The sequence below is a fragment of the Panthera pardus genome, unplaced genomic scaffold (genome assembly GCF_024362965.1).
Source record: "Panthera pardus isolate Hobbes unplaced genomic scaffold, ASM2436296v1 HiC_scaffold_12, whole genome shotgun sequence".
Lineage (NCBI taxonomy): Eukaryota > Metazoa > Chordata > Mammalia > Carnivora > Felidae > Panthera > Panthera pardus.
The window spans coordinates 5,355,366-5,592,694 of record NW_026526677.1 but is presented as its reverse complement, the minus strand read 5'-3'; the positions used below and the strand labels follow the sequence as shown (position 1 = coordinate 5,592,694).

The window sequence follows — 237,329 nt, the reverse complement described above, 5'->3', positions numbered from 1 at the left end:
CTGCAGAACAGGCCCTTCGACACTGCCTGCTCAAGGTCACCGAGCAAGGTCTGGGCCAGACAGGCTCCAGTCAGCATTTGTCCCACTGCATCCTGCTCCTTCTCATCGCTTGGCTTGTTGAGTACGAGCTCGCGGCCTTTAGCCAGTGTGCCAGGTGCTGCCAGCCGACTGCCTCCTCGCCCCGATTGTGGCATCTCAGGAGAGCTGAACCCCCATCTGGGAAGTCCTTCCTCCCACCGCTATCTTCAAGGGAGTGGGGAGTCCCTGCCCATCCTATTCCCAAGCTGACAGTTAATGACCATCTACAATTCTGCACATTCTAGAAAAGGACAGGGTCTTGGACAAGGAGCTGATTTCATGTCGGTTTCCTGAGGACGGATATGGATGTGGCCATGTTTGGATGTTGCCAGAGCCGGGGGAGGAACGGTGTCAGTTTTGCGTCCTAGCCATCTCAGAAACCCATCTGCCTCTCGCTTATCTCATCTCTGCCACCCTACTCAAAGCCACCATTGTCTGGAACCTTGACCACAGCATGAGCCTCCCAGCCTCCACTCCAACCCCTGTCCTCCACGTTGCAGCCAGAACATTTTCCTTAAAAGACCGATTTGACTACTTTGATTAAAACCCATTTAGTGTGTTTCTCAGGATAAAGGCCTCAGTTTCCTCACTCAACACTCAACATTTGCCCTTCCTTCTCCTCTCCACCCATACCTAACTATTCAGTCCACCCTCCTTGGGCCTTTGCCGTTCCCTCAGCTGGTGCACCTGCCTCAGTTTATCTGCTACTTCCTCTGGGAAGCCACCGTCCCTCCTGTTCAAGACTGGGTCATGTGCTCCCACAGTACCCTACTAGCTTTGGGGATGCAGAGGTCATCTCCCCAGCTAGCCGGGAAGCTCCACGAGGACAGAGAGGAGTCTGCGTTGCTCACATCGTCCACGGTGGCTGGTGCAGAGCTTGGCACCTAATAGGTGACGTTCCCAAGAGCTCGGATCCCCAGAGGCCCATCCCTCCCCGGTGCAGTCCATCCGTTGCCGTGTTCTCGAACTTCACTTTTTCCGTTACCTCATACATCTTTATACATCTTTACCCTTCTTTCACGTGCTAATGCCACTAGCCTCTTCGGGGGGGGGGGGGGGGGTGGCTCTATCCAATATAGCCCGCATTCATCTATGAATTAATCTTCCTCAGATGCACACAAAAAACTTATGTAATCCTCCAGGGTCATATCTAAACTCAGTAAACTCATCCTGCTACTGGCATCTGTAAAATGGGAAGCACCATGGTTGGCACACGGTAGGTGCTTCTAAGAGACCTTGAACGACAACTTGTGTTTAAAATGTTCTACCCTCTGGGCGCCCGGATGGCTCAGTCGGTTAAGCTTCCAACTCTTGGTTTCCCCTCAGGTCACCATCTCGTGGTTCATGGGGTGGAGCCCCACATCAGGGTCTGCTGACAGCATGGAACCTGCTGAGGATTCTGTCTCCCTCTCTCTCTGCCCCTCCCCTGCTCGCTCGTTCTCTGTCCCAAAAGAATAAACGTTAAAAAAAAAAAAAAAAAGATGTGCTACCCTCACTGCAACTATGAAAATCTTCCTTCGAACATCTCTTCTTCCAGAAGCCCTTCCCATTTCCCCTCCGATCAAAAAGGATTAACCTGGACATTCTGTGCCTTTGGCAGGCAATAAGAGTGTAGTAAAAACAGCTGGCACCTAGTGGGCCTTACTATGTGTTGGCCGCTGTTCTAAGCACTTACACGTAGTTACTCCTATAATCCTCACAGCAAGCGTACCATTATCGTCATTTTATTTTTTTTTTAATTTATTTGAGAGAAGACAGGGCATGTGTGTGTGCACGTGCGCACACTCAAGAGGAGGAGTGGGGGGGGGCGGGCGGCAGAGAGAGAGGGAGAGAGAGAGTCCCAAGCAGGCTCGGCAGTGTCAGCGCAGAGCCCCACGTGGGGCTCAGTCTCAGGAACCATGAGGTCATGAGCTGAGCTGAAATCAAGAGTCGGACGCTTAAACAACTGAGCCGGGTACCCAGGCACCCCTATCCTCATTTTAAAGGTGAGCAACTGGGTTATGGATATTGAACAACTTAGCTGAAGTGTCTTGGCTAATAAAACCAACCTTCAGACCAGCCCCTGAGTCAGTCCTATCCACCTAGTTCCCTGGCCTCTCTGTGTACACATGATGCCATTTCATTCTCACACCCCAGCCCAGGGGACAGGTGTCCTCATTCTATGCATGACAAAGCCAAAACTCAAGAGGTGAAGTGAGGGCCCTGGGGTCAGCAGCAAAGCTGGGATGTATGTGAACACTGGGCCAGAGACTACTGCCTTTGCTGCAGCTCTCCCGTGCCCCTCTGAGCATCCACCCCTCTTCCGTGGCTCCTCGAACTCCTTGGGGGGGGGGGGGGACGGGGGTTAGCCTTAAGTAGCTCAACACACCCTCATCTGTACCAGGAATGGTGGGATAAGGGCATTTACTGAGCGTAATGAAAGGTGGGTGTATGGGAGGGGGAGGCAGGACTGACCCCATGGGTAAGTGACCTACACTGTTACAGGGCCCTGTACTCAGGACCCCCACACTCGGTTCCTCAGTTTAATGTTCTGCCATTGCCATCTTGAATTCTTTTTATAATGTTTATTTTTGAGAGAGAGAGAGAGAGAGAGAGAGAGAGAGAGAGGATCTGAAGCAGGCTCCTCGCTCACGGCGCAGGGCTCGAACTCACAAACCCTGAGATCATGACCCAAGCTGAAGTTGGACACTTAACAGACTGAGCCACCCAGGCGTCCCTTTTTTTTAAAACCTTGAAATCTTTTGTTTTCGAGAGAGAGAGAGAGAGCATGAACAGGGGAGGAGCAGAGAGAGAGGGAGACACAGAATCCGAAGCAGACTTCAGGCTCTAGGCTGTCAGCACAGAGCCCGACATGGGGCTCCAACCCATGACCCGTGAGATCACGACCTGAGCCGAAGTTGGACGCTTAACCGACTGAGCGTCCCTTTTTCTTTCTTCCTTCCTTCCTTTCCCTACTTTCTTCTTTCTTTCTTTCTCTTTCTCTGTCCCTTTTTCATTCTTTCTCCCTTTCTCTTTCTCTCTCCCATTTTCCTTCCTTCCTTCTTTCTTCCTTCCTTTCTTTCTATCTTGAAATCTTAATAATTTTTAAACAAGGGGCCCCGCATTTCATTTGCACTATAGGTACAGGTATATAGCTAGTCAGGGGGCGGAGGAGGAGGAACAATCCTAGCTCTCCTCCTCCCTCCCAGGCCAGTTCTGTGCTAAGTGCCATTGGGGAGGCAACAGAGTAGGCCTGGCAGTTGCTGGCTGGGGAGACCCGTCCTACCTCCACCTTTCCAGGTACCCAGGCCTGGAAGGAAAAGCTCAGAGCTGACACCCTAGTGGGCAGGAAAGTGAGAGCAGGCACCTGAGTTTGCTCTCAGCCTAGTGCTGTGACCCAGTTTCTGCCTCTGCCAAATACCCATTCCAGAGAGTTACAGCGGACAGGAAGGTCCAGCTGCCGTCCCCCCCAGAGTGTGTCATGAGAGTGCGAAGATGGCAAAACAGAAGGAACAGAAGCAGAAAGAGACACAGAGGGAAAACACCCCCAAATGATCCAGAAAAGGAAAGGCAGAGAAAGAGGGAGAGAAAGGGAAAGGGAAGAAAAGAAATGAGAGAAAAGAGGCCACAGAGGATGCCTAGAGGGAGATCCAAGTGAGGTCCAAATACTCCACATGTGACAATGACCACTCAGCAAGCCATTTCCCCGAGCGCACCACTGCACGCACTGCAACTTCGTTAATCCTCAAAGCAATCCCGTGAGGTCAGGCTGGGAGGGCAAGGCTCTTAAGTAACTGGCCTGGGGCACCCGGCCAGGGCACTACGAGGTGACACTAGCATTCGACCCCAAGGCTTTTCCACACACATCCTCCCTTTCCCGGACACCGCAAGTCCCGCTGGCCACAGCGTGGAGATGACGGGGGTCAGCGTGGCCGCGCTTCGGACACTTACACGCGGGCCAGACGCGTCCAGGGACAAACGCGCTCGGCGCGGTCACGGCGTGCTTCAGCGCCAGGAGGAGCAGGGGACGCCGGCGCGCACGCGCGCTAGAGAAGGACGGGTGCGCGGCGCCGCCGAGGCCGGGGAGGGGCGGGGCCACAGGGCGGGTGGGGCGGGGCCACAGGCGGGGGCGGGGCCACAGGCCGGGGCGGGGGCGGGGCCACAGGCCGGGGCGGGGTGCGGCGGGGTGGGGCGGGGTGGGGCGGGGCGGGGCCACTGGCCGAGGCCAAATCCGGGCTAAGGCTCTGAGGCGGAAAAGGAGGCTGGGCAGGGGCAGTGCGAGACTGTATGGCCTTCCCGAGGGTTCCACGGAGAGGCGCTGCTCGGGAAAGCGGGTCGCGCGGAGCCAGCTGTCTGGAAGCCCGGCCCCGGATTGTGAGCCGGTGCCTGGGGGCCAAGGGGCCACGAAGGGCCTTAGACGGTGCGGGAGGAAGCATAGGACCTGCGTCCTGGAGATGTGGAGCCTCCCATATAAGAGAGCCCTTTCCTTCCTCAGGGTCTTCGTACTTCCTGTTCCACATAACTGAAAAGCTCTTTTCCCTGCCCCGAACGAAGCTGTTTTCCTTCCATCCTTGTGGCTCCAGCAAAAACGCCCTTCCTCAGAAGTTTCCCTGACTTTACCTAAGAAGCCTTCTGGCTTTTATAATAATTTGTCACCCGCTGAATGAGATCATCTGGGCTCTATCGACAGTGCCCTGCACACAGTGAGAACCCAGTAAATGTCAGTGGTTATTATTCTGTGTAATTTGCCTGTAAGGTCATTGTTTGTCTCTCCCTACGTTGGATCCTCAAGGTCAAGTACCAGTGCCTAGCATGTAGCAGGAGCTCAATAAATATTGTTGGCTGAGTGAGTGAATGAAGCGAACTCCTGGCAGCCCAGCCAGAGCCTGGCACTGTCTAAGCTCTGGACATCAGAGAGGTAGCCGTCCCTGTTAGGCGGGAGTTTCTCCTGGTCAATCCCGACACTCCTGGTGAGGTCAGGGAGGCCCCAAGTTTATCCTCCCGGATCTTCAAAGCCTAGGAGGCCCCAGCAAGAAGGAACTTGCACTCCTGGGTCTTGGCACATGTCAGTCCTCACCCCAACCTCACTCATGCTCACATGTACACGAGCTCATGACTTTCCCCATCTCTCCCCTGCCCTCCCTGACGCTCTTCCAACCCTTCCCCTGTCTTCTTCTGAGCACCCCACCTCCTTACATTGTAGCTCTCACCAGCTTAAGTGGAGGTATACATTTAGAGGTCTTCGCTACTGGACTGGGCCACCACTGAATCTTGTCTCTCCTTGTGACTCTAACTTTGTGCCACACACCATGCTAGGTGTGAGGAATGAACAGTGACCACAACGAACCACCCAGGGAGAGCCCTCTGAGAACCTCTCAACCACAAGATACAGGGGTGAGCAGGAGCCTTCTTTGTCGGAAAGGAGGGAAGGGGCACTTCAGGCAAGGGGAATTCTGAAGTCAAAACCCCAGAGGTGGAAATGAACTTAGCGTGGTGTGGCGACAGAGGGAAGACCAGACCGACCAGAGACCAAGAGGCAAGGGGAAGGGAAACGGAATAGAGTGAGAGAGGCAGGCTGGGGCAAGACGGTGTAGGTCTTACAGGCCCTGGAGGGTGGGGGTGTCTATTCTTAGTACAGAAGCAGTCACAGGAGGTGGGGTTGGATTTAGGCCTAGAAGAGGGGCAGGAAGCCCAGTGAGGAGGCCGGTGCAGGTGTCAGCACCAGGCAGGAGGTGGTGGGACTTGGATGAGACTTAGCGGGGTGCAGTGGAAGGACTCAGGGTATACTTCGGAGACAGACACGCCAGGTAGTCAACAGGACAGGCCTCATGACAGCGTGAGGATACATGGGGGCGGGGGCAGGCAAGGGAAGAGAGGAATCAAGGATGACTCCCAAGTGTTTGGAAGAAGGAGGAACCACAATTGGGATGGGTAGGTGGGAGGGGAGCAGGTTGGACGGGCTGGGGGGTGGGGGTGGGGTGGGGAGCAGGAGCTCCGTGTGGGATGCTTTAAGTTTGCAATACCCATTAGTCATCTGGGAGAGATGCCATGTGATGGTGTCGTCTGTGGGTCTGCCAGCTGGGCAGAGATGGGGTTCCGCTTCTCCTTCACCCCCAGCATCCCAGCTGGAGGTTGCCATGGTCTGGGCACCGGGCAAAGGCTTAAGAGAAAGAATGACTGCGGTGCCTGGGTGGCTCAGTCAGTCAAGCATCTGACTCTTGATTTTCAGCTCAAGTCATGAGATTGAGTACCACATCGGTCACTGCACTGACAGCACGGAGCCTGCTTGGGATTCTCTCTCTGTCCCTCTGTCTGTCTGTCTCTCTCAAAATAAATAAATAAATATTAAAAAAAAAAAAGAAATTTAAAAAAAGACGAAAAGAACAAATTTACAATCAACCTTCCCTCAACCACTAGAGGGCAGCATCACCCCCCAAACCTGCCTCTCCAGGGCCAGGACGCACCTCAACCTCTTCCCACCCAGGGCTCCAGAAGCTGCTTTCTGGGGTTTCAGGATTTAGTGAGGGCTGCCCTGGAGGCTGGCTTTCTCTCAAAGGATCCCGGCTTCAGGCCTGCTGGGGATGTGGGTTGGGCCTGAGCAGGGGTAGCGTAGGGTTTTCAGCCGGGGAGGAGAAGGTAGGGCCACCTCCTGGAGCAGGTGGCTGGCCTTTCAGAACCCACAGGGATTCTAGTCTGACAAGTTCATCAGAAAGAACTGACGTATGTATGTATTTTTAAAAGTAACTTCTACATCCACCATGGGGCTTGAACATACAACCCGGAGATCAAGAGTGGCAGGGTGCCTGTGTGGCTCAGTCGGTTAAGCATCTGACTTCAGCTCAGGTTGTGATCTCACGATTTGTGAGTTCAAGCCCCGCATCCAGCTCTCTTCTGTCAGCATGGAGCCCACTTTGGATCCTCTGTCCTCCTCTCTCTGTGCCTCCCCCACTGCTCTCTCTCTCTCTCAAAAATAAACATTAAATAAACATTAAATTTTTATTTATTAAAAATAAAAATTAAATAAAAGGGGGGGCTGCAACTGAGCCATGTAGCTGCCCCCTCAGGAAGAATTTTTAAAATAGGGGCTGGGGCCCCCCGGGTGGCTCAGTCAGTCGAGCATCCAACTCTTGATTTTGGCTCAGGTCATGATCTCACAGTTCATGAGCCGAGCCCCACATCAGGCTCGCTGCTGTCACCCCCCCCCTCAAAAAATAAACACTAGGGGCGCCTGGGTGGTGCAGTCGGTTAAGCGTCCGACTTCAGCCAGGTCATGATCTCGCGGTCCGTGAGTTCGAGCCCCGCGCCAGGCTCTGGGCTGATGGCTCGGAGCCTGGAGCCTGTTTCCGATTCTGTGTCTCCCTCTCTCTCTCTGCCCCTCCCCCGTTCATGCTCTGTCTCTCTCTGTCCCCAAAATAAATAAAAAACGTTGAAAAAATAAAAAATAAAAAAATAAAAAATAAACACTAAAGTAAAACTAAACTAAACTAAACTAAAATAGGGGCTGTTCCAGAAAACCCAGGCCAGTGTGTGGCTGTAGTCAGTCCTGGAGAGTTGAAGAGTCAGGTGGGGTAGGAGGAGGGGAGGCCAGAGGCCTCCTGTGAGGCATCCTTGTGTGTCTCTGGCCCTGTTCTGCCCCCAAACTCTATATGCCTCGTTGGGCTGAGGAGCTCATTCATTCAGTCCCTCATTCATTGATCGAACAGACTATGCCCTTCTGGGTCAGGTCCTTGGTGGGCCCTGGGGCAAAAGATGAACTAGGAGCATCAGTTACACTTGGAGACTGTATGTACGTTGTTTTTTCTTTTTTCCGTCAGCATATCCAACATCAGGATGCCTTTTCCAATTGATACAAACATTTAATAAAGCTTCACCCTCCCACCCCCTTCAAAAACTTGATACATTTCGCAATTGATGATGTTTTCAAATCAAGGAAATGGGTGCTAAGAACACAATTGGAGATGTACACAGTTTGGGGTCAGGGAGGCTGGAGGAGGTGGGTCTTTTCTTAAAAGGATGCGCAGGAGTCGGCCAGGGAAGAAGGCCCACAGAGCGCTTCTGGACACGGGAAAGAACAATGGCACAAAGGTGAGAACGGGCGGGTGGGCAGGTGCAGAGAATGGTGGCAGTACAAGCAGGAGAGGGGGGCAGGGTCCAGTCATCCCCGTTCCTTGACTTAAGGAACTTGCTCACCTGATCTGCTTTGAGTAGAGGTGGGGGTGGGGGGGTTGCCTAGAGCACCCAACCCCCATCCGCCACTCTCAGCAGATCCCAAAGTCCTTAGTAACTCCATCAGGTCTAGATTTGGGAGAGGCGTCTCTGGTCAGGGCCTGCATCAGGGTAGCAGCCATGGGGATCCTGAGAAGGGGACAAGTTTAAGAAGATTCTCAGGCCAGGGGCGCCTGGGTGGCTCAGTCGGTTAAGCGTCCGACTTCGGCTCAGGTCATGATCTCACGGTTCTTGGGTTCAAGCCCCACGTCGGGCTCTGTGCCGACAGCTCAGAGCCTGGAGCCTGCTTTGGATTCTGTGTCTCCCTCTCTCTCTGCTCCTCCCCCACTCATGCTCTGTCTCTCTCTCAAAAATAAATAAACATTAAAAAAATAAAAAAAAGAAGAAGAAGATGATGATTCTCAGGCCAGACAAGAGAGTGTGGCGAGAGACTCGGCCAGGGGACGAGGGAGTTGTTGAGGATGATGATACCTGGAGTTCTGACTCGGGGACCTGGGTGGATGGTAGTGTTGCCCACTGAGAAGGGACCTTGCTATTCCTGAGGTGCTCTGGTGCTGATCTCAGACGGTAGCCTAAGAAATGCACAGAGAGGGGCTGAGGGGGCTCTGCTTTGCCAGAGGGTTCTGGTTACTGGCCTGAGGTTCATAAACTGGCATGAGGCAGGCTTGAGTCCCATGTGCCTGGGGACTAGGAAGGGATCTTGTCACCTTAGAAAACAGAGAGAGGCTCTATAGAGATAGAGGGCACTGCTTTGAGACACATGGACCTTCCTTCCCCACCCTGAGTGTTCTCAGTACAGTGAATTTCCCTTACCAGGCACCACTGAGACTCCTGTGTCCTCCTAGGCCGAGAGAGGTTTGATCCCACGTTGTAGAATCATGATGATTCCATTAGATTCCATAGATGGGATGGGGTGCAGGCCAAGCACAAGCTGGTCCAGGGAGGGTGGAGGTTGGTGCAGGGTCCTTTATCCTCAGTGGAAATCCTTGGTCAAGAGTTGGGTCTAGAACAGAAGGGGTGGGGACTGGAGCTAGCGTAGACCTGGAGCCTGACTGCACTTGTCAAGTCCCAAGTTCATGGTGACCTGTTAAGTGTTCTAGGTCTAGATTGGGTCCCTGGTTGCATTGGATGTCCTGGTCCTGGGTCCATGTTGACAGTGAGTTGTTGTTGTTACTTTGTTTTGTTTGTTTGTTTGTTTGTTTGTTTGTTTTGAAAGAGAGAGAGAGAGAACAGAGGGAAAGGGAGAGAGAGAATCTTAAGCAGGCTCCACACCCAGCTCAGAGCCCCATGCGGGACTCAGTCTCACAACCGTAAGATCATGACCTGAGCCGAAATCAAGAGTAGGACGCTTAACCCACTGAGCCACCCAGGCACTCCCATGTTCAGAGTTCTTGATATTGGGTCTGGGTCTGGGGTTCGAATCAAGGTTGGAGTTAGTAACCAGGATGGGACCAGTGTTTGAGATCATGGTCCTAACACTATATCTGGGGTCCTGGGGAGGGGGGGGTCTGGGGTCAGTGTCAAGGTCTGGGTGTGGAGAGAGCCACAGGGCTGTGATCTCGGGTCACAGAGTCTAATGCAGTGGTCTAAGGCAGTGGTCCGAGGTCCAGTCCTGGGGTCCTACTTGGAGGCCGGGCTCGGGAATGTCGTCCAGGACTAATATCAGGTCAGACACTTCCACCAAGATCCAGAAGTCAGCGGTTACGTCCAGCGTCTGAGGTCCAAGTCCTCGAGATCATGTTCTGAGGTGCCAGTCTGGCGTGAGGGCCACGGTCTGTTGTGGATTCTGAGGTCCGAGTTAGGATCCGAGCTGTGGTCAAGGGGTGGGTCCGGGGTCTTCTTCGGTCCCGGGTCCCGCGGCGAGTTCCAGGTCTGGGGTCAAGGGCCACGGCCCAGGCCCGGGGCGGGGTCAGGGTCGGGTCTGGGAAGGAGTCCGCGCGGCCAAGGGGGGTCAGGCTCGGGCCAGCCCGCGCGGCCTCCAGGGGGCGCCGCCGCCCGCCCGCCCGCCCGCCCGCCCGGCCCCTCGCGGGCTCGCTGGCGCTGTGCGCGGCAGGCGGGGCCGGAGGCGGCGGCGGCTCCGGGGCGCGGGCGGCGGCGGTGGCGGCGGCGGCGGCGGCGGCGGCCCGACTGCAGTCCCGGCGGGAGCGGAGCGAGCCGGGGCCGGGCCCGAGCCGGCGCCATGGGGCGGCGCCGCCTGTGAGCCGCGGCGAGCGGAGCCGCGGGCGCCGAGCGGGGCCAGGCGGGCGGCGGCGCCCGAGGCCGACGGAGCGGCCGGGCCGGGGCCGAGCGCGCCGAGCGGAGCGGAGCCGAGCCGAGCGGCGGGAGAGGCCGCCGCCGCCGCCAAGATGGCGGACCTGGAGGCGGTGCTGGCCGATGTGAGCTACCTGATGGCCATGGAGAAGAGCAAGGCCACGCCGGCCGCGCGCGCCAGCAAGAAGATCCTGCTGCCCGAACCCAGGTGAGGCGGCCGCCGGCCGGGCCCGCTCCCCGAACCCGGAGCCCGCGCGGCCCCAGACCACCCCGCCGCTGGCCCCTGAACCCCCCCCCCCCACCCCAGTGCCCCGTGCCCCGGCCACCGCTCGGGGCTCGGCCACCCCGACCCGACCCCGCGGCCCCAGGCCCAGTGCACCTGAACCCGGGGCTTCCCGGCCCCGCCGGCTCCCGGGGCCGCGCAGTGCCCCCTGCCCCACTGCCTCCCTTCCCTTCGTACACGCTGCCTGCCCTCGCCCCCGGCGGCCCCGCGCTCCTGCCTTCTCCCACAGGGGCCCCGTGCTGCCCTTCATGCCCCTCCCGGCAGCCCCTGGTCCCCGTGGGGTCCCCTCCTCTACCTGCCACCGGCCACCTGGCCTGACTACATCCCCCATCCCTTAGCTTTCCCGACTCCCGGCACCCCGCCTTGGGGCTGCAGCACCCCCACTCCTAGCCCCCTCTCTCTGGTCGACTCTTGCGTGAGGTTTTGCGGGAGGTTTTGCGGGAGGCGGCAAGTCTTCCTGGTCTTCCCCCACCCATCGGGAGGGTCACTGGCTTGGGGTAGGGTTTAAGAGTGCTTTGGGGGCCGGGGTGGTGGTGGGGGGGAGCAGGGTGTGGCGCGCGTGCCCCAGCCCAGCGGGGGAGACACCCGCCGCCCCTCTCCCCTCCGATGCCTCCTCTGGCGGCCCTGCGTGCGGTGTCCCGTGGCTGCTGTTTGCCAGAGGATATCCCGGCACCTCTGCAGCAGCTGGACCACGGCTGCCGCCTCTCCGTGAGACTATTGATGTCACCGCACCCGGTATCAAAGTTGAAACTGTTCAGGATGTAGGCACGTTCTCTTCAGGATACGGACCGTTGCTGAGGTTTGGCCAGCATTTTATGGCTTCTAGAGTGTTTTCCCCTTGCGTGAGCCGCACTGCAACCTGTCAGCAGGTAGGACAGGTACAGTTTTGTCTCCACCGCACGGGTGGGGGAGCAGAAGCCCCGGAGGTGAGCGGCTCGCCCTGTGTCACAGGTAGTCCCGGCTGGCGCCTCGCCACCAGATCGGGGCTTCTGGCTTCCACGTCCACGTCATGGCTACTGCTCAGGCCTGAGCCGGGGCCTGGCTGTTCTGCATCTGCGACAGCTGTGTGCCCACCATGATTGCTCATGCCTGAGAGCTGGCATGCTGGAAGCCTGGCTGGCCTGGGAACCTGGGCCTGTCCTAGCTGTCATGTGACTTTGGGCAAGTCCCTTCCCCTCCGCTTCTGGGCCTCGGTTTTCTCATCTGTGAAATGTGGGTAGCGTGAAATAAGGGTTGTGACCCCGTGGCGTCCTAAGCCTTTGAAGCAGAGCGCAAAGCTGTGGGGAGTGCCTTGGCTACCTCTCCAGCACCCTTCTCTGTGCCCTGTTCACTGGGTTTCGGATTGACTGAACACCAGGCCTGGGAGAGGAAAATTGGTCTGCATTTTGAAAAGGCCGTTAGGGCCCGTTTTTTCTAAGACATTTGCAATCAGATTTCTCAAAACAGGAACCAGGCTGACTGTCAGCTGGGGGCTGTCCAGGGAGCAGCGACAGTTAGAACAAAAATGAGTTCAGAAATGACAAAGCCACGAGGGAGGAAATGGGGGGGAGTCAGCCCCTGGGGCTCACAACGGCTCTCCTTGGTGGCTGCGGCCTCGAGACCCTCCTGCAGGTTGGGGCTCTGCAAAGTGTCAGGCAGAACCTTTTCTGGAACTCTCTGTGTTTGGGTAATCTCTCCCCAGAATGCATTGCTCCCGATGGGGCCCCGCCTTGGGTTGGCCCTGCAGGTGTTAGAACCCTGAGAAACGAGATGTTCCTCTTTTCCTGTCCCCTTTACCATCTGTGGTAGTGACGGTGCTGATAGGAACGATGGTGGAAATTATAACAATTTATTATTTATTATGACATCTGTCATCTCAGTTGATCCAAAAACCAACCTGTGAAGTTGGCACGGCCATGCCTCACATGTAAGCGGTTGCTCAGGAAATATCAGGACCGGGTGATGTCTGGAACCAGGCTGTGAGTTTTAGGGGAACAGCAGGAGACCAAGACCCAGGTGTCATGGCTTCTCACAGGGGGTCGCCATCCAGCAGCACAGCGTTGGACAGATGCACCACCACTGTGAGATGGATAGAGGCTCTCGCAGCGCCCGTCGGTGCCCTGAGGCCAGGCCTCTCCTAATGGAGGACATGCCAGCCTTTGCTTTTATGCTTCGCACACCTGGTGGGTCGGATGGCTCCTGCCCTGGAAGGTCACGAAGACCGTGTCTTACATTTGCCTAGCGCTTCCCAGTTTGCAAGCTAGCTTTTACTCCAGCTGATTCTTTCCACAACTGTGGGAGAGCAGGGCCCCGAAGGTGGTATTCTCCCGTTTAATATTTGAAGCAACTGAGGCCCGGGAAGGGGAGGAGACTTAGTCCCAGGGGCGAGCTGGAATTTGAACTCAGGTCTCTGGACCCCCTGCTGTGCTTCATTTCCTCCACACAGCGCTGTACCCCCGCTGCTCTCCCGTCTGGCACCCCTCATCTGGGTCGCCGTGGTCTGGGGGTTGGCCTGGAAGCAGCGGGACACAAGGCCCGGCCCCTGCCCCGTCATCTGGGACAGAATGGAGCCGCTCTGACAAAGCTAGGACGCGGAAGAGGCAGCTCCTGCCTGGGGTCACGTCTTCCCCTCACCCACAAGGTCAGGGTCGGGAAGAATGGCCGTGGTTCGTCCATGACGAGATGCCATTTGGAGACGTTCCCACCTTGGGGTGGTCCGTCTTGGCAGCCTGCCTGCAGCTGGTGCCCAGGTTGTGGCTTGGCCGGGAGCTGGGGCTGGCATCAGCTCTGACTCGTCAGGGCTAGGAACAGGAGCTGTTGGGCAGGCACAGTGCCACTTTGAGTTGGCACAGGGTCCTCCCCTTCTGTCACCCTATAGAATCCGAGGGAACAGACCCATTTCTCGACCTCCTCATGGAAGGAGGCAGTGTTGTGTAGCCGGGAGACAGGAGACCCGGCTTGTGATCCTGCTGCGATCCCAGCATGTCCCTTTTCCTGACTGCACCTGTCTCCGTGTCCCCTTCAGTAAAGCCAGGGCCCGCCCCCCAGGGATGACCTCGCAGTGCTCCTTCAGCCCTCGGGCCTGTGGTCTGTGCTTCTCCCCGATGGAGCTGCTCTCCCTCCACCAGCAGCGGTCCTGTAATTACTGTCATTTGCTTAATATGACCACGGAGGCCGGGTGTAATTAATCTCTGGGCTCCTGGCTCAGGAGCCTCGCTCAGGCGGTCCCAGGAGATGCCCCTGCCCTCCCTGGTGACAGTGGCAGCCCCAGCAGCAGATTGTCGGAGCCGGGTGCCTCTTGCAGCCTCCCATTTTCTCAGCTCTTTCCTGGTCCCTCCCCCACCATGGATTTCCTCCTTCCTGCCCTTTTCTGGCTTCCCTGCCTCCCAGACCGGGCCACTCTTCCTCTGCTTCTTCGTTCCTGTTAACTCTTTGCCTCCAGGACTTCCTGCCCACGATTTGTATGGGGGGGGGGGGGCAGGGAAGGGGTGCAGGGGAAGCTTTCCTCCCTTCCTCCTCCACTTCTCCATCACCAGCAAAACGCTGTTTATTTCCAGCCTTTGTCCCTCACCCAGAACTTTCTACCCCAGCGGTAGCTCTCCTCCTCACTCCCACACCCCGCCAAACAAGGTGATCTTTTCAGCAGTCATTCCCTCTGGGCCTTTGAAGCCCCTCCTTTGCTCAGGAGTGGGTCTCTGGGACGTCTGTTCCCACCTGCGCTCCTCTCCAGGCCATGGGGTTTCGCATTTTTGCCATTAAGTTGCTTGCCCGCCCTCCCGCTGTTCCCTCAGTAAGTGGATTTGAAGGGAGCATGAGCATTATGGGTTGGAATCTGTGCAGGGGAATCTGGGCTCTGTCAAACCAGGAATAACGTGTCCTATTAATGCACGATCAATCCCTAGTAGTAAATTCCCGGTGACGTCAGGTGTAGGCACTCTGCAGCGGCGCTTCCTCCCCGCCCCGGGCACCCAGGGGCTGTGCGCGCACGGCTGGTGCTTCCAGGATATTCTGCTCCTGCCTCGGAGCAAACAGCCAACGCCAGGAGCACGTGAGAGTCTTTGAGGATCGCACAGCCTCCCTCACACCTGCCCCTTCCTCCTGTGGCCCCAAGGGGCCACTGTGCTCTGTTGGTCACATAAGACAGAGAGTTGTACTCAAGTTATCACTGATCTGTTTCAAGTAAGAGATACTGAAAATGACGTGTTTGGCTGCAGCTTTTTCTAAATAACATTCCTTCTCTGCATCTCTGCTGCCTCGAAGGGTAGCATCTGTGTTGGCAGAGGAGCAGGGTTTCAGAAGCGAGTTTTCTGGTGTAAAAGTGTTAGCAGCTCTGTCTCTGAGCGGGGCATTCTCTGACTCTGGAGGCCACCCAGGTCGGGGTGGACAGCCCCTTCCTGGGAACCACGGGCCACGGGGCCCCAGAACTTTGTTCTTGGTGCGTTTTAACATAATGGCAGTAAATTGCAGGGTGTGGTACTCAGGTCATGTTAGCATAGAAGCCGTGACATGTGACAAGGCCGCCAGAGAGCACCCTCCTCCCCCCCCCCCCCCCCCCGCACATCCCGCAAGGAGCCACGTCGTGGCCACCGCACTGACTGTTGGGAGCCTGGGTGGCTTGGGCGTTTGCGTGGGGGGGGGGGGGGTGGTGTGCTTGTGTGCGTGCCACCTAGTGCGCGTCTTTTTCTCTTCCCTGGGCTTGGCCTTTCCGGGTGGCCTTCAGGGTTGGTCTTTCCCACTTGGTATGCGGCCCTGTTCTCGAGCTGAGGACACTGAGCCCCAGGGCAAGTCATTGAGAAATATTAATAAGAAGCCCCAGAGGACTTCCTCCTCCTGCTGCCACCTCAGTGCCAGGTTTCCTGGAAATGCCACAGAGGAGCCGCTGCCACGGCCACAGCCTCTGCTCCGCTGGCTTGTTCACTGTCCTCTCCCAGAGCGTGGCTATTCAAGGCGTGGCCGTGCCAGACCCACCAGGCCCTGCCGCCCCCGTGCCATCCTGCACCGTCCTGGGCTTTCGCAACTCTGGCATCCCGGTGACACCCCGGCCTGCCAGGTGCCAGCCGAAGCTGCCCGTAGCCCGCCGGGCTCCCGGGAGAGATGCTACCCGCTGCCCACAGCACTGGCAGTGGACGGAGGGGGAGGCAGCCGGGGTACAAGTCCGGGGTCCTCTGCAGAGGTTGCAGGGGGAGGCCCCTGCCTGGCGAGTCGCCTTTTCTCGGGGAGAGTTGGACATTTTCTGGCTGCTGTCTCCATGTGGGATGCTGGGCAGGCCACTCAGCTTCTAGCCTAGATCTCCTCACCATCAAAACAAAACAAGCATGTCTGCCCCCAGCCCTTGCTGTCCCTCCTAGTCCGCACGAGCTGCCGTCTGTGACCCTGTGTGGGAGTCGTCTGTGAGGGCCAGGATCAGCCTCTGTGCCACAGAGCAAGGGACCTTGCCTTTCTTCTGAACCATGTGGTTCCAGAAGGCACCGGAAGTTCTCCCCCACAGCCCTCACCCCCTTCCTGCCTGCCTGCCGTCCTGTCACCCCTACCCACACTCCGGGCTGCGGGGGAGGACGCGCTCTCCCCCTCAGTGTCAGGGTTGGCCTGCTCCTGGGAGCAGCTGGGGCCAAAGCGAACAGCCCTGGCCGTAGGCCGCAGGGTCCGGCAGCTCCCTGCCAGACAGGGCAGGCCCTCCTGCCACGGGGCCCTTGCTGCTTCGTCAGGGGCTGGTATCAGGTTCTGCCCCCAACCACCCACCCCCCCCCCCCCCCCGGGTCCTCAGGCTGATGAGCATGAGTGTGTGAGGCTGGTCTGTGAGCCACTCACCTGGCCCCAGCCCTGGTCAGAGCTCGCCAGTCAGGAGGCCTGGCAGCAGGCGGCACCCTCTGAGGATGTGGGAGGGTGTGGGGCAAAGACCCAAACGAGACCAAACAGCTTATGATCATGTTCTAGAAGAGGTGCGGTCTGGGGGATCCCAGCGGGAGGGCTGCCTCCAGGAGGGGAGCTCTCACAGCAAGGCTGGCGTCTTAGGACATTCTGCTGTGTCCTCTCAGGCTCTCTATTTTTTTATTTTATGTATTTATTTTATTTTTTTGAGAAATTTTTAAAAGTTTATTTTGAGAGAGAGAGAGAGAGAGCGTGCATGCACACACACACACACACACACACACGCATGAGGTGGGGAGGGGCAGAGAGAGAGAGGAAGAGAGAATCGCAAGCAGGCTCTGCACTGACAGTGCAGAGCTGGACTCGGGCCTCGATCTCACGAACCGTGAGATCATGACCTGAAACCAAACCAAGAGTCGGTTGCTTAACCGACTGAGCCACCCAGGCGCCCCCTCTCGGGCTTTTCACCTGGCCAGCGCGGTGGCGACAGTTCAGAAATTTGTTGACGTCCTCATTTCACAAGTGGGCCAACTGGACGGTTAAAGTCTGTGACTTGGCCTGGCCTCCTCCACGGAGGGGACTTGGGGAGAGCCGTTTGGAACTCAGGCGTGGGTGTCCCCCTGACCGCAAGAGCCAAGGCAGCCAGGGGCCCTTCCCCAGAGAGACTGAGCGCCTGAGGGTCCTTCTGGCGGGGAGGATGCAGGCGTCTGGCTCTCCTGACAACCCAGAGTTGATCGGGGAGCCACGTGCTCCTGTATATCGGACTTGTTGGCCTGGGTGGGGGCAGAAATGCTACTCTGGGCTCGTCGCCACCCTAGACTCTGCCAGTATCAGGGAGCGGGTGTTGCAGATGAAGGTGACCCAGCCCAGGAGGCCACCACTGCTGCCCGTGCCAGCCTGTATTTGCCACCCGGCGGGAATGTGCCCCATAACACGTTTTTCTAAACTACAGGCTCCCTTGGCCACCAGCCCCATGAGAACAGACAGGAAACCCTAATGCTGTCGCTTTGGGGGCCTTCCATTCAAGGCTTTGCTCAGTCCAATCTTGTGTTTGGATGGGGGGGGGGGTTGTTTATTTTATTTAGAAAACTTTTTTTTTTCTTTTTAAGGAAGAAAGTGAAGTGCTGTGGGCTGGGAAGAGAGGCGTCCCATGCAGCTCCAGAGGGGGGAGGCGGGGTCTGGCCACCGGTGCCCCACTTTCTGCTCTCTCCTGGGCTGACCCCACAGCAGAGCCGCCGGGAAGGGAGAAGGCTGGGCTGCAGGCTGGCTCCCTCGTCCACGGGCCCTCGGGGAGAGGGCATTTCCCTGGAGGGTCCGGTTCCCAGCCGTTCTGGGGGTCACCGGGTCCTGTGATGGGAAGCGGGGGGTGTTCCCATCACGCTGCCTTCCCTAAGCTGCTGTCAGCCACGCTGGTTCCCAGGAAGCCAGTTTGGGGCTCAGGGGGGCTTCCCATCTGGACCTGAAGCATCTGGACATCATCCCTCTTGACTGCAACTGACCTCCATCTGACCACTCACCTCCGTGGGGGATTGACATTTTGTGATTCCCCCACCCCCCACTTTGTTACCTTGTCCATCCCCTTCCATAGACCAAAATGTCCCCAAACACAGGATTTGGGTGCAGACATGGCGTGCCAAGAGCTGAGCCAAGGGGTGGTGAGGATCCAGCCTTCCTGTTCCACCTTACAGGTGAAATCCAGGCACTTGGCCCTTACGGAGCCCCAGGTTCCGAGCCCCTAACTCCTGGCTGCCTGGTCTCAAGACCCTGCCGGCCCTTCGCTGCCTTGCACTGGGCCCTGGCTGCTCTGCTGCACCCCAGCACGCCCCTGGCCTGCCCTCCTGTCCTCCAAAAAGGAGGTCCTAAGCTCTCCCTCACAGGAAATGAGGGGCTCTGGTCTCTGGGCTGCAGGCCCCAGGGCAGGTGTCTCTAGTTTCTGCCGTGTGTGAGCACAGAGCGGGGCTTGGAATCAGGCCTCGCCTCCCGAGTGCCTGTGAGTCTCTGTGGGTCCCCTGGGGCTGGGGAGATGTGTTCTTGGTGGTGGCTGGTGGAAGTGAGCTGGCATGTGACAGTCGGGAGGGGAGACGGTGGCGGCCTGGGTGAGGACCACATCCTGGCCTCGGAGCCCCTGTCCACTGCAGAGGGCATCCTTGCTTTCCTGAGGGAACCAGCTCGGAAGTGGCCACCACTTCGGCGTGGGGCCACCAAGCCACTGGCCCTCAGCTGGGAGCTCCGCTCTCGTTGGTTGGAGTCGCAGGATAGGGACACGGGAGGGCTGTCCTGGCCATCAGCACCCTTCTTGCTGTTGGAGGAGGTCACGGCATCTTCCAGCCTTCTAGGGTGGGGAAGCAGAGGAGGGAGTCATTTAGATAGCTCTGAATTCTCCTATGTTATCTTGCGTGGCCTTTCCTTGTGTGGCTCAAACTCGAGCGGAAGCCTGGGGGGAGTGGAGCCTGGGCTTCCGCTCAGACCGTCTCAGAAGGAGAGTGCTGAGCAGAAAAGGGCAGGAGTCCCCCCGCCTCCGAGCACAGGCCCAGCGGCTGGGCAGCGTCCGTGGGCCACACTGGCCCTGCCTGGAACGTTCTCACCTCAGACACCTCTCTCGTGGGCCAGACCATTGCAGGCCTGGCCTGCCGTCCCGCTGGCCTGGTCAACTCCTCTGCCTGCCCGATGGCCCGAGCCTGCTCGCACCCAGCCCTGTTTCTTCCCCTTCTTACTGGCCGTCCCTCTAGTGTCTCACTACCCGGGCTTCCTCCTGTGGGGCCTCCAGCGGACTCCGCCTTCCCCGGCTGAGCTTCCCAAGCGTCCCTAGCCGAGCTCCCTCCTGCCTGGGATAGCCTCTTGCTCACCTTGGCCGGGTCTTCCCCTGCTTGTCCCCACATCCACCCACCTGCCCTGGGCTTTGCCACCTGTTGACATCCTGTTTGCACGGAGGAACCCAGTGAAGTTCCTCCTCCACACAGCCTCTCGTGATGACCCAGAACACTCTTCCCTTCCTGAGTGGGTCCTGTCAGGCTTTGTCACACACTGTGTCATGTCTTAGAGCCACGCATGCGGAACTTTCCTGCCTGGAGGTCAGGGGTACGTGGTACCTTCCAGTAGAAAACGGCAGCAGACCCTGGTGACCCGCGCTGGGCTCCAAGAGGGATGCAGGGCCACAGAGCCCAGACTTTCTCATTCTGGTCCTCACCAGCTGCGACGTCTTTTGTCGGTGGACTGCCGGTGGCCCCACATATCCTAAGGGCCTTGTGAGCATTGCCTGGGCTCAGGTGTGACTGCGCAGCTTGGTCCCCGGTACAGGCAGCTAAGAGTGTTCCTCAGGAGCCTGAGCCAGTGGAGGCGTGACAGGCAGGCTGGCAGGGCTGGTGTACAGGTGACCCAGGAGCGGGGAGGAGGGGACGGCAAGGTCTGTCTCGGGCACAAAGGACAGCCCCGTGTCGCTTGCCCAGACAGCCCTTGGTGTTGAAGGTGAGCTTTCCGGGTGGGGACCGTTGGGTTGGGCTTTCCATGGTCGCAACGGCCAGCCTCTCCCTTGCTGCCCTCCCAAGCAACCCAGGGACAGAGGGGCATGTTTCTAATTCAGATGTTAGGAACACAGGAGCTGGGGCTTGGTTTTTGTTTCGTCTTGCTATTACTGTGTAAAAAACCTGAGATATAATTCACATAACATAAAATTCATCATTTTAAAGAGTGCGGCCCAGTGGGTTTTAGTACAACTCTCAACCTACCTAATTGGGCAGCTCTCACCCTAATTCCAGAACATTTCCATCACCCCCAAGAAGAAACCCCCTACCTGTTGGCAGTCACTCCTCTTCTGTGCCCCAGCCCCTGGCACCCACTAATCTGCTCTCTGTCTCTGTAGATTTGCCTGTTCTGGACATGCGACGTAAGTGGCGTCATAGAACTGGGGGCCTTTTGTGACTCTCTTTTTTCGTTTCGCTGCGTGCTAGGGTTCATCCATGTCGTAGCATTTCCATATATCAGTGCTTTGTCCCACCTTATGGCCGAGCAGTATTCCGTGGTAAGGATAGGCCCCGTTTTGGTTACCCATCATCTGCTGATGGTGAGGCCCGGCTTTTGAGGTTTGGCCAGGTTCCCGAAGCCAGCATGAGGCAGTACTGGGACCGGACTTCTGAGCAGCCACCTGCTGGCCACCCTAGCTTTTGGGGACAGAGCCCAGGTGGGCAGGCCCGGACTGGCAGTTTGCCTTCTTGGAGGGAACGGTGACATTCTGGATCCCGGGGGGAAGAGGCAGGGCCAGCAGGCCTGGCAGGAGCCCCGGGGGCTCCGGCTCACTGAGGGCACCCCCCCGCCCCCCCCGCTGTCTTTCAGCATCCGAAGCGTCATGCAGAAGTACCTGGAAGACCGGGGCGAGGTGACCTTTGAGAAGATCTTCTCCCAGAAGCTGGGTGAGTATGAGGTCTGCCAGCCCCAAGGACTTCCCGCCACCGTCCAGCTGCCCCGGGCCTGGGGCGAGGGGGCAGGAGGACCCTGAGGCCGCTCTCCTGCCCCCACCCCAGCCGGCTGGCCTCTGTTCCCTCCCTGGAGCTCTGGCCTCCCATCTGATGGGGCAGGGTTGGGTTGTGATGGGAGCGTCCCCCCGGGATGGTGACCCACTGTGCCTCCCAGCCCCTGGCGGTCAGCCCTGGGAGCCCCGTGAAGGGGGTGGGGGCCCAGCAGTCTTCCAGGGCGGCCGGGGAAGTTCCTCCTTTGGGTTTTTGTTTTTGAGAGTTGCAGCTTCCCCTTGGCGCAGGCACAGCTGCTGCGGGGCCGTTGGTAGAGCTGACAGGAAGGGGCGGGGCCCTTCCTGTGGCGCCTGCCGAGCTGTGGTCTCCCGCCCCCGCCCCCATGGGCCCTCTTTGAGAGCAACCTGCTTCAGCGGCCCCTCGAGCCTCCTCCTCCTCCAGTGCCCTGGTTTTACAGTGCCGCTGCTGCAGCACTGGCCCACGGGGCGAGGTTGGGTTGGGGTGGTTCCCGGGAAGCAGGCTTCAGGCACACACAGCTCTGGTTCGGCCTTCCCGAGAGGAGAGCAGGATCTCAGCTCTGAAGTGGGAGTGGCCTGGCCTGGCCTGGCAGGACCAGGCATTGGAAGTCAGTGTTGGGGAGCCAGTGCGTCAAAAAGCACAGCTTGGGTCGGCCCCCTGCCTGTGCTGTGTGACCTTGGGCGCGTGGCTTTACCTCTCTGAGCCTGTTGGTGTCCTCACCTAGGAATTAGGACTCAGAAGCCTTGCTGCCCGGGACTGTTGGAAGGCCAGATGAGTTGGCCTCAGTGAAAGCCCCTTGCCCACTGGGAAACCCAGGTCACGAGTGACTCGAAGGCCAGGCCGCCTTTACCAGGAGTGACGGCTGTGTGCTGTGCCGGAGGTGTCCAGGCAGTGCCCCCAAAGAGGCATGGAAGCTATCTAGTGCGAGGCTGGTCACCCTTGTCAGGCTGGAGGGAATGGGGACTGCCCTTACTTCCCCCTTGCTCTCCAGGGCTGCTCTGGGGCCGGGCCTCGGGCCCCCATTCCCTGGGAGGGGTGAGGCCTGGGAGCCCTTCCCATAGCTTGTCCCGCCTCTTACTTTCCCCAGTGGCCTCGTGCCCTTCGAGGCCCCACCCCCTGGCCTGTCTTTCCCAGCACCTCCCAGCGGGTAGTAGAGCCGAACCTTCTACTGACAGGCCTCCGCCGGTGGCCCACCTGACAGGCCTCCGCCGGTGTGTTTCTGCAGCTGTTCCTCAGGGCTGCTGTGAGAATCGGCCAGATACAGCGGGGGCACGATATGGGGCGTCCGGGGAGAGGGACGTGGGTCCCTTGGGAGGCTGCCCTCCTCCTGCCCGCCATGCTCTGGCCTGACCCAGGTGGCTCTGCACCCACACAGCCCGCCCAGTGGGGTGCGGTGCAGGCCCTAGACGGCAGGGAGAGGGCGGGGAGCCGGAGTCAGCCTCTGCTTCGCCAGAGCGCCCGGAGCACCCATCACGTTCCAGCTGACATCTGGGGTTCTGGGAGACGGGCACCCCTCAACCCGAAACTGAGAATCTTCAGCTGGTGACAGCTTTGGGGGCCGCCTCGTCCTGTCCCTGCCTGGGGCAGAGACCACCTCGGCTGCCTCCTTGGCCAGTTCTGCCCAGGGAGCCCCAAGCCCACGCCGCCCGCCCTGATGGGAAGGCCAGAGAGGGGCGTGGCCCCGTGTGACCCAACACACTTGCTTTCAGGGTACCTGCTCTTCCGAGACTTCTGCCTGAAACACCTAGAGGAGGCCAAGCCGTTGGTGGAGTTCTATGAGGAGGTGAGGCCCCCGCTGCCTGCAGAGAGGGGAGAAGGTTGGGCTGCTTTCATTCAGTCTCTAAGATGCCTGCTATTGGTGCCTCTGTGTCACCCGTGGGGATCTTGTCCTCTAGATCAAGAAATACGAGAAGCTGGAGACAGAGGAGGAGCGCTTGGCTCGCAGCCGGGAGGTCTTCGACACCTACATCATGAAGGAGCTGCTGGCCTGCTCACACGTGAGTGCCGCGGCCAGCCCGTCCCTAGGTCTAGACCCCAGCGCCGGCCCAGAGCGGCCTGGGGTGTGGGCAGGGATGCAGGGGCCCTGCAGAGGATTCACAGCCACCTCTGTCTTCTGCAGCCCTTCTCGAAAAGTGCCACTGAGCACGTCCAGGGCCACCTGGTGAAGAAGCAGGTTCCTCCGGATCTCTTCCAGGTGCGTGCTGGGCTTATCCCCGCTGCCTCCCTGCCCAGCCAGGGGCACCCTGGGACCGTTGAGGTCACGGAGCCTGGCCGGCTCCCAGTCTGGCTCAGTCACCAACCTCCAGCTTCTCCCCTTAGCCATACATTGAAGAGATTTGTCAGAACCTCCGAGGGGATGTGTTCCAGAAATTCATCGAGAGGTGAGAGCAGAGCATATGCGGGAGGGGCAGGGGAGGAAGAGGCAGCTCTGAGAAGGGCTGTGGATGGTGTGGAGGAGAGAATCCAGGCAGGCGGGTGCCTGGGCCCCGCCAACGGCCCCATGCAGGGACTCCTGAGAAGTGGGACAGGCTCCTAGCCACCACCTCCTCCACAGTCCCACCCTGTCCTTCTTAGTGCCAGGCATCTCCGAGCCCCAGGGGATTCTCCGGGGTGTGAAGGACCACCTAAGTGTCATTCCTTCTCATGGACTGTTGAGCACCTTGCTGGGCCCATCTATGCTGAGAAGCGTCAGGGTGGCACAAAAGGACACACCGTCCTCTTCTGTGGCCCCCGTGGCCAGAGCTGGCCTGGTGGGTGGGAGTTGCAGGCAGATTTCAGCGTAATGTGAGCAACAGCTTTCTTAGGGTCCCAGCTGCCAGGCAACGGAGGGGGAGTGTCACAGGGGTGAGTGCTGCGTCACTAGAGGTGTACAAGCAGGGATGAGATGAGCATTGTCAGCGATACAGTGGGAGGAAGTCCAGGTCAGACCGGAGGTCCTCTTTTCTAAGCTTATCTGAAACCCACTTGGGCCAGCGCTACTCCCGGGAGTCCAGGAGAGGACAGCTGAGGTTCGGGACCCCAGACAATGGCAGTGGTGTGGGGTAGGCTCGCACCCCGCATCATTTTGCCCACTTTCTGAAGTTCATCTGAGCCCTGGTTCTTCCCTTACAGCGATAAATTCACACGATTTTGCCAGTGGAAGAATGTGGAGCTCAACATCCATGTGAGTGGGCCGGGTGGGCATGGAAGACTGCTCCCTCCCTTCCACCCTTCCCAGGGAGCTGGGCACCGAAGCTCGGCCAGGGCTGGGCGGGTCAGGGGAGCCTGCCCTTCAGCCCCCAGGGTGGTGGCTGTGGGCTCGGTGCCAGGATCCCAGTGAGGGTGGCTCAGGGCAGGTAAGTGCATGGCGAGGGTGGTCCCGGGCCTGGGACTGGCCCCCCCGCTGCCTGGGTGTCCCTGCCCTGGGTGCTCTGACCCTGCTTGTTGCCGCCCCACAGCTGACCATGAACGACTTCAGCGTGCACCGCATCATCGGACGAGGGGGCTTCGGCGAGGTCTATGGGTGCCGGAAGGCCGACACGGGCAAGATGTGAGCGCCAGCTCAGCCGGTGTCGAGTGGGATGCCTGAGGGAGGGGAGGGCCCCCTGGGGGTGTGCATGGAAGAGCCGTGAGGGGATCGGGGCCCCCAGGTCCTACGCGGGCAGGTCTCTGCAGAGGCTACTGTCTCCCCCCTTTCCGTGTTGGTGCTGCCGCCCCCCACAGGCCCCCAGAGGCCCCGCCTCACCAGTACTCTCTCCTGCCTTCTGTCTTGCCTCGTCTCAGTGTCCAGTTCTCACCGCGAGAGCCCTGAGGGCTTGCCCCCCCGCCCCGCCCCCCATGGACCGCCCCCCCAGACACAGCCCTGGGCTCTGCGCTGAAGGTGCGTGTGGACTGACTGACCAGCCAGCGCCCCCCGCCCCCCTTCCCACCAGGTACGCCATGAAGTGTCTGGATAAGAAGCGCATCAAGATGAAGCAGGGGGAGACCCTGGCCCTGAACGAGCGCATCATGCTGTCCCTCGTCAGCACTGGGGTGAGCCAGGAGGGCCCGGGCGGGTCACTGCAGCAGCCTCAGGTCCCGGAACCGTGCGCGGCCTCTGCTGACCTGGCCTCCCATGCCCTCCCAGGACTGCCCGTTCATCGTGTGCATGTCGTACGCATTCCACACGCCGGACAAGCTCAGCTTCATCCTCGATCTCATGAACGGTGAGTGCGCGGCCTGGCCCCCCGGTGGGCCGCGGGGCTGGGGGCTGGGACGGGCAGCTGAGCGCCACCCTGCGGGGCTGCCTCCCTCAGGCGGGGACCTGCACTACCACCTGTCCCAGCACGGGGTTTTCTCCGAGGCCGACATGCGCTTCTACGCGGCCGAGATCATCCTGGGCCTGGAGCACATGCACAACCGCTTCGTTGTCTATCGGGACCTGAAGGTGAGGCTCTGCACCCCCCTCCCCTCCGCGCCACTGGCCCGCCTGGCCCACAGCGGTGGCGTTCTGGGACAGAGTCGGCTGGCTGCTCCCTTCTTCACCGGCCCCCCTACCCAGCCATTTTCTGGACTCCAGTTGCAACTGGGGAAAGGAGGGGAAGACCCCACCCGGGGCCTTGTCCCTGGACACCCACAACACTCCAGGGTGAGGACAGTGACCTAGCTGGCCTCTTGCCTGGCCAGGCCCTGTCCTGAGTCACCCTTGAGGCTGCTCACTGGGCTTCCCCCACAGCCAGCCAACATCCTTCTGGACGAGCACGGTCACGTGCGCATCTCAGACCTCGGCCTGGCCTGCGACTTCTCCAAGAAGAAGCCCCACGCCAGCGTGTGAGTGCCCGGCCCCCCCACTCTCCCTTCCCGCACCCTCCGCCAGACCCTCTCATGGCCTCCTTGCTCCCACAGGGGCACCCACGGGTACATGGCCCCTGAGGTCCTGCAGAAGGGTGTGGCCTACGATAGCAGCGCTGACTGGTTCTCCCTGGGCTGCATGCTTTTCAAGTTGCTGCGGGGGTGAGTGGGCCCTCCCCGGCCGGCGGGTGGGACGGGACAGGGAAGAGCTCATCCCTAGTCCAGGTAGGTGTCTAGGGGAGGGGGGCTACAGCTGCCTGGGTGTCAGGGCGGCACCATCCCTGGCTTTGGATGAGGATCATTGTCGCTCCCTGCCTCGGTTTCCCCATTCCTATCCTCTGACCTTGTGCTTCTTGCCCAGGCACAGCCCCTTTCGGCAGCACAAGACCAAAGATAAGCACGAGATTGACCGCATGACATTGACGATGGTGAGTGTAGGGAGGCTGGGTGGAGTCCATGGGGGGCGGTCACCGTGGGGATGGGGTCTCCTGTGCGTGTCAGGGTCATGGATTCTTGGTTCTCACCAAATAACAACAAACTTGGGCCACTCATCCTTACTCTGGCCTCCTGCCCCAGAGGCTTCCCATCCCTGTGTTGTCAGAACAAATGTGCCCGTTGGGGCAAATGAGGAAGCTGGGCCCTGTCTTTCCCTGTGCCGGGGGCCAGGTCCCATCCTCGGACCCTGCCAGTGTCCACTCCTCCCCGCAGGCTGTGGAGCTGCCCGACTCCTTCTCCCCCGAGCTCCGTTCCTTGCTGGAGGGGCTGCTGCAGAGGGATGTCAACCGGAGACTGGGCTGCCTGGGTCGAGGGTGAGTGCCCGGGACCAGGGCCAACTGTCTCAGGCCCTCCCTCCCAGGCCCTGGGTATTTGGGCATGCTGCTAGGCTAGCCTGAGGATGAGGGCTGTGTCCCGTCACTGGAGCCCCCTCCTGGTGCCAGCCTCTTTTGAGGGGTTCACGGGTTGGGAGATGGCCAGCCCCATCCAGTGTTCTCAGGGGACGGGGCTGCCTGGCGCACAGCTGCCGGAGCTGCTGGGGGACCGGCTTCCAGAAGGGCCCCTGTAACAAACGCGGCGATGATAATGATGAGGGCAACAGCTTTTTGTGTTTATTAAGCATTTACTAAGTTGTTGGGCACGATGTCGCAAGACTTACAAATGTGAAAACTCCCAACGGCCCTATGATGTGGGAACCGTTCTCCCCATTTTCGAGATGAGGAAACAGGCTGAGGTTTAAGGAACCTTCCCGGGGTGGCAGAGCCAGAGAATGGCTGTAGCAGGAGTTAGCCTGGGCCACCTGCTCCGGCGCCCAGGCTTCGCCCCGCCTGATGACCCACATCCCCCCACAGGGCCCAGGAGGTAAAGGAGAGCCCCTTCTTCCGCTCCTTGGACTGGCAGATGGTCTTCTTGCAGAAGGTACCAGCCTGGGGCAGGGCCAGGCGGGCGCCCTGTTGCCCCTGCCTGGTGCTGATGCCCCGCCTGTGCTCTGCTGCAGTACCCTCCCCCGCTGATCCCCCCTCGAGGGGAGGTGAACGCTGCTGACGCCTTCGACATTGGCTCCTTTGACGAGGAGGACACAAAAGGAATCAAGGTACCGGGCCCGGCCTGGCCTCTCACATGAGCCCTGATCCTGGCCTGCAGGGCTCTGTCAGCCGCTGGGCCTCAGGCTCCGCCTCCCCAAACGTGCCTGGGAGGGTGGGGGGCCGTGTGAGACCAGACCCCCCCCCCCCCCCCCCGCCCTCCCTGCCTGGGAGCCCTGGGGCTGGGCAGGCCTGTGGCTGATGGATGGATGTCCCTGCCCCGTCTACTCGCTGAAGTTGCTGGACAGTGACCAGGAACTCTACCGCAACTTCCCCCTCACCATCTCGGAGCGGTGGCAGCAGGAGGTGGCGGAGACGGTCTTCGACACCATCAATGCCGAGACCGACCGGCTGGAGGCCCGCAAGAAAACCAAAAACAAGCAGTTGGGCCACGAGGAAGGTGAGGGTTCGTAGCTGCCGTGGGCGCCCACCGGGCAGCTTGGAGATGAGAAATCGGCTCAGGCTTCGGAAGGCCACCGAGGCCAGCGGGTGGCCGAGCCCAGGATCCGGCCCCGGGCGGGCCGGGCTGAGCGCGCCTCTCACTCTCTCGCGGCAGACTACGCCCTGGGCAAGGACTGCATCATGCATGGCTACATGGCCAAGATGGGCAACCCCTTCCTGACGCAGTGGCAGAGGCGGTACTTCTACTTGTTCCCCAACCGGCTGGAGTGGCGGGGCGAGGGCGAGGCCCCGGTAAGGAGCGGGCCGGAGCCCGCGGGCGCCGGAGGCGGGGTGAGTGCCCGGGCCGCCAGCCCGCGCCGCATCCTCACCGCCCCTGCCCGCCCCTCCCGCCCGCCCTGCAGCAGAGCCTGCTGACCATGGAGGAGATCCAGTCTGTGGAGGAGACGCAGATCAAGGAGCGGAAGTGCCTCCTTCTCAAGATCCGCGGCGGCAAACAGTTTGTGCTGCAGTGCGACGTGAGTGGGGCCAGGGGCCGGCGGCGGGGGGTGGGGCGGGCTGGGAAGGGAGCCTCGGGCACCCAGGCCCCCCCACCCCCACCCCCCGGCTGACGGCCCCGGGTGCCCGCAGAGCGACCCTGAGCTGGTGCAGTGGAAGAAGGAGCTTCGGGACGCGTACCGCGAGGCCCAGCAGCTGGTGCAGCGCGTGCCCAAGATGAAGAACAAGCCGCGCTCGCCCGTGGTGGAGCTGAGCAAGGTGCCGCTGGTCCAGCGCGGCAGTGCCAACGGCCTCTGACCCGCCCGCCTTTTATAAACCTCTAATTTATTTTGTCGAATTTTTATTATTTGTTTTCCCGCAAAGCGGAAAAGGTTTTATTTTGTAATTATTGTGATTTCCTGTGGCCCCAGCCTGGCCCAGCCCCCAGGGGGGGCCCGCTTGCCTTGGCTCCTGCTGCCACCGACCCAGCCACTGTCCGGCCGCCCTCAGCCCCGACCCTCCAGGGGCCTCCCCTCCCAGTGTCTTCCTGTGGGTGGGAGCAGGGGGCGGGGGGGGGGGGGGAGCAGCAGCCCCTGCAGCCCTCCTGGCCCTTCTCCAGGGACGATGCCGCACCGCGTTGTGTCCCCTCAGGCTCTGTGCCCACAGCACAGCGGGGTGGCCCAGCGTCCCCCACCCCAGGGGAGGCCGCAGCACAGGGATACTACTTGAATTTTCCCACCGAAGCCCCTCCTGTGACAGGGGCACAGTCCTGCACTGTCCTGTCCTCCAGCCAGTCGGTGGAGGAGGGGCCCATTATCTCCCTGACCCCAGGGCCCGGCCACAGTGACTCGAGCTCTTGTGCCCCTGCCCAGGAAGAGCCCCTGTATCACTGGCCGCCTCCATTCCCACATTGCCTGGACACTGAGGGACTCTGGCATTGGCAGCAGGTGCGGCTGCCCTCCCTGCGGTCCCCCCCTCCCTCCCCCGCCGAGCGCCCGGGCTCAGGGACCACAGAAAGGCAGCTGTGGGTTGTGTCACACTGGCCTAGCCTGGCCCTGAGGTCCCCCCGCCCCCCCTGGGCTGGGCGAGGCCTCATCTGCCCGGGACCATAGGTGGCCAGCCTTGACGGGCCGGGCAGCACAGTGAGAGGGGCCAGGCGGGGCCAGCCCTCGCCACCCTGGGCTGGTCAGTGTGCCCCCCCCCCCCCGGGCTGTCCAGCCCCATAGCCCCACGTCCCGTCAGTGCCACTGCCCACAGGGCGCCACCCCGCCCGCCGCATGCCCCCTTGTGCCAGTCGCGCTGCCGTGTGTGGTGTCGCGCCCCCTCCCCCTGGGGCTGGGTTGGTGCACCCTCCCTTCCCATCTACTCCCGGGGGCGCTCCTTTGCCGATTTTTGAATGTGATTTTAAAGAGTGAAAAATGAGACTATGCGTTTTTATAAAAAATGGTGCCTGACTTGACCGTGTCCGATTCTTTTGTGCCCAGTGACCATTTTCAGCCGCCGCTGGGCTAGGGCCTGAGGGGAGAGGGTATTGGTGGGGCCAGGTCCCCTCTGCTGCCACAGCGGGCATCAGGGCCAGCCTGCCTTGGCCCAGTCCCTCCCCGGGGTAGGGCGGGGGGCTCCACGCCTCCTCTCCCGCCCCACCGGCTCATCCTCCCACACAAGGGGAAGCAGGAAGAGGGGCTTGGTGTCACATCTGGACTGATCGGCCGAGCACCTCAGCTCGCCAGGCATTGTGCTGAGGACACCCTTCGGGCAGTCAAGCACCTCTGCCCTTGGGGTCACGCAGTAGCCTCTGGGCCCTTAGACCGCTCTGGCTTTGGCCTTCCCTCTTGCCCCGCTGTGCAGCCCCCCAGTAGGGGTTCCTGCGGCCTGAGGGATTCCCTAGCATTTGGTCTCTACCCGGAGGCTCTGCTCAACCTCATTTTCCCCACATACTTGCCCTACAGGCCCCTGTGTGGTGATGCTGGTTGCTGCCCCTTGCGTGCTGGACTCTGCTGGGCAGGGCTGAGGGGCCCACAGCCAGAGCACAGCACGGCAGGTGGAGAAGGAAGGCTGCTGGGGGTAGAGGCTGAGACTTGGGAGGGAAAGGCCTTTGAGCTAGGCCTGCAGCACTGGGGTGGGGTGTTGGGGAGGATGTTCCCGATGGAGGAAACGGCCAGGCAGTCAGGAATGCCTCAGGTTGGTAGGAGCACTGTGGGAAGGAGCCAGCCCGGGAGGCCCTGAACACTAGGCTAATCCTGGCCCAGAGCCCAGCGTGCACTTAGTGATGAAGTTGGAAGTGGACGTGGGGTCTGAACTTGGCTAGGCTCTGGGAAGTCCCTTGAAGGCTCTGGACAAGCTGCATGATGAGGGCCGGCTGTAGAACAAGTCACTGATTTCCCAGCACATGATGCATGGAGGGAGGCAAAGGATAGGAGGCAGGGAGGCCAGATGGGAAGAACATTGCCCACCAGGAATGGGCTGCACTTGGGGACGAGAGAGGTAGGAGTCTGAAAGGGCACACAGGGAGGTCTGGGGCATGCTCAGCCTTAAAACAGGCAGTGAGTGCAGCCTGGGGAAAGAGGGTGAATGTGACCAGATCTGGTTTTAGTAATGCTAATGGGATAGCATGGGACACCAGGCATAGAGATGTCCCATGAGAGTCCCATGATGACTGATGAAATGCAGTCCTCCGGGTGGCATCAGGGTGATTAGAAACAGGCTTTCAGGTAGGGAGAAAGAAGCCCGACTTGGGGGTTGAGAGGGAGAAGGGGTCCTGGAAAAGGGTTGAGAAGACAACGGAATTAGGATTCACAGGCTGGTGGGGAGTTGTGTTCAAGACTGCAGAAATCAGGAGAGGCTGGGCCTGAGAAGTGCTGTTAGATTTGGGTTGAAAAGGTTGGGAGAGGGAGGAGCCCCTTTCAAAAAAAGTGGAGGTGAGAGAGGGCTGCAGCGGGGTGGCCAGCAGGGCCTGATGTAGAGCTCCGGACCTTCAGACGCCTTTGAACTGCTAGAGAACCAAGGACATCACAGTGACCCGACAATACCACAGGGTGGGGTGGCCAAGTGATCCCAGATAGCACAGGAGCCACCTGGCCCCAGTGAGAGGGCAGGGTGAAAATGGCAACCTGACCCTCCCAGCCCAGAGATTCAGCTCAAACTTCTAGGTTAAAATACGTAGTCAGTCATTTTACAAACCGGGAGACTGAGACCAGAGGATCAGCCTTGGCCAAGCCTGGCGGCTGCCTCATCATCCACCAACACCAGATCCCAGCCTAAGTCTAGGGTAACAGTGCCAGAGTTCAGGCAGCTAGCTGAGGCCTGCACCCTAGTTCCGGTGTGGGTTGAGGGACCGGCCCTGATTTCGAAACTCTCCTTCCTTTCCTGACACTGGCAGCAAAGTGCAGCCTCTGCAAAAGGGATCTGTGCGGTGGGTGAAGGCAGCCATTTACGGTGGGCAGTCCACCAGGAGAGGTCTGACTCCAGCCAGGCCCACTGCCCCCACTCCCCAGTACTCTCATCCCTGACTGCGGTGCCCCCGCGGGGCGTCTCCTCGCATGGCTGGGCCCAGCCCATGGTGTGGCGACCACTAAACACTGGCCTAGGTCCCTGGGGAAGGTGCTTTACGCTAAGCTGGCCAGCAGTTAGGGACATCTCGGAGGCGACGGCAAAGGGAGCCAGGCTCCCCCAGCTCACCCGCCCTTACAGGCATAGTCGGTACCCGCGGCGGGTAGGAAAACCCGGGAACCGGCGGACGGCAGCGGGAGAAACGCAGATAACCCAAGGACAGGAGGACCACTGCCCGCTGAGCACGCACGCGCACATGCGTGCGCACGTCCCGGGGGCCCAAGCTCCGCCCCTGATTGAACCGCCCCGCCCCCGGACTCCCTCCTTCCTTTTCCGGACCCGCAACCCGGGTCTGAGCTGGACCTGGGGCGCCCCCTGCAGGCTGAGGGCGGAGCCGTAGTCAGGCCCAGCCCGCCAGCCCGCCAGCCCGCCCCTCGCAGACCCAGGCCCGGCTGAGGCCAGGGTCCCGCAGACGCGGGCCCCGGCTCCTTCCCCGGCGCGCGCGGCTGCCAAGGCGACTGGGCAGCGCCCCCCCCCCCTCCCGCCGGCCCCCCGCGCGCGCGGGCCCGGCTGCCGTCGCCATGGCTGCGGGAGGCAAGGGGTCGCGCGGCCCGACGCCCCGCCCCGCCCCAGCGAGCCCCGCCCGCGCGGCCCGCCCTCCACGCCGCCAGCGCCGTAGCCGCCGCTGCCGCTACAGCCGCGGGGCGCGGGGGCTGCGGTGGGCGCAACTCCGCGCGGCGCGGACTGGAGGCGAGGGGGCCGCGCCAGGCCCGAAGCCGAGGCGGGGCTGGGCCGCCCCCGCCGCGCCCGCCCTCCCTCCCGGGATGCGGTGCTGAAGCCCAGCATGGCCGGCCCGGGCCCCACCTTCCCGCTGCACCGGCTCGTCTGGGCGAACCGGCACCGCGAACTGGAGGCCGCGCTCCACAGCCGCCAGGTGAGGCCCACCGGGCACCCGGGCCGTCCTCCGGGCCGTCCTCCGGGCCGCCCACCCAAAGCCAGGTCTCCGTCCTGGAGGCCGCCAGGCCTGATCCGAAGCCCGGGTCACCTGCCCCTCTCGCTTGAGCCACTGGCCTCCGCTTCCAGCGCTGGGCCTTGCCCAGCCCGTCTCCCCGCTTCACATTGCATCCAGCCCCCGACTTCGCGCCACATCACCCCTGAGCCAGGCCGAGAGCCAGCAGCCTGGTTCTGGCCCCCAGGCTCTTCCCACCTGCCCCCTCCCCCTTCCTGTTAGGACACGCAGGCCATCCTCTGCCATTTCCGTGGTCTGTCTGCTATCTTTATTTCCCACAATGACTCCCAACCAGGTTCAGCCTAGTGGCCTTCTTGCTTCTCCTTACTTGCCCTGTGCTGAGTGTCCCATCTCTCCCAGCACGACATTGAACAGGAGGACCCCCGGGGGCGCACTCCCCTGGAGCTGGCTGTGTCCCTGGGGAACCTGGAGTCCGTGAGAGTGCTCCTTCGACACAATGCCAATGTGGGCAAAGAGAGCTGCCAGGGCTGGGCAGGTACTACAGAGGGCAGAGGGGCTCCCCCGAGGCTGGCAGTGGGGTTGGTGCGGCAGCGAGCGGTCAGGCCTGGGGCCGTTGGTGAGCTCCCCCCCAGCAGCCCGGTGCCCCTAGTCCTGCAGGAGGCGGTCAGCACCGGGGACCCGGAGATGGTGCAGCTGGTGCTCCAGTACCGGGACTACCAGAGGGCCACACAGAGGCTGGCTGGCATTCCAGAATTGCTCAGCAAGCTCCGCCAGGTACAGCAGGGTGCACAGGTGTGGCCGGTAGGGAGGGGTAGGGTGCCACGTCAAGGGGCCGTGACGACTACACGGGGGTCCCTCGGGTCACCTACTCGGTCTGTGCAGCCTGTTTTCCCAACGCTGTAGACGACATCCCTCTCTCTGGACTGCAGCCCGGGGTTGTGTAGGAAAGACAGGAGTCCAGGCCCACATGGGTGACATCAGGCCCTGTGGGAGGAAAGCCGTGGCCAACGACATCCCGGGTCCCTCATACCAGAAGTCTCTGCAGAGCTTTAGATGTGGGCCTCCTGGTGAATGCATATTTCCTAGAGGGAGAGTTTCATCTGACCAGCGGGTGTGGCCTGGTACCCCGGAGTACCTGTCCGCCCTCCTCAAGCATGAAGAAGCCTGGCTGGGAGGGCACCCTACCTCGTGGCCCCCACCCCAGGGGCAGGCCCAGATCAGTGATGAGGACTCTGGGACCCAGGGGGAGCAGAAGTTCCCCCAGGGCCCCTCAGCAGGCTAGTGGCCAGGTGGAGACTGACCTCCAGGTCCCAGATACTTACCATCTGATTATTCCAAGACCTTTTTAGGGCCCCACTTAGCCCACCCTTTGCTGGGTGGGGTTTGGTTGTGGTGGGGGCATATCTGGGACATAGCAGCACTTTAAGACTTGCTGAGGGGCTGGGCTCCCAGAAGGGGCTATAGACAAGGAGCCCCCCAGGCCCGCTGGTCCCCGGCACCAGGCACACCCTGACAGGTGCTCTGGTCTATCTCAGGCCCCCGATTTCTACGTGGAAATGAAGTGGGAGTTCACCAGCTGGGGTGAGTGAGGACCTCTTGGCTTCCCGGGGGCCGGGGAGGGGCGATTTGGGAAAGAACCCTGGTGACCTCCACACCCCCTGCAGTGCCCCTCGTGTCCAAGATGTGCCCGAGTGACGTGTACCGAGTGTGGAAGCGGGGCGAGAGCCTGCGGGTGGACACCAGTCTCCTGGGCTTTGAGCACATGACCTGGCAGCGCGGCCGGCGGAGCTTTATCTTCAAGGGCCAGGGTGAGCTGTGGGGGACTCACCGCGGGCACGCGGCAGGCCAGAGCAGCCCAGGTTCTCCCGTGGCTCGTGAGGACAGTGCCCTTCTTCTCTGCTTCCCAGGTGTAGAAACAGAGGTTGAGGGCGGAGGGGACCCGGGGGCTGGGGCCTCACCCACTTAGCAGCAGGTGGCTGAGGGCACCGTGGCGGCCCTTTCCCCACTGTCTGCGGCCCAGCACTGACGTGTCCCCCTCACACACCCGTTCCGGCTGGCAGAGGCGGGAGCCTTGGTGATGGAAGTGGACCACGACCGGCAGGTGGTGCACACCGAGACGCTGGGGCTCGCCCTGCACGAGCCGGAAGCGCTGCTGGCCGCCATGCGGCCCACTGAAGAGCACGTGGCCAGCCGTCTCACCTCTCCTATCGTCTCCACCCACCTGGACACTCGAAATGTGGCCTTCGAGAGGTCAGTTGGAGCCCGGCCGCACCGTAGGTGGTGCCCTTGAGGCTCCCGGCTCGGGCCTCTGGGAGGCTGGGCCACCCACAGAGGCTGCTCAGATGGGGGCGGGGGTCGCCGCGGGCCCAGCGGCTCGCTCAGACCCCCTGTGGCAACCTTCGGGGCCCTGCATGGCTGTCCGTGGGCAGAGGAGGCTGGGTCGGGGTCCCCAGCGCCTTCACTTCTGGCCTCACGTGTTTTCCCATAACAACAAGGGTTTAGGCTGTGGCTCAGGGCGCGGTGTGCCCCAGTGTTGGTTTCTCAGTAGGATGGCTGTTTCTGGGCCAGAGTCCTTTGTGGGTAGTAGCTGAGGAATCTGACCCTACCGGCCCGGCTGTTCTCGCTGACGACGTATGTCCCAGTTCCAGGAACAGACTTCAGGACTACCTTAAAAAACAGACAGGCAAACGGCTTAATTGGAATACAGTTTTATACACCATACAGCGCAGCGGTTTTTAGTGTGTTCACAGATAGGCAGCTATCCCCACAGTTGACTTTAGAACATTGTTCTCACCCCAAAAAGAAATTCTTTAGCTACCAACTCCAGTGCCTGGAGCCCCCGACCTCCTCAGCGCTGGGCAGCCAGTGATTGACCGTCCCTGCAGATTTGCTTATCCTGGACTTTCAGATGCATGGAATCCTACACTAGGGCGTCTTTTGTGACTTCGTTCACCGAGCAGAGTGTTTTCCAAGTTCATCCAGGTTGTAGCGTGTGACCACTTCATTCCTTCTACGGCTGTCCATCGTATGGCTGTGCCACATTTCGTTTATGGATTCATCTACTGACAGACAGTAGGATTGCTTCCGTCTTTTGCCTCTTATGAATAATGCTCCTGGAAACATCAGTACACGAGTTTTTGTGTGGACATAAGCTTTTCTTTCTCTCCGGTGTATACCTCGGAGTGGAATTGCTGGGTCACATGGTAACTGGATGTTTAACTGTTTGTGGAACTGCCAGACCCTTTACCGAGGGGGCTGCAGCATTTTACACACACACACACACACACACACACACACACACCCCGTGTATGAGGGTTCTGGTTTCTTCACGTCCTCACCAACACTTGATGTTCGTTTATTTATTTTTGGATTATAACCACCGTGGTGGTGGATGTGAGAAGTGGTATCTCATTGTGGCTTTGATTTGCATTTCCTTAACGATTAGTGATACTGAGCACCTTTTCATGTGCTTATTAGCCATCTGTATATCTTCTTTGGAGAAGTGTCTTCAGATCCTTTGCGCATTTAAACAATTGGGTTATCTTTCTAAAAAAAAATACATATATATATACATATATATATATATATATATATATGTATATATATATGTTTATTTTGAGAGAGAGGAGAGAGAGAGAGCACGAGCAGGGGAGGGGTAGAGACGGAGGGAAGGAGGGAGGGAGAGAGAATCCCAAGCAGGCTCTGCACTGTCAGCGCAGAGCCCGACGCAGGGCTCAAACTCACGAATGTGAGATCATGACCTGAGCTGAAATCAAGAGTCAGATGCTTAACCAGTTGAGCCACCTAGGTGCCCCAACAATTGGGTTATCTTTTTATCATTGAGTTGCAAGAGTTCTTTACATACTCCAGATGTACATCCCTCATCAGGTACATGATTTACAAATATTTCCTCCCATCTTATGGGCTGACTTTTCACATGTCTTGATGGTGTCCTTTCAAGCACAGGTTTTTAATTTTCACTAGATCCGATGCATCTGTTGTTTCCTTTGTCACCTGTGCTTCTACCATCACACATCTACCAATATTTGACTTTGTCAAATCCAAAGTCACAAAGATTTTCCCCTGTGTTTTCTTCTGAAAGTTTTATACTTTTTTTTTTTTTAACGTTTATTTATTTTTGAGACAGAGAGAGACAGAGCATGAACGGGGAGGGTCAGAGAGAGAGGGAGTCACAGAATCCGAAGCAGGCTCCAGGCTCTGAGCTGTCAGCCCAGAGCCCGACGCGGGGCTCGAACTCACGGACCGTGAGATCATGACCTGAGCCAAAGTCTGACGCTTAACCGACTGAGCCACCCAGGCGCCCCGTATACTTTTTAGTTCTTACTTCTGACCCATTTTGAATTCATATTTGTGGGTGGTAAGGGTCCGACTTCATTCTTTTAGAGGTGACGATCCACTTGTCCCAGCACCGTGTGTTCAAGAGACTGTTCTTTCCCCATTGAATGGTCTTGGCACGCCTGTGGAAAATCAATTGACTCTTCATTCCATTCTGTTGATTTCTGTCGGTCCTTGTGCTGGTGCCACACTGCCTTAATTAAGCGCTGCCTCGTAGTAAGTTTTGAAATTGGGAAATGTGTGTCTTTTGACTTTGTTCTTCTTTCTCACGATTATTTTGGGTGTTCTGGGTCCCTTGCAATTTCACCTGAATTCCAGATTCAGTCTGTCAATTTCTACAAAGAAGCCAGGTGGGATTCTGATAGGGTTTGCGCTGAATCTGTAACTCAGCTTGCAGAGTACTGCCATCTTAACAATGTTGGGTGCCCCCTACCAAGGACATGTGATCATTTCCCACTTACTTAGGTCTTTACTTTTTTCTTGTCATTTACAGCTGTAAATTTCCCTCTAACCACTGCTTCAGCTGCGTCCCATAAGTTTTGATGTATCGAATCTTTCTTTCCATTTATTTCAGAGCATTTTCTGATTTCTCTTTTGATCTGTTCATCAATCCTTTGGGTTTTTTAGGAGTGTGCTGTTTACTTTCCACACATTTGTGAGTTTCCCAAATCTTTACTCTGTTATTGATTTCTTATTTCATCCCCTAGTGGTTGGGGAACATACTTTATAGGATTTTTCTCCTTTCAGTTTTACTGAAGCTTCTTTTATGGCCTCGCATATAATGCACCCTGAAAAATGTTCCACGTGCACCTGAGAAGAAAATGTGTTCTGTTGTGGTTGGGTGGAGTGTTCGAGGGAAGTGTGTTAAGTCTGGCTTATAGGGTTGTTCAAGTCTTCTGTTTCCTTGTTGATCTTTTGTCTGCTTGTCCTGTCCATTATTGAAATGGATGTCTGTTGATGTGTTGCAATTATTGTTGTTGTCGTACTTTTATTTTTCATTTTGTATTATGGCAAATTTCAAACATGTACGTATGAGAGGAGAGAGAATAGTTAGAAAGTTCCCATCACCCCACTTCAACACTTACCAACATTCTGCCTATCTTGTTGAATCTATTCTTGCTTTTTTCCTTTTTACCCCAGATTATTTTATTTTGTTTTGCTTTGTTTTATTTTATTTTATTTTATTTTAATGTTTATTTATTTATTTTTGTTAGAGAGAGAGAGAGAGAGAGGCAAGAATCTGAAGCAGGCTTCGGGTTCTGAGATGTCAGTTCAGAGCCCGATGTGGGGCTTGAACCTGTGAACCTGAGATCATGACCTGAGCTGAAGTCGGACACTTAACCGACTGAGCCACCTGGGATTATTTTATTTCATTTATTTATTTTTTAAAAAAATTTTTAATGTTTATTTTTGAGACAGAGCGTGAGTGGGGGGGGGGGGCAGAGAGAGAGGGAGACACAGAATCTGAAACAGGCTCCAGGCTCTGAGCTGTCAGCACAGGGCCCGACGCAGGGCTCAAACCCACAAACCGTGAGATCGTGACCTGAGCCGAAGTCGGACGCTCAACCGACCGAGCCACCCAGGCGCCCCTACCCTGGATTATTTTAAAGCACATCCCAGGTGTCCTATCATTTTCACAGTAAATGCTTCTGCACACGACTCTAACAGAGGATGTTTTTTAAAACCGGCCCCAACACTGTCATCACACCTAACAAAATCAATGATAATCCCTTAGTACTTTTTAGTCCCCAGTCCTTGTTTGATGGTCGCCAGCCGTCCAGGCATCCTCATCAAGGCCCTTGCGTGTTTCACAGTGGGAAGGCTAATTGGAAGGGGTCTTTGGAAGGGAAGGCTTTGGCTAAGTTGAGGGGCACGGGTCCTCATGAGCTCCTGTTTGGTCTGTTTCAGGAACAAATGTGGTATCTGGGGCTGGCGGTCTGAGAAGATGGAAACCGTTAGCGGCTACGAGGCCAAGGCAGGAGAGGCTAGTGGTGGGGGCTGGGGTAGGAGACAAGGCCCAGGAACCCCACCCCTTCTCCATGTCCACCCATGTGGAAGAGAGACAGAGTAGCCCACGGGCTCTGGAGGCCCTGTGCGGCGATGGGAACTCAGTGGGGCCCGAGTGCCCAGGCCCTGCCGAGCACATAGGGATCACCCCGGCACCAGCCCCGACCCAGGTTACCGAGATAAAATGAGCATTTTCCCTTCGTTACTGAGTCCCCATGGTTCAGACCCTGCCACCTCCTCCACTGTGGGGGGCGAGGTCCTGTCTGTCCCGGCGGAGAGGAGGGCTTGGGTTCTGTACCGGTGAGGCTGAGTGTGGGGGACAGGCTCTGAGCCCTCAGCTCTGCCTGTGTCCCCCCTGCTCCCCAGGTATACAGTGCCACCAACGTGGAGCTGGTGACACGCACTCGCACGGAGCACCTCTCTGATCAGGACAAGTCGAGGAGCAAAGGTAAACCCAGGTGCGCCTGCCTGTGGCCCAGTCACACCATATGCCGGGGTCACCCTGCTCCGGGGCCAGGGCCGCAGCGTCCGGCATGAGCTGGGAGGCCTCCCCGTTCCCGTGTGCTCAGTCTCCCACCCGACAGAGGCTCCCAGGGTGGACGGTGGGTGGGGGCAGTCGGGGGGCAGTGGCCCAAAGTCTCCTCACGGGCTCCCACCCCTTCTCAGGAGGGAAGACTCCATTCCAGTCCTTCCTCGGGATGGCCCAGCAGCACTCCTCTCACAGCGGGGTGAGCCGGGCCCAGGGGGCTGGGGGCCACGGGCAGGGGGCCGTGACGCAGGGCCAGGCAGCCACCCTCCTGAGCACTAAGCCCGGTCCTGGGACCCTCCCAGGCTCCTGTGCAGCAGGCCGCCAGCCCCACCAACCCCACAGCCATTTCCCCCAGTGAATACTTCGACCCCAACTTCAGCCTGGAGTCCAGGAACATCGGCCGCCCCATTGAGATGTCCAGCAAAGTGCAGAGGTGAGGTCGTGGGGCTGGCTTGGGGACTTCCCTCAGGGACACGGATGCCGCCTGGTCCCCCGAGCCCCTTGTAGACTCCTGTCACACACGGGGCCCACCAGAGTGGGGGACCCACTCATCCAGCCAGCTTCCTTCTAGACTCCCCTCCTTGGGGGTAGGAGCCAGGTCTGTCTTAACCATGGTTGTTGGCAGAGGGCTTGGACCAGAGGATTGGTTACTCTTCTTTGGTGAGTGAGTGAGTGAGTGAGTGAGTGAGTGAGTGAGTGAATGAATGAATGAGTGAATGAGCAGCACCACCCATTTATGGTTTTCTGTTCAACTGAATGAGCACCTCCTGGAGGCCAGCTTGTGGCCGAGGGGAAGGGCTCACAGCTCTACTGTCTCCCGGCTTTGTGGCCCCAGGAAACGTCTTCTCCTCCGAGAGTCTGTTCTCTTCCTCAGTAAAATACCAGTCACACTTAGCCACCTGCCCACAAGGGTGCTAAGAGGATCTCATGAGCCATGACGTAGAACTTGCGGTGAGCCCAGCACTGCCCTATGAACCACAGGCAGACTTAGCCACCGAGTGCTGGATTCGAACCCTGGTCGTCCTGACCTCTGGGCTTCGCTGGACCCAAAAGTGTGGCAGAGTGTGAGGTGCTGGCCAGCTGTGGGCTGGAGAGGAGGACCCGGCTGTGGACAAGGCCATGATTGAAGCCAGCAGCCCGGCCCTGCCCTCTCCATCCAGATGAGTTGAGCTGGCTCAAGCTGCCATAGGCCCCAGCCTGGGCCCAGGGTCTGGGCGCAGCTCGGGCGGTAGGGCCAAAGGACAGAAGCTCCTGGGGCAGGCAGGCGGGGGCAGCTGAGCAGACGAGAGGGCACCTCAGGCCCGGCAGAGGGTGTGAGTCAAGGCAGGTGTCCAGAGTGGGTGGGTCTTAGCAGAGGGGCCATCCGGAGTTCCTTGACTCACGTCCTGTGCAGGTTCAAGGCAACACTGTGGCTGAGCGAGGAGCACCCCCTGTCCCTGGGTGACCAGGTGACGCCCATCATTGACCTGATGGCTATCAGCAACGCTCACTTTGCCAAGCTGCGTGACTTCATCACCCTGCGCCTGCCCCCCGGCTTCCCGGTCAAGATTGGTGAGGGGCGGTCTGGGGCAGCCGGGGGTCTGGGGCAGCTCCCGGGGTGGTGCCGGCCTCTGGCTCAGGCTCGGCTGTCTCCTCGCAGAGATCCCCCTTTTCCACGTGCTCAACGCCCGCATCACCTTCAGCAACCTGTGTGGCTGTGACGAGCCCCTGAGCTCGGTGTGGGTGCCGGCCCCCAGCTCTGGCTCTGCCGTCACAGCTTCAGGTACCGCCGCGGGCGAGGGGGGCCGCCGGTGCTGCTCGCTGGTCTCTGAGCCCCGGGGCTGAGTGCTGCCCTTCTGCGCAGGGAGCCCTTTCCCGTGTGAGGTGGACCCCGCCGTGTTTGAGGTGCCCGAGGGGTACAGCGTGCTGGGCACGGAGCGCAGCGAGCCCCTTCGCGACGAGGACGACGCCCTGCTCCAGTTCGCCATCAGGCAGAGCCTGCTTGAGGCGGGCGCGGAGGCGGAGCAGGTGGGACGCGGGCAGCGGCCAGACCCTGGGGGTGGGCAGGGGCGCCAGAGGTGACAGCTCCGGGCTCTGTCTGCTGCAGGTGACTGTCTGGGAGGCCCTGACCAACACCCGGCCCAGTGCCCACCCTCCTCCCCAAGCCGCCGCCTACGAGGAGCAGCTTCAGCTGGAGCGGTGAGGCCCGCTAGCACCTACTGGGACGGTATCTCGGCCTGCCCTGCCCCAAGGAGCCTGCCAGCCAGAGGGTCCTTGGCTGGTGGCGGTGGGTGGCGGGGAGGTGCTGGTCCCAGGACCCCATGCCCTCTCCGAGGCCACCCTCCAGAAGCAACGTGGCCTGCCATCAAAGGCAGCATGAGGATGGGAGACACAGGGTCCCCTGCCTCGTCTCTTCTCTCCGGTCTCCCAGGTCCCAGCCACCTTGTCCTCCATAGCTATGTCCCAACACTTGGCCTTCTTCCCCAGCCTTAGCGCTCACTGGTCTGTTCTCCCCCCTCACGCCTTGCCTGGAAGGGCCCTCCAAGAGAGCCTGCGGATGTCCACAGAGCCCAATGGCCCAGAGTCCCCTCACAGGACACCCCCGGCCCCGGCCCCCCCAAGCTTTGAGGAGCAGCTTCGCCTGGCCCTGGAGTTGTCTTCGAGGGAGCAGGAGGAGCGGGAACGGCGGGGGCAGCAGGAGGAGGAAGACTTACAGAGGATCCTGCGGCTCTCACTCACGGAGCACTGAGCACCGAGTACCCAGTCCCTGGGAGGGTTGTCTGGTCTGCTCCCCCACCTGCTTTTGTAACTTATTTATTTATAAACTCTCTGCTGCTAAGCTGCCGGCCCGGAGCCCTGGGGATGGGCTTGCATTGGAGACCAAGGTGGAAATAAAGAGACTTTCAGCAGCAGGCTTGTTCTGCTCAATGGGATGACAAAGCATGGGAGGCGACATCGAGGGGAGATACTGTGGGCAGTGGCCTCAGACCTGGGTTTGAATCCTGGCTGTGGCCCCCTTAGCTTCTCTGAGCCTGTTTCCCCAGCTGTAAAATGAGACCACCTCCCAGCCCCCAGGGCTGTTGGGAGGGTGAAGTGAACCAACAAACCAACATACGGTCAAGTCCCTTACAGAGTATGTGCCTCACAAACATCCGCTCCCCGTAGTCTTGTTCCACCTATTGGGGACCCAGGTTCCTCCTGCCACTTAGGCTTTCCCAGAACCCACCCCTGCTCCTATCAAGGAGGGGAAAGGCTGGGCCTCCAGACTATTCCCAACCAACTGGGAGGAGCCCCCTGTACCCCAGGCCTGGGTTCCTGCCTGTTCTATCCGAGCATGTTCTATCCGAGTGACTTTGGACAAGTCCCTTCCCAGGCTGCAGTGTGAGCCTGCTCAACTCTGCCCTGCTCACCTCCAAGGTGGCCCTGAGGATGGCCTGTGATCCTGCGATGGGTTAGTTCTAAGTTCTGCCTGGTTTCCCCCCAAGCTCTGCATGTCTCCCAATGATTGTGCAGAGAGTGGAAGCATGAGGGCCAGTCAGCAAGAAGAAATAATTTTGGGGTGCCCTCCAACTTAAGACCTATTATGTCTGATCCTCTCTGAGACCTGTGTCCCCAGTCCTGCCTCCCTAGGTGCCAATCTGGGTAACTGAACGGTTGAAGCCCAAAGCAGAACTCAGGTGACCTAGGTGGGCGGAGCCAGGAGGGCAGGGGCAGGGGCAGGGGCGCCTCCAAGAAGGAGGGACCGAACCCCGGAACCCCGGAACGAAGACTGCAAGTTGCCGGACCTCTGACCACTTCCCTCCCAGTCGCCGCGCTCCGCACCTGCGCCCCGCCCCGGGCCCGCCTCCAAAGTGCTGGGGGGGCGGGGGCGAGGCGGCCGAACCGAGGAGACGCAAAGGGAGGGGCGGCGGCTGCTCGGTGCTGGCTCCGCAGACCGGGTTGGACGCGGGCTGGACGCGCGTCTGGCCCTTTAAGGGCCGCCCCCGAGGAGGTGCCAGGCCCTGGTGGCTCCGGTCTCTCCTTCCTGGTCCTGCGGGGCAGGGACTGTCCGTGGGGCCGTGGTAGGGCACCGTACCCGGACGGGCCCAGGTGTGCCCGGCCTGGCCCCATGGCCCTGGTCACAGTGAGCCGCTCCCCTCCGGCCAGCGGCCACTCCACGCCTGTAGGGCCCACGGTAAGTCTGGCTTTGCCGTGCTCCGGCCCACGCAGTTGGCTGCCAGCTGGGCCCCGGGGAGCGCGTCCTGCCCACTGCCAGCCTCCCCTTGAGGCTGGGGGTGTGGGAAGAGGGACCCTAAGTGTCTCGCTGGAGGGGACTGGGAGGGGGTCTGGAGGCTCCCAAGAACTTAGACCAAGGCAAGATCCGGAGCCCCGAACACCAGCCCAGCCTGCGGAGGCCCTACCCTCTTCCAGGCCCAGATCTGGGCCAACCCCTTGGACACCTCCAGCACCCCCACCCACTCACCCCAGCTGCCCTACCTGGACCTTTGCCCAGGCTCCCCCGCGGTGCCTCCAGGTGGGGAGTGGACCGGGGTGGGAAGGGATCTGACATCTTTCCTGGTTCCAGTCTCCGGTTGGGGGGTGGGGCGATCCCACCCCCACCCCCCCACCCCCACAGCCTTGATAGCAGAGAGGAGAGTCCTTGCCACCCCCCACCTCACTCTGCCCCGGGGGCTGCTTTCTCAGCAGGACCAGGCATCCAAGCGGAGAAGCCGGCTCCAGCGAAGGTGAGCACCTCTCCCGGACAGAGACAACTACCTCCAGCTGCCAGGCCTGGCCCCTGCCCTACTGGAGGACTCGGCCCGAACCAACTACTGCATATGTGGGGCAATGTTGCTGGTGGGCACAGTGGGCTTGCAGTGCTGACCGGGCTGCCTTTGCTTTTATCTTCCTCCCGGTCAGTCGGAGCTCCTCCACCACTATTCTGGACCTTGGCTCGGGTCAGTAGTCACAAGCCAAAGGGCAGGGATGGGACGGCAGGGCCCAAGGGCTCCTGGGTCCCCACCAAGTTTACAGCATCTCCTGAGATAGGCAGGGGGGAAGGGAAAGGGAGCAACCCTTGCCCCCCCCCCCCCACTTAAACAAGTGGCTCGGGGGCTTGGCAGCCTCCAAGACAGTAGTTCCCCAAATGTGGTGGCCTCAGCACTTGGGAACTCCTTAGAAATGCACATTCTCAGGCCTCCACCCCAGACCTGTTGACTCCCCCGGGACGGGGCCCAACACTTGTTCTAACAAGCCTGGTGGGTGAATCTGATGCACGTCTGCCTTGAGGGGGATGACGGACGCAAAGTGGTTTCCCTGCTGCCCCGCCAGGCAGAGCTTTGCAGTGCTCCGTGGGGCTGTCCTGGGACTGCAGGACGGAGAGGACAATGGAGAAGCAGCTGACGCTGGCCCTGAGGCAGTGGAGGGACCCCCGGGGGAAGAACAGCCCCACAGCGACCAGACAGACGATGGGCAGGGGCCCCAGAGTCCCCAGAAGCAGGAGCAGAGTCAGCACCTGCACCTCATGGTGGAGCTGCTGAGGCCACAGGACGACATCCGCCTGGTGAGGGGCCGCTGAGCCCTCGGAGAAGGGGAGAGAGCCAGCTCTTGGGGGGGGGGGGGAGGCGAGGGTAGAAGGGAGCCACCGTGTGTGTCTGCTGGGGAGCAGTGGTACGAGGGCAAGTAATACAGATCCCCCAAACCCTGATGAGCCTCCCGGTTCAGCTAGTTGTTTAAACAGGGCACGATCACGTCTTCAGGTCTCTGGAGGAGCGGGAAATGATGGGGGTCTGCCCTGCATGAGCCTGTAAGGCCCGATCAGGTCCAAGAGCTGGGAATTACACGGAGGTGGGGTTCTGTGCAACCAGCACAGGACCTTCCTGACCCCATGAGTTGTGCGCACACCTCAGGCCTGGCCGGGCGCTCCAGAGGGCCTGCTGAGCTGGAGGGGCGCCAGGCGGGGTGGGGCAGAGGTGGGAGCCGGTGGACCAGTTCCCAGATGCCTGTGGGGCATCTCACTGTCTGCAGCAAGATGGGAAAAACAAAATGGAGGCAGTCTTTCCGAAAGCTGAATTTATTCCACGGAAGCACTGTCCTTTGTTATGAGATTGTCTTTAGTATTTCTTTGATGAGAAACCTTTCTTGAATCAAATGATGGTAATGGCAAGTGGGAAAGGTTTTTGTGTTTTTTTTTTAAACCTCTTTCCTGGGCAGAAATTGAAAATGGGCAATGGGTGCTAGGCCCATTCTCCCCTTTTTTCCATACATACCCCCTTTACGAAAAATCTTCTTAAACATTCTGTTGGACCATGGAATCCCAAAGTTGGCAGCCACTGGGTTATCACTACCAATCTGGAATCTGGGAAGAGGAGGATGGGCACAGAGCAAGCAGGCAGCAGGTCTCTTCTAGGCCCACGTGTATGTCAGGTGGGGGGGGGGGGGCGGGGGGTGCAGGGTCTTCTTGGGCCGCTGTGACCCTGGGCTTCCCCCTCCCCATCTTCCCCAGGCAGCCCAGCTGGAGGCGGCACGGCCCCCTCGGCTCCGCTACCTGCTGGTAGTTTCCACAAGAGAACATCAGAGCCAGGATGAGACAGTCCTCTTGGGAGTGGATTTCCCCGACAGCAGGTGCGAGCAGGGAGAGGAAGGGAGGGGGGGCAAAGAAGTGAGATGCTGGGGAACAATGGCTTTTCTTCTGTCCCCTGCCAGCTCCCCGAGCTGCACCCTGGGCCTGGTCTTGCCTCTCTGGAGTGACACCCAGGTGTACCTAGATGGAGACGGGTAAGAGATGGCGACTGGAGGGAGGAGAGAGGGGAGAGGGCGGTCGGCAGGGTGACGGACCGGATAGGGTGACTGGGCAGTGGGGAGCAGTGGAAGAAATGCAGGCTGGGTATCTGGGGCCTGGGCCGACTCAGCTCCATCTTGGATTTGCTGTGTGACTCTAGGCAAGTCACCTAACTTCTCTGGGCCTCGGCCACCCCAGGTGTGGCAAACGGGGCTCATTTTGAAGCCCAAATGCTGTGTGTGTACATATTCTGAGGGCCAGCCTCACGAGGTGGCAAGTAGGTTGGCTTCTCAGGAGCTCTGTCCCAGAGCCTGGAGTTGGATTCTACCCACACCTGGTCTCCCTCAGGGGCTTCAGTGTGACGTCCGGTGGGCAGAGCCGAATCTTCAAGCCCATCTCCATCCAGACCATGTGGTAAGGGTTAGGGCGGCCCGGTCTCCGGCCTCCTCTTCTCAGAGCCGGTCGGAGGGTCTGGGGAGGGGCGGCAGGGAGGAGAGTGTGACCCAGCCCATCCTCTGTCCTAGGGCCACACTCCAGGTGTTGCACCAGGCATGTGAGGCGGCTCTTGGCGGCGGTCTTGTGCCAGGGGGTAGTGCCCTTACCTGGGCTGGATACTACCAGGACAGACTGAGCTCTGACCAGAGCTGCCTCAACGAGTGGATGGCCATGGCCGACCTGGAATCCCTGCGGCCTCCCAGCGCCGAGCCTGGCCGGTCAGTGCGGGCAGGGGAGGAGAGGGGAGGGTGCCATGGCGGAGCTGGGAAGGGGTTCTTGGACTGACCGGCTCGGCTCCCAGGCCCTCAGAGCAGGAGCAGATGGAGCAGGCGATCCGGGCTGAGCTGTGGGAGGTGCTGGACACCAGCGACCTGGAGAGCGTCACTTCCAAAGAGGTGGGCCGGGGGGCAGGGGGGTTCCGTGTCTGGCTCAGTCGGTGCTGCATGCGACTCTTGACATCGGGGTCATGAGTTCAAGCCCCCACGTCGCGTGTAGAGCTTACTCAAAAAAAATAATAAAAGCCGGGCTGGTGCTGGGGAGGAGCGGGGGCCAGGAGAGAGCTGGGCCCCGGGCCGGGGGGTGGGGGTGGGGGTGGGGAGTGGGGGATGGGGGTGGGGGTGGAGAATCCTCCCACGGGGGCAGAGCTTTCCCCCAGTCCTGAGCCAGTCCCCCGCGCCTGGCTTCAGCTCCTCTGTCTAGATGGACAGGTGCTGTCCTCTGAGGCCCCGGAGGGAAGGGCGGGGCATCAGGACGCTTGCAAGGCACCCCCCCCCCCCAGCCTCTCCTCCCCTTTGGCTCCGCCTGCAGATCCGCCAGGCCTTGGAGTTGCGCCTGGGCCGTCCTCTCCAACAGTACCGCGACTTCATTGATAACCAGATGCTGCTGCTCATGGCCCAGCAGGACCGCGCCTCCCGCATCTTCCCCCACCTCTACCTGGTGAGCAGCAGGGTGAGGGCGGGTGTGAGGGCGCGCAGGTGGGGGAGCCGGAGGGTGAAGCTTCTGTCCCTCCGCAGGGCTCAGAGTGGAATGCGGCAAACCTGGAGGAGCTACAGAGGAACAGGTAGGGCTCCGGGCCCCTCAGGACCACCTAGCCTGTGTCTTCCCCTTCCCTTGGCCTCACCCCAAGGGGCGACCTGGACAGAAACCCCCAGATCCCCCCCGAGCAGCTGCTAGCTCTGCCTCCGACCCCCTCCCCCCTGCAAGGTCTTGGGGGCCTGCTGGCAGCTCCCCTGGCCCGCTTCCTCCCCACTCTGTAAAGCAAGCCCCATATGGAAGGCCGCAGTGACACAGAGAAGAGGGGCGGCAGTGAGGTGGGCGCCCTGAGGGCCTTTCCCAAGCAGAAAAGCCCCTCTCCACCTGACCGCGTCTCACAGAGACAGGCAGGGGGGCTGGCTGCCTGCCCTCCTTGGTTCCTGCCATTTGTCCCCCACGGGCTCCCGGGAAATCTACTGTGGCCCCCGTCACCGTCACCCAGCTGCTGCAGATCCACCCGGTCTCAGCTTAGATCAAAGCTGTCCTCCCACTGACTTCTGAGACTAGTGGGCTTAGTGCTTCCGTCAGCCCAGCAGCTACCTGGACCAGAGGGGGAAACTCAAACCCCGGTGGGGCGGCATGATTCGCTCAGGGTCACGGCCACCTTCTCCCCTCACGTCTGCACCGTCCCCACCCGACTCTCAGAACCAAGGACTAAACAGAACCAGCAGGGTCGGCCGGGTCTGCTGGCCAATGGGCCTGGTGCCCCTGGCAACGTCAGCCGGGCCGCATACCCTCCGCTACAGGGTCAGCCACATCTTGAACGTGGCCCGCGAGATTGACAACTTCTACCCCGATCGCTTCATCTACCACAACGTGCGCCTCTGGGATGAGGAGTCAGCCCAGCTGCTACCCCACTGGAAGGAGACGCACGGCTTCGTGGAGGCCGCGAGGTGGGGCTCCGCCTGCCCCAGCTTCAAGTGGTCCCCTTGCCTCTTCCCTCCGGCTCAGGACCTCTCCCGGCCCTCAGGGTCTTGACTCCCTCCCCTGCTCTGGGCGGAGCACTCCCTGTCCTTCTCCCACACCGCAGGGCCCCTCACAGCGATGGGGCGGGGAAGGGCCGGGGGCTGACCGTGTTCTGCCTCCGCAGAGCACAGGGCACTCGGGTGCTAGTCCACTGCAAGATGGGCGTCAGCCGCTCAGCTGCCACGGTGATAGCTTATGCCATGAAGCAGTATGGCTGGAGTCTGGAGCAGGCTCTGCGCCACGTGCAGGAGCTCCGGCCCATCGCCCGCCCCAACCCCGGCTTTCTGCGCCAGCTGCAGACCTACCAGGGCATCTTGACCGCCAGGTACAAGCCGGGGGCCGGGGAGCAGGTGGGTGTGGGCGCTGGGCGTGGCTGCTGGGTCGCTCAAAGCTGACCAGAGCCCACCTCTTTCCAGCCGGCAGAGCCACATCTGGGAGCAGAAAGTGGGTGGGGCTTCCCCGGAGGAGCCCCTCGCCCCGGAGACGTCTACACCATTCCCACCTCTTCCGCCGGAACCAGGGGGCAGTGGGGAGGTGAAGGCTATGGGTTTGGAGGAGAGCCAGTCAGCCCTGAAAGAGGAGCCTGGGCCACGGCCCCGTATCAACCTCCGAGGGGTCATGAGGTCCATCAGCCTCCTGGAGCCTTCCTCGGAGCTGGAAAGCATTTCAGGGGCCAGTGACCTGCCAGAGGTGAGGCTGGAGCTAGGGAAGGAGCCCAGACTGAGGCACATCAGGGGACAGAAGCAGGAGGGGCAGATGGCAGGAGGAAGGAGAGAGACCAGGACTGGGGCCCCACTTCCCATGGGGACCATTCCCTGGGCAGCTCACTTCTGTCCCCTCAGAGCAGCCGAGGAGACCTCGTGGGCGGTCAGTGAGCACTGCCCTCCGTGGGAGCTGCAGAGCAGCCTTGGGGCTGGAGGCACCTGCGTGGGCTTCTCAGCCGAGCCGGCCCCGGGGTGAAGGCTGCAGACAACTCTCAGCCCGATGAAAGGACTTGCTTCCTCAGGGGCAGGGCTGTCCAGCCATGGCACGAGCATCCTCCCCAGGCCGAGAGCTGGACACCCAACTGCCAACCCCAGATGAGGTGGAGAAGATGCTCTGCGGCCCCTCCCAAATCTGAGGGGAACCCACCAGAGGACGGGGTACAGAGGGGTCATGGCACTCACGTGACCAAATACGGGCTGGGCAGTTGAGCATCCTCTGTGCTAAGTGCTGCAGGGCACAAGCAGAAGACCGGAGACTAGCCTTTGCCTTAGGAAGCCAGACCCACCACGGGACTGGAGGCCAAGATGGCTGACCTGAGGAAAGAGAGCTCCTTACAGAGGGCGGGAACATTTGGGAGAGGCTTCCTGGAGGAGGTGGCACTGGGTATGGATGGTTGATGGGTGAGCGAGCGTGGGTGTTCCTAAAGGTAGTGTCTTCACTCGGTACCCGGAAGGTGTTTCACCTGCAGCTCTCAGGACTGACTGCACAAAGGCAGGGGGGCAAGAGGAGGAGGAGGGGGTCTCAAGGATACGGCAGGTGCAGGGGAGCTCAGGAGGGCTTCTGGAGCCAGAAGGAAGACCGGTGGGGGCCAAGGAGCAGGGCAGTGGGGCGGGGGTGCTATCTTCCCTCCTATGGAAATACGACCACGAGTAGCTCAGATTTTCTACATTCACTTAACATTCCGCACCTACCCCTCCCCAGGCTTTGTGCTCAATAACTCTGCCCTGGAAAGACTTCTCAGTGATTCTTCTTGCACTCTGACCCTTCTAGGTGTTTTCTTCAAACGAGTCTTCAGAAGAAGACCCTCCGGTGCCCTTCCCTCAGCTCTCAAAGGCCAAGGGAGGCGAGCCGGGTCCCAAGGGGCCTTGGCCTGCCCTGAAGTCCCACCAGTCTGTGGTCGCCCTCAACAGCGCCGCCCTGGTGGCCAGCCGGACCCGGGCCTTGCAGGAGCAGGCAGAGGCCGGCCGTTCCTCCACATCCAGGCTCCGGAAGGTGGTGAGGCAGGCCAGTGTGGATGGCAGTGGGGAAGAGGGCGAGGCTTGAGCCCTCACACATGCTCATGGCCCCCTAGACACAAATAGAGGCGCCTGAACACAGCTCCTGGGACGAGCGCTCTTCATTCCTGTCAGCTTGTCCACATTCCTTTTAGCTCCTCCCCAGTGGCCCCGAGATTCCATCACTACAGCCTCAGCTCCTATGGCCTTAAGTCTCAGACGTGTCCACCTTTCCAAGGGCTCAAGATCTTCTCTATAACGGGGATGTGACAGAGAGACTGAAAGTGCCTTTGGGGGCCAGAGCACCTTGCTTCATTCCCAGCTGCTGCCTGAAACACTCACTTGCAGCCAGGGAATAAACCCAGTGCAGAAAGCCTCATGCTTCCTCCCTCACCCACTCCCGTGTGCCTCACCCCTGCCCCTCTTCACTCCTGGGGCCCGCTAGGCCAGAGAACCGGTGGCCCTTAAAGGCCAAGAGTAACCTCAGTTCCCAGTTCTGGAGGCTCTGAGGAGCAGAGAGCGGTCCCGCCGACGGGGCCTTCCTCCCGCACTCCACAACCAGCCCGTCTTCTGCTGTTGTCACCCGCCCCACGTCACTCCCCGACAGCAGTGCGCTGGGTCACAGGGCACCAGGCCAAAGAAAGTCTTCTTCTTGTCCTTCACGGCCTCTGGCCAGTTTTTCACAGTCTTAATAGTATCTGGCTTTGTACTTAGAAATTTAAAAAAAAAACATTTTCATATTATTTTCACTTTTATGATAAAGCTGTGTGCCTGTAAGTCTGATTCTTCTCTGGTTACACACGGAGTTTGGCCTCTCTTAGCCCTTCCGGCCTCCTCATAGCAACCACCAGGTGTCTTGAGGCAGGCCCCGTTTTGGAGGACTGGCGGGGTGGGAGGGTAGTGGTGGGGTGGGGCCGGAAGAGGAATGGGGAAGAGAAGAGGGGAGACCAGTGCTATCTCCCTCACTTCCTAGGGCAGGGCCCGGGTAAATGTTAGCTGCCCCTGCGCCCGTCAGGCAGGTTGGGGTGGGGGACAAGTCTACGCTGGGCAGCAGGTGCTTGGCTCTGTTGGGACAGCTGAAGCGAGTTACCCATGAGGAAGTGGGAGCTGCCGACGCCTATCTGGACAGGACCAAGCCTGTTCCGGAAGCTAAGGCTCTGTTTGGACACTTGATGATCGTTCTCGAGCGCACTGTGGGCCCCAAGAATCTTCCTCTTGCTACAATGCAAGACAGCCTGATCTTCCAAGCCAGTCCCTCCCTGTCAAGGAAGAAGGACCCTCGATGGGCACCCCCCCTTCTGCATCCAGGTTCCTTTTGCTCCACTTTACTGTTCAAAAAGAGTAAGTGACTCCATCTTTGTCACTTCTGTCTTCTCTTCCCAAGATCATATCCTCTGCCCCATAAACACACTACTTCGGTTGGGGGGGGGGGGGGTGGTGGATATGCAACTCCTTCCTTCAAAGCAGACTCAGAGGTAGGAGCTGGCACCACTTGAGAACTCATGCCCCATTTTAAGGCCATTTCTCACCTAGACCCCAGTGGGACCCCAGCACTACTCTACTCCTAGAGTACCAAGGGACAAGAAACTTGGGATCCAGCCCTGGCTTGGCCACTTATAACTCACTTCGCTTCAAGTCTCTGTTTCTTTCTGTAAAACAAAGGGATTAGACTAGGAAATCCCTAAGCGCCCCCTTCCCACTTTGATATGTTAATGATACATGTCACCTACACATTGACGGAATTCACCCCCAACATGCTCTCTAGAAGAACCATGTGTACCTGTGTGTAGGTGACATGCCTAGGGTCCCAGGTGGGGTCCAGAGAGGCTCGCCTGATTCTTGATCCACCTCGCTGGTCCACCCTTCTGAGCAAACAGTGGGGCTGCCTGTCGTCCTCCAGCCAACCACGCGTCTCACCCAGGCTGCCCTTTCAGCGGTCCTAAGCCAGGGTTAGGGGCAGGTAGGGTGACAGTGTCAGGAAGGAAGCCAAGGCCAGGCCCTGCCTTCCTACAGCCTCTGTGGCTGGGAATGGAGAGTCCTATCATGAACTCAGAGCTAGGCGCTGACCAGACTCTATGGACAGGAACAACTGGCTGGCTCTCAGTTGGTAGAGCAACTGATAATCTTGATCTCAGGGTCGTGAGTTCGAGCCCCACATTGGGTGTAGAGATTACTTTAAAAGAATGCAAATGATTTAACACACACACACACACACACACACACACCTCACACAAATTGCTAAAGGGGCAAAAAAAGTTAAAAAAAAAAGATATACAATGAAAAATATGTGTCCTTTAGATCTTATTTTCCAATCCTTCACAGGCAGCATTGTTACAGCTTCTTCTGAGTCCCTCCAAAGACGTTCCATGCTTATGTCATCAAATATATTTATGTATTGTTTTAAAAACATAAATGATAGGGGCACCTGGGTGGCTCAGCTGGTTAAGCGTGACTGGTGGTTTCCGCTCAGGTCTCCGGGTTTCGTGAGTTTGAGCCCCGCATCGGGTTCTGCACTGGAAGTGGTGCGGAGTCTGCTTGGGATTCTCTCTGTCTCCCTCTCTGTCTCTGCTCCTCCCCCACTTGTGCTCGGTCTCTTCCAAAATAAACAAATAAACGTAAAAAAAACCATAAATTACAGCATATTAACATTGACACTTGGACATTTTTTTCATAGCACAAAGAGTGGCACATCAGTTCGGAAAGCTCTGCCTAATTCCTAAAACAATCATACACATTCTATTGTATGGACTCCACTTATTTAAGTGCTCATCTACTAAAGAACATTCAGGTTGCTTATGGATATATATTTTTTTTCATTCCAAGTAATGCTTAAGTACTCTTGCATATACTTTCTGGTGCACACAGGGCCACTAAACCTGTAGGACATATTTCTTTTTTTTTTTTTTTTAATGTTTTTCTTTATTTTTGAGACACAGAGAGACAGAGCATGAGCGGGGGAGGGGCAGAGAGAGGGAGACAAAGAATCTGAAGCAGGCCCGACTCTGGGCTGTCAGCACAGAGCCCGACGCGGGGCTTGAACTCTAGGACTGTGGGGACGCTTAACCGACTGAGCCACCCAGGCGCCTACTGTAGGACATATTTCTAGAATTGCTAAAGCAAAGGCTATGTGCATTTAATCTGGAAGGCATTGCCTAATTTCCCTCCACGAAGTGGCACCAATGTACAGCAAACAGGAATGTCTGTGCGTGTCCTTAAAGGACGGTCCAGCCTACACCACAACAACGTCATCTCCAGCGAATCTTAACAACGCTCCCAGAGGAGAAAAAGCACGCGTTATGATTACCACGTTTTGGAAATAGGAAACTGAGGCCCAGAGAAGTAACTGAGTGATAGGGCCTGAAATCGATCCTAAGTTTCTAGATCTCAGCCCGGAGGCCGAACTCGGAGGGACAGGGCGGCGTCCAGCTCGCACCGCTTTTTCACCAGTTCTGCTCAAGGCCGTCGCTCGCAAATCCCACGTCGACTCCCACCCGCAGCGGGAGCCTCTCGGGCGCCGGGCCGGTAGCCCAGCCCAGACGCGAGCCCTTGCCCGAAGCTCGCCTCCCTCGGACAGCAGGTGCCTCCCAGCAACCCCCTTCCCAGAGTTCTCCCTCCACCCGGCCCCGGTCGGCCGGGGCCAGGGAGGCCCCTCGTCAGGACTACATTTCAAACGGCACAACTGAACGCGGCGAAGAGCGCGCGTCCCGGCCTCTTCCCCCTACACCCTAGACACCTCAGAGCCGCGGCTGCCAGGAGTAACTACCTTTCAGGCCTCCGCGGCCTCTCCTACGCCGGCAGCGCTCGGCCTGGGGGTGAGGGGGGGGGGGGGGGGAAACGACCCCGGCGGCGCGGAACCCACCGCGATGCTCGGGCGCCATCTCGCGTCCGTTCCTTTGGCCGCCGGGTGGCAGCCCGGAAACTACGATTCCCACCGTGCCTAGCGCGTCCGCGCAGGCGCGGAGAGCCTCTCTCGTTTCCATGGGAACCTCGCCCTCTAGGGTCCCAGGTGCTTGACTTCTGCGGGGCGCGTGGCTGTTGTTCCCCCTCAGGTGCCCTCGCGCTAGGCTGGGTCTGCGGACAGCCGACGGGGCAGAATAGGGGGCTTGAGGGGAGGAGGCCAGGGGGCTCTGCCTCCCGGGACCAGCGCTGCCAAATTCTCGGCGTCCGGCGGTCCGCGCGCTTCCTGGGCCTGGGAGTTTGAGGCGGAGGGGCCCGGGGAGGCCCGGGTTGGCGAGGCCAGCGTCCGTCCGGCTCTGACCCGCGCAGCCCGCCTCGCTCCGCGCCAGCGCCCTGTCCCCGGCCGAAAGCCTGCGCGCCGCAGACAGGTACTACCGGGGCGCGGGTCGGGCGCGGCAGCCCGCGGGATGGGTGGCGCCCCAGGTGAGCGTGGAGGGGCGCCGGCCGGGCAAGGCAGGGAGCGCCCCCCGGGGTTGAGTCCCATGGGTCCGGGACCCGGGGCTCACCAAACGTGGCTTCAGTTCCTCCTCCGGTCAAGTGGGGCTTGGGCTGGAATTCTAGGGCACCTTGCGTTCCTGTTGCAGAGCAGCCTCTAGCTCCGTGCACGCGGGGGGGGTGGGGGGTTGGGGTTGGGGGACAAGTCCCTTTATCTCTCTGAGACCGTTTTCCTCTATTGCAAAAGTGACGAGGTTGAAGCAGATGATCTTTATGGTCTCTTCTAGAGAATGTGGGATCATTACCCCCACAGTGCGCCCCGCGTGCCAGACACGGGGAGCTGGATGGTTTTGAGCGACAGTCTCAGCTCAGGATCTGGAGGCAGAGAAACTTGGGTGTGTGGTTTTGGACAAAGTTATCACATCTCTTGAGCCTCGGTTTCATCAGTTGCAAAACCAGGGGTAATCATACTGTCACCTCAAGTGTTTGAAGGTTAAATGAGATAATGCACATAAGTTTTTAGCCCTAGGCCTGCACCTAGTGAGCGTTGTCCCAAGTCCCAGCCATCATTTCCGATACTTTGAAGAACATTCCGGGGCGCCTGGGTGGCTCAGTCGGTTGAGCGTCCGACTTCGGCTCAGGTCATGACCTCTCGGTCTGTGAGTTTGAGCCCCCCCCCCCCCCCAATCAGGCTCTGTGCTGACAGCTCAGAGCCTGGAACCTGCTTCAGATTCCGTCTCCCTCTCTCTCTGCCCATCCCCCGCTCATGCTCTGTCTCTCTCAAAAATAAACATTACCAAAAAAAGCAAGATGTGAGCACTTACATGCTATGATGCAGAAACCGCAGAATACTGAATTATAATATTTATATACCATTTACATAAGACCAGATGGATACACACACAATTACAAGGAATACGTAAGAATCGTATACTACTCGCATTGAGTTCTAACTTTGTATTCATTGGGAAAAATCCCAACAAGCAATTTTAAGTTAGTGATAAAATGTATTATTTATTAAATCTGGGAACTCCCAGTGGCTTCACAAACAAGTTTTCATTCATCCAACGAGCATCTGTATGAGGAAGCTGCATTGTATGAATAGGTTTTGACCACGGATTATGTACCTGATACCGTGTGGTGTGGTCTGAAGGAGCCAGAGATGTGTGAGATGATCTTTGCCCTCAAGAAAACAGAGTCTGGAGGGAAGATCGACTATGCACCCCAAACACGTAACACAAGAGGAACGTGACACATCATGAGAGAGATACAGGTGTCTGCTGAGGACATTCAGAGGCCGGAGACACCACTGCTAAGTGGCTGTGTCCTGAGAGCAGCAAGGAGCAGATGGCATTTCAGCGGGGCCTTGAGGGATGTAGACAATGTGGATGTGCCAAGGAGTGGGGAAAAGACACTGTGGGCACTCCCCACCCCCAGCAGCCCCGAGAATGGGGGAGAAACGTCTGGAGCCCCATCTAGATGTGAACTCTTAGAGAGCAGGGACTGGATTTTGGTCAGTGTTTTACTGCCAGCACAGCACACACGTGTAGGAAATATTAGTGGAGGAACCGGGGCTCTGAGTCTTGGCGAGACAAGGTCTTATCCTGAGACCCTTGTGCTAAGCCTACACGCTGTCTTACAGACACCCCGGGAAGGGAAGAACGTGATCGGCAGGCGTTTGGGGGGCCATATCATTGGCATGTCTAGTGCAGTGACTAGGAGTCAAGTGAATAGGGTCTGGTGGATGGGTCGGAGGGTTCGTGAGCCTCCTTCCCCGGAAGTGAGCTGAACTACCACAGCGCAGGATTATGAAGCAGTCTCGAGGGCCAGTGATGGATACTTTGGTCTCGTGGCATTTGTGGCTGTTCTTGGCTCTCCTCTGTCTGCGGCCCACTCCTCCCCAGAGGAATGTCTCTCCCGTCTGTGACCCACCTGGGAGCGGAAACTGTGTCCCCCATGCCAACAGATTGCCAAGGCCTGTAGCCCCCGCAGAGGAAGGAAGTTGGCTTCGGTGGCGCCATCTTCAGGCTGACTTCAGGGCCGTGCCCTTGTAGCCCTGAAGGGGACCACCTAGAACAGCTGTCCAAAGACCCGGGAAAGGGAGAACCACCTCAGCACTTGGGACAGAGGTGTCGCCTGAGGACGGCAAAGCAGAGAATATTGAGAGGAGAGTGGCTTGAGGACAGGGCAGACCCTCCCAGGTCCTGTTTAGGCTCCCCTCTGGGGTCCTTTTGTTGCTCACAAAGGGTGAAATCATCCTCGGATTGAAGAAACTGGGGGAGGGTTAAGTGGGTTCAACCAAAGAAGGGATGGGGCACGACTGATGGACTGTTTTGTCCCTAGATGGGGGATGGCGCCGGACTCTTCTGGAGGGACCCAGAACCGGCTGTTCTTTCATCTTCCCGGCAGCCCGCACGTCCACTCTGGAGTCCTGCTCGTCCAGTTTGCTCCCACTCCACTGGCTGCGGGTAAGTGCCCACTGGGCATCGGGATTCCCGAGTAGCCAAGTGCCACGCGAAGCTTTGGCAACTCAGGGTCTGGCGTCTGAGAGGAGGTCACCACAGCCGATTGCCTGCCCCGGAGGCCTACGTCAGCCTGCTTCAGGGGCGTGCCAGTCCTTTACAATTCACAACGGCCAGAAGGTCTTACATCATGACCTTGACTTTTCCACCTGAGAGATCTGAGTTTTGGGGTTATAGGCCAAAGAGCCAGACGGTGGCATTGAGACCGGCGATCTTTCCGCTCCCTCGGCTGTCACCGAAGGGGTGCCATCTGCCTACCGGCAGGGCCGTAGTCGTAGGCTGACCTGAAAGCAGACCCGTACGCCCCTTCCTTCTCATTTCAGTCAGAATTTCCTACCCCTTTGCCTCAGTTTTCCAGTCTGGCCCAGCTGTTCTCAGACACATTTGGCCAGAGTCTCACTCTCGTACCCGCACTAGACTCTGACTTGTTCCCATGGCGGCATGTCGCATCAGGGAGCCGCTGCCCCTTCTCCTGCTCTGCAGCTGCCTGGACCGCTGGCACACCAGAGGGGATTCTGGGTCTGGGTTGGAGAACCGAGAATACAAAGCTGTCCTCCCACTGGGTGGGGAGGCGAGTTGGCGAAGTTTGCCCGGTGAGCTTCCCTGGCCTGGGTACAGATGCCACACTCCACCCCACTGGCGCGACCCGCAGAAGCCCGGCGAGCCTCGGGGGTGAAGATGGAGAGGGAGGTGTGGCAGAAAGGGGCGGGTGGAAGAAGACCCGGATAAAAGCAAGGGCCACATGCTGGCCTCGCTCAAGTCAGACATAATCGTGGGGGAGAGCGACAGATTGGGTGAAGGAGGGTGCCCCTAAAGGCCGGGGAGACAGAGCTCATTATACGTACCCCCCCCATAAGTTATGTGGCCCGGGAAGGCTTGGAACTGGGCGGAAGTGTCCAGAACAGCAGCTGCCTGTCTATCCCAGCAGTACACACGGCTGTGCAGCTCGTTTCTTCATTTGGTGGGCTTCCTCCACGGCCTGCGGCATTAACTACATTCATTATGTCGTGCAACCCTCCTCACTAGCCATTTCCAGAACTTTTTCATTAAACATCCCATCCACCCTGGCAATCTCTATTCTGCTTTCTATCTCCATGCATTTGCTCATCCACCTCATGCAAGTGGAATCAGTCAATAGTCATTTTATGTGTGGCTTATGACCCTTAGCCTAATATCTTCAAGATTCATCTATTTTTCTAGCATGGGTCAGAATGTCGTTCCTTTTTAAGGCCGAATAACATCCTGCTGCATGGATAGACGACATTTTGCTTAGGCTTTCACCTGTTGATGGACATAGGGGTTATTCCCATCTTCTGGCCGTTGGGATGATGATGCCGTGAACACGGCTGCACAAACATCTGTTTGAGTCCCTGCTTTGATTCTTTAGCGCGTACCTAGAAGTAGGGTTGCTAGATCATATGGTGAAGTCTGTGTTCAGCTTCCTGAGGAGTCGCCAAACTGTTTTCACAGCGGCCAAGAAATTTCACGATGATGCAGTATTATTATCTAGATTGCCTACCATAATTTTATTTCCCCAAATAGCGCTAAATTTTCCATTACAGCTTAAAAAAAAAAAAAAGTTTCACGATCCAATCAGGGATCACAGTCTGCGTTTAGTTGTCATGTCTCTTGATTCTTCTTTGATCTAGAATAGTGTTCCTTCCTATTTGTTTTTCATGACACTGCCATTTTTGCAGAATCCAGCCCAGTTGTCTTATAGAATATCCTCCAATTTGAATTTGCCTGAATGTTTCCTTGCAGTTAGAGTCAGATTAAACCTTTCTGCAAGAATACTGTATGAGCAGTAAGTTCTCTCTGTTTCATTACTTCAACCATTTAATGTTGCCCGATCTCATTATTGCTGATGTTGAATTTGGTTGCTGGTTAAGATGTCATCTGCTAGATCTTTCCATTGCCCAGGAACCCTTTCCCTTTGTAGTCATGAGCTGTGTGGTAAGTTGAAGTTGTGTGAATATCCTCTCCCCAACAATCTGTCAATCATTGGTTTTAGTATCAAGGAATGATCTTGGCCTAAATTATTATTTCATTGTGTGTTTTTAAATTATATCATTCCATCTACATTTGTTATATGTTTTGTATAATCTCTTATTCTGAGGCACCTGGGCGGCTCAGTCAGTTAAGCACCCAGCTCTTGATTTCAGCTCTGGTCATGATCTAATGATTCATGAGATCAAGCCACACGTTGAGATCTGCACTGACCGTGTGGAATTTGCTTGGGATTCTCTCTCTCTTCCTCTCTCTCTCTCTCTCTCTCTCTCTCTCTCTCTCTCTGCACTGTCCTTCTCAAAATGAATAAATAAACTTAAAGAAAAAAAAAGAAAAAAAGTCAGCGGAAACATAATCATGAGATGATACCAATGTTGAAATTAGCGTACAAGGACTGCAAAGTACTTACTATAAATATGACTAAGGACTTGAAGGAAAATATAGTGGTCTTAATTGGGAGTCTTAACAGAGTAATTAAAACTGTAAAGAATTGGGGCCCCTGCGTGGCTCAGTGGGTTAAGCGTCCAAGTTTGGCTCAGGTCATGATCTCGCAGTCCTTGAGTTCAAGCCCCGCGTCAGGCTCTGTGCTGACATGACAGCTCAGAGCCTGCTTCTTCAGAGATGTCTCCTTCTCTCTCTGATTCTCTCTCTCTCTCTCTCTCTCTCAAAATAAATAAACATTAAAAAAATACAACTGTAAAGAACCGAATAGATTGAAAATCCATTGGAGTGGCTTACCAAAAGATTGAAGAAGGCTTGGAAGAAGAATAGGCTGTGAGTTTAAGGACAAGTCTGGAGAAATGATCTCATCTGAAAATCAGAAACAAAAGGACCGAATAGAAATTAACAATGCCCAAGCGATCTATAGGACCATCTCAAGCAGTCTAACGTATGTGTCTGGAGTTCCAGAAAGAGAGGAGAGAGAGGATGGGACAGAAAAATATATGTATTTGAAGACATAATGGTAAGAAAAAAAAAATGTGAAATTTGATGAGAGACATTCACTTACAGATTCAAGAAGCTTGGCAAGCCACAAACAGGATGAGCAAAGGAAAATCACACCTGGAGTAAGCATGTCATAGTCCAAGTGCTGAAAACCAGAGGTAAAGAAAACATTTTGAAAGCAGGTAGGTTCCATATCGGGGAACAGTGATGTGGAAGAGTGGAGGACAGAGACAGTGAGCTCACACTCTGAAGTGCTGACAAAGAAGACAATCTAGAATTCTGTAGCCAATGAAAATATCTTGCAGTAGGAGAGACAGGTAAAGACATTTTATGAAAAATGATAGAGGATGGGGCTCCCGGGTGGCTCGGTCAGTGAAGCAGCCGACTCCTGATTTGGGCTCAGGTCACGATCTCGTGGTTTGTGAGTTCAAAACCTGCACTGGGCTCTGTGCTGGCAGCGTGGAGCCTGCTTGGGATTCTCTCTCCCTCTCTTTCTGCCCCTTCCCCACTCTCTCCCTCTCTCAAAATAAGTAAATAAATAAACATGTACATACATACACACATACATAAAACTTCAAAAGGAAAAGAGCGACAGAGAAGAGACTCTGCTGCCGGCAGGCCCGCGCTCCGAGAAATGCTAAAGGGCGTTCTTCAGTCTGAAAGGAAATTTGGGAACTTGGACCCATAGGAAGGAATGAAGCACCACAGAAATGGTAAAAGGTGGGTAAATTTAAAAGCATTACTTTTTTGTTTTCTCAATTTCCACAAACGACCAGGATCTATTTACAGCAAAAGTAATATTATCATAAGACACAGTTTATGACCTATGGAGGAATAAAATATAATAGTAGAAATAATGGGAGAGCAAATAAACTTATATCGTTGTAAGGCTCTAATATCTGTGAAATGTGAAGTTCAAGGAGATTGTGATCAACTAGTGACGTGTCCTATAATTTCTTTTTTTTTTATATTTATTTTTGAGAGAGAGAGCGAGTGAGTGAGCACAAGCTGGGGAGGGACAGAGAGAGAAGGAGACACAGAATCCGAAGCAGGCTCCAGGCTCTGAGCTGTCAGCACACAGCCCGACGCGGGGCTCAAACTCACGAACTGTGAGATCGTGACCTGAGCCGAAGTCGGATGCTCAACCTACTGAGCCACCCAGGCGCCCCTACATACTATAATTTCTAAGGCAACCATTAAAAAATAATAAAAAGAGATCTAGCTAAAAAGCAAAAAAGGAAGTAAAATATAATATTAATGATAGTTAAATCCTGACTATTGAATTACAAGATGTAAATATGGTATTAATTATATTCAGTTCCTCAGAAAAAGGCAGGAAGAGATGAACTGAGGAATTAAAGGACACATAGAAAAAAAGCAGCAAGGTGGCAGACCTTGCTCTGTTTCTCCAAATTCATATGATGAAATCCTCACTTCCAGCACCTCGGAATGCGACTGTATTTGGAGCTAGAGCCCCTGCAGGGATACTAAGTTAAAATGAGGTCATTCGGCTGGACCCTAATCCAGTATGACTGGTGTCCTTACAAGAAGAGATTCGGGTACAGACACGTACAGAAGGAAAAGAACGTGAAGACGCAGGGAGAAGTCAGCCGTCGACCAGACAAGGAGAGAGGCCTGGAACAGATCCTTCTCTCACAGCCCTCAGAAGGAACCAGTTCTGTCAACGCCTTGATCTCAGACTTCTAGCTTCCAAAACTGTGAGAAAAGAAATCTCTGTTGTTGAAGCCACCCAATCTGTGGTACTTTGTTACGGTGGCCCCAGCAGACTAAACCCAGACTGACACAGACTAAACCTAGACCTAAACCCAGCTGTATGAATAATTCCAGTAAATGTAAATATTCCAGTTAAAACACAGAGCTTGTCAAGACCCCACTATACAATAGGTAAAAGAGAGAGAATTTCTCTACAGACACCGAAAGTAAAAGGATGAAAACAGATACGCTAGGCACTTAGAAAGCACACGAAGCTGGTACGGCTACATTCGTATCAGGCCAGGTTAACGTCCAGACAAGGAGAATTAGAGATAAAGAGAGGCATTTCGTAATCCGAAAAGGACCCACTGAACAGGAAGCTGTAACCCTAAATGGATATGCACCTGATAGCAGAGCTACAAAAAAACTGAAGTAAAAACTGACAGAACTAAGGGGGAAAAAAGGCAAATGCGTAATCACAGAGATTGGAAAACTCTTCGTTGGTAATTGATAAGTGATTAACTAGACAAAAAAAGCAATAGGACATAGAAAGTCTGAGCGGGACGACCAACTTGGCGGAGCCGACATGGTATGTATCTGCGGGAACTCTATCCCATGATATTGCAGAACCGCAGTGTTTGGAGGCACGCAAATGTTTAAAAATTAAAGAATATATTTCTAGGGGTGCCTGGTTGGCTCAGTTGGTGGGACCTGCAACTCTTGTTCTCTGGGTCATGAGTTCAGGCCCCACCTTGTGTAGAGATTACTTAAAAATAAAATCTTAGGGGCCCCTGGGTGGCGCAGTCGGTTAAGCGTCCGACTTCAGCCAGGTCACGATCTCGCGGTCCGTGAGTTCGAGCCCCGCGTCGGGCTCTGGGCTGACGGCTCGGAGCCTGGAGCCTGTTTCCGATTCTGTGTCTCCCTCTCTCTCTGCCCCTCCCCCGTTCATGCTCTGTCTCTCTCCGTCCCAAAAATAAATAAAAAACGTTGAAAAAAAATTAAAAAAAAAAAAAAAATCTTAAAACAAAACATATATATATATATATATATATATATATATATATATATATATATACATACATACATGATTCATGAGTCAAGGAAGAAAACACAATGAAGGCAAAATATCTCAAACTGAACAAAACAAAAGCACAGCGTATCAGAATTTGTGTAGTGCAGCTGAGAGAAGTGCTTTAGAGGGAAATTGAGAACTTTAAATCCGAAAAAGAGAAAGCTTTAAAATCAGTATTCTATGATTCTACCCTAAGAAGCTGGAAGAAGTTTGGCGGGTTTTCCAAAAAGTTAAATATTTTTACCATACGACCCAGCAATTCTACTCCTAAATATATACCCAAGAGAACTGAAAACATATATTTATACAAAAACCAGTACACAAATGTTTATAGATGCGTTAGTCCTATAGTCAAAAAGTCGAAACAAAGAGCAAAATAAAATAAGCAAAAAAACAAAACAAAACAAAACAAAAACAAGTTAAATCCCAAAAAATGAGTAATGAGAGCAGGAATTAGTGAAATGGAAATACATAAAGAACAGAGAAAGTTAACAAAACCAAAAGTTGGTTCTTTGAAAAAAATCAGTGAAATTGATAAACCGCTAGCAAGATGGATTAAGAAAAAAAAGAGGGAAAATGCAAATTACCAATTATCAAGAACAAAAGGGTGAAACAGAGCAAAGGAGAGTAAGGAAACTTTCAGGCTGATCCAATATTCTAGATCTTAATTGGGTTGATGGTTACCCCAGTGTATACATTTACCAAAACTATATGCTTAAAATCTGTAGATAAATTATATTTCTTTTATTTATTTATTTATTTATTTATTTATTTATTTATTTTTAATTTTTTAATATATGAAATTTACTGTCAAATTGGTTTCCATACAACACCCAGGGCTCATCCCAAAAGGTGCCCTCCTCAATACCCATCCCCCACCCTCCCCTCCCTCCCACCCCCCCATCCACCCTCAGTTTGTTCTCAGTTTTTTTTTTTTTTTTTTTTTTTTAATTTTTTTTAACGTTTTTTATTTATTTTTGAGACAGAGAGAGACAGAGCATGAACGGGGGAGGAGCAGAGAGAGAGGGAGACACAGAATCGGAAGCAGGCTCCAGGCTCCGAGCCATCAGCCCAGAGCCCGACGCGGGGCTCGAACTCACGGACCGCGAGATCGTGACCTGAGCTGAAGTCGGCCGCTTAACCGACTGAGCCACCCAGGCGCCCCTGTTCTCAGTTTTTAACAGTCTCTTATGCTTTGGCTCTCTCCCACTCTAACCTCTTTTTTTTTTTTTTTTTCCTTCCCCTCCCCCATGGGTTTCTGTTACGTTTCTCAGGATCCACATAAGAGTGAAACCATATGGTATCTGTCTTTCTCTGTATGGCTTATTTCACTTAGCATCACACTCTCCAGTTCCATCCATGTTGCTACAAAAGGCCATAGATAAATTATATTTCAATAAAGTGAAAAAAATTTATGAATTCTAGGGGCGCCTGGCTGGCTCAGGAGGTAGAGGTCCCAATTCTTGATCTCGGAGTCATGATTTTAAGCCCCACATTGGGTGTAGAGCTTACTTAACAGCGACAACAACAACAACAACAAAATTCTGCATACTGTTATCTCCAGTTCAGATCTGACATTTCTGGATTTTTCCTCACCTTCCTTCAGTCCATATTTTTTATCTTCCTTTTTTCACAGTGTAATCTCTGATTTCCAACATCTATGTATTTATTCATTTTTTTGTATCTTTCATACAAAAACAACAGTTTTAGAATTCCTACGCTGATATTATCAACAACAAACCAATTAAGTAAAGCTCAAGTGTTTTTTGGTTTTTGTAGTCCTTAGGAAGTCCATGAACTGTATTGAACATTCATTTGAATTCTTGTGTTATTTTTTCTGTACAATTATGTTACCATTCATTTCTGGTTTACTCCTCCTGTGTTTCTTTTTTCAGATTTTTTCTTATTTTCTTATTTTCCCTTCTTTCTTACACAAAGGTAGCATACTACATATTTGGCAATCTATCATGGAAATCACTCTGTATCAGCTAATGAAAATCTTCTTTTTTTTTTTAATAGCTACACAGTATTGCACTGATGGGTTTATTTAATCAGCTTCCATGGAACGTGGGTGCTTTCCAACATTCTGCCATTACAAATAATGCCACAGTGAATAAGCTTGTGCATACGTTGCTATAGGTCTGTGGAAGTGAATCTTCGGGAGAAATTCCTAGAAATAGCATTTCTGGGTCAGAGGGTAAATGCCATTCTGTCTCATTAGCACCACCAAATTCCTCTCTCTGGGAGGCTGGGCCAATTTTATGCTCTTGCAAGTTTCCCCTCAGCTTGCCAACTGAGATATGCTGTCCAAGTTTTTTAGTTTTTGCCAATCTTATTTAAAGGTGGGAATCTTGGGATGCCTGGGTGGCTCCGTAGTAGGTTAAGCGTCTGACTTTGGCTCAGGTCATGATTTCGCAGTTCGTGGGTTCGAGCCCCACATCCGGCTCTGCGCTTACAGTGCGGAGCCTGCTTGGGATTCTCTGTCTCCCTCTTTATCTGCCTCTCCCCTGCTAGCTCTTTCTCTCTCTCTCTCTCAAAAAAAAAAAAAAAAAAAAAAAAAGTGGGCATCTTGTCATATATTTAAGGTAGACTAGAAACTCTTTAAGGCTCAGAACCCAAGGTGCGGACTTCACATACTGCTCACACTAACAGGTGCCCCTGCCCTGTACTTGTTAAATGAGTAAAGGAAAAAACTGGTCGGACCTCTACCGGACTCATCATGTTGGGACTGTTGTGAAACCGGTCACCATGACAGTTGACTCATGTCCCAGTGTGGGCAGTGCCAGACGCCTGGCTGGGAGCTAGTGAAAAAGAAGAGGAGACGGGTCTCCCCCCCTGCCAACACTCCCCCTCCCCCCCCAGAACAGGTAGAAGACCCTTCTCTCCCCGTGGAACGTAGTAAGAGTACAGCTTTATGAGTCCAGAGATATCCACAGAGCCATTGCAATGCATGACACAATGCCCCCTTTACCCTAGTAGAATTGTCTCTAGTATTTTTTTTTTAATGTTTGTTTGTCATTGAGGAGGGGGAGGGGGAGAGAGGGAGGGAGACACAGAATCCAAATCAGGCTCCAGGCTCTGAGCTGTCAGCACAGAGCCCGATGCGTGGCTCAGATCCACGATTGGAACCGTGAGATCATGACCTGAGCTGAAGTTGGATGCTTAACTGACTGAGCCACCCAGGCGCCCCTCTAGTATTTATACTATTTGTTAAATATGTCGGCACGAACATGGTAAGACTTTTTTTTTCCTTCTTTTTTTTTTTTTAAGTGTATTTATTTGAGAGAAAGAGTGCAAGTGGGAAAGGGGCAGAGAGAGGGAGAGACAGAATCCCAAGCAGTCTCCGCACTATCAGTGCAGAGCCCAATGCAGGGCTCGAACTCACAAACTATCAGATCTGAGCCAAGATCAAGAATTGGGTGCTCAACCAACTGAGCCACCCAGGCGCCCCGAGATTTTTTTCTTATTGATTGATTAAATAGGCAAGACAGCTGCAGAGTTCAAAATTCAAAAGTACTGTCCATGAAGATTTCCCTTCATTCCCTATTTCCAACCCACCAAATTGCCTTCCTCTCAAAGGTAACTAATGGCATCAATTTCCTAGGTGTCCTTTCAGAGATATTTATGCACAATACAAGTGAATACACACATCTTTACCCAAATAGTAGCCTGTTCTATAAATCCTTTTTTTCCCCATTTCACCTTCTTCACATATATTTTTTTTTTAAATTGATTTGAATCCTCAGCAGCTTTTTTTTTTAAGTTTACTTATTTTTGAGACAGAGAGAGACAGAGCATGAGTGGGGGAGGGGCAGACACAGAATCGGAAGCAGGCTCCAGGCTCTGAACCGTCAGCCCAGAGCCCAACGCGGGGCTCAAACTCACAGACTGCGAGATCGTGGCCTGAGCTGAAGTCAGACGCTTAGCCGACTGAGCCACCCAGGTGCCCCTCTTCACATATATTTTAGATTTCATTCTATTCTACACCAAAACATGCAGAGCTTGCTTGAACTTTTTCACAGTACAGTGTCCTTCGTATACTGTAACTTACTTTACCGGTACCTTAGTGATAGACATTTAGGCTGTTTATAGTCTTTGCTATTACAAATGGTAAGATAAGAAATAACCTTATGTATGTTCTTTTAGACATACAAGTGTGTCGGTAGGATAAATTTCTAGATGTGGACCAAAAGGGATATGTGCATTTGTAATTTTGACAAATAGTGCCCATTTGGCGTCCTTGGAGCTGTACCAGTTTACATCCCAGCAGGGTGGGACTGTGGGGGAGGATCCTGGGCTGCCATCCCCCTGAGAGCATGTGGGAGGCCGGGGGGGGGGGGGTGTAGCCAGATGGCCCTTTGCACTCTGTACGGGATGATCATCTCTGCCCTGCACCTAAGCGGACCTCGGATGAGCGCTCTGTGGGCAGGCCCAGTGGAGGCACAGGCTTCGAAACGGGAAGTGAAACAGAGCCCGCTTTGACAGCTTCTGAAGTTTGACAGCTCTGATGCCCTCCGTGCTGAGCAGGCTCTAGAAAAAGACGGCTCCTGCCGTCAAGGCCACACAACCCCCAGGAGAAGCGACTTAGACAGGGACCAGATTTCATTTGTCCGGCACATAAACAATCCTCACAGGCTGGACAGGACCAACAGCCCAAACAGGAGGCATGAGTACCTACTACGTAGCCAACCCTGGGCTAGACACACAGCACCAGGATGAGGCAGTCTCTAGCGGAGGCAGTGAGATGTACTGTGGCAATGAGACGTGCCCTCATAAAATATAAACAGAGAAATCCTTAACTCCTCTTGGGGAAGGCTGCCCCGAGAAACGGCATGTGGTCAAGGGCAGGACTTGCAGGTCTGGAAGCCAGCAGAACCTCTCCGCGAGGTGGAGGCATCTGCCCCAGAGGAGGTTTCTGGGAAGTGCCTTTTCCTTCAAGAGACTAAGGACCACAGCAGAGCTCAGGAAGGACCCGGGACCCTGTCTACCTTCCGTCCTCCCTGCTCGTTCTGAAATACTTAGCTACGGGGCCGTCTTCGGGAAGTCCGCGTGCACTCCTGTCCCGTGGCTCTGTTCGCATTAGCTCCAGGCCGCCCTCTCCCACCAGGAAGCCCTCGGAGCTGAGGCACCGGAGCTCCAACCGTCCGCATCTGCCATGACTGGCACGCAGTTGTTTTCTAGTGTAGCAGTCGGCTGAACGAACTATGGAGAACACAGGCCGTCATGTTGACGATCCCGTAAGTCCTGGAGGTGGAGCTGACCCCAAGCCACGTCAAGCTGCCACTGCTGTGGCCTCATTCCACCTCTAGACCCTTTCGGAGACATGTTCCTTTCCCGGATTTACTTGAGTTTCTTGGCAAATTAGCTCCTTAAGCCTGACGTTACCGGTGCGTTTGTCTGAGTTTGAGGGTGGAAAAATGCCGCCACACCTCAGTCACTAGAGAATGAATCAGTGTGGCCTTCATCGGTGGGTGTGGCACTGGTCGTCACTGTGGCAGCTGGGGACGGCAGAATGGGGACAGAGGGACCTGGGAAATGTGAGGGCAGAGGGTGGGCCGTCCTCCTCTTTGCATCTCCTCCTCATGATCTCTCCCTTGACGTCTGGCAGCGTGACACCAGCCGTTTGCGAAGTTCTCGGGAACCTCCCGGACACTGCTCTGCCTCGGCTCTCCTGCCGCTAGGCCACTGTCCCTTCTCCTTTGCTGGTCTTCCACCTTCTAGAGAGGATTTCCCGAGCGCCGTCTTTGGTCTTGTCGTCACGCCACCTCCCTGTCTCTCTTCACCCCCTGAGAACCCCTCCATGCGCATGGGCTCAGCTGTCGCTTCTGTGCAGGCGATCCCCCCTGCCCTGGATGCCACCTCTCCCTGACCTCGCCACTGGACTTGACCTCTAAGTTGCCGCTGCCTACTGGATGTTTCCTTTTGGGAGTCCTGTCATCGTCTTAAACTGAACAGGCGTGAAGTCGAGCTTGCTCCTCCTCCCAGATTCCAGTCTTCTGCCCATGGCATCAGCCTTCTCTCACGCACCCGTGCTCAAATCCTGAGTCATCTTCGACGCCTCCTCCCCACTCCTCCCTTCCCAAACGCAGGCCTTGCCACCTGCCTTTGCAACATCTCTTGTTGCTCTCTGTCCTTTGCATTCTGACTGCTAGCCCAGCATCTCAGCACCCATGTCCTGAATATTTAATAGCTTCTGCTGTGGTCTCCCTGCCTGCACTTTCTTCCCTGCGAGTCTTTCTTCCTACCTGGCCAGACAGATTCTCCGGAATGATTATTTTTATCCTATTTTTCTCTTGCTCAACAACCTTCAGGCGCTGTCTTCACTGTGGATAAGTGCAGATTCCTTCACCTCAGGCTCCCGGCCCTATGTTTGGCCCCAGCCCTACTTGCTGGCGTTATCCCACATGACGTGAGTGCAGGCATCAGATTCCGTCCCGACACTTACGTGCTGTGTGACCCTTGGGCAAGTACTTAACCTCACTGTGCCTGAATCTCTTCCTCAAAGTCTCTTTATAAAGATTTTAGCATCTGAGAGGATAAACAGCACTTAGAACAGTCTGGATATGGAGTAGGCACTGAAATGCTAGCTGTTTAGTGCACCGATTCTCATCAAGCAAGTGCTGCAATCTGCACGCCCTCCCCTGGGCGCACACGTCCGCCTCTCCTTGTCACCTTTGCTCTCAGCCCAGTCCCTCAATCTAGAATGCTCTTCTCTGCCCCTCTCCTCTTACTCACCCTTCATGGGCCCCTGACCTCCCATTTTGCTTCTGATGAACGTCTCTTTGCCACTTCCTGCAGGGCTGCTCCGCCTGGTTGGGTGGTGCTGGGCGTGTCGAGCCAGCCGCAGGCCACTCTCGGCCCATCTTCCTGGAGGGGTCGTTTTACTTGACAAGTGAGTTCACCCATTTGTAATGCTACAGCAGCTACCTCAGTAATATCATGGAGTAGAACGCAAGACTGGCAGAAGGTTTTGAAGAAAACAGATGCAACTAGTAAGGATACTCAGGGGCACCTGGGTGACTCGGTCAGTTAAGCGTCCGATTTCGGCTCGGGTCATGATCTCACAGCTCGTGAGTTCCAGCCCCGCGTCGGGCTCTGCGCTGACAGCTTAGAGCCTGGAGCCTGCTTTGGATTCTGTCTCTCTCTCTGTCTCTCTCAAAAATAAATAAACAAACAAACATTTTTTAAAAAGAATATTCAGAGTGGAGGTGTCTCAGGCCACCCCCCAGCTGCGGTAGGGGGTCTTCATTCATTCTGCAGCGGAAGGGGTGAGGTGCTAAAGTGAGGCAGGGACAGCCAATGTAGCGGGAGGTGGCTGTCTGTGTGCTCAGGGTCCCCACAATGAGGGTCCTTTTAAGTGCAGGGCTCTCTCCTTCCTGAAGACTCAGTGTCGATACCACTCCCAATTGCCCCAAAGTAGCCTGTATATTGTTTTCTTAACTTTCCACATGGGTAGATCTCATCTCTCCAACAGCGCCCTCAGCACCCAGGGTGCAGGCCCAGAGGGGTGCGGGTGTTGGGTAACGCACTGCGGAAGGCAGCCCCAGGTGTGAGTCCGGCCGCGGGGTTTACTGATGGAGTAAGTTGCTTTTCTTTCCAGCCTCCTTATCTGTCAACTGTGGCTCATACTTACCTAATGAGAGTGTTTTGAGTCACTCCAGTCAACTAGATAAGGAATGTGCAGCTTTCAGCTCAGCAGATGGCACGCAGGGCACTTAGTAAACATCAGACCCCTCCGAGCTACGTGAGGCTCTCAGCAAACGTTGGATTCTCGAATGTTCCCACTGATAACTATACCTTCCCACCTGCATCTACACCCACATCCTTGGCCTCCCTTCCTGTCACGCTGGATGCTCCTACCTGAGGCCAGCCTCTCCCTGGGTACTCGTCCTGGCCCTTGTCGCTTTCACAGAGGCCTCATATGACTGCTGTCTCTGTCTCCTGCGGCATCAGTACCCTCCCCGTTTGCTCACTGTCTTCACTGGGTGATCATGCTGTGGTGTCACTCTCTCTAAAGCAAAAGACAAAACGACACATCAAAACCCCTCCTTTGATCCCACGTCCCACTGGTCACCGCTGTATTCCTCTGCTCCCTTTCCAGTAAAACTCCCTGAAAGAGTTGGCACGCTCCCCTTTCCACTTCTGCCACTCGCTCTGAGCCCACTGCAGCACACTCTTACCTGGCAGTCGTGGAAACTTCTTGTCTCTGGTGACCTCTGCATGGCCAAGTCCAGCATTCGGCCCTCAGGCTTCATTGTACCAGCCTCTCCAAAGCACCTGAGACCCTGAAATGCCTTCTGTCCAGGCCCCCCGGGCCTGCAACTCCTGATTTTCCTCCGGCCCTGCCGCCCACAGTCTCCTTCCTCGCCTCTAAGCATAGAAGTCCCAGGCCTGTCCTTGGACCACTTCTTGTCTCTTTCTGCAGTCACCGAGGTAACTTTATCCACGCTCAGGGCTTTAAATGCCACCTAAGAAACGTCCTCATTTACATCTCCGATCCAGAGCTCCCCAGAATTCCAGGCTGGCGTATCCACCGCCTACTCCCCAGCTCCGCTGGGGTGTCACCCACTTCAGGCGCGGACTCTTGGTTCCCCAGCACCCCCCACCCCCACCCCTCACACAGCCTTCCCCATCTCAGTCATGGGAACTCTGGCTTTCCAGACGCTCAGGCCGAGGCCTTTGGAGTTCTCCTTCGCTCCTCTCTCTCTCAAGCCCACAACCGACTGATCTCCCCACCCTGGTCCAAATCTCCGTCACCTCTCTCGAGGCCGACCCCAAAAGCCTGAGCAGTTTTGCCGCCTCTTTTTCCCCCAACCCCACAATCTGTTCTCCGCCAACCGCCAGAGTCATGTTTTCAACACATAAGCTTGATTGTGTCATTTATTGGCTCAAAACCCACCACTGTCTTCCTGTCTCACTCAGAATAAAATCCAGATTCCTTATCTAGGCCTGAGAGGCCCTGTGGGACCGGCCCGCCACCTCTCTGGCCTCATTTCCCCTCGCACTCCCCTGGCACTGCCCTCGCTCCCTCTGCCCTGGCTGCGCCGGCCTCCGTGCTGGTCCAGGACCAGGCTGCAAACTCTCCTGCCTTCGGGAGTGTGCTTGCTGCTCCTTCGCTCCCAAGTACCACGGAGGTGCAAGGCTCATTCCTGTACTTCGCTCAGGTCTGCTCAAATGCCGCCCTGTCAGGGAACTTCCCTGATCAACCTCTCTAAGCACCCCTGGCGTTCTTTGACCTCTGACCCTGATGTGGCCTGCCACCGACCACCACGTGGCGTAATATTTGCCTGTGGGTCTTCCTTCGTCTCTCACCACTGACAACGCCCAAGAGGACCTCTAGAGCCCGGCGTACAGAGGATGCTCAGCAAATGGGCAGGGGCACGGGTATGGATGGGTATGGATGGGAAGAGCCTGATGCACGTGGCCTCTCATCTCTGTGCCACCATGGACCTGCTGGCACTGCTGAGCAACTCCGCAGAGCCCTTCTGGGCTTCGGGCTCCTTCTCCGCAAAACGTACCCCGATGGCCCTTTAGGAACTTTAGAGATTATTCATTTAAAGAGCTTGAGGCATGGGCAGCGCCCAGTACAGTGGGGGCTGAGGGGGCCACTTGGGCTGCTCTGTAGGCCTGTCCCCAAGGAGTTATAGTAGTGTGGTGTCTGTCCGCTCAGGATGGAGTGAAGGTAAACACAGTATGAGGAGTACTGACTCCATTACATCCCAAGGTCCCTAAGCATTGTTTCTGCTCCACCCAGTTCCCCGTCAAAGCCCATCAGATGATGCCCATCTCCAAGCAGGACCTGCAGGCTGGACTTCCCCAACTGTACTTTGGATCCAGGTGGCCCCAGTGTGGGGAAGCAGAGGTGCTTGCTAAGAATGCGTAGGTCTGGGCTTTATGATGCATGGGCCTATGGAGTCCCCTCTGACAAAGGACCCATTTTTGTGAGGTGGGCTACACTGGACAGGCCTGATGGCAGGTCAGGTAGGTCTTCTCTGGCGGCTCTTTGAAGGTGACTAAGGAGTAGTTTCCCTGTACACCACCAGGGGGCGCCAGAGGTCGCTCAGCTCTAATGAGGACTTGCCCCACCATCTATTAAGGCGTCTTTCTTCCATCTCAGATCTAGGATGGGACAACAGAGGGAAAGCATGGTGCCGGCTCTTTCCCACCTATCAACTTGCTGATTGCTGCCAGCCCAAACAGGGCCACATTGAGGCACTGGAGGTCAAGCTTCCAGACTCTGTTCTTTATTGATAAGCATGAATGAACCCCTTGCCAGTTCTGCCCTCAGATTCCCAGCCTTAAGTGGGGAGTGTGTCTTTGCCTCTTAGACACCTGCCTGAGTCTGGCTTTGTCCAAGGCTGTGCCTCTTTGCCACGCTATTCCCCAGACCACAGCATTTAGGTCAGGGAGGTGTGTAGCAGGCATCTGAAGGGTCATGGTCAGGTCCTGGTCCTCAGAGACCACTCTCCATGTAGGAAGTGCAAACTTCAGCTGTGTTGGCTCCCAGAGGGGGCTCCAGGAGCCTGCTGGTTAGATGGAAGGCTGAGCCTCAGAGACCTCCAGATTCAGCCTCTTTCCTCTTCACACTCTTCACAGCCAAACTCTCATGGCAGAACTGAGCCAGGGGGCAGCAAACTGGCTCCCGCTTGTGTCCTGAGGTCCTGGGATCGCAGGCAGGAGGCCTTGGGTGGTGCCTCAAAGGGGATAGACGTGCCAGAGGCTGTGCAAGGGGAGGGGGAGGGAAAAATCAGAGCGAGTCAGTTAAGTCCTTGATCTGATTTCACCAGCCCCAATTCTTGGTCATGGCCTATAGTCCTTGGCCAACCCCTCTGTACTAAATAGAGAGTCCCTTGGGCCCTGGGTGCACTCTTCCCCCACCATTAGCTCAGAGCTAAGAAGTATTAAAGCCATCTTCTGCCTTCCTGAGCCAGGCACCCTGTAGAGCCTTGTCACCCGTTCAGCAAAGCCCAAGAGCCTTCACCCATTTCTTCCTCAGGTCAGGGCAGCCCCCACCTGGGGCCAGCAGGCTGCTGGTGCCTGACGAAAACCCTGGCCCCCCTGAAAGCCCTCCCTGGCCTGTCTCTGACCTGTACTGGAAGCGGGGATCTCCAGGGTGGGTCTGCAGCACCTGGCGCACTTCCGGGGGGGGCTCCAAGCCCATCTGCTCGGCCCGATGCCAGCGCTGCAGCCGTGTGATCCCTGCCAGGGTGGGAGGAAGACACTGAGTCCAGGCTAGAGAATGTGTGTGGAGGGGTGTGTTGGGGCCTCCACACCCCCCAGTCTCAGTAGACCCAGGCAGGGGCTTGGCTTGCTTCAGGGATGTGTGGATGACAGGACTGTCTCCAGGATGTGCTCCTGGGGCCTGAGGGGGTTCTCACCTGTGCAGGGCCCATATTGCCAGGCCAGATCAAACTGCCTCAGCAGCTCCAGCTCTGCTTCATCCACGCTCAGAGGCTGGGGCTCTTCCCCTGCAATGACATGCTGCTTCTCAGGCCTGCCCGGGGCCTATGCCCTGCAAGGCCAGCCCCCTGCTGCTCGCTTCACAGCTGTCCCACTGCTCCCCGGCCCTCGCCACCCCTTGGCCTCTGCCGGCCGTTGCCAGGCCTGGACTAGGAAGTAGAGGACATACTTCACTTCCCCTGCCATTGCCCGCGTCCACCCACGTCCTCTCATGCCCCTCGGTGGTGTCCACTGCTCCCGTCCCCCAATCTTTAGAGACCTAGCTCTGGCGCCAGCTCCCCCTTGCTGTGCCCAGCGGGGCCCTCCCTCCTCTTCACTACAGGGTAGGAGTCAGTGATGAGCCGCTTCCGGCCCATGGCGGCCACCCAGGCAGGCAAAGAAGGAGGCGACTGCGAGGAAGGAGACAGGCCAGCGGGCACGAGAGAGACAGCTGCTGAGAGAGAGAGAGTGAGAGAGGGCTGAGGCCAGAGAGCGAGCCTGGGGCCAGCGACAGGCAGACACGGTGACCCAGACTAGCCGAGAGGAAGTCCGCTGGTTCCAGGGAATGACGCCTGTCCCCCACCCCCACAAGCACGCAAACATTAAAGACCTAAACCAATGGCTGGCCACCTCCGCGGGGCGGGGCCCGGCTTCAGCCAATGGCAGGCGGCGCAGGCAGAGGGGGCGGGGCAGCTGCCGCAGCTGTGTTCTGGGGGAGAAGGGGCGAGGCTGGGGTGGGAGACCTGTCAAGACGCCCCAGACGGCACCACCTCCTCCTGCCCCCCCTCCGCCCCTCTGGTCTGCAGTGGGTCTCGGGGGACTTAATAGAGCGTTATCCTTAGCCTCTCACTTCCCGTTTGCCCTTCCTAGGCAAATGTTCTTTTCAGCCTCACTAATCCCCGTGGCCGGTTGGTAACTCCCCAGAGTCCAGCTGGGGCCTCCGCTCCCACCCCTTGTCCCGCAGAGCTCAGTGGGGGCAGGTCTGGAGGTCCGATGAGAGTTTGGGCTAATCCAGCCCCCTCCCTGCTCCCATCCCACCCCCACTGGCCCCAGGAGACCTGGCTGGAAAAGCCCATGGGTTCCAAAGCTCCTTTCTCACAGTCTGTGCCCAAAGACCCTGCCCACTCTTAGTCCAGGCAAGCGTTGGCCTTGTCAACTCTCCCGGAGGCCTGCAGCCTGCCCCATGCCCACCCTACCAGTCAGGAAGATTCCACACTGAGCAGGAGGCCAGAGTGTATTGGTATCCCTAGTTTTTCATCAGTAAAACCTGCCATCTCACTAATATGACAGTATGAGCAGAAAATACCCACACTGAACCAAACACTTATATGGCGCTTACAGTATGCCAAAGTACTGTCCTCAGCATTTCCCCACATATTCGCTCAACTAAAATAGATGTAAAATGATTCTTTTTTTTTTTTAAGATTTTATTTTTTTAAGTAACATCTACCCCCAGCATGGGGCTTGAACTCATGACTCGGAGATCAAGAGTCACATGCCCCACTGACTGAGCCAGCCAGGCGCCCCATAAAATGGTTTTTGAAAGTAGGAAGTGCTGATAGTCACAGCATTGTGGGGCCCCAGTTAAACCACAGGCCGTGCCCTCCCCACCCCTCCCCTCCCAGGAGCGCAGAGGCTAATAGCGGAGGCAAACGGGACGCACAGTTGTCAGTGCGGGGATAAAGTTCCTAACAAGGATAGGGGAGAGGGTGGGTCAGAGATGAGTTGGACCACAGGGCTGCCTTAGCACTGGAAGACCTCCTGGAGGAGGCAGTCTGCTGTAAACAGTGTCTCTCAATTCTCCGCCCATGACCTTTGTCCCTTGGGCTCCTGTCATCGCTGAGTCACCCCTACACCCTCCTCCCCCTCACCAACTTCCTGGCAGCAGGCAACTGCGCTGGTCAGCGGGAGTCTGGGAATCGGCACAGGGACCAGCCCAGCTCTAACTGCCCTCTAGAGATCCATCTAGTTCCTCCTTCCAGGAGAGCCGGGCCCGCTCAGAGGCTTCTGCCTGCCCCCTCTTCCACTGCTCTGGGGTGCGGGTGCGCTGCGTTAGGAGTGAGGTGGGCACAAGAGAGGAAAATGGTCTGCAGAGTGGACCGCCAAAGGGGAGGAGCAGGGACAGGACATGTCTTCAGGGGCCTCCTCCTGCCTGGCTCTCCCCATCCACTTCCTTGAGGAGGGCCGAGTGGGAGTCAGAGCTCGCGAATGCACTGCACAGAGCTGGAGGGCCCTTCCCTGCTTTATTTTCTGGGCTGGGCCTGGCCTAATCCCCCATCTGCCTCGTGGACTAAGTGGGGCCCACACTGAGGGAGACAGGGGCCCTGCTGCACTGGGGAGGGGAGCAGGGAGGCCCTCTCCACCAGGCCCGGGAAGGGCTGAGGTGCGGAGTCCAGTCAGGCACTGAGCACGCCACGGAGGGATCGTGCCCGGGCTCGGTGGGACTGACCGCTCTCTCCCCAGGGGGCGTCCCAGAGGTGTGTGGCACCTCACTCCTGAGTCCACAGAGCCCCGAGGGAGTAGGAAGCCATGGGCGGGGCAGACCCCTCCTCATTCCTAGTCCTTCCCACCCCTGAAAGCTGATAGCCGTGGGGCCCTGCCACCGCCCAGGGAGCGTGAAATGAGGTGTGCCGCTGGGAGGCCACAGTGGCTCCTACTGCCGCCCGAGCCCATTTCCCTCTCTCCTCTGGCACCCTGGCCGGCTCTGTGGGCACTGTCTGGGCCGTCCCCGCCAGCCACCCCCGGCTCTGCCTGGCCCAGGCCCTGCTAGCCTCTCTCACCCAGCCTGGCCTGTAGCTCTCCCCCATCAAGGCAATCAGCTCAAGTGCAGGCACCCTAGGATTGTTTTTCTGGCCTGGAGTCAAGGGAACTCTCCGCAGATAGCATCGCCCTCCTGTCCTAGTCATGTAGTAGTGGGACCGAGCTCCAAGGCTCAAAGGAGCTGCCACCCAGGAGCTTTGGAGCCATCCCTGTCCAACTGGCATCCTTCTGTAACTCGGCCTACCCACCCAACAGGTCTTGTCCTTCTTCCTTCCCTTCCTGTCTGCCCCCATCTCCTTTCTTCCTGGAACCCCTGGCCCTACTCAAGCAGCCTCCCAGCCTATCCCCCAAACTGCTGTTGTGCGACCTATCACAATTTGGGCTTCAGGCTGGAGGGCCAGGCCAGAGGTCTGAGTTAGGAGCTGAGTTCTCCCTCCTTCAGGGAGGTTCCTGAGACCCAGGAGCCTGTTTCCGGGTCAGCTCTGACCCCCAGAGGATGGTTATGGGACTGGCAGGAGTGGCTGATGCATCTCAGCCTGGGAACACTCAAGGGCCTTGCTTGAGGCCAAGACCAAAGTCTTGGGGGAACCCAAGGGAAAAGGAGAGCGAAGACCGGAACAGGAGCCCAGCACCTTCCTGAAGGCTGAGGCCCACTGTCTACTGCTCCGAGGGGAAGGGGATTAGGCCTGGCTTAGCTCAGACAATGTGGCAGGGTGGGGGGGCCTCAGCACTGCGCAGGTGCCCTAGGAGCCCCTTCTCCCTCCCCTAGTGGGGCTCACAGTGGGGCTCGTCTTGGAGAGAGTCAGCTAGAGCCAGGAAGGTGGGGGCAGGTATAGAGAAGCAGCTGCCTGGGGCCCAGCAGACTGTGGGTGTAGCCTGCTCTCCTTCCCTCTCCCCGGCATCCCCTTCCTCAGGCCCTCAGGCCCTCAGGCCCTGCCACCCACCCGGAGCTAGAGATTCTGGGCAGCCAGACTCGTATCCCTGGCCCCCCCACCCACATGCCCACACACCATGGGCCCCATTCCCCACCCTGTGGACCAGAATTCTTTCAGGCAACTCCTCCTAGTCCATCGTGACCCTCCCAGACACCCCACCTCTCCCGGCTCCAGGTTCTCTGGCCTTGTGGGCTTTGAGGGGCAGGAGCCTGATGGAAGGCAAAGGTCCCCCTGCATCTGGGTTTTTCTGCCACTGGCTGGCTTTTCTGCTATGTCCCAACCGTCCCCTCGGAGCCTTCTCCCATTACTGCCCCTGTCACCTTGGCCAGCTGGCCCTGGAGAAATTCTGGGAACAGTTGAAAAGGGATCCTTCTGGCCATTTCTCACCTTGGCCACCAGGTGTCAGACTTTGTCTAGCTGGGAGGAAGGTCCTAGTTCGTTTCCACCCGGTTGGCCAGGCCTTAGAGGTCAAGGCAAGTTGGGGAGGGGCCTAGAGGTGACCTCTGCACTAGGGAGGCTAGAAGACCCTGAAGGTTGAGAGGAAGGGCTGGAACTCTGGTTCTAAAGCTCACAGCTACTTCCTCATTGTCCCCACCCCCACCCCACTGACAAGGGCTTTGTCTACTGCTGGGAACTGGGGAACCAGGCTGAGTCAGGGAGCTCAAGAACTGAAGGGACAAAGGCAGGGACAGTTGTGGCTCCAGAGAAGAAGGGGGAGCTGAGAGGGAACCACCCATCAGAGCACTCAGTCAGGGGCCCGGATCACTGGCCCTTACCCTCTAGGTTAAGGGGAACAAGGGCCTCCCTTGGCCCTTCCCCATTCGGGTGGCTGTGGCAAGTGGGCGAATGTGTGCGCGTGTCTGTAAGACGAGCACTTGAATGAGTCTCTTCACATACTGCGAGGGCCCCGAGTCCTGGATGTTGGGTCAGTCTTTGCAAAGGCAGGAAGCTGGCAAGGCGTCACCGCCCTTTGGCCACCCTCCACCTCTTCCACACCCACTCCCACCCCTGCCCCCGAAGTTGCCTCTCCCGAGGGACCGTTCGCCAACTCGTGCCCATCCTCGCACACACGGGTGCGTTTCCAGATACCCAAGAGGATGCTGAGCTTCCTAATCCGCTCTGTGCTGTCTGGATGGAGAGGATGGGGAGGAGAGCTTCTCTCCTTCCCTCCTACTCTCCCTAGCCTTCCTGGGACAGAAGGACTTCCAGAGATAATGTCCTCCTTCCCATGGCACCGCAGGCCCCAGGCATTCCAGGTTTTTAAGCTGACCTCTGCGTACCTGGGCCCCCGACGCTAAGGCCACACTTAAGAGGTGGAACCTGAGTAACCGACACAGACTCCCCACCGGTCCCGGAGCAGTGGTGGGTGGAGAACCAACAACGGACTCATAGAAGAGCCTGATGACTTGTCATTTACCAAGAGCCACCTGCTCACGGTCCGAAGCTCCAAAACCCAAAGGACGGGCTCCTACCCCGACACCATCAGTCACCATCGGTAGGGGGCTATCTGGGGGACTCTGAGATGCCCTTTCCGGCTCAGCTGCCCCCTGTGTCCGCCTCCCCCACCTTACTCTTTATGACGCCCCCTCTGTGTCCTCAGCCGGGCGAACTTGTGTGCTTGCCCGCCCTTCCCCGGTTGCTCTCCTCCTCTGTTTCCATCTGCTGCAGGCCCGGCTCTGAGACCCCGCGTGTGCTGCAGCTCCCGGCCACTCAGAAGCACCGTTTCTAGCTCTCTGGAGTCTCCGACCCTCGAGTCTCTGCCATTCCTGCCCCGTCAGTCCTCGGCCTTGGGAAGTGCCCTCTTTTCACCCTGTCCTCTCCTCCTGCCATCCCCGGCTTGCTAGGGGGTGTCACAATCCACGACAGAGATGTGTGTGCTGGTGTCGCCTGGCTCCGTGTGGTGTCCAGCGGCCCTTTTGATTCCCTTCCTCTGCTTGTCCGTCTCCATTCTTCTCCAGCTGCCACCCCTCCCGCAGCCATTTCACGTTCACATCTCTTCTGTTTAAAAACAACAGCAGACCAACCAACCACACAAAAAACCTTCCTTGATCCTGCCACCAAATGCCCGAGAGAATACATTCACCCCTTTTCCTTCTTTCTCACCCCCTCCTTTCATCTCACGGTTGGAGTCTACCTCCCAAATGCTCCCGCAAAGGTCACCTGTGACCTCCCAGTTTCCCAGTGGGTTTCCCCCAAATTCTTCTCTTAGCGCTTCTGGGGCATCTGACACTATTGATCAGCTGCCTCCCTAAAACTCTCCTCTCTTGGCTTCTCATACACTATTGTCTTGACTCTCTTTAAATCAGCTTATATTAAATTATCAAGTACTTTAGTTCGGTGCAGGGCATTGTGCTAAAATGCTAGAGGGATGCAAAGATGAATAAATTGTGCAACGTGCCCTCGAGATGCTCTCTGCTTCCAAGGGAGACAGACACACTGAACTGACCCTTGCCCTGCCCTTGTCCATACCCTACCCTGAGAGTCTGTGCAGAAGCACCTACCGTGTGTTGGGCACTGGAAGGACAGCGGTGGCTGCAGACACCATTGCCTCCCTGAGAGGGCTTGCAGACCGGCACCCTCGCTGAAGGGACGCAATCGCTCCTTCCCTGACTTCCAAGTATTTTGCCTGTGTCTTTCCACAGCTGATCCAATTCTGCCTTGGATTCTAGCATTTGGAGCTAGGGAGGGCGGAGGGAGTCCCAGTCCCTTCTCTAGAGTGTTTTGTTCGACACACTAACTGAACACCTTCCGTGGGCTTGAGCCCGAACTGGGATAGAGAGGTGGGGAAAACTCAGAGTCTGCCCCTAAGAAACACACAGTACAGTGGTATGGGATATACCTTCCTTCTCCCTGTATTCTGCATAGCCCCCTTGTTTGCTGCCTTGCACATTACAGGCTGCTAGGTTTTGCTGCGATGTGGAGACAGCCCGGATGCCCTCCCCTCCCTCTCTTGTTAGGCAGAAAGCAGGCCTGCAGGATATCTAGACGGGGTCTGGGCAGATATGTCCGCCGGAAGGGCCCGGACCCCTTGGCGGGGCATGTTCCCTCCCACTTGGGCCAGGTGACTCTGGGACATTCGGCAGGACCTGGCTCGCCCGCAAGCAAGTCCAATAGCTCATGCACCCACACTCACGCACCTGTCAGTAGCTTCAGGTCAGCTGGTCTTCTCTTCCCAGAGAGATCGCAGGCTCCATAAGGGCGGGAGCCAAGGCGGGTCTCAGACTTCTGCTGGGTTTCCTACTCCAGTCGGCGCAGTGATGGGCAGATCTTTGCAAGGTTCGTCAACTGATTGACGTCACCATCATTTGTTACTTCCTGTGCTTAGGGCACTGTCTCGCGGAGGCCCTGGCGAAATACCTCTGTGTTACCTGGGAGCAGTTAGCCCCCTAGCTCACCCAGTGGCTCTTCACGAGAGTGTCAGTGCAGGCCAGTCTGTCACAAATAACTGGCGATCAGATCACTATTCGCTGTGGCTGCGGCTGCGGCCGGGCACCTTACCTTTATTGTCTCTCTCATCCTTCAAACAGTCTTAGAAGGGTATTTAATTATCCCCATTTCACAGATGGGGAAATCGGAGAATAGAGAGCTTTAAGTAATTTGTCCAAGGTCACTCAGCTAGGAGGCCGTGAGGCTGGGCTTGGAGCTGAGGTCATCCCTGAATCACATCTGTACCATTCGCTTTGCAGACCAGTATGAGTTTTTCTCTTACCCACCCGCCCCCCCCCCCCCCCCACCTGCTGTCTTACACTGAAAACAGTCTACAAGAAGGAAGTAGGGTCACGCCTGGCACTTGTGATGTGGCCACAGTCAGTCACGCTCCCTAGGAGATGAAGGGTATTGAGAAGGGAAGGGTCACTGCCGGGGGCCCCCGGGGGCCACCACAGGTGGGGGTCCCGGGGGAGGTGAGGGCTGACCGCACGTGGCTGACCAGAGGCGCAGTTGGACAGCTTTGCAGGGAGACAGACCCATGAGACCTTTAAAGTAATCCAGAGAGGGGAGGCGGGCTGAGCAAAGGCCGGGAGGGGGAAGACACGCGGCCAGACAAGATGTTGGAAGGACTAAAGGGACGCACCGTGGGTGGAGGAACAGAGTGTGCTGTGGGCACCACGCTCCGTGGACAGGGCAGAGCCTCTTCCCCAAGCTCTTTGCCTCTCCGAGCTCTGCCCTGGACTGCCAGGCTCCAAGCCATCAGGCACGCGGGGGCCCAGGAGGGGAAGCACCAGGCCAAGCAAAGAGATGAAGTCCTGGGGCAAGCATTTTATTTGTTAATACAAGAATAGAAATTCTGCAATAAATATCATCTAATAAATAACATCTCCAAATAAATAAATATTAATACAACAAACTTAGAGTCATGAGTGGGTGAGGCTGGGGGGCAGGGCCTGGGGGAGCTGCCCCCCGCACCCCGAAATGCTACTGCAATGTAAACTTTCAGGAAACCCTGTGGCTGTGGCTATGGTTGCCCTCCCCAGCCTGGGCAACCCACAGATACCCTGGAAAGGGGGTGGAGAGGAGGCACCATGATGCCGGCAAGAAGATGCAAGGCAAGGTCCTTTTGGCTGCCGTCCTGTGCCACCGACTGCCTTGGTGACCCGTGGGTCCGCTCTGTCCCTGCCCCTATGCTTTCAGCATGACCTCCAATGCAGATCCCACCTCTTCCGCTTTTAAATCCCGTTTCTTCCCGTTTGGACTTGCCACCGTGTGTGTTTCCTGAATTGGATGTACTGGGCTATTTGGGGATAGGGGAACAACGCCCATCCAAGGAGAGTGGGGCAGCCAAAGGGCTCCCCCCGCCCCAGAAAGGCACATGCTGCGGTGGCCCCCCTCCCTGCCTGCGGGCATGCTTCCTGGAAGTGCCGCGCGAGGGGCCTGTGGGCGCCGGCAAGCGCCGGGCAGGAAGCAGGAAGCTGTGGGAGCCTTCGCACCAACTTGAACCACTGCGGCCCCCGGGAGCGCTCCTCCCTGTGGAAGAGACCTGCAGGCCTTCGGAAAGCGGGGAGGGGATAGGCCCTGTGGATCATGCCCTCTTCCGAGTCCGGAGAGGGCCAGAGGCCCATGGCTTCTGTCTCCTGGCTCAACAGATGTTGGCATACGGGTTTCTCCCTCCCAGAGTGGGAGCAGGATTTGAGGGAGGAGAGGAGAGAGGAGGCGGTAAAGGTCAGAGATCAGAAGCCATGGGCTTCCAGGTGCAGGGTGACCGCCGCCGGCGGGGGCTGCGTCTTCTTCTTGAGCCGGTTGAAATCCTTGGCCGAGCGCCACAGCCAGGTCTGCAGCTCCTTCAGCAGCCAGAAGTCGTCCATCTTCTGGAGGAAGTCGCTGTGGGCAGGGCCGGGGGCCCGGGTGGGCTCGGTTCCGGGCAGAGGCTGGGGCAGCGGGTAGCCCAGAGCTGCCATGACGCCCGCGATGCTGCCCAGCAGGCCCTGAAGGCTGGTGCAGAAGTGGGCCAGGCTGCGGCGCAGCTCGGCCGTGGCAGCCTGGCGGTCGAGGCCACGCAAGTAGCAGAGAAGGTGGCTATAGGCCTCATAGTTCTGGGTCAGCCGCAGTTTGTCATTGAGGCTCCGCCACACATCCAAGTTGACAGTGGCCCTGGGCAGGGTCTCTGCCCCCAGCCGAGGTGGGTTGAAGTCAGGCTCGTTGAAAGGGGGGCCCAGGTAGTTCAGCTGCGAAAAGGAGAGGGCGATGGAGGAGGAGGAGGAGGAGGAGGAGGGCCACCGGGAGATAACCTGCTCCCAAAGCTCCTATTTCCTGTGTCCCCTGACACTGGCCCCATCTCCTCGCTAGGCCTCTCTGTGCGAGGGCCTCCCCTAAGTTTCTCCAGGGATGTCATCTGCATGGAGGTGGCGGTTGAGGCAGTGGGGGTTGACGAGAGGTGTAGGAAGAGAAAAACACGCAGGAGATACTCGGGGAGGACGTGCCGATTGGCCGTGTGTGCAAGCCTTGGGAGCGTGCCCACCACAGGGCAGAGCAGAGAGGAAGAGGAGCCGGAAGGACCCAGGTGGCCAGGCCGCAGAGGTGGAAGGTGGACCAGAAGAGTGCAGAGCCAAGAAGAGGAGTTCGAGAAGGCAGGAGTGCTCGACAGTGTGGCTGCAAAACAGAGAGCAAGGGGAATGGGCCTTAGAAAATTCTGTTGGGTTTGGCGAAAAGGAGGTGCCTGCCGACCTTGGAGAGAGCCGTTTCAGTGGCCTGGAGGCCAGATTGCAGGGGGTTAAGGAGTGAGTGGGTGGAGAGGAAGCGGAGGCAGAGGGTGTAGACCACTCCTTCGAGAAATTTGGCAGGGAAGGCCAGGAGAGAAAAAGGGTCGGGAGCTAGAGGGGGTAGCAGAGTCAGGCAAAGGTTTTTGGCCAGGGAAGGGAAAAGCGGGTGGGAAGGCAGAGGGGCCCGTGGGAATCAGAGCTCCATTTGCCTCCCAACACGCTTGGTCCCACCAGCAGAAGGGCAGGGGGCAGATGGTACTCACTAAGCAGCAAGTCCCCCCAAGGAAGAGCTCCTAGGAGCAGGGCTGCAGAAGGAAGAAACTGAGGCAGTCTCAAGAGTTGGGCAGGAGGAAGGGTATAGGAGGCAGTCTAGGGAAGAGGACAGAGCTTTGCCAACCCTCAAGGGAGAGGCCTGGGGCCCAGGGAAAGGGCTGAGGGGGACGTTTCAGCTGGAGAGAAAGGGAGAAGAGAGGGGCGAGGCCTGGGATAGGCAAGGGCCCAGGGGGAGGTTCACACGCTGACAAGCACAGAGACAAACTAATTTCCTCGGTGTATCCTGGGGCTGGAGCCAGCTCCCCCGCCACCCTCCTCCCCTTTCTTTCCCTGGCTCCAGAGTAGGGTCTGGGATGTGGAAGAGGAACACGGGAAGAGGGGGCCGGTTCCCCATGGTCCTCGGCGACTCTGACCCTCTTTCCTTCTCTCCTGGGCTCTCTGAACACCTCTGGACTGCCCCCAAATCCTCATGGCACAACTTCCATCCACACCCTGAACCTCCTGCCACTACTGGCCTATCTTCCCCGCAGCCCCCTTCCCCCAAGTCCCCCCTAGGAGGCCCAGCTAGGATGGGAGAGGCAGACAGAAGGGAGGCCCATGGGTCCAGAGCAGCAGGGCCCCAGGTCTGGGGCAGAGGCGAGCTGGAACACAGGCATGGGAGGTGGGGCCCCTCCATCCCCACCCAGCCCCGCCCGTGCAAGAGACACCACAACACGGTGTAAACAGAAGAGACTTCCCCGGCCCCCAGGGGGAGGCGGGCGGCTGGGCCGGCAGCCAGTGGGGCAGTGGGCCAAGGCGGGTGCGAGGCCTGCCCACATGCCTAGTCCTGGGGCCAGGGATGGGAAGGAGGGGGGCACCTCAGAGGGAAGGGTAGGAGATAGGCCAGACATGGGGACCGTTTGGAACCAAAGGGCCCCCTGGTGACCACCGCTCACCGGGACCCCTCCACCGTTCTGTCTCTCTTCCACCCTCTTCTCTCCTCGTTCTTTGCCAGTTCCCAGACCTTTCAGCTGCCCTGGATACTCACGTAGGTCCCAGCCAAGCTGCGGAGTTGGTGTTCCAGGTAGCGGGTGAGGTCGTAGGTTTTCTGGATGGAGGGGCCAGGCCCTGGGTCCCCCGTGCGGTTGAGGGCTGGCACTGCCGGGAGGTGCCAGAGCACAGCACACAGGCAAGCTAGCATCCCCCACGAGTCCCCTGCGGGCAGGAGGGGCAAGAAACATGAGGGCGGGCCCAGGCCCCGTGGAGGATGCCCAGCTGGCAGCCCCTCAGGTGTCTGTCCCCACCTTGGGCCGGGCGCAGGGTTGGTGAGGGTGGGCCGCCAGATGGGAGGCAGGGGGGATGGAGGAGGGGAGCGTTCCTGGCCTGGGTGTGTGTGTGTGTGTGTGTGTGTGTGTGTGTGTGTGTGTGTATGGAGGCATGTATGTGTTTGAGGACGAGAACTTGGCCTCTGTGTGTGTATCTACCAGTATATATCGGAAAGCATATTTGTGTGTCAGCTAAGAAAGAGCCAGTATACGTATGCCGATGTGTATGTGTGTGTACGTGGAGGGACGGGGCCAGGCCTAGGGACTCTGAATCCAGACCCTCTGCAGTTTAGGGAGCCAAGGGGTGGGAAACAGCACGTGTCTCTCTGCCAGCTGCCAGCAGTCAGCCCCGGGAAAGGCACGAGAGAGGCCGCCCTGAGATGAGTCCACACAGAGAGCCATAGGAGGCAAGGGGTAGGGTTAGATCACGCGGGTCAGGCTGAAGGACAGAGGGCTGGCTCATGCAGTCAGTGGTGGGTACATTCTTGAACAGGATTCCTGGGTGTGGAGCTGCGGGGTGGAGGTCTGCCCCATTCTTATCTAGGAGGTTGGATGGGGAAAAGTTTGGCCTGAGTGAGGTCTTCTGATGAACCTACAGTAAAGAGGGTCGGGGTGGGGGATGTGAAAGAGAGAAAGAGGGGGAATATGATGTATCTGATGGGTTTGGCTTGTCAGCTGATGGTGCTGGAGAGTTTGGACATCCTGGGACACCAGAGGCCAGGGGCTGATAATGTGAAGATACCCATAGGCAGTTGGGAAACATGATTTTCCCAGCTTTTAGGTGTGGGCCAAGGTAAAGAGCACTAGGCCAGGAGTCAGTGGGCACCGGGACTGGGTAAAGGCAATTAGGGTTAGGATAGGGCAAGGCTATAATTGGTATGGGGCTAGGTTAGGTTTAAGGACTGGGTTACTTTTAAAGTTTCAGGTTAGTTTATTGGGATTTGGCTGACTGAGTGTGGTTGAGGTTTGAGTCCAGCTGGGGGATGTGGTGAGGTCTGGACAGGCACAGGGTTGGCTGGGGCTAAGGTTTATTAACGTGTTGATTTAGATGTCAGATGGGGTAATGCACGGCATGTCACTAAGAGTAGGGCTGGTTTGGGTTTTAAGCTTGGGTAGGTGTTGAGCTATGAGTCGTTTCTTCCACTTTCTATTTTCGACTTTCAAATTTTTATCATGACATATGTTGCTGTGATAGTTAGAAATGAGTTGGATACGGGTTTGACAGTTTGACTGTACTGAGTTAGGGGGAGTTTGGAGTTAGTCATAACGCTGGGTCAAGGTTTTGGAGAGGGCTTAAGACTCAAACTGTACAGAATGCCTCTCACAGAGTGTAGGGGTCAGGTGGGGACTTCCGCAGCGGCCCAGGCCATCAGTCTAGACTCACTAAGATGCGTGGTGGCTGGCAACTTTACTGATAGAGCAGGGGAGTGGGTCGGGCGGGGGGAACACCAGTCTCAGAGACCCTGCTCTTAGGGACGAGGGACTTGGTCTGAGTGCATGGGTGCGTGCGTGCGTTAGGACAGAGCGCGGTGTCAGGCACATGACTGCTCCCCTGTCCTTGTCCGCATCTGCAGCCCCTGGCTTCCCTCCTGGTGCTTCTTTCCTCGTTCGGCCTTTTCCTGCTGACTCTGTGTTCCTTTCTATTTACTCTTCCTCATATTCCAAGACAACTCCAGGCCCTTCTCTGCACGAAGCCTGGGGCTACCCTCGGCCTGGATATCTGGCAGAGTCACCTCCAAGATCCTAAGGGTACAATATGGGGTGTTTTGGAGGTGGAGACCTGCCGAGGCGAGCGGCAGCCCTTCCAGGCTTGAGGTAGCTTTCGGGACTGAGCCTGGCCTCACTCACAGTTAGCAGCAATGCTGAGGGTCCCAGCTGAAGCCCACATTGGGAGCTGGGCTCACCTCTTTCCCCGACCTTGCTTTGGTCAGCCTTTCGGTCCATAGTTCTGGGACTGAGTTTTGCCTCTGCTGTGGTGGGGGGGGGCGGGGGGGACGGGGGGGGCACCGGGTCAGGAACCCAGCTCTGGGCCTTGTTTTCCCCTCCTCTTCTGGGCCCTGTGGCACATCCCTGGGGAGAACTGGCTCCCTACACAGGGACAGCAGGGGGAGAAGCCTTTGGATAAACAAGAACTAAGTCATCTGGGCAGAAAAACGGCTCATGAAATTAACCAGACGAGGCCGGTGTTTCCAGGAATATTTCAGTTCTGAGGTAACTGTGTCACTGCAGGCGGGGAAGGGGGGGCAGGGGAAGTTGCAGAAAGATCGGACTGACCGGCCCATGGAGAGAACCAGTAAGAAGGAAGGGGTCTCAGGTATCTAGAGGGAGAAGAGGCTAGGAAGGAGAAAGGAGACACGGCTTCCACTCTGGGCAAGATGTCCCCATATCTCAGGCGGCAAACTGATGATGGCCATCTGGGGCAGAGAACACCTGTGGCTTAGTTGTGAGCCCCGGAACTCAGTGAGGCTTGGGCTCACCTGCGTCCCTAGGAGGGAGCATTAGGTGGGCATCGTGGAGCCCTCTCCCATCCTTCTCTCCAGGCTCCTGGTGTGCAGGTGGACGGGCCCCCTCCCCCAGTCCCGGCCCCTAGCCCAGCCCCCCGCCCCAGCTCTGCCTCTGGCTGCTGCCCACTGTTGTTTACATCCCGGCTTCCCTTGTGTTTATAAATCCGGCTGAGCACGTGAGGAGCTAATGAGTGCAGCTCACAGCTCACGTTTCCTGCTGGAGCCCCCCGCCCCCCCATCTTGGCCCCCCGCCCCAGCGGCCCCTAATTCCATCCAGATCCCTGGGCCCTGGGAACCTAGGCCCCCCTCATGAACACACACACACACACACACTCAGCCCACGCAAGCGCACGGCCACCCTGACACGGCTGCAGGGCAGGCATACCAGGGTCCACGTGTCCTTAGCCAGCTGCCCCTCGATCCCTGGCCTGTGTCCTCCAGGCTGAACTCCTCCGGCAAGGGTCGGGGGCTCGGCAGGGCACACGTGCAGGGTGGCCAGGGTGAGTCAGACAATTGTCCAGGAGACTCTGCACCTGGGATGCCCTCAGGCCAGACCAGGGCCAGCTTCCTGGCGACCTTGGAGGGATGTGTTGAGGGGAATTGGGGGAAGGAAGTGGTTTAGGGGGTGGTGTGTCCGCCGTAGTGTGAGATCCAGGCACTGAGACTGTAGGCAACGACCCTCAGGGGCTCCTCCTGACCTGCCTCCTCAGGGAAAGGCCCACGGAAATAGCCCATCTTTCCTTGTCCTCCGGCTGGCTGCCCCTCCCTCCGTCTTCTCTCCCCTTCGTCCTCTCTTTGGTTCCCTGTGCCCCAGGCCACTGAGAAGTGGCTTAGTGAGCGAGTCCACATAGGCCCAGAAGTCCGGAGACCTAGCTTTGCCACAACCCATGACTGGGCTCGCAGGAGAGGGCTGTGCTGTGCACGCTAAGGTCCCTCTCAGCCCAACCGCGTGGGGTTCCACCTCTGCTGTCATCTTCAGCAGCCCCCTCCCTGCCCTTCTCTTCCAGCCTAAATGACAGAAGAAGAAACTGAGGCCCAGGGAAAGAAGCAGGCCAGTGGGCCAGCTGCCCTGCCTTGTGAAGTCAGTGCCGACAGAGGAGCTGGGCTGTCGCCGAGTGAGGGGGTTCTGGACCGGGCTCCAAGAGGACCCCAGTTGTTCCCAAGGGGCGCAGGATGAAGCCAGGGGAGCTAGGCGAGGCAGCCGGCGGAGAGCCAGGCAGGGGGACCCAGTGAAGGAAACGGTCCCGGCCGGGCCGGCGTGTGGGTTGAAAGGGTGTTGTTATTCAGAGGCGTGGGAGGGGCTGGGAGGGAGCGGGCAGGAGCCAGGGTGTGAATAGGCAGGTGGGATTGTGGGGAGGAATGTGAAGTGTCACCAATAAAGTAGCTGGTGTGGCTGGGTGGTGTGCACAAGTGTGAACGGGGCAGGAGTGCACGGCTCCGTGGAGGGGAGAGGGAGCCATTAGACCAGTCTGGAAGAGAGACGGGGGGGTGGGGGGCTGCTAGGTGACAGTTGCTGCCATCTGCCTGTTTCCTCCTCAGGTTGAGTGCGGGGCTCAGGGCAGTGAGGGTGCCGGAGCCAAACTGCGGGGTGGGGGGTGTCCGGTCTCTCAGAGGAATGCATCCCTGTGTCCCCAGGGAAGGGCAGCGTGTGCTCCAAGCCCGAAAGGGGGTCTGTGGGGATTGTGAAAGCCGGGAGATGTCAGCTGGTCAAGGTCAGGATCAGAGAGTGCCTGACAGAGGTGTGGGTCCGGCGTCCTCACCCACAACCTTTCTCCAAGGCTGGGGACTTCCAGCTTCCCCTCCCGTCCCCGGCAGCTCCCTCCTACCCCAGCGGGGAGGGCCGGGCCGGGCACCGGACGAAACCGGGACGGGGTCCTCTGGGACTGGGGGTCTGGGGGGAGGGCTTCTGGAGCGCCGTGTGGAGTAACTGGGAAGGAAGGTGGAAAGAGATGGGGCTCTGGCGAGGCGGGGGGGAACCCGGGGTTCCCCCCGAGGGGCTCGGCCCGAGAACTCGGCGGCGGCGGCCGCTCGCTGGCCCTCCCCCTCGGCGGTGACCTCTCGCTCCCGGCCCCCTCCCCGCGGCGGCGGCGCCTTCCCCCTGTGTGGCCTCGGCGCCCCCGGCCCCGCCCCCGGCCCGCTCCCGCCCGGTCGCTCCCTTCCCGGCGGCGGGGGCGGGGGCGGGGTCCGGGGCGCCGGGCTTCGGGCTCGGCCGGGCCGCTGCCCTTTCCCGCGCGTCAACTCCCCGCCCTGCCCGTCCGCCCTCCCGCGGGCCGCCGGGGCCGAGCGGCCGCCGCCGCCGCCGCTCCCCGGCCGGTGACGGGCTTTCTCCTGCCCGGTCCGGCCGGGCTGCGCCCGTCCCCCGCACTAATCACTCCCAGGCCACGGCGGGCCGGGCCGGGGTGGGTGGGGGGGGGGGGGCTCGCTGCCTCCGCCGCCGCCGCCCGCCCCGCCGCCCGGGCCCTACCTGCCGCCGGCTCCCCGGCCGCGGGCAGCATGGTGGGCTCCGGCCGCGCAGCGCGCAGCGAGGAAGCCGCGAGTCCCGCAGCCCGGCCCGGCCCAACCAGGCTCGGCTCTGCCCTCCGCCCTCCTCTCTCCTCTCGCCCGCCCTCCTTCCCGCCCTCCCCTCCCCGGCGGGCCGGGGAGGGAGCGCGGCGGGCCCGAGGTGTCGGCCTCCCCTCGCCTCCCGCCGGCCCGGGCTCGGGCTCCCCGCCCTTCTCCCCTCTTCCTCCCCGGCCCCCTCCTCCCCGCGCGCCGCGTCTCCCTCCCGCAGCCCCGCTCCCCGCCTGGGACTCGCTCTCCCCGACTTTTCGCGCGGGGCTCTTTCCGCCGAGATTCCCGGCACCCCGCCTCGCTGGGGCTCCAGGTTGCCGGCTCCCGGGGTCAGCGGGTCGCGCGGGCTCCCGCCGCGCTCCCGGCCACCTCCTGGCCCCGGCGAGCGGACTTCAGGAATGCCGCGTCCCCGCCCGGCCCCTCTCGAGGGCGCCCGGCCGTGCCTCTCCCCCCCCCCCCACCCCCCCTCCCCCCCCAGCCCGAGCCCTGCTGGCGGGGGTAGCTGCCGGCTCCCCCGCCCGGCCCCGGCTCGGGGCTCCCGGGGGGAAGCACGGGAACCGGATCTCGCGGCTCCCGGGCGGGGGCGGGGGCCGGGGCCTCGGACGCCAGGCTCCTACCTGCTCGGAGGTCCATGGGGCTGGGGGCCGGGCCGGCCGGGCGCGGCTCCTCTCCCGGAGGCTGGCGGAGTGGGAGGGCGAGCCGCGGCTCCGGCGAAGCTTTAATAATCCCATCCGCCAGGCCCACTCGCAGGTTTTTTTCGCTCGGTTTCGGATTTTTTTTTTTTTCGGTGTGGGACATTCTGCAAACTTTTTTTTTTTTTTTCTGACGTGTAAAGCTGTAACCACAAATTGTAGCGGCCCTCCCCGGGGTGGGGGGAGGAGGGGGGAGGAGGGAAGGGAGGGCTTCTGGGGCTCCTCTCCCTCCCACAACACCGAGGGGGGGTGAGGTGAGGCGAGGCTGCGGCGGTACCACCCTGGGCCTCCTGGGGGAGGGGGCGGGGAGGGCATCAGTCCGCCGGCAGACTCCCCGAGCCGGAGGGGAGCGGGCCGCCCTCTCCTTTTCTTCTCCGGCGGCGTCGACCTGGGGTGCGGGGTCCCTGCTCTCACCCTACCTCGGACTCCTCATCTCTAACCTTCCCTCTCCTCCCCCTCCCCCTGAGTAAATGCAATGACACATTCTCCCAAATGCCAGCGAGCTGGCCTCGTAGCAAGTGATGGTGTTTTTCCTGCTGCCCTTTGTCTGGGCTGACCGCCCCCCTGGCCTATTGTCCCGCCGCCAGTCCCATTTCCAAAAGCTGGGGCTGAGTGAGGCGCTGGGGTTGGGGCAGGTGACTAACGGCCTCACAATGCCCCCCGGGGCGGGGGGAGGGAGAGGGCACCCCGGGCCCACTGCCCAGCTCGGAGGAGAGTAGAGGGCCCTTGGCCGAGGGTTTTTCTCTCAGGTTCACTAGGTTCTTCGTTCTTCCCAGCGGCCGGGAGAGCGCACAGGGGTGGGGGAATTGTAGTTCATTAATCAGCACGAGGCACCGGACCAGTTTCAACACCAGAGGCTGCATGGGTGACTCAGCGGGAATGCTCCCATTCAAGGCGATGGACAGACCCAGAGTCCCCATTTGTGAAACGCTTCCCCATAAAGACTTTTGGCTTTCTCTCGCCTTCGGGGTTTGGGGTTGTTGGTGTTGTGGAGTGCTCTCCCTCCTTCCTTCCCCAGGCCTGGGTTGGGACTTGCTTTGTGGGATACCTGGGGGACCCTTAAGCCTAGACCCTCTCAGGAGGGTCTCCTTCCTGCCCCCTTCCTCCCCTCCCTCCCCCCTCCCCCCGACGGAGAGCTGCCAGGGAGAGTGCAGAGGAAACAGCTCTCCCCGTCTGGGGCTTCCAGACATCTCCTTTTGGTGACTTCTTGGGGGACAGTCATTTGGTCCCCAAGGCTTGAGTACTCTAGATCCAGACCACCAATTAAACCATTTGGTAATAAGTTGCTTCTGTCCTTTATTTGTTTTCTCAAAGTGGGAGAGGTGGTGGTGGGCCAACCCTGGAAGGTGATTCCTCCCCGCGCCCCCCAACAGCATCAGATTCTTCAGTCCACGACTCCTGCCCCGTGTCCGTGTCCCTGAAGAAAGGAGGGTGCCCCGCCAGCCCTGCCACAGCCCCTCCAGCCTGCGGGTCAGAGCAGGCGGCATGGTCAGGACCGGCGCTAGGTTCCCAGGGCAGCTCTTCCCTTTTCTGCACTGTGTGGACTGAGGTGGGGGGGTGGGGGGGTGGGGAAGAAGTTTGTTTTCAATTACCTCACTGGAGTGGGACAGACTTTGTTGTTGGGTTGTTTTTTTTTTTTTTTTCCTCCTTTCTTTTTTCTTTCTAAACAAGGAGAAAAAGAGCTGGGAAAGGGGAGCTGGCTGGGGGTTGGGGGCAGGGGGCTTTCCGGGGCATCAGTAGCAGCTTTAAGGAAACCTGTCTTGGGGGGGTGTCCTTCTGAAAAGTGCTCAGGGCCTCCCTCTTCCCCCCACCCTCCCCCCCACCTCAGCCAGAACTCTGCAGTTTCAATGACATTCTTGGCGGGTGAGCCCTGAGATCTTTTGATGCCCACGCCGAGGTCAAGAAGGCAGATGTCCAGTGGGTGACTGGCACTGAGGCCAGCCATGAGGTCCTCAAGCAGCCTCCCTTTCAGAAGGAGGGAGCCACGAACGGTGGGGAAGTGGGGCGTGCAATTCGTCCTCCCCTCGTTTGTAGCCTGCTCCTTGTGGAGAGTGTCTGCACAGACAATGTGGTTTGGATTTGGCTGAGCCCCCTCAGCACCTTATAAAGCACCTTGCTGAGTCAGGGAGAAAGCAGCCCCCACTGGGGAGAGGAGGAGGGGGCCGGGAGAGAAAGGGAAAAGAGGGAGAGGGGAGCTGAAGGAGGGAGGTGGGGGGCTGAGAGAAGGGAAGGGCAGAAAAGTAAATGGGTGGGAGTAGGAAGGAGGGAGGAGGCAGGAGCCCAGGGAGGAAGAGGAACAGACTGCAGTGGAAGGGGAGCACCCCCCCATCCCACCACACTCCCAGCAAATACTCGCCTCGGGAGGCCAGAAAACATTGCTCTGCAGTAGCTGAGGGCCTGTGGCCCTGAAATGGGGACCCAGGCCAAGGGGGGGCAGGGACAACTGGCTTTACACACAGCCACCCCCCCACACCCACCCAGCTTGTTATGGTGACACCGCACGCTGGAGAAGTCGCCTTCTCCCTCTGCCTCTTGTCTAGACTTGCATCCCTGCCCTCTCCCCTCAACCAGGGGGTGGCCAGGCCCCCCCCCCCATCTTCCCCACTGCCAAGGGGAAAATCAGCTCCATCTCCAAGCTGCCAGTGCCCCTCTGCCGTGTCTGGGCAAAGGCAGGAGGCTGGGAGCTGCCAGGTGGGTTGGGGTGGGGGCTGGAATAAAGACCTTGCCTTTCTGCTGCCAAATCCTAAATGGGGTGGGCTGTGGGAATTGGGGGAGAGAAGGAAGAAAGGAGAGGCAGAGCGTGATAGCTCCCCCTCCAGGATTTCTGTGGCGTGGGGGCACAGGGGGCTGCCCTCTGATTTCCAGTTGGGGCTGTCAACTTCCCACTCCCCTGTGGCTCTCAGACGGGATTCTTGTTCTGGGATTGCCGGTGAGGGCAGGGCAGAGGTTACAGGAGACTCCTGCCCCCTGAGCCCCAGAGCCATCTGTCTTGGTACATGGTGTGCAAGAAGTTTCCGAAACCCCGCTGGGTGCTAGGCGCTACGGAGACAGAAGAGGGAAGGAAAACCCACCGCTGCCTTTGAGAATTTCATGGTCTGGTGACAAGGGGCACTCATTTACACTGAGAGATCAGAGGATGGAAAGGGCAGGAGAGCTCTGGGAGGAGGTGGAGCTTCAGGGTGGGAAATACAGCTGGAGCCACAGGAAGATGCACCGAGGGAGCACTGGCCCTGGCCCACGGGACTCCCTGCTCTGCGGAGAGTCAAGCTGGGAGTGAGGACGAGGGGCTTCCAACTGGCCAGCGGCATGGCCTCTCGTGGAATGGGGTATGACCCCTTGTGCCCTCCTCCCCAACAGGATGGTGGGAGATCGGGGAGCTCATGAGGAGGACACTGCTTTGCTGCCTCTCTGGCCTTCCAGTCTCCAGGCCTTATCCACAGGGAGTGGCAGGCCAGACCCCAAGGGATGTGGCTGGGAGGGGGGCGGGTCTGGCACCGGGCGACGCTTCAGCTGCCCTCCAAGGGGGTGGGGTGAGTCAGTTTGGGCTCAGGGACAGGCTAGACCTCTCCCTCTCACCTTCCCTCCCTACTCCCATAGCTGGTACCCCCAGGAAAGGCATTCCAGAAGCCCCCCAAATCCCGTGTCCCACACAGCTGCAGAAAATTGGCACTGAAGGGGTCCTGGGCCCCAAGGATGTCGTGGATTCCTGAACTAGGGAAGCCTCTGATCCAGTCCCCTCCTGATGGGTCGGCAGGAATGAGAGTGTTGGCGAAGCCCACAGAGGTAAGTGAGGACACTCACTAATTCATTCATGTGTTGACCAGACGTGTCCTGAGTACACAGACAGGAGCCCCACGGGGCCATGGGGATGAGGGGTGGAGGCTGACCTGTGTGCTGGCAGGAGAGGCAGGGGCCTGCCAGTGCCTGCTGCAATGCCTGGCATTTCTTGGTGACACTTTTACTCCTTTTAGGACTCTAAGGCTTAACTAATGACAATAGTTTAAACATACTGAGCTCTCACCACGTGTTGGGTCCTGTGCTAAGGTTTTTCGTGGACGAGACCGTTTGATTCTTGCTGTAACCCCAGAAAACAGGAGCTGTGATTTACCCACTTTGTATGTGAGGTCCCTGAGGCTTGGAAAGATGAAGTCACTTGTCTCGGGTCACACAAGTGGCGGAACCAGGACTGGAACCCAGCACTGTCCGCCCTTTGAATTACACCATTCAGATGCCAACATGGGGCACGCGAGAGGGGAAGGGGCTGGGTGCTGGGAGCGGGCTCCAGAGGCACCAGGACTAGCCAGCACCCCCTGGCTACGAGGTTATCTAAGCTGGGGCCAGCCTGCCGCTGCGGGACACTAAGATGTCCCCTTGGACAGAAAGAGCATCTCCCTGTGCCTGGAGCGGGGGACCTGGGCCCTCCTGCTCTCTGCCCACTGCTGACGTGGACTGTGTCGCACGTGGGGGCAGGCACCCGACCTGGACCCTCCCGGGCTGGCGAGAGTCAGCCCCCTGAAGAGCGCTCCAGTCCCCTCAGCTAGAATTGTAGATTCCAGGAGCGGGCGAGTGGGTTTGAACCACGGGATGAGGACCGAACTGCGTGTTGGGTCCCCACCCACCCACAGCCAGGGAGAGGGCTTCCCCGGGCTTCCGAGGGCCCTACTATTTAGCCTGCAAAGTGAGGGCCGGGTAGGCTCAGAGGCTCTGCCTGGGCGGCCGGGGGCTCCCCCGGATCCGCATCCCTGACTGGAGGCCTCCTCTCCATCACCTCGCGCACGCGCCTCACCTCGCGCACGCGCCACTGGCTGCAGGCCTGGGGGCCACCAGCAGGGCTGTGCACTTTCCCTTTCCCTCCAGCGGGCACGAGCCCAGAGGGCCCTGCCTCACCCTGCGCTGGCGGTGATGTCAGCGGAAACCCCAGGGTGCTGAGGACCTCCTCCTACCTCAGCCACGGCCCTACCCTGCCCTGCATCCTGCACCCACACCTGGACGGGCTCAGCCTCCCAGAGGACACCGCGCCCACCTGCCCCCCGCTTCCCCGTGAAGCTGAGGGGAACCGGGCCCTGCTGCCTGCCTCTCCCCTGCCCGACCTAGGCTTCGTCTCCCCATCCGCAAGGATGTCTGGGTGATGAGTGGGTACCGGAAGGCAGGGGCAAAAGGGGTAGCCCCAGATGCTCAACTCCTCCCCTGCCTGCCAGGAGCTTTCCCCGCCATCCTCCCAGGATGTTCCATTGCCCTGGCCAACCCATGCCTCGGGCTCCGTGACTCCGTCTCCCCTGGCAGAGGAGTGGGGTTACCTCTCCCTGGGCTGGAAGATCCTTATCCTGCCCTGCTGAGTCACTGCCGGCTCCTCCCGCTCTGTCCCCTCCCTCCCTACCGGCCTCCCTCCTTCAGACTTCTCCGGCTTTCTCCAGACTGTCTGGGTTCCTCAGGGGCCCCAGGGGTCAGAGGACAGACGGCATCTCCCTGAGATGACTTGGAGTCCCACCCCGAGTGACCGCCACCCCAGCACTGTTGGGACAGTGACAAGGAGTAAGGGCGTCGCTAGCTGTGTGACCTTGGGCAAGTCACTTGGTGCTTCTACACCTCACTTTTCTCCTGCACGGAACAGGGATGATGATAATGGTACCTTCCTCGGAGTAAAAGGACGATTGAGCTAATACATGTCAAATCTCTGGCACTCAGCACTCGATAACGTTGCGTATTATTGTTACCTGCCCCGTCGGGCCCTATCCTCCTGTCTCGGCTAACGACGCCACCTCCCCCTTTCCAGTCCCCATGCCCACATGTCTGCACCTTTTCTGTTCTTTAGACCCTGCTTTCCTCCTGCAGCCTGTCCCCACAACCCCAACGGGATCTGACCGTGTGACGCTGGGCGTAGACCACAGGACACAGATACGAGACTGGAGAGTTGGGCCGTCGGTCGTTCAACCCTCCTCCCACGACGACCAGTTCGGAGCATTGGACTTTGCAGCCCCGGGGGGGGGGGGGGGCTGCGTGTATTGAGGGAGAGACAGAGGGGGAAGGGTGGACACTCAGGGCACAGGGGGCTCTGAGTGGAGTCAAGGGGTCCGGGCTGTACTGGGCGCAACTCCGTCCGGGCTTCCAGGCCATCTGTCTGCAACACTCGAGTGGTGGTTGGGTCTGTGAGGAGTTCACCCCTCCCCGGCCCCCACAGGCACCTCTCAGAGGTCCCGTCCTTCCCACCAGAGCACCCTGAGCACTCGCCAGCCGCTGCGAAATGCGTGAAGTGACAGAGGGCTCGAGAACTCAAGGCGCACAAAGGGCTGTGGTGCAGAGGAAGGAGAGGGCAGGCAGGGCTTGGAAAGGGGCCGAGGAGGGTCTGGGTGGCAAAGAGGGGAAGCCCACACCTGGCCTGGAAGCTGTGCCTGGGGCTCGGGAGGAGCTGGCACTCAGGCCGGTGGGGCGCAGCCCCCCAACAAACATTCGGGAAGCACCCCCCACATGTGCCCCGAGGAACAGCGTGGACATAGAGAGACCCACACCCTGCCCACCAGGGGCTCCGGGGCTGCTGGGACGGAGGGCCAGATGGCTCCAGAGTCGCCGGGGCCCTGCTCTTAATTAGTGGCCTCCCCCCTGCCCGACCCCGGGTGCCTGAAGTCTCCCCGCGCTCCCCCTGCCCTCTGGTGACCCCATCTCGGCCAGGGAGGACGGCTTCTCGGCCCCCTTCTCCCTGGGTGCGTAGCACCGCGTTGGGCACCCAGCTGGCACCCACAGGCGCTCGCCCAGGGCAGAGCAGCCTGGTCTCTGTTCTGGAAGCCGGGGCTGTACGCGGTGTCTGTCTCCCTCTACTGGTCCCTTAAGGGACAGCCTGGCCAGGACGCTTGGCACAGAGCTGGTGGTGTCCAGGTCTCCCAGGCAGTGGATGGGGAGCACGGGGAGGCGGCGAAGAGGGCCCGGGGACTCGGGCCCGGCTGCCGCCCTCAGGAGCACCGCCGCCTCCTGGGTCTCTGCGGCCCGAAGAAGCCGGTCTCCGACAGGGGCCCCCAGGGGTGGTCTGAGGGAGGCCAGGTGGCCTCCCCGATGCCTTCCCCGCAGGCCAGCAGGCCCCTAACAGCCTCCTTCCCCTTCCAACCCGTGAATGGAACTGTCATCCATGGATTTATCTAAACCTTTTGTGCAGCTATTTATATTTCCAGCCGAGACCACATTTTGGAGTAATGAGTTCCATCGGGGTCCTCCCCTGCTGGGTGAAGCACGCTGCCTTTGATTTGTCCTAAACTTACCTCACTCGCGCTCCGAGGGGGCCCTGTAGCTCCAGCATGCCAGGTTCTGGTGAACAAGCCGGAGCTTCCCCTCCGCATCCCTGCTGTGGGTTTAAAATTTCCATCCCATCCGCCTTCCACCTCTAGCCTGCAGCCCGAGGAGCCCGGGTCTCCCGCCTGCGCGCGGGGCGACCGGCAGAGCGAGGACAGCCAGCACCTCGTGCCGGCCTCTGGCAGCCTGCCAGGCCAGCGAGGACTCATTCTCCCCACGACGCCGAGGTTCCCGAGGGCCCGGGACTGCGGGGTGGCCCCTGGCGGCAGCCACAGGCTTCCGGCACCGCGCCTCTTTGCGGGGCTGACCTCTGCCTCCTCCGCCGGAGCCCCTGACCAGTCCCGGGCCTCCAGGCCTTTCTGTGTATTGTTTCTCCGGGGGGGGGGGGCTCTCCTCCCAGGTTCCTAGTGGGATTCACCAGGGCTCCGTCCACGCTGGTTTACAAGAGGTTGAGGGCACACTCCAGAGACGGGGATGGTGAGGCACGACAGTAACAGCGGCAATGCCCACGGCGTGTACCGAGAGCTTTCACGGACGCGGACCGAGTGAACCCTCACACAGCCCTTTGAGGGAAGGACTGGTATTGCCCCTTCCGCCCGATTTCCAGGTGAGACAACTGAGGCTCAGAGGAAAGAAGCGATGTGTCCAGCCCGGGAGCAGTGGAGCCAGATCTGGGCAGACCAGGGCCTAGAATGCCATCAGTCCCCCGCGACAGACAGCCTGTCCTGCAACCTCTCCGAATGCTATACCCTTGTCGTTCAGTACATGCTTTTGTTTGTTGTTTCGGTTTATTTTGGGAGAGAGTGTGAACGGGGCAGGGGCAGAGAGAGAGAGAGAGAGAGAGAGAGAGAATCCCAAGCAGGCTCCATACTCAGCACAGAGCCCAATTCAGGGCTCAGTCTCACGACCCTGGGATCATGACCTGAGCCAAAATCAAGAGTCAGGAGCTCGACTGAGCCACACAGGAACCCCATCAACAGATAATTATTTAAAAACATTTTTTTAATGTTTATTTCTTTTTGAGAGAGAGAGACAAAGTGTGAGCAGGGGAGGGACAGAGAGACAGGGAGACACAGAATCCGAAGCAGGCCCCAGGCCCCGAGCCGTCAGCACAGAGCCCGACGCGGTGCTCGAACCCACAAACTGTGAGATTATGACCTGAGCCGAAATTGGACGCTTAACCCACTGAGCCACTCAGACGCCCCAACAGATAATTATTTTAAACGTTTGAAATGGTAACCACCTTCCTGCATCCACATCTGCCTTACCACACACATATTCCTACATACTTACATACTTTGGTACCTGTGGGGTGAAGATTAGGAATTTGGGGGTTGAAAGGATCCTGAGAGAGCATCTCGTGCAACCCTCTCATTTTATCAGGGAGGAAGCCGAGGCCCCAAAAAAGGCCTTGACTTGCTGGAGACTGTGAGCAGGGCTGGGGCGGTCCCGGGTCTTTTCCGGCACAGACCCCAAACTGCCTTTGGGTTCCTATTCCCCTCCCAACACACGGTGCGCCTCACGGTTGCAAGGCCCTCCCCCCCCCCACCCCCCTGTGCCTCCTGCTCCATCCGGACCTGACAGGCATCGGTGCCTGTGCCAACTGCAAGCCCAGAGAGGCTGCCTGGTTTCAGACAGGAGAACATCCTTCCAGTCCCGCAGCCTAGGGGGAGCAGGACAGCCAATTACAACTCCTCCCGGAACTGCGGCCAGATGACGGGCCCAGGAAAGCCGAGGGCCCCTTCAGGATCACAACACGTCAAGGTTGGAAGGAACCTCAGTGAGCATCTCACCCCGCCAGCCACGTCATACAGATGAAGACGCAGCCGCAGAGACAGAGGGGGGCCTTCAAGTCACATAGCGAGTCAGTGGTGAAGCACAGACTAGAGACCCAGGACCCCTGATTCCCAGCTCCAGGCTCCTTTCTGGTCTGAGCCCTTCGGAAGGGTCAGGTGATAACTGACCTCTGGCAGGGTGTGTGTGTGTGTGTGTGTGTGTGTGTGTGTGTGAGTGAAGAGACTCATTAAGAATCCTAAAGAGGGGTGCCCGACTGGCTCAGTCAGAAGAGCATGCAACACTTGATCTCGAGGTTGTGAGTTCAAGCCCCACGCTGGGCATTGAGATTACTTAAAAAAAAATCCTAAAGACTTTATGTGTGTGGGTGTATGTCTGAAGATTCATTAAACATCCTGAGAGTTTATGTCTCTCTCTCCCTCCCCCAGGCCTTGCACCAAAGACCTCAAGGCCACAGGGCCCTACAGCGTCAGAGGTGTCGGGGCAGAGGCACAACTGTGTGATTATTGTGCCCCCTCCTCGCCTTCCAGGAGCTTTGACATCTGCTCCTGTCCCAGTTGGGCTGCCCAGGCGACAGGTGTGGGGCCACGGTGGAGAGTGTGTGAAGGCTAAGCTGAGTTACACTGGGGTAAAAAGAGAGTGAGGGATATGGAGAGAGGAGGAAAGGGAAGGAAGAGAACAGCTAATGCTAGGTTCTTTTGTGGGTTTTATTTTTTGACAGAATGTGGGGGTGGGGGGGGGGAAGGGCAGCTACTGTCCAGGGAAGGACGGGACTGTGGGAAGAAGCTGGAAGTTCCATTACAGCACCTTAAGTAGACTTATATGAAATAATGTTGCATTATTTCAAAATGCAAGGGGGGGGGAGCGGCACAGAGAAGGCCTCTCTGAGGTCGAGCAAGTGCAGCTGAGCCCCAGGAACAGGAGCCAGTATGTGACAAGGGGGACATTTTAGGAAGGTCACTTTGGTGCTGTATGGAGGGTAGACTGGAGAAGACAGGCTGGAGGCAGGGGAGCACTCAGAGAGCTCCCACAGGCATCCAGGCGAGAGAGAATGGTGGCCGGAGCCAGGATGATGGCCGTGGCCGTGGCCGTGGGTGCCACCCGTTTGGAAGGTGGAGCAGTCAGGGCTTGCCGAAGGACTGTGACGTGGGATGATGGAGACTGGGTGACTCCCAGAGGACTGACTTAAATGCCTGGGTAAAGGTGGTGCCCTTTGCACTGATCCCCTTGGGAGGCAAGACCAACCTCCCCCACGGGTGCCTGGGTGGCTCAGTCGGTTAAGCATCCAGCTGGATCTAGGCTCAGCTCATGATCTCACATTTCTTGACCTCCAGCCTCAAGCAGCTCTGCGCTGACAGAGCAGAGCCTGCTTGGGATTCCCTCTCTCCTTCTCTCACTCTGCCCCTCCTCTTGTCTCTCTCTCGCTCTCTCTCTCAAAATAAATAAATAAACTTTAAAAAAAAAACAAAAAACAACCTCCGCCAGTGCTCTAGGGAAGACTGGTGAGAAACTGCACCTAGGGCAGGAGAGGGAGAGACAAAGGGGGATCCAGAACTGCAGGCCAGGAGCTGGAGGGCAAGGGGCAGGTAGACAAATAGATTCTTCACTGCAGACAATGCCGGAGGGACAAGGCCAAGCCCCGACCCTAAGGAACTCAGCGATGCCCAAGTCCCTTCAGAGCACTAGGAACCCTGGTGCTGTGCTGGCTAGAGCTCAGAAAGTCCCTCCAAGACTTTCTTTCCACTGTGCAGCCTTGCAACCTGGGGCCCAGGGCAAGGGGGGAAACTTCCCTGGCTGCACGGTCTTAGGAGTCTTTTTTTTTTTTTTTTTTAGAGAGAGAAGGTGGGGGGGGAGAGAGAGAAAGAGAGAGATCAGAGAATCTCAAGCAGGCTCCGCCCTGTCAGCGCAGAGCCAGAGGAAAGGCTCAATCTCACAAACCGTGAGATCATGACCCTAGCCAAAATCAAGTCAGACGCTTAACCGACGGAGACACCCAAGCGCCCCTTTGGGGGGGTCTTTTAAAAAATGGTCACACAAATGCGACTCTACGCTCGGAAAATGTTTCCAGCGCTCCCCACTGGTGTCCCTCATCATTTGGCAGCCCCCACCCCTCTGCTAGGCTCACGGAGCATCTCCTCCCGCCCCCCGACCAGAGGCAAAGCCCACGCACCAATGACCTTTTACTCCCGCTTGCCCCTGCTGGGTACACCCTTCTACCCCTTTCAGCCCCGATCATCTGTTTTTCAAGATCAATGACGGATCCTCCAAGCCAGAACGCACAGCCACCTCCCGACCTCCCACCCTGAGATCCTGAAGCAAATTTAGTCTCTTTAGAACTGGTGGTTGCGGCTTGTGTCCGTGCGGAAGGCCCAGCTTCGACCAGGTATCCAGACGACACCCAGGAAGATCTGTACTAAGCGAGCCAGGCGGGCGAGCCCGTACATCTCAGGGCTCCGAGCCCGGTGCTCGCTCCATGGCGGCCGCGGGTGCGCGGCCGCCGAGGCCCAGCCGAGCCGGCCGGCCCGCTGCCCAGGGGCGCGAAAACGCAGGGGCCGGCGCTCCCGGCTCCAGTCCCCGCGCGGCCCGCCTCCCGACCGAGGACTCCGTCACGTGACGGCGGAGCCGGCGAGCGTTTTTCTCACGTGACGGAGGCGCCGGTGTGTGGGCCAATGAGAACGCGGGGCGGGGCTTCCGGGGGGCGGTGCGCGGGAAGGGAACCCCCGGGGGCCCCGCGGCGGCGGCCGAGACCCGGGGACCAGCCGCCTCCCCGGGGTTGGGTAGGGATCCGTTGCGGGCCGGCCGCCAGTCTCAGCTCGGTCGCGGGCCAGGCCCGGCCCCGGTCCTGGGCGCAGCATGAAGTGTCTGGTCGCGGGCGGCAACGTGAAGGGTGAGTTGGGGGCGACCGGTGGGCGGGGGCACGTGGAACCGCGGGAGATGCCAGCCTAACCCCCGTTTCTTTTCTCCTCCCCGCAGTGCTCGGCAAGGCCGTCCATTCCCTGTCCCGTATCGGGGATGAGCTCTACCTGGAGCCCCTGGAAGACGGGGTGAGGGGGTGGGTGGGATTACAGCAGGGAGCCCGTTTCGCCTCCCATCAGGCCAGATGCCCTTGGGCAGATTTGTCTGCCGAGTTTGTTCCCCCCTCCCCCCACCCCGTTGTTGCGGCGTCAGTTCGGGCCCTGTCATCTTCCCTGGTCCCTGAAGTGCCCGGTGGCGGGTGGGGGGTGACCAGGGGAAAAGGCAGAGTATGTAGACCCCTTGCTGTGGGAGCAGTGCCGCCAGGGACTCAGGGAAGGCTTCGGGGAGAAGGCATCCGCCGACGGGACCGAGAGGGAGGATTTCCACAGGTGCCGGCGGAGGACAGTAGGGCAAGTGTGCGACAAAAGCCAGCCAGAGGGCAGGGCCGTCTCTGCCCCCTGACCGCATCCCTTTCCCTGCTCTTCCTGGCCCAGCTCTCTCTCCGGACGGTGAACTCCTCTCGCTCTGCCTATGCCTGCTTCCTCTTTGCCCCACTCTTCTTCCAGCAGTACCAGGCAGCCACCCCTGGTCAGGAAGCCCTGCGCTGTAAGATCTTGATGAAGGTGAGGCCCTTCCCTCATCAGCGGCCCTGTGCCGCTGCCCTGGAATGTGTCTGCTCTGGGACATTCGGTAGATACTGCCTGGGGAGGGAGAGGTACTGCAGGAGCGAGCCGGTGTCAAATGCGGTGAGGGGCACAGTAAAGAGCACAGAGCGTAACGGGAGATACGGAGAGGGTGGTTGATTCTGCCGGGGTTTGGAGAGAGTGGTGATATCCAGGTTGGCCCTTGAAAGGTAAGTGGGTCTCTCAAGGCATCCCGGACACGTGTGACAGCATGAACAAAGGCCCAGAAAGGCGTAAACGTCCTGCACGTTGTGGAGCTCCTTTCCTGCCGCGACAGTGCTGAGCCTGGGATGGCCAGGTCCTCCACGGGACGTGGAAGCTGGTCGGTGGAGGCACGGCACTGAGCCGATGGATTTGCCCCACTCAGTCGTTCCTGGCCGTCTTCCGCTCGCTGGCGACGGTGGAGAAGACTGTGGAGAGATGCTGCATCTCGCTGAATGGCAGGAACAGCCGCCTGGTGGTCCAGCTGCACTGCAGATACGGTGAGCGGGCAGCCGGCTGGCCACGGGGTCCCTGGGGTGGAGGTTAGCAGGACCCACTGAGACCCTGTCTGCCCATCCAGGGGTGAGGAAGACTCACAACCTGTCCTTCCAGGAATGCGAGTCCCTGCAGGCCGTCTTCGACCCAGCCTTGTGCTCCCACGTGCTCCGTGCCCCCGCACGGTGAGTCTGTCGGCTGGCTACAAGCTGAGCCGCGGGTCTTCTTTTCTTCTCTGGAGCTTCAAGAGTCGATTTAAGGAGATGCCTTCTTCATTTTCTCTTCTACATTTGCTGTCGGGGCCCGGTCTGGCTCTTAGGCAGAGGCTGGAATGGAGGAGGGCGGTGCCCCAGGGTCCTCAGGATCTTCAGGAGCCTGTGTTCTCCACCCCAAAGGTCCAGCTTGGCTTTCTGGCCATTCAGACCCATTCTGACTCCTCTTTTAGAAGGCAGGTCTTTGAAGCACCTGGGTGGCTCAGAGTATCCGACCCTTGATGTTGGCTCAGGTCACGATCCCAGGGTCGTGGGATCAAGCCTCGTGTTGGGCTCTGTGCTGGGTGTGGCGCCTGCTTGGGATTTTCTCCCTCTCTCTCTGTCCCTCCCTCACTTGCTCTCTCTCTCTCTCTCTCAAAATAAACTTTAAAAAATGTTTAAAAAGAAAGAAAGAAAAAAAGCAAGCAGGCAACCAACCAAGCATGTCTTTGGTTTGCACGTAAATCCTCTCTCTGGCCTGAACAGCCTTGAACGTCCATCTTTAAGCTTTGTGGCTCAGGAGCTCAAAACCCTTCTCTGGTGGGGTCATCCTTCTGGGACCGTGTTCTTTCGAGAGCAGCCTCTTTTCCTATCTGCCCGGACTGTAGATTTGAGGAGTCCGCGGCCCAAGGAAGGAGGCTGGACAGGGAGGTCATGGTCCAGAACGGCTGCCTGAATAAGCAGCCGTGGGGGTGGGGCTCTGTTCTGGGAAAATCTGAACACCCAGGGGCAGTGCAGGACCTGGCAGCTGGGGGCTCCAGTGGAGAACACTAGTGTGGAGAGGGGTAGCTCCCCTCCCACCCTCTGCTGGATGCTGCTTGTATTTGAGTAGCCCAAGGTCATGTTCATTTTGGTAGCCATAAGGTGTGGTATCTGAAGTTCCCTTTGAGTCCCTACAGTCTATTTTTCTGAGTTCTGTTGGGATAGTGCGCTCAGGACTCCTTTGGGTAAAGGAAGAGGGAAGGGTATCACCTCTAGTCTGGATTTGGGTGCTATTTTTTTCTTTTAATGAGCAATTGTTTTTCCTTGTTTCGTGGACAATTTCAAATATCTGTAAAAGCAGATGCCCACTCCCGTCTCAATTGTCTTGAGGCCAATTCCAGACGTTGTCTCGTACGTGAATACTTGTTAACGTGTATTCTAAGAGATGAAGATTTAAGGCCTTTTTCTGAAGGCCGAGTTGATGGATGGCACCGCTGTGGTTTCCCACCCCTCGGTGGGCAGGTGCTGCCTGCCTGGTTCGGCCCATGCAACAGCCCATCCTTCCTGTTACCTCCTCTGGATTCTGCTCTGGTCTGCCCCATCCCTTGCGGTGGACTTTTCTCCAACAGCCCGAGAGCTTTGGATGGGGTAGGAACCAGGTCCCCCTCACCCTGTCCTCCCTCCCAGGGCGTGCTAGGCCTGGCACATGGTAGGTGTCTGTGCGCTAATAACCCGCGCCACAGCTCTGCCTCAGCTCACCAAGAGCGAAGGCCCTGGGCAGGGTCAAGCCTTGGTGTGATGCTGTGCCCTCCTCAACAGGGTCCTGGGGGAGGCTGTTCAGCCCTTCCCCCCCACATTGGCAGAAGTGACGCTGGGCATCGGCTCTGGCCGCAGGGTCATCCTGCGCAGCTACCAGGAGGACGAGGCAGGTGAGGGAGCCAGATGCGGCCTGGGATGACTCAGGGCGGGGGGGTGGGGTGGGGGCAGCCGGGGTAAGAGGGGACAGGGCCCAGAGGCCTGGGTTCCTCCTGCTCCTGCCTCCAGACAGGACTGTCAAAGCCATGGTGACGGAGATGAGCATCGGGGAGGAGGACTTCCAGCAGCTGCAGGCCCGGGAAGGGGTGGCCATCACTTTCTGCCTCAAGGAATTCCGGGTGAGTTTCCCCCCAGCACGCTCCCCACCCTGCCCTCCCGGCCCCGCCCAGGCTCACCGCTCTGCCTCTCCACCCCCAGGGACTCCTGACTTTCGCAGAGTCCGCAAACTTGTCTCTTAGCATTCACTTCGATGTGCCAGGCAGGTAATTCCCAGCCTCAGGTGTGGGAGGGGAGGCTCTGGGCTGCCGGGAGCTGAAAAGCCCTGACCCGGCCCGGGACCTGTCATCTGCCTAGGCCAGCCATCTTTGCCATCAAGGACTCCCTGCTGGACGGACACTTCGTCCTGGCCACGATGTCCGAGTCGGACCTGCGCTCCCCAGAGCGACACAGGCTGGCGCCTCCGCTCCAGGCTGACAGGTGAGGATGCCCACCCGCCTGCCCACGCCTCCCCACTGCCACCTCTGCACCCTGGCCTGAGCCTGCCGCCCGCGTGCCACCCCCGGCGCACACACTTCCTGCCAGGCCCCAGCCCCTACAGTCCTCACAGCCCCTTCCAGCCCCGCAGGCTCAGCCTTCCTGATCAGCTGTGCTCAGAGATCCCTCCCACCCAGGGAAGTGTCCCCAAGGTCGGGCTGGTTTCCTTCTCTGGCTGAGTCCTCCCCTCTGAGCCTCCTCCCAGGCCAAGGAGGGAACAGGCTGCTGGGAGGCAGGGAGCTGCCTGGGGCTGGGGAAAGCAGGTGGCTGGAAGGGCAGGTGGGATGGGGAGGATGGGCCCAGTGTAGCCGAAACAGAGGAAGTTTAGTCTGGCCCCCCGCCCAGCACGTCCCTGGGCCCCAGTGCTCTCCAGCTCTGTCTCCCGGGAAGGTGGAGGCCTTGGCCCCAGGTGGTCTAGCTCAGAGGATTTGACGCTCCCCTACCCAAACTGAGCTAAACTCGCTCCCAGGATGCCTCCCTCAGGCCCTGATCTGAACTCTCATCAAAAGGATTCCAGGTCCACTCCCTGCAGGAAGCCTCCACTTAACCACTACGTCTTTTCCCCTCCAACTGAGTGAGAAGGTAGTGAAGCCAAGGGATCATCACTGGTCACAAGGCTTTTACAGCCCCCTCTGAGTCCTCTAAGGAGAGGCCCTGCCTCTGTACCCTCTTTTCTCCCTGTTCCTGACACCGTGTTCCTGCCTACAGCACGCCCCACCTGGATGACTTTGCCAATGACGACATTGACTCTTACATGATCGCCATGGAAACTACTGCAGACATCGAGGGCTCCCGGGCAGTACCCTCTATGTCCTTTTCACCTGGCCACCAGCCCCCTTCTAGCCCTGGCCCCTACTCAGAGGACAACGACACTGAGCCCAGTATAGAGCCTGGGACTCCCCCCCCCAAGAAGGTAGGGGCTGGAGATGGAGGCAGGGGTGGGTGGGAGGCAAGGAGGGAGCAGCCTCCAGAACTCACCCCGCTTCCTCTGCTCCCTTCCAGTTCCGCTCGCTGTTCTTTGGCTCCGTCCTCGCCCCTGCACGCTCCCCTCCCGGCCCCAGCCCTGTGCTGGCTGAAGATAGTGAGGGTGAAGGCTGAACTGAGAACAAGGCCATGTCCAGAGGCCCTGGACTAGACGAAGCCACGGCCTCCCCCTTCCCCCAGAGGGCTGATCTCTGCCCTGGTGGGTGGTAAAGGCGGGCTGTGCTGGAGTGGAGCTGGTTGGTCTTGTCCCCACCTCAGACCCCTCCCAGCTGTCTGTGACTAGCCTGGGTCCTGTCTTCTCTCACCAACCCCCAACCAATCATGTCTGTTCCCAGGTTTGGCACTGAGCTGCCACCTGATGGGAGGTCCCTCACCTGTTCCTCCCCGTAGGCCTTCAGGCCAGACTCCTAACTACGTAGCCAGGGTGGACACCTGCCTTCCCTAAGACAAAAGTCACAAAGGGGCTCTTGGCCCCTGCTACTCTCCCAGCTTTGCCAATCATGACGTGTCCCTTCCTTAAAACCCTGGGCACGCCCCTGGGATCCCTTGAGCCGGCAGACTATTTTTCTTGCTTTCTCTATGCTGTCTGGCCCTGGTTTGGAATTCTAAGCCCCTGTGGACCCGAGCCTGTGGCTGGGGTTGCCTTGGCTGGCGCCCCATGCCCAGCAAGCCTGTCCTCCCAAGCGGCTCTGGGCAGAAGGGCTGCCAGGCTCAGTATTTGGGACAAGGGAGACAGAGGCCGTGGCGAGAATCCAGCTTTGACCTTTATTCAAGAGACCAGATGGGTCGCCCCAGGATCTGTCTGCTGGCCCTGAGGCCAAGCGAGGCTGGAAACCCACATCTGGCCCTGCTTTGCCCTGAGCTGCAGCCTCAGCCCCAGGGTCCTGCTTGTCACCACCGCCGGTGCAGGCGGAAGGAGCCCTGGGGGACTGGACGCTGCTATCGATTCATTAAAAAAAAAGAAAAAGAAAAATATACCAAGGCTCCGTGCTCCCCGTGACAGGTGGGCCTGGGGGGAGCCAGCACGAACCCCCCCCCAACGGCCACATAATTTCTGTACAATCCACCATCTGGGGCAGAGTGCGGGCACGTGGAGGCTATTTCTTGGCTTTGGCGGAGTTGCGGGGTGGGGTGATGGGCCGGCCTCCAGGGTTCAAGCCGCTGAACTGCCCGTATTTCCCCTTGTTCTTGTCAGCGGGCTTGAGGATCTAAAAGAGACAAAGCTGGTCAGGCTCACGGGCTAAGCCGTGGGGTCACGGGCCCCGTCCTTCCCCATCCCCACCTGGAAGGAGCACATGAGCGTCTCATCCACACTCATCATGGCGCCTGCGTTGTCAAACTCGCCACAGTAGTTGGGAGCTGAGAAGAGTGTCACCAGCTGCCGCTTGGCAAAGAACTCATAGCCGTCTTCCACCACCTGGAGGATGGGGGGCAGTTAGCTCAGTAGGTGCTAGCTACCAGGCCCCGGCTCCCCCCCGGCCCAGGGCGGCCAGCCCACCTGGTGTGCCCGGCAGATGAGGTCCAAGTCGTGTTTGTGTAGGAACTTGGCCACTACCTCAGCCCCAAAGGTAAAGGAGACACCACGGTCATTCTCCCCCCAGCCCTGCACGTCCTTGTCAGGGTCAGACCACAGCAGGTCACATAGCAAGCCCTGGTCAGGCACGTCTGTCGGCCGCATGATACGCCGAATCTGCTCCATGGACTGCAGGTCCGGGGACAGGCCTGGGGCGCGTGGGGGGAAGGGGGACACAGGTCACTTTTCTCAAACCAGCCTCGAAGCCCTCCTGCTCCAGAAAGCCTTTGCCGGCCAGTCTCCCCTCACCCACCACCACCTGGCTCTCTCCCAGAGTCCCAGGAGGCCAGGCGGGCAGAAGTCATCGCCTTCTGCCTCTTCAGGTTCCTGCCCTCAAGGACCAAAGAGCTCTCTGAACAAAGGAGACAAAGTACATTCACGATGCCAAGGCCAAAATGGGGGTGAGTGCGACCTAACACCGGGGCGGGGGGCGGGGGGGGGGCTTTCTGGAAGATGCGACATGCAAACCAAGACCCCTGGGATGTGGCCTGGGGCTCTTCCTTCCCAGACATTCCTTCCACACGTGCCTCAGAGCCACCCTCACCTCCGTGGCAGCAGAAGATTTTCTCGTCCACAATGGCAGCAATGGGCAGGCAGTTGAAGCAGTCGGTAAAGGTTTTCCACAGTTTAATGTTGTAGCGCCTCTTGCCTGCCAGGAGGGAGATGCCTCGTGAGGCCCAGCTGCCCCCCCGCCCGGCACACTTTGTGGGCCGCTCAGACACAGCTGGGGGAAGGATGGAAGGCAAGAGAAGCCCCCTTCCCTGCCCCCCTTCCCCGACTCCACTGCCTACCAGCCGTCCTGGAAGAATTCTAAAGCAGCGGAGTCCACAGGAACCTGAGTTCCAATATGGAACAACCCGCCCCCACCCGGTGAGCAGGGCCAGGCCAAGACTAGGTCTGGTTTATCTCAGCTTCTGGTAGACAGAACCCAGTCCAAATAGGCATCCTAAGTGCTTAATGGATGTACTGGAGGGGAGTGTCCTCAGGCAGGGCCCCACATTAGAATATATATGGTCCTCAGTCAACAGCCATTCACCAGACCCCTCCTGAGTGCCAGGCCCCATGCCAGGAGGGCAGGGTGGAGAGCCATGAACCGACGTGCACCCTTCATAGAGCTCATACTCTGCAGGTACCTGTCAGACACTAATACGTCTACTGCCAGGCCAATGTGAGGGTCCCACTGAGTAGCGGAGTCCCTCACGGACTTGGGCAACCCCAGATACTCTGCCTACTCACACTCATCATAGAAGCCATAGATGCGGTTGATGCTGGCACACTCGTGGTTCCCACGGAGCAGGAAGAAGTTCTCTGGGTACTTGATCTTATAGGCCAGCAGCAGGCAGATGGTCTCCAAAGACTGCTTGCCCCGGTCCACGTAGTCCCCCAGGAAGAGGTAGTTGCTCTCTGGAGGGAAGCCGCCGTACTCAAAGAGCCGCAAAAGGTCGTAGTACTGGCCATGGATGTCACCTGTGACCCAGAGAACCTGTTCAGCGCTAGGTGCAGGGGTTACACTTGAACCCAGGACCAAGTCTGGGCTCCAGGGAGGAGCAATCCAAGGACTTGGAGGGGAGGAAGATTCCACTTTCAGAAAGCAAAAGGGGCCTGGGCAGGGGGCTCACCGCAGATCTTGAGGGGTGCCTCCAGCTCCAGAAGAATGGGCTGGCTCAGGAAAATCTCCCGTGATTTGAGGCACAGACCACGGATCTCGTTTTCTGTTAGCTGTACATTCTTTCCAGGCCGCGAGCCCTGCACTGGGGACGGAATGGGGCATCAAGACTCTGGTCCCTCAGGCAGGAGGAAGGTGGACGACGCAAGTGGCCCTATGGGCACATCTGGGGGCTCATGGGCTTTCTGGGCCCCTCCTTGCCCGAGGGGCAGCTGTGGCTGTTGAGCCTCCCAGGACCTCCGCCTCGGGCCTCCCAGGTCGGGACCCCTCCAGGAGGGGGGTCTGCTGTGCCCAGGGGCCTGCCATCCAACACCCCACCCTACGGCGCAGGACCCCTGGGAGGGGTGGAGCTAGGTTTCTCAGGTTTCTTCCTCGCCCGGAGAGCGCAGGTCGACCCGTGCGCCCCGGGCCCAGGAGAGGGGGCTGTCCCCTCGAGCCAGGGGGTCCCTGGAGCCCCCCCCCCCCCCAGGCGCGCAGCGACTGGGGGGCAGCCGCAGCGGCGGGACCTCGCGGCCCGTCCCCGCCCAATCTAAGCTGGCCCTGGGAGGGGCAGGCCCGCCCGCGCACCACTTCCGGGCCAGGCAGGGGGCCCGGGCGCGGCGGGCGCCGACCTCCCCCGCCCCGGCCAACCTTCCAGCAGGCGCCCGATGATAGAGTCCAGGTTGAGCTTCTCGCTGTCGGACATGGCGGCGCCGCCGCTCCGGCCCAGCAGCTCCGGGCCCACTCCTGCCGCCCGCCCTCCCGCTGCCTCCTTCCGGCCTGGCGCTCCTTCCGCCCGCCCCAGCCCGCCCCGGCCTGCCGCCCCGCCTCCTCGGCCTGCCGCCCCGCCCCGCGCGCGCTGCCCCCGCGCTCTAGCGCCCCCGCCGGACGCCGGGAGCAGCGGCCGCGGCGGTCCGGAGGCGGGGCATAGGTGACGGGGCGGGGCGGGACGGGGCGGGGCTTGCGCTGAGTTTGGGTGTGTGTCCAGGACGGAGCCCGGCCAGTGGGGTGGGGCTTGGTGGGGCGGGGTCGAGTCTGGTCCCTCCCCTGACGAATGACCGAGTCCAGTTCGAGGGTATGGGACCGGAAATACTGTGGAAGTTGTTTTTCTCTATCAAAGGCTGACCAGTCTTTCCCACCCACCCTGGGCGGGAGTGTGGTGTGAGTACGTTAATAACTGTCTCCCCATACACCACGGATTAAGTCCTCAAGGTGCAGAAAAAGAAACTGAGGCTCAGAGATAGCAAGGGGCTGGGCCAAAACCCCAGCTTCACATTCATGGAGGACCTTTACCTCCTGAGTCTTTGTGGCCCCCAGGCAGCTGGCCAGACTCAGACACCCACCGCGTTTTGGTCCACACTGTGGTGCGCGCTATTTTTTTTATGGTCCACACTGTGGTGCGCGCTAAGTTAATATTTTTTTTATAAATTCCGTCATTGCTTCTTGAGTGCATAATAACGCTGCATTATGTGCGTGTCCAAAGCATTACTTTGTAAAGAGCAAAACTATAATAAACCCTAATTCTCACTGGAATCCTGAACTGCTTTATGTGCCGGTAACCTCAAAACTGGAGGTGGCCTGGCCTCTGTACCTCTGGTGGGCCCTGACCCGTCACACCCATGGCGGAAACCTAAGCCTGCCGCCATCCAGCCCACGGGGGCCCACGGAGAGCCCACGGGAAGGGTGGGAGGAGCCCACAGCACTGGGGCAGACCGGAAGAGCTTCGGGGAGGAAGGGGTGACCCCCCCCCCCCACACTCGGGAGGGTAGTGTGGGAGGGGCCCCCAGCGGGTTGCTGTCTGCTACTGAGGAGGAAGTGAGAGGAGGAGGTGAGGTGCAGCAGGGAGGTAAGCTGGGCTGGGGGGGGCAGGGGCAGGGGCTGGGCCTCTATGCAGAGGTCTGGCTTTTCTGCCACTTCAGGGCCCACCCTCCCCTCCCCCAATAAAAGCGGGGCAGAAGGAGCTTGGTGAGATACCCCGAAGCCTCTTCTCTCTGAACCTCACACAGTCAGGTCCTCGGGCTGGGGACCGGCTAGATGGGAGCCCAGGCCCCAGGCGGATCAGGAGTTGCCTCTCACCCTGGCTCTCCCCACATCTTGCAGCCTGTTGTAGCAGGGGTCTGGGGCACCATGGCCCAGGCCCTAGGGGAGGACCTGGTGCAAACTTCAGAGCTGCAGGATGACTCCAGCTCTTTGGGATCTGACTCCGAGCTGAGTGGGCCTGGCCCATATCGCCAGGCTGACCGCTATGGCTTCATTGGGGGCAGCTCAGCAGAGCCAGGGTAAGTGGGGGAGAGATGGGGGGCAGCGGGGTGCTGGGGCTGAGGATGGGGGCTGAGGGATGAATTTTAGAGTGAGGCTCAACCGTGAGGGTCCTGGAGGGTCTGGGGACTCAGCCAGTGTCACCCCTTCTCACACTCCAGGTAGAATCCTAAAGCCAGCGGGGCTGAGACAAGAGTGTCTCTGATCTGTCTCTTTTACCCTGAACCTCCAATGCTTTGCACCTATCCTTAAGGCCAAACATCCTTCCCCTTTTAATCTCTGCCCCAACAATCCCAGAACCTAACCAAAGAACCCACACCTCTTCCCTCACCCTCTCCCGTTCCCAATACACAGACAGGAAAACAAGTGCAGATAGGAACTTGCCCGAGGTCCCGCCGGCGACCAAATAGAACTACATTCAAACTCAGGACTCCTGGCTTCTAGTCCGGGGCTCTGTCCACTTAGCTTCTCTTACCCTGGGGGACGGCCAACCAGCCCCTCCCCCAGCACACTCCTACACACCCCCTTCAGCCTCTCCTGCTTCTGCCCACATCAGAGCCACATCCTTTCCTCTCCCCATGACAACGATTGGCAACTCCTGGGTGACAGGTCACCCCCCCACCCCGCCCCAGGGCTCCCCAGAGATCTCCAGGGCCAGGAGCTGAGTTTACCCGGGTAGCATGAAGGGTGGCAGATGTGGGCTCTAGGTAACAGCTGGCCCACACCTCGACACCTGTGTCATGTGCCCTCAGGCCCGGTCACCCTCCTGCAGACCTTATCCGCCAGCGAGAGATGAAGTGGGTAGAGATGACCTCACACTGGGAGAAAACCATGTCTCGGCGATACAAGAAGGTGAGGGGACGATGGTCCCATTGCCTCTGCCCGTGCCCTGGCAAAATTTACCCCTCCCGCATCCCGGGACCTCCTGCCTTTTTCCCCTACCGCCCAAAGTGACCCTTGCCCCACGACAGGCTGGGGCTTGGGACCTGCCAACAGAAGCAGGAGAGGCTGGCCTAGCTGTTCTTTTTTTTTTTTTTTTTTTTTTTTTTTTTTTTAATTTTTTTTTTTCAACGTTTTTTATTTATTTTTGGGACAGAGAGAGACAGAGCATGAACGGGGGAGGGTCAGAGAGAGAGGGAGACACAGAATCGGAAACAGGCTCCAGGCTCCGAGCCATCAGCCCAGAGCCGGCTCCGAGCCATCAGCCCAGAGCCTGACGCGGGGCTCGAACTCACGGACCGCGAGATCGTGACCTGGCTGAAGTCGGACGCTTAACCGACTGCGCCACCCAGGCGCCCCTGGCCTAGCTGTTCTAACGGGACCCCTTGGCCTCGCCCACAGGTAAAAATTCAGTGCCGGAAAGGCATCCCCTCGGCTCTGCGGGCCCGGTGCTGGCCTCTGTTGTGCGGGGCCCACGTGTGTCAAAAGAACAGCCCCGACACCTATAAGGTAATAGAGTTGGCAGGGGTCCTGCCTGCCCTTCTCAGAGCCCCTCGCCACTCTGAGCCCTCACCCCCACCTTCCTGTCCACCCACAGGAACTGGCCAAGGCCCCTGGAGACCCGCATTGGATGGAGACCATCAGCAGGGACCTGCACCGCCAGTTCCCTCTGCACGAGATGTTTGTGTCACCTCAGGGTCATGGGTAGGAGGCCAGGGACCCCCAGAGACCTCCGGCCCCACGATCCCCAGGGCACATCGGCCCAGGCCCCCACCTCAGCTTTATATCCTTCCATCTCGGGGGACCCAGTGAGGCCCAGGGGGGCTGAGGCCTGGGGAGGGGCCGCCAGCGGGTGGGGAAGGGGTGCCTGGAGGACTGACCCCTAACGGGGTCTTCTGGTACAGGCAGCAGGGGCTCCTGCAGGTACTCAAGGCCTACACGCTGCATCGGCCCGAACAGGGCTACTGTCAGGCCCAGGGCCCTGTGGCTGCTGTGCTGCTCATGCACCTGCCCCCAGAGGTGAGTGCCCTAGACCCTACCTCAGGGATTCGAGACCCTGACACCCCAACCCCAGTGATCCGTGACCCCCAACCCCAGGAACTCTGGACTCAGGGACCTGGGATCCTTGACTCCCAGATCCTGTGCTAGTGACCTGGGGCCTCATGACCACCAACCTCCGTGACCTTCAAGGCCAACGATCTTGACTCCAGAAACCTGGGACCCTTGGTCCCTGACCCCTGTCCCGGTGACCTGAGAACCTGGATGTCATCACCTTGACTTCACAACTCCTGATTTTGAGCCCCGTGACCATGACTTCTGACCCTTATGACCCCCCACGAACCCAGGACTTGAACTCTGGGAGCCTCCCAACCCTTGACCAGTGAGCCCCAACTCTGTGACTCTGAAAATCGATACTGTGAGCCCTGTGACTTCCACCTTCCTAAACCCATCATCGGCGTCTACCTGGGCAGTGAGGAGTCTTTCGGTCAGAGCCTGAGTTTAGGCCGCGTTTAGGCTCCAGGCTCCAGAGCCACCCCCAGATGATGCCCAGGCCCTCCCCCATGCTCTTTTCCCCTGCCCTGTGCTTCCCTCTGTGGTCCCCTCAGGGCGGGCATTCACGGCCTGTGCCCCTCCCGCAGGAGGCCTTCTGGTGCCTGGTGCAGATTTGTGAGGTGTACCTCCCCGGCTACTACGGGCCCCACATGGTGAGAGGCTGGAGGGGGTCGGAGGGCACAGGGGAGGGGCTGGGCAGGCAGGCAGGCAGGCAGGGGCCTAGGGACTGAGAGGGGCAGCCCGGGGTTTGCGAGTCGTGCTGACGGACGGACGGACGTGGCTGCAGGAGGCTGTGCAGCTGGACGCTGAAGTGTTCGCGGCCCTGCTCCGGCGGCTGCTCCCGCGCGTGCACAAGCACCTGCAGCAGGTGGGCGTCGGGCCTCTGCTGTACCTGCCCGAGTGGTTCCTGTGCCTCTTCGCCCGCTCCCTGCCCTTCCCCACGGTGCTGCGCGTCTGGGATGCCTTCCTCAGCGAGGGTGAGTAGGCAGCTGGAGGCGGGGCGTGGCCAGGGCCGGGAGCCTGGGGTGCGCACGGGGACGGGCGCACCAGCCGTGCCTGGCCCCACCTGCCGCTGCCAATCCCGGCCTGGGTGGGGGTGCCAGAGTGTGTTCAGGGTGATGGCGTCGGGTTGGCGCTGGGGTAACGGCGCAGCCCCTGGCTGCACGTCACCAGTGTCATCCCCAGCTTTGCGCCTGTGGTGAGACCCCCCCTTAGGGAGGGCAGGCTCTGCCTGGAGGCGGGCTGGGGGCAGAGGTGGGGAGATTGATCGCGGCAGTGGAGCTGTTCAGGGACCGGGCTCAGTAGGCACGGCCAGCGGCAGGGACGCGGCCAGTAGGAGCGGAACGGCGCTCATCCCCGGAGCCCACAGGCACTGGGTGCCAGGCACTGCTGTAGACACTGGGATCACCAGCATGAAGGACACCTACATTCTGGTGGGGGGGGGGCGGGGAGACAGCAGTAACCATATAACAAGATATTTATAGAGGTGCCTGGCTGGCTCCGTCGTAGAGCATGCGACTCTTGATCTCGGGGACGTGAGTTCAAGCCCCACGGTGAGCATAGAGCTTAAAAAAAAAAAGAGCAGGTATTTATAGATTGTCCTAAGTGCCACGAAGAAAATAAAACAAGGGATGTGACCGAGTGTTAGGGGCGCAGTGGGAGGAGAGTGCTGTTTTCAAGATGCCTTTGGCCTCTGCATGGGGGGAGGCATAAACTGGCAGGGCCCGCGTGGAGGCCGTGAGGCCAGGAGAGACACTGTCCGCAGGGTCGCGGCTACAGACGACTTGGCGGGCACGGGCGTGGAGAAAGATGAAGCCAGAGAGGTCGGGCCGAGAGTGAGTGGAGTCGGGGCCCAGCTGAGCCGGACGTTTCAGGACCCCAGGGCTCTGCCTCGGGACCCCCATGGGCAACCCACCTGCGTCCTGTTCTGTGCGGGTTGTCTGGCAGTTGCAACTAAAAGCTGGTAGACGTCGATCGGTACATTTATTGAGCACCTGCTGTGTGCCCCATCGGCTCCAGGCCCCCTTGGAGTTCGGGCCGCAGGTGTTCAAGTTGTCACGTACGCGTCACCGCCTCTCCAGCCTCGACCTCTGGGGCCCGGCAGGGCAGGGCTGGATCAGTTGGCTGAGCCCTCTTCCTCCCTCTCCGCTGAGGACAGGACGGGCACTGTGAGGGGCTCCTTTCATCGTGATGGTGACATGACTGGTGGCTCTCATCTCTTTATGAGTCAGAGTTGTCACCGGGCCTCATTGGTCCCCGAGGCTGCCCGGAAGGGATTCTGAGGCCCCGGGAACAGCCCGAGGTCACACCGGAGTGTGCCTGAGAGCGTGCAGGCGTGTGCGTGTGCCCGTGTGCACTGTGCTCTTGGCTCAGGGGTGAAGAGCTCTGGCTGGAATCTCTCCAGAACAAGAAGGTCACGGGTCTTAACTGGCACCCACTTGGCCCTTCCTCGTAAGGACGAGTTGCTGAGGCCCAGAGAACAGGCTTGGGCGAAGCGGGGGCAGCCCCCGGCTCCTGGCGGGCTGCTTTGCTCCGACGTGTCTGCGGCTGCAGAGACTTACTCATCAGTGCCCCCAGTTGCAGCCCCACCGTCGTTCGTTGCTCCTGGTCTGAGTCAAGGCCGCAGAGCTGCAGGAGGGTGGAAGGAGTGTGGCCAAGAGCAGGTTCGGGTGCAGGACTGAGGAGGGGCGGGGCTGGCCCTGCATTGAGTGAGCCCCTGGCCTGCAGGTGTGAAGGTGCTGTTCCGTGTGGGGCTGACGCTGGTGCGCCTGGCGTTGGGCACCACAGAACAGCGCCTGGCCTGCCCGGGCCTCCTGGAGACGCTCGGTGCCCTACGAGCCATCCCCCCCACCCAGCTGCAGGAGGAGGTCTTCATGTCTCAGGTGGGTGCCCCCTGCCTGCCTTCCACAATGGCCCAGCTCCTGCTGCTCAACTGGGGAAACTGAGTCTCACGGCAGGAAGTCAGAGTGAGACCCCAGAGCTCAGTTCCTGTCCTCTGAGCAGCAGAGAATGTGAAAACCCCAGGCTTCAAGCGGCTTTCTATGGTTCCCTTAGCGAGTCTGGCTGTCAGTCCCTCAGCCCTCAGCCGCTTCCTGGGGCTGGGTCCTGCCCGCCCTGTGGGGACCTGACGGTTTCCTGCCCTCCCCCAGTCCGGGCACACTCAGCACCAACCGCCCCTCACAGGTGCACAGCGTGGCCCTGTCTGAGCGTGACCTTCAGCGGGAGATCAGGGCCCAGCTGGCCCAGCTGCCTCAGTCAACGTCCGGGCCACCCCCAAGGCCGCAGGCCCGCCTGCCTGGGGCCCAGGCCATCTTCGAGGCCCAGCAGCTGGCAGGAGCGCGGGGAGGCGCCAGACCCGAGGTGCCCCGAATAGTGGTGCAGCCCCCAGAGGAGCCCAGGCCACCACGGCGCAAGCCCCAGACCCGAGGCAAGACTTTCCACGGGCTCCTGACTCGGTCCCGGGGCCCTCCTGTTGAGGGCCCCTCCAGGTCTCATCGAAGCTCCACCTCCTTCCTGGATACCCGATTCTGAAGGTCTCGCTTCTGAGGTACCATGGACTCGGCGTCCCCTAACCCCAAGTGCCCGGTTGCCTGATGCCTGCCCCACAAATGGGCACCGCACTTTACTGCCGGGATTTGGCAACTCAGCTCCCTTCCCGCAGACCCTGTCGGACACAAGGGTGAAGGAAGGTCACACGGTGTGGTTTCAGGGGCCCAGACCTGCCGTTCTCCCGCGGAGCTGTCCCGGTGCTGGGCCCTTGCAAGAATGGAAGCTGAAGGACTGTGGTTGGTTAAGGGCAGCTGGCTGGGCGAGGGGCCCCCGCGGGGCTCCTGGGGAGGCCTAGAATAAAGTCTGACTGAGCAGAAACCTGGCTGGAGTTGGACTGAGTGCTCTCCACCCCCAATTGGAGACCAGCTGCCCCTCCACTCCCACCCTCACCCCCTCACAGCCCGGCCTCTCCTAGACCAGCCCCGGTTTGCGTGCAACAGGATACACTGAGGCTGCCCATTGGCTGATGAAAGGTGGTTGCCAGCAACAGGAGCCAATGGGAAGCCGCCTTGCCCGGCCTCTGGTGGGGGGCGGGGCAGGTAAGGCTCTGGCACCTGTGGAAGGAAGGTTCCCCCAGTGGATGCTGGGCCCAGGAGGGGGCTCTGTCCCCTATTCCTCCCCTCCCCCCCGCCAGGCTGGTTCAGGACCCCCAAGGATGGGGGTACTCTAACCCAAGCCCGCCCCCCACCCATGGTCTTGGTCTGGTCCTCGGAGACAGCTGGGCAAGAACAAAAGCCTACTGTGCCAGGACAAAGGCCCCTTGCCCCCTTCCAAAGCCTTGGCTGCACCCCCTCGGGACTGCCGCCATGGAAACTCCCTCCCACATTCGATAATTGCCCCTGTGGGTGCCTGGGGTGCCTGGGACACGAGCTATCGCCAGGACAACGGGGCCGGTTCCGATGCAGGCTGTGTCCCTACAGTGCCCATTCCCGGGTGCCCTGCCTCCCTGGAGGCCCGCCCCTGCAGGGTGGAGGGTGGAGAGTGGAGGGTGGAGGGTGGCAGGGCATGGTGGGACTCTGGAGTACTGGGACAAAGCATCTGGACTCCTACTTAGATGGTGGAGAATTCAATCTGTTCCTCCCAATGGCTGTGCTGGAACACCGGCCTGGCCACTGGTCAGACCCCTGATTTGGAATGTTCTGGTGACAGGGCCACCGGCTGCAGGCACGCACCTGTTCTTACATATGTTCATATAGTGCTTCTTATGTGCCTGGCCAGGCCCTGGCTCTGGGGCCAACCATCCTGCACCCAAGGAGCCTATGGCCCGGAAGAGAGAACACAGAGGTCTGGATCCAGATCTGCGGAGTTTCCTGGGGGAAACCGAGGCTCAGAAAGGGAGGGAACTTGGCCAAGACCTCGCTGCCCATGGCAGACCCAAGGTTTATCCCTGCCTCCGTACCGGCAGCCATGAACCTGTCTCCCCTATAGCTGGGCACCCACCCAGGTCTGTCCTGGGGGATATTTTCTCTCCTGCTCCCACCCACTCCCTAGCCCTGCCCCACCCCTTGGAATGTGGGGCAGCGGCTGGGCCCCTGTGAGTTAAAGAGAGCTTCCAGGGCCTTCCCTTCCTCCTCCCCACCCCACTAAAGTACCTGTCTGTAGCTTAACAATAACCTAGTCATCTGCAGTTCCCAGAATACTTTCTCAAAGCCCCCCCACCCCCACCCCGCAGGTAGCACTGATAGCCTCATTACAAAAGGGGGGAAGTGGAAGCTGGCAAAGCTGAGTGCCCAGCCCAAGATCACAGTGAGGGGCAGAGCCACTAGGGTACAGGGCTCAGTGAGTTCTAGACACCTTAGGCTTAAGGCATAGCATGCAGTCTTTGTAGCAGATAGAGTGGGGGGATCTGCTCCTAGAGTCTGCTCGTAAACTCCCTACCCTCCATGGGCTCAGCTCCTCTGCTGGGAGAGTAGGGAAGCAGGAAAGCAGCAATCTCGGCCCTGGGCCCGGGAATCTGTCGTGAGGCTGGGAGGGAGGCCATGGTGACAGTGGGTCCCACTGGCTAGAGACCCTAGGGGCAAATGGTCTCCGTCAGGACTCCTCCAGCTAGGGCTGAGTCACTGTGTTTTCTACTCAGGGAAGCATTTTCTGGGCAGGTGCCATTATCAACCATCTACGTGGGGAGCCCGAGCCAGGCGGGGTGTGGGGGGCGTCCAACCAGAAGAGAACTAGCTCCCTCCTCATGTAAACCCTTACCTGCGCACGTCGTCCTCACAAGACTATGCTAGCCTCTAGGACACCTGCACGCTACTTGGGAAAAGATCTGTCTCCTCCAGGCACATGCAGCTCCATGTGGCAGAGGGAAGGTCACCACTGAGCTGGGTACCTTTGTGCAGTGAGCAACCTGCACAACCACACTCAGTAAACCTGGCAGCCCCGGCTCCCGACAAACCTGCTCGGAAGGGGGTTCAGGGAAGGCAAGCCATACTTCTGACAGCACTCAGCCTGCAGGGACTGAAGCTGGGATGGCGCCCGGCGATGTCCATTGGCCTGGGACGGCCCAAGGGACAGGAGTAGGGACCAAGCAAAAAAGTGGAAGGGCAGGGGAGCCTGGCTGGCTCGGTCGGAAGAGCATGTGACTCTTGATCTCGGGGTCATGAGTTTGAGTTCCACATTGGGTGGAGAGATTACTTAAAAATAAATAAATAAACGGGGGCGCCTGGGTGGCTCAGTCTGTTGAGCGGCCGACTTCAGCTCAGGTCACGATCTCATGATTTGTGAGTTTGAGCCCCCATGTCGGGCTTGCTGCTGTCAGCGAGGAGCCTGCTTCAGATCTTCTGTCCCCCCCTCCCCCACTCCTCCCCCACTCCTCCCCCACTTGCGTGCTGTCTCTCAAAATAACCGAACATTTGAAATAAACAAACTTACTCGTGGAAGGCAGTTGGATCCCCGCCAGCCATGGCCCCCATCTTGGGCCCGCCACCCACCCCAGGGGTCCCCCCATCCCCACACCGTCCGTCCGGAAGCCAAACTTGGGCTCCCTGCAGTCCCCACACAGGAAATGCCCTCTAACCCTCTGAGCCTCGCTTGCCTCATCTGTAAGCGGCAGAGACTCGTACCTCACAGGGTGAAGGGAGATACAGCACACAAAGCCCTCCGCACGGCACAAAGTCAAGACAGGCTACAGGGGAGCGCTTACCTTCTGCTAGGTGCCCCCTGCCCGGCCAAGCCTGGGCTAACGTTTGCATCATAATCCCCACTCGAGGATGAAAAACCTGAGCCCGCAGAGGCTGCATGGCTTGTGTTGAAAACAAGAGGCTCGGGGCGCCTGGGTGGCTCAGTCGACTTCAGCTCAGGTCATGATCTCGCGGTCCGTGAGTTCGAGCCCCGCGTGGGGCCCTGTGCTGACAGCTCAGAGCCCGGAGCCTGCTTCAGGTTCTCCATGTCTCCCTCTGTCTCTGCCCCTCCCCTGCTCACACTCTGTCTCTCTCTCTAAAAAATAAATAAATAAACATTAAAAATTAAAAACAAAAACAAAACAAAAAACCCCCAGAGGCTCAAAATGGAGATGCTTATGCTTAGTCCCACTTTGCCAAACCCAGTCTCAGCTCTCCCAGAAATGAATTTTTTTTTTTAATGTGTATTTATTTTTGAGAGAGACAGCATGTGCACAAGCAGGGGAGAGGTGGAGGGGGGCGGCACAGAGGATCCGAAAGCAGGCTCCACGCTGACAACCGAAAGCCGAGAGCCTGATGCGGGGCTCCACCTCGAGAACTGCGAGATCATAACCTGAGCCCAAGTCGGACACGCAACCGACTGAGCCCCCCGGGCGCCCCTCAGAAATGGATTCTTAAACCAGGATCGGGAATCACCCGTCAGCACTAGTTGGGCAACGTGCTTGATAGACTTCTGCCGTTCCCTAAAGGAAAGTGATCTTACAAGAACCCACTTTTTTTTTGCCCAGTGCAACTTCTTTGCCCTTGCTCCCCTCTGCCTATAAGTCTTCCACTCTGCACAGCCTCTCAGAGCTCCTTTCTATCTGCTAGATGGGATGTTGCCAATTTATGCATCGTTGGATAAAGCCAATAGAATATTTCAAATTTACTCGGTTGAGTTTCAGTTTTTAACTCTTGTTAACTGCCAAGGCTCGTGCTCCTTGGTGACATCCGTGCCCCACCCCTGCACCCACCAGTGGGATCACAGTGGAGCTCGGGCTACCCGCGCAGCAAGAGAACGGACTTCTCGAGAAGTTCTTGAGGTGTTCTTCTGTGGGTGCTTGGGTGAGTGCACCCGGGCGTCATGTTGTTTGCCTTGGGGAGACTGGGTGTGACCGCTGGCGTCCAGCAGACTTGGGCGAAGCGGATCCTATACATCCCCCCGCTTCCCGTGCTCAGATCCACTGGGAACCCCACAGCTTGGGCACCCCCTTCCCTCTTGGCCTCTTGCAGGGCAGAGGGTACCCCAGGAAACCGGGACTGCCCCGCTCCTGGGGTCATCTTACTGATTGGTGCCTACTCTGGCAGGGGCCAGGAGAGGTGAGGCAGGAACCCCACAGATGTATGGGGACCCCTGCCTAACAGGGGCTTCTGAGACAGTCTGCCCTAGGCCAGAGTGCTCTGGCTGAGACACATTGCTGTGGGCCGGATGCGCTAGGGAGCCCAGGACTCTATCCAAGGGCAGGACTCCAGACTGTGTGCCCCGACTGCTCTCCTGGCCACCCCACCCCCAAAGGCCAAGGGCAGCCCGGCCACCGGTCTCTGCCCTCTCCGGCTTCTCCCTCTCCCTCGGCGCCTCCCTCCCCCTTTCTTCCATCCCTCCTTCATTCCCGGACTTTCTCTCCCTCTGTCCCTCTCTCGGGCTCTCTCTGCCCCTGTCCCGGTTGTGCCTTCTCTTCCCCACAGCCTCGTGTCTGTGACCCTCTCTTCTGACCATCCCGTCCGTTGGCACCTGGCCGGCTGTTCCACTTTGTCCGTCTCTCCCCGGCTCCACCCTGGAGCCCAGGTCTCGGGCTGGGTCGCGGGCGGCGAGGCGGTGGGGGGTGGGGTGCTGGCTGGGGCCCCGCGCCGCCCCCGCCCCGCACTGGGCACTCCCTCCCCTCCGGGGGACTGCTATATAAAGCGGCGCCACCCGCTCCCGCCGTGCTGCCACCGCCGCCGCGCTGCCCGCCAGCCCCGCCGCCGCCGCCCTCCAGGTACCCCGGCTCCTGCCCGCGCCCCGGGGAGAGTCAGGGAGCCCTCCAGGTACCCCGGCTCCTGCCCGCGCCCCGGGGAGAGCCAGGGAGCGGGGGCTGCGGGGGCGGGGGCAGGGGCCTCGGGGACCCAGCGCGCCGCCCGCTGGAAGGGCCCAGCGCCGCCTGGCTCAGCCCGCGATGTGTGAGCTCAGGGGTGCGGGATCCGAGGGGTCCCGGAGGCCGAAATCTCACCGCCTCCTTGGGGTGGAGGTGGGGCAGGCTTGGACACCTGTTGTCAGGGACGGGGTGAGGGGGAGGCACCGTGGCGGCCACCTCTCTTCCCGCGTCTTAGGGGTTGGGCAGTGGGGTACAGACCCCGCTGCCCTGACTCCCGCCTTGGTCTCTCTCCCCTTGTCTCTGCCATTAGCCTGCCAGCCACCCCACCTGTAAGATGGTGAGTATCCTCCGGTCGTTCCCCCCAAAGGCCCAAGCCCCCGGCCAGAGGGAGGGCTCAGAGGGCAGAGTTTGGCATCCAACAGCCTAACCCTGGGGGCACCCCCGTGCAGACGACACCGACCTGCGACCAGCTGCACACACCCCCTGCTGCCTCCCAGCTCTGTGTGCCAGGCGCTCCCCCATCAGCCCTGGGGATGGGCACCGTTGGTCCCCTTTGGCACGCACCCATTCATCCTGCAACATTTATTGCGCACGTACGTCTGTGCACACCATTCTGGGGGTGGGGATGTATCAGTGAACACACAGTCTGGGCTCTCAGGGAGCACACCTTCCAAGAGAAGGCACGAGGCTCCGAATGTGGCACTGGTTAGCTCTGATTCAAGCCCAGGTCTCGGGCCCAGACCTGCCCTCCGGGGCCACAGCACGCGGTCTCCCCACGACTGTAGTCCAAGCCTCACTGGCATCCTGGGGTGGGACAGGGCAGATGCCAGGCCCCCACAGAGCCCAAAGGAACCTCACAAGGTAGCCCAGCCTGTCCCCCGGAGGACAGGCCCACCTGTGTCCCCCACTGTGTTCACACTGAGCCTCTGAGCAGCCTCCTGTGGGAGTCAGCCAGACTCAGAGAGGGGCAGGGGTGTAAAATTTCACCCAAAGAAAGCATTTCCATGACTCAGAACATCTGTAAAAAGGGCACCGGCTTTTTCCCCTGCCAATGCCTAGCACAGGGTTGGGCACACAGTAGGTCCTCAAGACCTACTTTGATGGCAGTGGACCAGATCCATCTACGTATTTAGGCCTCAGCAGAACTCTGTGATGGCAGGTTACGGACAAGCAGAGAGAAATGAGCAGCTCAAGAGTGATCGCTCGGCTCGTTTGTTCATTTCTTCTTCAGTCAACATTCGTTGAGAAGCTATGGCGTGCCAGACACTGTTTTATGCACCAGGACTGCCTTGATGAACAAACAGACCAAAACCTCTGGTCCTGTGAACCAAGCTAGGGCAGACCTTGGCGTGGGATGGAGGGCAGTGGTCCAGCCAGCAGCACGTTGCTTTCTACCCACCCCTCCTCCCCGGGGCACTGCACCTACGGTTTACAAAGCACTCCCACCTGCCTGCTCCTGGGGACAGGCCTTCATCCCCTAATCCGACTCCATCCTCTCCTGGTTCTTAGGACAGTGTCTGCCCCAAACATCACCCACGGTCAGGAGCGTGGCGGGCTTGTACCCTTGGGTGACTTAATGTGTCCGTTGCCCACTCTGCCCAAGACCCACCACTTCTGCCCCTCTCAGCTCTCTCTGGATCCACTGGGTCCCGCGTGGGACTGCCCGCTGGCCTCCAAGGACCTGGAGGAAGAGGAGGGCCCATGGGGAGGAGGCGCTGGCCTGCCACCCCCAGGCTGCTTCTCTGGCTCCTGGCGCCATGACGTGGGCCTGGACTGCAAGGGCTCCCTCGAGGGAGCGGAGGCCCGGGCGTGGACCGTCTACCACTATAGCCTCCTCCAGAGCTGTCTGCAGCAAGCTGGCCTGCCGGAGACCCAGGACCGCAGCCAGGTGCCCCGCACAGGTATCCGAGGGCTCCGTGGAGGGGTGTATCCCTGGGAGGGGGAGGGAGGCACCCTCAGCCCGGCCTGCTTCCCATCCCTGTCAAGGTCAGCCCCTTCCCCCAGGCTCTGTCTGGATCTGAAGCCAGGGAAGCAAGGCCAGTAAACTTTGGGCAGGCAAGTATTGTTTCAAAGGGCATCTGGCACCAGTAAAGCAGAGATCCAGACTTCCCTCGTATCCCAGAAGACCCAGCCATGGGATTTGTAATCCATGTTCTGTGGAGCGAAACCTTCTATAGAAGTGCCTTGGGAGCTGCTAACAGTTGGGACTCAAGACTCCTCCCCTGCTTTATCTGTTTTATATACTAGATGGCCACAAAGGTTTTGTGTGGACAGAGGGGTTCACAGGCAGAAGACATGAAAATCACAGACTGGGCTCTCCTGGGGATCACACACTGGGAAACTGAGACATAGGGACTCCTCCCCACACTGCATGGGGGCCCTGGGTCACAGAGAAAGTCAGTGTCAGAGCTCAGGCTAGAACCCAGGTCTCCGGTCACCCAGCCTCCAGTATCTTCCAGGCCAGCTGCAGAGAGAAGGGAGCCACCCTCATGGGGTGGGATGGGCAGGCAGTGCCCCTTCTCTCTCCAGTCTCTTCTCTGTCCTCTCTACTCTTCTCATCCCACTCTGGGAAGGACCTGGGGGCCTAAGAAGAGGGCAGGGCTATGGAACAGGGAAGGGTAGGCAGAAAGATATCGGGGGGAGCCCCTGTTGAGCTTGGCCACATTCTTTCCCCTCCCGAGGCTGCCCTGGTGCGGAGGTGACCTTATGCATTCTGGGATCCCCCAGCACCTTTCTGTCCGTGCTGCTGGAAGGAGGGGTCCAGAGCCCGGGTGAGTGTGTGCCCAAGTTCCCCCACCCCCTCCTGCAGAAAGGGCAGCCCTGCCCTGGCCCGGCCACATCCCAAAATACCCACTGACCCTGGCAACTGCCTGCATTCCACTGGGCCAGCTGCCATGCTCTGAGTGGGGGTGGGTTCTGGGAGCAGCTGCCCCCTACTACCCGGGGTCCCCGGGCTGGAGGTGGAGGGCTTGGGGGCATTAAGCCTTCCCTGGCCAGCAGCCGTCCTCTTTCTGCCCACAGGAAACATGCTCCTTTGCCTGTCCCCTGCTTGGCTGATGAAGGTGCCGGCACCTGGGCAGCCGGGCGAGTCGGCCCTGCTGGTCTCCAAGGCCGTGAGCTTCTACCCGGGGGGCTTGACATTCCTGGATGACTTTGTCCCCCCACGCCGAGCCACCTACTTCCTGGCGGGCCTGGGGCTGGGACCTGGCCGGGGTCGAGAGGCGGCTGAACTTGCCCGTGACCTGACCTGCCCCACAGGAGCCTCAGCTGAGCTGGCCCGGCTGCTGGAGGACAGGCTGCTGACCAGGAGATTGCTGGCTCAGCAGGGTGGCGTGGCTGTGCCAGCTACCCTGGCTTTCACCTACAAGCCACCAGCACTGCTGCGGGTAGGGGATGCCAGCCCAGGACTCCGGCTGGTGGAGCTGAGTGGCAAAGAGGGCCAGGAGACACTGGTGAAGGAGGAAGTAGAGGCCTTTCTGCGCTCCGAGGCCTTGGGTGATGCCCTGCAGGTAACAGGTTCCTGCCTCCGAGGTCTGTGCAGATGCCAGCAGGATGGGACCCACGGATGGTTACCAAGTCCTGCTGGGAAGTTGTCCCCAGCTTGGGGTCCTGCTGTTGGCCTATCTCTGTGGCGACCCCTTGCCTTCTTACTTCAGTTTACACGTTGGATCCTACGTGTGAGCACCCCACCCCATACGTACGTGGGGTGGTAAGGAGGCCCCCCTCCCCTCCCTGTTGCAGGTGGCCGTGAAGCTCAGTGGCTGGCGCTGGCGGGGGCGGCAGGCACTGCGTCTGTACTCGCGAAAGGAGCTGGGCACAGTGGTCGACATGGTGCTGGCATTGCTGGAGAAACTGGAGGAGGAGGAGAGTGTCCTGGTGGAGGCTGTGTGCCCACCTGCCCGGCTGCCCTTCCCAGGTGAGAGCCACCTGGGCCAGCCAGGAGTGGGTGCCGGCTCAGCCTCCTGGCTGCTCTGTGCTGGGCTCAGGCTTCATGTCTTTCCCCAGGCAGTCCCCCACCTGGCCCTGAGCTGGCTGTGCGGATCTGTGCTGTGGTCTGTCGGACACAGGGTGACAGGCCCTTGCTGAGCAAGGTGAGTGTGGCCCAGGTTCAGGTCCTGACCCTGCTGCCACAGCCCAGGCCAGCCCAACCCAGCCCAGCTCCAACGAGCTACTGAGGGCCCCTGGGTAGAGAGAGGACAAAATCTTTGGGGGGAATCTTGGTGGTGTCCCGGAGGACTCCTGGGTCTGAAGCTTTTTCCCTCCCTTTCCTGCACCCTTCCTCCATCAGGAGCTCTGATACTCCATACTAGGCACCAGGGCCCAGGGCTGAATCCTATTCCCAAGGAGCTCTTGCCCACAGAAGGGGCTGACGGAGGGTCCCTGAACCTCCAGTGTCCAGGGCCCTTTAGGAGGGGGCCTCCAAGCTGGGGAACTTAGGGCAGCTTGAGGACCCTCTGGGGAGCATAGCTCTGAGCCAAGCGGGGTGGCACGGGCCCCCGGGGCTCGCAGCAGCAAGTAGGCTTGGAGCCTTCAGGGAACAGAGACCCTAGCTGGGCCCGGAAGCCTGGGTAGACGCCCCTCAGGGTGTAAAGGACCAGATGGGCAGTGGCAGGGGAAAGTGGCTTGTGCAGCGTAAGTCACAAAGGAGGACTGGGCTACTCGAATGCGCAGTGAGAGGTCTGGCCTGGATCTCCCGGCACCGGGGTAGGAGTGCAGGGGCGGGGGTGGGGGGGCAGTGTCAGTCCTTGGAGGGCTGCTCTCGGACCGACACCCTCAGCCACACCCTGCCCAGGTGGTGTGCAGTGTGGGCCGTGAGGACCGGCCTCTGCGGCACCAGAGCTCCTTGCCACAGACGCTGGAGGTGGCACTGGCCCGGTGCGGCCTGGTTGAGGCGACGCAGGTGGCGGTCGTGCGGCGGCGCGTCAAGGCAGCGGCCGAGGCCGCGCTGGCCGCCGTGCTGGCCCTGGAGGCCGGCCTGAGCGCTGAGCAGCGCGGCGGGCGCCGGGCCCGCACTGACTTCCTCGGTGAGCGCGGGCGGCCCGGGCCGGGGCCGGGGGCGGGGGCCGAGGCCGGAGGGCAGGCGGCGCTGAGCCCGCGCCCTCCCGCCCCGGCCCAGGCGTAGACTTCGCGCTGACTGTGGCAGACCGCGCGCTGACCCCCGTAGCCCTGGAGCTGAACGGCGGCCTGTGTCTGGAGGCGTGCGGTGCGCTCGAGGGGCTGTGGGCCGCGCAGCGCCCGCAGCCGGCGGCCCGGGAGGCCGCGGCCAGGCCGCTCGTGGAGACCATGCTGCGACGCTCGGCGCACTGCCTCATGGAGGGCAAGCAGCTGCTGCTGATCGGCGCGGGCGGCGTCAGCAAGAAGTTCGTGTGGGAGGCGGCGCGCGACTACGGGCTCAAGGTGGGCGGGGCCGGGCCTGACCCCCGGGCCTCAGTGGAGGTGGAGGCGGTGCCCTGGGCGCGGGGGCGGTGTGAGCTCTGGGGGCGGGGCCAGCACCGCTAGGGGCGGGGCCTGAGCTGGGCGTGTCCGCTGGGGGCTTTAGAGCCCAGGAGTAGGGGTGGGGCCCGCCGCCCCGCCCAAGGTCAGAAGTCTAAACTTTTTGGCCTCTGGCCACGTTCTGCTCCAGCCGGGTGTAAGAGGTCCCCCGGGAGGGCATAGAGCCCTTCGGGGCAAAAAGAAACCAGCGTTGAAGGGCCGGAGGGGTGGGGGGAGGGGGTCATTCAGTGTTAGTATCAGAACCGGGACCCCGAATGCCAGCCTGAGGAGCCCGGCCCTATGCTGCAGGAAGGGCAGACCCTTCGAGGTTGAATTCCTGAGGGCGTGAGGAGAGTGCTGGGGAGCAGCTTACACATCCCGAACCAGATTCAGAGCAGCGGCCTCACATCACAGAATCCGGGGCCATGCAGGCGGCGCAGACATTCTTATCTGCACTGAACAGATAAAACAGAGGCCAAATGTCTAGGTTCTTTGTGGCCCTAATCTACCACAGTGGCCTCCTCTTCCCTCTTCCGCAGTACAACGCCCCCTAGGAAATTCTCCCCCCAGCCACTCCCACGTCTTTTCACTCCCTGCCTTGCACACGGTGGTCTCCACTTGGAATGTCCACTCCTCCCGCCGCCTAGTGTTACTGTGCAGACAGCCACCCTCCCCTCTCTTCAGGAGCCGTCTCTGCCCTGGTTACCCGCTGCTTTGTGTCTGTGTTCCCCCAGCGGGCAGTGAGATTTGGGGCACAGGGCCCCACTGGATTCCTTTGTGGGCACCCCCTGAGGGTCAGAACTCTTTGGGTGAATGATGGCCAAGAACATGATGCCCAAAGCCACCAGACCGCCTGTCCCAAACCCTAACCCTGGTGGTTCCCCTACAAGCTTTGGTCAGAGTGAGAATGAGCCCAGCAGCCCTCTCTCTCTCTCTCTCTCTCTGCTCCAGCCCCTGCCCACTCAGATCACACCCTTTCCCTCTGGCTGATTCTTACTCAGCTCCCGACCGAAGTACTGCCTCCTTTGAGATGCCTTCCTTCCCCTTCAGGCTGGGTTAAGTGTGTTATCTCTGCCCCTTCCGTTTAGTCAGTCATCAACAGATGTTTTTTTGAGCACTTAGAACCGGTGATTCCGTCGCCTCTGAGGGCCAGAACCTCGTTCGTGGCCCCATCCTATCTCCCCAGCGTCCAGCGGAGGCTGACCTGGGTGTGTTGCCCTCTGGTGGTTTCTGCAGCTGCACCTAGTGGAGTCGGATCCCAACCACTTTGCATCCCAACTGGTGCAGACTTTCATCCACTTTGATGTGACAGAGCACCGGAGGGACGAAGAGAATGCGCGGCTGCTGGCGGAACTGGTGCGGGCACGTGGCCTGCAGCTCGATGGCTGCTTCTCCTACTGGGACGACTGCCTAGTACTCACGGCCTTGCTCTGCCAGGAGCTGGGTCTGCCCTGCAGCCCCCCGGCTGCCATGCGCCTGGCCAAGCAGAAGAGCTGCACCCAGCTGCACCTGTTGCGCTGCCATGGCCCACCCTGGCCCGCGCCCTCCCTCCATGCCGTGCCCTGCTGCCCGCTGGAGAGTGAGGCCGATGTGGAGAGGGCCGTCCACCAGGTGCCCCTGCCGGGTGTCATGAAGCTGGAGTTTGGGGCAGGCGCAGTGGGTGTGCGGCTGGTGGAGGACGCACCGCAGTGCCACGAACACTTTTCCCGGATCACCCGCGACCTGCAGGGTGAGGCCGACCACCCCGGCATCGGGCTGGGCTGGGGGAATGCCATGCTGCTGATGGAGTTCATTGAGGGCACCGAGCACGATGTGGACCTGGTGGTCTATGGTGGGCGACTGTTGGCCGCCTTCGTCTCCGACAATGGCCCCACGAGGCTGCCTGGCTTCACTGAGACGGCGGCCTGCATGCCCACTGGGCTGGCACCGGAGCAGGAGGCACAGCTGGTGCAGGCAGCCTTCCGCTGTTGCCTGGGCTGCGGGCTGCTGGATGGGGTCTTCAACGTGGAGCTCAAACTCACCAGGGCCGGGCCGAAACTCATCGAGATCAACCCTCGGATGGGTGGCTTCTACCTGAGAGACTGGATCCTGGAGCTCTATGGTGTGGACCTGCTGCTGGCTGCAGCTATGGTGGCCTGCGGCCTGCGGCCTGCCTTGCCCACCCACCCACGCGCCCGTGGCCACCTGGTGGGCGTCATGTGCCTGGCTTCCCAGCACCTTCAGGCTCTGAGTTCCACCGCCAGCCGTGAGACCCTGCAGGCTCTTCATGACCAAGGCCTGCTGCGCTTCAATTTGCTGGAGGAGGTCCTGGTGCCTGGTGAATACGAGGAGCCCTACTGCAGTGTGGCTTGTGCTGGGCCCAGCCTGGCTGAGGCTCGTCTCCGCCTGCTGGGCCTCTGCCAGGGTCTGGGCATCGATGGGCCCCACTACCCTGTTGCCCACTTCCTGTCCCACTTCAAATAGTGCCTCTCTCCTTATAGCCCTGCCCCAATTCTGGCCTGGCTCACTCGGAGGCCTCAGGTCCGTTCCAGAGTGGCAGGGCCGTTTGACATTAAGAAATCCTGGCTTGAGGGCCACAAAAGAAAGTATCTTGCGGGGGCCGCTGGCCCCTTTTGCTGTTAGTCCATCCCAAAGGCCCCAATCCTGTCCCAAGACTCTAGCCGTGGAGAAGCAACAGCAGCTGCACATACACACACGCGCACACCTGCCCCAGGGAGGTGAGAGCGGCCCAAACTTAGCCCATCCTTGTCATCCCTCCAGGTCTGCCTCTCTTCCTGCAGCCTACAGGAAGACAGACGCTGGCTGGCCTCTGGCCTTGGACAAATCCTATGAAAACCTGAGACTAAACCCTGTCCTCTTCCTCTCACGCCTCATTTAGCCAATTCCAGGATCTCTCTAGAGCCTGCTGACAACTTTCGGCAGTGCCCGGCCTGCCTCATTTGGCCTGAGCGGTAGAAGCAGGTGGCCTGGGGTCAGCAGTAACCATCTCCTCTCCAGGCAGACACTATTGCCCCATTCTACAGATGAGGAAACAGGCCCAGGGAGGAACAACCATTGCCACAAGGTCATACCACCGTAGACAGAGGATCAAGGGACGAGATACAGATTCAGGTTTCCACTTCTACTAAGCCTCATGTGCCCACTCGGCTTCTAAACCCCACCCACCTCCCCGCCCTCACTCGTACGTGGCCTTCAGACGAGTGAACGCCTTCTCCCATGCAGCATGCACCTTCTCCACCAAGCTCTGGTGCTTTGGCCTCTGGCATAACTAACAGTGGCAGAGGAGAGTCTACACTCCCTTCCTAATTCAGGGGAGGCTGTTCTAATAACTCTGCCTCTGTGCAGCACAGGAGCTGTGGCCAGCTCCACAAGCATCCCTCTCCAAATAAAGGCTTCTAGACGAATGAAATATCCGGTATCTGGTTCTTGTTACTTGGACAACACCTCTCAGGTTCAGCTGGATGGGAGGTGGGGAGGGGAGGAGGGAGAGGTGGCTACGGGATACCTGTAGCACCTGGAGCTAAGGATAAAACACCACACCGGCCGGGCCTCTGGGTTGACCGTGAGCAGGGGCCTGCCATGGTCACCCACAACGGGACCCAAACCTGAGAGTCTGTGGAGGGTGGGATTTCAACAGAGGGTCACATCCAACCAGGTAAAACCTCCTCCAGCCTGGAGACTCCTGAGTTCTGTCCATCTGAGTTCATTTCTCACCTCCCCATCCCCCTGGAATGCACATCCGGACAGCCTCCAGCAATCAGACCTCCAGCAATCCGGGACCCGGTGTGGCCCAAATTCACGTCCCACCCCTCCATCCCCCAGCCCAGAATCTCAACAAGAATCCATGCCCAAATCTAAAGTCACAGACCCGGTTTGGTGTATTCATTCATTCATTCATTCATTCATTCTTTTAACCAAGTTTTATTAAGCACCTATTCTGTACCAGTAGCGAAATTAAGAAATGTACTTAAATTGGCATGGGAGCACACTTCAACACAAGCCCGTATTTACGGGTGGATCAATGAGACCCAAATCCTTTCTGGCAAGAAGCTGGCAAAAAAGCCCAGCCTGACCTGGGCGTGGAGCCGTCGTCACCCAGTATATGCTTTGACTTGCAGGCTCCTCGAGTCAGGTGGCACGTTAAGGAGACTGAGACGCAGCTACCTCTCTTTCAGGACCGAACAGAGAGACGCGACCTGCCTTTCGCCACCCGGCCAGCGCCCAGCCACCCAGCCACGCAGCCAGCGCACGGCTTGAACGGGGCTGGGAGTTAAGTTTACAGCCATACCTGCCTGTGCCCCTGTCCCAGGCACACTCAAACTCTCCCCAGAACCAAGATGAGCGCCTTCCAGGTAGCCCTTGTCCGGTGCCGCCCCGGGGGAACAGTGCTGGCAAGACTGAGAAGGTCCCGCCCAAGAGGGTTAAGCCGCTTCCCGAGAGGCCTTGCGCTGGGCGCCATCTTTTCTCCCCTCCTTGACGAAGCGGGCCTGGGGGTGGGCCCTACGTCATCGGCGCGCGCCGCCGCGGCCTCGGTCGCGGAGTGATGACGTACAGACTACCCTCCGCCCCCCGGACTGTCAGTCCGAGCGCGGCCGAGCAAGGGCCGAGGGGCCCGCCGGGCCGGCGCCGCTATGGCGGCCGTGTTTGACCTGGACCTGGAGACGGAGGAAGGCAGCGAGGGCGAGCCAGAGTTCAGCCCCTCGGTGAGTGGTCCTCCTGGGCGCGGCTCGATCCCGGAGCCGATCCCACCCCCTAGGCGGTGGAATGGCGCTGGCTTCCCCCCAGCCGGTGTCTCAGATCCCGGCCCCCATTAAGTTCTGACCCATCCTCACCCACCCCGACCTGTCTTCCAGGTCCCCAGCCCTTCCCCTGGTTCTCCCTTTTCTGCCCTCGGCCTCTCCTCCCCAGTGCTGGCCCATCGCCCCCTAGCTCCCATTCCTGACCCCCTCCTCTCCCGGGCCAAGTAGTCCAGCTTGAGGGGGAGGGCTCCTGGTACCTTCCTTGGCTCTTACCCCTCGGTTTCTCACAGGACGTGTGGCCCCACGGAGAGTTGAGGGCGGCTGGCCTGGAGTGAGTGCGGGTTGTGTTGGGGGGGGGGGGAGGGCGGTGTGCAGGGAGGGAATGGGCTGGGGCGAACTGGAGCCTTGCCCCCATTAACCTCTTGCGTCAATAGGCCTGTGGGACACTGCGAGGAGGTGGAGTTAACGGAGACCAGTGTGAACCTGGGCCCCGAGCGCATCGGGCCCCACTGCTTTGAGCTGCTGCGTGTGCTGGGCAAGGGGGGCTATGGCAAGGTACTGGCCCTTCTCCCCTGCTGGTCTCCCTGCCTCAGTCTTGCAGCAGCAGAGGGTCTCAAAACAAATTAGACTTGTAGATCACTAGAGCCTCTGTAGATCTCTGGGGTAAAAACATAAAGGAGGGAAAGGCAAATCCTCTCAGAGTCCGCCCCCGACATCTTTCCTGCCCCACCCTTGGGTGGACCTAGGCCTCTCGGTCTCAAGGCCGGAGCTTTAGGGTGGAGCTTTGTGAAGGTAGGCTATGGAGAGGGAGGTTAATCCTGTCTCCCCTGCCCTACAGGTGTTCCAAGTGCGAAAGGTGCAGGGCACCAATTTGGGAAAAATATATGCCATGAAAGTCCTGAGGAAGGTGAGTCACTTGTTCAGCCAGCAAATCCTTACTCGGTGGCTGCCATTCCCCAAGCACTCTTCCAGGCTTTGGGAAGACACTAGTGAACGTGATGGTGGAAACGGTGCCAGTCTTGGGCATTTGCTGGTTTATTGTCCATTGCGGTTATATTATTGTATGGTAGTTCTCGCCTATGGGCTGTTTTGCCTCCCAGGGGACATGTGGCAATTTCCACATTTTTGAGTCACAGCTGGAGAGGGTGCTCCTGGCATCCAGTAGGTAGAGGCCCGGGACGCTGTTAAACATCCTCCGATGTACAAGACGGCGCCCACGGCAAAGAATTACCTGCCCCAAATGCCATCCGTGCCAAAGTGGAGATATACCTCTAGAGGATAAATCAGTCCTTGAGAAGGATGACCGTCGTTAGCGGGATTGTGAAAAAATACAATGGAGTGAGACAGGGTGGCGGAAGGGTAATGGCTGGAGGGACTAAAGGAGCCCGAGGCACCTACCTTCTGACTGTGATCCCCGCCTCTTCAGGCCAAAATTGTGCGCAACGCCAAGGACACAGCACACACGCGGGCCGAACGGAACATTCTAGAGTCAGTGAAGCACCCCTTCATTGTGGAACTGGCCTATGCCTTCCAGACTGGTGGCAAACTCTACCTCATCCTCGAGTGCCTCAGTGGTATGAGCGCGGGCCCAGCGGGGGAACCAGGGCCAGGGAACCAGCCAGGAAGCACTGGGAACTCTGGGGAAGCCCGGAGAGATGTGGTGTGTAGAATGGCTAGGGGGCCCCCACACTCATCCATCCGTCTGTCCATCCATCCCTTCATCCACCCGTCTGTCCATCCATCCATTCGTTCAGCAAACGTCTGTCCGGCACCTCTTGTGTCCCTCACCTGTATTGGGGGTGGACGGGAACAGTGGGAGTTCGTACAGAAACCCAGGGGCTTGTTTTGTCCACATGCACCACCCCTTCATGTCCTGCTCCTCTCTCCTGGGTGCCCTGTGTCCGATCAGGTCCCAGATCCAGCTGGTTCATTCTTGGCAGTGTCCTCCATCATCTCCACTCTCTTGAGGGGAGGGCACGAGTCACAGTTGTTTCCAAACCGGGCCTGAGGCCTTCAGCTCACCCTCTTCCTAGTGTCTCCTCCACGAACTCCCAGGGTGGTCGTCGTGTGGCGTGGAATTGTCCCCGACACTCACAGTCATGGCTCCTTGTAACTGCTCGGATAAGCCTGGCCTCCTTGGCCTGGTGCCCCCTGCTGGCCACGAAGTGGTGGGGCCTGCCCCCTCCCCCTGTCCCATCTGCACCAGATGGGCCCTGTGAGCTCCAGTATCTGTGTCTGTCTCAGCGCCCCCTTAATTCCCATTGCTACCATGGGCTGTGTCCCCTCACATTGGGAGTAATTTTGCCGCCTCTGTGAGATTTTTTGGGTTAAGCTCTTGGAGCTGTTGCCTCAGTCTGGCATGTTAGAGCACCTGTGTGCATGTCTGTCTCCCCATTAGACTGAGCGTCCTGAGGGCAATGGCTGGGTCTCTTCATCTCTGTGTCCCCAGCTTCACCCAGCACAGGGCCAGACACCGAGTAGGCGTCGGTAGATGTTTGCTGAATTGAATTGAATCCCCACGGCAGCTCTGTGAGGCAGGTAGGGCCGGAATTACGAGTCCCACTCTCCCCAAGAAGAAACCAAGATTCAGAGCGCAAAGGCACTTGCTCCCAGCACACGGCTGCTGACGTGTTTGTGTCGCAGGCGGTGAGCTCTTCACGCATCTGGAGCGAGAGGGCATCTTCCTGGAAGACACGGCCTGGTAGGTATTACTTCTTGCCTCTCCTGAGGGGCTCCAGGGATCCCCTCTCCCCAGAGCAAGCCCCACCCCTACCCTTGCCTTCACCCTGTCCTGTCTCTGCAGTTTCTACCTGGCAGAGATCACGCTGGCCCTGGGCCATCTGCACTCCCAAGGCATCATCTACCGGGACCTCAAACCTGAGAACATCATGCTCAGCAGCCAGGGTGCGCATGCGCGCGTGCACCCTGCCCCCCGCAGCTGCGAGGCGGGTCAGAATCTGCCGGGAGGGCCGAGGAGCACCGTGCAGTGAGCCAGGGCCCTGACCACCCTCTCCAACATCTTCCCCAGGCCACATCAAACTGACAGACTTTGGACTCTGCAAGGAGTCGATCCATGAGGGCGCCGTCACCCACACCTTCTGTGGCACCATTGAGTACATGTAAGTGGTAGCTGGCTGGGACCAGGGGTGGGGAGAACTGCCAGGAAAGCCCTGGCCGGGCTGATGGTTTCACCCGTCCCCTCAGGGCCCCTGAGATTCTGGTGCGCAGTGGCCACAACCGGGCGGTGGACTGGTGGAGCCTGGGGGCCCTGATGTACGACATGCTCACTGGATCGGCAAGTCCAGCCTCCTGGGGAGGAGGGGAGGGGGGAGAGGGGTGGGAGGGGTCCCCATCCCGGCCAGGGGCAGGGCCTGGGGTGAAGCCCGCAAGTCTCCTCTCACCGTCTGCTTTCTCCAGCCACCCTTCACTGCGGAGAACCGGAAGAAAACCATGGACAAGATCATCAAAGGGAAGCTGATACTGCCCCCCTACCTCACCCCGGATGCCCGGGACCTCGTCAAAAAGGTGGGCTCCGGGGGCGCCTGGGGGCGCTCAGTCAGTTAAGCGTCCAGACTCTTGATTTCAGCTCAGGTCATGATCTTACAGTTCATGAGTTCGAGCCCCAGTGCAGAGCCTGCTTGGGATTCTCTTTCTCTCTCTCAGAATAAATGAATAAACTTAAAACAAAAAAAGGGGGGGAGGGCGGTTGGGCTCCCTCCTGCCCCTGGTCCAGCCCCCATGTCTTCTAGGCCCCGGGCGTACGGGGTCCTCTGGGCTGTGCGACATCCCCACTTGTGCAGTATGCCTTTGGGATGAAGCGGCACCTGCTTTGGGTTCCAAGACACCGAGCTTGTGCCTTAGCTCTGCTGTAGACCAGCTGCTGACCCTGTACCCATTTGTAGTCCCAAGTTCTCATCAGCCAAAGAAAACGTTCATGATGAGCTAGCCGCTCTCCCATCACGAAGGCAATCATTAGGGATAAAAGTGGGAAGGGTGGGTTTGGAGACCGGATCCCTGCTGGAGTGCCCTGGAGTGATCCCGGTGACCAGGTGCCTTTACGAAGGCTTCATGGCAGAGGGCCCATTGGACCAAGTTTGGAAGTCCTAGGGTGGCCCGTAGGTGGAGACCCAACTCCAGAGGCCTTCTCCCTCCTCCACCCTTCCCCGCCCCAGCCAGCCCCCAGGAACACAGGGGAACACACAGTCAGTGTCTGTCCCCCAGACCCTCACCCTCTGCCCTCGCCCCGCAGTTTCTGAAGCGGAATCCCAGCCAACGGATGGGTGGCGGCCCAGGAGACGCTGCTGATGTGCAGGTGGGTCTGGGACCATCAGGAGAGGGCGGGGCTGAGCCCCCAAAGGACAGGGGGCAGGCAGGGCCTTAGGGCAGAGGGAGTTACTGAGGGAGCCGAAGAGGGTGAAATGGTGGTGTTTGGGGGCACTCTACCCACAGAGACACCCCTTCTTCCGACACATTAATTGGGATGACCTCCTGGCTCGCCGCGTAGACCCCCCTTTCAGGCCCTGTCTGGTGAGTGGAGGTCCCACCGGACTGGGGGCAGGTGGAGGGCCCATCTTGGACGCCCCCTGACCCCTCCTCCCCATTCGGGTTGCTCACAGCAGTCAGAGGAGGACGTGAGCCAGTTTGACATCCACTTCACACGGCAGACGCCAGTGGACAGTCCAGATGATACGGCCCTCAGTGAGAGCGCCAACCAGGCCTTCCTGGTGAGGTCCTTTGTGGCCCGAGGGTTATGGGGACACGGGAAGGATTGTGGCTAAGGAGTGGGGGATGCTGAGCGTTGCCCAGCCCTGCCTCACCTCCTTCCCAGGGCTTCACGTACGTGGCACCCTCCGTCCTGGACAGCAGCAAGGAGGGCTTCTCCTTCCAGCCCAAGCTACGCTCCCCCAGGCGCCTGAACAGCAGCCCCCGGACCCCGGTCAGGTACCACAGGGCAGAAGGGAGTGTGTAGCTAGAGCAGGAGGCCAGTTCTAGCTTTGGCTCTGCCCCGTCCACCCCAGGGCTGCCTTGGTTGAATCTCAGTGCTAGCCTCTACCGCTAGCCCAGGCCGCACTGCCAGCTAGCCTCTACCGCTGGGGACCCCTTTGTCATCTACCACTGGGGACCCCTCGTGGCACAGGCTGCCTGGCTGGGCACCTGACCTCATAGTCTGTGTGCCCAGGCAGGTGGGGAAGTTGGCCCTCTGACCCCAGTGCCAGTAGGTGCTGACTCAGCCTTGGTTTTCCCTGCAGCCCCCTGAAATTCTCACCCTTTGAGGGATTCCGGCCCAGCCCTGGCCCATTGGAGCCCACGGAGTCCCCTCTACCTCCTCTCCTGCCACCACCACCGCCACCCTCGAGCTCTGCCCCCCTCCCCATCCGACCCCCCTCAGGGACCAAGAAGTCTAAGAGGGGCCGTGGGCGCCCTGGGCGCTAGGAGGACGGATGGCTGTGAGGGCAAGCGGGACCCTGGGCCAGTTCCAGAGGCCTGGAGGTGTGTCCAAGAGTACAGGAGTGAGTGTGTGTGAGGGTGTGTCTCTGTTGGGGGTGGCTGTGCCCCTGGACCATGCCCACAGAGGGCCACAGGCTGTGGCTGTCAGTGGAGTGGCCTTGCCGCCCAGCTGGCCTCCTGCAGTTGAGCTGTGCCCTTAGCGAATTAAAATATTGAATCATGGCACTGACCTGGCTCTTGAACTTGGATTTCTGGGGGCAGGAGTGGGTGGGGTGGCGCTGGGAGGAGCCCCTGCTGAGAGATGGAAAGGGTCGCTACAGGACCACAGAGCCACAGGGCTGGAGGGCTTTTATTTCAGGTGGCTGCCCAGTGCCCATAGGGATGGGTGGCCTTCCCGATGGGGACAGGGATGCACGGCTCTGGGGACCGAATGGGTAAGGGAGTGATAGTCTGAGACTCTCCATCTGGGGATGTGGGCGACAGTGGGTCCAGGGCAGGCTGTGTCCAAGCGGCCGTGGCGGCTTTGGGAAGCAGAGGCACGGTGACGGGGATGTGGCACCACGCGGGCTCCTACAGTGCGGTGACGTGGAGGCCCTGGCCCTCTGGCGCTTCAGCGCTGTCATCCCAGGCCGCACTGCCAGCAAAGGCGTGAAGGTCACTCAGCAGGGCCTCAGCGCTGCCCCCTGAGCCCGCCGGCCCCTGGGAGCTGAGGCCCAGGCCCCCGTCGGCGTTACTGTCACGTGCTTCCTCAGCGGGCTCTGCCGCCTGCCGTGGGCCGGGCGCCTCTCCGCATCGCTGGCCCTCGTCCTGGGACTGTGTCTCCCCCAGGCCTCCAACCAGGTGGTAGTCCTCTTCCTCGTCCTGCTCGTCCTGCTGCTGCTCTGGGTCCTCATCGGGTGACCCCAGCTCAACCCGGGCCCGGAGCCAGCGGCCTGGAGGGCTGGCCCAGAGCAGGCGGCGCGTGCGGCCCCACAGGGCGGCGCCCAGGCGGGCCGGGTGGTAGTAGCCCCCCGAGTCGCGGCTGAGGCGGCGCCAGGCCAGCGCCAGGCCGGTGACCAGCAGGAGCAGCAGCAGGAGCAGCAGCAGCACGACCGTGCCAGAGCTGGGGGCCTCACCATCCGAGGTGCCGCTGCCCGAGCACAGGACCCCCGGCAGGGCCAGCAGTGTCCCAAGCCCTAGGGCACAGGGCAGGTCCTGCGGGGAGACAGGCGGGGGCTCGTCACCGGGGCTGGGTGGGGGAGGAGGGGGTAGTTGGTGCCTGGGTCCTCAATTGCCTCTTGGGCAAAATGGGGACAGTCAAGCAGAAAAACCCAAGTTCTTAGGGCCCCGGTCCTTTGAGATCCGGCCACGGAGCCTCTGGTGCCCTGCCCTCGCCACCCCACCTGCGCTGTATGAGCCTGCGCCTGCCAGGGGACCGTGTGCCGCCTGGTCCCTCCGGCCAGATGCCCCATCCCCGAGAGCCACACGGCTGCCGGCTCGCCTTGGCTCAGACCATCTCCGTGAGGCCCGATCTGACCCGGAGTACTGCCCTGCCGCTTCCCCCCACGCCTGGCCGAGCCTGGCTCTGTTTTCCTCTCCCTTGTGCTCCTCACACAGCCGGCAGGTGCTTGCCGTTTACCCTGTCTCTGCCCCAGCGGCGTAAGCAGCAGGGAGACAGGGATCCTTACGGCTCCAGCACTGAATTCCCAGCACGCATAGCAGGTGCTCAGTTAATACTGGTTGAAAGTGTCCAGACTGCCTGTGGGGTGGGGGTGGGGTGTTGAAGGAGAGAGGTGGCCTGCGAGGCTGGTTGTCGGGGCTGGCTCCTCCTGAGGCCTGGGATGGAGGGACCACCTCCGGGACAACTGTTTACCCTCCACCCGGCCAGGCCTCAGGATGGGGGCCCCTGAAGCCCCTCTTCCCTCCCACACGTGGGACTGCCCCAGCTGCACCGCTTCCGCTCAACTCCCCGTCCCCTGGGGGCCTTAGGTTCGCAGGGCCAGGGGCTGGGAGAGGCTGGTGCTGCTAACAGAGGAAGCCTGCGGTTGGAAAAAGGCAGATGGGGGAGGTGGCAGAGGGGGGAGGGGTGCCGAGGTTTCAAGCAAGCCTCCTCTTCGCGCGCCCCAGGCCCTCTCTCTGCCTGGGCTCCAGGGATGCAGGCAGGCTCTGCCCAGGTCCCAGGTCCCAAGCAGAGCAGGTGAGAGAGAGAGTCTAGCAAAGGTTCTCGAAGGGGGTCTAGGCCCGGAGTGGGGTGCTAGGGGCCCACTCTGAATCCCAGGGAGGCCCAGCTCGGCGGTAAGGGGAGAGGAGGGCCCAGCTTCTGCCCCACGCTCGCCCGGGGTCTCCCGCCTCTGCCCTTGACTGGCTGCTTCTGCCCGTGGGCCCCAGTGGGGCGCGGGGGAGAAATCCTCACTTAGCTCCCAGGGCCCAGACATTCCAGCCCCGACCTGTCGCCCCCACTGCAGGGCCCAGTGGGCTCCTGGGCTCACCATCAGTCCGCCGGCCTCAGTGCTCAGGCGCCCACCGCCAGCTCTGACTGTGCTGAGTGGAAGTGAGCTCTGGCGCGCTCAGCTGCAGCTGGGGGTTACTCGACGCTTCCGCTTCCTGCCCACAATACCCCACCCAACACTCCCTGCCATATCCCCTGGTGGGGGGCCTTGGGCCTCTCGGGACCACCCTGACCCACACCGGAGCCTCATAGGTCTCTCGCCGGGTGACGCTTGGGCTGTGGGGCCTGTGACCAGGCCTCCAAAAGGAGGAATGGCACCGGCTCAAAGCAGGACGCCGTCCCGGGTCTCCACAGGTCCGCGACCTCAGTTTCTCTACTCGGCAGAATTCAGGGAAGCGCTGGCTGTGGGGGATGCTCATGGCCCCCAGACCTCCCTCAGATCTGGGATCCCCGTGGGCCTCATTTGTCCCCAGCCTTCCAGACTTCCTTTCCCAGCCCCACCCTTTGCAGAATGGCAAACCTGGCTTTTAGAAAGAGAATTTTATTTGGAATGAAAATATAGAGCCTGTGCCTCCCGCTTACTCTGCGGAAGGAGCAGGGAACTGGGGGGGAGATGGTCCCTCAGAGTATAAGCTTGCCTTGGTACAAAAACCCTCCACAGTAACAATGACAAGAGCCAGGTGGTGGCTCTAGCCTGGGCCCACAGGATGGGACAGGGTGTGGACTGCCCCCGAACCTGCCCCAGAGGCCCTGGGCAGGTGCAGGAGGCAGCCAGCCGGCGGTGGGACTTGCCAACAGAGGCTGGGTGAGAAGGGAGTGGAGGAGGAGGTGAGGGGGAGTGGCACCCCCTGGGCCTACGGTCCTAAGCGTCCCCATTCTCTACTCGGCCAAGCTGTTCTTCCAGGCGGCCAATGCGCTCCCCCTGCTCCTTGACCAGCGCCCTCAGTGCCCGGAGCTCCTGCATCACCTCCTCCAGCTTCCCAGCCTCCTGCAGGGACAGTGAGGGTGGGGGGGGGTGATAGGCGGTCAGGTGTCGTGGAGCTGCAGCCCTCCCCAGATCTACCAGGCAGGGGCCTGAGCCCGGCAGACAGGCGACGAATGGTTCGGGTGCACACAGCAGACCAGGGTGACACCTGGGGCTTCCCGACACGGCCCCGACTGTGAGGCACGTACCCCGGCTCCGGCGAGGCTGCCGCTGGGGGTGGTAGTGTGAGTGGCGACAGCTGATGTGGAGGCTCCTAGGCGGGCCGAGCTGGGGGCCACGGCAGGCCGGCTATCGGATAACACGTTGCGCCGGCTGACCTTCAGGTCCCGCTGTTTGCTGGGCACGTAGGCCTCCCGCAGGGAGATGAGAATGGGGTTGGCATCCCGCCCGCTCACCCACTCCTCTGCCTCCAGGGCCGCCTCAGGCCCAGCCGTGTCAGGGTACAGATCGTCCTGGAAGAGGTCCGACTGGGCAGGGGGTGGGGGAGGTCGGGATCAGTCAGGGGCCCAGTGTCAGGGTCCTCTCGTCGGGACCCTGGGCAGCCGCCCTCTCATCACTGCCTTGGCCTCCAGGCCTGTACCCTGCCAACCCATCCTCCGATGGCCTGGCCTCCAGCGGCCTCTCTCAAGCACAAATCTGTCATTTCACTTCCCCTCGGGACACGCCAGCAACCCCCTCAGAAGCCTTCCCAACACTCCTAAGCAGGGGCCAGCTACGTGGTTTCACGGGATCCTGGGAGCCGTGTAAGTCAGCCTCCCTCACAGCTCTGCTCCCTGGGACGTGCCCGGCTTGCACAACGGCCCACTCAGTGGAGAACGAAGCTCGTCCAAGGCTCTTGGCTGGACATCTGAGGCTAGGCCACACGGGACTGATGCCCTCCTCATGGGAGTCTCCCCTACAGCCAGACTCCCGTCCGCTCTCCATTCTCACCTCTGTTCCCCCTGCCTGGCTTATGCCCACCCTAGCCATGCTGTCGGTCCTGTGTCGCCTACTACAGGGAGCCCTCCACGGCTGCCTGGCTCCTGTCCATCTCCTGTGGCTCTTCCGGAGCAGGGCCTCAGCTCAACCCGTCCCATCCCTGCCTGTCTTGTCTGGCAAAGCCCAACACCCGGCTGGGTGTGACCAGCCCACTGACCACATCCGTACTCAACCGTGTCCCATTCACAGACCTCACGCCTGCCTGGCCTGTCTGCTGGAGAAGGGAGTGGGTGGGCGGGGGACCGGGTGGCCTCACCTTTCTTGGCACGGTCATGACAATGGGCTCACACTTGCGTTCGTGCAGTTTGTAGAACCTGGGAAAGGTGGGGGAGGGAGGAGCCATGGGTGGAGCCTCCCCCTCACTGGCTCCCTTGGCTCCCTGCACTCTCCACTCCCAGGCCTCGCCCCAGCCCCTCCACACTCTGACCTCTGACCCTGGCCCTGCTGTGGGCTGGTTCCTGCTCTGAGCAGCCTCCGAAGATCTGACCTTTCACCCTGGACGGCCATGGCCTGGCCTCTGCCGCTGGAGCCAGCCACCTGGGAGGCCCTTCTTACCGGGCAATCTCACACTTGCTGACCTCCAAGCCCCTCTTAGGCATGCTGCCCATGCCCCTCTGGGGCTCTTTGCTGGTAAACGTGTTCAGGAAGTGGATGTAGGGGGGCTCATCTGTGATCTCAAAGTACCGGATGCTGGAGTCACCCTGTGGCGGGGGAGGGGGCAGGGGTCAGCGCTCGGGCAGGCAGCCTTCTTCCCTGCTCCCCCGTCAGGCCTGCCCAGCCCCACCTTGCCACACACGTAGACCACGCTGGTGTCCGGGTCGTAGAAGGGCAGCAGGGCCCCGTTGCTGGAGTCCAGCTCCTGCAGGGCCATGGGCTCCTCGAGGTTCTCCTGGCACGTGGGGTGGGGGGCAGTCAGGCCAGAGTCTTTCCCCCACCTCTCCTCACCTTCCCAGCCCCCCATCAGGACTGGCCCCAAGCAGCCTCACATGCCAGCTGGCACTGCCCCCACCACACCAGACGGGGTCTCTCCCACCCTCCTGGATCCCCTCCACTCCCAGGATCTCACTTTCCTAGCCTACTGCGGGCCACTGAGCCAGTGCTGAGAAAGTCCCTACCACGTGGCAGCTGGGGGCACCAGGCAGCACCAGCTCTGTCTCAGAGGGACTTGTGCAGGTCACCATACAGAAGCACGGGGCTGTGGGACAGAGCACTTCAGGGGAAGGGCTGGGAGGCCTCCTGGAGGAGGGGGCCTCTGCACGGAGTCCTGAAGGGCAGCCAGATGGGAACAGGCAAGCAAAGGAGGGAAGGGCCTTTCGGTTGGCAAGAATAATGTGGGCTGAGACTCGAGGAAGCTGGAGGCAGTCGGGGAGGCTGGAGAGCAAGGGGCAAGGACAGAAGAGGTTGGCAGGGTTCCAGGTCCCGGGAGCCTCAGGTGCTAGGCTGAGAACCACAGGCCTCTCTCCGGGGTGACTCCTGCCCTCCTTGCCCAGGGTGGGGCCCAAGTCTCGATCAAGCCTGTCCCCTCGGGCTGGCCACGGCCACTCACCGGGTCCCACAGTGCCAGCTGCCGCTCGCTCATGCGGCTGAAGCCCGTGGTGAACACCTTGCCGTCCGCCAGGAAGATGGCCCGCATGGGACGGGCCCCCTCGTGAGCCCTCTCCCTCTCCTGTCCGGGGGACACAGTGGTCAGTACGGCACCCCGACAGAGCCCCTGGGCCTGTCCACTATCATCCTAGCCCTCCAGGGCCACGTACCGCCACCAGGGTGCCCCGGCGGGGGTCGATGATGCGCACGCTCTTGTCCTTGCACGCAGAGCAGAAGAGGCTGCCGTTGTGGTTCCAGCTGACGTTGTAGATGAGGTCGGGGTGCAGGCCGTCCAGGCGGTACAGTTCCTCCGCCGTGCCCACGTTCCAGACGAGCACCACGTTGTCACAGCCTGCCGGGCAGGGGGCCATCAGCCTACCAGGCTGGCTTGGACCACCCTCCTGGGGCCAGACCCGGCCTCTCGACCTCTGCGGTCAAGCTTTACCACCCGTCACATGGGCCCGGGCGAGGGTTTGGGGCTCCGGAACCGTGCATAGAGAGGGGCGGGCGGCGCAGACCTGCACTGAGTAGCACGTTGCGGGCGGTCGGGTGCCAGGTGACAATGCCCACTCGCTTGGTGTGCCCCTCCAGGACCACTACCGGCTCCGTCAGCGGGGAGGCCAGCCCGTTCTCCGGGATCTGCCACACCTGTGGGAGGGGTGGGGATGCCAGTGGAGGCCTCTGCTCGGCCCCGCTGCCCGCAGCCTCGAGCCACACCTGTGACCCGGGCCCAACCACAGCCCCGTGCCTCACCATGACTGTACAGTCCTCTGAGCCGCTGGCGATGACTTCGTCATTGTGGGGACACCAGTCGATGTCCAGGACGGGTCCCGTGTGTCCACACACCGTCGGGTAGGCCTTGTCGATGCGGCCCGTCTGCGGGCATGAGAGGGGCAGTCAAGGGTGAGCAGGAAATGTTTGTTGCCTCTGCCTCTGCCTCTGCCTCTGGCCCTGACTCTGCCTCGGTGGCAATAAAAAACTTTCTCCATCTGTGCTAATACCACCTGGGCAATAAATGTAGATTATGACACCTGTCCAACAGTGTGGGGATGGGCGAGATACGGAATGTGAAGTGAGCAGATAGGCCTGGCAGGTGTGGCCGAGTCTCCAGTCCTTCCCCCAGCCCTGAGGGGGCCCACCTTGCTCAGGGGAAGCACCAGGAAGGCACCCCCACCGCTGGCCTCCACGATCACCGCCAGGAACTTGGGGTTGACTGCGCAGAAGGTGCTGTCCCAGGTGACACGGGACACTCGAATATCTTCGTAGCACTGGTCATTCTTGACCGGCTGTCCGAACACATGCCGGAATTTGCTCTGCCGGACCACTTTGCGGAAGGACATGTCTGCAGGGTGGAGAGGCCTGGATCAGCCCTCACCCACCCCAACAACCCCCATCCCTCCCAGGGGCTGCATGAAGGGAGGCGGGGAGGATGCAACCAGGGGCCTGGTCGTCGTAACCCTCTTGGCTTTCAGTTTCTCCAGTTACAGAATGGGGTCACAGGGACAGACCCTGGCTGCCACCCCTCTAAGGTGGCGTCTGGGGGTGGGGGGGTAAATGCACTGACCCAAGGCCCCCACTGCTGAGTGGGGAGGGGCTTTGCGGGACCCTACCCAGGCCCCTCCCTGACTCTGGTATGTGTGGGGGAAGTGGGAGGTGCCAGAGCAGGGCAAGCTCCTCGGAGGGTCCTAGTCAGTTGCAAGCAGGCTCCTTCCTGCCCAGGATTTGGAAGTTGGCTGATGGGTTGGACAGCCACAAGAGGCAGGAAAGGACTCCTCTGTGGAGCCGCACTCAGCCCCAGTTCCGAGCCCCAGGGAATGTGCAGTGCCTGCAGGAATGTGCAGGGAGCTGCCGAGAGCCCCAGGCCGGCCCAGGGGGCCTGGCAGGACTGGGCGGGGGGGAGGGGGGGGGGAGGGGGGTGGTCAGGACGCCGCTCCCGGCCGCAGAGCATCCCAGGGCGCCTTCGGAGCGGGGTCCAAGGTGAACCAAGAGGGGACAGGCTGGGTGGCCACAGGGAGTGGGGACAGAGGGTGGGGCGCCGCGGAGGGGAAGGGCTCCTCGGACTCGCGACCCCCACCCCAGCCTCCTGCGGCCCCGCCCCCGCAGCCCAGCCGGGTCCCCCGCCCGCGACCCCAGTCCCGGCCCGCCGCGCTCACCGGGGACGCCGGGGACTGCGGCACCGGCCTCGGGCGGCTCCGGATCCCGGCCTCTGGGAAGCAGGAAGCGGGAATCAGGAAGTGACAGAGGAGCCGGGGGCAGGGGGCGGGGGGGCGGGGCGGGGGCTCGCGGGGGCGGGGCCGAGGTCACGCGCGGAGGGGCGGGGCGGGAGACTGCGAGCCGCCCCAGGAGGCCAGGAGCCCGGGGGCCAAGGGGGCGCAGGGGCGGGGCCTGGGCGAGCCCTGCCCCTCAGGCACCCGGGCCCCTCTAGGGCAAAGGAGCAGGGGTGAGGCCAGAAGGGCTGCAGGTGCGAGGCGCTGCCCGCCCGCAGACCGCTGCCCCTTCGCCATCCTCTCCTCTGGCGGAGCCCTCGGGAGTACGGGCATTGGGTGCAGCCCGCCGTCCCAGTCCCCATCCCCATCCCGGTGCATTCTTCCGGGTCCCCCAGCCCACCCCCCACCCACTCCAAAAATACAGTATCTAGTCTGACAGCCCGTGTGTTCACGTGCCTCTTTTTAAGGGTTACAAAAGTACACGCTCTTGATGAACAGTGTAAATGCACCAGCGGTGCGGTGTTTTAAGGGGTGAGCGGAAGGCCCCAGCCAACCCCTTCTTTCCCCTGAGCACCCCCGGGGTCTGCCGGGCCTCCTTATTAAAAATAGAAATGGGGACATGCCCTCTGCCAGATCGCTCACACCTTCCTTTCTCTTCCCGACCATCTCCCACGGAGGCCTAGTGGTCTGTCTGCAGATGTCTCCCTCCTAGCTAGCTCCTGTGACGGGGCCCAGACTGGCCTCCCTAGATCTACCCTATCTCTGTCCGTGTCCCACCCGGGGGCGGGGGGGGGGTGGGGGACCTAGGTGTCTCTGTAGGTCCGACAGGCAGATCTGCTCCCTCTGCCCCGGGCTGGTGTCCCCAGGGCACTGGCCGCCTCCCTCAGTCCTTCCTTGAGACCCTGACCATCACCCCTTGGTCACCTTTTTCTTTTTTCCCAGAAAAAGGGGGGTAGGTGGGAAGAGGAAGGAAGAGCAAAGCTAGAAGGGGGCTTATCTGGGGCTGCAGGAGGCCCCACTGTGTGTCTGACACAGGCTGGGGCTCGTACCCTACTCACTGCTTTCCTCCCCTGATGAGGAAACAACTCAGAGAGAGGGGTGCCTGCCCCAGGTCACCCCGCCGAGATTTAGTTCCCATCTGTTTGGCTCCAAAGTCCTTGCTTTTCCCTTTGTTCCATAAACCCTGGGGCAGGCAGACCCTTCCAAAAAAGGACAGGAATGAGGGTGCTTTGGAAGAGGGAGTGTCACATTAGCCTCTCTCTCCGTTGCGCCCTCCAGGCAACAGCCAGAGGTCTGTCTAAAGCCCAGATAAGACACCCCTACCCTAAGCCCTCCCTTCCCTCCTCCTTGTCACACTTGAAATAAATTGCGCCGTCATTGCATACCCCTCCCCCGTTTGTTACCTTCCTCTGCCCTGTCCCTGCATGTGGCCCAGTGACACTGATCCTCTTGTCCCCGAAACAAACCACCTTCCTTCCCACTGCGGGGCCTGGGTACATCCTGTTCACTCCATCTGGAAACGCTTCCCTCTGATTGTGAAAAGGCTCCAACCCTCACTTCCTCCAGGGCTCTGCCCAAATGTTGCCTTCTCAAAGGGCCCTCCCCAACCAACCCCTCGCTGGTCACTCTCTGGCCCTGACTTGTTCCCCCCATATCCTTCTTGATCACGATCTGGCGTCGTCTTGTGTAACCATTGTGTATTTGCTTTTTGTCTGCCTCGCCCCGCTAGAATGTCAGCAAGTAGAGGGTAGCACCCGGTCTTTGGTCTTGTTCCCCACTGTGTCGAAGCACCTAGAATGAGACCTACCGCTCAGCATGCATTCAATTCGTGTACGTTGAGTGAAAGAATGAACAGCAGTCCTGAATGTAGGATCGACGATGTTCGTATTCACAGCTCTCAGAATGAGTCTCTCCTTGAGGGGTACCTCTCACCTGGAGAAGGCGTGAGTCTCCCAGAAGGCAACAGGAGTCCAGCCCCATGGGGTGTGTTAGGGGTGAGGTAGATGGACTGAGGAACGTCAGGGATGAGCCCTCCTTTCAACCTCTGTGGCCTCGGGTGTACATGTTTCCTCCAAAACAAAACTCTGTGGGTCACCAGGAGAACTCCTCTTTATCCCACAAAGCCCTTCATGGCACTGCCCTCTCTCCTGGGTCGCGATTACCCATTATGGGTGAGATTCCCCCTCAGGGACCTTGGAGATGGGGCTGCCCCATTCTCCGAAATGCTGGGTTTGGAGTGGGGACCAGAGTTGATGGCAGGTGGCTGGCGCTGGGGTTTGAGTGCCTGATCTGCCTGCCATGTTGAAAAAGCTTTGGGACCGCTATCTGGGAGAAAGGGGAGGGACACTGCAAGACCAGTCCCTGCCTCCAGGGAGGGTGCACCCAATGGGGTGGGCCAGGGTGAAAGCATTTCTTGCAGAGGGGGAGGCAGTATGGTGGAGCAGACAAAGCCTAGCGGGCAGGATGCTCCCCCGTGGGCTCTGGCCCGTGGGTCAGTCCTGCTCCCAGGCCCGGCCCGGGAACCATTGTTATCACCCCCATTTTACAGACGCGGAAACTGAGTCCCAAAGGAGCCAAGAGCCTTCCTGAAGATCACACAGCTGGTGAGCGGTGGAGCTGGGATTCAAAAGACCGCCGAGGGACACCAGCGCCATGCCCCTAACCCCACCCGTGTGTCTCCAGAATGGAAGGCTGGCTGGAGAGTCGCCTAGCAAGTGCTCGATAAACATTTGCTGAAGGACCGAATTCAACAAATTCGTGCCTGTGCAGAAATCGCTGAACGGCGTCCGTAGTTCGGCCTCGGTGTCCACAGTTCCACCACCAGGACATGCCCTAATTATGCCCTTGGCATTGCCACCGCCACCAACACCGCCCCTGCCACCATTCGGCACCCCCGGGCTCAGTTCATGATAGCAGCCGCCCTTGCAAGGGGAACATGACCACCCCATTGTACAGAGGAGGAAATCGAGGCGAAGCGGCAGCTGGCAGCCAGAACCCAGATCTGCCCGCACCTCTCCGGGCCGTCCGCACAGCCTGCTGCCTTTTTAAGATGGAAACGCCCTGGAAGTGTCTGCCGTAGGGGCGTCTCTCAGCTGCTACAGGTCACAACACTGCGCTACTGGGAAAGGACTGGGGGAGGGGGGTAAAGGGGAAGAGGCTCGCGATTTTGGAACACAGGGTGGGTGGAGGGCAAGCGAGCAGGGGGTTGGTGGAGAAGAGTGAAAGGGAAGAGGGGAAGTAGGGTGGGGGGTTCCGAATTAGACCTTCGGCACTTCCCCGTTTTTCTTGCATTGTCTGCGCCTTGAGAGGGAAGAGGTTGGCTCTGCCCCAGAGATGCTGTGTGATGGGGGCCTGTACCCTTTTTGGAGCCACTGGTTCCCCAGGGCTCTCTGTCTGGACGTCTTCCCATCTCTGCGCGTGGGCTGAGTGCGTAGGAGGGGTTCGGATGGAGGCAGGACTGAGCACTCTATACCTGCAGCCCCCCGTGGTGGGGGCAGGGGGGGGGCAGGTGGACATTAGTTGAACCCTTAAGTGGAGCAGACGCTCTCTCAGGCCCCCTGGGCATCCGTGGCCCAGAACTGTCATGGGCACAGCCGATCTGCCCCAAAGCTCACAAGACCCCAGATGCCCAGGCCAAGGTGGCGCCTCCTCTCCTCCATCTCCAGGCCCTGCAGGGACTTCCCTGGATGCCGGCGAATGGAGAACATTTGTTCACTGAGCCCCTACTGTGTGCCAGGCTCCTGCCGTCACCGGAGCCCGATTTGAATCCAGGCTCGGTGGCTCTCATCGCCTCCGCTCCCGCTGCCTTGCTGAGGGAGGTCCTGCGCCAGGCTCACTGCCTGTGGGGGGCAGGGGGCTGGTGGACAGGGCTCGGCCAGCCTGCGTGGGCTCCCAGGACCCCAGGTTCCTTCTGGCTCTTAAATGCCTCCTTTTCTGCAGAGATTTCTTCCTTCATCCTCCTCACACCCGAGTTAGAGGGTGAGACAGGGAGGAGAGGGTGGAGGAAGGATTCCGGGGAGATCGGCACAAGCTCAGGGAAGTCACCCCTGCTGTCTTTCTCCCGCAGGACTGAGACTTGGGGGGGAGGTGGGCAGTGCGGTCCGGGGGTGCTGGAGGACAGAACCCAGCAGCACCCTGTCGGCTGTGACTGTTGGGCCACTGTGTGTGTGTGTGGGGGGCAAGCATGGAGAAACTGAGGGGGACCTGGGTAGGGACGAGACGATCATGACAAACTGCCTGGGACTTTTGGTGGTTCATTTTCACTTCCCCCAAGTCCTCCTGCCAGCCCCAAGGGACTTGAGGGGGGTTTCTTTGATGACTTCCTCCACGGCTCCCCTCGTCTCTGACTGGCTCTGGCTCTTCCACTGCCTTGATGGGCCTGAGCTTTCCCAGACCCTCAGGTGGGGCCTGCTCCGGGGGCTTCCTCTGGGGGGACGCTGCTGGGACTTTCTCCCTCAGAGTCAGCAGGCACCGCTGGGTTCTCAGGGGCTTCGGGGGTGGGATCTGCGGATGGGGCAGAAGACGCTTCATCACAGGGGCTGAGAGCTGGGCCGGAGGCAGGTCCGGGGTTCTCGGGGCTCACTTGTGGCTGGGCCACAAAGTCCAAATGGGGCTGGGACTCAAGGTTCACCTGTGGCTGAACTGAGGCGTTCAGCTGAGGCTGCATCACAAGATCTGCCTGTGGCTGGGCCACTGAATCTGCCCGTGGCTGGGCCACCGAATCCGACCGTGGCTGGGCCACTGAATCCGACCGTGGCTGTGCTGTGGGCTCTGCCTGTGGCTGGGCCACTGAATCCGACCGTGGCTGTGCTGTGGGCTCTGCCTGTGGTTGGGCCACTGAATCCGACCGTGGCTGTGCTGTGGGTTCTGCCTGTGGCTGGGCCACTGAATCCGACCGTGGCTGTGCTGTGGGCTCTGCCTGTGGCTGGGCCACTGAATCCGACCGTGGCTGTGCCGTGGGGTTCCCCCGAGGCTGGGACACAGCGTCCGACCATGGCTGTGCTACGGGGTTCACCTGGGGCTGGGCCCCAGCCACTGGCCCAGGAAGAGTCTGACTCCCAGGGTCCACTTGGGTCTGTGGCTCCGCTGGCGTGAAGCTTCCAGGCCGTTCTTCACAGAGAGCTGCCGCGAAGGAGGAGAGGACGGCGCGCAGCAGGGCCCGGAGGTCGGCGCTGGCCAGGAGGCAGAGGAAGGGACTGAGGCAGCTGTTGAGCAGGGTCAGGTAGTCGGAGTAGACCAGCGCTTCCCAGAGCAGGTAGCCGGGGTAGACGTCCCACAGGAAGGCCAGGTACAGCAGCTGCGCCAGGTGGTAGGGCAGCCGCAAGACCACGTAGGCTGACAGAACGGCCTCGGCCACACGGGCGAAGCCCCGGCAGGCCGTGGGCCTTGGCCGGCGGCGGCGGCAGGTCCGGGAGGCAGCAGCCTGCGTGAGCACGTGGCAGACGAGAAGCAGGAGGAAAGGCAGGAACCCCCCCAGGATCTCGAGCATCCTCAGCGGCAGCTCCTCGCCGTCCCAGAAGTCCAGGCAGATGACCAGGTCGTACCACCAGACGGCGGCCTCGGGGAAGACCAGCCAGGGCACGCTGAAGAGCGTGGCCAGCACCCAGACCCCGGCGCAGACCCAGAGGGGCAGGCGGGCCGGGCGGCGCCCAGGGTACCAGTGCGGGCACAGGGCCAGCAGGCAGCGGTCCACGCTGAGGGCCGCCAGCAGGAAGAGGCCGGAGGAGTAGGACACACCCCACAGGAAGTAGTAGAAGCGGCAGGCGGCCGTCCCCAGCGGCCAGTGGCCTCCGTGCTGGATCTCCAGGATCTGGAAGGCCGCTGCCGCCAGGAACAGAAAATCAGAGAGGGCCAGGCTGAGCAGCAGCAGGGCCAGCCGCGTGCCCGCTCCCTGCCGGGCCTGTGAGCCGGCCAGCCATGCCATGAGCCCATTGGCCGGCAGCCCCAGGAGCAGAAGGGCCACCAGGAAGACCGTGTCCCAGCCACCCTGGGGGTAGTCGTCTTCATCGTCCGGCTCCGTGCGGGGCCCGCGGCCAGCGGCACCCAGGTTGGCTTCCATAGCAGCGTCCGTCCGAGGTCCCCAGTGTGCTGTTGGCCACGGAGCGGGTGCCTGATGAACCAATGAAATCATGAGGGACCGAGTATGAGAGAGGGTGCTGTGTACCTCCAGGCAAGTCACTGTCCCTCTCTGAGCCATCGTCATCACCTTTGGGGCAGTTAGCCTCTGCCAGGGACTTTACACAGATTACCTCGCGTAGTCCGCAGACACTCCATTTTACAGGTGAGGAGAGGAAGGTTCGGAGGATAAGTGACTTGCCCAAGGTCAGAGACAGGACGAGAGGCGCCAGGACTGAGACTCAGACCTAAGCCTTCTGCCACGCGGAATCCCAGTGTGCCCAAGTAGACTGGACCGAGGCTTTTAAATATATATATACAAGTATATACATATATATTTTACATTTTTTTCTTTTTTCTTTATTTAGTTTTAATTTTTTAAATGCTTTTCTATAAAGATGTCATATCCACATCCTTTAAAAACAATTTTTTTAATGTTTATTTATTTTTGAGAGAGGGAGAGAGAGACAGAGCATGAGTGGGGGAGGGACAGAGAGAGAAGGAGACACAGAATCTAAAGCAGGCTCCAAGCTCTGAGCTGTCACGGGGCTAGAACTCATGAACCGCGAGATCATGACCTGAGCCGAAGTCGGTCACTTAACCAAGTGAACTACCCAGGTGCCCCTTAAATTTTTGTTTTAACGTTCATTTATTTTTGAGAGACACACACAGAGAGAGAAACAGAGTGCGAGTGGAGGAGGGGCAGAGAGAGAGAGGGAGACGCAGAATCCGAAGCAGGCTCCAGGCTCTGAGCTGTCCGCACAGAGCCCGACGTGGGACTCGAACTCATAAGCTATGAGATCGTGACCCAGAGCTGAAGTCGGACGCTTAACCGACTGAGCTACTGAGGTGCCCCAGTTTTTTCTCTTTAAAAAAAAAATGTTTATTTTTGAGAGAGAGAGAGAGAGAGAGAGAGAGAGCGGGGGAGGGGCAGAGGATCCAAAGCAGGCTCTCTGCTCATAGCAGACAGCCCGACGTGGGGCTCGAACTCACAAACCGCGAGATCATGACTTGAACTGAATTCAGGCACTTAACTGACTGAGCCACCCACGTGCCCCTCAAACATATTTTTAAAGCTGGTGAATCTTCAAATAAAATATTACAGTGGAGCCCCGGGGATGCTCTAGGGAAGACAATTTGAAAACCACTCGGTCGGATCATCGGATCATCGGATCATCGCAAGCCCCTTTCCTTCTGGTATCCTGGAGTTCAAGTGTTTAAGATTCCAAGAAGGGGAGGCTCAGAGTCCCGTGGGCCTGTAGGAGGCCAAGGGTGGGCAGGAGCCTGGGCCAGAGGAGGCCCTTCCCCACAGCAAGTGCAGCTCATGAACTCAGGGTTAGGTCTGCAACTCAGGGCCCGGCAGCCTGGGGCCAGAAGGGCCGTCCTGGAAGCAGCTGGAGCCCCTTCATCATCCTCCACCCCCACCTGTGGCCCCGTCCTCATTCTCACAGCTCAGGCAGGTGGCTCCTGAGGCCACCTACAGAAGGAGAAGGGGGCTCAGCAGTGTGATGATAGGGGCCTGCTACCCCTCCCCCCCCACTCCACCCGCCTTCCCTCACTGGCCCAGGGGGTTTCCCTTGGAACACGGAGAAAGTCCTCATGGCAGCGCTGAGCCAGGGGAGGAAGTAGGTGCCCCAGAGAGGCTGGATCCTGCCCGTGGCCCATGGCTCCAGCCCCTTGGCCTTCAGCCCAGTGGCTTCCTCTCCCGTAGTGCTCAGGCAGACCCCACTCTGCAAGCTCCAGCCTCTACTGGATCAGAGCCCTGGGCTCCCCCGAGCCCCAGCAGGTGAGGCCTGGCTTACCTGTGAGGTGCAGGCCGCTGGCCGGAAGGAGCAGGGGCGTGCCTGCCTGCCCAGTGGTCCAGCCATCTGCCGGGCCCCACGCCGGGGCCTGGGACATGGCGCCTGGCGGCGCTAAGGCGGCCGACGTGAAACCCAAGCTGAGAAGACATCAAACATTCATGGGCATGGGGCTGCTCCCTGGGAAACCCTAACCCCCGCTCAGCAGGGCCGAGTGACCAGCCAGGCCACCCCATCCCTGACAGAGCCACGCGGTTAAAACCTCCTCGCCCAGGGCCCCTCTGCCTCAGGGCAGGCTCTGGGTCCCCCCGGAGGCCACCTCCTCCCAAATCACCCCCATGTCCCTCAGTCTCTGTGATCTGGCCTCGCTTCCTCAATTTCACAGACCCTCTGCCCCAGCCACGATGTCCCCGTGAGGGGCAACTCTCCTATCCCTTCCCACACTCTTTCTCCTGAGATGACTTCCCTCGTCCTTGCTTAGCTGAGTCCTGCTCCTGTCACACAACCCGGCTGAGTCCTTGACTCCAGCAGTATTGCCCCCATTTTATAGATCGGGTGACTGAGGCTCAGGGAGGTGAAATGGCTGCGTGTCCCAGCTCCTGAGGCCACTTAGGAGCCGGAGTCCGAAGCTCACCATGTCCCGGCACCCTTGTCGCTGAGGGCAGTTCTCTTGACCCATCTGTCTCTGCCCTCAGGCAGAGGGCCGGGATTAGGGCCCGGAGCTGCCTGCCTCACTTACCCTAATCCCCCTCAAGGCTCGATCCCAGGCAATCAGCTCTCAGGGTAGGGGTGCGTAAGCAGCTTTATGGTCCCTGAGAACCAAGGGTGCTCCCTGGTGCTGCATCTCAGAGTTCTGTCGCCCCTCTCCACATGGCCACAGAACAGGCGAAGGGGCAGCGTGGCCCAGACCCCCAGAAGCCTCCTGTGGAGGCTGTGGCTTCCGGGAGTGGTGCTGAGGGCCTGCCCTTGACCAGGAGGAGGAGCAAGAAGGACAGGGGACTCCGAGGGTCCCGGAAGGGTGCTGGTGGCTCCGAGGAGCAGACCCCCATCCCTGGCCCCGAGGCCCCAGGGAGCAGCAAGAGCCTCTCTGGGAATGGAGAAGGGCGGGAGGGGACAGGCCCTGCAGCCCCCAGGCCAGCCGGTCGTCGCCAGTCTCACCGACACCGCTCTGGCACCCAGCACGATGCTGCCCAGAAGACATACGGGCCCCTGCTCAACCGCATCTTCGGGAAGGTCAGGTGGGGCCCGGGCTGGGGAGGAGGGGGACACACTTGTGTCCTTGGACTCCGCCCACCCTGCCCCTAGTACTCGGGCCTCCTAGCGCCTCTGCTCCAGACCCGGGAGCCTGAGCTGTAGAAGCAGGGTTTGGGGAAGGGTTGGTCTTGGGCCTGGCTGCGAGGCGGGCGGGGCTAGTCTTCAAACCCAGGATTCTGGGAGAGCTCTGGGCCCCAGGAGCCGGAAGTCGGGGGGGGGGTCATCTTTTCTCTGGGGGTCGTGGGACTTCAGCTGCCTTCTCCTGCCCTTGTGAGACTGGCCCTACCCAGGCCATCGTGGGCTAGGGCTGGCGGAGGCAGGATGGCCCCCAGGGACATGCTGGACTGTGCCTCTGCAGGACCGCGAGCTGGGCCCCGAGGAGCTGGATGGTGAGTGGCCCTTGCTGGCGGCAGTGGTGGGTGGGAGGTGTCCCTGAGCCGGGCTGCCCGGGCCTGACCTCCCTCCCCTGCAGAGCTTCAGGCCGCCTTTGAAGAGTTTGACACTGACCGTGACGGCTACATCGGCTACCGAGAGCTGGGCACCTGCATGCGGACGCTGGGCTACATGCCCACTGAGATGGAACTCATCGAGGTCTCCCAGCAAGTCAAGATGCGAAGTCAGTGGCTGACCCCCACCGGCCCGGGGCGGGGCGAGGCGGCAGCCATCTGGCTCTCTGGCTCTCTGACCCTCCTGAGGCTCCTGAAAAGAGCCTCCTGAGGTTCAGTGAGACCGACTGTGACAGAACCCTGGCCGCTCCTGGCGATTAAATGTCGGATGGGCGTGCGCTTGTGTGATTATCATTAGCTAAATTGTCAAATATCAGATTCCCTTCATTCCAGGACACCTGCATGTGCTCTGTGGTTTGCAAAATGGGATGTGGCTTACACTTGATGTGAACATTTAGCGCAATGCTTTTCTTTTCCCCAAAGCTGTTATTTGACCACCGGTGCTTTTCGTAATCGATGGCGTCTTAGAACGGCGGGACTACGTGGGCATACTCCTTAAGAGGCATTTATGGCTGCCCACGGGGTCCCAGCATGTGAGAGCCACCAACTGCACACCCCCGGAAGCACCTAAGAGTGGGTTCTCTCACCCTTGCCCTGGGATGAGGAAGGAGGTTTAGTAAGTCGCCCAAGGCCGTCGGCACCCAAGGTCACCCATGCCCCATCGACAGCACAGCCAGGGTTTAACTTTAGGGCTGCCTGGTTCCAAACCTTGGCCTCTTTCCCCCTTGACACAGGTGCTTCACTGAGAGCACTCAGGCACCTGGCCCTGTCATCTCTGTGGAGAACGGGGCTCCGACCTCCTACCCCCGTCCCCGAGGGCATGGATGCTGGGTGTTCCTTCCTGGAAGTAGAGCTGGGGAGAGGCTGGCACCTGGGAAGTCCTTTCTCGGGGCCCCAGCCTTCTCCATTGTGACACTCTGCCTCCGCAGTGGGTGGCCGTGTGGACTTCGAGGAGTTTGTGGAATTGATGGGCCCAAAGCTGAGGGAGGAGACAGCACACATGTTGGGGGTGCGGGAGCTGCGCATCGCCTTCCGAGAGGTGTGGAGCGTGGTCGAGTCGGGTGCTGGGTGGGCAGCTGGGCGGCGGACCTACTGGCTTCCCATCTGGGCCAGAGAGACGGTGGGGGGCGGGGCCCAGCCTCTGGAGGCCCAGAGCCCTGCAGATGGTGGGACTGGGCCAGGGAGGGATTGCTGGAGGATCCACCCAAGGAGACTTCCTGGGGGAGGGGCCTATTGTCTCAGCCTGGGAGGAGGAGGAGGAGGAGGAGGGTTTCGGTGGGTGAAGGTGGGGACATCCAGGCACAGGATGTGGCAAGGTGGAAACGGGTCTGGGCAGAGCCAGCTTTGGGTGGGAGGGACTGAGCCCTGCCGGGATCCTAGTTTGACAGGGACAGAGATGGACGAATTACAGTGGCAGAGCTGCGGCAGGCAGCACCTGCTCTGCTGGGGGAGCCGCTGGCGGGTCCTGAGCTGGACGAGATGCTCCGAGAAGTGGACCTCAACGGGGATGGCACCGTAGACTTTGACGGTGAGTCTCCTTCCCAGACAACCCCCCACCCCTCCAGCTCCCAGGATGATCCCAGCGCGTCCTGGGATCCCTGACCAGGACTGGCCCGAGCCCTGCCCTTCTCTCCCCCAGAGTTTGTGATGATGCTTTTCACCCACTGAAGTTCTAGAAGGGAGAATGCGTTACCCTGCTGGCCCCAGGCCAGCAGGGTTCATGCTGTACGCCCTCCCCCTGAGGCCTCAGAATGGAAGACCACCCAGCAGCCCTCAGGCTTCTTCGGTCCTACACCTGGCTGGAGAGCCGCTCGATGTCACCCACCCCCCTTCATTCTCACCTTCCTCCCACCTGAGCTGCCTGGAGGGAACCTGCACTCCGCCGTCCATCATTCTCCAGGGTGAGCAAGATTTGGATCTCTCCACACCCTCGGTGGGTAGCAAGCTCCCTGGCACCGCAGTATTCAAAGACAGGGGCGGGGCGTGGAGTTGGGGGGATTCTGGAAACATGGTGAATTGAGAGCGTGGCTGGATGCCTCCCACTACCCGTGTAAAAATGTTAAAAAGACAAAAACTGAACTTGAAAGAAAGCCAGGGATGACCCCAGTACTAAAGACAAAGCAAGAACTCAGAGCCGGGTGGCAGGAGAGAGGGGACAGCATGGGGGCTTCAGACATGGAGAGAGGTTCAGAAGCCTGGGCTCTGACACCCATGGATGACAGAAGACCTGTAAGAGGCTGGGGAACAGGACAGGAGCCTGAGCACCTTCCCGGGTCTCAGAGGGCTACCCTGTTCTTGAAAAGGGGACCAAAAGATACCTCCATCTACCAGCGTGAGGAAGTAGCAAGGGTACGGATGTCTAGGGCCTTGAGTGGACAAAGCTACCCTAAGGAACCTGGGACTCAGGCTGGCACATTAGGCAGGAGTGTGGTCTATCTCCACAGTATGGGAAGCTGAAGAAATAGGGAGAAGCTACCGGAAGATTACTCTTCAACCCAGAGCACATGGGACTTAACAAACAACAGCCCTGTCCTTCTGAAGATGAACTCATGACAAAGAATTACAGATCACATGGGAAAACAAGTCCCCGTGAGGGAGACGAGGCAGATGCAACAAACAGGAAAATCAGCACCCCCAAGTGTAAGTAACAGAAAAATCTGAAAGAGGCCACAAAGTCAATGCAAACAGAAATGATATAAAAGAAGGGAGAGAGGCCAATAGGTAGTAACGGGATGGCATGAAACAGAATAGGAAGATTAAAAAGAATAAAAGAATTTCTGAAAATAAAGGAGATAGCCATTGGAATAAAAAAAAAATCAATGGGTTGGTTAAACAGCAGATTAGACACCATTTGAGAGAAGATTAGTGAACGGGAAGCTACATCTGAGGAATCACCTATAAGGTAGCCCTGAGGGATAAACAGGTGGCAAATATTAAAGAGTAGTTAAAAATCATCAGGAGTCTCAGGAGAAAATACAAAGAATGGACACGAGGCAACCCTCAAAGACGTGACGGCTGAAACCCTTCCATAAAGACTTCCACAAAGACAAATGCCCAGATGGAAGGAACACAGTGGAGCCTCAGAAGCATGAACAGAAACAAATATATATCTAGATGCATTCCAGCAGAACTCAGAACACAGAAGAAAACCTTATATACAATTCAACTGGAGACAAAAGTCAGATTACTTACCGAGGCGCAGAAATTAGGCCCTACGAAGGCTTCTTCTTCTTCCTTTTTTTAAAAAATGTTTTATTATTTATTTCTGAGAGAGAGAGAGAGAGAGAATGCGAATGAGGAAGAGGCAGAGAGAAAGAGGGAGACACAGAATCCGAAGCAGGCTCCAGGCTCCGAGCTGTGAGCACAGAGCCAGATGCGGGGTTTGAACTCATGAACCGTGAGGTCATGACCTGAGCCGAAGTCGGTAACCGACTGAGCCACCTAGGAGCCCCTCTACAAAGACTTTTCATTGGTTACAATAAATGCCAGAAGACAGTGGAATAAATTGTTCAAAATGCAGAGGAAAACGATCGCCAGCCGAGAAGACTTTACCTCATTCAATCGTTATTCAAGAAGGAAGGTGAAATATCAACTTTTTTCAGGAAACAGAGGCTGATAAGAGTTTCCTACCCATGTGCTCTCATGGAAGGGAATTTCCTTCAGTAAGAAGGAAATTGAGACCAGAAGAAAGGCGGGTATGTACTAAAGTATGGTCAGGAAAGAGATCGGTAAACATATTGGTGGAGCTAAAGAGGCAGTAACGATAAAAAAGTTAAGTTGGGGGATTTTAAAAATAAGGAGGGACTAAAATAGACAAAATAAAACAGAAGACGGGAGGGAATTACTTTAGATATGCTAAAATCTTTTTCTCATCTTTCCTAGAGGAGAATAGATGCATTGGTCAGCTTTAGACTTTGTTAACCATTTAAGAGTAGCCATCAATACAGGGCGCCTGGGTGGCTCAGTCGGTCAAGCGCCTGACTTTGGCTCAGGTCGCGATCTCACGGTTCCTGAGGTGGAGCCCCACATCGGGCTCTCCGCTGTCAGCGTGGAGCCTGCTTCGGATCCTCTGTCCCCCTCTTTCTGCCCCTCCCCCGCAATAAACTTCAAAACAGTGCAAATCTTCATCTTTTATTTTGAAGCCATTAATATAACAGAAATAGAGATAGAATGTTCCCTTCAATGGTCCAATCCATAGAGGAAGAAAAGAGGGAAAGTGAATAATTCTTGATTAAACCAGAAGACTAGACAGCGGGCGGGGGGAGGAAGTAAAGAAAAACCTCATGAAAACATTAAAACAGAAAGTAAAACAGAGGGTAGGAGTAATCCCTAAACATATCAAAATTACAATAATTATAAGCAGATTAAGTTTTTTGGTTAAAAGAGAGTCTCAGTCCCAGAAGAAAGTTTCAATGTTCGATTGGGTTCCCTGTGACTGACAGAGACACCAAATAGCAATGCCTTAAACTGGAGAGAAGTTTATTTCTTAGGTGAAATCCAGCCGTATGGTCTTCAGGAACCCAAGCTCCTTGCACCAGGTGCTGGGGTATGCCCAAGTTTGTATGTTTTCCAGGTGGCACGATGGAGGCAGGAACAAGGAACAAAGAGGGACAAAGAGCGTGAACCACTTATACTCTATTAGGGAGGGCTCCTCACCTGGTACAGGGGGCTGCAAAGGATGCTGGGAAATGCAGTCTTTATTTGGGGTGGCCACGTGCCCAGCTAAAAACCAAAGGTTCTTCTACTGGGGGGCAGAGAGCAGCCTCTTCCCCACAGCGGAGTGTAGGATCTAAGGCACATTCGAGCAGCATAGTGAGAATCAAAAGGCTGAACGTGATGGCTTGCAACACAGATTTACCAGGAGAAAATGAACCAAAGAAAACTCATAAAAGTACAGGCATAGCAGACAGAAATGGGCTAGGAGGCAAAAAGCATTAGGGATAAAATGAGTCACAATTCACTAAAGAAATCCAACGTTCCTCGTCTGGACACAACTATCGATGTATTTTTCAACTGAAAAAGAAGCTGCATTTAGAGTTTAGATATTCATGATCCCCTGAGGATAGTGTTACTATCAACCCAGTTTGGATTTCAAACATTAACCAGCAAAAATCAAGCACTTTAAATTCTTTTTTTTTAATTTTTAAGACAGAGAGAGACAGAGCATGAGTGGGGATGGGGCAGAGAGAGAGGGAGACACAGAATCCGAAGCAGGCTCCAGGCTCCGAGCCGCAAGCACAGAGCCCGACGCGGGGCTCGAACTCACGAGCTGTGAGATCATGACCTGAGCCAAAGCAGGAGGGTCAACCAACTGAGCCACCCAGGCGCCCCTCGTGAAAACCTTAAATGTTGTGATTCAGTGTTCTGTCGACACGTTCCTATGGACTAAGGGTTGGCAAACTTTTTCTGTAAAAAGCCAGATAGTGTAAAGATTTTAGGCTTTGAGGACCCTACGGTTTCTGTCACAACTGCTCAGCTCTGCGGTTGTAGTTAAAATTGCCAAGCAGCCCCAGTCCACATACAAACAGGGATGGCTGGGGTGGAAATTTGGTAATTAACTGATTAAACTTGATTTATTGACACTGCAATTTGAATTTTGTAAACTTCGTTGTCTCAAGAAATCTTACTATTCTTTGACTTTTCCCCCAACTGTTACTAAAATATAAACGCCATTTTTATCTTGGGGACTGTATTGGGCCTGTGGGCTATAGCTTGCTTATACCTGCCGTAGTCTTATATGGAGACTACTTCTGGAATAACTTGGTGTTAAGATTGTGGAATGACAGAGGCACCTGGGTGGTTCAGTTGGTTAAGCATCCAACTTTGGCTCAGGCCATGATCTCATGGTTCATGAGTTTGAGCCACGCATCGGGCTCGCTGCTGTCAGCACAGAGCCCTCTTTGGATCCCCTGTCCCCCGCCCCCTTGTCTGCCCCTCCCCTGCTTGCACTCGTTCTCTCTCTCTCAAAAATAAAAAAATAAATAAATAAACTTAAAAAAAGATTGTGAAATGATAAAAAGTTATGAGCACAGTAGCAACTCTGTATTAATTACCTATTTGCTCACAATGAATAGTTTTCATAATTTTCCTTCTTTCCTGTTTGTTCTGATTATATTCACTGAAATGTAATTTTAGGTCTGGTTAATCTGGGAACACAAATTGTGGGCTTATGTTCTGAACGTCATTATTATCTCACTTTTCCAATTGTTATTTGATCTCACCACAGTATTGGTCCATGATGGATTAGAAAGGAACACTGATTCTTTACTACAGCTATTTTGAGAACCACTGATTTAGAAATTCCTGTATCCGACTGGTGCCCCCAAAAGTGCCCAGATTGGGGGCTGAGGTTGGGAAGTCTGGGTGGGCCAGGAGAACAGGAGTGGGAACAGGAGTCTGGGTGTTAACTCTTTCAGCAAAGTCACAGAAACGCAAAGACATTCTCTTGGCTGCTGCGGCACAGCCCATGTCTCTTCTCATCGCCATTCGTGTTTCGCTCGGAAGACAGAGTATAAACCTCTAAGTGTATGAACAGGATCTCCTCAGTCAGCCCTCCCTCCCTGGGGTGGTCAGCTGGGGACCACACAGGCTGGGTGCCCTCACCTCTCCCTCCCACCCCCAGGTGTCTTGGAAGCCTTGGGTTATGTTCCCAACCCTGCCCTTGGGCGAATCAGTCCCTCTGGATCTTGGTTTCCTCATCTGTAAAATGGGACCGAGGTGGTGATTATCAGAAATAACCTGTGCTAAGTGCTCAACGCAGGACCCGCTGCCTTCTAAGAGTTTGATAAATGGTAGCTATTATGATCTCAGATTTCAGGGTTCTCAAAGATTGTTTCCTGGCTCGTGAGATTCTGAGATGCTTTGGTTTCCCAAAATTCTGAGTTGGTTTGTTTCCACTGTTCTGTGGAGAGTCCTCGATCACGGAGGTTCTGTTACACGCGCCCTGCCTCTCATTGTCTTCACCCCTACTTCTCCCAACCCTTGAGCCCGGAAGTAGGGCAATGGGCGGAGAGGGCTGGGCTGCTGCCTTGTCGTGGCCCACATTCAGAGCTGTGGCAGCCCAGGGCCCCAGAGCCACGTTGCAACCGGGATACCAGCCTCCAGGCCCCAGGCCTGCGTCATCCCAGTGCCCTTGGCCAGGGCCCCCTGGGCAGGCACCAAGGCTGCTGCGCCTCCAGGTAGAGACATGGGCAGGGCCAGCTCTGCTAAGGGCTGGGTGGTGACGGGAGGCTGCTCCAGGCTTGCGGGATAGAGTCCCTGGCCCAGCTCCGCACCTAAAACGGAGGAGCAAGTCTTAGAGGATCAGGACCGTCGCGGGTACAACGGGGGGAGACGGGTGGTCCTGGAGCCTTCAGCTGCAGCCAGCGCTTCCCTCAGGTTTTGCGGGAGGGGCTGTGGCCAGGCTGACGGGCTGGGCAGGGTTGGCGGGAAAGGAAGATCAAGGTCTCTCCTGGAGTGAAGTACATTCTTTTATTAGCACAAAACAACAACGCAGCAGCCCCCAGGCTCGAGAATAAGTTAAGGCACAGAACAGGCAAGGGACGAGTTTCCCGGGCCTGGGTAGTGGGCAAACTTCCTGAGCAAACTTCGAGGGGGCTGGGGGCTCGAGGGTCCAGCAGTCCTTCCCTTGAGATGAGGAAACCAGAGCGGGGCGGGGCCGAGGAGCGCCCCCTGGGGCCGCTCGCAGGCGAGGCTGGATCCCCGCGGTCTGCCCGAGGCTCACTTCTCAAAATAGGGCAAGTAGAAGAACTGGAAGCCCCGGTGGCCCTTGACCGCGCAGTAGATGAAGATCACGTGGTAGACTGCGGGGGCGGGGCCGGTCAGAGCCGAGACCCGCCCCCGGCCCGCCCCCCAGCTCCGCCCCGCCCCTGCCCGGAGCCCTTCCGCACCTCCCGGGACCAACAGCAGGAAGCCGGGCACGAAGAAGATGGCGCTGGAGACACCTGCAGGAGGAGGGGCCGAGTCAAGGCTGGGAGGCACCGGGCGGGACCCAGGGGGGGCGGGTCACTGTCTGGTCAAGTCTCGCTGCGGTCAAAGGGGTCCTTTCCTGCTATGAGGGTGGAAGCAAACTTCCGAGGGGGTTGGGGGCTCGCGGGTCCTGGAGGGGTTTTTCTCTTGTGGGGAAGCCCGCTGCCTGCGGAGGTAGGAGGGGGCGCTCACCTGGCGAGGGGGCCACCTCCAGTCCCACGGCGATCAGGATCAGCGCTGCACACAGATGATCCGCGAGGGTGAGGGGGGGAGGCGGGGGCAGGGGCTGGCGGCAGGGCGGGGAACTCCACCCACCACCCCCAGCAAGGCTTAGGCCCCAGGAGTGTCCCCAATCTGAACTGAAGGTTCCCTAGCCAGAGGACCCTTCCTGGGAAGCTCACCAAGCTCTGTGTTTTCAGAGCAGGGCACCTGGCAGGGCCTGGGAAATGTCTGAAGTGAGATTTTCCTCTGCTCCGTGGTGTGGCCTTTAGTCAATCGACAAACACTTATGGAACACCTGCTGTGTGCCTGGGACTGGGAATCCCACAGGGAAAAGCGAATGAGGTCCCTGCCCTCATGGCCCTTCCCTAGTGGTGCAACCAACAAGAAACTCCAAGCTACAATCCAGTGATGGGGGTGTGGCAGCCCAGAGCAGGCGGCAGGGGGAGCCTGGGGGATCGGGAGGGGCTTCCTGGAGGCGGTAGCAATGACGCTGAGCAGGGGTGGTGACAGCTATAGCAGCTAACATTTAGTTGTTACTTACCAGGTGCTGCCAGGCACTGGGCTAAGCTTGTTACCTGCATTGCTTTATTGTCACCGTGACTGAATGAAACAGGTATTATCATCCCCATTTCACAGAAGATGAAACTGAGACGCAGGGAGCTGCATGTGGAAGGAGGAGGCGCTTGGACTCTGGAGGCTTTGCTATGGGCTTGGTGCAGGCAGAAAAGAAGTGGAATGCTCCGGGCGGAGGGAGCAGCATGGCAAAGGCCTAGAGTCTGGAAGGAACTTGGGGCCTTCCAGGAGCTTCCAGAGTAGAAGACTGGAGAGGCAAGAGCCCGGGCTTGAGGAGTCTGGCAGGGCCTGTAGACCCCAACGAGGGATGTGAACTTTGGCTGAGAACAGTGGGTTTGGGGAAGTCATGGCTGGATCAACTTTTCAGACCTACAGAGTCCTGGGTCCCCGCTTAGAGGATGGGATTGGGGGCGGTGGGGGAGCTGGGCTTTCCAGCAAGGGAGCGATATGGCATGAAGGCTCGAGGGGCCACCATGGACTGTTAGGTGACTTGTGCCCCGTATAGAGCACCTGAAAAAAGGAATGGTGGGGGCTGAAACACTACCTGCCACCCTGGCTTAGGGCTGGGGGCCCTGCCCACTCAGAGGAGGTGTCTTCTAAGTCCTACAAAGGCCCTTTATAGGCCTGGTGATGTCACTGATGTGGGTTTAAATCCCAGCTCATCCACCTCACAGCTGAGGTCTGAGCAAGTCCCTTTACCTGGCTGAGCCTCTGTCCTTATTTCTGGACTGGGATGGTAATAATGCTTGCCCTTGTGGGTACTGGGAGAGAGAATGAAATGGGATAAGGCAGGTGGCCCATCTGACCAGTGCCCAGCTTGCAGCGGGGACTGGAGAAGTTGGTGGCTCCCTCCCCCCACACGTAGACACTCAGAGCCGAGGCGAGGACGCTGCTCAGCTTTCTGGCTAGGGGACTCTGACCGTGCTGGGAGATGGAGAGCAGCTGCCGCGGCTGGGCTGTCCTCACGAGCCCCTCTTGATCCCGACCCTAGGTCCCTGCTGGGGATCCTGATTCCTCAGCCCCGTAGAATGAGTCAGAAAACATCTGGCTGGGAGATCTGTCTGCTCTGGTCTTCGCTTTCCCCATCTGGGCAATAGGTGTACCCGGTGAGGGCCAGGGAGGGGTCCTCCTCAGCTCTCAGACTCCAGGGATGGGGACGCGACAGGTGCTCCGTGGGTCGGGCCGGCAGGGTGCTCAGCATCCCTGTTGACGGGGATGGGCATATCCCTGAGCACTTGTCTCTGTACTGGTTCTGGGTCACGGTCCCACCTCTCACTTTCTGTGTGACCTCCGTAAGGCCGGAAATAAGCCTACCCTGCGGCTGGCTTGAAGTAGCCACAGAATAAACGGTAGCTGTTGTTCTTTTGCTCCCTGAGGGATTAAATGGCTAAGTTAAAAAAAAAAGTTTGGAGCATGGGACCAGGCTCCATTTTCCACTACGTGTGATTTCCTGGCTGTGTGTCCAGGAGACCGGGCCTGCTCCTCTTAAGGCCTCAGTTTCCTCACCTGTAAAATGGGGGTGGGGTGATGGCAGTCAGCTGGATGTAGGGAGGCTCCGTGTGCCAAGGGGGACCCGGACCCTGCACGAAGGGAGGACGGCGCCCTCACGGGGGTAGGCAGGGGACCCACAGGGGCACTCACCCAGCCCCAGCAGCAGGAGTAGGAAGGAGGCCAGCACTACCCGGCGGTTCTTCTGGATCAAAGGGTGTTGCGTCCAGCTGGGGGGCAGGACAGCAGGATGAGTGTGAGAAGCGACAAGAGCCCCACCCTCTCCCATCACTCTTCCCCACCCAGAGGACTGAGGGGGAAAGCCAGGGCTGCCTGTTCGGGGTCACAGACTGCAGGTGGCTTAAGCAGGGCAGGCTCTCACCTGCAGCAGGCATGGTAGGATCGCTGGGTGCTGTTGCTGATGGTGCTGAAGGACCACTGGGAGCTGCGGATGGACGTTCGGCCGGAATCCCTGCTGGCCAGGTGGGCCCAGGGAGAGGCAGGGCAAGTGATCAAGGGTCATAATGACGTGGTGGGGCTTGGTACAGGGATTAGGATGGGTGTCCCTGCGGGATAGGGGGCACTGAGAGGGGACAGAGTGAGGAGGATTCAAGGGCTGGGGTCTCTGCAGGACCGAGGATGGAAAAAACCTGCAGATTCGAGCTAGGGATTCCTGCAGGACAGATGACCTGGGGGAAGGTAGGGGCTAGACCAGGCTAGGGGTTTTCTGCAGGAGAGAGAGCCTGGTGGGGGGGTGGGGGGGGGTGAGGCTGGCACTGGGGTAGGGTGACCCTGCAGGACAGGGGAGCCCATGAGGGGCGTGGGGATCAGGCTAGGAATCCTTGTAGGACAGGATGTGACAGAGCTGAGTAGTGTGAGGTGGGAAACTGGCCAGGGACCTTGGGGAAAGGAGCCAGGAGCAGGGTTAGAGGCGTAGGCCGGGTCCCCACCTGGCCCTGACCTGATGCTGACTCCCCCATCCGGCTCCGGAGAGGCTTGGGCTGCATCCTCATCATTCTCCAGGTTCTATTCCAGAACACAGGGCTCAGAGGGGTTACTGGGCCCAGGCCCTTCCTCCTCCCTTCTCAGGGAGAGGAGAGCAAGCCCACACAGCTGTTTGCCTGGCCGCTTGACAGCTGCTCACCTGGCCCTCCACCCTCCCCGCAAAACGGGTTTGATGATTCACAGAAACTGAAACCCAGGTAGGAGGTGGGGTGTGTGTGTGTGTGTGTGTGCTGGTTGAGGGCTCCCAGCATGGTCCCAGGGCCAGGAGCGCCCCCAAGTATGGGAGTCAGGGTGGAGCTTTCAGAATGGTATTTCAGGGGCCCAGTATGGAGGCTCCGGATTTGGAATGCCACAGGGCAAAAGTCCTGGTTTTCAGGTTTGGGGCGCAGAAATCTGATACAGGCTCGAATAAAAGGATCTTGGGGGAAGTCCCTCAGGGAGACTGGAGATTCCCAGTTTAGTGGGAGTCAGGGCATGGGTAAGGACTCATCAGGTGAGTGAGGGCCTCCAGCTCTGGGGTAGGGGAGTGGGGGCGGGGGCAGGATGGGGTGGGGACTTCCAGAACAGAAGCGGGAGAGTGGAAGGCTCGAGGGTCTGCTCCGGAGTTTGGGCAAGATCTGGTTCAGGGACAAGAAGAGCTCTCTAGCCCAGCGGGGAAAGAGGGCGTTGGGTCCCGACCCAGGATAAGTGGGGACACCGGGTGGGATTTCCAGCTGGGGCTAGGGGAAGAACTCCCGGGTTCGGTGGCTGGGGACCAAAATCAGAATTGGGAGGGTCTGGGCAGGGCCTTGAATCAGTGGCTACGTAGGTAGGGGCGTCTAGACAGATTTTCCCTTGAGTTGGGGTTCTCCAAGGTCCGGCCTCGGCCTGGGGTACCCCCCGGACCCGGGCTGGGGTTGAGGTGGGCCGGGCCGTTCACCTGGTAGCGCTGCCGGGACTGCTTGTCCTCGTCGGCCACCTCGAACCGGGCTCGGCGCTCGAAGTGCAGCGGCCCGAAGCGGGCGACCCCGCTGAATTCGGGCCCCGGGCCCGCGTCCTCCAGGGACAGCTCGAAGGCGTCATCGATGCTGAACTGGGGCCGGGCGGCGCTCATGGCCCCGGCCCGCTCAGGAGCCCTGCGCCGCCGCCATCCGAGCCCGCCAGCCCCGAGCGCCGCGGCCCCGCCCCCGCACGCAGGCCCCGCCCCGTGCTGTAGGCTTAGGACTGCGACTCTCCGGCGCCCCGGCCGAGGCCCCGCCCCCACGTAACGGCCCCGCCCCTGCTCGCCCTCGGCAGGCCGGAGCTGCCGAGCGCCGAGCGGGCCAGTGGGCGGGCCCTCCTTTGGGGACGGCGCAGAGTTTCCGGCGCCTCCCAGCGGCCGCCTACGCGAGCCACAGCGGGTGCAGCGCTCGCTCGCTTGCAATTCGTAGGTCTGTGTCTTGGGCTTGGAGGGGCACCCCGGGCCCGAGATGGAGCGTTGCGCGTCCCAGCCTGCGCCTCGAGTGCCAAGGAGACTCCTAGGACCAGACTGTGTTCCCACCTTGACTCACCGCGGCTCTGCACCGGTTGGGTATTCTCACCATAGCAGGTGTGGATTCTGAGGCTCAGAAAGCTTATGTGGCTTCCACTCCGATCCAGTCTCCACTCAGCAGCCAAAGTGATCTTTTAAAATATATCTCATCTTTTTCTCTGTGTATCACTATTAAGGAAAAAAATGTTTTGTTTTGTTTTGTTTTTAAAGTATGCTGCTAAGTCACTCCTCTGTACGAAACTGTCTCTTAGTTTTCCATTGTGTTTAGAATAATATCTGAGCTCTTTTTGACTAAGGCCTACAAAGCTGTGAATGATCTGTTCCTCGCCTACATCTTCAATCTCCTCAAGCCCCCTCTGCCCCTCTTTCACCTACCCAGCCACACAGGCCAAACTCATTGTCACCTCAGGGCCTTTGCACATGCTGTTCCCTATGCCTGGAAAGCACTTAACCTTGCTCTTTCACAACTGGGTCCTTTCATCATCTGCATCCCTGCTGGAAAGTCAGGTGTCAGAGATGCCATCCGTGATGATGCAATCTAAAGTCAGTATCACATTACACGGCACTTATCGGAGGGTAACTTATGTTACACTGTTTTATTCACCAGCGTGTCCACAGTGCCCAGAACAGTGTTTGGCCCTGAGTAGATGCTCGTTAAATATTTGTGGACGAAATGAATGAATGCTTTGCCCAAATCCCCAGTGCTTACAGGTGGTAGAACTGGGGCTGGAACCCAAGCTCCCCTGGTTCCAGGGATGCTCGTCCCCCACCCACCACACTTCATTGTATGACCTCATGGGCAGAGTTGACTCTTGCCTCCTCCCCGGTTTGTGACGCATCACCACTGTAAACAAGGCCCCTCTCGGTGTGCTCAGGCAGCTTCCTTGAATCCTGTCTGGTTCTCTTCTATACATGGCTTGGCTCCTATATGGATGCTTGCAATTTACAAACATGCTGCCGTGTGTAAGACTCATCCTGTTTACAGTTTTACACTCAACACTAATGTTTTCCACATGCATCTCATTTGTTACTTCTGCCAGTTGCATGTAATATGCCACGCCGAGCATCCAGTACTCTTAGTATGCCCCACACCCTTCAGTGATGCACCCCTTAGCTTGGCCTCAGTGCCCCTGTCACATACGTCACTGCTGCGAACACCTGTCTTCAACTGTCTCCTTATGGACGGTGGGAGAATTCTCCTCGAAGTGGGACTTCCAGGCCACAGGGTACACGCACCCTCGGCTTCACAAAGCACCGACGATGCTCTCCTGGGTGGCTGTTGGAACTTCCACACTTACCGCGAGGGTTCTGGTTTGCCATCAGCACTTGGCTTTCCAGTTTTCTGATGCCTGCTAATCTGACGAATCTGAAGCGGCTCCTAACTTCCATCTGGGTTCTCTTGATGACTAGGGAATTTGAATAGCTCTTCGTGCACTTGGCAGTCACGGTGGTTCCCTCTTCTGTGAATTGTCTCTTTGGGGAGCCTTTGTCTATCTTTTCTATTGGGTTTCTAGCCTTCTTTCTACTGATTTGCATGTCTACACACAGCTAAGTATCAGTGCTTTGGTGTTGCACATATCTCTTTGTCTCCTTACTTTGTCCGAGTTTCCCTTCGTTAACAATGCTCGGAGTCCTGGGGTGGAGTGCAGGCTTGGGCCCACGTCCCACGGGGGCGTTCTCCGTGAGCGCAGCCTTGGCTCCCGCCGGACCCCCCACCGATGGATGATGGGGGCTCTGGATGCCAGCACTGCCCTGGAGTGGCTCCGGGATGGGGCCACACCCCTGCGGCAGGATCCACACCCCTGCCACCCTCCACTTGAGTTCTCTCCACATTTCTATTTGAGGACTTCTCTAAAGCCAGTGGTGTCAAAGGACGAGGGCCTAAGACTTTCCACGAACAGCTGACCCTTCTATGTCTCCCGCTTTCTCATCCTTCTACTTCTGCTTTTTGCGTTGCAGAGCCCCTCCTACAAGTATGAGAAGAAAAGAAAGAAAAGTGAAAGAAAGAAAAAAGAGAGAGAGAAATACCACTGGCCCAGGGTAGAGATGCCCACGGACAGGTTCCTGGCGGACCCAGAGTGAGGACGGCTGCTCAGAACCCGTGTCTCCAGTCGCATTGCAAACGCCCCGGCAGCAACACGCAGGAGGAAGACTCTGGCAGCGACCACAGCAAACCCTTGCCTCCTACGGACACTGGCACAAACAGGCAAATCCCCCAAGGATGGATTGGGTCCACGGGATGCGGACTAGGTTATAGGAAAGTGGTGCTAAATATCTCACTGTGTTCCCAGCTTCCATTGAGGGCAGGACCAGACCAGAAACTGTGTAAACTTCCAAGAACGTGGCCTTGCTTGGCGTGTTCACGGGTCGTTTGACCCATGATATACATGGGACTAAACCCTCGACTCATGATTTTCTACAGCATATCACTAATCAGCAAAATAAAGAACAAGAGTTTTCAGGCCACTTTCAGCCTTGAAAGTGTGCTGCTTTTTTTTTTTTTTAAAGTTTATTTACTTATTTTGAGAGAGACAGAGGCAGCACAAGCGGGGGAGGGGCAGAGAGAGAGGGAGAGAGAAGTCTTAGCAGGCTCCCTGCTGTCAGCTTAGAGTCCGATGTGGGACTCGAACTCACGAAGCGTGGGATCGTGACCTGAGTTGAAACCGAGAGTCAGATGCTCAACTGAGTGAGCCACCCAGGTGCCCCGAAATTATTCCTCTTTAACATTCGTTAAAAACGACATCATGTTGGGGTGCCTGGGTGGCGCAGTCGGTTAAGCATCCGACTTCAGCCAGGTCACGATCTCGCGGTCCGTGAGTTCGAGCCCCGCGTCGGGCTCTGGGCTGATGGCTTGGAGCCTGGAGCCTGTTTCCGATTCTGTGTCTCCCTCTCTCTCTGCCCCTCCCCCGTTCATGCTCTGTCTCTCTCTGTCCCAAAAATAAATTAAAAACGTTGAAAAAAAAAATTAAAAAAAAAAAAAACGACATCATGTTTTCTTGCCCCCCACCCACGGGTGCAAGAGGTTTTGTGTATTTTTTTAAACTAATTCATTAATTCCTTTTAAAGATTTTATTTTTAAGTAATTTGTACACCCAACACGAGGCTGGAACTCACAACCCCAAGATCAAGGGGTCACATGTTGTACTGACTGAGCCAGACAGATGCCCCTGTGAGAGGTTTGAACTTACTTTTTCTCATGGGTCAGCCCTGGTTTGACTTTTGGTCAGAAACGGGTTAAACTGGGAGGTGTTTTTTTCTGTCTTAAACAGGTCATCCCAGAAGAGCTTTTTTTTGGTTTGTTTTTAATGTTTATTTTTGAGAGAAAGAGAGAGAGAGAGCACAAGAGGGAGAGGGACAGAGAGAGGGGGACAGAGGATCTGAAGAAGGATCTGTGCTGATAGCAGTGAGCCCGATGCAAGGCTTGAACTCACAAACCGTGAGATCATGACCTGAGCCAAAGTTGGACGCTCAACGGACTGAGCCACCGAGGCGCCCCAGAAGAGCTTTTATTTAATGTCCATTTATTTTTTGAGAGAGAGACAGAGACAGAGCACGAGTGGGGGAGGGGCAGAGAGAGAGACAGACAGACAGACAGACAGAATCCAAAGCAGACTCCAGGCTCTGAGCTGTCAGCACAGAGCTCGACACGGGGCTTGAACCCACGAATTACGAGATCATGACCTGAGCTGAAGTCGGACGCTTGCCCGACTGAGCCACCCAGGTGCCCCTGGAAGAGCTTTTTAAAAAAACAGTGCTTGTTTATTCTTTCCATACCTTAGTCTAGTATGTTTTTATGGACCACCTGCCAGAAGTCCCTTTACTCCCGGTGTCTCAAACCTGATCCGGAAGTCTGCTTCCTGAGGGATAACTTCACCCTTCCCGATAGTTTCATCATCTTTCCGGGCTTGTTCTCGGTCGAAGCAGAGGGGCAGCTGACACGCCCCTTCCATTGTGGATCTAGGATCTCTTCATGGTAGCACTTGGTATATTCCTTAGCTTTCTCTAAACTCGTACTCCAGGCCAACTCAAAACACAAAAACCTGTGGACATACGTGGAAAATGATAACTGGTCCTGTTTGGTTCCCTCTTTTCGTCTGTTTTGCTCACAAGCCATATAGGTCTGATTGTTGGCAGTATCGTTGGAGTCGGGTGTCTGGGTCCAAATAAAGGTAGCTGCTGACCGCTGCCTGGTTTGTTTTGTGGACTAGGACCTAGAGGACCCAGGATTGTCTCACAAGAGTTCAACGTCCACTTCAAAGGCACCAGGAAAAGAGGTAGATCAAGCCATTTGCAAACAAAAATTTACTGCGTTTCCTTCCAAAGCTTTGTGAATTTGTAAAAGAAGGAAGGAAGGAAGGGGGGGAGGGAGGTTAAGCGGCTGACTTTGGCTCAGGTTATGATCTTGCGGTTTGTGAGTTCGAGCCCCGCATCAGGCTCTGTGCTGACAGCTCAGATCCTGGAGCCTGCTTTGGATTCTGTGTCTCCCCCTCTCTCTGCCCCTCCTCTGCTTGCACACGCTCTCTCTCTCTCAAAAAATAAACATTAAAAAAATTTTTTTTAATATTCAGTTCATTTTTGAAAAAGAAATCGGGCAATATATTCATTTTGTTCTGCTTCTACTTTACACAAACCTTCGTTAAAAGAAAGAAAACCAGGGGCGCCTGGGTGGCTCAGTCGGTTGAGCGTCCGACTTCGGCTCAGGTCATGATCTCGCGGTCCGTGAGTTCGAGCCCTGCGTCGGGCTCTGTGCTGACAGCTCAGAGCCTGGAGCCTGCTTCCAATTCTGTGTCTCCCTCTCTCTGACCCTCCCCCGTTCATACTCTGTTCTCTCTCTGTCTCAAAAATAAATAAACATTTAAAAAAATTAAAAAAAAAAAGAAAGAAAATCAATCCTCCGTTTTATATATTCAAGTCCATCAGGTTTGTGTTCTTTGAGTTTTGTTTGAAGTGTTTCCCCATCCCAAGATTATAAAGATATTCTCCAGTGTCGTATTCTAGTGGCCTGATAGTTTTGTTTTCTTTTAAGTTTATTTATTTTGACAGAGAGGGAGGAAGGGAGGAGCAGAGAGAAGAGAGAGAGAGAGAGAGAGAGAGAGAGAGAGAGAGAGAGAGAGAGAGAGAATCCCAAGAAGGCTCAGCTCTATCAGTGCAGAGATCCATGCGGGGCTGAGTCCACGCGGAACTCATGAACTTCGAGACCATGACCTGAGGAAAAATCAAGAATCGGAGGCTTAACCGGCTGAGCCACCCAGGCGCCCCTGGCCCGATAGTTTTACTAAGTGTCACAATAAGATAGTTCACGGAACCTGGAGCCAGACCACTGGAATACTGGTCTTCTTACCAGTGTTGGGATTTGGAGGGCCAGGACTAGTGTAAAAAAATTAAGTGGATACCAAAAGATCCGGTAAGCAAGGTCAATAATACTTCAACGCATTGTTTTTCAAAGTCAGATTTAAGGCGAAAACACACGATGAACAAAATATCAACAATTCAAATAAAGATACAAATTGACTTTGCACAGCTCACATCCTTCACCTCACCCTCATCCAGCCGTGAGCAAGTTACATAAATTCTCTGTGCCTTCGGTTCCTCATTTGTCAGATGGAGGTAATAATAGCATTTCCTTCATAGCATTCATTTAGCATTAAATGATTTCCTGCACAGTAACGGGCACGGCCCATATGAGCACTCGATCAATGGTTAGGTATCACAATTTATGTTAAGATCCATAAGGCCACAGATTCTGTCTCTGGATGTGGTGCAAGAAGGGATCCAGATGTGTTTCAACGTAGAGTGAGCCAGTTTTCCCAGCATCGCCGACCAATCAGTTCTTTCTCCCTCGGAACTGTGGTCCCACTTTTATCATACAAGTATGCAGTTTTAAGCTCTCCTTTGGTTCCTTTCATCTGCTTGACTAATTCTCAGTCGGTATCACATGCTATTGATTATTATGGTTTACAGTGGTTTTTGTTTGTTTCAGAGAGAGAGAGAGAGAGCATGAGTGGGGGAGAGGGGCAGAGCGAGAGAGACAGGATTTCGAGCAGACCCCGTGCTCAGCTCGGAACCTGATTCGGAGCTCGATCTCATGACTGCGAGATCGTGACCTGAGCTGAAATCAAGAGTGGGACGCTTAACTGACCGAGCCACCCAGGCGCCCCATACGGTGTGGTTTAATAGGACAGGGCAAGCCCCGCCCCCTCCCACCTTTGGTCATCTTTTGCAAACTTGACCTAACTTTTTATGAACCTTTATTCTTCTAGAGAAATATTGTAAAAGTGTTTTCCAAGTTCTTCAGAAACCATCTTAATTTTCACTGGGATTTCAATTAAATTTCTAGATTGATATCAGAAGAAATCACAGCTTCAAATGTTAAGCTCTTCTAATCATTAAAAAAGTATGTCACTTCAGTTATTCGTGTCTTCTTTTATGTCCTTAAATTTTTTCGCTCCGCAAAGCTCAAGGCTGTGTTTTTACTTCTGAAATGCTTTCTGACTTTTATTGCTCTCGTGAGTGGCATCTTACGTTCTATTACATGTTTTAGTGAGTTATTGTTGGTTTGAAGAGTGTTGTTAACTTTTAGTAGCTTTATTTTATATCCCCGAAACACTGAAGAATTCTCTAATTTGTTAAAAAAGTCTGCCCATAGATCCTGTTAGATTTTCTATGTAGATAGAATCACTCTCACAATTTCTTTTTCTTGGTTTATTGCTTTGGCCAGGACTTCTTTTTTTTTTAATTTTTAAAATTTTTTTTAACATTTATTTATTTTTGAGAGACAGAGAGAGGCAGAGTATGAGCAGGGGAGGGGCAGAGAGAGAGGGAGACACAGAATTCAAAGCAGGCTGCAGGCTCCGGGCTGGCAGCGGCCCGAACTCACAAACCATGAGATCGTGACCTGAGCGGAAGTTAGGCACTTAACTGACTGAGCCGCCCAGGCGCCCCTGGCCAGGACTTCTAATACTATGCTGAACAGTATTGTTGGTAGAGAGCATTCCTTGCCTTGTTCCTGATATTGAAAGGAATGTGGGGCTAAATGGGTGATGGGTATTAAAGAAGGCACTTGTTATGATGGGCACTGGGTGTGAATCCCTAAATCCTACTCCTGAAACCAGTATTACACTGTAAGTTAACTAGAATTTAAGTAAAAATTTGAAACAAACAAAAAAAGAAGCGTGAATACTTATTCCATCATACTTAATCACATATGGCTTTTTATCATTCTGAGAAAGCTCCTCTTTTTTCCTAACTGTAAGTTTTTATCATAAATAGTCACAGAACTTCATCAAATGCCTTTCCTGAATATTTTGAGATAGCCATATGAGTTTTCTCCTTCAGGTCACTGATGTGATGAATTGCAATGATAGATAATCCTAATGTTAAACCATTCCTTTGTCACTGGAATGAGCTGTACTTGATCTTGATGCTTTTAATTTTTTTTCTGAAAAAAATTAATTTTTAATTGTGAGGAAATACGCATAACATAAAATTTGCTATTTTAAACTTTTGTTTTGTTTTAGAGACAGAGAGAGTGAGCACACAAGCGGGAGAGGAGCAGGGAGGGAGAGGGAGAATGAGAATCTTAAGACTCTGAAGTAGGCTCATCAGTGATGAGCCTGACTTGGGGCTTGATCACAGGGCTTGTGAGATCACGAACTGAGCTGAAATCGAGAGTCCAGAGCTTAACAGACGGAGCCATCCAGGCGCTCCCATCTGAAACATTCTTAAATGCACAGTTAAGTAGTGTTAAGTATATTCACACTGTTATACGACCAATCTCTAGGACTTTTGCATATTGTGAAACAAGTTCTATATTCATAAAACAACAATTCTCCATTTTCCCTTCCCCCAGCCAACCACTGTTCGACGTCGTATGAATTTTTTTTTAAGTTTATTTATTTATTTTGAGAGAGAGAGAGGGAGCAGGCAAGGGGCAGAAAGAGAGAGAGCGAGAATCCCAAGCAGGCTCCACACTGTCAGCACGAGCCTGATGTGGGCTTGAACTCAGGAGCCATGAGATCATGACCTGAGCGGAAACCAGGAATCCGAGGAGGACGCTTAACCCACTGAGCCACGCAGACGCCCCCACCTCCCCCGCTCCCCCCGCCCCCTAACTTGTCTTTTCGAGAATGACTTTCACTTAGCATATTGATGCCTTTTTATATACACTAGTGGATTCAATTAGCCTAATATCTCAATTAGTCTTTTCCACATCTACGCTTATCAGTAAAAATACTTTCCTTGTCATGTGGTATCCTTACCTGGTTCAGGAACAATCAAGGTTAAACTCAGCTCATAAAATATATTGGTCACCTTTTCCACTTTTTCTATTTTCTGTAACAATGTGTATAAAATACAGACTACTTGTTGCTTCAAAATTTGGCAGAACTTGCCTATAAAACTTCCTGTGTCGGTAAAACGCAAAAACCAAGCAAACAAAGCACATTTCCTTTTCCGCTTTGAGGTCCCACCTCTCTAGGGGGACTTGTTGTGGGAAATGAATCACAGTAAATATCTGAAGCCTTTAGCACCTGGGTCAGAAGGGAGGGACAATAATCCTTCCCAGTTAGGAGGATACGATGAAGGCCCGGTTCAGGCCTCAAGACAGTCCCCTTACTGGGTTACCCTGACATTGGGAGAAGACTCCTACCGCTATTGTTCACGGCTAGTTTCCAGAGGCCGAGGGAAACCTTGCTTTAACTCACTTCCCTCAGGTATGTATTTCCTAATATTTAATGTGCACCTACTGTGTGCTTGTCACTGTGGATTCAGTGGACGACACACTACTCCCGAGCCCACAAGGGGCTCTCACAGTCTCTTGGGAGTTTACTGTACTCCCAGGAACACTGAAGCCCTCCCTCCCTTCCCTCTTACTCCTCGTTTTATTTGTTATTTTTCACTCATCTATTTTTAAAGAGAATAATCCAGGACGCAAAAGTCACCATTGTGCTAGAGATGCAAAAAGGCCTGAAAAGAATACACAATAATAGTAGTTTTAGGGAGTGGCGTTGCGGATGGGGTCATCCCATTCTCCGAGCCCTGTAATGTTGTCCAACTACTACAACTTTAAACGGGCTGGCGGGGGGCGAGGGCCACAACCACTCGCGAGGGCCGGTCCAAAGCCACACAAGGACGCAACTGCTAGGGACGCCCCGCCCCGCCCCGCCCCGCCGGGCAGACCCTGGCCCCGCCTCCCTGACGGACCCCGTCCCTCCCCCAGAGGGTCTCAGGCCCCGCCCCTGGGTGACGCGCGCGCTCGGCCGCCGCGCAGACAACCAATCACCGTCCGCTTCTACGTTTAGTCCCTTTTTGGCGTCCGCCCTCAGCCAAAATGGCGCCGTCTCGGAAGTTGCCGAAGCGCTAGAAGTTGCCGAAGCAGGTCCGGAAGCTGCCGAACGGGTCCGGAAGTTACCGAAAGAGAGCAGCGGGGAAGAAGGATGGCGGATCTCATCGCAAGACTCCGGGAGGACGGGATCCAGAAGCGTGTGATACAGGAAGGCCGAGGAGAACTCCCTGACTTTCAGGATGGAACCAAGGTTCGTGCCTAGCCCCCTCCCCTCAACCCTTCTGCGGCGCGGTGCGCATGCGAGGCGGGAGGAGGCCTTAGGCGAGAGGTTGCGCATGCCCAGATAGTAGTGGCCGGTGACCCTACTGCTCACATGCCGAGCTCGACGCTGGTTGGTCTGAATTTCAGTACGGGGTGAATTTGGATACGTCTGCCTCGCCCCGTGGCTCGGCCGTGTGGCTGCATTGGTCGGGGAGGCCGTCAGTCATCGTAAGAACGTTGCAGGGGTTTGGCCTCAGTGTCTAAGCCGACCCGGAGCTGGAGGAGACCCGGAGCAGGAAACCTGGGACCTTGGAGGTGCCCCAGGACTGGGGAAGGGAGCCCGGGGCCTCCGGGTTGCAAGGTTGAAGTTCTTGTATAGATAGGAGGGCCTACTGAAAACAGTTAAACCAGCTCGCATTGTTTAGATGGGAAAAGTGAGGCCCCAGGGCACGCAAACCCATTGAATATGCCCAGAGGTCAGGTCTGCCAGACGAGAGCCTTTCGGCAGCTCTAAGTGATGTTGCTCAGGACGGACAAGGGCTGGGACTAGGGCTCGGAAGGTAAAGAACCTACCACCCTCCTCCTTGGTACATCCAGTCCTCTTTGATCCCCTCCCCCAGACAACCTATGCCTCCGGGCTTCCGTGCTTCTGCTCTGGCAGGTCCCTCCTCCTGGAGTGCCTTTCCCGGTTGCCACTTGTCTGTAGAGTAAGGAGCTTCCCAGGGGCAGCCCCTGGGCCCAGCAGAGCAGCCACACAGAACATGCACAGGGAGAGAAAGATCAAAGATCCTGGCCTAGACTGAGGACACCACAAGTCAGAGCAGCTGTGAATGAACACACGCTCCTGGGGTAGAACTGTGCCAAGGTTGGGCGGGTAAAGATCCTAGCCTGGCTCGGTGTGAGTGCCCTGACAGCAGAGGGGAGCTGCATGGTTCTGGTGATCAGTTATATTGAGAGGGATCGTTTCTGAGCGGAGAGAAGAGGTGTGGGTGTGGATGCATGCTCCCATGGGCCGGGGGGTTGATGGCCTTGAAGAAGGTCCTGGTTATTAAATAACAATCCCCAGGTTAGATTGAATGCTACTAGTGCACTGTGCTAAATGCTACACAAGTTTATTTCCTTCCATTCCCACAATGTGGGATAGGTACTGTTGTTGACGTGGGCTTCTCTATGTCCTGCCAAGGGTTCAGTCTTCAGATTTCTTCTCTCTGCACTCACCCCCAGATGATTTCCCCCAGGCTCATCTCTAAAAAACTCTCAGGCGTCTGGGTGGCTCAGTTGGTTAAGCGTCCGACTTCGGCTCAGGTCATGATCTTGTGGCTCTGAGTTCAAGCCCCACGTTGGGGTCTCTGCTGTCAGCCCCAGAGCCCGCTTTGGATCTTCTGTCCCCCGCCTCTCTCTGCCCCTTCCCCTCTTGTGCACGTGGTCTGTCTCAGAAATAAATATTTAAAACATAATAGTAGGGGCGCCTGGGTGGCTCAGTCCATTGAGCATCCAACTTTGGCTCAGGTCATGATCTCGCAGTTCATGGGTTCGAGCCCCACATCAGACTCTGTGCTGACAGTTGGAGCCTGGAGCCTGCTTCGGATTCTGTGTCTTCCTCTCTCTCTCTGCTCCTCCCCCATTTGCACTCTGTCTCTCTTGCTCTCTCAAAACTAAATAAACATTAAAAAAAGTAAAAATAAGAAATTCTCCTTGCCCGGACTACTCCCACATGTGTATTTCTTTTCTTTTCTTTTCTTTTCTTTCTTTCTTTCTTTCTTTCTTTCTTTCTTTCTTTCTTTCTTTCTTTCTTTCTTTCTTTCAATGTGAAGCTATCTTTTTAATTTATTTATTTTGAGAGAGCACACACATGTGCACATGCTTGTGGGGGGGGGGGGGCGGGCAGAGAGAGAGGAAGAGAGAGAATCCCAAGCAGGCTCTGCACCATGAGCCCGGAGCCTGGAGCCCAACTCGGGGCTCGATCTCACAAACCTGAGCCAAAATCCGGTAGGATGCTTGACCGACTGAGCCACCCAGGCGTCCCCCACATGTGTATTTCTGGCTGCACCTCTTCCTTAAACCTGCTCCCAAATCACCATCTCCGCTTGGATGTCTGGTCAGCAGCTCAGATTCACCCACTGCGCCCAAGCCTTCCCCGTCTCAGTTAAGGGCCCCCCGACCTTCTGGTTGCTCAGGCAAAACACCCCCCCAGTCTCTGCGGCCCCTTTAGTTCTCTTCGGTTCCACAAGTCTTCAGAATGCAGCCGGGGTCTGACTGCTTCTCACCACCTCTCCCATTACCACCTTGGTCCAGGCCGCTGTTGTCCCCCCAGGCCTACTGTGGTAGTCTCCTAACTCCCCTAACGTCCTCACCACAGCCTCCAGGCACTGCGGGATCCATCCCTGCAGACCCCGGTGACCCCACAGTGCACCCCTCCCCTCGTTCACTCTGCTTCTGCCACACTTGTCTTGATGCTTCTTCTTTTTTTAAATGTTTATTTTTGAAAGAGAGAGAGAGGGAGACACAGAACCCGAAGCAGGCTCCAGGCTCGGAGCCGTCAGCGCAGAACCCGACACAGGCCGCGAGATCATGACCTGAACCGAAGTCGAAGCTTAACCGACTGAGCCACCCAGGCGCCCCTGCCTTGATGCTTCTTGAACACACCACACAATCCCACTGCTGCTCTTTTGGCCTAGAAAGTTCACACCCCTTTGTACCCCAGCATCTGTCTGGTGTGCTTTCTTCTGTACTCTGTTCGGATCTCTGCTTATGTTGCCTCCTCAGAGAGTCCCCCCGCTGCCCTGTGTATAGATTCGCCCTGTCTTATTCTGCTGCATTTTATCTTCTGATCCATAACCCTTAGCTCCACTGTTTTGTTTGAGGCTCATCTCCTTCCTTTAGAAGTTCCACGTGAACTCCATGGGCACAGGGTCTTTTGTCTGCTTTACCTACTACTGTGTCTAGCACAGAGCTCAGGCACGTAGTAGGTGCTCAGTAAATATTTGTGGAAACGATATTTGGAGCCAGAGTGCTTGAGATCCCATCCCAGCCCGTCCCCCCCACCACCCAGCCATGTGACTTGGGCCCCTTACTTCCCTCTCTGTGACTTAGTTTCTTCCCCTGGGTGGTGGGGTAAAGGTCAGGTGGTGACCCTCGGGCAAGCCCTGTCCCTTGGCGCTATCTGCAGGCTGAGAGCCGGGCTTGTCCTTGGGGGCTTGGCAGGAGTGTGTGCCCTCGCCTTATCCCACATGTGGCCCGCAGGCCACATTCCACTACCGGACTCTGCACAGCGACAAGGAGGGCACTGTGCTGGATGACAGCCGGGTGCGTGGCAAGCCCATGGAGCTCATCATTGGCAAGAAGTTCAAGCTGCCTGTGTGGGAGACCATCGTGTGCACCATGCGTGAAGGGGAGATCGCCCAGTTCTGCTGCGATGTCAAGGTACCCGATGTCCCGCACCTGCCTGTCGTGTCTGTGCAGTCATCCCCTATTCCCCATCCCAGGGCCTCTGCCCTGGTTAGGCCTCCTCCAACTCCCTCTAGGGCGCCATACCAACGGGACGTTAGGGTCCTGGCCTCTTCTGCCTTCTCCTCTTCATAGACAGACTGCAGCCGGGGGATTGCACATGACCCATACGACTCCTTCTTCAGTCCTCTCTGGCTCCTAATCATTGCCAGGCTAGACATATATAAGCTGTAGGGTCTGACCCCTGTCAGCTTTCCCCTCCCACTCACCTCCCTGCCTTTCCTTTCCATCCCCTTCTCAGCCAAGATTCTCCCTCATCCTTCAAAGTGAATTCCTGGGTTCACTACCCCCAGGAAGCCCTCCGTGACTGCCGGTGGTTGGCTCAACACCCTCCCCTGGATCCTCTAACCCCTTATGCCCTGCATGACCAGGATCTGGTCCTCTACCTGGGTCTGAGCTACAGCAAAGCAGGGATTGGATGTGTTTACCCCCAGCTCAAAATGCTCAGCACCGAGACTTAGGACATGTCTGCCGGCTGGATGTTACTGTAGCAGTCTGCCCCCGCTGCGGACAGTAGGGACCGTGAACGGAGCTGGTTGAACTGGGGAGTCTGGGTCCCATCATCTCAACAGCTGTTCCTAGTGAAAGTCAAAGGCCAGGTCCGCTATGCCTAGAGGTCTCCGCTGAGGGCTTTGAGCCCTACCTTAGGCCCAGCCCTGAGATAGGCCCTGAAGGGGGTGGGGGTGGGGCGGGGGAGAAGGAAGAGACACTGAGAACAGAACGTAGGGGACCCCAGTAGTGGTGACAAGTCCAGCTTGTGGGCCACACCCCCAGGAAGATGGGGGAAGAGGCATGAATCCCGCTGAACTTGTAAGGGCAGGGAGACGGGTTCACAGGGAGAGGGAGAGTGTGTGTTTGTGTTGGGGTAGGAGGGGTAGGTGCTTGGCTTGGTTTGGTGGCCAGAGAGTGTGGCAAGAGCTGGGGACTTGGCCAGAATAGAAGGCTGGGAGGCCCGGGGACTCCTGAGGGAAAGGCCCTCCTGCGTTGCAACCGGACCGGTTGCTGCCCCTCCTTGGGCTTCAGTGTCCTTTCGAAGGTGGTGGTGGGGCCAGGGGCTGGGCCTCTTGGGCCCGATGACCAGGTAGCCCCTGCTGACAGAACCCCTGGTGCCCGCTCGCCTTTTTGCAGCACGTGGTCCTGTATCCGCTGGTGGCCAAGAGTTTACGCAACATCGCGGCTGGCAAGGACCCCCTGGAGGGCCAGCGGCACTGCTGCGGGATCGCCCAGATGCACGAACACAGCTCCCTGGGCCATGCCGATCTGGACGCCCTGCAGCAGAACCCCCAGCCTCTCATCTTCGATATTGAGATGCTTAAGGTGAGGGGCCACCAAGCCCCAGGTGCCTCACCAAACCAGCCCTGCCTGGCCTCACCGCGGGACCTGGCCCTGCCGGCCTGCCTGGGGCTGCTGGGCTCAGTGGATGCACTGTTGAGGGCGGGTGTTGGGACAGGACAGGGGTGTTGGTACGAGAACAGCTGGCGGGGCCCCCGGCAGTCCCCGTGGGTGTCCCTCCTGGGGCCCCTCTGCTTCCACCCGTCTCTGTGAGGGTGGGGACTGTCCCCATCTTGTTCACTGTTCTATCCCTGGAACCTGGTAGTGCTCGCCAGGTAGGAGGTGCTCCTAGAGCGTTTGTTTGTTGACTGGTCACCGGATGAGCAAGGGGCTCTGTTTCTGGTATTTAGCGTCCAGAGGCCCGGCCGGCCCAGAGGTCAGGTCTGCGGCCGGAGAAGCGGGGGTGCCCCTCGGGCCGCCCCCTGACTTGGCCGGCGCTCTGGCAGGTGGAGAACCCCGGCACGTACCAGCAGGACCCCTGGGCGATGACGGACGAGGAGAAGGCGAAGGCGGTGCCGGTCATCCACCAGGAGGGCAACCGGCTGTACCGTGAGGGCCACGTGAGGGAGGCGGCCGCCAAGTACTACGACGCCATCGCCTGCCTCAAGAACCTGCAGATGAAGGTGCCGCCCAGAGGCTGTGGTGGAGGGGGCGAGGTGGCGCCAAGGGACCCAGCTCTCAGCATCTCCTGCCCTCTCCCCGCCCCCCCTGCCCCCAGGAGCAGCCTGGGTCCCCTGACTGGATCCAGCTGGATCAGCAGATCACGCCGCTGTTGCTCAACTACTGTCAGTGCAAGCTGGTGGCCCAGGAGTACTACGAGGTGCTGGACCACTGCTCCTCCATCCTCAACAAGTATGACGGTGAGCGCGGGGCACCGGGCTGCACAACTGGGCCTCTGACCGCCCCCCGCCGCCCCCCCCCCCCCCCCCCCCCGCCCAGCCGCCGAGCCCCTGCACGAGCCCGCACAGATGTCCTCCACCCAGGCGGGGCCGGGGGCCCTGCTGTGCCGGTGACCTATGAATGTGTCATGGGGTCGGAGGTGTGGTTGGCATCCTCAGGTCGGGAGGGCTCTGCCCCACGAGGGGCCCGTGGTGCCAGAAGTCAGGCCGGATGGCTGGCTGGTCCCCCCCACTCATGCCTTCGCGTGCCTGCTGCCCGCTGGTACCCCTGCAGACAACGTCAAGGCCTACTTCAAGCGGGGCAAGGCGCACGCGGCCGTGTGGAATGCCCAGGAGGCCCAGGCTGACTTTGCCAAGGTGCTGGAGCTGGACCCCGCCCTGGCGCCCATCGTGAGCCGTGAGCTTCGGGCCCTGGAGGCGCGCATCCGGCAGAAGGACGAAGAGGACAAGGCTCGCTTCCGGGGCATCTTCTCCCACTGATGGGGCTCTGCCGGCCCTGCCTGCCCTGCGTTGCCCCCTGCTGCTGCCGCCAGCGCCCCTGCCCCCGCTCCGTCATGCTTCTCTGTATATAAAGGCCGTATTTATCTCTCCCTGGTCCTGCCGGGCTGATTCCATTGCGAGACAGCATTTCCTGGTACTCGGGTGGTCTTGGGAGGCAAAGGATCGGGGTCCTCCCTCTCTGGGCCTCAGTGTCCCCAACAGAGATAAGGAGGATGGTCTCTGTCACAAAGGAAGTGTGTTTTGCTGGCCACGTGCCAGCTGAGGTGCCTGGGAGCCTTCAGTCTTCAGGGGGAGACAAAGGCACAGCCAGGGGGCTCCGAGTGAGACGGTCCCCCAGTGCAGCTCTCCCCTTCAGCCTCTGGTCCCGTGGCCTCACGGCCCCCGCTTCGGGAGGCAGAGGACTCAGTCGGAAGCCCAGTCTGGGCCCCTGCGAACTGAAAGGCCGGCTCAGGTCTGGAGGGCTGGATGAGGTGGGAGGACTATTCAGGAGGAGGCCTCAGGTAGGGAGGACACAGCCCTCCATGAGACCTCCAAGGCCCAGGCCCCCATCCTGGCCTCGCCTCTAACCTGTGTGACCCTAGTCACATCCCGGCCCCTCTGCCCTTCAGTGTCCCCATCAAACTGGAAACTGGGCTCGGTTGCCCTGTGGTACCAGACAGGTGGGCAGTCAGGTGGGATGCAGGTGGTTTATTTTCATGGATTCACACACACTGGAAAAGCCTCTGGGCCGCATCCTCCTCCTCTCCCCCCCCCCCCCCCACCAAGGCTGGGTGCCTCCCCCGTGAAAGGGAAGTAACACCGAGGGGCAGACAAAGATGTAGGGTGTGGGGTTGGGGGGCCAGAGGTCTGGGCCCCCAGCCTCCCCCCCCGTGTGCCATTCGGGCCCCTCGAGTGCATGAATAAATAACTCCGGGCCACCACGGTCGGGGCCTCACTCTTCGCTGTCCAACTTGAGGCTGATGCTTCGGGGCTTGCCTCGGGCCAGGGTGGTGGGCGGTGTCCCCGGGCTCTCCCGCTCCACCTGACTGGGCCCCCTGGAGCGAAGCAGCTGGCTCTGCTTGCGGAGGAAGTCCACGGGGGCGGCCCCAGCATAGCTGCTCTTGGCCAGGGCGGCTCTGGAGGGCCCCGTGGGGGCGTGAGGGTGGGAGCCTGCCTCCAGTTGGCCCAGGTGGGCCACGTAGCCATCTGACAGGAACTGTGGGCAGAGACGGGTAGGGCTGAGGGCACTGCTGGTCTCAGGCCCACACGCAGCCTCACCTGTCCCCGTCCCCCAGGCTCGTGGGCAGTGCTGGCAGCATTACGGACCCGGCACAGCCTGACCCGGTGTCTTCTCTCAGCAGATAGGAACCCCAGACCGGGAGCCAGAGCACCCCGGCTTTCCTCCTATCTCTGCCCCTCTCCGGGCTTCAGTTTCCTGGGATCTTGGCGGGAAGTAACAGCGGCTGACAGTAAGCACCTACTCTGTTCCCACCCCCGTAGGCATTAAGTGGTGTTCCTGAAAGCTGTGGGGGTTGGTGCCATTTCATCACTTCCGTTCTACAGACAGGAAATTGAGGCTCAGGAAGCTCAAGGTCCATGGCCAGGGCCATGCGGGGGTGGATACGAACATTCAAGGTCTTGAGCACACTTCCGCCTGTTACCTATCCCTGCCCAGCAGCTTCGAGCTGTTTATGACTCCTGTCCTAGGAGGAGCCCAGTCCCCTGAGGCCAGCTGGCCTTTTTGTAGCCGCCCCCGTCAGGTGCTTCTTCACAGAGGTGGTCTTCGTGGCCTCACACCCAGGCTCCGGCTCCCCGGCCAGCCCCCAATCCCGGCCTGCACTTGGCTCTCACCTGGCACTGAGCCTGCAGCTTCCGCACCGCACGGCCCACGATGTAGGTCTGGCTCGGGGGCAGGCCCAGGGCCGCGTATACGGCCACGTCTTTGGGGGACCCATAGCCGGCCACGATGTTCAGTTCTACCTGTGGCAGGAGAAGCCAGTCAGCCACCCTAGGGCCGTGAGACTGGGGCGCTCGGCTGGGCATCCAGGGTCTGATTGCTTCGGGGAGGGTCTAGCCGGAAGGAGGCGGGGCCACGGGGGTCCTAGGTCACCAGGCCCCGACACTAGCGGGAGTTAGTCCAGAGGACTAGGGGCCTCTCGGACCACTAGGGGGCCGGGCCCTCGGGGCCCCTCTTGCCAGTTAGGGTCCCAGGCCCGTGGGGGTGGGACCAGATGGGCCTGCACAAGTCCTACAGCCCCAGGCGGGGACGAGCCCTCCCCAGCCGCACCTCCTGCACCAGGCTCTGCAGAAACATCGCCTTCTGGCGCAGCGGGTCGTGGGTGAGGCCATCGCAGAAGGAGACGACGCCGTGAGGAAAGTTGTGCTGCGACAGCCAGGCCACCACGCGGTGCTTCTGCATATCGGGCCGGCCCGTTACGTACACGATCAGGTAGCCGGCGTCCTGCCAGTGCCTGTGGGGTGGGACGGCGGTCGGTTCCATCTCCGAGGGTGGGGTCGGTCACCGCGACCAGCCGGGTGGCGCCGCTCCTACCTGACCACGTCCACTGCGCCGGCGCGCACCTTGGGGTCGCTGCCCATGATGGAGACGCTGGCGGTGAAGGAGCCGTCGATGCTGAAGACCACGGCCTCCGTGCCGCGGGCCACCACGGTCAGGCAGCACTCGGCGTACGTGTGGTCGCCCCTGCGGCCCACGGACGGCGTGAGCGGCGTGGGTCGAGGCCGGCGGAGCCCCCGCCCCGCCGAAGCCCCGCCCGCCTGGCGCTCACCTGACCACCATGCGCACCGGGTAGACGCCGATGCCCAGCGCGCGCTCCAGGGGCACCGAGAAGGTGAGGCGGCCGGAGCTGTTGGTGACCTCAGTGCCGAAGTGGATCCACTTGCCTGACAGCGGCTGCGTCATGACGTAGACGTCCACCTGGTGGGGAGAGCGGGCGAGGGGGCCCGTGGGGCGGAGCCTGAGCGGAGGAGGGTCTGGGCGGGCTGTCGTCGGGGGTAGACGGGACCGAGAGTTCCCTGCGGGTGCGAGGTCGGCTCGATGGGGGCGGGTCTACCCGGGGCCAAGACGGCCGCGTCCTGACCTTCTCTCCGGTGAGCGTGACTACGTCCAAGGGCCCGTACATGAAGCGCCCGTTCAGCACCTGGGGGCGGCCCTCGCACACCACCGTGTCGCTTGCCCGGTGGTTGGAAGTGACATTCTGGCGAGAGGAGACGGCGTGAGACCGCGGCCGGGAGACGACGTGGATGCAGGAGCGGCTGCTGAGGGGGACCCTAGCCCAGGTGGGGGCGGGGCCTCTGCAGGAGGAGCGAGGCCCGAGTGGTGGGCGCTTTCCCGCCCCCCACCTGAGGTCCCGAGTGCCTGTGTGCGGACTTCGGCTCCCAGGGAGCGGAGCCGTGACAGGACGGGATGCAGAGGATGAGGCTGGGTGGGGAGAGCTGGGATCCGAGGCCCGAATTAGCGGTGGAAGGGGAGGAGGTTCCTGGTTCCCAGGGGCGGGACCGAGACTCGAGGGGGCGGGGCCAGGACTACAGCGGGCTGGACGGCACCCGGGGAGGTCGCGGGAAGGTGGCGAGGGGCGGGGATGCTGCGGAGAGAGGGCTGGGCCTCTCTCCCCAGAATCTCCCGAGGACCCGAGGGGGCGGGCACGTACCCGGATCTTGACTTGCGTGCGTTTGCGCTGCCACTTCTCTCTGGGGAAGGCCGGGCTGTAGATGGACGGCTCCTCGCACTCCGTCAGCTGTGGCTGCTCCTTCTCGATCACCTGTGCACGCGAGGCCACGTGACCGGGGGACCTGGGTCTGCCCCTCCTCTGGCCGGCGGCTCCCCATCCTTGTCCAGTGCTCGTCTCCCACCCTGTATGCCCGATCCCCGAGCCCACCTGGCGCAGGATGAAGGCCACCACATCAGCCGACTCCCAGTAGCTGGCGTGGAAGAGGTGGGGCAGCGTGACGGTGGGGAAGGCGGTGAGCGCCTCGGGGCAGTACAGCGAGTAGTCAATCCGCTTCGTCCCCCACCAGCGCTCCAGGACTGCACGGCCACGTTGGGCAGGGAGTCAGGGGTGGCCTCCCACCTCGTGCCCACGTGTCTGGCCCCTGGGTACTCTTTCCTCCCTCTTTTCTGCCGAGCCTGCTCTTTGCCAAGCCCAGGGATGGGTACCGGGCGCCCCCTCGTCCCAGAGCAAACGCTGGGGGGGGGGGGCAAGGGTGTTTCAGCTGGGCTTTGGGAGGTAGAATAAGGGTCCCCTCCCCAGTCTGGGGGGCTGGCTGACTTACTCTTAACCACTTCACTGGTGGTGCTGGGGGCAGCTGGCTGGGCCGGTGGATCAGTGCCTAACTCACTGCCCTTCCAGAAGGCACCGCTGGCAGAGGTGGGTGTGGAGGGCACCAACATCTCCAGCTCTTCCAGAAAGAGGCCTGAGTGGGTCTGCAGAGTGTCAGCTGGGGAAGGTGGGGCAGCCTGAGCCGTGATCTGAGCCGGGCCGCCCTCCCGGCTTCCCATCTGAGGGTTCCAGGACAGCTTGGCCCTCACACATCCACCACCTTCCCTGCCAGCCCTCCCTGGTCAGGTCTTGGCTGAGGCTGAAGTGCCCTACATTTGGGTGGAAGTGAAAAGGGGCCGACAGCCAACTGTGTTCCTTCCAGAATGCCTGTCACCACCACCCCAGTGCAGTCCCATTTGTCTCATGGGGCCAAACGGGTACCCACTGGCACACCCACGTGTACATGCCCCATACCAATCCGTGAACACACGTGTATATGGCTACACCCCTACAGATACAGATACAGCAGCCCCTCCACATTGTGGCGATTCTCAGACACTGGCACCCCGGTGCCACCCTGGCTCCTCTCTTTAACCCAGACATCACCGCTGCCCCCCACTCCTTGGCAGAGAATGTCAGAGGGTCTTGGGGAATCCAGACCTCACAAAGGGCCAGGGTAGGGCTCCTTGGTCCTGGAAGTGGCGACATGAGAGGCTACCAATGATATAGGAACCACCTCACATCTTCCTGGGGGAGGGGCGCCCATCCCCATCCCTCCCTGTTAGTGCCCTCCTCCTTCTCCCCTTTATCTTGGTTGGGGGCATACCCAGCAGCAGGGATGAGCCGTCTCCCAGGGGGAACTTCTGGTAGCGGGGCACGGCTAGTGGGGCGATAGCTTGGAACTTGGGGGCCAGCAAGGGCTCGAGGCGGGAGGCGCAGGGGTCGGCCGCGTGGAAGAGGTTATAGATCTGCTCACAGGCGGGCCGCATCTGGGCCACTGGTACCCAGAAGATAAAGGAAGGAGGAGATTCAGCTGGGCATGCTGGAAGGTAGGGGGTGTGGGAAGCAGCACCTGGCATGCTGGGTGACCCTGAACCGGCCCTTCCCAACCTGTACTCCCCAAGAGGTCACCAGGGTCCTGTTAATGTGAGACAGGTGACTCAGCTAAGAAGAGAGCAGACCCTTCATCTGCCGACGGGGTTCAGGATGAAGCGTTTCCTCCTGCCAGTCAGACCCCGGCTCACGCAGAACAGCGTGTGTGGGCCTGAGGTCCTCCTGGTGCGCTTTGGGAAACTTGGCCTTGGCAAGTTTCTGGGCCTCAGGTTCCCCTTCTCTAACCAGGCCGTTTGATTTGTTCAGTGAGGTACGGCAATAACACCAGCATCTCGTGGGGGACGAAGGAGACGGCAGAGGGACAGATGAAGGAAAAGGCGTGGCTGCCACCCCCACCCTCAGGGCTCACCCTCCAAGGCGGGCATCACGGTTTTGCGCAAAGCCAGCACCAGGCCCAGCGGGGAGCCAAAGAGGAAGAAGCCGGAGACCTTGAAGTCAAGGCGGGCGGCGCTGGTGGGGCCATCAGGAGCCTCAGAAGTGGCAGCAGGGGGGCAGGAGGCTGTGCTTGCCCGCCTGGGCTCCCCGGAGGAGGTGGCGGAGGGGGCCGCCTGCAGGCTGTGGGGGGGGGGTGGGGAGGGTGCTCAGCGCTGCTGCCTCCACGGCCCAGCACAAGCCCAGGGCACGGGTGATGGGGCAGGAGTGTCACCTGTTCTGAGCACCCTCGGGCTCAGGACTGGCCATGTCGCTGGGGGTACGCTGGGCAGGCAGGGCTGAGGGTTCTGGGCTGGCCCGTCCCAGCCCGTCCACCCCATCTGCCAGGGGGTCCCGCACTGGGCCGACCTCCGGGGAGAGCAGCTCATTGTTCTAGACAGAACAGGGGACAAAAATATCCTTAGGGTTGGAGACGATTCGATTTCTACTTATTTGGAAGCGAGGAGAGAGGCTTGGAGGTTGGGCAGGGACTCAAGGAAGGAACTGGGGCAGAGCCCAAGAGGGGACAGAGCGAAGCAGCAGGGAAGCTGCCCGAAGAGTAGTCCTACTGCGGGGAGGCGGTGTGGATGGGGGGGGGGGGGGACCTAGAGACCTAGAGCTGGAGAAACAGCCCCCTCCTGAGTTGGCAGGGTCCGGCCACACTGACCATGCTCCCTCGGCGGCTGCTGCCCCGGCTCCCGGTGCCCGCGCTGGCACTGTGGCAAAGTGCGTCAAAGCCCAGGATTCCGCCCACGCCGTCTCCGATCAGCACCACCTGATTGGGGAGAGCGGCGCCATCAGGAGGACGGACGCAGGGCTCCAGCGGCGAGCTTCCCTGGACCGTCCCCGACCCCTGACCTGCCCGCAGAAGCCGGCACCCTCCGACGAGCGCAGGAAGGCGGCATAGGCCTGGTTGGTGCGGGCGATGACGGTGGCCACAGCGCCCTGGTATCGTGAGGATGAGGTGGCCAGCAGTGGCAGGGCAGCCAGTGGAATGTGGTCCTGGGAGCGGGACAGGCTGTCACCGTCGTGGCTGTAGGGGCTCAGGCTGGAGGAGGAGGGGCGGCGGGTGGGTGGGTGGGTGGGTGGGAGGGAGGGCCTCCGGCCCCTCCACCGCCCCCTCCCAGCCCCCTGGGCCTGTTGGCAAGTCCCAGCTCTGCAGCGGCGCCTCTGTGGGGAGCATCGGCACCCAGGGGGCCTTTGTGATGGAGCCACTGACGAGAAACTGAAGTCCAGCCCGGTGGGTGGCTGGCCTCCCCGCCTCGCCCCTCCCCTGCCCCTTCCCTCGTGGGCCTCTTTGGTCCCGGGAGCCCCCGGTGGCTGTCTGCACCTTGGAGACCCTGTGTGTCCCCCGCCCTTCCGCCCCTGACCAGTACTTGGAGACGAGGGCATAGGCGGCCGCGCAGATGGGCGGGCAGGGCACCAGACGCAGCGCCACGTGGCCCAGGGCCTCGGGGAAGTGGACTCGTGTGACGGCCTCAAAGGCCAGGCTCAGGGTCTGCACGTCCGCCTGCTTGGAGTTGGCGTCTCCGGGCCCTGAGTCCAGGATGTTGCCGCTGTGCAGGATGAGGAAGAGGGCGTGCACGGCGCACGCCTCGGCGCCCAGCTCCCCGGCTCCGTCTGGGCCCTGTGGGGCACAACGGGGTGCCTGGGTGTCAGAGCAGTAGCCTGCCTGGTGTGGGGCAGAACTGCAGACGTGGGGGGGGGCCGGCCGTACTCACCTCTGAGTCCCTGGGCGCTCGGGCCCCATCCCCGATGTCTTTGGTGGCCTCGGTTCCAGGGTCTATAGGACGGGGGGTGTAGCCAGTGAAGGAGACCGAGGGGCCTGCGGGGGTCCCCTCATCCGGCACTGCGGGTACCCTCACTTCGCTGTCTGCCTCTTCCTCTGACCTCTCTCACCAGACTCTCACGGGGCATCTCACGCTGCCGGGCCTTTGCACGTGTTCGTCCCGTTGCTGAGAGGGACGCCTCCTCCCCACAATGCCCGTTTGCCTGGAAAACTCCTTCTAATCCTGCCCTGTCCAATATGGTGGCCACTGGCCACACGGGCCTGTTTAAGTGGGAAGGAATTAAAGTACGACACCAATTGCGGCTCCTCAGGCTCACGAGCCACAGTCCACGTGCCGGAAGACCACACGTGGCTGGTGGATGTCCGTCATGGCTGCAAGTTCTGTGGGACGGAGCTGGTGCAACCCCGCAAAGTCCGGCTCACATCTCACCTCGCCCGTGTCGCCTTCCCGGCCTCCACGTTAATTCCTCCACGTTTTGTGCTATGTCTGAACTTGGAGTCCATTCTAAGCCCCCGTCTCTCCTCGCTCACCCCGCCCATCATTCACCTGCGTGTTCACCGCACACTCTCTCTGGATTGGCGCTCAACTTAGGGCCCCGCTAAGCTGAGGGCTGGGCGGTTCCGAGTGCCCCCTGCATGCAGGGTGCTGGTGGCCGGCGGTCTTTACCTGGGGGCCCCTCAGCCTCCACGGGGGAGGCAAAGGCATCAATGAAGTCACTAGAGTTCCACTTGGTCATCTCCTTGGGGAAGACCTCGTCACTGTCCGAGAAGCCTTCTAAAAGGACAGGGGGCCGTGTCATGGGGCAGTAGGAGCCGCTCAGGGACACCCCTGCCCCCAGCAGGGCTCTGGTGCTGACCGTGGGCATCGAAGAACTCCTCCTCGGAGCTGTTCTCAGAGTCTCGGGCGATGTTCTGCATGCGCCATTCGGACAGGCTCTGGGGAGACACGCCGCCTGCAGGGCCACCTCGGTCTCAGCCTGGGGTCCGGCCCGAGGGCGGCTCCCTCGCTTCCCCGCGCCCCAGCCTCACCTCCATGCTGGGATGAGTAGGACGAGCGGGAAGATGAGGACCACTGCTTGCCAAAACTGGCATCGGGCGAGGCATCGGGGCCGGAGGGCGCCTCGGGCCCGTCGGGGGTGCCAGCGTGGCTGGCCGCAGCCCGGGCCTCAGCACTAGGCTTCCCAGGGGCCTGGGCTTCGGGCCCCTCACCGCCCGTGTTGCACTTGGCCATGCGCTGTGCCAACATGCGGGCAGTCTCTTCCTCCAACGCCCGGATGTCAGCCATGCTCAGCTCTGTCCATTCATCCTGCCAGCACCAGGCCTGGCGGTGGGCCCGTAGCATCACTCGACGCAGACCTGGAGGTGCCCGGGCATCAGAACCATGCCCCCCCCGCGCCCCGAGCCCGAGTTTCCCTGCCACTGCCCCCCCCCCCTGCCCCGGGCAGCAACATTGCCAGCCCTCTACAGCGGGTGATGGCTCCCCTGGGCACACCACCCACCCAGAGCCACGGAGTAGGGCGAGGCTGGTGCCACCCAGGAGACGGGAATAGAAACTGGGGCATTTGCCTTCCTGCCCCGGCTCCCTCCCTCTGTCCCTGCCTCTTTCATGCCTCTGGACACCCCAACTCGGAGCACGAACCCAACCCCAACACTCTGGGCAGCTGGGACCAAGGCCACTTCTTGCTGTCTTTCAGCTGGCTTCCTGCTGACTTCTTCCGAGAAGTCATCAATTAAGGCATTAACAGTTAATGAAATTGTTGATAGTTAATGAAGGTGTGAATAGTTAATGGAAGCGTTGGCACTTAATGAAGTTTGTAGTGAAAGATGATACCCATTCTGGGATGTTTTCATCTTAAGCAGAGGAATAAAGTTAGGAGCTTCAATATCTAGGAAAGAAATTAATAACGGTTGGATTATAATTATAAACTCCTGGAAGGAGATATATATCGGAATCTTACTAGCGGGTATCTGTGGGTGATTTCATTTTCTTATTTGTGCTTTTTGGTATTTTTACAAACGCAAGACAAGGAGCCTGGATTATTCTCTGAGCTACATTCCCTCATTTGTAAAATGGGAATCGTAGCTCCCACTCTGGAGGGGTGTCAGGGTGTTAGAGGAAATCTTGCATGAGAAGTGATCGGCAAAGGAACTTGCAGGTTGTGAATGCTCAGTCGATGTTAGGTCTTGATACCTGGCCCGGCCTCCTGCTCATTCACAGAAGGGAAAACAAAGATGCAGAGACGCGAAGTAGCTCAATAGAGGTCCCGTGGAGCCCAGGCCCCCAGAGGCCCCCATCCGGGGTTCTTGTACCTGCAGGCGGCCCACCCTCAGACCTGGGGGACGGGGCAGGGCTGAGCTGCAGGGGCTGTGGGGTTAGCTTTAGGAGGGTGAGAAGGGGAGCTGGGAGCGGGAGGGACCCCAAGAGGATGAGTCAGAGTCACAGCCTGTACTTCCTCGTGTGTTGCTGGTTAGGGCTGCTGACCCTTCCGAGAGTTTCTAAGTCTCCCCGGGCCCACAGAACGTGGGAGAATCCGGGAAGCCTCACGGATGAGAAGCAGCATCTCTGAACGTCAGAGCCTGCGTGGACCTCAGAGCTCAGGCCCCCGGCTTCTTGCCCTCCTGACTCTTACCTCCACCTCAAGGCTAGGCTCCCCTGGCCCCCAGCCAGGCTGTGCTGTTCCCCTCTGCCTCAGTGCCACCATATCAAGTGGAAACGATGGCTTTGTGCTTCTGTGTCCCCAGTAGACGGGGAGCGTCCCTGGCTCAAACACGGGGCCTGGTGCATGCTGGGTAAAGGGAGCCTCCTGTGGCTGGGTGCTCACCGACATCGTGGATGAACTGCTCGATCTTGGCCTGCATGCCCCAGTAGCGGAACTCGACCTTGCACAGCTTATAGGCACACATGAGGGGCCCGGTCTGGGCCGCTGTGCGAGCCCAGTCATCGGCCAACGGTCCCCGGCCAGTCTTGGCCGAGCGGTACAGCCGGGGGTCCTCTTCTGCTTTGTATTCTCCTGGGGCCACGGCGTCCCGCACGATGTCGATGGTATCTGAGGGGGTTCCAGCGGCACTGAGCCACACGGACCCCCTGCGTCCCTGCCACCTCCTCCCTGCAGCCAGGAAGCCGAGGCCAGGACAGAGTCTGGGACTTGTCAGAGGCTGCCCACCGAGGGGGCAGGTGGCCTGAGAGGGGCTCTAGGGTCCCCTCACTGGCCCCAGGCCTCACCCAGGATGCGCTGTCTCCTCTCTGCTCCACTCAGGTTGAAGACATTTGGCTGCTGCCCCCCGTCAGGCAGGTAGTAAGTCTCTATTTCAATGGAGAATTTCTCCACAAAGGGGCAGGTGTACCTGGGTGGAGGGCAGGGGTGGGGTCACTACTGTGCCCACCGGGGCTGTTCTCCTTGTAGCCCCAGGCCTGCCCCACCCACTCACCGAGTTCGGGTGTAGGGATACGCGTTCCAGGATTCCTCTTCCACCTGCAGGGCGGCCTTGGGCAGCAGCGCCCGGAACCAGCCTGGGATGTGGGAGCCCACGTGGTATACCTTGTGTGTGTATTGCCCGCTGCCGCCGGGCCCGTCTGTGTAGGGCCGGTTGGCCAGGATCTCCACACCACTGCCCTCACCGCTCGACTCCTCCCGACTCTTTTTCTGCACCCGGGGCAGAACAGAATGGGCGGCTCGGCCTCAGCTGAGCTCCTGGGGTCCCCAGCTGAGCCTGGCCCCCTGCACCGTGCTGGAGCCCTAGTCCCAGCCTTCCCACCTCCCTGCAACTTGACCCTGGCCCCCTGCAGCTCCCTGGGATCAGGCCCACAGCTGCTGTCGTCCTCCACAGGGCTCGCAGCCCAGCACTCACTCGTGTATTTATTGTCTGCTCTGTTCCAGGCATATTGGGATTATATTAATTGGGACCTGCTGATGAATAAAACAAAGATCCCTGCCTCCCCTGTGGGACTTAAGTTCTAGTGGAGGGGGGCGGGGGACATAACAGAAGCCAAGTGACAGGGTATATTAGAAGTGGGAAGTGTTGGGGCGCCTGGGCGGCTCAGTCGGTTGGGCGTCTGAATAGGGCTCAGGTCATGATCTTGCGGTTTGTGAGTTTGAGCCCCGCGTCGGGCTCTGTGCTGACAGCTCGGAGCCTGGAGCCTGCTTGGGATTCTCTGTCTCCCTCTCTCTCTGCCCCTCCCCCACTTGCACGCGCTCTCTCTCTCTCTCCCTCAAAAATAAATAAAAACGTTAAAAAAAAAGAAGTGGGAAATGTTATGGGAAGAAGAAAGTGTAGACTAAGGTAAGGGATATTGGGTTGAGATTACAGCATATTGGCATATTGGCAATTAGGGCAGGATGATCAGGGAAAGCCTGAGAAGATAACATGACCACAATTTGAACATGACTTAAGTGGGGGAGGGTAGACGGTGGAGTGCAGATGTGGGGTGGGGGGAGCTATCAAGGCAGAGGGGATGCCAGTGCAGGCTCCTGGGGTGGGAGTGTGTGGCATGTGCTCCGGGGGCAGCAAGGAGGCCGGGGAGGGTGGGCTGGAAGAATCAGGGAGATCCTCCGAGAACCTGACGCCAGTCCCCTCCCTCCCCGAGACCCCAATATGGGCCCCTGCCACACCCCTTATAGCTTGAGAGCACTCAGATACGGCCCTTTTATAGCTCTGGAGCCTGAACCTGGCCCACTCAACCCCCTGAGGCCGGATCCTGGCCCTCTTGTCTCCTCAGACCCTGACCCTCATTTCTGGGGCTTCCCTGAGGCCTTGCACCCACCCTCTTCTCCCCCTGCCCGGCCCCATGCGTCTCACAGCCCAAGTCTAGACCCCTACCTCTTGGATCCCTGCCTGCCCCTCTCTGTCACAGTTTTGGGGTCTGGTCCTCACCCCGTTTCCCTGACCTCCTGGGGTTGTCAGGACCCCCTGGGGACGCGCTTCCAGTCTTCTCTACCACCCAGCACCCCTCCTCGCTCCCTGCCTCTCACTCTTGCCTCCTCAGGCGCTCCTTTCCCTCCCGCAAGGGGTTACGATTCTAAGGAGGATTAAAGGAGATCAGAAGTGGGCTGAGCCGCAACCAGCAACCAGCCAGCCGGGCCGGGCACTTGGGGGATGGGGAGGCACCACCAGGCCCTTCTGTCCCTTTTCCCACCGCCGCCCCCCTCCCCGCACTGGAAGGGGGACTTTTCTGTCCTCCCCTAGGCTCTGAGTCCTTCCAGGCCCCAGAGCCGGGCTGAGGGGGGGTGGGGGGGGGTGTGTTGAGGCGGCCCGGCCCCTCGTCCCAGGTGCGGCCTGCGCGCTCCTGCCGTTACCCCATCACGAAGTGTCCCCCCCCCCCCCCCTTAGGCTCCTGCTGCTCTCCCGCCCTCACCTGGATCATGTAGAGCTGGGCCACCTGGTACTCATCCAGGCTCATGGGAAGCAGAATGTGGTACTCCTTGATGAGCATCCTGAAGGTGCTCGGCCGGCCGCGCGCGGCCTCCGCTCCGCCTGGCGCAGGGCACGGCGCGGCAGTCAGTGCGGGGCGGCGGCGCGCGGCCCCGAGCCCTGCGCGCGGGCCGGAGGGCTCGGGCCGCGGGACCCCATGCCCGGGCCCGCCACGGGGGAGGCAGAGGCGAGCCCGGCGCCGCCGCCAGCCGCAGCGAGGCTGAGCGCTGACCTCTTTTCCGCGCGGCCCCCGTCCCCCCCCACCCTCACCGCCCGCCCGTCGCCATGGCAACCGCGCGCTGACGCGGGCCCCCCGGAGCGGCGGGCGCGGGCCGCCGGGCTAGCGGGCCCGCCGCGCCAGTGTCCTAAGCCCCCTGACACCGCATCCCTCGGGGACCCACCCCCGGGAGCCCCGGTGCCCTCCTTCCCGGCCCGCCTTCCACAACCGGCCCCTCGGGGCCCGCCCCCTGCATCCCTTTCCCCTAGTCGGTGGGGTCGCTTGCCCCCCACTCCCAGACATCCACTTAGAACCTTGTCCCCCGGGGTGTCTCCGCAGAGCAGCCCCGTGCGCCCCTCCTTGTAACGTCTGTCAGTGTCCTCCCACCCCCCCCCCCGCCGCGCCCCACCCCCCCGAACCTACCTTCCAGGACCAGATAACTAACCCCTCCGGCCCCCAGATCTGCCTTCCCCATTCTGCCCGGCAGCCCAGTCCTCGACTTCCCCGCCTCAGCATCCTTCCTGGACCCCCGGCACGTCTGTGCAGCCACCCCATCATCCTTCCCGGGGTTGACCCCTCTTCGAGCTGAGGCAAGAGTCGCTCCGCTGGGTATCCCACGGGCCCCGACCCTGGGAGACCCGCTCCGCCCGCCCGCGCCCCGGTTCCGCTGCAGGCACCCCTCCCACCTCCCCACCTCGCACCCAGCGAGCGGGCGAGAGGCCCCATTGTCCCCACTTCCCTCTGCTCCCCTGCGTCCCCGTCCCCTGCCGCGCTCTTGGCCCGCCCGCCCGCCGACGTCCCGGCTCACCTCTAGTCTAGGGCGGGCGCCCCTCACCCGGTGCGGGCGGGGGCGGACGGGCCGCGGGTCGGAGCCCGGGGCACCCCCAGCCCCAGCCTCGGGTTCCAGCGGTGGCCGGACCCTCTGAAGGCGCAGCGCGGGCCCATGGCCCCGACCTTCCTCCGGGTCCGCCCGCCGGCGCCCCTGCTGTCCCTCCCCGCCGCCCGCCGCGTCACGGCGGCCGCCCCGCCCCTTTCCTGGGCCCTGCTGTCCCTCCCCACTTCAGCGGGGTCCCGGCGGCCCCGCCCGCGGCGGAGGAGGGCGGCCCCTGCTTCCTTCCCCCAAGGCGGCAGGGGAAGAGGCAGTTCTCCAAATGCTGGCGCTTTCACTCCGTGTTCTCTGGGATCCCCTAAACACTTCCTATCTCCACCCTGGCCCAGCCCTCCTGTGTGCCTTGGAAATATGGCTGGACCCATCCCCATTCTTCCCAGCCCTCGAGCCCGGGACCCAGGGTAGGGGAGATGCCGCGCGGCCTCCAAAGTCTGAGGAGAGGCTGGTCTAAGACTTGCCTGTCCCTAGGGGGTGGCGTTCCAGCGCCCCAGGCCTCTAAGGTCATTCAGCTATACACTCAGGCATAGGACTGCAGTCACTCCGAAGCCGTGGTCTAGCCCCTGAATGGGGCCCCATGGCTTTCCCCACTGATACCTTCCGGGTCCACAAGTCTGGCCAACCAGACCCTGGGCAAAGGCTGAGACACCTGAGGGCTGGGCTCACGGGGCCACACCCAGCAGGCTAGAAGGTGCTGGGACAGTGGATGGCAGCACGGAGCTGGGTCTCACCCATTTCGGAAGGCAGTCCTCTCCCCTTGGCTCTGCTTCCCAGGTGCTGGGGGGAGGGAAGCAGCAGTGTCCCCTCTCCCCTGAGGAGTCAGGATGTGTTCAGAGCCTCTCATGGCTGACTCGGAGTTCAAGATGTTAGGGCATGAGGGCATGCGACCGCCTGGCTCACATGAACTGACATTTCCACCCTGCCAGACATCACTGCCAATCCAGAGAAAGAAGCCTCTAGGCCCAGGCTGCCGACAGTGCCCTCCAGCTGCGGAGGCTGCCAAGGCCCTGCGCTGCCCCCTGGTGGCACCATGTGTAGGAGGGCAGGGCTCCCAGGTACTAAAGTTCAACCCTTTCCACAACTGGGAAGGCTGAGGGCAGGAGAAGGGCAAGGTCCCGACCCAAATCAACGGACAGCAAGGGCAAGGCCAGGCCGGGCTCGGCTGCCCTCTCTCTCCCACCACTGCACCGACCCTTTCCCCTCTGTAAGTCTCCTCTTTCCCAATTTCTGCCTGGCTTAGCAGAAGTACCAGACTCAGAAAGACTAAGAGATGAGAGAACAACTCCAAATTATCTTTTATTTATACAAAAAGGGCATATTTAGCAAAAGACACTGAAAAAAGAGTCGCTATGGCCCAGGAGACGAGGCAGGGAGGTGACAGGCCTTCGGAGGCCCTGCTAGGGGAGGAGTCTGGGAAAAGTGGTGAAAAGTCCTGGGTAAGTGCTGAGTGGTGGGGGCCACAGAAAGGAGAACGCTCCAGTTGGATCAACACTGTTGGCAGGTCATGGGTGGGACTCACAGTGACCTCGCTGCTAACTCTTGAAAGAGTCCCAGTTAGTGCTGTCGACTGGAGTGAGAGCCGCCCCCTGGTTCCTGGAGGGCACCCACCACGGGACACAGGACAGGAAGCCCAGGCTGGGAAGTGCAACTCGGGGTGAAGGCCAGGGAGAAGCAGGTGCTCTGCAGTGGCCGGGAAAGGTCCAGATTCGGAGGCGGAGTTGCGTCCTGTTACGTGCGGGCGTTCCGCTCTGTCTCTGCCAGGCACTCTCTGACTAGGGCCCGGGCATGGATGATGCCTGAGGTGGGGATGCGCAAGTGACGTAGAGCGACTCTCCACAGTCCCCCCCCCCCCCCCGAGGAAGACCCCTCCCTCTCTACCCCCTTTCCTTTCAGTAAAAAGGACAAGGACTATAATCTAACGAGGGGACTAATACGATTAGAGACGTGGCTAACGCTCAAATCTGCCTTGTTGAAATACAAATGCTCTGGTCCTTCCCCGAAAACGGACTCAATTTCAATTCAATTCAAAACACCCCTCTGGATGGTGATCCTGGCCCTTGTCTAGGTTTGGCTCAGGTGGCCTTCAGATGTCCTTCCCTTCCTCATGAAGGACTGTCCGGTGTTAGTCTCTTGACCAGGGCGGGTGAAGGCCTCACTTACCTCTCTTCAGACGCTCCATGGCGCTCTTGCTACCAGCATAGGTTGGCCGGATCTCTTTGCCCATCTCCTCTATGACCGACAGCAGGTCCGTGTAGGTGCTCTGGGAGCCCTGGGCGCCCGGTGGCTTCATTGCCTGTGTCAAAGGAGGACAGGGCGATGAACTCAGGCCCCGAGGGGACCCCCAGTCCCCATCCAGACGCAGTCCCTCAGCCCCACTCACCTGCACGTAACCCATGGAGGGCGGTCCGAAGTCGTTAAACAGGGGTCTGAAAGGGGCAGCGGCTCCCGGCACCGAGCCCGATGGCGATGGGACACTTCCGGCTGCAACATGCGCGAGTAAGAGGTCAGCGCGGGGCCAGGACGCCTCCTCCCAGCGTTCCAAGCCCCCGACCGGATTCGCCCGATTCCCTCCAAACGGATGCTTCACTTCAGGAGCTCAACTTCAGGGACAAACCCCTCCCCCTGCACTCCACCACCTAGCCCTTACGTGACCACGCCCACTTCACAGGCCAGCAAACTGAGGCTCAGCGAGGGTAGGCGGCAGGCCCAGTGTTGCAGAACTCAGGCCGTCTTCCCGACCACCCGGGCAGGTGAGCAGGGGTAGAGCTGGATCCTCACCTGTAGGGACCGGGGTGCCGGGCCCAGGGGTGCTGGAGCCGGGGGGTACTGCTGGGGGCGGGGGGCGATGGGTTTGTAGGACATCCCCAACTCTTGGGTGCGGCGGACGCCGGCCGGCCGCTCCTCCGGGGTTGGCTGCTTGGCCGCTCAGCCGCGCTCTGATTGGTAAACCGGCCGCACGCCCCTGGTAAATAGAGCTCAGGCCGGAAGGGTAGGCGGGCACGAACGCTCTCTCACTCCCTATTGGCGCGCGAAGATGTCACTCGAGCCTCCTCATTGGCCGAGACCGGCCCCAACAGGCCGCAACCGCTGCTGATTGGCCTCCGCCTTTCGGGGCTCGCACCTGTCTGCTCCGGATTGGGCGGTGGCTGACGCCCTACGCAATTGGCGAGTTCGCGGTCCAGGCCGGCGCGCTCTCAATCCGATTAGTCCCAAGGCCCGAGAGGCGGGGCCTCGGAAGCCGGGACCCTGGTCCGGTCCGCCGCGGTTCACGCGGAGGGGTCTTCCCGTGTGCGGGCGCCGCCCTATCGCTTCACTCGCGCTGTTTTGCACGTCGGCTGCGCTCCGCCTGGTCACGGTCCAGCTGGGGCTGTTATTGCTGTCGCCGCCACCACCGAACGCGCCTTTCTACCGCTCTGGGTGCCGGAGGACGCAGGGCTTTGACGTTCGGAGCCCTGCGTCTCACCCCGTGCGCTTTTACGTCACCTTTCACCGGTTCAACACCCTTTCCCCGGTCCGCGCATGCGCCCTCCTCCTAAAGCCTCCGTTTGTTCCTATGGCAACGGGTCCCTCACCAACGCTACCACCGCGCCTGTGCTTCTCATTTGCCTAGTGCTCAGGTCCAGGCTGGGTCTCAGGTCCGAGGGCAACCTCAGAGACCCCTCAACCTGGCCCCCCAGACCCCAAGCCGGTGCCTCATACTGACAATAGCAGGAACAGCGCACCTCCGTTGACTGCTCACTGCAGGTCGGGCCCTGTCCCAAACTGGTGATGAGAGCATCGACTGGAGTTAAATAAGCTGATGGTTCGAATCTCACACTACCCCCACAGGCGATGTCCTCCTGGGCAAGTTACTCACCTCGGCATGCTTGGGTTTCCCCGTCTTTTAAGAGGCGGACGCTAATAATAACTATCTTATAGGGCTGTCGTGTGGACAAATGAATATTCATTCTCCTCTTTTCCATCCATTTCTCTACCCAGACCCCTCCCCTGAAATCTCATTCCTCATAACCCTATATCTTAGACTCTCCTCCAAACACTAACCCTTTCTCCCACGCTACTCTTCCTCAAAACTTTTCTGGCCTCGCATATCCCTCATGCCCCGGGTCTGTAGATTTTCCTCCTCTGCAGGACGTTCGTTAGTTCGTTCGTTCATTCATTCATTCAACAGACATTTTTCTTCCTCCCAGGCCTTGTGCTAGACACTGATGATATGGAAATGAACTGGCCATGGCTTCTGCCCTCAAGGAACTCTTAGTCTCAAGGAGAGACGGACAGGGAAGCGAAGGCACACAGTATATTAAGACAATGGGAAGTCTGGTACAGGATGCATTGGAATTTGGAGGAAGGAGCCTGCTAGGTGACATCACAGAAGTCTTCCCAGAGGAAGTGGCATTCAATTGGCGAATGAGCAAATTAACTGTGATATATCCATATAATGAACTATTATTCAGCAATAAAAGGAAATCATCTATCTAGCCATGAAAAGACACAGAGCGGCATATTGCTAAGTGAAAGAAGCCAGTCTGAAAAAACCATGTACTGTATGATTCCAATTGTAGGGCGTTCTGGAAAAAAGGAAACTTCTACATAAGGTAAACAAATGACTGGTTGCCAGGGGTGATGAGGGGTAGCATTAAGTAGCTGAACAAGGGATGTTTTAAATAATTGTTTAAAAGTTTATGTATTTTTTGTAATGTTCTTTCACATTAAAAATTTATTTTTTAGTGTTTATTTTTGAGAGAGAGACAGAACACAAGCGGGGGAGGGGCAGAGAGGGAGGGGGGAGGGGCAGAGAGGGAGGAAGACACAGAATTCAAAGTAGGCTCCAGGCTCTGAGCTGTCAGCACAGAGCCCGATGCAGGGTTCGAACCCACGAACCGTGAGATCATGACCTGGGCCGAAGTCGGATGCCCAACCCACTGAGCCACCCGGGCACCCTGGACTTTTTTTTTTTTTTTTTAAGTAGCCTTCAAACCCAGTTTGGAGCCCCATGCTGGGCTTGAACTCATGGCCCTGAGATCAAGACCAGAGCTGAGATCAACAGTGGGATGCTCAACTAACTGAGCCACCCAGTCACCCTGGGGATTTTTTTTTTTTAAGGCATTGAAACTATTCTATATGATACCGTAATGGTGGATACAAGATATTAAGCATCTGTCGTAAAGAGTAAGCTTTATGCAAAATTTAAAAAATCATTTAGGAGGTCAGGGGATCCCAGGATGGAATGAAGAATGTGACAAAAGAGTCTAGCTGTTTTACAAATGTACGAGATGGCCTCACTGAAGGGGCGGGTGACTAAGGTGCTAATCTGGAAATGAGTGGATCTGTGACAATGAAGGAGCACTGTCTCTAGTTGAAGTGGTTTCCTGTGGGGGTGTGGGTTGACAATTTTAAAACCACTGTGCACATACACGGGAATTAAAAGTAAGTAAAGAACATGGATGATTTCTTATTTTTTGGACGAGAAGTTACTTGTAAGCAAGGGGAGGAGGCTAGCATGATCCATGTAATAATGGGTCGGAAATTGGAGACATTAATATGAACTCGTGTTTAGCTCAATATAGAGACAGTAGATTACATACAGAAATATTTAAAAATTGTATATACACAGATTAGTGTACATGCATATCTTCTCTATCAACTGAGAGAGCCTATAAGCAATATAGCACCCAGATCTTGGCTTCTTTTTTTTTTTTTTTAAGTTTTTTTTAATGGTTATTTATTTTTAAGCAGAGGGGGGTGGAGGGGCAGAGAGAGAGGGAGACACAGAATCCGAGGGAAGCTCCAGGCTGAGCTGTCAGCACAGAGCCTGATGCAGGGGTCAAACTCATAAACCACGAGATCATGACCTGAGCTAAAGTTGGATGCTTAACTGACTGAGCCATCCAGGTGCCCCCCCAGATCTTGGTTTCTAATAGCATTCTCCAATAAAGTGAACCAGCGTTCCTTGGAGAAAATGGCTAATTCTAAGACTGGGGCAGAAAATAGACAAGATGATCCTGGAGCATCTTATACTTCTAGAAAGTAAGAAAATGCTGAAAAACAAACGAATGAACGAACAAACAAACAAACCCAAACCCACCACACCCCCAAATCCCCAAACCCTCAATGCCACCATGATGGGGGTATGTCAAAGGGACACAGGAACTAACTGAAAGGGCTCCCAATGGCCCAAACTGGAGGAATATGAACAACAAAATTTTAAAAAATATTGGATTATAACTTGTATAAAATAAATATCTATGAGCCCTTACTGACATGTATTGCTATCTCTATTTCTATCTCTGTCTCGTCTATCTCTATATCTATGTCTAATGGTTGAATAAATAAAGGGAGAGAAGAGACAAATCTATATAGAAGAAGTCCAAGTAATTTATGTAGAGACTCTGTCCTTAATGAGGTGGACTGTAACCCCTCATCCCTTAAGTGTGGGCTATGCAGAGTAACTTTCTTCCAGAGAGTGTGGTACATAATGGGAGAAAGAAAAAGTAATTTTGTAGTATAGAAACCTGACAAACACTACCTCAAGCCAGGTGATCAAGGTCAACATCGACAGTGAAGTCATGTTGATACTGTGTACCCTTGATATGATGGGATGAGAAGGGCACTTTACCTGTGTGGTCTTCCTCCTACAAACCCATAACCCCGGACTAATCATGAGGGGAACATCAGACAAATCCCAACTTAGGGACTTTCTATAAGATACCTGACCAGTGTTCCTTAAAACTGTCAAGATCAGAAAAATGAAACAACATAAGGGAAGCCTGAGAAACTATCACAACCAAGAGGAGTTTGAGGAGGCATGATGCCTAATGTAATGTGGCGTCCAGGGTGGCATTCTGGACAGCAAAAGGATAGTCAGGGGGAAAATTACGAAATCTGCATAGAATATAGACTTTAGTTAATAATTACGTGTCAGTGTTTATTAATTGCAACAAATGGACCATTCTAACATAAGATATTAATAGAGCATGATGGTTAATTTTAAGTGCCAACGTGCCTGGGTCGCAAATGGCCAGATGTTTGGCTAAATGTGACTTTGGGTGTGACTGCGAGGGTGTTTCTGGATGCAATTAACATCCACTGAATTGGAGGACTGAGTAAAGCAGATGGCCCTTCCCATGATGGGTGGGTGGGCCTTATCCGATCAGCTGAAGACCCAAATGGAGCACCGAGGCTGAGTAAGAGGGAACTTGGTCTGCTTGAGGGTCGAGGCAGGACATCTGTCTTTGAAACTTTGCTGGTCCTCAGTCCTTCAGGCTCAGACTGGAACTGAAACACCAGTTCCCCTGGCTCTCCACCTTGCTGACTGTCAACCTTGGGACTGCTCAGCACCTATAATCACCTGAGCCAATTCCTTACAATAAATAGCTACACACACACACACACACACACACACACACACACACACACACACGTCTTCTATTGGTTCTGTTCTCTGGAGAACCTTGCCCAAGCTGGCTGTGGTGGATTGTATACAGGAACTCCCTGTAGTATCTTCAAGATACTTCTGTAAGCCTAGAACTGTTCTAAATAAAATAAGTGGATGTAATATCTTGATGTGGGTGATGGTTCCCTGAGTGCACACACATGTAAAAATTCATTGAGCTGTACATGTAAGGTTTATACACCTCATTGAATTCTATAGTCAGCAAACTATTTAAAGTGGACTTAATTGGGGTGCCTGGGTGGCTCAGTCGGTTGAGCGTCTGACTCTTGATTTCGGCTCAGGTCCTGATCCCCTGGTCGTGGGATGGAGCCCTGAGTCTGGTTCCATGCTGAGTGTGAAGCCTGCTTGGGATTCTCTCTCCCTCTCCCTTTGCCCCTTTCTCCCACTCACTCTCTCTTAAAAAAAAAAAAAAAAGAAAAAAATCAATAAAATGGACTCAATGTAAGTCTGACTTTACAGTTTCTTTTGGAAACCCAGAAGATCTCGTAGCTCTGGCCTGCTCCAGCTGGCCACAGCCCACGGGGTTGGGGGGCAGGTGTCCCCACTAAGTGGAGAAGGGGCTCTTGGCTCAGGACAGTCTCTGTCCGCTCACTGTTTCTTCCCGGCCCTGGGCCCTGCTCCAGCGGTTACTCTGTTGGGACTTTCTGGGCCAGCAGCTTTTTGGGGGTAGGAAGGCATATAGGAGATTTGGAGGAGCTGTGGGCACTTTGGGCGGCCAATTAACACCATCCCATCGCCATCCCCTCCCCCTCCCTCCGCCCCAACCACAGAGCCTGCCAGGCCAGGAGCCCGCGGGCGGCGGGCGGCGGGCAGCAGACCCTCAGCAGGATTCCGGTCGTCCCCTGACACACGTCCGTCACCACCCCCAGCCCCTGCAGAGGGGACGGACGATGCCTTTTGTGCCAGCAGGTGGAGGGTGGTGGCAGGGAGGAGGGATGGTGGCGGGGTGGGGGGGCCGAGCCCCCAGGGAAGCTCTGGGGCTGGGGCAGCTCCTTCTCATCCCCAGGCCTGCCAGACTGGCAGGAGAGATCCCCTAATTGAGAATTAGGGATTAATTGGGATCTGCCGGGCGAGTGGTGCTGAGACCGCTGCGGCCAGCCCCGGCACCTCGGCGTCCAGGCTCTGGGCTGGGCAGGGCGCAGGTGGCCCCCTGCCCTCTCTGTCCCAAAGCCATCTTGTCGGCAGCAGCGATGGTGACGACCAGGCGGGGGGCGTTGTAAGCTCCCTCCCCTTCTCGACCAAAAGGTCAAGGCTCCCTCCCGGCAGGTGGGAACAGCCGTGGGTCAGGCAGTGCTCTGCGAGGCAAGCCTTTGCTGCAGCTAGCGGAGGCCAGGGCCCGGCTCCACGGTGACTCGAGACACCGGCTTGTTGGGGCTGTGATTTTAGAGTCCCGGGGCCTGGCTGTAAGTCCCACCTCGGCTTCCTCCTAACTGTGTGATTCTATGCCAGCCCTCATCCTCCCAGAGCCTTCTGGTGCCTGAAGAAGTGGCTGGATTAATCTGGGGGCGATGGGGGCGGGGGGGGGGTGTCACGGCCAGTTCCTGAACAGAAGTGTGGCAAAACGCAAGTAACGCTTTAGAAAGAATAATCTGGCAGCACGTGCTGCATGGACTGGGCGGGGAGAGACGGCGGTGGGGCCGTGTGACCTCTAGCAAGGCTGCTTAGACTCAGTGTCTTGGTTTCCTCCGTTTGCAGAATGGGGCTCTAAGGACCACGGCAGCGCTGGAGCGAGGGGACATGTCGTTTGGGTCCCCCCGGAAGCAGACGCTGAGGTGAAGTCAGGAATGCAAGAGAGAGAGGGCGAGGAAGCGGGCTTGGGCAGCAGAGCCTCTGAGTGGACGCCGACCTGGCCCCTGCCGCGCTCGGGCGTTTGAGGCAGGAACCCCAAAGCTGATGTGTATCCGAAGGGGCCGTCCGTCACTCACTCCTCCCAGCTGACCTTCCAGCTGACCTTCCAGCTCTTTCTCCCTCCCAGAGTACGTGAGGTTGGCCTGGGAAAAGCCCTCACTCCCTTGTGCTACTCTTTGTTGTAACCCCGGCCCTGACGGGAGCCCTTTTGCGGGATGAGGGGCCAGTGCACATCCCGGCTCTGGGAGAAGCAGGTGGCATTTATTCATCTAGGGACGTTTCCTGATACTGGCTCTGGGAAGGGCCCAGAATCCAGAAAGGGCCCCTGCCCACCTGGAGTTCACGGTCGAGGGATCTTATAACTTTTGGGAGGCCAAACACTGGGTCCTCCAGGGTAAACAAATGAGAAGCAGAAGCCATCCCCTCAGGCTCCAAGACACTTTACTCTCAGAGAGACAGGGACGGGCAGTGGGGCTTGGTGGGGAAGCAGGGGTGAGGGTGAGGGCGGGACAGGGTGTTGCCCACAGGCAGGGTAGGGAGGCGGTCGGGGGGGGGGGGGGGTAGGGGAGGGTCAGCTGGAAGCAGAGGGTTTCCGGGCACGCGCTGGCAGGCAGTGGCTGTGGTCCCAAGTCCCGTCTCCTGCCTCCAGCTTCGGTGCAGACTCAGCGAGACATCATTCGCACAAACTCTGCCGGGACAAAGCCAAGGTTGCGGGTCTGCAGTCTGAACCCCAGTAGGGGTGAGACCAATATATTGGTCTTGAGGTGGGAGGAAGCGTGGCCCAGGGCAGAGCCCACAAGGGAGTCTTCTGGATCTGGGGAATGGGCCCCCAGGCGAAGAAGAGGGGCTTTGCTTTATGGACAAAACAAAACGAAATGAAACCAAGAAACAGCAGCAACGACAAGACCCCCAAACCTCGTAACTGAACCTGTTTTCCTCTTTGCTTTGGCTGCTAGGAAGCTCAGGAACAACTCTGGGAGAATTTCTACATACTGATTTTCCTTGGCTTCCTGTCATTATTTAACCCTTGTTTTCCCCCTGGGGCAACGCGGCCTAGAGGAAGAACGAGGTTCTGGTCAACTCGCCTGGCTTCACTCCCGCCTCCCTAAGAACTGACTGTCTTGTCCTGCTCCCGGGGAGAGGGCACAGAGTGCCTAGCGCACGGCGCCGATGCCCCTTTGGTCATTTCCTTGAGCTCTTAAAAACCTCCGGGGGTTGTGCTGGCGCTAAGCGCGGAGGGCAGTGGGCGGTACCTTCAAAGTCCACCAGGCCGTCCCCGTTGAGGTCAATGTCGTGGAGGACCTCGTCCACCTCCCGCTGGCTGAGGCGCTCCCCCAGCAGGGCCTTGAGGGCTGCCCGCAGCTCACCCAAGCTGATGCGGCCATCCCCGTTGGTGTCGAACTGTGGCAGCGTGGGTCGAGGCGTTGAGTCCCCGGCCAAACCGCGCATTCACTCAGCCCTCCGTCACGGCAGACCCGAAGCCCCTGCCCTCCCTGCAGCCCCAGGGGCCGCACCTCCCGAAAGGCATCTCGAAGCTCCCTGACGCCGATCATGTCTGCCGTCTCTGCCAGCAGCTTGGGGCCCATCAGCTCAACGAAGTGCTCGAAGTCCACCTTCCCGCCACCTGGGGGCCGTACCCGTCAGGGACCCCAGGCAACCAGAGACCCGTGCCCGGCCCCGGCCCTCCCCTGCCCTCCTCTCCTGGCCCGTGTCCCTCTCCCCTGCCCCACTAAATGGGTCCTTCCCTCTCGCGGGGCCCCATAGGCTGGATCATCTGCTCGGTTTCCTCATCTAACAAGTGGGGATAACGGTCCTTGCCCCCCCGCCCCCCGCCACCTTGTAGGGGATGGGGAGATTCTTCAGAGGCAGAGTAAGCGCCTTGAGAATGACCAGGGTCCCCGGCTCTGGGGGCCAACCTGTGGAGGCATCTCTCTTCCCTGGGCCGCCCAGCTGCTCAAGCCATGGCCATGGCCCCCGGAGAACTGGGCTTGGGGCAGGTCTGAGGCACATACTGATTTGCTGTGAAATCTCGATGAGTTCCATCTCCGTGGGCATGTAGCCCAGGGTCCGCATGCAGGCGCCCAGCTCCCGGTAGCCGATGTAGCCGTCACGGTCTCGGTCAAACTCCTGGAAGGCGATCTGCAGCTCTGCCGGGCAGGGCGGGGTCAGTCCTTCCCACTCGTCCCCCCGGACCCCAGCCTGGACCAGCACACCCTTCCTTCGTCCTTTGGTCGAATCATTTCCTCCTTGTAAACATCAGTTTCTCTTTGCTGTCTCAGGGCCTTTGCATGTGCTAGTTCTTTAATTCGTTCTTTCAACAAATATTTAAGGAGCATCTGCTATGTGCCAAGCTCTGCTCTAGGTAGTAGGGATAAGGCAGGAAGGAAGGAAGGAAAGGAGGAAGGAAGGAAGGAAGGAAGGAGGAAGGAAGGAAGGAAAGGAGGAAGGAAGGAAGGAAAGGAGGAAGGAAGGAAGGAAAGGAGGAAGGAAGGAAGGAAGGAGGAAGGAAGGAAGGAAGAAGGAAGGAAGGAAGGAAGGAAGGAAGAAGGAAGGAAGGAAGGAGAAAGGAAGGAAGGAAGGAGGAAGGAAGGAGGAAGGAAAGAAGGAAGGAAGGAAGGAAGGAAGGAAGGAAGGAGGAAGGAAGGAAGGAAGGAAGGAGGAAGGAAGGAAGGAAGGAAGAGGAAGGAAGGAAGGAAGGAGAAAGGAAGGAAGGAAGAAGGAAGGAAGGAAGGAAGGAAGGAAGAAGGAAGGAAAGAAGGAAGGAAGGAAGGAAGGAGGAAGGAAGGAAGGAAGGAAGGAAGGAAAGGAAGGAAGGAAAAGAAAGGAAACAATCCCTAACCTCATGGAGCTCATGGAGCTCACATTCTGGAACACTCTTCCCTCTTCTGCTCTTCGGGTCACCTGCCCAAGAAAGTCTTCCGTCTAAATTCAGTCCCCTCCAGCCTATTTGTTCATTTCTTTGCCAGCGCTTAGCATCGTTTGTACTTGTTGACTCATTGACATCTGCACCCCCCCTCCCCCCCGAGGACATGGGCTGTATTTGTCTAGTTTGCCACACTCCCTGTGCCCAGCACAGGGCCAGGCACGCAGTAGGCACCCAGGAGGCGTTTGCTCAATGAACAAACATAAAAGGGAAGTGAGACCCACCTGGCGAATGAGACCTGGGGACTGACAGCTGGGGGCTCTGTCAACCCCTCCCCGTTCGGTCTCGTCCCCATCTCTCTGTGATCTCCTGCAGCCCTTTTCTTGCCCCTAGTTCCTTCCTGGTGGAGACCACCGAGGCCCCACCCAGTGTCCCCACCCTGTGCGCTCCACCCTTTGTCCACCCCTCTGGAGACTAGTCTTTTCCAAAACGCTTTACCTTCGATCTCCTCTGGCCGCAGCTCCCGGTCCTGGAGGGGGGGTGGCGCACAGAGAAGTTAAGAATCCCCTGGACCACCCTGACACCTGCGCCCCTTCCTCTTGTTCTTTGGGGCTCCCCAGTCAGCACCCCCAACATGCACGGGCAGGGCCTGGGTCATCTGACACTGCTCAGGGCTGGTGGCTGCCACCGGTTCCCGCCCGCTGGCCTGGGCATCTTGGGCCGCCCCTTCCCTGCCCCCTGCCCAGACCTCTGCCCACCTCCTGCCCCTCCCCTTGCAGAGGTCGCAGAGCTCCATTTGCCAGAGGTGGATCTGGGGTCGGGCAGAGCCTCAGACACGGCCCTGGGGACCTCCGTGTGTCTCTCTTGTTCTCTCTCTCGGAGGCCCTGCCACCTCCCTGCCCACCCCCTGGGTGGCTGTCTCTTAGGTTCTCTGTTCCCTCTCCTCTCTCTTTCCTGGTGGGTCTCCTTGGGTCTGCCCGCTGTTTGATCCCCTTGATGTTTTCTCCACCCTTCTCTGTCCCACCCCCTGGATCTGTGTGCCTTTGCTCCAAAGACCCCACTCAAGGAGAGGCAGAGAGGAGGCAAAGGCAGGGGCTTGCCATACATACGAGCTGGGTGGCCGCGATGCTGGGCCGCAGGAAGATGCAGGCGGGCCCCACCAGGCTGCTGAGCACCGAGTAACCCTGGATGCCCGGCCCAGGGTCCCCCTGCTCCTCGGGGCCGGGGCCGGGGCCGGGGCCGGGGCTGTGGTGGGAGCGCCCTGCGGGGGAGCTGGGCCACTGCCAGTGCTCCTGCGGCAGAGCCAGCTGTGAGCTGGGGCGGCGGCCCCTCCACCCTCATTCACCAGCCTCTCCCATCTTTGGAACCGGGCACAGGAGATTGGGGGCCTTCACCCATCAATACTCTAGGCCGGAAGGGTCCACCCCCTTACCGTTCAACTGGGCAAACCGAGGCCCCCGAAAAGGCAAGGGACTGGACCAAGGTTGCTCAGAAAGCCGGTGGCAGAATGGGACCTTCAGCTCCAGCTCTGTACCTCCTGTCTCTGACTGGCAGAGAGCAGGAAGAGCGGCCGGCACAGGGCAGCTGGTTGGGCACCCGGGGGGCCTAATGAGCTTGGCGGGAAGGCCCGGGGGTCCGTGGGAGCCAGGACCGCAAGGGGCCGGAGTCTGGGGCCTTCCCCCGGGGAAATCTTGATTGGTCTAGGGTGGTGGGAACCACCCCCTCCACCCGCCTGCCCTGCTCTACCTCTAACCCCAGCCCGGCCCTCACACAGGGCTCTGCCCACCCCACCTGACCCTTCCAGGCTCCAGCCCAGCCTCCTGGCCTTGGCTTCTCCCCCTTAGCCGTCCTACCTTAGGCCCCCGATGTCGAGGCCGTTTGGCACAGTTTCCCATGGGCTCCTGAACCATGCCAGGCCTGGAGTCCTGGGGGCGGCCCAGGGCTGGGCCTCAGCGGATGCTGTGGGCTCCTGTCTGCCCCCAGCTGTCCCCAGTGAGAGCCTGGGAGCATTGCAGGGGATTTTCCTAGGGTTTCGCGGGGAAGATTGGGAGCGGGTGGGCAGGCGGGGAGCCCTGGGCCCGGGGGCTTGGGTCCTAATCCAGGATTATCTCTGAGCATCCCTGCTGGTGAGGGGGGCCACTCAGGAGCCAAGGCCCCCTGGAAGGCACAGCCTCCCTGCGCTCACTCTGAGGGTCTTCTGGGCACCTCCTCTCCAGCACTTTCTCCCCCAACCCCTACCCCTAATCTCCCCCAATTAGGAGAGACTTAATGTCTTCAGAGGCAGGGCCCGGACACGGGAGGAGGAAACCAGGTGCCCAGGGTGCCAGGGCGGGCTGGGGCACCTCTCCCCTCAGAATGGTGGTATGAACTCGGCAGGCCCTGCCCCTACCGCCTGTCCTGAGAGGAGGCCGTCTTGGCCCGGTCCAGAAAGCTCCTGACCCTCCGGGCCAGGGCCCTTGCTCTCACCTTAGAGCCCCTGGCCAGCCTGCCCGCCCTCGGCACCTCTGCCTGGACCAGCCCCCCGACCCTGTACTCAGGTGAAGAGCGGAAGGGAGACAGCTCTGGGTGCTGTGGGCTGGACGCGGGCTTCGGTGAGGGCAGAGGTGGGGAGAGATGCCAGCTTCTGTCCTGGGCAGCTGACTGACCGGCTGAGCCTTCCTCCCACCTGCACATCCCGGGGCTCCTCCCTGAGCTCTGCCCTGGGTCTGTCCTATAGGGTCCCGGTTGCGGCGTGGGATCCCCGCTGCTCCCTCTGGTGCCCCACACCCCTGTCCCCTTTACCTGCCCGTAGGCTGCCTGCACCCGGGCCTCCAGTTCCTTGAGGAGTGCCCGCCGCCTGTTGGCTGCTGGGCTGGCAGGGGCTTGGCTGGGCCCTGGGGTGCCCTCAGAGGGGCTGGGGTCCCCCGCGGGGAGACTGCCATCTGCCTGGCCCTGGGGAAGGGCCATGGAGACCAGGGCTGGGCGCCTCCTCTTCCCACTCTGGTCGCCCCGTTCCTGCGGGAGGGTGACTGAGTAGGCAGCTGTGGGTGCGGTCCCCACAGGCTCCCGTGTACTTTCCCCTGTCCCCCTCTCCACAGGCTGGTAGGGCTCTCCCCGTGCTGCTCACCCAAGTCCTAGCCTCCCCCAAGCCACCGGTCTCCAGCCCCATGCTGGCCACGGACTACCTTGCAGAGCCCTGGTCACCTGGTCACCTGGCCTTTCTGGCTTATGGTCTCCCCCCCGCCTCCCCGCCATTTGGGTCTTGCTCGCTGCCCCTCTCTGCCCATCTCTCTGCGTCTGTCTCACCCACGGCCCCTTGCCACCCCCCTGCACTCTGCTGACATTTGCTCTGCTGTCTCTGGGGGTCTCTCTGACCTCTCATACCCATCTCTGTCACTCCCTCCCTCTGCTCCGTTGGTCCATCTGTCTGTCCATCCTTGCTCTTCCTATTTTCCCTGCCCGCACTGCCCCCCCCCCCAGGATGACTCCTGGATTCTGGAAAGACAGCACCCCCCCCCACCATCCTGGCCCCAGACGTCCCCCCTTCTCCCCACCCAGAGCCCCAGAGCAGCTCTGAGCTTCCCCACCTCCTGCCAGCACCTCTCACCTACCTTCTGCTGACCTCCGGCCTCTCGTTTGTCAGGGAGAAATGTGGGGCTGGGCCAGGCAGCCCCCACTGGCTTCTTGTGCCCCCCTGTTCTGTCCCCAGCCCTCTGACTGCCCAGCTGTGTGCGCTTCACCACCCAGAATGAGGTCAGTTGTCCTGCCCCGGCCCCGCTCCAGGCCCCTCATGATTTATTCACCTGCCCCCCGCACCAGCCTCTGTCTGAGGGAAACGGATCCCTCCAGACACCTGTCACCTGAGCCGGTGGCTCTGGCCTCCCTCAGCCACACGAATGGCCACCCATTCGTGCATTCCTTTTGCACACGTCTGAGGCTGGGACCGAGCCTCAGGCCAGCTGCTGGAGCTACACAGACAGACCATGTCTGTCCCGAAGGCCCTGCTCTCAGGCACCTCTGACTCAGGAAAGGGCCCCAGACAGTCTAAGTACTCGGGAGCACTGGCCCAGGCATCAGGGGGGCTTCATGGAGGAGAAGGGGGGACGGGGCCTCCCTTTTAGACATTGCCCACCTATGTTTAACCCATGCTCAGCCCTGGGTGAGTGCTGGGACCCTGGCGGGGATCAACTGTGAATGTGGAGGGTTTCAGGTGCTGGAATCCAACGGAGTATGTTAGGCGGAGGCCCTCAGGCGGGGAGGCAGGGCTCATACCCCCAGGCGGAGGTCCTCAGAGGGGAGGCAGCAGTCAGTGCCCCTGGAGGAGGTATGATGGCAAGAGGCTGGAGAAAATTCCAGACGGGTGGCATCTTCAACAAGTGTTTGTGGAACACCTGCTATATGCCTTCCTGGGTGTCGGGGACCAGTCCCTGCCTCCTGGAACCTTCCAGCTGGTGGGAGATACACATTCAGCAGACCCAGAATGACTATGGAGGAGAAGAGGCTGTCAAGAGGGAGGAGAATGGGGACCTTGCTGTGACTGGGGGGCTGAGGAAGTGGCGTGTGAGACAAGACCAGAGAGACGATGGGAGTGACCACCTGAAGGGAGGGGTGGCCAGCAGGCAGAGGGGACGGCCCCCAAGCAGCCCCGAGTGGAGCTGAGGACCTGGGGAGTGGTCAGCGTTTAGAGGTGAGTGGACACCAGCCAGGTCGTCCAGGGTGGGAAGGGCTCCTTGTGAGGGTCCGAGCTGACCACTTGAAGGTTCGGCCTCCAGCCGCCTCCAGCCCTCTGTACTTGGGGCCTCCCCTCCTGGAGGCCAGGGGAGTACTACATCCCAGGCCGCATCTTGCGAACATCCTTCAGATACAGGAATTCTACCATCTTCTGTAAGGTCCTAGAAAAGGCCTGTAGGCCTGGATTTCCCCACGCACTCACTGTGTGACCCCTGGCAAGGTATTTCACCTCTCTGAACCTCGGTTTCCTTATCTGGAAAATGGGGGTTGACCTGGGCCTCGTGGTGCCTTTGTGAAAATTAAATAAAGGGCCTAGCAGTTTCCTGGCACTTGGGAAGGGCTCGAAAAACAGTGGGTATCATGTATGATGAGTGACCCTGTGCTCACATGACCATCTAAGGCGGGAAGTGGTTAGAGATGTGTGCCCCGAAGTTTGAGCCAACGTAGGAGGGGTGCCAACTGGTCAGGGTCTAGCGGCTAAAAGTGTTTTCAATCACAAAGCGAAGACTTTGTGTCCAGGTGGAGAAAGCGCGGCTTGGAAATCCTTCCTTACTTGTGTTCAATGAACAGCAGGCATGCTAGGGTGTTCATCTTGATGCCCTTGACTTGTCCAGCCCAGCTTAGCCAAGCTGGAGCTCCAGCTCCAGTGTCTAGGATGGCCAGGTGGATCAGTGGTTGACAGATGGATGGATGGATGGATGGATGGATGGATGGATGGACAGGTAGCTGATTGAATGGAAGGGTGGGTAAACAGGCTAGTGGTTAAACAGTTGATAGGTGGATGGATGGATGATTGTACCAATAGATGGTTGGGTGAATGGATAGATGGATGGATGGACAGGTAGAGATTGACTGGTCGGGTATATGGGTAGTTGGATGGGTGGGTGGATATATAGAGAGGTGGATGTTTTGATGGACCGCTGGTCAAATGTTTGGTTGTCGGATGGGTGGATGATTGGGTAGAGGGGTATATAGATGGACAGACAGAGAGATGGATGGAGGTAGGTAGATGGATGGGTGGGTGGGCCGCTGCTGAAGGCCTTAGATTCCTCTTAAAGAGAGTCCATTAGCGTGGAGACCATATCTTACCTGTCCTGGTGTTTGTCGTGATGTCTAGCCCACTCACGGCCTGACACGTACTAATCAGTGTGTGAATGAAGCGTCGTGTCTGTCTCTATTCTGAGCTGTGATTCTTTAGAGGGCGAAGATGATGGCCCCTTCTCCACCCGTTCCGCCCAAGTCAACCCAGGCTTGGCCCCCATAGCCATGCTGAGATACCATTTCACACTCACCAGAATAGCCAGAGCGGAAAAGACAGACAGCAACAGTGTTGGTGAAGACGTGGAGAAGTCGGGGCCTTTGCATATGCTGCTGTGGGGCTTATAAAACGGTGCAGCTGCTTTGGAAAAGAGTTTGGCGGTTCCTCAAAATGAGCTGCCATGTGCCTGGCCAAGCCCACTCGTAGGGGCGTGCCCCAGGGAAGTGAAAGCATGCGTTCGCACCAAAAATTTTCTCATAAATGTTCACGGCAGCATGCTTCATAAAAGCCAAAAAGTGAAACAACCCAAACGTCCCTCCGTGTAGAAATGGGTAGACAAAGCGTGTATATCCAGGTAATGGAATACTACTCGGCATGGAAAGGAATGACGTACTGATACACGCTAAAGGGTTTCTTTTTGGGGTGATGTAAATGGTCTGGAATTATATCATGGTTGCACAACATTGCATATACTGGAGCCACAGAATGTACACTTTATTTTATTTTATTTGAAATTTTGTTAACATTTATTTATTTTTGAGACAGAGACAGAGCATGAACGGGGGAGGGGCAGAGAGAGGGGGAGACGCAGACTCTGAAGCAGGCTCCAGGCTCCGAGCTGTCATGACGCAGAGAGCCCGATGTGGGGCTCGAACATACGAACCGGAGCTCCGGGACCGGAGCTCCCGGAAGGATGAGCTTTTCACCTGTAACCAGCTGGGGAGCAAACCCAGTCATCAATCCCTGAATGTTCCAGCAAATGTTCCCCAAAGCGGAGCCAGCCCCCCTTGTGCCCGTGATAGGCTGGAAGCCCAACCTTTCTCTTAGGGTTCCTGCCCCCATATAATTAGAGGGGTCACCAGAGCTACCAAGCCCCTGCGGGTCACTGTGCTCACCCTGTGCCAGGATATAAAAACTGGTGGCTCAAGTCCCCACCTAGAGCAGAATCATTACAGGCACGCGCTCTGGGGCCGGAGAGCCTGAGTTCAAATCCTGCCTTGGCCTCTTAACCAGCCCTATGTCCTTGAACAGGGTGCCTTCACCTCTCTGGGCCCCAAGGTCCCCATCTGTGAAGTGGGAATATTGACAGCATCTACAAGGTGGCTTCTTTTGTGAAAACCAAATGAGTTAATACAAGTGACATGCCCGGGACATGGCTCGGAGAAAGCTCAACGCTGGGGGTCACTTGTCACCTCCCCAGCTGGAGGGGCTCCCAGCCTCTCCCCAACCTAGCCGTCTCCCCTCCCCCACACCTGGCTGCACCAGCTCCCCCGAGCCCCCAGCTGCCCAAAGAGGGGACCTGCCCTCCCCTCCCCAGGGTCCCTCCTCCTGACCGCGGGAGCCTCTTCTATCCACCTTCTTGGGGTCGCAGAGCTATACAATCAAAATGCCCACGGGGCGCCTGGGTGGCTCGGTTGGTTAAGCATCCGACTCTTGGTTTCGGCTCAGGTCAGGATCTCAAGGTTCACGAGTTCGAGCCCCACGTCAGGCTCTTTGCTGATGGCGCAGAGCCTGCTTGGGATTCTCTGTCTCCCTCTCTCTCTGCCCCTTCCCTGCTCACCCTCTCTCTCACTCAAGAACAAATAAATAAACATTAAAAAAAAAAATGCCCAGCCCGGTCACCCCAAAGAATATGGAAGCTGTTGGTTACAGGAAGCTTTCAAAAGAGCAGCTTTCTTCCTGCCGCTCTGGGATCTACAGGATGCCCGGTGTCTCCCCGGCCCGTTCTGTGACCCTCCTACGGCCACTGTCCCGGCAGCCTGCACGGTGAAACACCGCGGCCTGAGGGTCCTGTCCTCCGCCCCCCAAGCCACCGGTCAGGGCACAGAGGAGGCTCACAGGCCTCAGCCCTGCCCTGCAGTCACCCAGGGTGGCCCTATGAAACCCAGGAGGACGACAGGGGCTTCCGGGCTCTGCCACTCTCCTCACGGGGACCGGTGGGCCCTTCCCGGGGCGTTCTGCACACAGAAGCCAGCTGTCCTCTAGGAACCCAAACTGCCAACCAGCGCCCCCAAATCCAGTGCACGAGAGACCCTCCTCACGGGGCCTCTGCCTGAAGCCCATGGGGCAGGGGCTTGTCTAAAGGGCCGGCCAGGCCAGGCCACCCAGAGCTCCAGGCTGGCCTCGGGGCATATACACTTGGGCCCAGCTGGCCACCCACCGGGCTGCCGGAGGGTGACCGTGGGCGACACGTGAGAATGAGCAACGCTGCTGCCCGTGTGAGACGGCAGACTGTGTCACTTCCCAGGGTACAACATGTGCGGAGGTCACCCTGATTGTGTGAGCGGACCGTGGAACTCACAGATGCCGGGGACTGCTTGCCACATTCACGGCTGCCCTTGTCCCAGACTCGGAGGGCTCCCGGGTTGCCGCAACCGTGAGTGCCCCCAGGGAGGGCACCTCCCTCCCGCGGGAAGTCCTCCGGGTGGATCCTGAAGGCCTGACGTCTCCCCTGCCAGTCTGGACCCGGAACCGCTCTTTGTCTCGTGGCAGGTCAGCCGGGTAATGCCGTCCCGGGGGCCCAGAGGCCCAGCCCAAGCCTCATCCTCCCGAGGCTGCCCGGGAAGGGGCAGAGGGTCCGCGGTGCCCTCCAGCCCCTCAGTGACCACAGCACCGCTTTCCGCTCACCGTGTTTATTGGTCCCCAAGGGCAGTCCTCTCGAGGGAGGCACGCTCATGTCTAACGGGCGCCGAAGACAGGGCGGTTCACGTGCTCAGGGGAGGCCAGGAAGGCCTTGAGCCTGGGCTGGGCGCTGAGGCGCGCCTCGTAGGCCGAGAGCAGGGGGAGGGAGTCCAGGCAGCCGGGGGCCAGGCGCTTGAGCAGGGTCGGAAGAGAGAGGGGCTTGGGGCGCCTGGGTGGCTCAGTCGGTGAAGCGTCCGACTTCGGCTCAGGTCTTGATCTCACCTCACGGCTCATGGGTCTGAGCCCCAGGCTGGGCTCTGTGCTGACAGCTCAGAGCCTGGAGCCGCTTTGAATTCTCTGTGTCTCCCTCTCTCTCTGCCCCTCCCCCGCCCACGCTCTGTCTCTCTTTCTCTCTCAAAAATAAATAAACATTAACTCCTTTTTAAAAATTTTTAACGTTTATTTACTTTTGAGAGACTGAGAAACAGAGCATGAGCTGGGGAGGGGCAGAGAGAGAGGGAGACACAGAGTCCGAAGCAGGCTCCAGGCTCGGAGCTGTCATGATACACAAAGCCCGATGTGGGGCTTGAACTCACGAACCATGAGACCATGACTTGAGCCGAAGTCGGGCGCTTCACCAACTGAGCCACCCAGGCGCCCCAAATGTACACTTTATAAGAGCGAAACTTAAGTAGCAATAAAGCTGTTTATTTGTATTTAAAGAAATGCCAAAGACAGGTGCTGATATACACATGGGCTGAAGGTGGGGGCATGGGCACAGGGAGGTTCCTGGCTCACTGGGCTGGGAAAACTGCTCTGGACCTCAGAGGGGGAGGCCTCAGGGGGGGTCACAGAACTAGTCCACGGGCATTGCCTGTGGAGCCAGAGGATTATGGGTAAAAGCAGCCAGCTGGAACACCACAGAATAGAGCCCCAAGGACCTGGGGGACAGCCAGCCCAGGGGACTTGAGCGTGATGGCTGGAGGGTATGAGCCGGTAGGAGGCTGGCCCGCTGGACAGGAAGGGGTCCCCCAGGCCATTGATGCCTGTCCACAAAGGGAGGGCACGCATGCTCCAGGCCAGAGCGGGTGAATGAACCCCGGGGAACCTTGGTGTCCCCGTCAGGATAATGGGAACAAGCCTCCCTCCCTCTCAAGATGTGGTGGGGATAAAGTGAGACCATTTGTATGAAAGCTCTTTGTAAGCTGCTAAGTGCTGGGCAGATGTTCCTCCAGCTGTGAGTCACGGATAGAACCCAACTCTGGCTCCACCTTCCCCACCCCCCCAGCCCCAGGCGGCTGTGGGCTCCACGAGGCTCAGGGATTCTCCTGATTAGGTGCCTTTGGGTTTTTCCCCCAGGCTTTTAGATGGGTACTTCCCCAGGGGAAGGATGCCTTCCTCTGTCCTTGTGCCTCTGGCAGGAAAACCAGGCTGAGACATCCGGTTCGGTTCGCTCCGGTTCCCGGGGAAGGACCATCACACCCAGTGGGCCACCCCCCACCCCCCACCCCCCACCCCCCAGGAAGGGGCAGCCAGGAGAAGGGGGCCGGGGGTGCCAGGTGGAGGCAGGCACTGGGTTCCCCTGGCAACACACAGCCCTCTCAGGGCCAAGAGGTCCTGCAGCTCAGTCTGTCTGTCTTTCTGTCCACCCCTATCCCCAGGTCCAGTCAGTTTTTAAAGAGTGCACAGCACTGAGACTCTGTCAAAAAATGGTTTGGAGATGACAGGGCTTTGCAGAAGAAAGGTCGAGGGTTAAAAGTGAGGCCCCTGGGGGGGAAAAAAAAAAGTGAGGCCCCTGAAGCTAGCCAGATCTGGGTTTAAATCCTGTTTACTAGCTGTGTGACCTTGAGAAAGTCACCTAACTTCTCTGTGCTTCAGTTCGCCCTCCCAAGTCCTACGGTTGTAAAATCTACGTCAAGTTCCCAACACAGGCCTCAGCCCCTGAGGGTTTGCCACAATTATTATCTCAGAGAGAGGATGCGTAAAGGGCTGTGTCTGTTGACATTGCATTCATTCATACAACAAGCATTTTTTTTTTAATGTTTAATCTTAACGGGGGGAGGGGCAGCGAGATCCGAAGCCGGTTCCAGGCTCTGAGCTGTCAGCACAGAGCCCCATGCGGGGCTCGAACTCACTAACCGGGAGGTCATGACCAGGGGGGGGACATCGGACGCTTGAGGGACTGAGTCACCCAGGCGCCCCTGCGACAAGCATTTAATGAGCACCTGCTGTGTGCCGGTGCTGGGGCCCCAGCCGCTGGCTAGGTCCTCAGACCTGGCCCTCTGTGGGCCCTGAGGAGTTCTGTGTGTTTGGGTGTGGCCTGGACGGGGTAGTGGCTGTGTGATGCAAAAGTCAGTGCCCTGCAGGTAGGGTACAGCCCTGCCGAGGAGCAGGTGAGCCTGTCCGGCCTTGCCCGATCCTCACCCAGCCTTACCCAGGCCCGAACTGCGCTCAGTGACTTGGCGCATTCCTGGGTGTGGCGGGAAGGGAGGAGGGGGTGGGACAACCAGAAATATAAGGTCACTGGGCTCCTTGCCACTTCCTGCCTCTCTTTCACTTCACGGCCCGCTAGCGAGTAGGGTCTGGGCCAGGTGGGAGTCGGGGCCGAGGTTGAGTCACCCCCCCTTTCCCAGGGGTCTGACCTCACCCCTGCCGCAGGCTGCTGGGAGGGGGGGGTCTCCCCCAGGGGTCTGACCCCTGCCCCCCCCCCGCAGCTCCGTGGGGGGGGTGCCCTCTTTCACCACCCTGTCTGTCTGTCTCTCCTAGTGCAGCCCTACACCATCGTCTAGTTCCCCGTCTGAGGTGCGGCCCCTGCTCCTCCAGGAGGGTGAGGGGCACGGATGGGCCAGGCTCCTCCCCCCCCCTCCCCCCCTCCCCCCCCCCCCCCCCCCCCCCCCCCCGGGGCCAGGGCCATGGGGGCGGGGCTGGGATGGCTGTGGCGGCCCCAGGCCTGGCCTTCCCCCGGGGCTGCATCCTCTTGGCCCCCCGTCTGGCTGCGCTCTGGCCATCTGCCTCTGTCCCCATCCCGGGGCACTTCGGACTGCAGTCTGCACCCCTCGTCTCCCTCCCCAGACCGCACCGGTGCCGTGATCTCCATCTTTCTCCGCGGTTCGACTTCTCAGCAGACACCGAAGCTAGAGTTTCTGTCCTGTCGCCCCACTCCTGACCCCTCCCCAGGGTGCTCTGAGGCTGGGGTCTCCCCGCATCCCCCCACCCTGTCCTCCCCTCCCCCAGGGCGCTGCGAGGCCATGCGCATGCTGCTGGCCGACCAGGGCCAGAGCTGGAAGGAAGAGGTGGTGACCAAGGAGACCTGGCTGCAGGGCCCGCTCAAGGCCTCCTGTGTGAGTGGCTGCCGTGCCCAGAGGGGGGCCAGGGGCTGGGCGGCGGGGGTGGGGGGGGTGGGGGGGGGAGGGGGGGCAGCCAAGCTCCGCATCTCTGACGGAGCTATGCCGCCCCCCCCCACCCCCAGCTGTACGGGCAGCTCCCCAAGTTCCAGGACGGGGACCTCGCTCTGTACCAGTCCGATGCCTTCCTGCGACACCTGGGGCACACCCTTGGTGAGTTCTGAGGTCTCGGGCAGCGCAGTCCCGCGAAGTACGTGACGGGTCCCACTCAGGTGTCCTGGGGCACCCGAGGACCAGAGTTCTGCCCGTCTGGAGGTCGGGCCACATGGCCCTAGAGGAAGGGGCAGGGCCTGGGTGACGAGGGCTCCGGGTCGTGGGGCTGGGGTTGCCAGCCCGGCAGGGCCAGGTGGGTTCGCTGTGCCTGCTTCCCTGGTGACAGCTCAGAGGAGGCCGCCGGCCCCACGCGGGAGCTGGTGGAGGCCTAGAGGCCACTGCAGGTGTGACCAGGGGCTTTCCAAGCCGACCTCCTGCCCATTTTTTTCCTGTTCTGGCCTCTCTTGAATCTGGAAAACCTGCGCTCACATGAGCGAGCCTGCGGCCCCGTCCATGCTGGCAGCACCGTGGCTTAGAGAGGTGGTTGCCTCAGTTTTGGCTACCTCCGGGGCGTCTAGAAAAGCCGTGGGTCCCAGGAGGATGTGACAATGAGGGAAGGGGACAGAGGAGCAGTGGCGGCAGCCGGGCCAAGCCTACCCTCGCTTCTGCAGGACCCGGGGGGAGAGGACAGAGGCCTGCGGCTGTGGCCTGCCGCCACCGCTTCCTGTCCCTGTGCGGTCCTGCACTGCACGTGACACACCTGTCCCCACGGCCGAGTTCTGTTCTGGCCCCACAGACAGCTACTCCTCAGGCCTAGGGCACACGCATCAGAGGCTTGGTTCACACTTGCGGGCGGACAGATCTGGGGCAGGGGGCTTGGGGCCATCTGGGCCGGGAATCCCCGAGTCTCGGGATGAGACCTAGGATGGGACCTGGGAGAGGCCTGGCCTTCAGCCGGGCGGGCCCCTTGGGCTTTCGGAGATGGGAGTCGGGCGGAGCGGGCCCTCCCGACCGAGGGACCGGTGGCCCCAGCCCGAGGCCGGCGGGCGTTTGGGGAAGAGAGAGGAGCAGCGGAGGACCAGCCTGGACTGAACCTGACCCGCTGCCCGGCTGCTGACCCAGGGCTCTACGGCAAGGACGAGCGGGAGGCGGCCTGGTGGACGTGGGGAACGACAGCTTGGAGGACCTTCGCCGGCTCTGCGGCCGCCTCATCCACCGCGACTACGTGAGCAGGGGCGGGGGTGCTTGGGGCCCGGGGCCCGGGAGGTCACCTCGGCCAGGCGTGCCGGGGGCTGCCGCTGAATCACCCCCCTTCGCAGGAGGAAGGCAAGGCCCAGTATATTCAGGGGCTGCCGGGTCACTTGAAGCCTTTCGAGACCCTGCTGATCCAGAACCAGGGGGACCAGGCCTTCATTGTGGGCGACCAGGTGAGTGCTGGGTCCTGCCCATCATAGATCCATTTCTCAGAAGGGTACACTGAGGCCCAGCGGGGGAGCCTCGGCAGGTTCACCGGAACGGCCAGTGTTCTGGCTCCCTGCAGCCCCTCTCTCTTCTTTCTTTCTTTATTTTTTTTAATGTTTGTTGATTTTGGGGGCACCTGGGTGGCTCAGTTGGTTGAGTGTCTGACTTTGGCCCAGGTCATGATCTCACGGCTCGTGGGTTCGAGCCCTGCGTCGGGCTCTGTGCCCGCAGCACGGAGCCTGGAGCCTGCTTCGGATTCTGTGTCTCCCTCTCTCTCTGCCCCTCCCCAGCTCATGCTCTGTTTCTCAGTCTCTCAAAAGTAAATAAACGTTAAAAATTTTTAAAAAGGAGTTAATGTTTATTTATTTTTGAGAGAGAAAGAGAGACAGAGCGTGGGCGGGGGAGGGGCAGAGAGAGAGGGAGACACAGAGAATTCAAAGCGGCTCCAGGCTCTGAGCTGTCAGCACAGAGCCCAGCCTGGGGCTCAGACCCATGAGCCGTGAGATCAAGACCTGAGCCGAAGTCGGACGCTTCACCGACTGAGCCACCCAGGCGCCCCAAGCCCCTCTCTCTTCCGACCCTGCTCAAGCGCCTGGCCCCCGGCTGCCTGGACTCCCTCCCCCTGCTCTCGGCCTACGAGGCGCACCTCAGCGCCCGGCCCAGGCTCAAGGCCTTCCTGGCCTCCCCTGAGCACGTGAACCGCCCTGTCTTCGGCGCCCGTTAGACATGAGCGTGCCTCCCTCGAGAGGACTGCCCTTGGGGACCAATAAACACGGTGAGCGGAAAGCGGTGCTGTGGTCACTGAGGGGCTGGAGGGCACCGCGGACCCTCTGCCCCTTCCCGGGCAGCCTCGGGAGGATGAGGCTTGGGCTGGGCCTCTGGGCCCCCGGGACGGCATCACCCAGCTGACCTGCCACGAGACAAAGAGCGGTTCCGGGTCCAGACTGGCAGGGGAGACGTCAGGCCTTCAGGATCCACCCGGAGGACTTCCCGCGGGAGGGAGGTGCCCTCCCTGGGGGCACTCACGGTTGCGGCAACCCGGGAGCCCTCCGAGTCTGGGACAAGGGCAGCCGTGAATGTGGCAAGCAGTCCCCGGCATCTGTGAGTTCCACGGTCCGCTCACACACTCAGGGTGACCTCCGCACATGTTGTACCCTGGGAAGTGACACAGTCTGCCGTCTCACACGGGCAGCAGCGTTGCTCATTCTCACGTGTCGCCCACGGTCACCCTCCGGCAGCCCGGCGGGTGGCCAGCCGGGCCCAAGTGTATATGCCCCGAGGCCAGCCTGGAGCTCTGGGTGGCCTGGCCTGGCCGACCCTTTAGACAAGCCCCTGCCCCACGGGCTTCAGGCAGAGGCGCCGTGAGGAGGGTCTCTCGTGCACTGGATTTGGGGGCGCTGGTTGGCAGTTTGGGTTCCTAGAGGACAGCCGGCTTCTGTGTGTGGAACGCCCCGGGAAGGGGCCACCGGTCCCTGAGAGGAGAGTGGCAGAGCCCGGAAGCCCCTGTCGTCCTCCTGGGTTTCACAGGGCCACCCTGGGTGACTGCAGGGCAGGGCTGAGGCCTGTGAGCCTCTTCTGTGCCCTGACCGGTGGCTTGGGGGGCGGAGGGCAGGACCCTCAGGCCGCGGTGTTTCACCGTGCAGGCCGCCGGGACGGTGGCCGTAGGAGGGTCACAGAACGGGCCGGGGAGACACCGGGCATCCTGTAGATCCCAGAGCGGCAGGAAGAAAGCTGCTCTTTTGAAAGCTTCCTGTAACCAACAGCTTCCATATTCTTTGGGGTGACCGGGCTGGGCATTTTTTTTTTAATGTTTATTTATTTGTTCTTGAGTGAGAGAGAGCGTGAGCGGGGAAGGGGCAGAGAGAGAGGGAGACAGAGAATCCCAAGCAGGCTCCGCGCCATCAGCAAAGAGCCTGACGTGGGGCTCGAACTCGTGAACCTTGAGATCCCGACCTGAGCCGAAACCAAGAGTCGGATGCTTAACCAACCAAGCCACCCAGGCGCCCCGTGGGCATTTTGATTGTATAGCTCTGCGACCCCAAGAAGGTGGATAGAAGAGGCTCCCGCGGTCAGGAGGAGGGACCCTGGGGAGGGGAGGGCAGGTCCCCTCTTTGGGCAGCTGGGGGCTCGGGGGAGCTGGTGCAGCCAGGTGTGGGGGAGGGGAGACGGCTAGGTTGGGGAGAGGCTGGGAGCCCCTCCAGCTGGGGAGGTGACAAGTGACCCCCAGCGTTGAGCTTTCTCCGAGCCATGTCCCGGGCATGTCACTTGTATTAACTCATTTGGTTTTCACAAAAGAAGCCACCTTGTAGATGCTGTCAATATTCCCACTTCACAGATGGGGACCTTGGGGCCCAGAGAGGTGAAGGCACCCTGTTCAAGGACATATGGCTGGTTAAGAGGCCAAGGCAGGATTTGAACTCAGGCTCTCCGGCCCCAGAGCGCGTGCCTGTAATGATTCTGCTCTAGGTGGGGACTTGAGCCACCAGTTTTTATGTCCTGGCACAGGGTGAGCACAGTGACCCGCAGGGGCTTGGTAGCTCTGGTGACCCCTCTAATTATATGGGGGCAGGAACCCTAAGAGAAAGGTTGGGCTTCCAGCCTATCACGGGCAGAGTGGGGGCTGGCTCCCCTTTGGGGAACATTTGCTGGAACATTCAGGGATTGGTGACTGGGTTTACTCCCCAGCTGGTTACAGATGAAAACTTCCAGTCCTTCCCGGAGCTCCGGTCCTCAGCTAGCTGCCATGGCCTTGCACGGGGTCGCAGCAAGGACACAGGTGTCAGTCCATCCGAGGGTGGCGCCTCTGGGACTCGAGTCCTCCCTGGGGTACCAGCCCTGGGAGGGTAGGGATGAGGGGTGCAGGGAGTGGCCCCAGATCTCAGGGGCAGAACCTGAGGGCTGCTTCAAGGCCTTGGGTCTAGGTCTCAGCCTGCGGGCCTCACTCCCCAACCACACCACCTCCCCTCCCATCCCTCCCTGCTTCCCGCCTCCATCACTTTCTCCCAGGTCTGTCAAGGTTCCGGATGGCTCTGACTTGGGCTCCCCTCACCCCCATGCCCCCCACCCCGGCCATGCTTTCTTCCCTATCCTGCCTCATGACCTGCCTGAGGACTCTGCTCCCTGCCCTGGTCCGGGGACCCTGGGAGAGGGTCAGAACCCTTGGCTGCCCCTACCCAGATGTGCAACCATGGACAAGTGGCCAATCCTCTGTGGGCCTGTTTCCTCCTCTGATGTCCCGGTGGTCACAGAGTGCCACCCTGTTTACCAGGCACCTCCCACATTCAGACACTTGGCAGGTCTCAAGATCTCCGTTTTACAGCGGAGAAAACAGGTCAGAGCCGGAATTTGCAGGCAGGCGCCCCGAGGGGCACGCCCACCTGCTTTCCCAAACAGCCCCAGATAATGCTCTCAAATGTGCCCTGCACACAGCTCGTTGTCAATGGAGTGGTTATTTAAAATGTTAATGTCAGTTAAATGTTCAATATCCCGATTGAAATCGAGTCAAAGCCGCGGGGAGTTTTAGAAGCGAGAGCATAGGTCGTGCCCCAGCCCTGGCCTCCTCTGCTGTTTGCGTCCACGCTGCGCTTCAACACGTGCGGGTTTGGGATCGGGGTGAGCGGGTGCACACGGAACGCAGATCGCCGAAGGTGTCTGGGAGGGGTTTTTGGCAATGAATCCACACTTGAGCTCCGTAGCTCCCCATTGGAGGACTTTGGACAGGTGAAGGGGAAGGCTTCTCACCTCCAGATCGGATTTTTCCACGGGATCAGGAAACTCAGCCCAGGATCCTGTGGGCATGAGCTTGGCTTTTCACAAGCCTTGTTCTGAAAAGCAGCACCCGGGGGGGGAATAAAATGAAGACATTGGGTCCGCCCATTGGCTGCGTCTGCGCCACCGACAGGATTCTGGCTTCAGGGCGTGTCAACGGCGAGAAGGTGGCCATCTGGCCAGGCGCCATGGGCTCCTTCTGGGACCAGAGCTCTCTTTTCTGTGCGAGAGGCCACCAGGATGTGAATTCAGAGCCCACTCTGGCAGCGGTTATAGCTGAGAGAGCAGAGCCATGCACAGAGAACAGTGCTCGAGTGTGTGTGAGAGAGAGAGGGAGAGAGGGAGGGAGTTTATTTTAGGTCCCTGGTTCCAGCTCCCGGGAGGCCAGCTCCCTTCTCTCCTCCTGCTGGTTTGGGATCCACCAGTAACAAACTATCTTTTCAATGGCAGTTGTCTCCTCGGGTGGGTCCGCCTGCCCTTACCTAAATAACAAAAGCTCTATTTAAAACAGAGACCCCCATGCCACAGCCACCCAGCCAACGCGCTCCTGAATTTCTTAAAAAAAATTTTTTTAAATGTTAATTTATTTATTTATATTTATTTATTTTAATGTTTATTTATTTCTGAGACAGAGACAGAGCATGAGTGGGGGAGGGGCAGAGAGAGAGAGGGAGACACAGAATCCAAAGCAGGCTCCAGGCTCCCAGCCATCAGCACAGAGCCCGACGCAGGACTCGAACCCACGGACCGTGAGATCATGACCTGAGCCGAAGTCAGAAGCCTAACTGACCCAGCCACCCGGGCGCCCCCGCACTCCTGAATTTCTGACTTCAGGAAACAGACTTAATACGTGCTAGCTGCTTTAAGGAGGCTGAAGTTTGACGTGGTTTGTTAAGCAGAAATAGATAATTAATATAAAGTCACAACCAAGCAGCACCATATGGCCTCAGTGGGAGACAGAAAGCTTTCAAGGCTCACATTGCAAGACAGGTGCTCTGAGGTTTAACAAACTATTTTCCGGAGGTTTTCTGGTTCCTGGGCCGGGGCCGGGGGGGGGGGGGGGGGGGAGTTGGTTCGATGTCTTCTCTGAGGCCACTCTGCCGAGGTGTGGGTCAGTGCTTGGGACGAAGGCGCATCCCTCAAAACAGGAGTCTTTCCTTTGACGCCCCGGATTCCCGGAGTGAGTGTGGCTGAGCTCTGACAATGCACATTCCGCCAATGCCCCTTCCCAAAGCAGCGTGTTCGTGTTCGTGTTGAAGAGGCAGGAGGCCGTGGTTAAGAGAGCAGCCAGTGAGCTTAAGTTCAGGTCCCAACTCCGTCCCTTAACTGCTGTGGGATCCTCAGCTGGATACCCAAACAATATAACACCCCTGAAACACTTAGCACAGGGAGGCACATAGTAAGTGCTCAATGAGAGGCTGACAACATTTGTAAGAACCCAGCTTTGCCGATATTATCGCCAGCACTGATGTGGGAGCTACCTCAGTCTTGAGAAAGCCACACCCCTTCTCTCACCATACATTTTGTGCAAATAAGCAATTGAGCAAGAAGAAAAAAAAAAAAAAATAGCCGGTGGGCCGACTTGTAGCGAAACTTGAAATTTGACATTTTCAGCCAAGTCATCACTTGGACCCTGGAGTCTAGGATGAAACCAATGAATATTACCACACTACGATTTCCTCTCCAAGTTTTTTCAGGGAGGCTTTTTTAATTGTTCAGTTTTGAAAATCCACATATTATTTACGACTCAAGAACAAAACAGGGGCGCCCGGGTGGCTCAGTAGATGAAGAGCCTGACTCTTGATTTCGGCTCAGGTCATGATCTCGCGGTTCGTGAGTTCAAGCCCCTCGTCGTCGGGCTCTGTGCTGACAGCTCGGAGCCCGCTTGGGGTTCTCTCTCTCTCTCTCTCTCTCCTTTTTCTGCCCCTCCTCTGCTCTCTCTCTCTTTCTCTCAAAATAAATAAACATTAAAAAAAAGATTTGGGGGCGCCTGGGTAGCTCAGTCGGTTAAGTGACCGACTTCAACTCAGGCAATGATCTTGCGGTTTGTGAGTTCAAGCCCCGTGTCGGGTTCTGTGCTGACAGCTCGGAGCCTGGAGCCTGCTTTGGATTCTGTGTCTCCTTCTCTCTCTCTGCCCCTCTCCCATTCACGCTCTGTCTCTCTGTGTCTCTCAATAATAAATAAACATTAAAAAAATTTTTTTAAAAGATTTATATCTATCTCTATGTATAACTATAGATTTACATATATATGTATATATAAAGATCTATTTATATCTGTGTATTATGTATGTATCGATCTATAAACAGATTTGTTATAATGAATCAGCTCACATGATTCTGGAGGCTGAGAAGTCCCTAGTCTGCCATCTGCAGGCTGGAGCCCCGGGAGAGTTGTGGTGTGGTTTGAGGGCTGACAGCCAGAGAGCCAAGGTAGATTCCAGTCCAGTCTGAAGGCCTGAGAACCGGGAGGGCTGAGGACAGGAGAAGATCGATATCCCGGCTCCACAATCAGGCAGAGAGCGAATTCAACCTTCCTCTGCCTTTTTGTTTTATTTAGGCCCTCAACAGGTTAGATGAGGCCCACCCACACCCGGGAGGGCCATCTGCTTTGCTCTGTCCACCAATTCAAATGCTGATCTCTTTGGGAAACGCTCTCATGGACATACCCAGGAAAAGTGTTTAACCAGTAACCTGGGCATCCTTTGGTCCAGTCAAGTTGACCTGTAAAATTAAGTGTCACTAATTGCTTTGAAGTTTTCCCTTTTGGGTAAAAGACACAGTCCATATTGTTTTGTTTTTGTTTTAGTTTTGCCTCTGAGCCCTCCATGATGGTCCTTCTAGATCTGTATCACACTTCTCATGCTTCAACCGCGAGGGACAGCTGTCCCTCCTCACGCTGGCCATTTCTGCCTCTCCCTCTTTCCTCAGCGGCGAAGTCCTTCCAGGACTGCCCTCTGATCTGGGCCACTCCCCTGCCTTCCTGTGAGGGGTGAGGCAGCCTGGGACTGGCCTGAGCCGCTTTGAAGTGAGAGGCGCCCCCGCTGGGCATTCACTGGGGTCAAGGTGGGAATGAGCTGAACAGGAGCGGTCACTTTGCAAAACTGATGGTTGGTACCATTTCTCAGCTGGCCCCGTTTCTCCCCCTCTACGCGTCCAAAGCACTGTCTGGGCCTCCAGGTTTCCAGGGCACGTTTGATTTTGTGCTAGAATGCTGGCTTATTATGACTAGAAACCTTTAGAGAGAACGGTGTTAGAATAACACCTTTAGAATAACTGTGTTATTCTTTTTCTTTCCCACTTTTATTTATTTACTTTATTTTATTTGAGAGAGGGTGGGGGGTGGGGAGAATCTTAAGCAGGTTCCACATTCAGCACAGAGCCTGATGCAGGGCTCAATCCTACCACCCTGGGATCATGACCTGAGCCCAAATCAAGAGTCAGACGCTCAACCGACTGAGCCACCCAGGGACCCCTGTTCCCACTATTTTTTTTTTTTAACGTTTCTTTTTTTATTATTGAGAGACAGAGAGAGAAGAACATGAGCAGGGGAGGGGCAGAGAGAGAGGGAGACACAGAATCCGAAGCAGGCTCCAGGCTCTGAGCTGTCAGCACAGAGCATGATGCGGGGCTCGAACTCACAAACCGCAAGATCATGACCTGAGCCGAGGTCGGTACCCACTTTTTAATTGAGACTCAATCTACACACAGCAGCTCCTTCGATGTTTACACCCGGGTACGGGTCCAGCCCTGCTTCCCAAAGGAAAGACTCCCTCTCTGCTGTGTCACTGGATGCAACCACATTTGCTGTTTGCTGTATACCAAACTGCCCCAACAAATAGTGGCTTAAAATAACTCACATGTCAGGGCGCCTGGGTGGCTCTGTTGGTTACAAGTCCGACTCTTGATTTCAGCTCAGGTCATGATCTCGGGGTCGTGAGACTGAGCCCCACATCGGGCTCTGCACTGACAGTGTGGAGTCTGCTTGGGGTTTTCTCTCTCCCTCTCCATCTGCCCCTCTCCCACTCGTGCTGGCTCACGCGCGCTCTCTCTCTGTCTCTCAAAAAGAAAATAATAATAATAACTGACATTTCTTATTTCTCCCAGTTATGTGACCTGGCCTGGTGGCTATTCTGGTCTGGGCCAACTCCACTGGGGCCTGGTGGTCTAGATGGCCCTCCCTTCCACATGTCCCATGGATGGAGACAGCAGGGACGACTTTCTAGATGATCTCTTGTTTTCTGGGAGGCCAGCCCAAGCTTGATTGTGCAGTGGCAGAAGGTTTTTCCAGCGGCAGGCAAGGACCAGCCTCAATGCACAAGGGGCCCCTGTCACACTCGCTGACATCCCATTGACCAGGGCAAGCCACGTGGCCAGGCCCGGACTCAGGAGGCAGAGAACTCCCTTACCCCCTGATGGGACAATCATCAAATTCCCACCGCAGGGGGGCAGGTGTAGGAAAAGGGGAAGAACTTGTAGTCAGTTTGCAATCAGTCACTGATGTTCTCGAGGCAGGAAGGGAATGATCACAGACAGAAGGCTAGAGATACAAGCAAGTAAGCAAAGAGGTAAGTATGTTGGTGGGTTTTAGGGAAACCCTGAATGAACAGGAACGGATTTGCCATAGAAATTAGTAGTGAAGAAAAACGGAATGATGTACCCAGCCAACCCAAGAGAAGGCAAGAAAGAGAAGAAACAGGACAGACAGGGCAAATGGCAAAAAGCAACACGGATTGAAACCCAAATATGTAATAGCAATTCTGCTCTATGTGACGAGATGACCCACACAAATATGCCCGATGGATTTTTTTTTTTTTTCAAAGATGCGAAAGCATTTATTCAGTGGAGGAAAGAGCCTTTGCAGCAAGTAGTGCTGGGACAGTTAAACTGCCATCGGCCAGCACATGGGAGAAAATGTTCAGCATCTGGGCAAGGTTAAGGTTTCTCCGGTGTGATTCTAAAAGCATGAGCCGTAAAAGGAAAAACGGATAAATCAGACCTCATACAAATGAAAAAGTGTGCTCTGCCAAATGCCCTATGAAGAGCATGAAAAGACTAGTTATGGGTGGAAGAAAATATTTGCAAACCACCTACCCAGAGAGAGACTAGTCCCTGGGACGTACAACAGCCTCTTCAAATTCACCAGTTAAAAAACAAAAACAAAAACAAAAACAAAAAACGCCAAGCAATTCTGTTTTGAAAATGGGTAAAAGGCATGGAGAGACACAAGGACTACAACTCAGCAATAAGAAGGAATAAACCATTGATGCAGATAGAGCAACCCGGATGAATCTAGAACAGTGTGCTGAGTTAAAAAAAAAAAAAAAAAAAAGAAAAAAAGCTAATCCCAAAAGGTTACATACTGTTTGATTCCATTTATATAACATTCCTGACATGATCAAATTATAGAAATGGAGAACAGATTAAGGGTGGCCAGAGATTAAGGACAGGAGCGGGAGGTGGAGGGAGGGAAGTCGGTGTGGTTATAAAAGGCTGACATGAGGGATCCTTGGGTGACAGAACATGAGCTTACACAGGTGACAACATGGTACAGAACTGGACACACACACACACACACACACACACAGCTCTGACTATAACCCCCCAGGAATCTGAACAAGACGGATAGATTGTATCAATGTCAATATCCCGGGTATAACATTGAACTGGAGTTTTGCAAGGTGTTGTCTCAAAAGAAAAGTTCAGGTAAAACTAAAAAATAATAAATAGATTTACATATTCTAATTTAAAAAACAAAGGACATCAGACCACAGTTAAGTTTTCCATTGCCCTGTTGGTGGACACTGGGGTTGTCTCCAGTTTGGGCCCATTATGAGTAAGGAATTGGCTCGTGTGCTTGAGAAAGCTTGGTAAATCTAAAATCTACAGTGTAGGGTGGCAGGCTGAAGACCCAGGGAAGAGGTGATGCTGCGGTTCGAGTCAGAAGGCAGTTTGCCGACAGAGTTCCCTCTTTCTTGAGTCTTTTTTTAAAGGCTTTCGACTGATTAGATGAGGCCCACCTATATTACGGAGGGCAATCTCGCAGTCTATTCATTAAATGTTACTCTAAAAATACCTTCACAGGAACATCTAGAATAATGTTTGACCAAATATCTGTGTACTGTGGCCTCTTCAAAGGGACACAGAAAATTAACCGTCACAAGTACGTGTACGTAGGACTGGAGCTTTAGCAGATAACGCAGTTTTCCAGCGTGGTGGAGCCATTTTCACACTCCCGCCAACAGTGCACGAAAGCTCCAATTGCTCTGTAGCCTCGCTAACACTTGGAATTGTCAGTGCTTCCGATTTTTCTAATGGGTGCATGGTGGTGATCTAATGGGTGTTGTGGACTGAATTTGCATTTCCCTGATTGCTCAGGATGCTGAGCGCTTTTCACGCGCTGAAATGTTGTATAGAAAATGTTGCATATAAAATGTTGCCACACAAAAGACCTTAAGACGGCAAGTACTTTTTTTGCACTGAGGGTTGGGCTGTGAAAT

The 237,329-nt window shown here is 58.5% G+C and overlaps 19 protein-coding genes, 6 long non-coding RNA genes and 1 pseudogene across 56 annotated transcripts; 13 read left to right on the top strand and 13 right to left on the bottom strand.

Annotated features, from left to right (window-relative positions):
* The first annotated feature begins 10,337 nt into the window (after positions 1-10,337).
* GRK2 (G protein-coupled receptor kinase 2) lies at positions 10,338-29,860 on the top strand. Of its 3 annotated transcripts, none has more exons than XM_053899409.1 (21): positions 10,338-10,741; positions 20,993-21,069; positions 22,854-22,927; positions 23,040-23,141; positions 23,264-23,338; positions 23,464-23,525; positions 24,256-24,307; positions 24,582-24,673; positions 25,056-25,155; positions 25,250-25,328; positions 25,419-25,549; positions 25,838-25,932; positions 26,008-26,115; positions 26,315-26,381; positions 26,662-26,762; positions 27,300-27,366; positions 27,446-27,541; positions 27,768-27,930; positions 28,087-28,223; positions 28,337-28,447; positions 28,560-29,860. In XM_053899409.1, exons 1-21 carry the CDS (start codon positions 10,629-10,631, stop codon positions 28,722-28,724), a joined length of 2,067 nt encoding a protein of 688 aa, XP_053755384.1. In that variant the 5' UTR covers positions 10,338-10,628; the 3' UTR covers positions 28,725-29,860. The 3 variants fall into 3 exon arrangements, with proteins under 3 accessions (XP_053755384.1, XP_053755383.1, XP_053755385.1); XM_053899408.1 differs by having other exon boundaries at positions 10,339-10,741; positions 28,334-28,447; XM_053899410.1 differs by lacking the exon at positions 10,338-10,741 and adding an exon at positions 12,743-12,774 and having other exon boundaries at positions 28,334-28,447.
* Positions 17,724-21,421, bottom strand: LOC109246841 (uncharacterized). The gene is made up of 2 exons (XR_002071472.2): positions 20,454-21,421; positions 17,724-18,995 (listed from the first exon to the last, which is right to left on the bottom strand). It is a non-coding gene; the product is annotated as an uncharacterized LOC109246841 (long non-coding RNA).
* A 2,736-nt stretch (positions 29,861-32,596) lies between the features above and the next one.
* ANKRD13D (ankyrin repeat domain 13D) lies at positions 32,597-42,705 on the top strand. Of its 4 annotated transcripts, none has more exons than XM_019415142.2 (15): positions 32,600-32,889; positions 33,325-33,460; positions 33,575-33,699; positions 34,461-34,506; positions 34,590-34,733; positions 34,986-35,175; positions 39,190-39,265; positions 39,655-39,736; positions 39,955-40,016; positions 40,120-40,250; positions 41,211-41,368; positions 41,457-41,579; positions 41,661-41,824; positions 41,904-41,995; positions 42,332-42,705. In XM_019415142.2, the coding sequence occupies exons 1-15, from the start codon at positions 32,800-32,802 to the stop codon at positions 42,543-42,545; spliced, it is 1,833 nt and encodes a 610-aa protein (XP_019270687.2). In that variant the 5' UTR covers positions 32,600-32,799; the 3' UTR covers positions 42,546-42,705. The 4 variants fall into 4 exon arrangements, with proteins under 4 accessions (XP_019270691.2, XP_019270687.2, XP_019270689.2 ...); XM_019415144.2 differs by having other exon boundaries at positions 32,601-32,889; positions 39,190-39,256; XM_019415146.2 differs by lacking the exon at positions 41,457-41,579 and having other exon boundaries at positions 32,597-32,889.
* Positions 42,706-43,709: 1,004 nt separating this feature from the next.
* Positions 43,710-51,790, top strand: SSH3 (slingshot protein phosphatase 3). 2 transcript variants are annotated; one of them, XM_019415141.2, is made up of 14 exons: positions 43,710-43,970; positions 44,483-44,520; positions 45,107-45,338; positions 46,281-46,399; positions 46,481-46,552; positions 46,905-46,970; positions 47,081-47,269; positions 47,353-47,446; positions 47,859-47,987; positions 48,065-48,111; positions 48,830-48,976; positions 49,174-49,374; positions 49,466-49,739; positions 50,805-51,790. In XM_019415141.2, exons 1-14 carry the CDS (start codon positions 43,905-43,907, stop codon positions 51,075-51,077), a joined length of 1,947 nt encoding a protein of 648 aa, XP_019270686.2. In that variant the 5' UTR covers positions 43,710-43,904; the 3' UTR covers positions 51,078-51,790. The 2 variants fall into 2 exon arrangements, with proteins under 2 accessions (XP_019270686.2, XP_019270685.2); XM_019415140.2 differs by having other exon boundaries at positions 43,712-43,970; positions 44,480-44,520.
* LOC109246838 (uncharacterized) lies at positions 46,032-47,266 on the bottom strand. The gene is made up of 4 exons (XR_002071464.2): positions 47,159-47,266; positions 46,891-47,027; positions 46,323-46,538; positions 46,032-46,133 (listed from the first exon to the last, which is right to left on the bottom strand). It is a non-coding gene; the product is annotated as an uncharacterized LOC109246838 (long non-coding RNA).
* Positions 51,438-54,851, bottom strand: LOC109246840 (uncharacterized). Its single transcript, XR_008421082.1, has 3 exons — positions 54,792-54,851; positions 53,454-53,621; positions 51,438-52,967 (listed from the first exon to the last, which is right to left on the bottom strand). It is a non-coding gene; the product is annotated as an uncharacterized LOC109246840 (long non-coding RNA).
* LOC109246839 (uncharacterized) lies at positions 54,061-72,626 on the top strand. 4 transcript variants are annotated; one of them, XR_002071467.2, is made up of 6 exons: positions 54,911-55,353; positions 55,708-55,815; positions 57,764-57,888; positions 60,961-61,076; positions 68,080-68,916; positions 71,781-72,626. It is a non-coding gene; the product is annotated as an uncharacterized LOC109246839 (long non-coding RNA). The 4 variants fall into 4 exon arrangements; XR_002071469.2 differs by lacking the exons at positions 54,911-55,353; positions 55,708-55,815 and adding an exon at positions 54,061-54,605; XR_008421081.1 differs by lacking the exon at positions 55,708-55,815 and having other exon boundaries at positions 54,912-55,408.
* A 1,275-nt stretch (positions 72,627-73,901) lies between these two features.
* Positions 73,902-75,707, bottom strand: POLD4 (DNA polymerase delta 4, accessory subunit). Its single transcript, XM_019415147.2, has 4 exons — positions 75,399-75,707; positions 75,058-75,147; positions 74,767-74,878; positions 73,902-74,399 (listed from the first exon to the last, which is right to left on the bottom strand). The coding sequence occupies exons 1-4, from the start codon at positions 75,493-75,495 to the stop codon at positions 74,375-74,377; spliced, it is 324 nt and encodes a 107-aa protein (XP_019270692.1). The 5' UTR covers positions 75,496-75,707; the 3' UTR covers positions 73,902-74,374.
* A 7,343-nt stretch (positions 75,708-83,050) lies between these two features.
* On the bottom strand, positions 83,051-92,414 carry CLCF1 (cardiotrophin like cytokine factor 1). 5 transcript variants are annotated; one of them, XM_053899405.1, is made up of 4 exons: positions 92,256-92,414; positions 89,474-89,664; positions 86,308-86,474; positions 83,051-84,473 (listed from the first exon to the last, which is right to left on the bottom strand). In XM_053899405.1, exons 3-4 carry the CDS (start codon positions 86,458-86,460, stop codon positions 83,979-83,981), a joined length of 648 nt encoding a protein of 215 aa, XP_053755380.1. In that variant the 5' UTR covers positions 86,461-86,474; positions 89,474-89,664; positions 92,256-92,414; the 3' UTR covers positions 83,051-83,978. The 5 variants fall into 5 exon arrangements, with proteins under 5 accessions (XP_053755380.1, XP_053755381.1, XP_019270694.2 ...); XM_053899406.1 differs by lacking the exon at positions 92,256-92,414 and adding an exon at positions 91,553-91,568; XM_019415149.2 differs by lacking the exon at positions 89,474-89,664.
* Positions 92,415-104,099: 11,685 nt separating this feature from the next.
* On the top strand, positions 104,100-109,996 carry RAD9A (RAD9 checkpoint clamp component A). Its single transcript, XM_019415156.2, has 11 exons — positions 104,100-104,289; positions 104,376-104,446; positions 104,852-104,980; positions 105,408-105,522; positions 105,603-105,702; positions 107,290-107,399; positions 107,515-107,624; positions 107,704-107,768; positions 107,860-107,982; positions 108,748-108,952; positions 109,042-109,996. The coding sequence occupies exons 1-11, from the start codon at positions 104,256-104,258 to the stop codon at positions 109,135-109,137; spliced, it is 1,158 nt and encodes a 385-aa protein (XP_019270701.1). The 5' UTR covers positions 104,100-104,255; the 3' UTR covers positions 109,138-109,996.
* PPP1CA (protein phosphatase 1 catalytic subunit alpha) lies at positions 109,770-113,002 on the bottom strand. Its single transcript, XM_019415157.2, has 7 exons — positions 112,893-113,002; positions 112,216-112,347; positions 111,833-112,063; positions 111,141-111,245; positions 110,522-110,745; positions 110,306-110,440; positions 109,770-110,231 (listed from the first exon to the last, which is right to left on the bottom strand). Exons 1-7 carry the CDS (start codon positions 112,945-112,947, stop codon positions 110,121-110,123), a joined length of 993 nt encoding a protein of 330 aa, XP_019270702.1. The 5' UTR covers positions 112,948-113,002; the 3' UTR covers positions 109,770-110,120.
* Positions 113,003-113,154: 152 nt separating this feature from the next.
* Positions 113,155-123,608, top strand: TBC1D10C (TBC1 domain family member 10C). 3 transcript variants are annotated; one of them, XM_019415153.2, is made up of 10 exons: positions 113,155-114,069; positions 114,342-114,520; positions 115,253-115,352; positions 115,842-115,949; positions 116,038-116,144; positions 116,345-116,459; positions 117,080-117,145; positions 117,280-117,469; positions 119,220-119,374; positions 119,676-123,608. In XM_019415153.2, exons 2-10 carry the CDS (start codon positions 114,369-114,371, stop codon positions 120,021-120,023), a joined length of 1,341 nt encoding a protein of 446 aa, XP_019270698.1. In that variant the 5' UTR covers positions 113,155-114,069; positions 114,342-114,368; the 3' UTR covers positions 120,024-123,608. The 3 variants fall into 3 exon arrangements, with proteins under 3 accessions (XP_019270698.1, XP_019270697.1, XP_019270696.1); XM_019415152.2 differs by having other exon boundaries at positions 113,155-114,087; XM_019415151.2 differs by lacking the exon at positions 113,155-114,069 and having other exon boundaries at positions 114,112-114,520.
* A 128-nt stretch (positions 123,609-123,736) lies between these two features.
* CARNS1 (carnosine synthase 1) lies at positions 123,737-134,149 on the top strand. Of its 2 annotated transcripts, XM_053899402.1 has the most exons (11): positions 123,737-124,261; positions 124,883-125,221; positions 125,579-125,605; positions 126,896-127,169; positions 127,950-128,039; positions 128,290-128,777; positions 129,010-129,184; positions 129,274-129,359; positions 130,061-130,292; positions 130,385-130,665; positions 131,977-134,149. In XM_053899402.1, exons 3-11 carry the CDS (start codon positions 125,603-125,605, stop codon positions 133,201-133,203), a joined length of 2,856 nt encoding a protein of 951 aa, XP_053755377.1. In that variant the 5' UTR covers positions 123,737-124,261; positions 124,883-125,221; positions 125,579-125,602; the 3' UTR covers positions 133,204-134,149. The 2 variants fall into 2 exon arrangements, with proteins under 2 accessions (XP_053755377.1, XP_053755378.1); XM_053899403.1 differs by lacking the exons at positions 123,737-124,261; positions 124,883-125,221 and having other exon boundaries at positions 125,330-125,605.
* A 1,148-nt stretch (positions 134,150-135,297) lies between these two features.
* RPS6KB2 (ribosomal protein S6 kinase B2) lies at positions 135,298-141,156 on the top strand. 3 transcript variants are annotated; one of them, XM_053899401.1, is made up of 15 exons: positions 135,298-135,443; positions 135,770-135,810; positions 135,914-136,034; positions 136,318-136,386; positions 136,906-137,053; positions 138,123-138,180; positions 138,283-138,383; positions 138,508-138,598; positions 138,684-138,774; positions 138,897-139,004; positions 139,729-139,791; positions 139,929-140,006; positions 140,099-140,203; positions 140,308-140,420; positions 140,729-141,156. In XM_053899401.1, the coding sequence occupies exons 1-15, from the start codon at positions 135,372-135,374 to the stop codon at positions 140,910-140,912; spliced, it is 1,443 nt and encodes a 480-aa protein (XP_053755376.1). In that variant the 5' UTR covers positions 135,298-135,371; the 3' UTR covers positions 140,913-141,156. The 3 variants fall into 3 exon arrangements, with proteins under 3 accessions (XP_053755376.1, XP_053755375.1, XP_019270712.1); XM_053899400.1 differs by having other exon boundaries at positions 135,299-135,443; positions 140,096-140,203; XM_019415167.2 differs by lacking the exons at positions 135,770-135,810; positions 135,914-136,034 and having other exon boundaries at positions 135,299-135,443; positions 140,096-140,203.
* Positions 141,157-141,258: 102 nt separating this feature from the next.
* Positions 141,259-143,513, bottom strand: PTPRCAP (protein tyrosine phosphatase receptor type C associated protein). The gene is made up of 2 exons (XM_019415168.2): positions 143,396-143,513; positions 141,259-142,121 (listed from the first exon to the last, which is right to left on the bottom strand). Exons 1-2 carry the CDS (start codon positions 143,396-143,398, stop codon positions 141,498-141,500), a joined length of 627 nt encoding a protein of 208 aa, XP_019270713.1. The 5' UTR covers positions 143,399-143,513; the 3' UTR covers positions 141,259-141,497.
* Positions 143,514-143,934: 421 nt separating this feature from the next.
* On the bottom strand, positions 143,935-150,533 carry CORO1B (coronin 1B). Its single transcript, XM_053899399.1, has 12 exons — positions 150,513-150,533; positions 149,056-149,108; positions 148,042-148,244; positions 147,656-147,778; positions 147,421-147,550; positions 147,073-147,254; positions 146,865-146,984; positions 146,103-146,204; positions 145,874-146,019; positions 145,575-145,632; positions 144,529-144,807; positions 143,935-144,343 (listed from the first exon to the last, which is right to left on the bottom strand). Exons 3-12 carry the CDS (start codon positions 148,240-148,242, stop codon positions 144,218-144,220), a joined length of 1,467 nt encoding a protein of 488 aa, XP_053755374.1. The 5' UTR covers positions 148,243-148,244; positions 149,056-149,108; positions 150,513-150,533; the 3' UTR covers positions 143,935-144,217.
* A 1,696-nt stretch (positions 150,534-152,229) lies between these two features.
* GPR152 (G protein-coupled receptor 152) lies at positions 152,230-155,459 on the bottom strand. Its single transcript, XM_019415343.2, has 2 exons — positions 153,980-155,459; positions 152,230-153,787 (listed from the first exon to the last, which is right to left on the bottom strand). Exons 1-2 carry the CDS (start codon positions 155,309-155,311, stop codon positions 153,506-153,508), a joined length of 1,614 nt encoding a protein of 537 aa, XP_019270888.2. The 5' UTR covers positions 155,312-155,459; the 3' UTR covers positions 152,230-153,505.
* Positions 155,460-157,616: 2,157 nt separating this feature from the next.
* LOC109246854 (calcium-binding protein 4) lies at positions 157,617-163,187 on the top strand. Its single transcript, XM_019415169.2, has 6 exons — positions 157,617-158,255; positions 158,635-158,665; positions 158,749-158,892; positions 159,712-159,821; positions 160,163-160,310; positions 160,422-163,187. Exons 1-6 carry the CDS (start codon positions 157,893-157,895, stop codon positions 160,448-160,450), a joined length of 825 nt encoding a protein of 274 aa, XP_019270714.2. The 5' UTR covers positions 157,617-157,892; the 3' UTR covers positions 160,451-163,187.
* Positions 163,188-166,233: 3,046 nt separating this feature from the next.
* On the bottom strand, positions 166,234-171,197 carry TMEM134 (transmembrane protein 134). Of its 6 annotated transcripts, none has more exons than XM_019415172.2 (8): positions 170,958-171,197; positions 169,995-170,059; positions 169,416-169,505; positions 169,187-169,263; positions 167,152-167,235; positions 166,943-166,987; positions 166,672-166,725; positions 166,234-166,584 (listed from the first exon to the last, which is right to left on the bottom strand). In XM_019415172.2, the coding sequence occupies exons 1-8, from the start codon at positions 171,129-171,131 to the stop codon at positions 166,502-166,504; spliced, it is 672 nt and encodes a 223-aa protein (XP_019270717.2). In that variant the 5' UTR covers positions 171,132-171,197; the 3' UTR covers positions 166,234-166,501. The 6 variants fall into 6 exon arrangements, with proteins under 6 accessions (XP_019270717.2, XP_019270718.2, XP_019270719.2 ...); XM_019415173.2 differs by having other exon boundaries at positions 169,416-169,478; XM_019415174.2 differs by lacking the exon at positions 167,152-167,235.
* Positions 170,262-174,014, top strand: LOC109246858 (uncharacterized). Of its 2 annotated transcripts, none has more exons than XR_008421080.1 (2): positions 170,262-170,531; positions 173,508-174,014. It is a non-coding gene; the product is annotated as an uncharacterized LOC109246858 (long non-coding RNA). The 2 variants fall into 2 exon arrangements; XR_002071478.2 differs by having other exon boundaries at positions 171,448-174,014.
* Positions 174,015-180,840: 6,826 nt separating this feature from the next.
* Positions 180,841-187,420, top strand: AIP (aryl hydrocarbon receptor interacting protein). 2 transcript variants are annotated; one of them, XM_019415184.2, is made up of 6 exons: positions 180,841-181,081; positions 184,336-184,515; positions 185,728-185,916; positions 186,378-186,554; positions 186,650-186,783; positions 187,105-187,292. In XM_019415184.2, the coding sequence occupies exons 1-6, from the start codon at positions 180,983-180,985 to the stop codon at positions 187,175-187,177; spliced, it is 852 nt and encodes a 283-aa protein (XP_019270729.1). In that variant the 5' UTR covers positions 180,841-180,982; the 3' UTR covers positions 187,178-187,292. The 2 variants fall into 2 exon arrangements, with proteins under 2 accessions (XP_019270729.1, XP_019270727.1); XM_019415182.2 differs by having other exon boundaries at positions 180,842-181,081; positions 186,650-186,791; positions 187,105-187,420.
* A 583-nt stretch (positions 187,421-188,003) lies between these two features.
* Positions 188,004-202,286, bottom strand: PITPNM1 (phosphatidylinositol transfer protein membrane associated 1). 4 transcript variants are annotated; one of them, XM_019415179.2, is made up of 24 exons: positions 202,144-202,286; positions 200,254-200,372; positions 198,330-198,544; positions 198,124-198,245; positions 197,723-197,947; positions 195,930-196,256; positions 195,758-195,853; positions 195,568-195,672; positions 194,833-194,894; positions 194,488-194,738; positions 193,970-194,159; positions 193,779-193,886; positions 193,347-193,504; positions 193,050-193,255; positions 192,414-192,584; positions 191,601-191,765; positions 191,207-191,355; positions 190,979-191,089; positions 190,409-190,525; positions 190,097-190,245; positions 189,862-190,011; positions 189,598-189,781; positions 189,162-189,290; positions 188,004-188,526 (listed from the first exon to the last, which is right to left on the bottom strand). In XM_019415179.2, exons 1-24 carry the CDS (start codon positions 202,145-202,147, stop codon positions 188,263-188,265), a joined length of 3,777 nt encoding a protein of 1,258 aa, XP_019270724.2. In that variant the 5' UTR covers positions 202,148-202,286; the 3' UTR covers positions 188,004-188,262. The 4 variants fall into 4 exon arrangements, with proteins under 4 accessions (XP_019270724.2, XP_019270723.2, XP_019270726.2 ...); XM_019415178.2 differs by having other exon boundaries at positions 195,568-195,675; positions 202,144-202,284; XM_019415181.2 differs by lacking the exon at positions 202,144-202,286 and adding an exon at positions 201,874-201,986 and having other exon boundaries at positions 195,568-195,675.
* Positions 202,287-202,683: 397 nt separating this feature from the next.
* CDK2AP2 (cyclin dependent kinase 2 associated protein 2) lies at positions 202,684-204,873 on the bottom strand. Its single transcript, XM_019415185.2, is given in 5 exon segments — positions 202,684-203,208; positions 203,573-203,705; positions 203,793-203,893; positions 204,191-204,236; positions 204,239-204,873. Coding segments are annotated over 5 exon segments (384 nt in total). The 5' UTR covers positions 204,275-204,873; the 3' UTR covers positions 202,684-203,140.
* LOC109246862 (uncharacterized) lies at positions 203,703-211,069 on the top strand. Of its 2 annotated transcripts, XR_008421079.1 has the most exons (3): positions 203,703-204,162; positions 205,600-206,004; positions 210,558-211,069. It is a non-coding gene; the product is annotated as an uncharacterized LOC109246862 (long non-coding RNA). The 2 variants fall into 2 exon arrangements; XR_002071479.2 differs by lacking the exon at positions 210,558-211,069 and having other exon boundaries at positions 205,600-206,141.
* Positions 211,070-211,134: 65 nt separating this feature from the next.
* Positions 211,135-216,519, bottom strand: CABP2 (calcium binding protein 2). Of its 3 annotated transcripts, XM_019415188.2 has the most exons (7): positions 215,427-215,568; positions 214,683-214,865; positions 214,072-214,102; positions 212,723-212,857; positions 212,225-212,334; positions 211,964-212,111; positions 211,135-211,398 (listed from the first exon to the last, which is right to left on the bottom strand). In XM_019415188.2, the coding sequence occupies exons 1-7, from the start codon at positions 215,481-215,483 to the stop codon at positions 211,373-211,375; spliced, it is 690 nt and encodes a 229-aa protein (XP_019270733.2). In that variant the 5' UTR covers positions 215,484-215,568; the 3' UTR covers positions 211,135-211,372. The 3 variants fall into 3 exon arrangements, with proteins under 3 accessions (XP_019270733.2, XP_053755372.1, XP_019270736.1); XM_053899397.1 differs by lacking the exons at positions 214,683-214,865; positions 215,427-215,568 and adding an exon at positions 216,355-216,519; XM_019415191.2 differs by lacking the exon at positions 214,683-214,865.
* A 1,362-nt stretch (positions 216,520-217,881) lies between these two features.
* LOC109246991 (glutathione S-transferase P-like) lies at positions 217,882-227,785 on the top strand (annotated as a pseudogene).
* Positions 227,786-237,329: the final 9,544 nt, after the last annotated feature.

What these genes read in the sequence shown, in the direction of transcription:
- GRK2 (XM_053899408.1), top strand. Translation starts at nt 10,629, where the DNA reads ATGGCGGACCTGGAGGCGGTGCTGGCCGATGTGAGCTACCTGATGGCC. An exon ending in CTGGGCTGCCTGGGTCGAGG is followed by an intron (nt 26,763 to 27,299) that starts GTGAGTGCCCGG and finishes ATCCCCCCACAG; the next exon opens with GGCCCAGGAGGTAAAGGAGA. An exon ending in GCAGTTGGGCCACGAGGAAG is followed by an intron (nt 27,931 to 28,086) that starts GTGAGGGTTCGT and finishes CTCTCGCGGCAG; the next exon opens with ACTACGCCCTGGGCAAGGAC.
- ANKRD13D (XM_019415142.2), top strand. Translation starts at nt 32,800, where the DNA reads ATGGCCGGCCCGGGCCCCACCTTCCCGCTGCACCGGCTCGTCTGGGCG. An exon ending in GGACAAGTCGAGGAGCAAAG is followed by an intron (nt 39,737 to 39,954) that starts GTAAACCCAGGT and finishes ACCCCTTCTCAG; the next exon opens with GAGGGAAGACTCCATTCCAG. An exon ending in ATGTCCAGCAAAGTGCAGAG is followed by an intron (nt 40,251 to 41,210) that starts GTGAGGTCGTGG and finishes CGTCCTGTGCAG; the next exon opens with GTTCAAGGCAACACTGTGGC.
- SSH3 (XM_019415140.2), top strand. Translation starts at nt 43,905, where the DNA reads ATGGCCCTGGTCACAGTGAGCCGCTCCCCTCCGGCCAGCGGCCACTCC. An exon ending in CCACGCCTGTAGGGCCCACG is followed by an intron (nt 43,971 to 44,479) that starts GTAAGTCTGGCT and finishes CTGCTTTCTCAG; the next exon opens with CAGGACCAGGCATCCAAGCG. An exon ending in AGAGCGTCACTTCCAAAGAG is followed by an intron (nt 47,447 to 47,858) that starts GTGGGCCGGGGG and finishes CTCCGCCTGCAG; the next exon opens with ATCCGCCAGGCCTTGGAGTT.
- POLD4 (XM_019415147.2), bottom strand. Translation starts at nt 75,495, where the DNA reads ATGGGCCGGAAGCGGCTCATCACTGACTCCTACCCTGTAGTGAAGAGG. An exon ending in GCAATATGGGCCCTGCACAG is followed by an intron (nt 74,879 to 75,057) that starts GTGAGAACCCCC and finishes CCACCCTGGCAG; the next exon opens with GGATCACACGGCTGCAGCGC. An exon ending in GATCCCCGCTTCCAGTACAG is followed by an intron (nt 74,400 to 74,766) that starts GTCAGAGACAGG and finishes CCCCTTGCACAG; the next exon opens with CCTCTGGCACGTCTATCCCC.
- CLCF1 (XM_053899404.1), bottom strand. Translation starts at nt 91,583, where the DNA reads ATGCTGCCCGCGGCCGGGGAGCCGGCGGCAG. An exon ending in GGCCGGGGAGCCGGCGGCAG is followed by an intron (nt 86,475 to 91,552) that starts GTAGGGCCCGGG and finishes TCCTGCCCGCAG; the next exon opens with GGGACTCGTGGGGGATGCTA. An exon ending in GCAGCTTGGCTGGGACCTAC is followed by an intron (nt 84,474 to 86,307) that starts GTGAGTATCCAG and finishes TCCTTTTCGCAG; the next exon opens with CTGAACTACCTGGGCCCCCC.
- RAD9A (XM_019415156.2), top strand. Translation starts at nt 104,256, where the DNA reads ATGAAGTGTCTGGTCGCGGGCGGCAACGTGAAGG. An exon ending in GCTGTAAGATCTTGATGAAG is followed by an intron (nt 104,981 to 105,407) that starts GTGAGGCCCTTC and finishes TGCCCCACTCAG; the next exon opens with TCGTTCCTGGCCGTCTTCCG. An exon ending in CACTTCGATGTGCCAGGCAG is followed by an intron (nt 107,769 to 107,859) that starts GTAATTCCCAGC and finishes TCATCTGCCTAG; the next exon opens with GCCAGCCATCTTTGCCATCA.
- PPP1CA (XM_019415157.2), bottom strand. Translation starts at nt 112,947, where the DNA reads ATGTCCGACAGCGAGAAGCTCAACCTGGACTCTATCATCGGGCGCCTG. An exon ending in GGCACCCCTCAAGATCTGCG is followed by an intron (nt 112,064 to 112,215) that starts GTGAGCCCCCTG and finishes TCTGGGTCACAG; the next exon opens with GTGACATCCATGGCCAGTAC. An exon ending in CTATGGCTTCTATGATGAGT is followed by an intron (nt 111,246 to 111,832) that starts GTGAGTAGGCAG and finishes CCCTCCTGGCAG; the next exon opens with GCAAGAGGCGCTACAACATT.
- TBC1D10C (XM_019415151.2), top strand. Translation starts at nt 114,276, where the DNA reads ATGGGAGCCCAGGCCCCAGGCGGATCAGGAGTTGCCTCTCACCCTGGC. An exon ending in GGCAGCTCAGCAGAGCCAGG is followed by an intron (nt 114,521 to 115,252) that starts GTAAGTGGGGGA and finishes ATGTGCCCTCAG; the next exon opens with GCCCGGTCACCCTCCTGCAG. An exon ending in AGGAGGTCTTCATGTCTCAG is followed by an intron (nt 119,375 to 119,675) that starts GTGGGTGCCCCC and finishes CGCCCCTCACAG; the next exon opens with GTGCACAGCGTGGCCCTGTC.
- CARNS1 (XM_053899402.1), top strand. An exon ending in TGCCCGGCTGCCCTTCCCAG is followed by an intron (nt 129,185 to 129,273) that starts GTGAGAGCCACC and finishes GTCTTTCCCCAG; the next exon opens with GCAGTCCCCCACCTGGCCCT. An exon ending in GGCCCGCACTGACTTCCTCG is followed by an intron (nt 130,293 to 130,384) that starts GTGAGCGCGGGC and finishes GCCCCGGCCCAG; the next exon opens with GCGTAGACTTCGCGCTGACT.
- RPS6KB2 (XM_053899400.1), top strand. Translation starts at nt 135,372, where the DNA reads ATGGCGGCCGTGTTTGACCTGGACCTGGAGACGGAGGAAGGCAGCGAG. An exon ending in CCATGAAAGTCCTGAGGAAG is followed by an intron (nt 136,387 to 136,905) that starts GTGAGTCACTTG and finishes CCGCCTCTTCAG; the next exon opens with GCCAAAATTGTGCGCAACGC. An exon ending in CCCGGGACCTCGTCAAAAAG is followed by an intron (nt 139,005 to 139,728) that starts GTGGGCTCCGGG and finishes CTCGCCCCGCAG; the next exon opens with TTTCTGAAGCGGAATCCCAG.
- CORO1B (XM_053899399.1), bottom strand. Translation starts at nt 148,242, where the DNA reads ATGTCCTTCCGCAAAGTGGTCCGGCAGAGCAAATTCCGGCATGTGTTC. An exon ending in TGGTGCTTCCCCTGAGCAAG is followed by an intron (nt 147,779 to 148,041) that starts GTGGGCCCCCTC and finishes TCATGCCCGCAG; the next exon opens with ACGGGCCGCATCGACAAGGC. An exon ending in AGCTGGCACTGTGGGACCCG is followed by an intron (nt 146,205 to 146,864) that starts GTGAGTGGCCGT and finishes ACGTGCCAGGAG; the next exon opens with AACCTCGAGGAGCCCATGGC.
- GPR152 (XM_019415343.2), bottom strand. Translation starts at nt 155,311, where the DNA reads ATGACGATGGCTCAGAGAGGGACAGTGACTTGCCTGGAGGTACACAGC. An exon ending in ATTCAGTGGCCCAGCCACAG is followed by an intron (nt 153,788 to 153,979) that starts GCAGAACCCACA and finishes GCCCAGCCACAG; the next exon opens with GCAGATCTTGTGATGCAGCC.
- LOC109246854 (XM_019415169.2), top strand. Translation starts at nt 157,893, where the DNA reads ATGGCCACAGAACAGGCGAAGGGGCAGCGTGGCCCAGACCCCCAGAAG. An exon ending in TGCGCATCGCCTTCCGAGAG is followed by an intron (nt 159,822 to 160,162) that starts GTGTGGAGCGTG and finishes CCGGGATCCTAG; the next exon opens with TTTGACAGGGACAGAGATGG. An exon ending in TGGCACCGTAGACTTTGACG is followed by an intron (nt 160,311 to 160,421) that starts GTGAGTCTCCTT and finishes TCTCTCCCCCAG; the next exon opens with AGTTTGTGATGATGCTTTTC.
- TMEM134 (XM_019415172.2), bottom strand. Translation starts at nt 171,131, where the DNA reads ATGAGCGCCGCCCGGCCCCAGTTCAGCATCGATGACGCCTTCGAGCTG. An exon ending in AGTCCCGGCAGCGCTACCAG is followed by an intron (nt 170,060 to 170,957) that starts GTGAACGGCCCG and finishes GTTCTGGAATAG; the next exon opens with AACCTGGAGAATGATGAGGA. An exon ending in GATGGGGGAGTCAGCATCAG is followed by an intron (nt 169,506 to 169,994) that starts GTCAGGGCCAGG and finishes CCTGGCCAGCAG; the next exon opens with GGATTCCGGCCGAACGTCCA.
- AIP (XM_019415182.2), top strand. Translation starts at nt 180,983, where the DNA reads ATGGCGGATCTCATCGCAAGACTCCGGGAGGACGGGATCCAGAAGCGT. An exon ending in TCGATATTGAGATGCTTAAG is followed by an intron (nt 185,917 to 186,377) that starts GTGAGGGGCCAC and finishes GCGCTCTGGCAG; the next exon opens with GTGGAGAACCCCGGCACGTA. An exon ending in TCAAGAACCTGCAGATGAAG is followed by an intron (nt 186,555 to 186,649) that starts GTGCCGCCCAGA and finishes CCCTGCCCCCAG; the next exon opens with GAGCAGCCTGGGTCCCCTGA.
- PITPNM1 (XM_019415178.2), bottom strand. An exon ending in GCAGTTCATCCACGATGTCG is followed by an intron (nt 196,257 to 197,722) that starts GTGAGCACCCAG and finishes GGGCACCTCCAG; the next exon opens with GTCTGCGTCGAGTGATGCTA. An exon ending in GGAGTTCTTCGATGCCCACG is followed by an intron (nt 195,676 to 195,757) that starts GTCAGCACCAGA and finishes CTGTCCTTTTAG; the next exon opens with AAGGCTTCTCGGACAGTGAC.
- CABP2 (XM_019415188.2), bottom strand. Translation starts at nt 215,483, where the DNA reads ATGGTTCAGGAGCCCATGGGAAACTGTGCCAAACGGCCTCGACATCGG. An exon ending in CGAGATTTCACAGCAAATCA is followed by an intron (nt 212,335 to 212,722) that starts GTATGTGCCTCA and finishes TACGGCCCCCAG; the next exon opens with GTGGCGGGAAGGTGGACTTC. An exon ending in TTCGAGATGCCTTTCGGGAG is followed by an intron (nt 212,112 to 212,224) that starts GTGCGGCCCCTG and finishes ACGCTGCCACAG; the next exon opens with TTCGACACCAACGGGGATGG.